At 39.8% G+C, this 288,358-nt stretch overlaps 1 protein-coding gene across 2 annotated transcripts; it reads right to left on the reverse strand.

The window, feature by feature from the left end:
* Positions 1–55,255: 55,255 nt before the first annotated feature.
* Positions 55,256–225,830, reverse strand: LOC117963742 (ephrin type-A receptor 8-like). Of its 2 annotated transcripts, XM_059002195.1 has the most exons (17): positions 225,668–225,830; positions 187,712–187,776; positions 148,545–149,208; positions 100,990–101,145; positions 99,329–99,688; positions 87,851–87,975; positions 84,901–85,063; positions 78,412–78,508; positions 75,419–75,486; positions 68,735–68,860; positions 67,946–68,131; positions 66,702–66,763; positions 64,426–64,635; positions 62,304–62,453; positions 60,045–60,235; positions 58,205–58,360; positions 55,256–56,092 (listed from the first exon to the last, which is right to left on the reverse strand). In XM_059002195.1, exons 1-17 carry the CDS (start codon positions 225,750–225,752, stop codon positions 55,978–55,980), a joined length of 2,979 nt encoding a protein of 992 aa, XP_058858178.1. In that variant the 5' UTR covers positions 225,753–225,830; the 3' UTR covers positions 55,256–55,977. The 2 variants fall into 2 exon arrangements, with proteins under 2 accessions (XP_058858178.1, XP_058858179.1); XM_059002196.1 differs by lacking the exons at positions 55,256–56,092; positions 58,205–58,360; positions 60,045–60,235 and adding an exon at positions 61,812–61,898.
* Between the last annotated feature and the right edge of the window lie 62,528 nt (positions 225,831–288,358).

A 288,358-nucleotide genomic window follows, 5' to 3' on the forward strand; every position in this document is an offset into this window, starting at 1 on the left:
AATGATCATCTTTTAATAATACAGTACAGTGATCATCCTTTAATAATACAGTACAGTGATCATCCTTTAATAATACAGCACAATGATCATCCTTTAATAATTCAGTATAATGATCATCTTTTAATAATACAGTACAGTGATCATCCTTTAATAATACAGTACAGTGATCATCCTTTAATAATACAGCACAATGATCATCCTTTAATAATTCAGTATAATGATCATCTTTTAATAATACAGTACAGTGATCATCCTTTAATAATACAGCACAATGATCATCCTTTAATAATTCAGTATAATGATCATCTTTTAATAATACAGTACAGTGATCATCCTTTATGTAGAGGATGTAGATTCTGTAATCATGTGATGTACTGAAGACATGTTGTAGAGTCATCGTTCCTTGTCCAGCACATTTTAATATGGTCTGTGTTTCTTACTAGAAGTAACCAAAATGTACCATAATGGATGGGGTAGACCTTACAGTTATTTAACTTATTTTATTTTGTGAGGTTATTATTAATGACGTTGCCAGGTGGCTTTATTTGGCCAAACAGCATACTCTGTATTTAGATTATTATTATTATTATTATAATAATAATAATAATAATAATAATAATAATAATAATAATAATAATAATAATAATAATAATAATAATAATATCAGTTATTAAAACACATAGAGGTCTACAGGTAAACATTGGAGTATGTCTGATATTCTTACAACTTTCCTTTGTCTCTTCTGGAAATTGCTCATAGTTCTGAGGATGCATATTGGCAGGTCATCCAGAATGAGTCAGCGTTTCTGAATGCTGTGTGGACACAAACATGGTTGTAAGCGACGAATCAGGATCTGGCATTTCTAATGCCAGTGATTCTAATTGCAGCCGAGGACAAGGTGTTCCAGATTTAAGTATTCATGAAAGTGAAGGGGGTTTGATGTTCCACATTATTTTCATTTTGAAAATGGAGATGTTCCACTTTTCCAAAGCACCACCATCACCAAGGCTCAATCTCTTATGTTGGTATATTCTTTCATATTGCAACATAGTTTAACTAAAGAAGCAACAACTGATCTATTAAAGTTATTTGATGTCATATCCCCAGGTGTATTTCCTCCAAGTGTTTCCAGTTATCAAAACATTTTACTAATTATAAAGACATTAGTGAAATGCACTTATATTGCAAAATCTGTCTTGCATACTGTGGAACAGATTCATCTTGTACCAGCTGCCCAGATTGTAATGAAGACTTACAACTTCAAGATTTCTTACTGATGCAGCTGTACACATCATCGACTGGGAAAAATGTACTCAAACTAATGCTATCTATGATGTTTACGATGGATTATATTTTGAAAAGTTGGTTACCAAATTTCAGTTTAACAAGAGTGACTTCTCACTGACATGGAATTCTGATGCAGTACCAGTTTTTAAATCTTCATTGCATTCTATTTGGCCTCTTCAGTTTCATGTAAATGAAATATTCCCTTGTTGCGCAGGAAACATACTTTTTTACCATGTTTGTGGTTTGGCACTTCTAAGCCATGCATAGATACTTTCCTAAAACCATCTGTGGATGAAACTATCAAATTAGAGAATAAGGGGTTTGTAGGGACGAAAAATAAATAAATGAGCGCATATACAGCATGACTACAAACAGTGAAAGAGTCGATGATCACGAAGGTAGTTTTATTCAAGCAGATATCTGGAGAGACAACACCTCACAAGCAATTGTTGATGCTTCTCTGACATGTAGTTGCAAGGTACAGCGTTTTATAATAATACACAAACAAGACAAAATAGTGTGTCCTTGCAGCAGAATGTATATTAATCTTAAAAGGAAACAAAGTATCACAAGATGTTCTCGGCCCACACAAGATGTTCTCGGCACACAGCCAAAGTGCGATGTCCTTGTAAAGCGCTGACTCACCTATCCCTATTTCAACACAGCCTACACAGACATACTCAAGCATTTTCATACTACTTTTTTTTAACTAATTTATTTCAACCCTTCAGGTTTATGTGGGAAAACCCTTATTCTCGCAATACTTTGAGTTTTCCCTATAATTTGTACATGTGACACTGTTGCACCGCCTATTTTAGAGAATATGAGCCAGTTTAATGGACAATATGGATGTAGCTGGTGTGAGCAAAGAGGCGAAAATGTATCCAAAGGGCGGGGGTTTTGTCGTGCCAATCCTGATGTGTTTTCTAATGTAGTGCAAATTCATGATTCTGTTGTTCAGTGTTCCTTAGATGCTTCGTGTTGCGATTGGCCAGTTAAGGGAATTAAAGGTCCCTCTTCTTTGATGCTTATTCCCTGTTTTGATGTAGTTGATGGCTTTACACCTCCAGAACAACTGTCAAGGTACCCAAGGACTCTAGAGGTCTGGAAATACTGGAAGGCTAATGAATGGAGAAATGTCTTACTGTTGTATTCCCTGCCTTCTTTGCAAGGAAATTTTGAATGGAAGTATTATTTTCATTGGTCATTGCTGGTTAATTCAATTGATATACTTTTTCAAAGTTCCACTTACAGAACTAGATGCAGTGCAAGAAAATCTAAATTCCTTTGTAGAATTGCTTCAGAACTGGGGACCTCTTTGGGCTTGGTCAACTTTTCCTTTTGAGTTTTACAATCATCACATACTTTTCTGTCATGGTTCCAGGGGTGAACCAATGCAAATATTTAAAAACATGTGCCTGTTGAGAGATTTACTGTATAATAGTCACTTTTATATTCAGAATGCTAGCCAGAAGTGTCAGCTTATGTTGCATCAACTATTAAAGTGTTTAATTCCTAGGAGCATTTTGGCAGACTGCACAACAATCAAATGTCTTGGTTGATGTAATGCTGTACATAATGTACTTTTTTCATCAATCGGGTACACCAGACAGGGTATGAAACCAAATTACGCAGTATGTTTTCATGACAGATTTGCTTTCATTACTGCTGTTGCTCAAGTGCACTTTCCAAAAAGAACAGCTAGTGTTGTTATCCTAAAGCTAGTACAGGTTGTTCGGAAATTTAGTGTGAAATGGCAACATTTTCCATGAAACTTTTCTTTGTGAAGTGGAAGATACTGGTATGTGGTAGAAAATGTGTGCTAATTTTGTTGAAGTACACAATGTATATTTGTGCGCTGCCAAATGCTTTAGAAAGTGACTAGGGACTCCATAAAAAAAGTAGAATATTGATGCTTGTTTTTGGGATGTGATGTTTTATGTTTCTAAAAGCAATATTTGTTGACTGAGGTACATTTTCTCTTAAGATGTACAAGGATTTACTATACACATTCGTTACCTGGCAATGATCAAAAAATGAGAGGATGAAAGTTATGATAATTTATATTGTGACAGAGACAGGGGGGAGAGTTGTGTTAGATATATACGTTTTATTCTGTATGTAGCTTTGGAACCGAGTGTCCCAGGCAGTTTTATTAATACAACTCGGTCTGGTGTGGTGTGTTTTTTTTCAGTCATATTATGTTTTTCTCGGCAACTTGTATTATATGCACAATTTTCATTTCATTTACAGCTTCGGAACCAAGTGTATTAAATTTGAACGCATTAGAACGATTAGGAAAATGGTTCAAGTTAATTCAAGTTTTACGGGGTTGGTTCCGACAAATTATTTTTGCATTATGATTCCTCATTTATCTTATTGTGTAACCTGTTGCACACGGAATTGCATTTTTACTGTCTCTCAGTATATGTTTTGTTGGGAGGTTACATGTGGGAATTAACCCTTTGCGGTCCTATGTCGGACCATTACAATTTTTCCTTTCTGGTCCGATGTCGGACCCTCAAAGAAAATCGCGGACATTTGCCAAGCTTTTTGAGATGTTATAGTAATAAAATCATGACTTGGATAGCATTATTGAGGAGTTTGGTGATAAAACAAGTGATCAGGAGATGATTTATCAGTATGCACTACTATGAAGAGATATGTGATAAATACAGCGAACAAGGAGTGGGGCAGGGCTGGAGATGCAGTACTGAGTGTCATGTTGATATGCAGTGCCTTTTAAACCTGTTTTACTATGAATAAAACACTTACTTTTAAACAGCGCATGTAAAATAAACAGCTTGTGTGAAAATAAATTGGACCTGACGCGCCTAACAGGCGCTGAATAAATGGACCGCAAAGGGTTAAAGTGGAAAGATGTAGAATGATTTGCAGTTGTCTTGTAAAAGACACTTACATTTGTAATACACCTCCAGTGGAAATTAAAGTTTTAAGTTATCTTTTATTGAAAACTTAAGATTTGGATCACAAAATAAATATGCACTCATTCACTGTATATTTGAATGTGTGATACTAGTATTATAGTAATGATATTGTGTAAGCTGCTTTCTGTTTTGCACTTTAGTTTTGTTACTTATATATTAACATTTGTGTGTAAGCTTTTATTAATTGTGAACTTTCATTGGAAGATACTGTATACTGTGTTAGAAATGCTGAGATGTGGATGTCATCAATGTCTCCGTGAAGCCTGTCAATGGATATTAGCCAGTTGGCTAAATCAAATGTAAAATGCAACTTATCACAGTGTATGGCACTTATAAGAACATAAGAAAGGTTACAAACGAGAGGAGGCCATTCGGCCCATTTTGCTTGTTTGGTTGTTAGTAGCTTATTGATCCCAGAATCTCATCAAGCAGCTTCTTGAAGGATCCCAGGGTGTCAGCTTCAACAACATTATTGGGGACTTGGTTCCAGACTCCCACAATTATCTGTGTAAAAAAGTGCCTCCTATTTTCTGTTCTGAATACCCCTTTATCTAATCTCCATTTGTGACCCCTGGTCCTTTGTTTCTTTTTTCAGGTTGAAAAAGTCCCCTGGGTCGACATTGTCAATACAATACCGTTTAGAATTTTGAATGCTTCTGTTATTGTATGTATCCGTGAAAAATAAATAAATAAACAAACAAATCAAATACTGAAAACCTGTTAAGTAGTTTTTGGGTTTATGTTTGGATGTTTCAATGTATTTAGTATTTGTGTACTGCAATGTATTTAGTGTGTTTATGAAAATACAGGTAAGCTCCTGCATGAAATTCAAATATACTTTCAGAGTGAATTTGATTTAACGTAACGTGAGTGAATTATACATATGTTTAACACATGTTTAACATGCTTCATTGTCTTCATTGTCTTTTAATACTAGAACCGCCGGATTTTCGAACTACCTAGAACCGCCACATGGGTCACTTTGACCCATACATTTTTAAACTGTTTCGTTATGAAAATGAAAGACATACTATCGGATACAACTGAAAAGTTTTATTCATGAACATCATATCTAACATTTACATCGCAGAAACACCGTATTTAAATGGAACATTAAACATAAAAGGCTTTATTTTTAAAATGAGCGCATATACAGCACGACTACAAACAGAGAAACAATATAATGAAATACATATTTCAAAAGAAACGGGCATGTACAGGTGTAAACGGGTATATGTACACACAAAACTCTAAAACCGAAATAATTGTTTCTAATACTACATAAAAAGAAAATATAACACTACTTCCGGTATGACAGCTGCATTGTACTCTATGGAGGAGCGTACGCTTCTGCCAGCTGACTGTACCTGCATCCAGGGGCTGTGTTGTAAACACAGAAGCAGTTCCACTGAACACTATTGTGTAAACTGGTACATAGAAACCTGTAAAACCGAATTATTCTTTTTCTAAAAGTAATATAAAAAAAGAATATGTAACATACGTTTCATATCGGGCACATAAGTTATCCTACCTGTCATTTCGGTTTGCTGTGTGCATCTGAGTGCAGCTTGCCGTATTCCAATCAAAATTACTACTTTCAAGATTAAATATATTTCCTTCTGATATATTCCCGTTGCATTTCTGTAACAAAACGAAGAATTGCTGTCTCCAAGGTACATTGAGAAATAAAGTATAGGCTTTCACTGAGTTGGCATCTTGGTGAATTGTACAAATCCACAATCATAGCAGTCTCTGCCTCGTAGTTAGTCTACAAACAAAGAAAGGCTTGAAATAAAAAAAAAAACATGTGTGCTAGAGGAGGAGGGTGTGTGTCTTGTTTGCTGCAGTTACAAAAAAATAGAATCTTACGTTATATAAAAAAAACAAAACATGTATTGTTATACATGTGTCAAATTTACCCACGTGGTGGTTCTAGGTAGAACTGTTTATAACTATAATTTTTGCAATTCTGGCTATTAAACGCCATTATGATATTTAATTAATATATTTAGGACAAGTAAAAAATGGACATACACATTTACAACGTAAGAGTAATTATAACATTTTAAATCCAAAATGGGTCAAATTGACCCGCATGGTGGTTCTAGTGTTAAATGTGACTGTTAGTTTGTATGTATTTTATGCACAATTCTAACTGTTTATTTCAAATACATAAATGCATAAATGCATTAAAACACATTGAACCATGTTATAGCAATTATTAAATTTATATCACAATTATTTCTGCTAAGAAATAAATAAAAAAAAACATGTATATTTCCAATAGGGAGCATACTAAGTTAGAGATCATTGAGAGGTTTTGAAAAGACAGATGCTACATGTTACCTAATTAGACACAGGAGCTGGCCTTGATGATTATGTTGAACTTATCCACAAGGATGTCTGATATAGCTACACAGTCAGGTCTGAGCTAACTGCAGCCAAGACCCTCCTGCTTCCCAACACACCATAGATCCTATCATGGTTTCAAACAGCTTCATTTGTCACCAATTCCTTTGGTATTTTAGTAGGTCTACATCTGTAACAAATCCTTTCTCTCTCAGAACTAATGATGCAGAATGTCTCCCCTGGCATCATAAAAGATACTTTTATAGGGCCACATTTATCAAACCTGTTTCATCTGAGAAGCTATAGGTTGGTTCTAAAACCCCTTAAGAAAAATGAACTTGAATGGCTAGGTGGTGAACTAAATGCTCTGTTTCATCCAGTTTAATTGCAAATGGAAATAGCATGCTAGCTGATTCAGCACCACTAATGCTACCATTGTGTTTCACTAGCAAAAACTTTTTTATTTTTAATAAAAAATGATTCACCTTCATGACAATGACATACCACAACTGTATGATAGACACTTATGAGTTACAGACAGACCGAGGGATGATTCTATATACCCCCGCAATAGAGAATGTTCAAACCACACTGAAAATAATACTGAGTACTACAAATAGCTTTTCTATCTTAGCTTTCCTATTTTACAATCTAAACTTCATCTTCTTTTTGTAATTTTTTTAAATTACAAAATTATTACATTTTTATTTTATACTTGTTTAATTGTACTATTGCTACAGAATAGTTTTTTTACAATTAAAACCACATTGTTTATCTATTTTTTAATTGCTGTTTTCAACAAATTCTGTATTCGACTGTGTAACAGGGTGACTTACATATATGGGTTGTCACTGAATAATGCTGAATCAGACACAGAGCAGTGGGTATTGACACGCCGCACAGGCACTCAGATTTAATAACAACACAGGCCCGACACTCGGGTACCAGCAATGGTAATCCTAGCGCTGGATTTAATAAAGAAAAGAAAAGAAAACAAAGCTAAAAATAAAAGGTTGCCACACAAGGCGAGCGACAGTCCCATTAAAACGAACGTCCTGCTCCAGGAACCTACTACCATACGAAACCTCTGTATACTTGTTTGTGATCAACATCACCTAAACTGACCTACTTGTGGGCTCCCGGAGTCCTGGCATCGTCACGGTGACTCCTGCCTCTTCAAACGGCCTTGGCTGGGCAATGCCTTCACGAGTCTTGGAGTGGAAGGGTATGGTGTAGTATTTCCATGGAGTGGACGATCCTTGATGTTAACACAGCAAGCTTTCGCTCAGCGCCCGTCTGTATGGCTATGGCCGTGCAGCAGCCCTGAGCTATAGCGTAGACACATTTTGAGCTCCACACAGCTGCCCATCTGCTCAATTGGTCTCTTAGCAACACGTCACCTGTTGCGCGTCCCAGCTGCTTCCATAAAGGCACACATGCACTCACGAACCAGCGACAACGCACTCCCTGTCACATATCCTCCCCCTCAGAATGACACCACCAGTCTGTTCGAGACCTCCAGCTGGTTCCTCTGTTGTTTGGGGGTTGGTCCGCGGTCGCCTCTGCCGTGATCTCAAAGGATCAGAGAAACAGCATGGACTAGTCAACCTGTTCTTCTGACTGCACATGCTGGCAGTCAACTGCTCTGGGCCAATCCTGCCTTGACTCACCAGTGACATCCCACTCTGACATCATATGTGACAGGCTACTGCCATGTGTGTGCGTGTATTAGCTGCTGAGTGACAGGCAGGAGATCAAGCTTGAAGTTGTCACGTGCCACAGGTGCGCAGGTTTTATGTACATAAACACAGCTCAACAATGGTAGCGCACTGAAGACATACGGGAGAATGTAAGTAAAGCTGAATGAAACACTGCACAAAAACTATAAAAGATGCCATGAAAACTACTCCTAATACATCCAGGTCCCACGTTATACACCTCGCTCACTATATTTAAGGGAATCTACAATCCCTGAACTAAACTTCAATGCTCAATCATAAACAAACCCAGACTCCAGCTACTCGCTCGGCCATCGGCGCCTTCAGTTTCTTCTTTCGGCTCCGATCCCGGGTTACTCTCACGTCGATCTGAGGCTTTCAGGAAGGTGTTTAGGTCTCTTTGTCCAGGTAGCATGGACGATGTTCAGCCCATTGTCCTTGGCTTTGCAGCAGCCCTGAGATAAATAAACGGGACCATTTTATACCAGATGCCCTGCTGGAACACACCTACCTGCTGATTAGATTCCACACCTGGTAATCACACACAGCAGACAGGCTCCCCCAGGAGAGTGAGGTACTTCATTAATTATTTACAATAATGACACAATAAATGTGCACACATTTTGACACAATACTATTTACAGTATAAAGACCCTCTTCGTGTGTAGGGCTCCCTTCCTGCCACAGACTGTTTTTAAGTTAATGGTTTAAAAGTTTTTTGTATGAAAGGCACTATACAAATACAGTTTGATTTGATCTGATACAAAGATGCTCAATGATTACGGCAAAATTGCCATCATTATGAATACTCGGTTGAACAGAGTACTCGGGCCACCTCTCTCTAGCAATTCAATTGCTTATATGAGATCCCCCTCAGGTAGTCGGGGAACAAGGGCAACAGATGCATTTGTGTCAGTTTTCTCACTTTCAGCATTAACTTCCGTTAGCAGAAAACAAGCAGTTGCTACAGAAGAACCAGAGCACAAGGGACAGGAGAGTGGAGGCAGCCCTGAAGCTGCTCCAGCAGGTAATACATATTATTATTAATGCAATGGTTGAGGGCAGGGCTCTAGTATATATTTTGAAGTGTCAGATGTAAACTATACCCTAATGCACACCAATCAGGAAGCAATTAATTTAAAAATCACTTAAAAAAAACTGTATTGGCTGTGTAATACCAGGCAGGGTTCGAAATTAACAGTGGCTCGGAGGCCCATAGACACCAAAAATTTCTTTGGGCCCCCAAAATTGCACAACCAATAGCCCGGTAGGCCAATTAAAATTTTGCTGGTTAAAGAAATTGAAAAACAGCCCCAATCGCAACCTCTGTCGCTGAATTGTTACCAAGGCAGTATCCTGACTGGCATGGCCAATCGTGTCAGAGCGTTGCAAACTGCACATGGTCTGGAGTTCTGCTCTCATGTCAATTGATTATTCACACTCGTTCAAATGGGAGGAGTTACAGTTATTGAACTAAAATCAATATAGCAGGCTCTATAAAAAGCGCTTATAAGTGTAAATACCCCATAACCGTACAGGAGATGATCAGTCCAGCAAGAATCTCAAATGTAAGTATGTATTTATACTACCTGTACAGTACTTGTACACTTAAGTTCCAACTATAATGATTCACTACTCTGTACCAAACGATTACACAGTCCTGTTAATTTTGTATTTGTTAATACTGTATATGCATGAAAGGTGGAAAAATTTAAAAAGCATTGAACGTAATAATTTTCGTGCTTACATTTTTTCTTAAATGGGGTGATTCTCAAAGTTTTATTAAAAAAAAAAAACGTCACTTGGACCGCCTTTTCTGTAAGACTTTATACATAAATTAAGGGTGATTTACATGTGGACCACCTTAAAATCATCCTGATTTAAATAAAATGTGCCCGAGTTGATGACATTTTATATGTCATGAAGTATTCATAATTGTGTGGTATAGTTTGTAAGACGTTTCTCATTGATTTTGTGGCCACGTCTGGCACATTTGTCTGATCTGGTTTTCATCCATTACCCAGAGTGAAACATGAACTAGCAGTGTACTGAACGAAGACTTTCAGTTAGATTATACTTGTTTGTTCACTTTTTTTTTTTAAATAAAGAGGATAGCCTACATGCAATGTAATATTTTAAAGACGATGCTTACATTATTGTTTTATTCTGTGCAGTTATCAGGTTACTATTTTTATTTACATTAAGCTAGCATTTTTATGTACATGTGAGGGATATGATTGCCCCTAATTTATCAGACATAGTGTAGAGTTTCACACAAGAGGCAGAAAACAGGAGAGAGACGCTTGTTTCTTTTCAACACTTTATTTGGACGCTCTCTTACACACCAGAGTCCACAGCTCTGTCAGCAACACAGGATTCAAACAGTGACTCGGACTGCCAGGCACAGCCCTCCTTATACACTTAGCTCCGCCCCTGTATGTAAATCAGGGTGTGCAGCTTACACACATCACATTGGTCCTCGGGCGCATACTTCGGACCATTAGGAACACACACAGGCGGGACCAATCACAGGGGAGACACAAAACACAAAGAAGCAGGGCTAGAATTACACATACAGAGGTAAACACAGCGGCGGTGGGAATACAGAGCGGGAAACACAAATGCACAGATCATTATAATATGTCATATTTATCAGTGAAAAGGTTTTGGTATTCCTGAATGCTGAAAGTGGGACAGTTGAACCCCCTCCCGCCTCCCCATTAATTTCAACACAGCAAAGCTACAGACTCAGAAGTCGATATCTTTAAATCAGAGATTCCACAGTGTTATATATTACAGAACATCTAAACATGATAAAGCAGGGTATATTGTTGTACATGGTGAAAGATAGCTATAGTTCAAAAACTTCTTAACCCTTTGCGGTACCTTTATTCAGCACGTCTCAGGTGCGTCAGGTCCAATTTATTTTCACACGCAGTTTATTTTAGACGCACTGTTTAAAAGTATTTTTTTTCACAGTAAAACAGGTTTAAAAGGCACTGCATATCAACAGAAAACTCAGTACTGCATCTCCAGCCCCGTGGTGCCAGGGGGCTATGTGTATTGCTCAGATCCGCCCCCCCCTCTTTTTTTTTTGGCTTCTCTCTGCTCCTTTCGGTCTCACTCGGCCATTGAATGGTTTTCTCGGCTTTTTCCGGAGAAGAAACAATTAGAGACCTGTTTTTTACGTCTTTTTGAACTGACATCGGACCGGAAAGGGAAAATTGTAATGTCGGACCTGGTCCGACATAGGACCACAAGGGGTTAATATTTTATTTTATGATGTTCACATCAAAAATTAAATGGAAGTCTCAATATAGGCTTTGCTAAAAAAAATAAAAATAAAGGGGGGCCTTTTTCTTCCTTTTCTGATTCCAGTGCCATCACAGTACACCGTTGCAAACTGGTCACAGATCTTAATAAAATACCTGCATGTGAACTTTGCACTGTTTAGAAGACTGAAAAAAAACTGTGAAATTGAATGTGTGTGGGCGTGCTCTCAACAACAAACAAATTCTCACCCTTAAATACAGCTTCCCGTTCCCAGGAAGTATTGTATTTTGTTTTATATTTCACCCACGATTTTGGCTCTACCGTATAGCCTAATCATGCTCGTAATTTACACAGGGGGACATGTCACTCTCATTTTTTCAACAACAGTGAAATTCCCCCCTCGCATCAGTACTAAACCTTTTATTTCTCACTAATGTGTTTGTATAAATCAGCATTGTGTCACGACTAGGAGCCAGCGGAAACACTAAACTGAGACAGCGTTGACATGCAGTGTATTATGGGCGACCTCAAGCAGAATGCCTTCATCAAGGTAGCAGCGATTCACACTTCAGTGGCAGCACCTGTGTTTATTAAATCTGTGCGCTTGTGCAGTGCTCTGTGTCTGCCTCAGTATTATTCAGTGACGACCTGCACACTCATGTTACAATAACATATCATTAATTGCCGTACTCGCTGGTTGTCCTACATTTTAATTATTCCTGTACGTTGTCCACTTTTACCCTTGGGAAATGTGACAAGACACCCATTCATTACTTCTCGGTCTTAAACATGCACACAGCTGCACGGTAAGTGAAAATAAATGGTGAATGTGTATTTATGACTGTAAAACAGTTGCACAGCACAACCAGGTCTTTTGTCAGGATGTATGCCCGGGTTGTAACTATAGTTAGTTATATGCTTGTACTTGCTAGAACCAAAGTCATTGTATTTTTATCTTGCTCTTAATTGTATTATTACTTGTATTGTGATTCTTGAAATGTATTTTTGTTTACCACTAAGTCTCCCTGGATAAGGGCGTGTGCTAAGAAATAAATAATAATGACAACAACAACAACAACATTAATTACATATTTACTTATAAAATTAATATTAAGGGTCAGTAAATATAACTTACCGAGTTTCAAAACCAATAACATATGATTTAATGTTACGTTTATATATATATATATCTGTATTTTTAGAAGTGCAAATTCATTCAAACGCGCTGTTTCCATAATAGCAAAGTGCTACTGTTCGTCTTACTTGTGTGCTGAAATTAACCGTCTGTTAAAGATCTGACCCCCTCCCATCAACAATAACATTAGGCAACACACTGCAGAAGGTTGTGAATACAGGTTTTGATTTTAACGTTATTTCTAAATTTAAAAATAAATCGCGGAAAAGTTATTTTCATTGTAAATTGCTAAAAACTACTGTAGACATTGGAGGAAATGTAAAACACAACACAGAGATACGAGAAAGGGTATGTATTTGTTTTATTGAAAGATATGCCACAGGTTGTCAGCTTCAGAGTTTGCTCAGTAAGCAGAACAAACTACTATATTGTTTGAAAGGGTTCTAAAGAAACAGTGTTTGAGGTTTTGACAGTAGGCTATTAAACTTCAAATCATATTTTGAAGTTCGGAGGGTGGAAATGTGTGCTTTTAAAGTGAATCGATTGTTTGATGCATTGGGAGGTATAAAATCAGATGAGACCCTTTGAATACTACAGAAGGGGGTATTTCACAGCCTCTCTATGATAATAAGATCCCCATGTTCAAATAGAGCATGTCTTTTATAGTATTGAGACCGCAGACATTGGAAATGGAAACAAAAAAGGTTGTTCTTTATTGCTGGTGTCGGGTGGCACTGGCTTGGTTGATTGGTGTTTCTGCTGGGTCCTAGTGGAGACGACTACTAACTAGTGATCATACAAATACATTACTGAGAAAGAAAGATTTGAGGACTTCTGCAATGTCGTTGAAAAAGTGAGGGGATGTGTGCCGAGTAAATTACACCTATGCATGCAGGCATTTTTGCCAGTATTGAAAATAACATTGAGACAGTGTGGTCCAGTGGTTAAAGTCCAGGATTTGTAACCAGAAGGTCACCGGTTCATATCCCACCTCTACCACTGACTGAGTCACTCTGTGACCCTGAGCAAGTCACTTAACCTCCTTGTGCTCCATCCTGCGGATGAGATGTTAAATCAACGTCCTATTGTAAGTGACTGCATATAATTCACATTTTCACAGCCTGCCTCTGTAAAGTGCTTTGTGATGGTGGTCCATTATGTGCTCTACAAAAATAAAGATATTATTATTATTAAGACTTTCATTCTGTAAATCTATTCTAATTTCCTGTTTACCCCAAACCCTGCAATCTACAATACTAAAAATGATAACGATTTTAAACTACTTATCGAAGAAATCTCTAACAAAAGCACATTTCCCCAAAATATAAAGTTATGGAACAAATTATTTCGTGATTGACATGTTAATGGCAAATATATATGTTTGGTTGTCAGTGATGTATTTCACTTTTTTTAAAAAATGCTTGATTTGAGGATATTTCACAATTAAACATAATATTTGTTAAAGTACAAATATTCACATTTTCTCTATTTATTACACAAATGTTCCTAAATATTTAAATGCTTACCTGAAAAACAGTAAATGCTCAATTGTAGAATATTTTGTTTTTATGTCCACCTTGTAAAGATTCAACATCAGTGTATCAAACAACATAAAAACAGAAATAAATGTAAAAACAACACCATGTGAAATGCCTCCATGTTGAACTAGACACAACGATATTTAGCAGAAATGTTTCTGACCTGGTGTCTTTTTCATTGAAGACATTTTAAAATAAATCATGCCACTGTTGATTTCTTTTTAATAAAAAAAGGGACAGCACCTTATCTTTTATTTAACCCAATGGCTATGAAAAGATAAAAGCATCTTCACATGCTTGTCAAGAAAAGTGTAAAAAATATTAGCAAAATACAGGTTTTCCGTATTTCCTGGAACAATTTAGATGCTGAAACCCATGTTTGTGCCATCTGATTCCGTATGCTACAAAAATAATCCTAGGAACAATACCTTCCATTCTTTAATAAGGGGCCGGCGTCACGCTCATTCTGTTAACCAGCAAAACTGCAGTATTCTGTAATGCAGTACAAAAAGGAAAAATCCCGACTTGAAGCTGAACTTTTATTCAAAATCAATCTGACCTGAATCGTTTCAAAGAGCACTAAATCTTAATCCAACATGCAAGAATCGCAAAATGAGCTTTTATTCCAAATCAACCCGTCATGAAAAGTTTGACATGAAAAGTTCATCAGATCCTCAAGTTTTTTTTTTGGTTGTTTTTTTTTTTAATCAGTTTTGCTTTGCCGCATGGTTGCTGAACAAGCCAAAAAACAGAAGGCTTTTTGACAACCTCTATTCATGACAGAGATATTACTGTTACGTTACTATTTTTTTTTTCAAATGATCAATATAGTTTCCAGCTTTGTTGCAACATAAAATTATTTTCGTTTCGGTTTCACAGCGCGCGCGTTTTATTAAGACAAAAGAGTTGACTTCACTGCGGAGGTGTCTCCCATGCATACAGAGCCTGTCACAGGACTGGCACTGCATTCACAGAGCCTGTCACAGGACTGGCACTGCATTCACAGAGCCTGTCACAGGACTGGCACTGCATTCACAGAGCCTGTCACAGGACTGGTACTGCATTCACAGAGCCTGTCACAGGAGAAAAGAGACTCTGGTGTTCAGAGAGAAAGAGGATTTATCTCCTGAGCATCACAGCGTATGCTCTCTCCTGCAAACATTTCAGGGTCTCTCAAAGTACTGTAATAAATCAGTTACCTTCTGGAGTAAAGTATTTATTTTTGAGCAGACTTGAGTTCTTTATTGAAACATCATGAAACCTGTTAATTTTGCAACAGATTGCAGGGGATTTGCTGCCTAATGCAATCATTAATTTTCAATGTATAATTTGTTTCTGACCAACAGATGACCAAAGGCCACCAGGGCAGAGGTTTCCAATCTAAGAAAAATCACAGCAAATGAAACGGGTATCAATCATACCTGACACTCTCCTATGGTTGACTTTGGATACGGGTATGATAGCGTGCTGTCAGCTCAGCTGGTGATAAACGACTCATTAACTGATGCGTGAACAAAAATATGAAAACAATTAGGATTATGTTGAAAAACACATTGCTGCGATACAGACAACACAGATTCTCATAAACACTATAAAACAAGTCTTTGATTAAGCCTGGAGAAAGATCCTGGAGAAAAAGCTGGATCAGAGATTACATTGTAAGAAGGATCCACCACAACAAAGGTATTCATATTAGTTCGTTTATCTCCGAGTTTGCACTAAGCTCACATTTTTATCGAGCATTCAGTCAGGAGAATTGATACAAATCCCTGCCTGTTTCTGTAGTTAATGAGAAAATGTACCCATTTGTGGGCACCATTGTTCAGTGTAAGACATCCACACGAGAAGAGATATGCTGTACACCTGTTCTTGTTTTCTAGAAAGCTCATCCTACCATCTGAAAAAGAATTCTAGTATTACCTGAAACCTCCTGGAACAATGTGTGAGCAAGCTCTCAATATAATTTATCATTCCACATAAACAGGTCATTTTTCATCTCAGTGTTTGAAAGCTCAAACAGGGCTTGTGCCAAAATCGGCAGCATATTTATAGCATGCTGACAACACCAACTAGCCAGAACGTCAGCATGCCCTGCATACATTGTATTCATTAAAAAGACACTTTAGAATGCTCTTGCATGATCTTGCACTGGATAAACAATCCCTCCTACTGCTCACAGAGTCCACGGGATGCTGGCTGTCATTTTGCAAAGTATTCTCTGGTCTGAAACACAGAAGGAGCGTGTCATTTCATTAACCCTGGAACAAGAAATCAGGGACTGCTTTTTAAAAAGTGCAGAGAAAAGGTTCTGAGAAAAAAGCTTGCATTTATACTTCTTCCAACCCGACAGTGCAAAGTTGGTGTGTTTTAAATGGTAACAGGCATTCAAAATGATAAAGCTAATAGAATGTATTCTGATTGGCTTGACACACAGATATAAGCAAGCTATAATAATTAGAGCCCATATTTATCCAATGTGCAATTATCAAGTACTTGATTTTGTATAATTATTGTCACACAAACTGAACCTGATTTATCACTCTCACACAGAGCCTGGGCACACACAATTGGTGTTAATGAAGCTCAATGTTTCTAAATGTGTTTGTACGTGGAGTCTACATTTGAACTGTCCCCAGGTACCCATACAGTGTATAGTGTGCTTTACCCTGCACATGCTGTCTTTGGAGTAGGCTCATAAATATGTTAAAAAGGACTTCACAAGTGAAATAATGGACTGAAATATTTATGGATATGTAGATATTACTAAAGTCAAACAAAAACAACACAACATGATAAATAGAATTTCAGCAACAGTGTAATTAATAAAATAATCCAAATAAGAACGTACCTGACCCCCTTAAAATACAGAGATTGGAGAAGTAAAAAGGAAAAAGTAAAGTTTGACCCTCTCTTTCAGAACTCCTTGTTAAACACTAGGATGATCACACACACAGCCTTTAGTGTGTGCAAATCCTGCTAATACTGACTATGACCATTTTTATGCTTTTATTTAGTAGTACTGTTTTATGATTGTTTGAAGTGTTGTTGTCCTGTTTGAATGATTTGTCTGCTTTTGCCACTGATTTTATATTATTTCTTGGTGCCTTCTCTTGCCAGGACCATAGTGTAGTTAAATCATAAACCTGGGCTTTTTTTTATTTATAAGATGAGATGAATGACTACAGTTACAACACTTTCTTAAGAAGCATAAGTCCTGCAGTTGGCTCCAGACAAGGTAACCCCAGTCTAAAATGTTCCAAGAAAATATCAAATAAATTGAAAAATGTACTAGCTGAACTTTTTTTTTAAATGCTGGCAGTCAGTGCACATAATTGCTTGTGAACGGACAGTATTATTTTGTATTCCAAATGGCAGTTTAAAGTAGAAAAATGCATACATTTGAAACTTTCATTTTGTGGTAGCATTTTTATCTACATGGCATGTAATTTAATATACTAGAGAACAGCACCAATAGTGGAGGTATTAATTTATAATGTATGTGCTACACTTGTAACATTATGCCATAGGTGGTAATATACTAGAGAACAGCACTGGTAGTATATTATTCTGGAGATATTTTATAATGTAGGTGCTACACTAGTAACAGTATGCCATAGGTGGTAATATACTAGAGAACAGCACTGGTAGTTATTATTCTGGAGATAATATTTTATACTGTAGGTTCTATCCTTGCAACTATAGCCATAGATGCTGGTTGTTTTCTTGAAAACATTGTCTGGATACAAATTAATTGAGCCATTTCTAAAAAATAAAAATAAATGATGTTGACAGATTACAGAGCATTATGACTTTATGGGCGAGGATGAGAGAGAGACTACGGGAGATGCAGAATAACTACTGCAACTCGACACAAACAGGAGTCATGGATTGCATTGGATTTGTGCAGTAATGTCACTGAGGGGTAAAGGGAAGGTACAGGTAGCCATGGAGACAGCATTACTGGAGAGTTCAAGAGACATAAGCGAAAGGAGCTAGGCTTTTCAAAACAGGTAAACCAATGAAACTACATATTCAAGCAATGGCACAAATGAACAGTTAGAAACAAATAATTATTTCAAAAGTAAAAGGCTTTAACGGTAAGGGAGTTTACATGAAAATGTGATCCCAGTGAACAGCCATACACCCTCCCAACACAATGCAAGGGAACAGCAATCTGATTGTTTAAGAAAACTAGTACAGTCCCGTGTGCTTTTGCCATCCGTTCTGCCACCACTCGCTTACCCTCGTTCTTAGTCAACCCAGTTATTTTCTCCCCAATCATTTTTTCCTCTCACCACAGCAATTCCCCACACAGCTCAGGAGAACTGAAGGTTTAGTGGGCATCCTCTGATCCCACGACCAAGCCAGCTTCCTCTGTTACACCCAGGAAATCGAGAGTGGATGTCTGAGAGCTACTGACCTCTGGAGGACAAAGGCCAGCCCTGCAGGTATCTGCTTTTGAGCTCACTGGGCACCTGGCCAGCAGGGTTCACTACAGCACGATGAGGAGAAATAGTCCTTGCCAGTTTTGCCTCCCAAACCCATGGGTGTTCCAGAGCAAATGCGATGCTCGTTTCGGAATCCCCAGCCAGGACGGTCCCCTGCGGTGTATGACTCACCCTGCACACCACCTGACTACGCGTCTACCAGGTGAGCCACTCAGGGACCCCCAAGCCTAGCTTTTTAAATCATCTTGCCAACTTCTGTCTTCTTTAGTAGCTTGGGTTTGCTTATATAAACTGGTTTATCATATAGAAATTAACCAGAACTGTGCTAATTTCCATGTGCTAATTAGTGTCCTTTTTCTTATTGTTGGTATCTTACTGTAGTTTCAAGATAAATCTCCACAGCTGTTCAAGAATTCTAAATATATGCATCCCTGAGGCGCAATACCTTGCAGAATCTTTGATCAAATTCTCTGGCCACTAAGCAGCATTTAATTAGCCTTTCTGATAGAGATTCAGATTGATCACTGTTATAATAATTTAATGACATCAATCTGTAATATTGATAATACATTAATGATTCTAGCACACCGACCCAGCCGTCAACCATTGTTGACTGCTGAATATCAATAATGACTGTGAAGATGGCTGGAGTTTTAATGGTTGACAATTATGTGAACCCTGATAAGCTGATTGTCTCACAGTTTATCTTCAGGAGTTGGTTATACCCCCATTCACTTGCCAAACTCTATGCCTATCCCTTAAATAGAATCCCTAATGTATGATACCAACATTATCTCAAAAAACTGAACTCACACTGGAGCCTAGCCTGTGGGTTTGTACACTGTGGTGTCCCACAGTCATGTATAGCTTTGCCAAAAACATAATTACTTAGAGGCTGTTTCTACTAAGGCCTTGTACCTGGTGTTTTAATGATGGTTGGAGCCTTATCAAGAAAAAAATCTAGTATATTAATAATAAAAAAAGATACATAGTATTGTTTCACTCTTGTAATCAAGGTGCAGAGCAATCAGATAAACACATGGCTAGTTTGAATAGAACACCACATTGAACACAACCACTGCTGTTTCTACTCATCTGACAATCTGCAAACCTACATAAGCAAAATAGCAATAAAAACAACTGCAAACACTCACACTAAAATAATATATATGTATACAGTATATTATGTGTATTTATTACATGTCCACACATTGTTCAATCTTTTGTGCACTCTGTTTCCATGTGTATTATATAAAATAAAGGATTCAGTAAAACTTTGCAATATTTCTCGTAATCAAACTGTTCCTATAAATAGCCCTCTCGTCTACGCCTCCTTGCTGTTTCTTTGTTTGGTCCCGCTCCTCCGCTGCCTCCACCTTGCAGCGTGCCTTGTCCAGGGGGAAAGTGTCCCAGAGTGCCGCTTGTCCTGCCTGCTGGCTATATCTGTGCTCAATCAATGGTCATTGAATCACAGTTCAACCAGCTCATGGGGCGGCTATGAGCTCCAATGGACAAGGCCATGGGCCAAAATGTATATCACATTCCTTCATGGGCATGGCTCAGTGTCAAATGTAATAAAGAATTGTTCAAATCAAATCACTGGTGGATTTTCCTTTCTAAATTAATGTTTTTATAACCCTGTTTACTGAAAATCCTGCTTAAATGTAAAAATAGGTTTTCAGCTGTTAACGCCTTCGTATTCTTATGTGCTCATTATTTCGTTGCATTAAAAAGACAGTAGCTTGGTAAAGGAGTGATTTGTTCTTACTTCAGCATGTTCTCCCTTCAGCTGTCAAAGTGCATTATGAACATTCAAACAACATGTTGGATTTGGTCTCAAAAAGCTTGAAGTCAACAAGGCTAAAGCATCAGTCCTCATCTTAAATTTAAATGACATTTTACTTAATCTTGAAACTTTTTCACAACTTGATATGCAATTTCAAATGGAGTTTGTGTTGTACTAGTACAGTGGCTTCTACTCATGTGTGGTTGGTTTATGTAGTAACTGTTTCATTTGTCTTAATGGCAATAATTTTAGGTTTGTTGCTATTGCCTTGTAATGCATGTTTTACTTATCAATACTAACTGCTCTGCAGAAATACAGGGAGAGTGAGATTGCAAAATTATTTATATTGGTAGAAGGGGGACGCAGTGCCACGAAAGTTGAGAACCGCTGGTATACAGTATGTGTATTTATATATTATTATTTATTTATTTATTGGCAGACCCTTATCCAGGATGGACGAGACAGGAGTTATTAGGGTTATATTGCCATGGTCGCCACCGTTGCCTTGTAAGTTGCCTTGGATAAAGGCGTCTGCTAAATAAACAAATTATAATAATACCCTTGTGATGCTAATATTGAAGACAAGGAGATTCAGCAGTACATTTTTTAAACAGTGTTTCAGTGCTGTACAGACATTCTGTGTCGTTATCCGTTAGTGCTTCAGCTTTATTTGGATGATTGCCTTTACCTTGTTTTGATTTCCTCTCCAGTTTCTCTGAGATACGAATGTACCACAGTTTTTTTTTAGTTTTTTTTTTAAACATAGTCTAATTTTGTTGATCATTAATGAACATTTCTGTACTGTGGGTGTTGGCGAGTGATTGAAAACTAGACATTTTGTGTTTGAATTGAAAGTGGTAGTCTCAAGGAGTCAAAGTTAAAGTATATTTTCCTCTAGAGGAATTATCACTTTTTGACTTCACTACTGTGGTATTATGCCTTTTTTTAATGGCTCAGGATGCAAATATAGCCTTCATCCATGTATGTAAGTATATTATATATCAAGAAACAAGCGGATATAAGCAGATACTTTTCCTTATTACTGATAATGGAATTAATTATTTTATTTATAAATGTTTATTTTGAGAAAATAAATTGAGAGTAGTGTCTATTATTGCTCATAAAGAGAATAAATGTGTGTTATGTTATTGCAATCACTCAGGTGAAACAATGTCTTGCCCAAACATCAATGTTTTTCAACAAAACTTTCAGGAAGTATTATAAGGTCCCTCAGCTCATAGAATAACATGTTTTTATGCATGTATCTCTAAGCAGAATACATCATAATAAATACTTATAAATACTTAACATTAAAAAAAAAAAGTGTTGGGGAAAAGAAAGCGAAAAGTTTGTATGGTTTCTGAAGTACTTTATAATGTTCCCCAGAGTGTTCTGAAAAAAGGACACCATTTCCAAGAAACCATTACTGCTACTGTAAAACAAAAGATTTTTAGTGAACTTCTAGGAAGACAGTCAAACACAGCCAAAAAACGCCTGGTCCTGGGGGAGCTGCCACTGAAAAACGCCTGGTCCTGGGAGAGCTCCCACTGAAAAACGCCTGGTTCGGAAACGGTTCAAATTCTAATCTTGAAAGACAACCCACTATCAAATTGCACAGGGAATCACTGGAAGCCATAACGAGGTGTCGCAAAAACATGCTGTCACAATTAATGTACGCAATCATGTCGACAACTGCTGCAGAAAACAGACTGCTGACAGAACACAAAGCAGGACGGACGCTCCTGTAAAAGTTTTTCACAACCAATATCAAATTTTCTCACTACCAAAACCAAAGAATTTCTGATTACCCTCAGCAAACAGCTTTTGAAGGAGCCATTTCTGTTTACGCTTGGCAAGTAGCTTTTCTTTCTGCTGGACTGCAGGGGAGCAGGTGAGTGACAGACGATGCTGTCATGGCGGATGTTACGCTCCGCAAGTAGCTTTTCTTTCAGCCGGAGCCCTCGCTAATACCCCCACCCCCACGAACAACATCCAAGGTTACAATCATGCTTCTAGTTGATCAAAGCTGATAGCTTTTTTTAATTCGTTTTTTTTTAACTTGGTAACCAAAAAAAATGTCTTTGTGGGAATGTCATTTAAAGGTTGTGTTTCATTGCGTTTGAACACTAGAATCACCGCTGTTATACTCACACCTAAAACCGCCACAGGCATTATGATGGTTACATTTTAAATAACATCAATATTAAAATGAAAGACAAACTATCACATACAAACTCAAATTTTATTCAAGCACATCATATCAAACATCTGCACAGACTAAACACCGTATTTAAATGAACAATTAAACATAAAAGGGTTTATTTTCTAACTTACCACTATAAAGCACTACTACTTTTTTGTAAACCATTGTTGCAAGTTTCTCAGAATTTGAATGGGGTATTTTATTTTAACCTGGAGTACCTCAGTTTAGCAAATTAATACTAACCTTACTATGACTCTAAAAACATTATATCCCAAGAAAGGGTATCATATAAAGTCAGCACCTTCAGATTTAAAAGCACATGTATCTGTGGCAGAATTAGACTTACGAGAAGCCATGCAGTAAAAAGATACTGCATTTCTGTACACATGTGCATTGTCCCGCCATGCCAGCGCGATTGACGTTATGAAAATCATAAATGTCGAAGCTCAAACAGCTATACTATATAGCACAGCATGTTTGTACACCACACCGTGTCTTGAGCACATACCGTGATCAAGGATGCACACTAGAGATAATAAAGTGAATGCATTATTTATTCATATAACAATAGAAACAGTGAAACTCTTATTATTTAGTGCATATAGAACAAAACAAACTGCACTACAGGGGGGCAATGTTTAAATGGAGCAACCAAATAGTGGTAGCTATTCTGTTTATATTAAAATGTGAATTAAATAAAATGAAGTAAATTCAAGCAGTCGCCTAGAACTATGAAACAATCTTCAGATACGTGCATGCACTTTGAAAGATTCTTAAGCATTGTTAATTCTAGAATCTGTTTAGTTGTTCCTGTCCTGACAGTTTGTTGGTGGTGTTTTGTCTTGCACCTGTGGCACTTGTTGTATGTGTGATAATCAGTGACATTGGCTCTTTAAGTGATAGTATGTTATCATCCTGCTGACTGCATTTCTTTATATCTTCTCACGCCATGGTGTGCGAGGGCAGATGGAGTTGGAGATATTGCGTGTCAGGTGCTCTCCTGAGTTCATCCCTAACTATTCTCACACAATCCACTCTCCCTAGAGCTTTCTGTCAATCTCTGGTCTCACGAGAAGTTTGAGCTTTGAAGTCTTTGAGTTTCTGTTGCATGATCAGGTTTACTGGAAGGGCTGCAGCACAGTATTTTAAAAACATCAGGGAGAGAAACTGATTTGCCATCTCATTTATCCTTAGCAGCCAAACCAGCCATGTGCTGCTGGTCAGCAAGCCTTTATATATAATATACCTCTTACCCCTTAGAACTTGCTTTGTATCTGTCTATGGTATATTATAATCCGAGCAGTGCTACTATTAGTTAAATGCTTATTACTGCTTTTTTCAAATAGTAGAGGCGGAGTAATTAAGGCTGCACATATGTCACACTTAACAGTTTTGTAAATATCTACCGATTGTCCAATTATCATGAAACTTTCTAAGGACCTTCTTTAGCACAACTTACTGAACACATTATCTCTGGGTATATGGAGTTCGTATGTATGCCTGTCCAGTTGCACTCAGATTTTAAAATGTATCTACAAAACCACTTTTTCAATTTTAATGAAACTTGTTATGGACCTTCTTAGGCACATGTTGAGATTGATTTGACTGTTTCAAATTGATTTACAATGTTTCACCACACTTCTCTGAGCTTCCTATGTTTGGCTGTTCTTAACCTGCTTTATCACCCTGTATCACAATGTGTGCTTCAGTTGCTGATTCAGCAGAATCTAAGAGAAAAAGGTTAAATAACCTGATAAATAATCAATTGTGGCAATAGGGGATAGAGCTGCAGGTCAGAGCTAAGTAGTTATAATACATGCTTTATGCATTTCATTTTATAAAATCTTGCAGTGTTTGATTAACACACTATTTGTCTTCTTCCTCTGTCCTGACCCAGTACACTTGGATGCTTTTAAGTGAAACACATAAGTGTTTTTTTCTTTCTTGTTTTATTGCGTGACTGTATCCTGTCTTGCACATTGAAGAAAAAAAAAAAAGAAACATCAGAGCTAATGACATTTGAAAGAGCAATCCACACACGCAACACACATCTATTTTTTATATTCAATTGATTTTTTTTTATTTTTTTATGGAGAGTAGAAGAAACAGGAGTTGCCCGGGTCATGTTTCCGTGCAAGAGCTGTTGTGTCTGGATTTGCATGTTGTATCTAAAGCAGTTTTGACAGCCCATGAGATTTACATGCCATTGAGTATTCGTGACTCAGCAAAAGGGCTTTGCTTAACGGCTGCCAAATTCCAGCATTTCTGCTGTATTAAACTCATGTAGTCATGAATACTTAAGGCAGTCCATTGGGATCCCTCAAGACACTGAGGTTGTTTGTCACGGTTGCACGTCAAGTGCCTTTTCACACAATCTATACAGAACCACGAGGAATACATTCAATCTTTGTAACAGGGGTGCTCTGTCACTGTGTGGGTATCCGCTGAGAGAATGAGAGACACACAGAGGGTTTGACTTTGAAACACCGCTCAGACATCCAGGTTTTATTACAAATCACAGGCGGTTGCAATGGTTGGTGGCGCCACTAGGGTACTAGCAAGAATAGCCCTAGTGCAGAAGGACATAGCCAAACATGTACATCAGAAAGTCAAAACAAAGCACAGTGGGTAAAAACAGCTACAAAATCAAAAGGGGGCCAAGCTTGGGCTGTGCACTGCTCCCACTAAAAGGTAGATCCCGCACCAGGAACCTTCTCCTTAACACAAACTAAATATACTTTGGTGGGATTAAAATTCACCTAAATTAAAGTTGTCCCAGTATACACACGGTGCTAACCTTCAACAGAGAACCCCGGTATACACGCGGTCGTTATTTTTGGTTGCAGGTATCCTGGTATACACCAGTGGTGGAGGAATAGTCGGTGCAGCCGGGGCAACTGCACAGGGGGCCTGTGGCAAAGTGCCCCGCCCCTGTGTGCATTTGTGTGTTCTGTGTTGTATGTTGCGTGCGTGTGTTAATGTTGGTGTATAGTCATTGGTACACGGGATATAAACGGGTCTGTGTTTCACGTGTATTTAAAAAGTGTAGATTTGTATTTAGGCACGAGGAGAGCACAAATCACTTCACGTGCTGGTTAAATATAATATGTGAACACGGGGTTTCACGTAATGAATTCACGTGCTGGGATTCAAGTGAGTAATTAATTAGTAATTGAATCCCAGCACAACAGTATATATAGAGACACGTAGCATGCAGTCGGGGTTGGGTGTTCGGAAGAGGAGAACGGGTGAGAGCGAGAGGAGTAATTAAAAGTGAAAGATCGTAAATATAAGTGTTTGTTCTCACCGTGTTTGTTTGTCTCCGTGCACCGTTTGTTAAGTGTCAGTCGTTTTGTCTGTCTGTTTATTTTGGCATCAAGTGCCGTGTCCTGTTTTGTATTCCGTTGTTTAAACCTTTTATTTTGTTATTAAACGCTGAGTGCAGCCATTGCACTCAGCTCATCATCACCACCGTCTCTGTCTGTGTTTGAATTCCTTTCTGGTCTGACGCAACCCACTCTGGCCGTCTTTGTGACACGTGGTGTCATCATGGGATAGCCGCGCCTCCAAGCGTCAGACCAGGAGGGGTCTGGATTAAAAAAAAAGTCAATGGCAGAAGACTCCATCAAACTGCGGGGCTGGTTCCTAGAGAATGCTGGGCTGGAGGCCCAGTTTCTGCCCATAGTCATCCGGGCCCTGTGGATGATGGACAGTGAGAGATGGGAGGCATATCAGGAGGAACACACCCCAAACACCTTGGAGGAAGGTGTGGAGTTTGTCCTCAGCTACCTGGAGGCAACCATAAACGGAACAGCAGCCCAGGTAGCAGGACCACCAGCAGAGGAGTACCTGCTGTCCCCATCTCCACCAGCAGAGGGTGAGTACCTGCTGTCCCCATCTCCACCAGCAGAGGGTGAATGCCTGCTGGTTTTGCCTTCACAGCCCAAGCGGGAGGCAGAGACGGATAAAGAGGTGAAAGACAGGGAGGAGGAGTGCCGCCTAAGGGCCAGGCATCCACGGCGATGTAACAAGCCATCGCCGGGGTGCCTCCTCTGCGACCAGGATCACCTGTTCGCCCACTGTCCCTTCCGCAGTTATGGGGAGGAGCCTGAGCGTCCACAGCCCAAATGGGAGGAGCCTGAGCGTCCACAGCCCAAATGGGAGGAGCCTGAGCATCCACAGCCCAAATGGGAGGAGCCTGAGCGTCCACAGCCCAAGCGGAAGGAGCCTGAATGTCCTACGCCTGAGTGGGAGGAGCCCGAATGTCCTACGCCTGAGTGGGAGGAGCCCGAACGTCCTACGCCTAAGTGGGAGGAGCCCGAACGTCCTACGCCTGAGTGGGAGGAGCCCGAACGTCCTACGCCTGAGTGGGGGGAGCCCGAACGTCCACAGCCCAAAAGGGAGGAGTCGGGGCGTCCACAGCCCAACAGGGAGGAGTCGGGGCGTCCACAGCCCATCAGGGAGGAGTCGGGGCGTCCACAGCCCAACAGGGAGGAGTCGGGGCGTCCACAGCCCAAAAGGGAGGAGTCGGTGCATCCACAGCCCAAAAGGGAGGAGTCGGTGCGTCCACAGCCCAAAGGGAGGCAAGTCGGGGCTTCCACAGCCCTGGGACCCAAGCCACCACCAGAGGGAAAATGCCTGCTGGTTCAGCCCCAAGAGCCGGAAGGGGAGGAGTTACAGGCTCAACCCCCTGAAAATTTTTTGGGGGGAAGAGGGGCAGGAGGCTGGTGTTCCCCAGCAGCCTCTATTCATGCTGATGAAGGCAGCACGGCGCGCACCAGCCCAGCCGCCACAGCGGAGGGAGCCAGCGCCGCCAGGAGCAGAGGAGCTGCCTCTGCCTCCGCCACCTCCACCGCTTCCTCCACTAGGAGCAGAGGAGCTGGAGCTGCCTCTGCCTCCACCACCGCCAGGGGCAGAGGAGCTGGAGCTGCCTCTGCCTCCACCACCGCCAGGAGCAGAGGAGCTGGAGCTGCCTCTGCCTCCGCCACCGCCCGGAGCAGAGGGGCAGGAGCTGCCTCTGCTGCCCGTACCTCCGCAGGGAGTACGGTGGCCGGAGCCCCAGAAAGGGGAGCTGCCGGCCACGAAGAAGGGGGAGGAGGTCTGGAGACCACTTTCCCCAGCAGCAGTTTCGCTGCAGGAGTTCTTGTGGCCGGAGCCCCACAGGAGGGAGCTGCCGGCTACGAAGAAGGGGGAGGTCGGGGGACCACCTGCCCCCGCAGCTTTTTCGCTGCAGGACGGGACCAGCATGCTGTCAGCCGTGCCACTACCGGCAGGGGAGCTGACAGCATTTCCAGCCATGGGCCCACTGAAGCCTCCCTTCCCAGCCCGAGACTTTGGCCTGGACTGCTGGGTATTTAAGGGGGGAGGTGGCCGTTGAGGCCATGTGTGCTGCGCACAAGGGGGGGTATATGTGGCAAAGTGCCCCGCCCCTGTGTGCATTTGTGTGTTCTGTGTTGTATGTTGCGTGCGTGTGTTAATGTTGGTGTATAGTCATTGGTACACAGGATATAAACGGGTCTGTGTTTCACGTGTATTTAAAAAGTGTAGATTTGTATTTAGGCACGAGGAGAGCACAAATCACTTCACGTGCTGGTTAAATATAATATGTGAACACGGGGTTTCACGTAATGAATTCACGTGCTGGGATTCAAGTGAGTAATTAATTAGTAATTGAATCCCAGCACAACAGTATATATAGAGACACGTAGCATGCAGTCGGGGTTGGGTGCTCGGAAGAGGAGAACGGGTGAGAGAGAGAGGAGTAATTAAAAGTGAAAGATCGTAAATATAAGTGTTTGTTCTCACTGTGTTTGTTTGTCTCCGTGCACCGTTTGTTAAGTGTCAGTCGTTTTGTCTGTCTGTTTATTTTGGCGTCAAGTGCCGTGTCCTGTTTTGTATTCCGTTGTTTAAACCTTTTATTTTGTTATTAAACGCTGAGTGCAGCCATTGCACTCAGCTCATCATCACCACCGTCTCTGTCTGTGTTTGAATTCCTTTCTGGTCTGACGCAACCCACTCTGGCCGTCTTTGTGACAGGGCCCTAGAGGTGTCCGAAAGTTTTTTGGGGGAAAAAATAAAACAAAACACACCACTTAACAGTGATAATATCCATCACATTTATATTTGCAGATATTATCTTCATATCGTTGTAGCTACCAGTGCCAGTAATTACATTTTTATTCTCCCTTGTTTCATCAGGTATTGCTATTCTCTTAATTATGTTTCTATAAAAAATGGTTGAATTAAACTTAGTCTTGCATGGAGGCTGACATGAGGTGCTGTTGTATGTTTCATTGGCGTCTCTTTTTCGAACTTCACGACCACTTGTACTTTAGCCTAGTGGTCTCTCAGTTTCCTGCTGTCTTCTTGGAAGGTTTTGGGGGTGCTGTTGTAACAATCTCAACTCGAGGAAAATGAAACAATTTTAATTACCTGATCAGAATTATATTCCCACCCGCAATAAGCCATATATTAAAAAGATAGGTGAGCGGAGTGCCAGATCCAAAGAATAAACGCTGGGTAAGTCAGTATTCATTACAATAAATATGCATTGAGGTAATCAAAAATACTGGAAAACAATAATTGTAGAGCAATAAGATAGAGAAATGGAAAGAATAAACAATTAGAATAATGAGAATTACATTCACAATTCCCTTCAAATATAAAGCACATCCAATATTTACAGATCAATAAATCTGATCAATTGACCCATAAGAAACAGGCCAATTTGAGTCCTTGATTCAAAGGCAGAGTCCAAAAAAAACAAAAACAGAAACTAAAATGTCCAAGATGTGTCCCCTATACCAAACTGTCCATGCACAGGGCATAATAAAGGAAATAAACGGAGGCTTCTGTCTTGAGGCGCTCGTTAAACCCCAATAAAACAAAAACAAACAAAAATAATAATAATTTGTCCAGAACAAGTGTATATACAAAGTCCAGGTGATTAAGTAAAAAACACTGAAAAATATTGAGTTGAAAAAAATTAATCCAGCACAAGACAATGAGTAAATTGGCTTGATCTCCCCCAGTGCTCAGGAAGCAGCACAGCAGCAAAAATCACCCGGGTTTGGAAAAAAAAAACAACAACATGATTTCCCAATGGAAAGTTCAGACAAAGTATCCTTTTAAATCCCAGGGTAAAACAGGAACAGCTTTGTGAGACAATGACCACAGCCTGGATATAAAGACTTAAATAAATCTATTAATTCACTAAGGTGAATTTCAAACTCAGCTGAAGAAGCTGATTGTAAATTGATTCTGATTTTTTTATGTAGATTTCTTTCCTGAATTTTTTTTTTTTTTAAGAACAGTAGATTAGAAAATACTTTTTCTAACAAACTCACACACACCAACCACACCCTTCTCTACTCTACACTAAACTGACTCTCCCCTTAAAAATTAGTCAGGTGCCTGTAACAAAGAAATTACCAAATGGCTTAATGAGACAATGATAATCAACTAGATATAACCAGGCCATTGCTATAAGGACAGTTTAAAGCACTTAACTAGATACATAGGAGAATTGCAGGGATAATTACTAATGTGTTGTGTATGGTAAACAGAATATATGAAGATTTTAATAACTTTCAGCATTTACCGCAAAACCTCTGATAAAGTTACATTTATAAAATGCTTTAAAATGCTTTAAAATGCTTGATAAGCATTCAATTAAACTTTGATAACCTGGCCAGGTTATCTGCCATCAAGTTAAGTGTAGCAGGCAGCAAACTTCACATGCTTCAAGGGTGTAGCTAATGCTAATGCCTATGCTACACTGTTCAGCAGGCTTTTACAGTTATATTTTATATGTATATATATATTTTTTTTTTTGGAATTGCCAGTTGTACTTTACCCCATTTTCTCTCCAATGCGTGCCCAATACGTAAGCCTGGCACTGCTGCAGAAGAGACGAAGGCGAACACACGCGTCCTCCGAAATGTGTGCCGTCAGCCGTCAGCTTCTTTTCACTCTGCACCCCCGCCATGCAGCTACCTCAGAGCTACAGCATTGGAGGACCACACAGCTCTGGGCTCAGGCCTGCAGGCGCACGGCCAGTCTACAGGGGTCGCTGGTGCGCCGTGAGCCGAGGACACCCTGGCCGACCTAAGTCCTCCCCACTCCAGGCAGCGCTTGGTCAATTGTGCGCCACCTGCTGGGAACACCCGTCCACGGCCGGCAGTGGAATAGCCTGGACTCAAACCGGTGACCTCCAGGCTATAGGGTGCCTTTACCGGATGTGCCACTCTGGAGCTCCTTTGCAGTTATATTCTGTGAGCACGATTCATCCTGTAGTTTAGGTGGAAGCTGTTAATGGGTGCTGCTGGGTACCAAAATTAACAAAAGCAAATTAACAATAAATGATTTTCTGTGCGAGAAAATTTCTGTGAATTTCTGCATAATCCTGGAGGGACTGGTGATTAAACTTGTTAGTTTGTGATTAAAATGAGTGTAGTATTGGAAGTAAAGATGCACGCAAAATGCAATTCAAGTAGGGGAGTAGAAAAGCTTCTTATTTTAGAAGCCCTATTTTAATGCTCTTTATGATTTTAATATTTGGGTCTGCCACTCTTAACAGTAGATGAGAAGTAGTTTGATCTTGAACTACTTTATCCATGTCACAGCTAGTGAATGAGAGATGAGTTAAAAATGCATTGTAAACAATACAGACATTTTAAAGTACATCTGGGACCCAGTTGAATCTATACAGTTATGATGCTAAAGGGCACAATTTTGTTCTTATGGTAACGAGGAGTATGTGCCTAATTATAAACAGTTCTCTTCTTTATCTCAGTCTGTCCAATTTGTTTATTTAAATTACTTTTTCATCCATTTAGCTTCCAGTATTGGCTTTCTTGATGATTGGGTTGGCCAGTTGCCTTTGGGGGTGACACACTGCAAAGTGAGATACAGTAGCTCCTCACAGTTCAGCCAAAGCACAGCCCTGACCAGCGGGGAGTACAGGGAAAAACAACGGTAAAAGCAGTGATGAAGGAGTGGGGGCGCTCGACGACTTTTTGTGCAGGTATCCTTGATGTGTTAGTTCCATCTTCAAGACATCTGTGCATTTTAAAAGTGCCATCTGTCTTTCAACATATAAGGATGTTAAAGTAGTAATGCCAGTTGACATGATTTGGGCCTACAAAAGATTCGATAGACGTAGAAAAAAAGAATGTAGACAATAGATAATAAGCAAGTTCATTACTGCAAATATACCCTATGTGAGTTCGATTAAAAGTTAAACAACTTCCACAGTATTTAATTTTTGTCCGTTACTTGTAGGCAGAGTTCCCATATTTTAGGCCCTTGTCATTTTCACGCTTCGGATTCAAACCTTCTTCACATCATCCCCTCAAATCAAACTGTTTTTACAGCAGATGCCTAGGCATGTGTAGAACATCTCTGTTACTTCTTCCAGTTTGTTTGGTGACCCTGGAAATAAATCAGGGAACAATTAGCTAAAGTCAAGATACAGGACGGGCCTTCTGTCACGAATGTCTCCCTGATTAGTTTAAATGTCCCTTGTTGGAGGCCAGAAAAGATAAAAGTGGAAATGAGGCAAGAATCCAGAGTCTTTATATAAGGGCCACAGTGTGTGGTGAACAAGATAAATGAACTTCTATTTTTCAACTAAAAAGGCCAAGTCCTGTAGTTATCAAGCAGGGACCCTGCCTGTTTAAAAGTGCATGCTACCTAATTAATAATATCCGCAGTCACACCATTATCTCTGATACACGGCTGCCTTGGGTCCTGGTTTGGAATTGAGCAATTAAGAGAATCGCTTTTAAGTCATAGATTATTATAATGTAAAAATCCTATGAAAGCAAATAGTGACGTTTGTCTCTCACCAGCTATTCATAAGCTTAATTATTTGGGTCTTTCTATTTTTGTACAGCGGGCTTCAGGATGGCAGTTGTATCTAATTACCCCAGAGGATTCTAGCTTTTACATGTCACCCAGTGTTTGTGAGGGGTGATCATGTGACTCACCCAGCAGTGTTTATTAGTCCCTCCAGGATTCTGTGATTGCGGAAAAAATCACAGAATTTGCTCTCTCTCACAGAATTTTCAATTTTTTGCAAAAAAACGAAAACTCAAACATTTGCACCCTACTATCACTGTACATGTCACTTGAGCGCATACATGCTATTTGTATAGTGGGAAGTGTGGCCGGGTTTCAGTGCAAGCTTTAGTTTAGCCATGGAGAGATTCCTAAGGCCATCAGTGAGCTCCGGAAACAAATCTAAAATGCACAAATGCAAAATGCAAGTCCAGTATTTCCCATAACTCACCATCATAGCTTCTGTTAAAATGGCAGAAGACCATGACAACGACCATGGAGAGACAAACAGTGGCTACTGAAGAACGAAATAAGGTAAGATTGTTATTTCACTGTATTTAATGTATTATGCATTGTTTTTCACTGTATTTCATGTTGTCACACGTAGCTTTGGCATAGATCTTTTATGCTATAAATCACTGGGACCCTTTGCATGGCAGGCCTCGGTTGCCAAGGTAAACTGTTCTTTAATGGACCCAGATTCAGTTACAATGAGTCTGCCTACTGATGATGTGCAAGAGAAACTATGTTGGAAACCAAATGATATGAAAAATAGTGAATTTTGGCCTACTCCTATATTTTGGATGAAGGGAGTGCCTCCTAAAATTACCCTCTGTGAGCAACATGAAATGTATCAAGAGAACAGTTATCGAACCAGGACCATTGTTCATGGTACAGAACTGACTCTGAACAGAGCAGATGAACACAATCCTTTTTTAAAGTGCAGATGTGATAAGGGCCGAGGTGAATTACCCCTGACCAGGTCCAAACCCTGCCCAGCCTGTAGTCACTTAGTCAGACACTGCCACATTCTGTTTGAATGTAACAGTCCTGAAGGGATGTCATTTTCACACTTGAATGTAGACCCACGGGATGTAAAGAGAATTGAATGTGTGGGTTGTCAAAGTGGTCACCCAGTGACATGGCACATAGAGTAAGCTAGAATGTGAAGAGGTTGTTACTGCCAGACGTGTCCAAGTGTCTTGCAAGTATCAAGTGAAAACCCTGGTGGCCCACACCTGCGATGTGAAGAATTGGATGAAACGGCCTGTTGTGTTTGCAGAATCAGTCCGAGCTGAGGAATGGGCTGATTTGTTAGACATGAATTGGATGGTCTAAACGAACATGTATTGATTGAAATATGATATACTCTTAGTCAATAATCATAGTAATACTGTACTCTGTTTCAAATAGACCTGTATACTCGGTAGAACATATTAGGTAACTGTTATGTACAGTCTGTGAAAAAGCATGCAGAGAAAGGTCGGCCTGACCAACTTTTGGCAGGCCCTTATCAGAGGTAAGCAACTCTGATTTAGATGCCAGACCTAGGTAGCCAACTTTCTGGAGAAAGCTGCTGAGCTGAGTAAAAAAAGGAATAACATACTTTGAAATTATATATATAAGTCTCTTATTTAAAGAAAGGAGTGAGTCCAATTTAAAGACGGGCTCTGATTTAAAAGCAAGTATTCTAAAGTAATGAAAACAGAATACTTGAATCAACAATTTAAAGTCTTAAAACTGCTGCTATATTTCTGGGAGCTAAACAAATGTATAGTTTAAATGGCTTGGCAGTCATGCATCTTAGTTGAAATAAGCATTAAGACTTGATCTAAAAGGAACCCCTGCGTTAGAAGTAAATCTTCTATTTAGATTATAATAATACAGCTATCAGAACGTTGTATTTAAAAGAAGCAAGACAATACAATAAAAATAGTATAAACTGTAATTTTAACAGTAAACTTGCTGAAGGAATACAACTAATGTTGTAACCTCGTTCACACCTGCTTGTGGTACAGGCAGTGTTGAAGAGGACTCATTGGTGTTGGCCGATGAAGCGGGGATTTTTTCTGATGATCAGCGATTTAACTGCCAAGATCCTCTGTATAATGAGCAATCTCATTAATATGAATGAACGGAAGTACCTTTTGGATAACAGAAGATTTGATCTTACAATAATCATTCTCTGTCTATAACAGAAATGAATTAGAACCTGGCAGGAAGAGATGGGAATGGAAAGCGTAGGACGTGTTAATACGTTGAGTTAGATATTGGTTTAAAATAATGAGTATTGAAAAATGCTTATGCTAGTATTTCATATTAATCAACCGTAAAATTGGCAAAAAGCAGAGGTTGTCTTAAAATCTGCTTTAACTGGATTTTGTATGAACAGTGAAGAAGGTTAGCCTTAGTTCAGTCACTGTAGCACTATGGCATTCTAATATATTAATGCTAGCCTGTATTTAGATATAAATAACTGGACCTTTCATTAAAAGCTTAAAAGATTTAGCAATGGAGTAAAATAATATTACAATTTCTAGGAGCAACTGTTATACTGAAGTAACTTAAATAGAAGTACATATTATAATGCCATTTAAAGTTAAACTGTTGAAAGAACATATTAAAAGTTTATTATAACAGAAGCATGGTGTTGACAATATTGTACACATATTGTTAAGACACATTTGAAATAATGTTCATTTAATTTAATCAATTTAAGAATCAGTTCAGTTTCTCTGACTAAACAAAAAAGTCTTTTCGACATTACAATTAGGGTCCTGCGTTTTACGCCACCTGTTTTTTTCAATTGTAATTCAACTGCTATCCCCTAGATGTCCCTGCAGCCACTCCAGTTATAGTAATCAAATTCACAATTAAGAATTCAACATATTACGCTTTAACTAATTAGAAAAATACAAGCTAATTATGATGAGTATAAATGGTAATTGAATAAATTGATGCGTTAAAAGAAAAATCGAGAGACCTAAACATGGATTCAAAGACATCGCAATCAAAAAGCATTTCATTGAGTGAACGCACGCGACAAGATCCACCTGGTGTTCTGCACACAGATGGGTAGAATTTATTTTGCACAACTTGCCATTTATCTTTGGCCCACACTCGAAAGTCAACAATAGACTGACATTTATCATCAGAAAAACACAGAAAACGAAAGGCTGAGATTGACAGCTAAGAGACACGCCCTCCAGTAAGAAACGTAAGGGGAACGAAAATTATGAACGCCAACCAGATGTTACTTTCAATTTGACAGAGGAATTTGTTTGTGCTAATATTCTCCTGGAAAAAAATGATAATCCCAAACTACGTGCATTTCTGAACAAACATGTAATAAATGCGGCAGTAATTCCTACAGCATGTCAACTGAGAAGGGAATATCTACCCCAAATTGCTGAGTTGCACAAGATGAAAATTGTACAACTGGTAAAGATGTCTGACAGTGTATCTGTAGTTACTGACGAGTCTAAAAATGCAAAAGATCAGTATGTTTTGCACATTTTAAATGCATTTGAAGTTAATTTTAACAATGTGACTGGATTTGTCTCCGATAATGCCAGTTACATGATCAAGGCATACAATGACATTCTTTGAGGTTTACTACCAAATTCAGTACATTTGACTTGTAATGCCCACACAATAGCCATTGCCAGCAATATCTGGGCAAATAATTTTCCGAAAGCAGACAACCGTTAAAAAATTGTTTAAACATTGCCCAAGCAGAAAACTATGTTTTAAAGACCACCTGACAGAAGCAATCCAACAAGAAGGCTGTACTTTACCCATAAAGTTGCCACCTGAGCCATAATACGATGGGGCACTTGGTATTCTGCTGCTGTATATCATTCCAAATACATCCCTTTTTACGCAGGCTTTGTGGAAAAGGAAATGCACATTTCACCAAACACTGTTGTGTTAAAGGACCTCCAGAAATTGCTTAAAGATGTGCAAAGTTTAAAATCTCAACTCTCCCTAATTGCGACTCATGCCAAGGGACTGGTGGATCTGATTCAGTGGGTTGAAAGCCGTGAAGTGAGAGTCCAAACATATAATAAAGTTGCAGAATTAATAAATACATACCGAGCAATGGCACAAGAGGTACACAGCACGGACGCCGCAATAAACAAACTATGTGAAAAAACCTTCCATGACGTTTCTGAAAAACTGACTAATTACTACAACCCGGATCAATGCAAAAAGAAACCCCTTTTTTTCAACCAGCTCATAACTTTCTGATGGCAGTAAGGATATTCGACCCACAACAAGTGTGTAGTTTGGATCTGGAAGCCCTCCCATTATATTCTATTCCAGGATTTGATGCTGTCTGTAAATCAGAAATGGACAAATACCTCCCATATGCAAAAGAAAATGGCAGTAGAATGACTTGAATGAATTTTGGATTAAAGCTGAAGAATTATTTCCCAATTTAACACGAAAGGCTAAAATATATTTGTCAGTTGTTACCAATTCTGTAGATGCTGAAAGAAGTGTTTCTTCTTATGGCCAAGTTTTTACAGAACAACGTCAATCTATGAAAGAAGGCAGGGTTAACCAACTGACGATGCTTAATTTTAATAGCAACATTTAATGCATGGGACATTTTCTTTCATGAAACTGTAAGTGACACGTGCTGCTTGCGAACAACCTTGCATTATTATTATTATTATTATTATTATTATTATTATGTTATATTTGTAATAAATATATGTTACAGCATTGATGTTATGATTTCAGTATTTTATATAAATTGTTCCGGGAATCAGTGTTTTTTTTTATATTTTGTTGACAAATTATGTGTTCCTACTAGTAAACTGAAACATGTAAATTATTTATTTACACATTCTAAGAAATAATATTGAATAAGACGTATTAGTAATAAAGGGATGCATGACTAAATAAATGTCCGTAGAAACAGAGAGAGGTGTCAGGCTTGGTCCAAGCATGGTACAAATTAATATAAGGCTATTATATTTAACAGGTTTTTATATAGCTTAAATTTAAATGGAAATAACTGAATTAACCACTGTATGCTTATTCAAAATAGAGGGAAAATCCTATATAAGAGCAAGACCCCATTCGATACCATTGATCTTGAACTTGCAAGCTGACGTGGTCCATGCTCTGAGCGTCTCTGTAAAACTGCTGTTCAGAGGTCTCTGCCTTTTGAAGACAGTTCTTATTTTTCATATATCTTACACTACTCTTCCATATACTGGAAGGTAAGCATATATTTGAATTTAATATCTCTTTTATATTGGATGCATTGCTATAAGGTATAGGATTTCTATTTTAGCTGTAGAGAGTGATATATTGAATGTTTTAGAATGTAGCTGTCATTGTTTTAGCTTGTTGCATGGCTAGCCTAAGGGCTAAGCATATAATTAACCATATCTGTATTATTATAGTGAAGTATTAATGCTGTTAAACCTGTAAAGGCACCAGATCGCCTGGACTGCTTATTACTTGGGATTTACGATGGCCTGCACAACCAACCAATCCAATTTTTAACATAAGCATTTAATAAACTGAAGGGGCACTACTACTGCCCTGACTCGTTAAAACTTCAATTTAAATGAGTCTGTGTGATTTTCTTGAATATTAAAAAGTTGTCTGCACATATAGAACACCCAGTGCACAAACAAACCATTTACAGGAGTTTTGAACATCTCTCTCCTCCTTAAACATCTCCACTGGGTTTAAGAGTGTGGTCATAGCATATATATATATAAATAAAAATAGTATGTGCAAAATCTGACGGAGTATTATGCATTTTTCACTGTATTTCATGTATTATGCATTGGTTTTTTTGTTACTGTATCTTGTAAAGCGCTTTGTGATGGTGGTCCACTATGGAAGGCGCTATATAAAATAAAGATTGATGTATTATTATTATTATTATTATTATTATTATTATTATTATTATTATTTTACAAAATTATTTCATAGTTTAGTCGCAAGTTCAAAGAGAAGCGTTGTTCTGTTACTCAGTGAGTGTAAGGTCAGAGACCAAACTATTTCTATCTGTTGTCTTGATGTGGATACGTTTTAAAATGACAACATTTTGGTGAAAAACAAATGTTTCCAAAAATACCCTGTTACATTTGTACACAAATGCTCCAAGCCTTGTACACATTTGTAAAACAGTGCATTTGTAAAATGTACCAATGCTAATTTGAATCCCAGTGCACCACTACAATCTTATTATGCTAGGCAAATGTTATTATTACTAATGTGATTGAATATAGTCATATGTTTTGGCCATAACATAATTTAACTCTTTTTTTACAAATTGTTATGTTTTATGTATATTTAAAAAAATGGCATCCAATCAGTGCTGTAAGAGTATACAAAAAGTGAACTCTCTTTGCTTTACATCAGGGCTTCTCAAACTCGGTCCTGGAGACCCTGTGGCTGCTGGTTTTCATTCCAACCGAGCTCTCAATTACTTAACTAGACCCTTAATTGAACTGATAATTTGCTTAATTAGACCTTTTTACTTGTTTTCAGCCCTTGAACAGTTGCATATTTCAAGTTAGCTGTAACATTTTATAAGTAACTTGAATTGCAACTGTTTACGAGCTGAAAACAAGTAAAAAGGTCAAATTAAGCAAATTATCAGTTCAATTAAGGGTCTAGTTAAGTAATTGAGAGCTCGGTTGGAATGAAAACCAGCAGCCACAGGGGGTCCCCAGGACCGAGTTTGAGAAGTCCTGCTTTATTGTATGTGTTTTTTTTCTTCTTCTTTTTGTAATGTTTTTTTTTCAGATTTTAGTAATGCGATTTAATAAAACAAACAAAAAAAAAATGAACTAACTTTTTCTTATTTATTTATACTCATTAACACTGTTTTTCATTAAAAAAGTCATTGCCACAGAATTTTGCAGAAACACTCTTCTCGTTGCAGATTTTAGGAAATTGTACCGCGGATTTCTGTGGGGCCTAGTTTATGAGGGGTTCTCATGTGACCCACCCAATAGTGTTTATGAGGGGTGATCATGTGACCCATCCATCAATGTTTATGAGGGGTGATCATGTGACCCACCCAGCAGTGTTTATGAGGGGTGATCATGTGACCCACCCAGCAGCTCCAGTCAGAGCTCACACATTGTAGATCTAAACTAGGCCAGCGTGAATAGGGATGCTTATGCATTCATTTCACATATTTCATGGACAGCCTGGAAGAGGAATTGATTTTTGAGTTTTTTTGTAAACTGTCTGTCAGATCTTCCCATCCTCCCCTTGGCGCTTTAATGTTTGTACTCCTGAGACTAAAGAGGAAAGTGAATTTCTACGCCCCCAAAGTGTCGTTCTGAATTTTGATAACTCCCCCAAGCTTCAGTTCTGATGAAAACAGCAAGTGGCTTTTTGCCCCTGCAAATCATGTATTCATTTTTGATATTCTTAAAGATAGACTTTTTTATTATTATTATTATTGTTTTGAACTTAGAGTACAGTATTTGTTCTTGAAGGTGTCATGCATTTTACAAGAGCTAATAAGTGGTTAGATTGAAATATGCCTGAAACTTTGTTTTTAAAGACTGCAATAAAATGGAAGTAAATGAGATACTTCAGGGGCTAATATTGTAAATGACAGACCACTGTGTGTCAAACATGTTAAACATCTTTCTTTATTTATTTTATTATTTTCTTTATTTATTGCATTTATATAGCGCTTTTTATACAAAAGTATCGCAAAGCACTATACAGTACATAGCAGAATAAAAACACAATACATTTGTATTGCATGTCACACATACAACTGCCACAGTCAGACCATTTAACAGTATACACATAATAATACAAAAGCAGCAATTTTAAAGTTGCTTATAAAAGTGTGTTTTTAGTCTTGACTTGAAAACTGTAACGGTCCCAGCTTCCCTGACAAACGAAGGCAGAGCATTCCATAATTTAGGAGCTCTACAAGAAAAAGCCCTACCTCCCGTGTTGCTTTTGTTGACCCTAGGAATAACCAGCAGCCCCGCATCCTGTGATCTCAGAGTGCAGTTTGGAAGATGCGGGGTCAGTAACTCCTGCAAATAACTAGGTGCTAATCCATTCAGGGCCTTGTACGTTAACAGCAAAATCTTAAAATCAATTCTATACTGCACAGGGAGCCAGTGTAAAGAGACTAAAACGGGGGTAATATGTTAACTTTTCCTGGTTTTAGTCAGAATTCTAGCAGCAGTATTCTGAACAAGATGCAAGCGGGACACCACACGTTTTGGGACACCAGAAAAAAGTACATTACAATAATCAATTCTAGATAAAACAAAGGCATGCATTTGTCTATCAGCATCAAATACGGACATAATTGGTCTAAGTTTGGCTATATTTCTCAAATGGTAAAAAGATACTTTTTGTGGGTATTAATAACACCAAGAACATCTTTTAATAGTTTTGTAGGAATAGGATCAAGAGAGCATGTAGTAGCTCTCATATGTCGAACTAGCTCTGTCAGTTCCTGTAAGATAATCAAAGAAAAAGCCCCCATAGTAGCCTTAATAAGAACCATAAGAAAGTTTACAAACAAGAGGAGGCCATTCAGCCCATCTTGCTCATTTGGTTGTTAGTAGCTTATTGATCCCAGAATCTCATCAAGCAGCTTCTTGAAGGATCCCATGGTGTCAACTTCAACAACATTACTGGGGAGTTGGTTCCATACCCTCACAATTCTCTGTGTAAAAAAGTGCCTCCTATTTTCTGTTCTGAATGCCCCTTTATCTAATCTCCATTTGTGACCCCTGGTCCTTGTTTCTTTTTTCAGGTCAAAAAAGTCCCCTGGGTCAACATTGTCTATACCTTTTAGGATTTTGAATGCTTGAATCAGATCTCCGCATAGTCTTCTGTGTTCAAGACTGAATAGATTCAATTATTTTAGCCTGTCTGCATACGACATGCTTTTTAAACCCAGGATAATTCTGGTTGCTCTTCCTTGCACTCTTTCTAGAGCAGCAATATCCTTTTTGTAACGAGGTGACCAGAACTGAACACAATAGTCTAGGTGAGGTCTTACTAATGCATTGTAAAGTTTTAACATTACTTCCCTTGATTTAAATTCAACACTTCTCACAATATATCTGAGCTTCTTGTTGGCCTTTTTTATAGCTTCCCCACATTGTCTGAGTCAACATAAACTCCTAGGTCTTTTTCATAGATCCCTTCTTCAATTTCAGTATCTCCCATATGATATTTATAATTGCATTTTTATTGCCTGCGTGGTCGACATCATAATTACAATATGACAGGTAATGGACTTTTTAATGTCAAGGTTACAACTTCAAAAGATGAATAACCTTCAACAATTTCCTGTTTGATTCTGAGTTTACTACGGAAAACAGCAGCAAGTCCACCTCCCCGCCCAGTAAAGCGAGCTTTCTGGAAAAAAGAATAGTTAGGTGGAGAAGCCTCAATCAGGGAAACATTGGCATTCGGTCCAAGCCAAATTTCAGTTAAAGAGAGAATATCAATGTTGTAATCCTGAATAAAATCACTAATTAATGGAGCCTTGTTAGACAGAGACCTGCAATTAAATAAAGCCAATGTGTAAATTGGTCCAATCAAGAGCATGTGATTGAGCAGGGGTAATAGGAATTTGATGAAGGTTACTGTAGCACCTCTGTGTTTACTCAGCGGGTAGCGGAATGGCAGGATACTGTAACCTGAATTTTACATGCCTCTTTAGATTCCCTCCCCTCCCCAGTTCCTTTAAGATGTTAAGATGGCTGAATGAACATGCCACCTTAAGATGTTGCTGCAGGCTTTCAGCACAATGCGCCTGGGATTTGATGTTATACTTCCCCAGATTGGCATTCCCTGAAATATACACAGAAAAAAAACTAGAAATGGGAATTTTAGATATAGATGTGTAAAATAAGACCATTGATATTGAATTAGTGAAAGAAGTGTTTTTTTTTTATTTTACTGGACACCAGTGGAAATGGAATTAAGTAAGATCAAAGAAGACAGTTGTGTACCAAATGTGTATCTCTGTTTGATCAAATTCTGTATTAGACTGTTTGTAATCTGATAGTTTAATTGTTCATTTTTGTGTGTAAGCGCTTTGGGATCCTTGTGATGAAAAGCGCTATAGAAATCTGAATTGTGCCTTTATTCATATGAACTGAAGAAGACACTAGCCATAACGTCTTTCCTGCTTGACTTAGTTTCTTACAGCTGGTTTCACAGTCCTTGATTATCCCTAGTCTTGAGCCCTTTTAACACTGGCACTCCTAGCCGGGTCACAGTCTCGCGTAGTGTGAAACCACATACCTGGAGCGAGACAAAATGCATGACGGCATCCGACGAAAAATAAAAAACAGCCACGCCTGCGTGAAGGTTTCACTTACTCAAGGAACATTTCTGTTTATTCTGTTTAGCCATATTGTTGTTGATTGAGACACACAATGAGCCAGATTGCAGCGAGGATGAAGAAACATTTGCTCTAATCAACATTTGGGCCGATGGTTCAATCCGGAGAAGCGTCCGTAACAATCTGCTTCCGGGTCGACCCTGCTTCTTCAAAAGCAGTGTGAAATCACGTAGCTGACACTGGGTCGTTTCCCAGGTTGGGTCCGACCCGGGTACAACATGCCAGTGTGAAATGGGCTTTGGATTACTTTACCTGAGGTAACATAAGGATGTAGTCTAAGATTAGAGCTAATCGGGGTCTGGGGAACCAGCCGTTAAAGGTTGACCTCATGAACTTTTACTTTCTGCAAAGGTTATCTGCAACTTCAGATCTATGTGCAGCTTCTCTTTTGGGCAAATACTGTAAATAAATTAATAAGAAAGGAGCATGTGCTGTGATGCATATTGAAGAGCAGACAGGACGATGTCAGTGTTGTTGAATTCACAAGTGATGAGTTCTGACCTCAATTAAAACACAAAGTGCTTTTTCTTAACTGCACATTTTTCCTGCTGATTATCCGAGTCCAAATCATTGTTCCATTTTCTCCCCACCAGTTGATTTATTTCAGCATTTATTACACAGGATGGTTTTTTCATTCTTTAAAAAACCTAAATCAAAAGCCATAAAGTATTGTTCTTCAGCATATTAATATTTTATTCATACTACTCAATCTTCACACCGGAAAATGTAAATTAAAACACACTGCTAAATGAGAATTGAGAAACTGCCAACCTTAGCAATGCACTTGGACCACTGAAAACAGATCTTGAAAGAGACCCTTTTCCACTCCTCAGGTAGGATTTTTTTTCTTTCAAATAAATAATTGACTTACAATGTGGAGGAAAGTTGTCTGGAATACTAAGAAGTAATAATAATGAAAGGGCTGAATGTGAGAGCGAGAGTGTAGCGGTGGGGGTTGGGTTGGCAGAATAAACCCCCCCCCCCCCCCCCGACTAATTCTCATAAACTGAAATGAAATTATAGCTTTGCTGGACTAATTGCATTTTAAGCACGCCTATTGTAAAATAAAAAAATATGGAACAGAAAGATGGTTTAACAGGTGTAAGATGTAATAGGCTATTTGATGCAAGAGACCTATCTTGTACTTGCATAAAGTTCAGTTAATGGCTGCTTTTACAACAGAAAAAATATCCATAGTCTTGTGCCAAACCCTTTTTTCACTATACAATAGATAAGATTACTATCATGTAAAAACTACCATTTTCATTTAATAAAAAAAGTAATTTGAATGCAGTACTTTTTTCTGATAAATGAATGCATAACTATTTATAATATGAAGCAGGTTATATATTTATAGTCTACTGGTTATTTAAAGTTTGCTTTGTTTTATTTTTACTTCACTGATCTCCGGCCCCATTTTCTAAAACTCAAAACCCACAGTGTTTTAGTACCAGCTCAGCCAGAGACTCTTCGGTTGGGAGGCGCCTACTTGAGTCATGTGTTTGTGACCTCAGGAGTCATTTTATTTCCTTGTACACTTAACCAGCCCTAAAGCTGTTGCTTAAGTCAGTTGAAGTTATTTAAACAGCTATTTTTTAGTGTCAGTTTCATACGTGGAGGCTGCAGTTTGAGCTATACTGAGGTTTAGAAAGCAATGCCTTTATAACGTCAGGTTTATTGCAGGATATACTGATTCTGTACTCAGTCGGTATATCCAGTAATAGGATACTTTGGCTTTGTATCTCCTCACCCGTAGGGTATGCACAGACCTTGAATCTCATGTTATGTGTTCTTGTGTGCTAAGGCTTTGTTGTGAACTTATTTGAAACTTAATTGGCTTACTCTGTTTAAATACTTTAATAAATGAAACTCACTTAAATTAGCAGTATTCGCCAAACTTAGTCAAGCAATGACTCATTCTGTTAGATTATAAAATTGAATTATTGGGTGTTTTATGTGGCCGATCCGTGTAAATGGGCCTTTATATTATTTACCTGGAATGTAAATATGCACGGTCATTTTGGTTATGCTATGCATGTACTTTAGCTTACCGTGGTTTCCCATGTTTTTAATATGCTTTACCATACCCCTCTGGCCTTTAAAATGCTTACAGTACCTATGCTTTAACATGCTTCCACTATGCTGTATTACACTTTGCTTTTCTAAGGCTCATAAAAGGTAAACATACAGGAAAGATACAGTTGAAACAGAAGCCAGCTCTCTCTGGTGTGTTCTTAGGAACTCCTTTTCCCTCTGCATCAGCTTTAGTGCATACTATTTCACTGTTTATAAATAAATCAAAAACAGTTCTGTCTTCCTCATACCTTCAGGGTTTAATCATTATGTTAATTATGTTAGGGATAACCACTGAACAAATGCAAGACAGGTTCAGCAGTAACAGATTTTGCTTAATAACTTCAAAGAGAAATGATCCAAACTTGCTGGCTATGTGGAGTACGAAGTAAGGACACAGGGTGAAAGGCTACATCTCATAGCACTAGACATTTGCATATATGGAAATGAGGACCTATTTTCAATATTACATTTTTAATTATTAATAAATAAACCAGAATTACTCGCTTTAAAAGATGTAAAGTGGATCCCATAAATGAACTAGGATACTACATTCTTCTTCAAAGCTGCTGTTGCTTATACTTTAACTTATCCATAAAGTAAATAGCACTACAATGGGCATGACTTTAAAATGCCAAACCAAAGAGCCTAATTCAAGAGCCATGTGCATGCATCGACAATTCTAGAAAAGACAAAATAATGAAGCATGCAGTCAATCACGCTCTGGAACGCTCTTGTAATGCTGTACATTGAGTTGAATGTAATAAGAAAGTATTTCTCAAACAGTGGAAGGGTAAGTGCATGATAGCTGCCTCCATCAATGTGCAGTCGATGGATCCTAGAACCTGCTTGACTTCCCTCTGCTGATGCTCTGAAGCAGAGGGGCTTATAAACTTTATGGCCTTACTGGCCAAGTCACTTCCTTTACTACCCTGATAAAGGTTTACCCCAGTCTAATTTTACAGTTTGTCTATGTTTTTCCTTGGTTATACTATGCATTTACCATAGTTTGCCGCATATGACTGCTTTTTGCTATGCTTTTACTACACATACAATAGATGACTAATACCAGCCATGTCTCCAACAGAATTCTTTCAAATGCATCAAACCAGCCGAAACGTTTACTACTACAGGCAAGGCATGACTTCCAGAAGCCATAATTAATAAGGTCACACAAATGAAGTAAGCCCTCTTAATCAAAACAAGATATCTCTATTAAAACTGGTAGAAGAAACCCAAATCCTTTTATAAGTACAGTGAATCAGTCCTAATTCCATGCATTCTGTAAGTCAAGGCAGAACTGGGGTGTAGCCATCAACCTGGTGAGACTAAAGATAAGATGTGATGGTAATTTGATAATCACTCTCCCCTTCAACACCTGTGTAAGCTTTCCGGCAATGAAAAACCAAAACATCAGACTCCTTGCATCTCGTCAGCAGCAATAATGAACTCAACTACCCCGTCACAACACAGTCAGCAGGGAGGCACACAATGTAGGTGAGACTAATATTCTAACAAGTATCAATCTATTAGTCTCACACTGATGATGCAAAAAGCCCTTTAGTAGAGAACATATGACCGGTCACATTGACCGCTCATGGTAGTTCTAGGTGTGTGTATAACTCTGGTAGTTCCAGTGAAAAATTCTGACAAACTAAAGCTGTTTCCTTAAATAACATAAAGCCAGGCCTGCATAAAGCCCTTACTTTATACCTGAGTGAAATATTGTGCTCCAGATCATGTATTAAGAGAATTTTAGTGGATTTTGAAACATATGTAAATGCCAAAAGACGCTACAAAGCTGATTCTGTTTATATTCAAATGTAAAACACTTTGGAATAAATTACTTCCAGTAATATATATATATATATATATATATATATATATATATATATATATATATATATATATATATATATATATATATATATTATTTCCTAGCAGACACCCTTATCCAGGGCAACTTACAATTGTTACAAGATATCACATTATTTTTACATACAATTACCCATTTATACAGTTGGGTTTTTACTGGCACAATCTAGGTAAAGTACCTTGCTCAAGGGTACAGCAGCAGTGTCCCCCACCTGGGATTGAACCCACAACCCTCCAGTCAAGAGTCCAGAGCCCTAACCACTACTCCACACTGCTGCAAATATATATATTTGAATTCATTTTTTCCATATAAATCTATATTTGTCCGAGCAGCCTTAAAGGTAACAGGCCAGTGCTTGCTAGCCTATTAACCAATTTAAAATTGAAAGCATTTTCGTTTCGGCTTTATTGTTAAAGTTTTCCCACGTGGCAGTACTGTCCTACAATTACCAAATGATACAGTGATCATTTCACTGTGTTATGTTAGTGAACCATAGTGTACTGCAGTTAGTATATTCTTTCCATTTACTGGTATCTTAAAATTTAAGGGCCATAAGAACGATAAATATTGTAACTCATTTTTTATTTTTTAGAAGGCCTTCTTCGTTGTTCTCCAAGTTGCTGCAGTGAGGTGCTATAACGAGTTACTGTAAACTAGATACCGTTTTAGCCGGCAGATTTCATGAAGTAAACATGTATTTGAATGTTTTAGAAATTAAAACTAGAAATACAAAATTGGCATTTTTCTTTGTGAACGTGGTAAGAAAAACAGCAATTCAAAAACCTTCAAAATCTACCAAGGTAGCAAATCCACTGAATTTAATACCAGCCAAAATTTCCCGTTATACGGTACATTAGTTGCTTAAAGGATTTCCACTATCTTATTAGACATGTACTGTTTAGTAGTGAGCTGTACATGATACTGTGCCCCCAGCATTTGAATAATGATTTACATTACATTGATCTGCGTGTGATTAAATACATAACAGTAAAATGTGGTTTACTTACGATATATAATGGTAATTAAATCATATACTGTATATGCGTGTGTGTATAATATTCTTTACATATTTACATACATATTAACATTTGTTAGTATTCATTAAGGGGGGGGGGGGGATGTCATGACATAAATGCTGTAAAATAATTCTGACCGTCACAAATGGGTTTTCAGACTCAGAAATCCAGTGACCGTCTGGAAAAATTCTTTGTGAAAAAAAAAAAAAACAGTTACAAAGCATTGAAGCTTCAGAAATTGCATTGATTTACCATGCCGTTAGTCATCACCACAGCTGCTTGTCTCAGGTAAGCCTTTAACATACCTATTTGTATCGGGATCTGGTGGTATTGTGTTAAACTGTATTACAGTATACTGCAGTTTTGCTAGACCTAGGCTGACTGAGAAATATGTCCGGGTTTGGTCAGTGGAAAAGGTGGCAACCCTAATTGCGTACCAGTGATGTAGTCCACACTATGCCTTTAAACCATATTAGTTGCCTTTAAACCGGCTTAAAAGTTCTAAATACGGTTTGCATCTACACTACACAGCATTTAATACCAGACTCAAGAACCGGACCCGAGACCACCTCCGGGGGTAGTCTCAAGTCCGGTTCTAAATTAGATCACATCAGGTAGTGCGGTTTGTCAGAAGTGAGGACACTGTAATACCGAACTACATTTTTTGTGTATCCTCCAATATCCCAAAATGCACTGTGACATGTTTGGCTAAATACTCAGAACAGGCGCCTGAAGGACTTGCTATCAGTGAACACTCCACACTAGGCATTCATTTTCATGTTAAAAATCTGTCCGGACATATTTGTTAAACTAGTGGGGAAAATAACAAAAGCACAACGTTAAATTAGGTGACTGCAAAAATGAAATGCGAGTTAAAAGTAGGATCGGGGATGTACAATTCCGTCATTTGTCAGCTCTGTTTAAAATAAAATTAAGGGGACCACAATTCGGCTCAGGCCAGATATAAAGGTAAAAGTAAAGATTGTTTTGTAATGAACAGCTTTTTCTGAGTTTAATTATGAATTTGTTTAAAGGAATGTCACCTGATTAAAAATAAAACCTGACAACAAGCCCTACACGCATTTACTTTTTCCAAAATACTTTTTTTATTATTTCTTTTTAGCAATACAGACCTTTGTTATTTTAAAATAAAATACAGTGCATGGTGGGAAACTATCATATTAATTTCCATTGTTCATTGCGCTGCTAGGAACTGTAACCAAACTATTTTAATAGCATGTGTATGAATTAAACCCGACTAAACATGAAATGGTACTTTAGTGTGGACGCTCAAGCCAAATGAAACCTTCTAAATAATGTTACGTTAATATATTAAATTATATACCGCTTTGTAGTTTTCCATATACTTAACAAAAATGGACAAATTGAAATCTAACATGAAACACTGTACTACTATTATGGCTTCCTAGACTTTTGTGATATAATTTTGTAGTTTCTTTGATTACAGATGTTAAATAAAAGATGAAAATTATGTTCATTATTATCTCTCAATCCTAAAATTCTAGGTGATGCAAAACATTTGGCCATAGCTGTATAATTCTTTACTAATCTGATATGTGGAATTCTGTGTCAGATAAATATATAAATGGATACTGTACAAAAAGAAAGACACATTTTTATTACATCAAACAAATTGAAGTAAGAATAAATGTCATTTATTTTTCGTGCACATTTCAAACAGGCAGATCACTTGCATTTAAGCTGTCGACACTGCTGTGCACAGAAAAGTTTAATTGAGTGATCATGGACCATTAGTTGTTTATAGTTAAAGCATATTAACTGAAATTGTATTGCGTTAAACGGAATCAAAGGTACATGATTAAAACGTTTAAATGTAAGGTCTATATATATATTGTGTGAGGCTTTATTCTCATGGATTTGACTGCCCGAATGTGATGAACATAAGAAATGTATGGAATAAAGTTTTCAGATGTACTTGTCATTTCAGAGGAGAATGTATCTGTCTCAGTACTAAGTTAATCCACTTGAACAGGATCATCACAAATCTGTTTTGGTATGCTGCTGCAATCAGGATCTTGTTTAGTCTGATTTAGCACCAGAGTATCCATCTGTGATGATTAACTTCTGGTACGCTGCAATCGGGATTAGAAGGTGTGCTAAACTTGCTTAATCCACTAGTTAGACACATCAAGTGGACTAGATTTGGTACACTGCAATTGTCCCCAGAAGTTCTAATAGAATCTATAGGGCTGTAAATGGCTACTAATGATTACAATATTATTAATAATTAGCCATGTGTACAAAGAAAATCCCATATGCAGTTTTTCCTTGGGTTCTGATCATTTGACATGCATCCCATCACTGCCAATATTGCAGTCCGATTGATTAGCTTGTAATGTGCTTTGGATGTGTAGCAGTCTGTATGTATAGAAAGAATGCACAATGGTTCAGGGTAGGTAACACAAGAATAATGAATCAGTGAGGGAAGACCCGAGTTGCTTATGTCCTCACTCATGACTGGAATACCCACGAAGAACCATTGTGTGTTCAGTTTATACTATGCCTAACTAACTTTATTTATGATTGCTTTAATGAAGTCATTTATTTTGGCCATTGAAATATGAAAAATAAAAACCTGCACATTGTAATATGAAAGGATCTCTTATCTTGCCACTGCTGTAAGTGAATGAAAAGTAAGAAAAGGCAGGGCTTCCCACATACACTATGTAATAAAGAATTGGTTACACTTTCACTTACAGAGAATCTGGTAACTCTAGTTAGTTACTGTTTGGTTTCAGCAATACTCTTGTAAGTAGATAAAACAAACTTGCTGTTGCAGGTGCATTCTGTTCCCATGAATTACTGAAGCAGATATAGCAATGCAATTACCACATTATTCCACATTGTGAGTCATTGCCTATTTCAAGGGATAATTAAAAAGTTTAATTAAGCCACAGATGAAGAGGGCAAACCCAGCTTTAAGGGTGGTTTGGGTGGTAATGGGGCACACAACACATGTAAGTGCTTTGAATAACAATGCCACAGACAAGCACATTATTAACACCACACTCTTTATGGGAGCTTCACACAAGCACACAATTAGCCAACAAACCAACAGAACATTGTTTATTTTTTTTCAGTAGAGGCTCATCATGATTTTCCATTGGTTATTTTATATGAACAGTTCACCATAACTTTGACTTAAAATATATAATACATTTGTATATTGTATAGGGTTTTTGAACATGAAATCACTGTATGTACATACATTTGTAAAATACTATACACTGTAGAATACTGAATTGTAGAAAACAATGTATTTACAAACCTACTAAAACCCCCTAGCTTTTGTTTCAGATCCAGTTTCAAATGGCTTGATACAGATTCCATTTTCTGACTGAACTACACAACATCAGAGGTAGCCATTAGTGAAGGTAATTGCAGCTAACACAATAATGATATACATCTTCCAGCTGCATAGATTTAAATGTGCAGCTTGTAAAGAGACGCGTGCCATTACAAATGTGGATCTTCATTTTCAAACAGACACCTGATACTACAGCAGCTTACAAAAAGCAGGCAGTTTGCTTGCATTGTCTTTCAGGAAGTCTAATACTGCTTTACTTCCTTGGCAATGTCTTCTGTATCAAAGCATGTTACTGGCTGAAAGCATGTCAGTCAATAGGAGGAACAGCTATATCTGTTACACATGAAAACATTCACATTAATTCTGCTTTTATACACATTCGTTAAATACAGATATACAAATAACATATTGCTAGGTATAAAAACAAAATAGACACTACAAAGTAAAAGCATCTTCCCTTACATGGCATACTTTAAAATTGTGCAAACAGTTACAGGTTACCTTCAATACAATAGCTCATGTACAACATTTTATTTATATATATAAAATGAGTGAAAGCATTTTTCATATTTTTTAGAAGGTGTGATACCTAAGCCATTTTTACAGTATAATTGTATCAAACCATCCCCGGTGATCTGGGTGTACTCCTTTATTCCAGCTTTTCTCCATTAAACCTTTGCAACACACCTACCTGTGGAAGAAACTTGATGTTTGAAATTGAGCAGCATTCCTTCAAACGTTATTTTTGAAAATGAATATAAATGAGAAAGTATGCAGGTAAACAGGTGTATGTTTTAAACAAACACACTTTTACAACATTCACATTACAATAACGTCTATACAGTACAAGAACGTCTATAATGAATTAGCAACATATCTACACATGTTGCTAATTCATTTCTATTTTTCTGAAAGAGCTAGAAGACATTTGTTTAAAATTACTTGTGCAATCTATATTACTTCAGAATTGAATTGTATATTTTTCCACCAGTAACGGAATCTCAACCTAGTAATTTTGTTCAAGACATTCAGTCTTTCTCCTGTATTTTGTGTACTTCAAGGTGTAAGACAAATACATTTTCTTCTGAAGCCCTTATGGTGAAAATAGCTCTGATGAAGGAAACATGTGCACATGTATTGAAGAAGCACAAAATGGGTCAGTAGTAGATATGTAACTAACTACCTGAACCCATAGCAAACTGCTCCCCTGGGTATCTTCTATTGAAAAATGTTGCTGTACTACTTCAAGGACCACGGTATTAGTGCCTGCTGAATAATGGGTTTCCATATTTAAACTACAGCAAGTCTAATATTCATAGTTATCCTGAGATACAGGGCAAATCTGTGTATGAGGGTGGAGGTGAATGAACTGAGGCTGAAAACCAAGGTCTGTTTACTAGCTACGAGTGTACAAACACATACACAGACTGACATATTCTGTTAACCAATTTTATTCTGCCTTATTTTTTATATTCAAGTTAACTTCAGCTGTATTGGTTTTCTATTTATGACCAGGCTTTATTTAGTCTATTGTTATTTTTACTGAAAAGAGGAAACAGGTTTGCTGTAGAGTGGCCAAGTGGCTGAATTGACTTTGCAGTTGAATGGAATTTCTGAGAGGTGGTTCATGTGTGACTTTTTCAGCAGGTGACATCAGATATTAAGACTAAAGCATGGTAGAAACTCAATCTGGTATGGATTCTTGGTGAAGTATTGTGTGCTTTTACACAACTGGAGGGTTGAATAGCGATTTTTTTTAACTCGTGTATATTTAGCATTTTAATTCATCGTGGGTTGGTCAGGGTTTGTTGAAGGTAAGTACATAGAGGATGGAACAATGTATACTGTGCTGTTGAAAATCATTGCAATGTTTATTTCAAACAGACTTGTTCATATTATCAGGATCTGCAATCTATAGATGTTCTGTTTTTGTGCTTTGGCATTGTATATAAAGGTAGTTAAACCCACTGAACATGCAGTAGGTGTGAAATACAAGAGCTGCTGTACAGTGAAGGTTGAAGCATCCCAGTCTGCGGCACACTGTGGTAGAGATGCATCCCAGTCTGCAGCACACTGTGGTAGAGATGCATCCCAGTCTGCAACACACTGTGGTAGGGATGCATCCCAGTCTGCGGCACACTGTGGTAGGGATGCATCCCAGTCTGCAACACACTGTGGTAGGGATGCATCCCAGTCTGCGGCACACTGTGGTAGGGATGCATCCCAGTCTGCAACACACTGTGGTAGGGATGCATCCCAGTCTGCGGCACACTGTGGTAGGGATGCATCCCAGTCTGCAACACACTGTGGTAGGGATGCATCCCAGTCTGCGGCACACTGTGGTAGGGATGCATCCCAGTCTGCGGCACACTGTGGTAGGGATGCATCCCTGTCTGCAACACACTGTGGTAGGGATGCATCCCAGTCTGCGGCAAACTGTGGTAGGGATGCATCCCAGTCTGCGGCACACTGTGGTAGAGTTGCATCCCAGTCTGCAACACAGTGTGGTAGAGATGCATCCCAGTCTGCAGCACAGTGTGGTAGAGATGCATCCCAGTCTGCGGCACACTGTGGTAGGGATGCATCCCAGTCTGCGGCACAGTGTGGTAGGGATGCATCCCAGTCTGCGACACAGTGTGGTAGGGATGCATCCCAGTCTGCGGCACACTGTGGTAGGGATGCATCCCAGTCTGCGGCACAGTGTGGTAGGGATGCATCCCAGTCTGCGGCACAGTGTGGTAGGGATGCATCCCAGTCTGCGGCACACTGTGGTAGGGATGCATCCCAGTCTGCGGCACAGTGTGGTAGGGATGCATCCCAGTCTGCGGCACACTGTGGTAGAGACGCGTCCCAGTCTGCGGCACAGTGTGGTAGGGATGCGTCCCAGTCTGCGGCACACTGTGGTAGGGATGCGTACAAGTCTGCGGCACAGTGTGGTAGAGTTGCGTCGCAGTCTGCAACACACTGTAGTAGAGATGCAAGCCTACCTGTACTGTCAGCTTAACTGTGTGCAGGTTATGATGTGTTGGTCTTTAACATTTGGGGTCACAATCAATCTTTGAAATACCTGTGCACTGCTGTATAAACAAGCAGGAAAAGGGAGGCAGTGGAGGTGTGTTGTTTTCCCATTTCCAAACTGCTGAAATCAGATATAAAAATGTCTCTCATTGCAAGTGATCTGATTTTGCTATTGTCTTGCGTTGAGAAAGGCTAGCAGTGCTTCTTGTCGGTGCAGATACTGTAGTGCATCTTTATATTTTAAAATTGTGCTTTTTATAAAAAAAAATGAAATATAATTCTGATCCTTGAAACCCAAGCAGTGTTATCTGGTAGAGACCGCTTTAAAATAACAAGGTCCTCAACAAGGCCTTTACTGGCACCATTTCTAATTTGAATCAAGAATAAATGAGGTCAAGGTTGACAATATGGCCTTCATGGATAATAATCATTAGATTAGCTACAGCTCTTGTACCGTACCACTGTACTTAAAAACCTTAACCTGGTCTTAACACTGGTTCTGTGGGAGACGCGTCATGTGATGTCTGTCATCACCAAAACTAAGATGGACTCGGAACATCACAAACACAACAATATTACAAGATCAGCTAACCAGACTCTGGGAGGTTAAAGGGCAGCGGAATTCAGAAACCAAACAAGCATCAACACACACAAGCAGCCTGTTGACCTGTGCAGTTGTACCTACATGTGCCATATATATTTGTTTTTACCGGATCTCATTGTGGAATCTAACTTGCATTCATTCAAATCCTACAATAGCATGACCGGGCAAATCATACTGTTGTTTCAAAATAACTTTGCTTGATTTAAGAAAAGTAATTCTCCAATGCAGCTGTTTGATGTAGGTTTAAAATACTTCTTCGTACATTGCATGTGTTGTATAAATTTATAATGCGTGATTTATAATGCATTTCCTTTTTTTTCAAATCTACTTAAATGTTGATATTGTTGACCCTCTGGTTCCATCACAGAGTCTGTATCAGTGTCCCAGTAACCACTGAGAAGATGACCAAGTTAAAATACCTCACACAGAACAACATTTTTATTGATATCACAAGAAAGGCTAAAGGCTAAAATGTGACATGTCACAGAAGTAATACAACACAGATTGTTAATTACTTTCTTGAGGAAGTCAAAACAGTTTTTCGAAGAGTATTTGTGCACTAATTAACTTTGAACAAGATATCAAACAGCCCAGGTTAGAAGCAGAACCCACACATGAATCCATGAGTGCAAGGCCAGTGACTCACTTGTCGTCTTCACTCATAGTATTGCTCCCTTATGTTGTGGAGGCACAATGTAAAAATAGTCACAGAGTAGAAGAACGATTTAAACCTAAACCACCGCTGTGCGTGACAACGTCACTATATGATACAGCAACAGAGTGAAATGGCCGTTAATTATTTGTTTGTCTTTTATTGTCTTTCCAAGGAGTTCTTCTCTCCCATTCATCTCCCAACACAGATATTTTGCTGGTGAGCATTTCAACAGGCACCTGTTTAATTTAGTTTAATTTCATTATTTCCCCCCCCCCAATATCTCAGGAGATAGTTAAGGCAGTTTTCAGTATATTTACAAAACACGGTACTAAATATGTTTTAAAAACCAGGGAGCTTCCAGTATCTTGTTATTAAAACTCCATTCATTCAAACGTCCTGTTCCTCATGTGGCCAGCAATATTTCCGAGCTGCTTTCCTGAAGGATTTAGTTTAAAGTTACCAGAGCCTTGCCTTTGATTATAGCTGCACTGGAGGCCTGTTCATGTTCAGCAGCTGCACCCTCAGTAACTGCACGCTGGTCATGATCTTCTTCTGATGGCCCATTAGTGTGATTCCAAGCCTCTGTATATCCCTGTGATCAGAAAGGAGAGCATTTATCAGAGATAATTAGTACCAACTTCCTAACCTTTATTATACACTTCCTTAATGTGGCCAATTATTGAAATGCCCTACATATAGGGCACATAGTGGAGGCATCCATTTTACACCTTACAATTTTCCAATTGTCTGGAAAACTGCCTATCCAATTGTGATGAAATGTAGTATTAACATTATTTAGCATGACTGAGTGTATTACATCTTAGGTATATATCAGGGTGTCTGTCTGTCTTTATAGACATTTCTATATTTGTAAGTCACATTTACATATTTTCCAAATATCTGGAATACTGAAATTGTTTTATTATTAGGGTTTATTATATATACACAGGGGTCCATAATTAGGAGACCGCATTATTTGTGTTTCGCCTTATAAAACGAGCACTGGCATTTTTGTTCCAGAAATGATTTACAATGCCTACAAGCCAAATTTTATTTACAATTTAATCGTGCACAATTGTATTATTTTATATAAAATAAAATCAACCAATATTTTCTTCGCGGCAGTCCCATCATAAGTGGCGGGACATAAACAGGAAGGTATTCTCTGCCTTGATTAAAAGGTCTTGAGTAGGTTTAACCAATGGGAGAGTCAAAGATCTGCCCCTTGTTATGCAGGTATCCAGTCATGAGTGAGCAGAGGCGGGACATACACTGTTGAAGGTAGTCTCCATTTTAGTTGAAGATCAAGAAAGTCAAAGATCTGCCCTGGTTTTGCAGCTGTCCAATCATTAGTGAGCAGAGGCGGGACATATATATGCTAGGGTAAATAGTGTAAGAATAGCTGAATTTCGCACAATATTGAGAACTTCAAAGTAATATTTAAATTGCTTTTCACAAATTAAAAAAAAAAATGTCAGACAGAGACATCGTAGCAATTTGGTTACGAATCAATTTTCAAGAAGAACTTTCTCAGAAAGAATGGAGATTGTTACAAAAAGGAAGGTATACACCACAAATACACAGAAAGGGAAGGGATGTACTCGGCACTTCCAACATTCAGATTATGTGGAATTAGTTTCTCTGATTTCTGACTACGACAGAATGTTTGTTAAATTATTACTTGTCAATAGCCACAGTATTCTCGGTACCTCAAACAAAAAACTCAGCTGTCTTGTGTTTTCAGGTATGTAACTGACAGTGGCCTGAAAGAACGGTTGTTCTGTGAAAATGTGTTACATTTACTAAAATAGAACTATTGATTATTTTACCGATTAATCAACTAATGCCCATAAATTAACCGATACATCCTGAGTCATTTGAAAAAAACAAAGGCATAATAGTGCAGTAGTGACGTCAAAATGGCATATTCGTCTAGAAAATTATACTTGACTTTTTGACCCATATCTGACCCAATCTGTGCACCCCGAGACCACTTTCAAACACAAAATGTCTTTGTTTTCAATCACTCGACAACACCCACAATAGTAGAGAAATGTTCATTTTGAACAGCAAAATGAAAATACCTTGAAAAAAAAACTAAATTTGATATTGCGCTGGTACATTCATATCTCCTGGAGAGGCATGAGAAATGAATGACATTCCTGTCAATGACTTGGACCGACTCCTGCAAACTTCTGTTTTTTACACAAAAGATGGATGGCAGTGAGTATGAACCTGGACCAATTTGTGTTTTTTAGGCAGTGTAGACAGATACCTGAGGCAAAATGATTACCCACATTATACAGTATATATCGTGGAAATGACATTAATTTTGCTCAAACCAAGAAAACAATGGTTGCCAAACAGAAATATTTTAAAAAAACTTGTGTACAGGACGACATTTCCAAAATAAACTACTCTATTGCTACATCTTTTCTTGAGTTAAAATTCTATTGCTGGCTGTAAATTATCAAGTCATTTTACATCTAAACCCTTTAATAATGACCCTTTTTTCTCAGCATGGATTTTCAGGTAGTTTTATTTGTGCTAGCCGTACACCTTGATAGATGGCAGGTCACTTTTCCACATAGCCACCTCATCAGAGTAATGCGTCAGGATCTTCAGCGTGAGACCTGGAAATCCCTTCCTCAGCAGTGCATTAAAGCACTTATATAAATCATACCCACGCTGCACAGCTACTTACTGCAGATTCATCCTCATTACATGACCCAGCGATAGATACCCAGCGGCAGCAAAGCTCTCTCTGTAGCGGCCCATTTTAATGACGTCTAGCCACTCATCTACTGTGCTGCAGTGGGTGAAATCTGGGATGCTTTTGATCATTAAAGGATTGGTCAGCCTAAAAGAGAAGGTAAAGACATGCTTTAATTCAAGTCTGATCTAGGCAGAAAATCATTACACGTAAAAAGATATAGAAGAGAGGCAGAGCTGATTGTAATGAATGAAAAGAGCAGATTAATATGAGAAATAAACACCAATCACCCAAGGGCCTGAGTTCTACATCAGTGACACCACAGCACTCGAAACTTAACTAATCAATTTATACAACGCCAATTAGTAATAGTACAGCTTACCTTTCGATCAATGACTTCTAATAAAAATGTATCTAGTTACACTGTGGAGATATTTGAACAAAGTACAATTGGGAGCTTATTGGGTGTAACCATCTTGTTTCCCATAGAACAGTAAACACATAACAGTGTTAAAGCATACTCAGAGCATTGCAAAGCATAGGTAAGTAGTGTAAAGTCCAGAGAGGTATGGTAAAGCATATTAGAAAACATGCAAATTGTGGTAATCCATAGTAAATACAAAGTATAACTATGGGGAGACTGCAAAATGACTGTGCAAATATACCGTGTGTTGTGTAAAACCTCCTTTGCAGAACTGAAGGGGCTCTAGTTAATTAAACCATTCTGTAAATGCTACCTGTTCTGCACTTCCATTCACTATGCAGTCCCCACAGGTGCAGTTTTAAATGAAAGTATATTCACTAGTGAACATGCATTTACATTTAATGATATATTGTAAAAGAAGTGCTCTAAGGTATTCTTGCACTTCCTAGAACACATCAAGAATGACATTGTTCCACCTCTTCAATGCCTTAAATAACCTATCAGCTAACTGACATGCACTGACCAGAGGTGAAATTCACCTGAGAAGTTACATGGTAACAGATTAATGGAAAGTAGGGCAGGTAAACTGAGATTTTTTCTTTAACACACTGTAGTATGGCACCAGATCTCATTTCTCAAATGATACCGCACTGTTGTTATGTGCTGCTTTTAAATGTACATGTGAGACCACTATAGCAAAGCAGACTGCAGATTAGATTTATGGAATTATTTCATCAGCTAGAACCTCTAACTATCAAATTCACCAATTAGAACCTGACCAGCTCAAAAAATCAAGACACTTTAATAAATACATACACGTGTTTAAAATATGAGTTTAGAAAAAACAACTTTTAGGCCATAGTGGGGCAGCAGTGTGGAGTAGTGGTTAGGGCTCTGGACTCTTGACCGGAGGGTCGTGGGTTCAGTCCCAGGAGGGGGACACTGCTGCTGTACCCTTGAGCAAGGTACTTTACCTAGATTGCTCCAGTAAAAACCCAACTGTATAAATGGGTAATTGTATGTAAAAATAATGTGTAAAAAATAATATAATTGTATGTAAAAATAATGTGATATCTTGTAACAATTGTAAGTCGCCTTGGATAAAGGCGTCTGCTAAGAAATAAATAATAAAATAATAATAATATTTGTAAAACCCCTTGAAGATGCATTTGTTCAACCATACTGTCTTGTCAATTGAAATCTCTTATTCTACACCAGTGTTGCTCAAAGTGTTTGGCCACATTCGTTTATTTCTTAGAAGGCTGAGGCCCAAATATCCTCTCAACAGTTACCAGTTTTACCCCACTCAGACCACTTGCTCACTAATGTGTGTAAATGTGAGATCACATTCTTATGTTCTAATGTTCTTATCAGCCATAGCTGCCATTGCTGCCCCTGATGTCTCACCTGCACAAGGAATCCAGGATTTTAAGGTTCTCTGGGTTCCGGATCAGTTTGTCCAGCATGGTGACGATCTGGCAGAACTTTGGCCTTTCATTCCGGTCTTTCTGCCAGCAGTCCAGCATGAGCTGATGTAGGGCTATTGGACAGCCCATTGGGGCAGGCAGTCGATACCCTTCATCGACGGACTTTATTACCTAAACAAAACACTCACATTAGTTGGGAAGATTTGATATAGAAGTGGAACTGCGTTGGTCCCAGCTCCACTCAATTACAAACACATATATATATATGTAAGCAATAAGACACGACAGGGTGTTGTGTGTGCCGTAGGCCAAGTTACACAGTTGGACAGATTGTGCAGTAGGTGGCACTGTTTGGTGAGTAGGGGAGTTTGTTTCTGCTTTTTGTTTACGAGTTGACGACGGTACTTCAGAGAGGATGTAACTCCAGGACTTCCTGTCTTTCTCAGCTCGTGCCCAATAGCTTCTTAAGCTACCTTATAAAATGGGTTGGGAGATATCTGTGTCCTGAGTACCGATGACTTAAGTTTGTTTAAGTCTGTTTGGGATACAGCAGAGTGATGTTGTGAATTGTTGTTTTGTTGTCATGTGTAAGTTTTCAGGACAGAAATGAAGACGCCATTTGCTGTTTTAAAGTGGGTATCTGAAATTAGGTTTATAGATCGTCCCACTGTGGGAGAATTTATAAAAACGATTCAGGCCAGCTCGCAAGCTTGTATAGCTTCTAACTGAATACTGCGTGCCAGCTGATGTTCTCACTTCAGCAAATAAACTGTGTTTATTTCAGTCTTAGATGCAGTTTTCCAGTCCATATTATTTTTTGTTTGTGCTGACCAATCATTAATAACTGACACAGCCCAAGCGGTTACTTTAGTATTCCGCTCTTCTTTATTGGCTTCAATTGTATTAATTTCAGCAGTACCGAGAGAGAGGTGTCTTGTAGTACTCACGGTTTCACAGACCTTTTTTTAAATTATTACTGTCTGTTCCATTACTGAACTGTTGCGGTCTAAATCCTCCAGGAATATGTGGAAATTGGAGTCACCAAACAAGTTAAGATTTACATGGAGGAAGACTGACATTTGTATTATTTTTTGTTTATTGGGGTGGCCAATATTTTTTTTTTTTTTTTTTTTTAAATGTTCTTAAACGCTCGGCGCAATGATATCTGTTTGTAAAAAGTCTTAGCTGCTTGGACTTGTTTTTACCCATTGGTTGTACTGTAATAATACAATGGCTTGGAATGCCTATCAGCCAATCAGGACACAGATATCTCCCAACCCATTTTATAAATTTCTCATTGACCTACAGTCTGAATCACCCTATTATAATGAAAAACATTCTGAAGGCAGCTGTAAAAGTATAAAGAGACTGGACAAGGCACTTTCGTGTGGTACAAATTACAATTGTTTCAGATTCGCTAGATTCCATGTTGATACCCTGCTTCCCTTCATTTCTTTAAACATATTCCAAACTGAAATGCCATGGTGATGAATTAGAATTCACTATGGTTTCCTGGGTTTACTTCACTGAAGACCACGTCAAGGAAGGTTTACGAACGTGAGAAGGCCCTTTGGCCCATCAATGCTCATCCGGTTCCTAGTGGCTGATTGATCCCAAAACATTGTGAATTCAGATCTTAAAGGATCCCAATGATTCAGTGTCGACAAAATGGCTTGGTAACTCATTCCACAAATTCTCTGTGTACAAAAGTACTAAATCTATCTTCACTCAATTTACAATTGTGCCCTCTGGTCCTGGTCTCTCTGCTCTCATCATATTTTATCCAGATCATGCTCCTCCTGCAACAATGCTGGTGCGCTGACTGAAATCAGTGCTGTATTGTGGGGACAGAAAAAGAGCAGGGAGGATCAGCAATCTGGATACATTGAGAGAAATTATCTTTCTTCTGACAAATGCTCCACAGCAAAAGTTGAAAATGTACTTCACAGGTGATTTGTGGTCCATTGGGATTATGTGTAAAAATACATTACTGGGATACAGCAAAGGTAAAGTAATACCTATCTTGTAAATACTGCAGTTTGTTTTATAACGCTTTAAGACTTGGTTTTACATGATGACTCAGGTAATACGGTTCTCATTCCAAAAACCCTTCTCTCACAAATCCTGAAGGGAGAGAATCCCATGGGCAGGCTCAACCTCTTTGAGTGTTTCACTTCAGATCTAAGCCTTCTTTGCACTTAAACCTGACTCCTCTTTGAACGGCCCATTTGAGACTTACATCTCGATTTGTTAGATTCCAGTATGGTCTCTCGCCATAGGATGTCACCTCCCACATGACCACCCCATAGCTCCACACGTCACTGGCTGAGGAGAATTTGCGGTAAGCGATGGCCTCCGGTGCTGTCCAGCGGATTGGGATCTTTCCACCCTGCAGAGGAAACCAAATGGTGCTACTCTGAGATGCAACATAGGTGAAACACTTTACACCCGAATACCTTAAATCTTCAGTAACACCATATGGAAACTCACCAGCATTGCAGAATAAGCCCTCTTTAAACTGAGTTTCAAATAGCAGTCATTGACGATCCCAATCTACTTAAAAAACAATTCTATTTTTAATGTTACCAACTGCATCTTGATGAACTACTTTATCAATTATGTTTTATGAGATGAATACCTGTTATAACAACCACTAAAGGAACTGATTTTAAAGCAGTCTTAAGCCCCTATCACACTGGCATGCTCTACCCGGGTCGCAACCCGATGTCATGCGGGTCAGCTACACAATTTTACACTGCTTTTTGAAGAAGCCCGGTCTACCAGGGGGACAGAAGCAAATACAAAATGCGCGTATCAATGCCCCGGAAGCAGCTTGTTACGGACGCTTCCATCCAAGCTTCTCTGGATTGAATCGTCAGCCCAAATGTTGTTTGGAGTAAATGTTTCTTCATCTCTGCTGCAATTAGGCTCATGGTGTGTCTCAATCAACAGAAATATGGCTAAACAGAATAAACAGAAATTTTGCTTACGGAAGTGAAACCATCACACAGGGGTGGTTTTTTGTTACTTTGTCTGCTTACGAACGGCCACCATGCATTTTGTCTCGCTCGACCCGGATCAAAGCGTGTCGACCCATATCCTGAGGGTATGACCCAGGTACGTGGTTTCACACTACGCAGGATTGTGAATCGTGTAGCCAGAGCCAGTGTGAAAGGGGCTTTAATAACTGGCAAAGGCAGGGCATGTAGCGAGTACCTCACAATCCCACAGCAAGCATCCTAAACCCTTCTCTTCGGGAGTTTCTATAGTATCAGCGATATCTATTACAGTTAGCATTGAGCATTTTAAAACAGGGCATCCCCTAACACAGCATAACTCTGAGACTCTCCCATCCCCCTCCCCCAAACACTACAGAGTCACCACAGTAATGTAACTGGTGCAAGGCACAAAACAACTGTTGCTTTCATTTAATGGTTATATTTCCATAAATGAAAAGTCTGTTACGCAATATCATCTTGTAATATGTATCACATCTCATAATTCTAAACAAAATATAGAAGACTGAAGTTGCTTAAAGATATTACTCTCATAAAAAAAGTATCATCACTTGGTTTAGAAGCATGTTTGCAGTAGAACAATGCAAAGGCAAAGCGGTGGTGATGATGGTGATTGACAGTAAGGTAGATGTGGATGGATTGTTCTGGTATGAGGCTGGGTGAGAAAGCTGAGTAGTACTGACACTTGTTTTGTACAGGACATTGAATAAAAAGGTGTTCATATGAACAAGACCTTTTCCTTCACTTTGTTCATAGGAACACAAACAGTGTTATCCACTGTATACCGTGATTATGATATTTGACATGTATCATAACAGGAACGGTATCAGTACTGTAATTTACTTAAATCGAGGTAAACCACAAAACTGATATACCGACTCACCCCTAGTGGCAATATACTAGTTCATTTCTATAAATTACCCGCTAAAGGTGAAACAACTTCCTATGGTAAAATTACATTTTTGGATGCTGATTGTAGGAAAAATTCCCATCTTATAGACCCTTGTCCTTTAAAACAATTTGCTTAGTAGTTAATAGTGCTTATCCGATTCAGCTAGGTTCACTCAAGGGTCAAGTTATCCATCACACATCGTTATAAGGCTGCCTCCTGTACCGCGTAAGACCGTGTGGGCATGGCTCCCATTTGCCCCATAATGCCATTACAGTAGAACTTGTGTTCTTTTTAAAAAGATGGAATTGCAAGGCCTCTTCCCTATGGCATTTTAAAAAGGGAGCATTGCACCTGTTTCAGACGGAGATCTTCAATACAATCTCCTTGGACGTATACTCATTTTTGTGTTCAGCTACAATACATTTGAATGTGAGTGAAACTACCAAACTTACACTGGTGGTGTATGCAGCATCAGGATCGTCTTCTAAGACTCGAGACAGGCCAAAATCAGAGACTTTACAGACCAGGTTGCTGTTGACCAGGATGTTCCGTGCAGCCAGGTCCCGGTGAATGTACCCCAGGTCTGAGAGATAGTTCATGCCTGCAGCGATCCCCCGAAGAAGCCCAACTAGCTGGATGATAGTGAACTGGCCATCATGTCTCTGTGGGGAAGTTAGGGAATGGAGATCTCTGTTAGATTGTCATGCAGAAAATTGGATATATTAAGTGGAGCTATTTTAACATGCACATCGGGGAGATTCACCCCTCGTCACAGTGTTAAATTTAGAATTAGAACCATCATTAACAATCATCTTGCCATACACATCCCAAAATAATTTCCCCTAACACATAGCTCACATGTACAGTAAACATAGCAGTGAGTTTGTAGTGATGCGTAACCAATAATCATATTTATGGAGTCTTATATAGATTATTGGGATTGCTGAATCATTTGGATAATGTACAAATCATATCACCACAGCAAAATTACATCTTGAGTGTAATTGCTGCTAATTGGACTAATTTATCATTCTGGTTTAAAATCCTGGATTAAAGACCGTGTTTTTACAGAAGTTTGCACTGCTAATTATCCCAAGTTGAGAGAAGATAATAGGATTATTTATTTAAATTAAAAAGTGCCCAATTATTTAACCCCTGATTTTCCTCCCAATTTAGTATTCCATCACCGCAGAATTTCCCCATAACAGTTCTGAAGGTCAGTGGGTGTCCTCCGATCCCACAACCAAGCCTATTGCCCTCCTGACTGTATGCCTCATACTGCATACTGTGCGCCACCTGGGGACCTCAGCATGTATCATTAAATAGGTAAGTATAGTTAAGATTTAATTCAAGTATTTGTTTTTTGTTTGTAAAATATATTTAAAACGTGTGTTATTTTTTATTCATTTGGGACAGCAGGTGGTCTTAATACTGAATACAGGGGTGGCTGGTTTTGAGGATGGCTGTACAGAACACAGTTAATTGATCCATCCTCACTTTATAATTACAGTAACAAGCCCTTGTGTTATGGTTCTTTTGTATTGTGGGCATCCACCCTGTTACAATGGACAGACAATACAGAGCTGCCATCTTGTTACACCGCATCATATCAACTGAGCACCTCATTTTTTTAATGAACAAAAAAGTACAAATTATTAAACTTTCAGTTGCAGTATGTAAACCACAAAGATAACTTGCACTATATCGTCAGGCTACAACACCTATACTGCAATGAGTTTCCAGAAATGGAAAAACATTTAGCTAAAAGTGAAGCATTATATAATGATCACCTTTGGGGATGGGAAAACAGTTCATTCCACTGGGCAAAATGAATGCCCTTTCACTCATTCACTAAACTTGACACACATGTTCTTAAAATACTTGAACTTAAACAAATAAATAAAGTGTTTGATGGATTTGCTGCTTCAGTATTTATTTTGGTTTCCATATGATAATGTTCCCCATTAGAGGGAACTGTCTTCTACACTAGTTGCTGCTGTATTTATTTAATGTGCCACTTCATACTGCCAATGTAATAGATAGAAGGCTATTGCGATTGAGATAACACCAGGAGGAGATAACCTACATTGTTCAAACCTCTCTGCCAATCATTCAAATATAAATGATGATGATTCGTATGAGCTTAACATGCAGAAGTTACATAGTTATATTATTCGAATATAAATAATAACACTTTTTATTTCTTAGTATTATGTGCATGGATTCATAACCTTTCACAGCAAGAAGGTTGTATCCTGATCAGAACATTAAAAAAAAAAAAAAAGTTTAGTGCTCAAAACTGCCACGTTGCCATTTCAAGATTCGGCATAGCTAACGATGCTGGCTTCCAAAGTGTCTTTAACATAGGGATTTCAAAAGAAGATGTACCGCCATAATAATGAGAAGGGTGCTGCTTTTTCATCTGTTTTATATGCCTTGCATGCTTTGTGTTGAATTATAAATGTGTATGCATTCAAATATGACATTGATTCCATGCTCAGGGTCTGGGGGGGGGGGTGTTGCAAGACCCAGTCATGTGAGATACAAAACACATATTTAATACATGCAGTTTCAGCTTTGGGGCTAGCTATCCAAAACGTCTGTGTGATTAAAATATGTTCATCAGTGGATATTTGAAGAGGCCCAAACAAACGGCACTTCATGCACCTGCATGATTTAACAGTTTCCACGTGGGAGTGTGAAGAGCACATGCAAAGCCTGCCCTTACCCGGAGGAACGAATCCAAGGAACCGTTTTCCATGTACTCTGTTATGATCATCACTGGTTTACCTGGAAAGAAAGCATCACACTGAGCATTCATGGCGTCACACTTTTGCATCTTCAGGTCAGATTACGTATGGTTTATCAAAAATAGTCTATGCTGTGAATAATCGGATTAAGGTAGATCAAGAATATTTGAGAAAGAGATAATCCAGTCAATGCCTCTGTTTCTGTTTCCTCCTGCTTCGAATAGTTTATGGGGTGAAGTAGTAACATACCAAGTGAAGTAGTGAAATAGTACACCCCTATTCAGAAGAAACCCGAGAGTTGGGGCTCACTTAAGTGTCAGTGCTTGCTCACATTATGAAAGCACACTAAAGTGTGCACTCACACTCAACACTAGTGTGCACCAGTGGCGGCTCCTCATAAGAGCCTACGGAAGCTAAGCCTATGTGTAATTTTGTAAAATTAAAAAAGCTTACCTTATGTCATGCTTTTCAAGGTCTACTGCATTGCTATTGGCTAATGTAGCCTCAAAATGGGTGGGATTCTGTGTGGTTCCACCTGCAATCACCCTCTGTCTGTCAAGTTTTAATGTATTTGTATTGGCTACACGATGCAAACTTGCGGCTAGCCTCTACCACTCATAATTAGACTTAATCTTGACGTGTCTGTTGCCAGGCAGGGTATGGGTCACGTGTGGCTACTCGCTTATGTTTCAATTTACATACAGTAAGTTGTAAATTTCTTTAATTCATACACCATTTTCCTCACGTTCACTTGAGGAAATAATAAGAATAAAAAAATAACAATAAAGGTCGTCCAAAGCCTAAATTGGACCTTCTTCCACAGGGAGGACCAAAACAAAATTGCCTGTTTAATTGCTCATGGTACGAAAAAACAAAATGGTCGACTGCGAGTATTCACAGTTTTTTCCCTGTTTCTTCCCTGTTGATTTCTGTGGGCTAGTGATTTTAAAAATATTTTTTTTTCTGCAAATGACATCACTCAAGCATCATCAATCAAGTATTGATCAGGGAAAGCACTAGAAAGGACCTTGACCTTGTTCCCAAACTGTGATACTGTACTACTGTAATGCAGTGTGGTACTGTAATGCAGTCTACCACTGCATTACAGTATATATATATATACTGTATATATATATATATATATATATATATATATATATATATATATATATAGTAAGGAAAGAAACTGAGCTGAAAAGTGATACAGATAACACACTCTTACTTCTCGTGACAACTCCTTCCAGTCGAATGATGTTCGGATGGTCGAATTGTGCCATGATGCTTGCCTCGCTCAGGAAGTCGCGTCTCTGTTTTTCAGTGTAACCAGATTTGAGGGTCTTTAGGGCCACTGGAATCTCACGCTTTCCTGGCAGCTTCATCCGGCCGTAGCAAACCTCTCCAAACTCTCCTACAGGACCAGACCCAACGCAGTTCAAACAGAGGCCACACTCAGGAGTTACAATGTAGGAAGATGTTCGCTGATTGGGACCTTTGTCCAAGGCAGACATTTTAGGGGCACACATGAAACTCCTAATTATAATTTAGAATAAATATACCAGAGGTTAATTTATTAATAAAAAATGTAGAAGTCTGCAGGTCTATTTCTTAGACTACTATTTTGTTTAGAATTTGTTTCCCCTCAGTTATAAGATATACAGTCTGAGCAGCACATAAAAACAAAAAAGACACACCCTCTATAAGCACTGGCAGACCACCCAAGTGACCCGCATTTCCCGGCTCAGACCCGCAAATCGACATTAAAACCTGCAGACCCACGTCATTGTACCACCCGCAAAATAAAACTTAGCACTGTTTGGGTGATGTAAAAAAAATGAAGTTTGTCATTATCAACCTATGATTTTAATGTAATTTTAATAATTTAGGTCATATTTATTATTGTCCAAAACTTTCTCTAGGCTTTTCCATGTCTGGACCAGCATTTCACTTTCTGGAACTTGGGACCTGTGCACTGGGTCTTCAGAATTCAAAGAGATGAAAAATGATAACATGCCTGAACCGATGATTTTTTCAATTTTTATCCTTGATGCCTCTATTTCTCGGGCAAACTGACGAACAGCTTGACAGGGGTCCTCATATGTATGGGGGTCAATATAGAACCTGGATTCTGGAAACGTAACTGTGAAAACAACAACACACACGTTATAAAAACTATTTTCACAATCAAAAGAAGCATGCAGCCATGTTTTCAGATGTGTCTTGTGTGCTTATTTTCTTTAATAATTTAGTATTATTTCCCACTGGTGTTTCCATGGAGTGCCTTCATGCTTAACTGTCAGTTTGTCAATACAGTATGATTTAAATGGAAACTGCAGGGTCTGCGATCAAGCTATCAAAGTGTGATCCCTGATGTTCACCTAGAGAATGGAAATGAGCACAATATGTTGTTGTGCCTCATGTTCTTAATTACTGTGTGTGACTATATATATATATATATATGCATGCAATAAGGCTTGATAGCGTGTCCGCATACGTCCAATATACGGACTACTACCAAGGCAAAGCCAAGGGCCGCCAACCCCCAAGAACACCCTGAGGGGCCTTATTGCATTTATAATCAAGGTCAAACAGTGGATTTGAAAAAAATATCTATTAACCCTTTGCGGTTCATTGTCGGACTGGGTCCGACATTGCAATTATTCCTCACAGGTCCTTTGTCGGACTGGGTCCGACATCATTATAGCAACGCAATAAACGGGTGTCTAGTCGTTTTTTCTCCGGAAAAAGCCGAGAAAACCATTCAATTGCCGAGTGGGAGTGACAGGAGCCGAGACAAGTCGAAAAAAAATAAAAAAAAAAACAACAAAGGCGTATCTCATGAATAGTCATACATGGTATCAGGTATCAGATAACGGGGGCGGTCGTAAGTAAACAAGTTGGCTGACTGAATCAGCGTGCAGAAAACACGGACATTTGCAGAGCTTTTTTGAGATGTTATAGTAATAAAATAATGACTTGGATCGCATTATTGAGGAGTTTGGTGATAAAACGAGTGATCCGGAGATGATCGATCGGTATGTACGACTATTATTATTATTATTATTATTTATTTCTTACATAGGTGAACGCTATAGCAAACGAAAGGGTGGGGCTGGGCTGGAGATGCCTAGTGAGTGCTTTGTTGATATGCAGGGCCATTTAAACCCGTTTGACTGTGGAAAAAAATACTTTTAAACAGCACGTCTAAAATTAACTGCGCGTATGAAAATTAATTAGACCTGACGTGCCTGACGCGCAATTAATAAATGGACCGCAAAGGGTTAAATCATTTTTAAGGCCAACATTTTTATTTTATTTTATTAAATATTGTCATACCAATAAAGGAACTAAAAGGTAGTCCCAATTTGAATGTTTAACTAAGCTAAGTACATGAATTTAATTTAAACATGTAAAAATGAGTAAATAATTTAAATAGTCAAATTTATTGTTGATATGTGTTGAATTGTACATTGTCATTGAATGTACATTGTTGAAAGAAATGGCTACTGAACATTCTATGAAGAACAATGTTTTCTAATACGTGGTAATGTCCCAACTGTCTGTATACATCATATATACAGACGTGCTCAAATTTGTTGGTACCCTTACAGCTCATTGAAATAATGCTTCATTCCTCCTGAAAAGTGATGAAATTAAAAGCTATTTTATCATGTATACTTGCATGCCTTTGGTATGTCATAGAATAAAGCAAAGAAGCTGTGAAAAGAGATGAATTATTGCTTATTCTACAAAGATATTCTAAAATGGCCTGGACACATTTGTTGGTACCCCTTAGAAAAGATAATAAATAATTGGATTATAGTGATATTTCAAACTAATTAGTTTCTTTAATTAGTATCACACATGTCTCCAATCTTGTAATCAGTCATTCAGCCTATTTAAATGGAGAAAAGTAGTCACTGTGCTGTTTGGTATCATTGTGTGCACCACACTGAACATGGACCAGAGAAAGCAAAGGAGAGAGTTGTCTGAGGAGATCAGAAAGAAAATAATAGACAAGCATGGTCAAGGTAAAGGCTACAAGACCATCTCCAAGCAGCTTGATGTTCCTGTGACAACAGTTGCAAATATTATTAAGAAGTTTAAGGTCCATGGAACTGTAGCCAACCTCCCTGGGCGCGGCCGCAAGAGGAAAATCGACCCCAGATTGAACAGAAGGATAGTGCGAATGGTAGAAAAAGAACCAAGGATAACTGCCAAAGAGATACAAGCTGAACTCCAAGGTGAAGGTACGTCAGTTTCTGATCGCACCATCCGTCGCTTTTTGAGCGAAAGTGGGCTCCATGGAAGAAGACCCAAGAGGACTCCACTTTTGAAAGAGAAACATAAAAAGCCAGACTGGAATTTGCTAAAATGCATATTGACAAGCCACAATCCTTCTGGGAGAATGTCCTTTGGACAGATGAGTCAAAACTGGAGCTTTTTGGCAAGTCACATCAGCTCTATGTTCACAGATGAAAAAATGAAGCTTTCAAAGAAAAGAACACCATACCTACAGTGAAACATGGAGGAGGCTCGGTTATGTTTTGGGGCTGCTTTGCTGCGCCTGGCACAGGGTGCCTTGAATCTGTGCAGGGCACAATGAAATCTCAAGACTATCAAGGCATTCTGGAGCGAAACGTACTGCCCAGTGTCAGAAAGCTCTGTCTCAGTTGCAGGTCATGGGTCCTCCAACAGGATAATGACCCAAAACACACAGCTAAAAGCACCCAAGAATGGATAAGAACAAAACATTGGACTATTCTGAAGTGGCCTTCTATGAGTCCTGATCTGAATCCTATCGAACATCTATGGAAAGAGCTGAAACTTGCAGTCTGGAGAAGGCACCCATCAAACCTGAGACAGCTGGAGCAGTTTGCTCAGGAAGAGTGGGCCAAACTACCTGTTAACAGGTGCAGAAGTCTCATTGAGATCTGCAGAAAACGTTTGATTGCAGTGATTGCCTCTAAAGGTTGTACAACAAAATATTAGGTTAGCGGTCCCATCATTTTTGTCCATGCCATTTTCATTTGTTTTATTATTTACAATATTATGTTGAATAAAAAATCAAAAGCAAAGTCTGATTTCTATTAAATATGGAATAAACAATGGTGGATGCCAATTACTTTTGTCAGTTTCAAGTTATTTCAGAGAAAATTGTGCATTCTTCGTCTTTTGTGAAGGGGTACCAACAAATTTGAGCACGTCTGTATGTACAGCTGGAACCTTGCTCAACCAATCACATTGCTTGTTTCAGGTTCCATCACCACAGCTACACACATTACAAAAAGCACTATTATATGACAGCCCAAACTATTATTTTCTAGTAAAATTGATTTGTAGGGTAAAATATATTTCTTTATAACAGCTAGTTGTGACATTTCTGTTAATAGGTCATGTAGGGACTGCCTGTACTATATGTTTTATCACTCAGAGTGGTATTCCATCCTCTAACAAGAACATAAGAACATGAAGGCTATTTGTCCCATCAATGCTCGTCCATTTCTTTAGCAGCTAATTGATCCCAGGGTCCCACAATCTCATAACCCTTGAGTTCTACCCCACACATGTTACTATATAACCAGGCTTTCTGTTGGCCCTTTTTAATAGCATCCCCACATTGTCTAGATGTGACAGTGATGGGCTGTTGCAATTATAATGAATACAGAGCCAACAGGGAGATAATTGGTCTAATATTGAAAAGGTAAAGAGAAGCAGTAGAGTTCATTATGCTCTTTATTATTATTATGCATTATTATTATCTGGTCAAATTTGTCATGGAAAATGCTAGCGGATATACAGTTGCAGCATTAAATGACACAATACAGTATTGTATTGTTAGGCACTGTGACAGAAAGAGAAGGAATTGAAGCTGTAAATCTCCCTCCCGACCAGAAAGGGCGCTGTGTAAGGTTGGTGGGATGCTTCCACCTAGATGGGCAGACTTGACGGTAGGAGGAAACCGGAAGGTGACCATATTAGGGGAAGCGCGTAACTGCACATACACTGAAGGACTCCGTTGCACTCAGCTACGGGGCAGACAATGATTGGAGAAACCTTGGCGCTGGGCTGATTGCAGGGAGGAGTTTGGTGGTACAAAGGGGAAGCAGCTACGTCAATCCGGCCCCTTACGCTGAAACGTGATTGCGCAGCCGGAGCGTGTTTTGTTTTGTGTTTGTCTATTACAGGGGAGGAATAAGGAGACTGGGTGCTGCAGCCACAGAGCCAGCACTTACCCCAGATCACTACCCCACTGCACAGCATGACACGGACACCAGCGCCACTTCCCCGGGATTAAAGGAGCACAGTTTCGTGCACGGATGATTGTGGTTTAGGAGTTTCGTTTTTGTTTGGGACTGCAAACCCGCTGTATCGTTTCCCCTATACCATTGCTGGTATAGGGGCGACTGATTCATTACTTGTATCACTTTATTAAATACAGACGTTTTTCAGAGATTACTATTTGGCCTTTTGTATACAGCACTACTCGCATTCTTGTCATAGGCACCCTATAAATATGTACAATTATTTTTTTGAGTAAAGCTAACAAAACAAGACAAGCTTATTGCAAACACTGTTATTTGATTGACGTATTTCCTAAGCAGACCTGTTATAACAGAAGACAGAGATAACCATGCATTGGCATTCTCCTGGTACTGTTTAAGTAAATTCTCCTAGTTATATCCATACTAGGTGTCTGGGGTGTTTTCTAAATAGGCAAACCTGCTCCTACCCAAATACCCAAATATATACAGTTGAAGTCAAAAGTTTACATACCCGAATGGAAATTTATAATTTCTAGAAATTTCTCAAAAACAAATAATTAGGAAAAATCTTTTGTAGCAAAAGTTTTGCTTTTGTGGATGAGGAAAAAAAGTTATAAGAAATAGATGTCTACAATTATTTATTACAGCATTTTTTTTGCAAAACTCCAAAAATGCCAATTCCAAAGTATTCATACCCTGACAAGGAAAAACAAAATTAACAGTTGAGGCACCGTTAGCAATAATAACCTCTTTTAAATGATTAGGATATTTGTCAATGAGCTTTTGGCATGATTCTTTAGTGATTTTTGACCATTCCCTGTACCATTATTACCACCTCCATGCTTGATAGTAGGTATGGTGTACTTTTCTTTGTACACCTCACCAGACTTTCTCCAAACGTAATGACTATCAGCGTGACCAAATAGCTCGATTTTTGTTTCATCACTCCACAAAACCTTTGACCAGAACTCATATCCGTCATTAAAATGCCGTTTTGCAAACTTTAAGCGATTGTACGTGTGACGTTTTCTTAAGAGTGGCTTTTTCCTTTGCCTGCGACCATTGAGACCTTCACCATGCAATACTTGACCTATGGTTGAAATGGAAACCTACTTACAGCCAATTCACTTTGAATATCTTTGGCAGTTAATCTCGGATTGTTATTAACCTTCTTCATAATTCTTCTACTTGTTCTTGGTGAAAGAACCTTCTTTCTTCCTGACCAAGGGTGCACCGTGACAGTATCATGAGTTTGTACTTCTTGATAATAGAAACAATATTTGAAATTGGGATACACAAATGCTTGGAAATCTTCTTGTATCCTTCTCCAGCTTTATGACAATAAAACATTTTCTGCCTAAGGTCTTCAGATAGCTCTTTACTTTTTCCCAATTGACTTATTGGTAATGACAGCAATCATCCTATCCCTAACCCTTTTATACTCTCTAAGAATGTTCACCTACAATCCAGAATTTTCTAGACTGTTCTAGAATTAGGTTCTGCATTATCATATTGACATTTCTAATACCTTATAGACAATAGTATCATTCCATCAAAGGGTATGAATATTTTTTAATCAGCAGGAGTTTTGCAAAAAAAAAAAAAAAAAGATTAAATAAATATTTGTAGACATCTATTTCTTGTAACTTATTTTCCTCATGCACAAAAGCAAAACTTTTGGTACAAAAGATTTTTTCCTAAAATTCTTTGATCGAGAAATTTCCTTTGGGGTATATAAACTTTTTGACTACAACTATATATATAACAGAAGAAAAAAATAACAAACTGTACCTTAAAGGTATCATTTTTAAAGTACATATACCTAACAAAATAATTCCAGTAAATCTTATCTAATATGTTTTACCATCACATCATGGATCTCATATTTTCCTACATGAAAGAGGCACACATTATGTCAAACGTGTGTTTGACTTCATGGGATTTCCTTTCAATAGCATTTATAAACAATCAGGCTGGTGAATGTTTCTTGCACTCTTTCGTATGCTGTACTTCCCGTTGAAGAAACGCATCCAACACACATCCCTTCTGGGAGTCCATGTTTGCCATTTATTTTCTTTAAACTCCCAGAAGCTAGACACATTGGCTTGCATTTGAATACAAATCACTGCTTTTTGTTGGACTGACGTGTTTTCAATCGTGACTTCATTCCTTAATGCTACTTTATGAAGTTGACCGGAAGTACAATATTGAAGTATCTGCAGGAGCATTCAATAAATATTCTTCTCCAACAACTTCAAATAATCCTCCATTAAAAAAATCAAATTATCCTTTATTCAAATGTGTGCTTTTGTTATATAGGAAAATCTGAGACAAACTAAATTATAGCAATATATATCCAATGGGGAGTGTACGCGTTTCATTTGTAAACCTGCATACAAAGGGAAGGTGGCTGTGATAAATGTAGTACCCACTGTGTCCATTCTGATACTGCGTCTTCTCCTCTTCAGGGTCCTGGAAAGCTTTGCTGTATCCACAGTGCCTGGGAAAGAGAAAGGACATGTTTCCAATTGATCTTTCAGTCCCTTTAAGATGTTGTCATGGAAAAAGCATTCAACACCGAGCAATGCAACGTGTAGGCACCAAAGAGGGCAATGTGATTACAGTACTATCACAGGTTACATAGAGAGTGGTGTTTCTGCATTGCTTAGTAGGATTGCCATTTGTCTTGAATAGGGGTCTTATCATTGAGATAACATTGAAACCTGCACAATACATACATCAATTCAGCTTGTTTTTGCCACAGCAGTGGAAAGTGGCCAAGTGACTTCAGATGATCACCCTGCATGACAGTTTAATAAAATACAAATACAACAGATTTCCAGTCATAGATCTACAGGCTAGCATTGGAATTATTATTCCACATTTTATTTTAGTTTTTATAACTTTTAAATGCTCTATAGATATGTATTGGGTTGATTCAATCGTTCATGTGGGTTTTAAATGGAGTCTCAGTACAGGGATTAGAGACCTTCCTGGAACACCAGCCACACCGAGCACAGGCTCAGTACAGGGATTAGAGACCTTCCTAGAACACCAGCCACACCGAGCACAGGCTCAGTACAGGGATTAGAGACCTTCCTGGAACACCAGCCACACCAGGCACAGGCTCAGTACAGGGATTAGAGACCTTCCTGGAACACCAGCCACACCAGGCACAGGATCAGCAGGGGGCTGGGAATCAATTAATTCATCCCAGGTCAGCAAGCTGGAAGAAGAGCTGGTTAAGACCTGTCATACAGCAGCGATACCATGGTCAGAACATCGACAGGAGTGAGATTTGAAAAAAAACAAAAAAAACAGGAGTGCAATTTGTGAATAAAATTATGGTGAATACTACCACAATTCAGATTTTAATACAGGGCTGTGTATGAAACCTGCATAAAGGATGTGCAGGAAAATATTAAAACAATTGAACTAGATGGAAAATGAATACCCAGTATATTTTACCAAACAGAAGTGCATTTAAAAAAAAAAAAACTCTTTTGACTACGTAATACTGTGGTAAGTAATACAATTTTAAATTCTACATCTTGAAAAGGATGTAATTACTAATTAGATAGCTCTTCTTAATAAAACCTACCACAATTTTAGCAATTATCCAGAAGTATTCAAAACACATTTTGAGAGACAGGTTGACTGATGAATATGTATACCCTTGTGATTTGGAGTTCTGTCAGCGTTGATTAGCATTCATAAGAGGAAACTGGAACATGAGGTATATAAAAACTAGTTGTTAAAGTGTTTACATGCTAATAAAAACAATTAACAATACAAGTATCCAATTCAAATGGATTCACTTTGTAAATAAACTGGTACAGAAATCTGTAATAGCCTTATTGAATAAGAATTGGTGCCCACTGGAATTTACCAAAGTGTTATCTAACTCAGTGGTGCGCAAACTGTTTATATGCCGCCCCACCCCCCTTACTTAGCATACATTTTGTTTCGCCTCTATACTTTAACACTATATTTTAACAGGTGTTTGTTTTCCTGATTAATATAAATCACATATATAGTAACAAACACATTCTTACAAGTTTTCAAAATTGTACTTTCAGATACAATGTATAAATGTTGAAAACGCGTGTCGTAAATGGAACATTTAAAACCAGTCTATAAATCTTTTTTTAAACTTGGGAGTCAACAGTTGGCTGACAGGTTAAATCTGTGTTTCCAACAAATAAATCTGTGAAATTAAATCCATTTTTTACACTTGGTGAGTGAACATTTAGATAGCATTTCTAACAAATAAATCTGTGAAACACTGAAGCACTTGATTTGGCACTGTATGCTGCAGAGCTGCTGTTACGCTCTGAGAGCCAACGCTTCCCCACCTCCTCTGCATACCACAATGCCAAAACATTTCAAAACTTTTAACAATGTGTTTGTTAACATTTATGAATGAAGCTAAATCAGTTGGTTAAATTTGGGAAGAAATACATGATGTACATTAAATAATTAAATATAGTTTCACTGACACTGTCACTTCAAACATCATTTCTCCTGTTCTGCAAGTCCTAGAGTGATTGTCAACGACTCATTTGAAAGGTAATAACTAATTACCTGTCATTTAGGTATTTATTTAAAATGTTCTATCCTTTAAAAAATAATAATGATTTTACAGAACTGCCTCTAGTTATAGTCACACCTCCCTTACTGACTCTCGGCACCCCCACTTTGCGCACCACTGGTCTTACACTCATGCTCATTGTAACTTCCAGTTTACACCACTTGATTTGAAGCTCTCCTAACTATGATACCACATGCATTGGATACAAACGACTTTCCACGCATACTATCCTGCAGAGCATGATCAGTGTCAGATGATCGAGTGTCAGACTCAACGAGTTACGAGTGACGACAATAACTTACCTGAGGTAGGTCTCACTGATTCTAATGCATGGTTCTTTACTGATGCTGAAGATCAATTTCATTTTGCAGTTTTCCCATGGTTACACTATGCATTTACATGTTTTTTTATACCTATACTTTGCTTTCACTGTGCTTTAATACACTTTGTTATGCTTCTACTATGTGAAATGTTTATAAAGGGTTTAAATAAATTTATTAGTGGATGACAGGGAGCCAATGCCACACCTCCAAATCTTTGTTTATTATTATTATTATTATTATTATTATTATTATTATTATTATTATTATTATTCAGAAATGTAAAAAGCCCACAAGAAACAGACTATATGTGTTGTCTTAGTGAAGTGGATTACAATGCAGGCTTAATACAAACATTCAGTTCCTGGTTGAAATTAAAGCCTGGTTGATTTGGGGTATTTGAAGACTTAACCACTGCCCTCCATACTGTAGAGTATCAGCAACCATGGTGTATTGTAAAGGCGTCACCAACAGTACAAACTTACAGTAGCAACAGTCTAATGTATTTGCTTACCTTTTCCGGCAGATAACAATCGCTAGAAACATCACCAGCCCTGTAACCAGTGTCAGGCAAATCCAGATAATCGTCATGGTGTCATATCTAAGAGGAACTAAAATCAATAAAAAAACAAAACAACATTTACAAAGGTACAAATCTTTTTTTTTTTTTTTTTTTTTATCAAAATATGCTACAGCCATACAATAGAAGCAAGGACACCAGACAACGCAGGGCTGGTCATTCTCATTGTGAAGCTATTACTGCTGCTATATACTGTATCTAGATATGGGATGTGCCATTAGCTTTTGCTTTATTATTATTGTATTCTCAGGGTGCACAGAACGCATGCTGGCAAACAGAAGCTGTACCAACTATGATTCAATCAGCCCATTGTAAGCCTGTGAAGAGCTTGCACTGATTCAATTAACACCTTTATTTTTTAGCTGCAAGCAATTCAATATCATAAACAAAAAAACAACAGGAACTTTAGACTTAAATGATATTTTAATGGACTTTGTGATCCTAAAGCAAGCAGGCATGGCATCCCATAATACTACGAGTGTGCATTCTCTCAATATTTAAGAAACCACTTGGGAGATGCAGACAGTTTACACAGAGTTGTACATAGGGTAACCAGATTTTCAAAGCTCAAAACCAGGACACATTGTTAAATAATTGATTAGACTAATTAAACTAATTAAAATATAGGTTATTTAATGGTTATTTAAAATAACCATCCACTCACTCTTAGTATTATCTTCATTTTTTTTTTTTTTTTTTTTTAAGCAGCTAGCTAATTTCAGTGCATTTCTGGGTGTATAATTTGTGGCTAATTAGTTTAAGTAACCATACTGTGTTATACGTATTGAGTACTTTTATATTGAGTTCAATAATAATAATAATAATAATAATACTAATAATAATAATAATAATAATAATAATAATACATTAAATATTTAAAAATAAATTTAGATTTTAGAATTTCTCTTTCTTTACTCGCTGCATCAGGCTCTATTTATTGACGTTGATGTGGTTTAACCTGGTAGTTTCAGATGCTTGCAACCTCTTGCAGCTCTGCCTGGGCTAAATCCCCCCAGAACTGAACTACAAAATGACCGTATTACACACAATTGTAGATAAATATTGAACATAAACTAAATGTAAACACATGGCGCACTGAGGAATAAGCACGTACGCCTGTGTTAATCACTTTATAAAAAATAATGTTCTTGTTTTCACTGCAAGTGCCATAAACTAAAAACGTCTGTTTACGTTATTTTGACAAAAGGTATTTCGAGTGTGTCGCGCTACATGAAGTGGCTGAAAACTGGGACTTTTTAAAGATTTTGAGCAAAATATCGGGACACCGAGACCTTTGATGGAAAACCGGGACTATACTGGCTAAACCGGGAAGTCTGGTCACCCTAGTTGTGCAAGAAAGAGCAGAGATTAAAACTTTAAAATTACCTCATCAAAAATATAACTCGTTATTTATTGTCATTAGTTCAACGTCTCTATCATGTGCTCACTATTATCACATCCCTTACGAAATGCTAATGTTCAACAAATATTTTTCGTGTGAGAAATTCTGCATATGCCTTCCATTGCAAAACAAATGATTAAATAATAACAAACATTCAAATTGTATTGGAACTATGATGCTTTTAAAATAAATAAACAGTTACTTGTGTTATTGGTGCTATCTGTCACTGGAACAAATGTGATTGGTTTATGTACAGAACAAAATAAAAATAAAAACATTAAAGAACGACATCTGTGCAAGTCTGCTGTTTCCCGATGCTCACTGGTTGATCTATCTCATTATTATTTCATTGATCTCAATGCAGACCAAAAATGAATGGTCCTCATATGCAAACTGCCAAATTATTTTTAGTTGAACTTTTGTTTTTTTGTATCAATCCAGAAAAAGCTGGCAGGCACTACAAGCAGCGCTTATGTCATTTTAAAAATCTCAGATACACGAATGCATCTTTTATATACAATATAAGCCCTGTGTTGTACAGAAGAGGCTGCTAGAGTACTGCCATGGGGCAGAGATATCCAAAATCAACAATTTCTGTGATTTTCCTTAGCTTGGAAATCTGTGCCATGGCCGTATCGTGCTGAAATCAGCCCAAAAAGTGAGTGATTTATTATAGCATTTTGTGAGCCCCTGAAAATTAAATGCTGAAAAAGAACAAGCATGGATATAACCAGGGAACACTTGGCAGCTAAAGCATTACTCCATGCAATATCTTCATTACAACAATCCCTGGAATACATACACACGGATGAATAACATGTCAATCACTGTGTGTCCACTTTTGTTTTATTGAACACTGAAATACCCAACCTGTCTCAGGCCAGGATTGAAAGGCTGTCAAGGCTCACTGCAAGGGATATGTTTTCATTACTATCTGAATTCAGGAGAAGCCATGTCTGAAAGGGTTTCTTAAGCACAGCATCCAGAACACTGAGTACAGAACATCATTTTTATCTAATGGACTCAATGGATTGTCTAACAAGGATACCACCTGAAAACACAGAGAAACTGGGATACCGTTAGTGTAGCGCTGGTGACACAGTATAACAGAGCCTCATAAGCACTGTCAGCGTTTTTACTCTTTATTGGTAAAATAAAATGTAATTGTGTCTATCATTAAGCTTGTGTTACAAGTTAGAAACAAAGCAATTTAGTTGTTACTTTAAAAAAAACAAACAAGGGATGTAGATACCCTATTTCTGGTCAGAGATTTCTAACTAGTATCAGTAAATAGGTACACCAATCTGTAAGGATTCCATAATAACTACAAAAAAACAAACACAGAAAGCAGACATTACAGTGAATTCGCAAGTGAAATATTGTGTGATGCTTTGCCAGTATAATATCAAAGATACCATTTAACTCAAGTATATGGAAATAATTTCAAGATCTTTACCTAGTTGGAGTGCGCTAGTCATTTGTGCAGCAATGTAACATATGGTTAAATGCTCTAATTCTATTAGACACAGATGAGAAATAAACAAAGCATAAATGACTGTACATTTTATTATCCCCAGCAGGAGCATCATCAAGGCATCAGCAACGGTTCCATTGTACCTGCTGTGCGTATGAAAGAGCTGTTTAGGCAGTGCGTTTTTAAAACCTGGATTTGGTCAGTCATATATAGTGCACAAGTCATGGATATATTAGTGGCGTTAGAATCTACATCCACTTTCCCTAAATGCAGGCCCAATGTCCTCATAATATTACCACATTTACATCAAAGCAAGTTAGCAACAGGCTCTCTGACAATTTTGGAATCAAGGATAGTTTGCCAACCTTCGTTGCTTAGAAACAGGTGGTCAATTCCTATATTTAGCACATTTACACATCCAGGATCCCACACTGTCGCATTTTATATTATAGCAGGTCTGCAATATTAGATTAGGTAGCAATATTTCAAAAGGTCAAAATGTACCAAATCAATGTGATCATTTTCGCTGTTTTATATTAGAAAAATATGTTTCTGTTGCTGTGATTTCAACTGAAATCTGCCAATAATTTGATAGAAAAGGTAAGTGGAATTTGGGAGTATATTTCTATGGATCAAGCAAAATGCAAGTATTTTGGAAAAATATCTAATTTTATATTTTCTCAGTCATTAAGTAGAACAATATATACATTTTTGTGTTTTTATAATACAATTTACGATGCTGAAAATGTTTTCAAACCCAAGAAATTGAACTACTTCTATTAAATACCTTTTACCGGTGTGGTGTTATTTTGCGTTACGCTTTAAAACGTGGTACGCAATGTACTGTGCTTGCCCGGGCATGCGCAAATGATTTTAGCTCAGAAAACAAGGAAACGCCCATCTGAACGGGGTATGATGTATTGAGTTTGGCCCTTAAAGTTCTTTTTAATATAATTTTATCACAATTCAGCAAATTTACATCCCTAACTGATGAGCAACAAACTGGGTTATCTAAAATTGTAAACATATACGATTTCTTGGGTGATCTACAGTTTGCCTTGTTCGTAGTGATTTGTGCATTAGTGATTAGTATCATAAGAGATGTATATTTACGTGCACTAGGCTTTAAAGGTATGGGGCTATACTAAGATCACAACGATAACTCTGAGCAGTATTTTTGTTTGTTTGTTTTTGCCGATCGCTTCCAACCCTGTGTCAGCTAGTTAATAAATGCTTTTCAATGCCTGCATGTCTTGGATGGTATCAACAAAGGTTTATTTTTTATTGTTTATTTATTGTATTTATTATACTGAAAAATAACAGCATTTTATAAATGCAATGTGTATGAACCCAACGTTGTTTCAAAAAAAGTCTATTCCAGGGGAAAAAAACAACAACAACTAAAAGATTTGCAAAAAATATTACTATTTTTGTATTTATTTTACATTTTAAATAATGGTAAGTACCTTTTATCTATTTGCTGTTTTTATTCCGATGAGGAAACTCCCTAAGCCTATTTCTTGCAAATAGCATATTTCCCAGCAATTCTCCAAGTGGAGTCCACACCGGTTTTTTTGTTTGTTTGTTTGTTTGCTTTTATCATAGAGATGCAGTAAATCCAATGCAAGACTAATAATAATAATAATAATAATAATAATAATAATAATAATAATAATAGTCTTTATTTTCATGCTGAAAAGGTTACTAGAATTCTCCCAGTTTTGAATGAAATTATAGTGTATATCATGCTTAATTTCCTGGAACTATAGTGCACTTAAACTGCTACATACACTGCGGTTGGCTTGACAACCATATTTACAAATGGCACTCGCTGCCATTTGTACACACGCCCCTTTCATTACTGAAGTGAGTGACTCCCTGTTTAAACAAACTGCTGAAATCGGGCAATCATTACATGCCGATTGGGAGGTTTTGTGTGACATGGAGGCTGTGTTTTTGTTTATGCATTTGGAAGAAAGTACTGTACGTAATCGATCGAGAGGTCGTCAAGCACAGCTCTGCTCTTTTCTGCAAAACCAGCAGAGATGCCATTTTGCTTTTTCTGCACTGCTAAATACAGTGGTGACGATCTGCAGGACCATGACGGTAGATCAAAACATTTGGGCGATCTTCTGACCAGAAGGCCGGTGGGAACGACTTGAGTGGTTTCCAAGTGACTGGATTGAAAATGTACGCCTGTCTAAGGAGTCGTTGTCATTTAATGAGGCATTTCCTGGAGTGCCAAAACACACACGAGACCTTCGGTATCGGTGGAAAAACTAGTTGCGGTCGCACTGTGGCGTTTGGGGATACGAATTGTTTTATTTAAGTTGCAAAACCAAAAATACAATTTTTTACAACAAAATATTATACAATTGTACTTTGATTAAATAAAAAAAAGTATATTATATGTATGCACTATTTACCTGTGTTATGAATTTACTATTCATCAATATTACAAAATCAACCTGTTTCAACAGGCACCTGTATATTTTTTATTAGCCATGTTTATCACATTTACATGTCTGATAAACAATGACATCATTAGTTGTGCAGAAATCCACTGAGCACCAACTGCGGCTGTGTTAGTGCGGTTGTAATACACACACACAGTTAGTGCGCATTAAATAACCAAACTGAATTAATAACTGCACTCGATACTTGCTCTGAAAAGGATTAACTAGTGCAGTTGTCGCTGCCCTTTGTAACCGTGTGTGTATACAAACAGTATTAAGAGCAAAAGGTGAACTCACAACCGCATTTATCCTGTGTGTGTACGTAGAGAATCTTAATACAGAGTGGGTGGTTGTAGGCTTCTAATAATTGGCCCGGATTCCACTGCAATGCAATTTAAAAATCAAGGCTGTAAATCCATGTTTAATAGATTTAAAGTTAAAAACTTTTGTGTATACAGAGGTTTACCGTTTAAAATGTCATACATGTTTTTAATGAAAAAATGTACTGAATTTAATATTTATACTTTTGTATCTATTTCTGTACCGTATTTATTAACAGTGGTTAAAACTGCACCAAGATACAATAAAAATCAATACATAATAAATGAGAATAAATGAAAATCAGTGCAAGACCCTTTATATGACATCTTGTGTTTAACGTTTATTAAAATACAATGCCTTTTAGGATTATAACATCAATTTACAGATTAAACCCTTAAACCTTCACAGACTTAAAAAGCAGCCTTGTCAGCTGTTGCTGTTAGGTGTCAGCCTCAGAAGTGACACAGATTTTGTTTAACAGTACTGTGGGTCCTATTGAATATTCCCATGGAACCCCAGTGGGGATTACCGGCCAGTTACTGTGGAGAATCTTTAAAAGAAATACAAAAAAAAGACCAAAAAAAAGAAGAATTAAAAAAAAAAAAAAAGACAACACCATGCAGCATTTGTGAAAAATCCCCTCAAGAACCAAATACCCAAGATGTACTGCTGTCATACCCAAAATGTACTGCTGTCATGTACACATGATCTTTGCACAATAATACACAACTACTGGTGTTGCTGTTGTTTTGTTTGTTTTTTTTACTAACCTGCTTTCCCAGTCTCCACCTCCATGGTCTGGCTGAACCGGCCGCAGCCAGCGGACGTGCGTGCTCGGACCTGGAAGACATAGTGAGTCCCAGGCTTCAGGCCTGACACCCGTGCACTTCTGCTTTTTGACTTCAATGTGGAATAGCTCTGTTGTTCTTTATCCTGGAGGGAGGAAAAACATTGCAGATTCATTGTCATGTCAAGTGAAGAGTAATCTGAGATTTTATCATTACAGAAAATACTTTGTACCTCTGTACCATTTCCTCACCATGGGTAACCAAGCTCTGTTTACTTTAAAATGTACATCTATGCTATTGTGGCAATTAGTGTAATCCTGAATGCCACTGTAAATTAAAAATAGCATTCAGTTTGACTAGGGTGACCAGATGTCCTGTTTGACCGGTACTGTCCCCATTTCCCATCAACTGTCCCGGGGCCCCAACATTTCCCAAAACGTTAAACAAGTCCTGGTTTGCAACCTCGCACTCCTTACATAATTTACACAATCGTCTAACATATTAAAATATGGCTCCAGTGGTTTAAGAAAACAAACCAATACATTTGCATAGAATGCCTTTAGTCAAAAATAACTACTCTTGAATCCGCTAGTAACATTTGTTTAAGTTATACTGGCCATTGCAATGACGTAAGCTAATGGAACTGAAAGGCGGGATTCAGTCCATCTGCTTGCAAGGCGGAGCAGCGGGGAGATTGCAAGAACTCGAAACTTGGTGTGGATTATATACAGAACAACAAAAGGTCTGGATTAAATCGATACCTCGTTTCCATGGACAGCCAACTCGAGCTGACTCGAGTGCGCTCGAATTGGACTGAATTCTCCCAGAACTCGAGTTGATGGACAACTCGAGTTGGTGAAAAGGAGGCGTTTCCACGCTTTTCCAAGTTACCTGAGATCATGTGAGTTGGGCAGGAAATACAAATGATTTTCCTCAGAAATAATTTACTGCAGACGGTATTATAGTCAAATTGTCAACGATTTAAAAGATAAATCCATCTAGATATTCGTTCACATTTGTTTCACGCAGTATATATACATAGCTGTATATCACTACATAATCATCTATATATAAAGAAACAGAACAGATTAAAGAAGCGCTGGACAAGGGAAATAATGTGTCAGATCTCAAAGTGGATATGAGAATGGCAGTGATGAAGCCAATTTGCTTGTGAACATTAAAAGTACACCGGACATTTCCATCAAAGGATTTAAAAACTCTGGAATTGATCTGATGTGATCAAAAACCCAGAGGCAGTGTAAACTGCGCCTGCTACTGTAGGACTGTTGCAAATCTGTAACAAAATGGTTGATTGTTGTTGTCGATGCGTTGTAGATACTGTGTTACTGAAGACACCCATCGTGCAGGTATCTCACAGTCCATAACAAAACAAAACGTTAAAATAAATGAATAAATGAATAAATGCACCGTATAAAACTGATCTGATTTTACCAGGGATTGCTAGTCTATTAACAAGTTTGAAATTATTTCGAAGCTTAGTGAAAAACAGGCAATTCAAAAACTCTCAAAATCCCCCAAGGTAGCAAATCCGCCGAATTTAATACCAGTCAAAATGTCCCGTATGTGCCCAAATGCAGACTTTAGAATTCTGGTCAGCCCGAGGTGTGAAAAAAACTGTGAATTAGTGAAGAGTCCTTGTACCGGAAAACATGTTACTGTCCACGTGGCCTCATGGTGAATTAGTGAAGAGTCTAATTACTGTGTATTTGCAAAGTAGTTACTTATTAAATGCATGTGTGCATACACATAATTACAATGTCGTTACAATGTGCTTAATGTGTAAATCTTTTTGCAATTGTATCAGAAACGTGTTTAGGGTTAGGGTTAGGGTTACGTTTGGAGTTAGGGTTCAGATTAGGATTATATCATTGCGGCAAAGTGGTAGATAGTACTCAAGTGTAGAGGTGATGCAGGGTTTGATACAACGACAGACAACAAAGTACTGGTGAATTGATGATTTATTTTTGTAATCCAATGTCACTTGACAACAGTAAATAATAACAATGAGAACGGGCAATACACCCCTGGTGTACTGCGCAGTTTATTTAAACACGGGGTTCAGTCCCGAAATGATACACACGATACAAACACGACTCCAAACACAAACACGATCACAAGTCCAGAGTGAGTGCAGTGAATTTTAGTGGTGCGGTACACGTTATTGGTGAATACGAGTTCACTGAAATCCGGGTTGATTACTGGTCTTAAGCGACAGCTCCCGGATGTGTTAGCTGTCTATAATATACAAACAGTGCAATTAATATAGCAAACAAACAAAACAAGAAACACTCACAACACAAATTCACGGTCCTTCAGCGGTTCTTTCTCAACCATAGAAAAGGAAGAGATGACCTCGCTACGTCCCCTTATGTACCGTCAATCACGCCCCCTTGGTAAACTATTGCAACCACTCCTCCAATCCGCGGCTGCCACATCGCTTCCCTTCCGGGTCTATGACTTGGTGTACCGTAGTCCCGCCCCCTTTCTAAATGGCCAACTTCCACCTAATCCTGGTGATTAATTGTCTGGCCATCCAGTCCAGGGCGCACTGTTCTCAAACCCCAGTGCACTAGATCAGCCATTTTGAAAATGTATTACCGCAAGCACAACAGAATTGTTTAGTGTGAGTGGGGTGTTGTTGTGCCAACCAGCCAGATGTCTTGTTAAAATATATTTCCTTTATTTTACACAGCGTTTTTTATTGTAGTTTTCCACCCTTGGCTTACTTATTCTTATAGGGGGTTTCTAATTGCCTCGTCCACATGGCTAAGCACTCGCTCCTCTGCCAAGCGGGTTCAAAGCAAAATAATTGTATGATAACTTGTGCAAATCAATGAAATCACTTCCATTATTAAGTGGTGGGATGTTTTTCTGATCGCTTGAATAACTAATAATTGCAGAACAAACCTACCTTTTCAAAATATTTGACCTCATACTCCAGGATAACTCCGTTAGGCTGGTCTGGTTCGTGCCACAGTAAGGTGACGCTATTCTGGCTTGTGTTCTCCTGCCGTATCACAATAACCTGGGAGGGAGCTGCAAAACAAAGAGTTAGCAGATTTATTGCAGGCCCTCCCCAACTCAACACAGAATTACTGCTACTTCATGCTGTATAATGTGGAGCCTGCTGTCTCTGCCTGGCTTCGGTTGGTGAAATGCTGACCATAGCAGCTTGGTTCTTAGTTTAAGCTCTTCTTGCCTTCATTAGAGAACTGTTTGAGGATTTCCAAAAGAAGCAATAGATATGAATATCATGACAAAACATGAGCCAAATCAATGCATTGTGTTGAGCTGAGCATCCCAAGGTCCTGCTGTGGAGTGACCTTTGATTTGCTTGCGCCTCAGCTGGGCTGTTTTATTCATAACATGCAGTATTTTAACTCTTTTAATACTGGATTGCTAGGGCTTCAAGTCTGATTCCATAAGACATTTCTTCTACAAACACAGTACTGCAGACACATTGATTTCTGCAGGAGCAATTTCGTTTGAAAGGCCAGTTGTTGTTTACTTATTCTGAAGAAGGGAAACGCACCCAAGCAGTGTGACTCTGGTTTCCCAGCCAATCACATCAAGCATTACATTTAACTAAGTTAGCAATGTACTTCCGCTGGCACATTTTCCTTGACTTCTTGTCTGAGTGGGGACTGCTGCTGTGCTGTTCTCGTCTGTGGGGACTGCTGCTGTGCTGTTCTTGTCTGTGGGGAGTGCTGCTGTGCTGTTCTTGTCTGTGGGGACTGCTGCTGTGCTGTTCTTGTCTGTGGGGAGTGCTGCTGTGCTGTTCTTGTCTGTGGGGAGTGTTGCTGTGCTGTTCTTGTCTGTGGGGAGTGCTGCTGTGCTGTTCTTGTCTGTGGGGAGTGTTGCTGTGCTGTTCTTGTCTGTGGGGAGTGCTGCTGAGCTGTTGCATACAACCAAACAGCCTGCCTTGTTAAAATATAATGCTTTCCCTTTTTTATGCAACAGATTTTTGTGGTTTTTAAACTAAAGTTCGTTATGAGGTAAAACCCCAACACACGTCACTTAAGAACATGAGATCGCGATGTACGAACAATAGGAGGCCATTCGACCCATCAATGTTCATTGATCTCAAAACTCCGTCAAGAATCCAAATGATTCAGCATTACCAACATGAGAGTATTACACAACATATTTTTGTATTCTTTTGTGTTACTGTAATTTCAAAATGACGTACAATAGTGTGCAGATAGTTGAGAAGACTACATTAAGATTACATATATGGTTACACTGTATACAAAGTGTTAGTAATTCAACTAGAATGAAATATGAAATTACATATTCACTATAGAATTAATATGAAGTCATTCACAATATAGAACCCTGAATAGCATCTAGAAGGTATGAGACAAGGTCAATACCAAGATAATGCCTGATAAGGAGGCTGTGTGGTCCAGTGGTTAAAGAAAAGGGCTTGTAACCAGGAGGTCCCACTGACTCATTCTGTGACCCTGAGCAAGTCACTTGTGCTCTTGTCTTTTGGGTGAGACGTAGTTGTAAGTGACTCTGCAGCTGATGCATAGTTCACACACCCTAGTCTCTGTAAGTTGCCTTGGATAAAGGCGTCTGCTAAATAAACAAATAATAATAATAATAATAATCAGGGTTTATTAAGATTTCAAACTGGCAAACTGTGATTGTATTGTTTTCAGTGTTTTGTCTTCCCTCAGTTTTATAATTTTTTTTAAAGCTACACATTCTATGAGAATGTTCTGGGGTAGCTACTGTGTGGCACTGCCCTACAATAAAGCTTCCTGATTGATGGATCAAAGGTTTCTAATTAACACAGTTTACTTTTTTAATGTTATAGTAAAAGAGATGCGTGTTCATATGGAATTATATTTGAATCACAGACACTGGATGGAACTGCTATTTTATTGCAAGTGCAGTGCTAAACAGAACATAACCCTCTGCTGTATAGCACATGAAGACCCTGCTCTGCACACACAGTCACTGCCTGGGTTCCTCATTGACCCTTTCAGACAGTAGGAGAGCCCGAGACCTGAACATAGCACAGATGCATTTGCAATGTTACTGCAATATCTGGCACCTGTATCAGCTGCCAAATTCGACATTGATCTTGTGATGAATGTAAAATCCTTTAAGCATGAACTCTAAACTTGTTAAGAAAACACAGACCCTGCTGCTACGCAAAAATAGTAATATACTATTGTGTTAAGCTTATCTATGCATCCTTTTTACAGACTGGATATATTATTTTATTGGATTTTGTATTATTTTGCAATATGACTTATATAGTACCAGTAAAGCTATTAATCCTTTATTGACTGTGTGTACCAGCATGATTTCTCTGTAATGTCCTATGGAATAATACTATATGAACAAAATGTTTTTGGAAAAGTATTGCTTCCTTGGTACCAATTACTACTATATAATGCCGGTTTTTGAATGTTAGTAAGTATGTCAAATAAAGATCTAGGCAAGAACAGAAATAGAGAAACATACAAAACACACAGAATAGGATATTAAACATTCCCACATGTTGGTATAAAAGTACCCCTTTAATGTAGTGTAACAGTGCAATGAAGCAAAAGGCACAGAAGGGATTCAGACTAAAGTGGAAATACTCTGCATCTCTAGCCAGTAGCCCATTGGTTAATACAGTGTCGCAGATCGTGCTGTTGTCCACAAACCAACCAATCGTTACTCTTGTAGTCAACAGCTAAACACTATTGCCCCCTGACATCACTCAGCAGTCAACAGCTAAACACTATTGCCCACTATTGGCCTCCTAGCACACCATTTGCCCCTAATGTAATAGGACAGAATCACATTTTTTGATCTGTATTATTATTATTTTTGTGTTTTAGATCCTACTGCAGTAATTCACCTGGTAGGCTATTCCATGCAGTTTTAAAAATATGCCTCCTACCTCCATTTATGCTAGGGTTGCAGCGATACAAGATTTTTCACATTACGATACAGGCTGAAAAGAAAATGACCACACCCCGATATTATCCCGATAAATGATCATCTGGATCTAGAATTGATTTTTACGTCAACAATAACAGTATAGAATAGAAACACTATATATATATATATATATATATATATATATATATATATATATATATATATATACAGTGCCTTGCGAAAGTATTCGGCCCCCTTGAACTTTGCGACCTTTTGCCACATTTCAGGCTTCAAACATAAAGATATGAAACTGTAATTTTTTGTGAAGAATCAACAACAAGTGGGACACAATCATGAAGTGGAATGAAATTTATTGGATATTTCAAACTTTTTTAACAAATAAAAAACTGAAAAATTGGGCGTGCAAAATTATTCAGCCCCTTTACTTTCAGTGCAGCAAACTCTCTCCAGAAGTTCAGTGAGGATCTCTGAATGATCCAATGTTGACCTAAATGACTAATGATGATAAATAGAATCCACCTGTGTGTAATCAAGTCTCCATATAAATGCACCTGCATTGTGATAGTCTCAGAGGTCCGTTTAAAGCGCAGAGAGCATCATGAAGAACAAGGAACACACCAGGCAGGTCCGAGATACTGTTGTGGAGAAGTTTAAAGCCGGATTTGGATACAAAAAGATTTCCCAAGCTTTAAACATCCCAAGGAGCACTGTGCAAGCGATAATATTGAAATGGAAGGAGTATCAGACCACTGCAAATCTACCAAGACCTGGCCGTCCCTCTAAACTTTCAGCTCATACAAGGAGAAGACTGATCAGAGATGCAGCCAAGAGGCCCATGATCACTCTGGATGAACTGCAGAGATCTACAGCTGAGGTGGGAGACTCTGTCCATAGGACAACAATCAGTCGTATACTGCACAAATCTGGCCTTTATGGAAGAGTGGCAAGAAGAAAGCCATTTCTTAAAGATATCCATAAAAAGTGTCATTTACAGTTTGCCACAAGCCACCTGGGAGACACACCAAACATGTGGAAGAAGGTGCTCTGGTCAGATGAAACCAAAATCGAACTTTTTGGCAACAATGCAAAACGTTATGTTTGGCGTAAAAGCAACACAGCTCATCACCCTGAACACACCATCCCCACTGTCAAACATGGTGGTGGCAGCATCATGGTTTGGGCCTGCTTTTCTTCAGCAGGGACAGGGAAGATGGTTAAAATTGATGGGAAGATGGATGGAGCCAAATACAGGACCATTCTGGAAGAAAACCTGATGGAGTCTGCAAAAGACCTGAGACTGGGACGGAGATTTGTCTTCCAACAAGACAATGATCCAAAACATAAAGCAAAATCTACAATGGAATGGTTCACAAATAAACATATCCAGGTGTTAGAATGGCCAAGTCAAAGTCCAGACCTGAATCCAATCGAGAATCTGTGGAAAGAACTGAAAACTGCTGTTCACAAATGCTCTCCATCCAACCTCACTGAGCTCGAGCTGTTTTGCAAGGAGGAATGGGCAAAAATTTCAGTCTCTCGATGTGCAAAACTGATAGAGACATACCCCAAGCGACTTACAGCTGTAATCGCAGCAGAAGGTGGCGCTACAAAGTATTAACTTAAGGGGGCTGAATAATTTTGCACGCCCAATTTTTCAGTTTTTTATTTGTTAAAAAAGTTTGAAATATCCAATAAATTTCATTCCACTTCATGATTGTGTCCCACTTGTTGTTGATTCTTCACAAAAAATTACAGTTTCATATCTTTATGTTTGAAGCCTGAAATGTGGCAAAAGGTCGCAAAGTTCAAGGGGGCCGAATATATATATATATATAAGGCACTGTATATATATATATATATAATTTGTATTTTTTACTGAATGTTATTCTTGTAAACTCCAAAAAGTACATATCCAGACAGTAAATGGACTAAAACACTAAATAGACTTTAATTTCAGTGATTGATGTTGAATTAAGAAATACAAAGAATAGAAAATGGCCTGCAATCAGCAGTCAAACTCAGCTTTACTGACAGCACATAAATAATATTTAATTGAATGGTCGAAATTTTGATATTTTTAAAGCAAAAAACATTTGTACTAATGTTCATGACATATAAACGCTAAAAGATTTGTTTTCATAATCATATTTCACTAAAATTTGAACTCACTAAAGCAGGGTTAGACAATAGCATTAGCCCTGCATCCATCTTATGTAGTACTGTTACATAAAATTCGTCTGAGCCTCTACTCTGGGGTCTGGACTTTAAAAAAAATATTTTCTTTTTTTTTACAAGATGCATGTAGTTTGTTTTATTTTTATGTAACTCAGGCCTACCTTGTAACGAGGTTAAAATTTGTGTTGCACATGCATATACTGTATAGCGTTAATACTAAAGAGCCAGACACATTTTGCCATTAATTGGAAAATTGGCTGTATTTCTGAAAGGAGAATCCGCCTCTTAATCAAATAAGTAATCAAACCATATATCTAGCCACTTTCATCTAAGCCCTTTTTGTTCATTCATTTGTTTGGTTGCATTTCCCCGCATTATGGGGTCGTGTCGGTGCTTGTCTCTTGCCTTTGTATTATGGATTCAACTTCTCCAATCGTAGACCCAGTTCCATGACATCCCGACAGGAATAGTCTGTGACACCTCGCTTGTTCAAAAAAAGTAACTCCCGGAATTGTTTCAGCTCTAGTTCATAGAGACAGCTCTGTGACACATATCCAATGAGCCGTCAGGAATGCATCAGTGTGTTATGGGGTCACCAAATTCGACAGCGATCACACGTATAACAGGATCACACATAACATTCATACTCTACAAGTCAGTCTTTCCAAACGCTGCATTTGTACTCTCATGTCGCAATCTTCATACATAGTACTTCGTTTCAGCTCCGTCTGTATCAAACCTATCACGCAGTCTAATTTACTTCCATCCTATGCTCCTGATAATACTGGGGTGGTCCTTTTGTGATTTGTGGAGACTTTGGAGCTCTGCTGGATGTGGAACCACACAAACTTGCAAAAGAAAACGAAGGAACACAAAAGAGGAAGTGCAAAGCCGAATCCCTTTGGATCATTTTAAGTGGCTTTAATAATGGTTAGTTATTATAGTTCATCTTGAGGTTAATGTTTTTATGCGACTGCGCTGTGGTGCTGTGCCGTGCTGCGCTCTGCTTGCATGGAGTGATATATTGCTGCTGGAGGTTGCTGTCGTTCTTAACACTACAAGCGTATTACAATGACATGGTTGTTTTGATATGTTTTACCAAACCACCTCGCTTCAAGGGGTCACCAACACTCTCCCTCTCCCTCTCCTCAGATCAGACGTAAAATTATTCGAAACAGCTAACGAGTTAACGCCAGACAATACCATCCCGCAAACAAACACTGCTGTTTTCATCACACATGCAGCTAGTGCAGTGATGCTCATTCTCTCTCCAGGCCCCTGCTTTCTCTACATGTCAACCGTCCCGTCTGATTGTGATAAACTGGAGCGTATCCACTCATTCACACACTCAGTTCTTCCAGATCAAAGAACAATTCAAAGGGTAAATTCTTCGCTACCAGGGCATTTTAATTTCGTCATTTGCATTATTGCTCAAGGCAGGACATTTGTATCTTGTCTCATTGCGCTGTATCTAGAATGAAAACAGCACTTGTTTCGAATTTCTCGGGATCAAACTGGATTCCCTTAAATTCATATCCTTCATCTTTCAAATCGCCTATCATATCAGTGCTGGAGTCCTCGTCAACACTGCGCTCTGGAGGCTTCTTCCCATTCAAGGATGTCCTTCTGGAAGCAACGTTCGCCTCTGCTACCGTGGGTTCCTCTGGTGTGGCGAAAATCCTCCTGAGCCAGTGCCTTAATCCATCCTCGGACCTCCACATTGGATACCTCAAACTTCAGTCTCAGGTCATGTATTCCTTACGTTTTTAAAGCATTATTTAAGGTGGCAGAGACTTAGAAGGCTTTGTCCTTTTTTGGGGGAATGTGGCCTCAAGTGCCACTTGTCTTGCCCACTGGCATTAGTTTTCATCTAATTCACATTTTTAATTTATCATAGTTTTGCCAGCATAGGGGAGGCTAACATGCTCCAATGGGCAAGGCCATGGGCCAAATTAAAAAAGGAATCATTTACAGGCATGTTTAAATATCAGTTCAATAAACCATTCATTTCATTCTATTGGTGGTTGTCTCCTTTCTGAATGACATAAAGTCAATGTTGTCTCAGAGTTGGTTAGATAGTATAGGGTCAATTGCAGTGTACCACATTTAGTCCATTTGATGTGTCTAACTAGTGAATTAAGCAGGTTTAGTCCACTTGATGTGTCTAACTAGTGGATTAAGCAGGTTTAGTCCACTTGATTGGACTAAAGTTAGTACACCTTCAAATCCTGATTGCAGTGTACCAGTAGTTACAGTGGCTCTCAATTGTATTCACCCCCCTTGGACTTTTCCACATTTTATTGTGTTACAACATGGAATCAAAACTGATTTAATTAGGAGTTTTTGCCACTGATCAACACAAAAAAAGTCCATAATGTCAAAGTGAAAAATAAAATCTACAAATTGTTCTAAATTAATTACAAATACAAAACAGAAAATAATTGATTGCATAAGTATTCACCCCCTTGAGTCAATATTTGGTAGAGGCTCCTTTGGCAGTAATTACAGCCATGAGTCTATTTGGATAAGTCTCTACCAGCTTTGCATATCTGGACACTGCAATTTTTGCCCATTCTTCTTTGCAAAATTGCGCAAGCTCCGTCAAGTTGAATGGGGACCTTTGGTGAACAGCAATTTTCAACTCTTTCCACATATTCTCAATTGGATTGAGGTCCGGGCTTTGACTGGGCCAATCCAGGACATTGACACTCCAGTGTGGCTTTGGCTGTATGTTTGGGGTCATTGTCCTGCTGTAAGATGAATCTTCTCCCAAGTCCCAGGTCTCTTGCAGACTTCAGCAGGTTTTCCTCCAGGATTTCTCTGTACTTTGCTGCATCCATTTTGCCCTCTATCTTCACAGGCTTTCCAGGCCCTGACGTAGAGACGCATCCCCATAGCATGATGCTGCCATCACCATGCTTCACGGTAGGGATGGTGTTCTCAGTATGATGTGCGGTGTTAGGCTTGCGCCAAACATAACGCTTAGCATTGAGGCCAGAAAGCTTTATTTTGGTCTCATCAGACCATAGAATCTTCTTCCACTTGGTCTCAGAGTCTCCCACATGCCTTCTGGCAAACTCTAGCTGAGATTTGATGTGAGTTTTTTTCAACAATGGCTTTCTTTTTGCCACTCTCCCATAAAGGCCAGTTTTGTGAAGCACCCAGGCTATTGTTGCCGTATGCACAGTGTCTCCCAGCTCAGCCGTGGAAGACTGTAACTCCTTTAGAGTTGCCATAGGTCTCTTGGTGGCCTCCCTGACTAGTGCCCTTCTCACCCGGATACTCAGTTTTTGAGGACAGCCGTTCTAGACAGATTCACAGTTGTGCCATATTCTCTCCATTTCTTAATAATGGACTTTACTGTGCTCCGGGGGATATTCAATGCCTTGGAAATGTTCTTATATCCTACCCCTGATTGATGCTTTTGAAGAACCTTATTCTGGATTTGCTTTGAATGTTCCTTCGTCTTCATGATGTAGTTTTTGTTAGGAAATGTACTAACCAACTGTGGGACCTCCCAGAGACAGGTGTATTTAACCTGAAATCATGTGAAACACCTTAATTGCACACAGGTGGACTATGCAATCAATTGTTTTCTGTTTTATATTTGTAATTAATTTAGAACAATTTGTAGATTTTATTTTTCACTTTGACATTATGGACTTTTTTGTGTTGGTCAGTGGCAAAATCTCCTAATTAAATCCATTTTGATTCCATGTTGTAACACAATAAAATGTGGAAAAGTCCAAGGGGGGTGAATACTTTTGAGAGCTACTGTAATCATCACAGGTGGATCATCTGCTCATCATACCAAATCAGATTTGTGATGATCCTGTTGAAGTGGATTAACTCAGTGCTGTGAAGGATAAGACAGCTGCATTTTTCACCTGTACAACTGAAAACTTTATTCCATACATTTCTTATATCCAACACATTCAGGCAGTCAGATCCATGAGAATAAATTTTTGCAAAATTAGGGAATATCTCTCTCTATCTATATCTATATCTATTGTGAACTATGAGTTATGTAATTGTTGTGGTAGCCAAGATTTGCCTTTGCAGAGAGGAGACCGAACAGCAGGATTATTTTAATCAAAAGGTACGTTTTTTTTAAAAAGAAAAAATAAACAAAATAATAAACAAAAGAAAACCTGCCCTCTGGGCTCTAACTTCACTTTTTCTTTTGTCCCTAGCTAATCCTGCTGAAGCTTGCCTTCGAACACAGGGCTGTACGTGCCAAGTTTGTTCGTTGTATTCCCCTTGAAGTCCTGGTATCTCTGTTGCTCTGTTTTTCCTTCCACAGGTAGATCGTCTGGTGCTGTCACGGTGAGTTCACAGGGTGGATTCAGTTCTTCAGGAGTCCTGCAGAGGAAGCGCTTCACAAGACTGGGTAAATATAACAGGTTGTGGTCTCAGACGATATTTCACTTTAATATGTTTTCTCACTATCTGTTTCTTTGTCCCCAGACAGATGCCCTCTCGTTGATATCCCTCGTACAGTCGTGACCACACTGGGCTTGCTACCAATGCAATTGTTGGCAGAAATTCTTGTGAGTTGGTGCAATTATTTCTGTCTTCCTTGTCCATTTTATTGCAGATAAAATATCACAGTCCTTGCAGGGAGTTATGCAGGCTCTTACAGTCAGCCTTTCAACACAATATAAAAGTAGAATACTTCTCTGAATGTAAGCAGAGTACAATGTATCTTTTGCAAACACAAACTAAACCCAGGCAATGCGCTGCTCCATGCAGCTTAAAACAAACACTAGGCCCGATTGTTTACATATGCAGCAGGAAGTCCAGTGCTGCCGAGTCCGAGTAACACAGTCCATAAATTAAACACGTCTTCCACGAAGGAGAAGACACGGTAAGTACACCTGCACCTTTTGTTTATACACGGTACATTTTTAAATAACTCAAATGATAAAAGATCGTTGTACTCACACTAGCTCTGTGTTCTCTGGATTCAGAATTGCTCCAACGTGATGTATTTGAAATTGACACTGTTTTAATTCCAATTGTTTAGTGATCCAAAGATATGAAACGGGTCATTCCATGCCAACTCAACCAGTGCCGTTGCCCGTCCGTCTCAGATTTTCCTAGAAAAATTCACCTCGGGGGTTTCAGAGACGCTGAGTTCAGAAATGATAGCCATTATTTTTTAAAAAAATTTCCCATTCGACCTGGAAAGGGACCTTGACCACAAAAATCACCCTGGGTGCAATTTAGACGCTACCATCATGTGTAGAACCTTGTTCTACTCGTATTGAATAGGGCTTTTCAGAAAAAAATACTAGGAGCACCCACTTTTGGCAAATTGCCAGACGAGGGGTAACTGACGAGTTTTATTCAAACTTCAGCCTAACCCTTTATCCTGTAGGGGATGTGGGTCCTAAAATGTAAGTATTGCTGTAAGAACCTTAGGAACCAAATAGGTTCCTAAGGTTCTTTTGGTTTCAAGTCCCACCACTGGTCATTAAACCCCCTTCAAATATGAATTTTTGCTATTTGTTAAAAATTAAACTTATCTGTGCCTATGTAGCAATGTCAGCTGCTTAAAATGCAAGTATGATCTGCCAGTTTGAAATGTGCACAAAAAGACATGGACTAGAATCACCCATATTGAAAATGAAATTCGATTTATTTTTACTTCAATATGTTTGCATGAATCCCACTGATGTAATAAAAATGTGTTTTTCATTTTGTACAGGGATCCCTTTATATATTTATCCGTTTGGTACGCTGCAATCAGGATTAAGTTAGTGCAGATTTGCAGGATTTTCTATTCCGCATTTCAGTCCACTTGATGTCGGCATAAACATAAATCGCTGGCATGTATCAGAGCAGTGAGTCCCTCGGTTGGGACCAGATGGTCATCACTCCCCTGGGGCATGTCCTACATATCACATGACACAGGTCCTTTCCTCTGATGGGAACTAGACTCAACCACAAGCCTTAACTGACAAGTAAGGAAAGGTTTCCAAGTGTGGATTGCTATATGATGCTACATATCTTGGACTTACTAACATTATCCGTGCCACTGACCTGTAATATCGCGGTAATCAATTTGACAAATGATACAAATGAACTGCATCACTGTGGTGGTATAACCGGTGTATCGCTGAAACCGTAATTTATTCCCTCTTGTTCTAGTCCCTGTGCTAAATCTTTCCCTTATTTTTACTGAAGAGATTTAATTATTTTAACCTGTCTTCTAGCTCATGCCTTTTAAAGGAAGCATCATCATGATTGTACAGATTATTTAAAAGGGTTACCCATTTGAATCGAGTTGGTTTTGTTCCCCTACCTGCCTGGTTTGTGGTGACGTTTACGGCAGTGGACTGCCGTGGCTGTAGGCTGAGGTGAGACACTGCATTCACTGCCTCAATGCGGAAGGTGTAGTTCATATGCGCTACCAAGTTCAGCACCGTCACCCAGGGCTGGCTCAAGCCCACTGCCTGAGGAACGAAGCGGACAGCCTGGCCGCCCCCTGGCCTGCCGCTGCTGCCACAGGCCTCGCACTGCCCCGAATCCCAAGCGCACTTCTGGCAGATCACATTGTAGTGGATATCAGTGCGCCCACCCGTGTCCAAAGGCTTGCTCCACTCCAAGCTGACCGATGTTCCATTTACTGCAGAAATCACATTGACCGGTGCCGAAGGAGGTCCTGAGAGGGATATGATACAGTGTCAGTAACCACTCACAGGCAGGGTACACTTTGGACGGCATGCAATTTGTCCCTTATCGAATGTCTACCCTGGTTTGTAAAGGTGGCTTTCTCCTATTCCATTGTAGCTGCTAGATGTTTGTGTCACTCACCACCCTGAAATCCTTGGTGACAGGGATATAGTGGCGCTGGTCACACTTACATTTGTCCATACAGTATATCTTGAAGACAACTTATTAAATTGTAATGCAAGTTGGTATTAACACTCTTTAGGATAAGTTATTGAGGGTATCCGATTGTGGGAAAATGTGGTGGGGTGTCTTTGTCTGTGCATCCGTCTGTCTGTAATATAATATAATAATATATTTTATATAGCGCCTTTCATAGTGGACCACCATCACAAAACGCTTTACAGAGGTAGGCTGTGAACTGTGCATTATATGCAGAGTCACTTACAATATACACATTGATTTAACACTGTATGTCACATTTGTAGAACGCAAGAGGTTATTCCACATTCTGTAAATCAGTCAATCATTTAAAAATACTTTACCACGATATGAACATGTAGCTGTTAAGTACCACTTACCCAATTCTCATTAAAGTATTCATTCCCAATTCTTTCTGTACATGCTGTTGATATATGTCAGGGTCATCCTGTTTTTTGTCCTACTGATAGCCCTGATTTTGAATTCACAGCAATGGCTGGACATGTTTGTTTTTCAGCAAAAACTATGAAATAATTCAACTGTAACAAAATACTATCATGAACGCAATTAATAACAGTGAAACTATAAGGTCATTTAAATACTTAAAGACTTAGATTAATGGCTACAGCTTGTTGTGCTGGACTACCCTTTCACACAGTGCAGCAGGCTGGAAGAAAACAGGCGGGAAATAAATACTCTTCAGCAACTCTGTGTGTGTTGTACCACCACAAGGGGGCAGAATCCGATGCGTCAAGAAACGGATCTCCTCATAATGTTTAAACCTGTTTTGTACTGTAGAATGCTAACACGGTTCTGCTGCCAGAGGTATCTGAGTCATTCATTTGTGTCTGACTCACCAGTTTACCACTACATAACTACATACTTTAATAAAACTGGCTCCTATCGCTAATGAGCATGTTTATTTTTAGAGTACAGATACTGTATAATACCAGAGAACAAACAAGCTGAAGAGAAAACCTGTCTAGGTGCCCAGTATGTTTCTTTTGATCTTGCTTTCAGAAACCCTGCTAGCTGCTTGTGATATCCTCGCATCCCTCCCTCCACTCCTGTCGAAACCTCCTTCATACTCACTGGTGCACGGTGCGGCCGGTGGGTCTGGTGCTGCACGGTAGTAGTTGGTGTCACACTGACAAAAAAACGCTGCCCTCATTTCAGAGTGGCTGTGAAGGGGACATTTACCACAGAGCTGGTCTCTGGCAGAGGGCTTGTAAAAGCCAGGCTCACATGCTGAAATTAGAAAGCCAAATAAAATAAAGGTTAGTACAGTAGACACAAAATACCATTGTGCTTGACAGATTAGCATTTGGACATCATACATGTGTTTAGCTGTGTGACAGGGTCTCACGTCACGTGCGTGGATAGCCGCTGTTTACAAAGTACAGAGAGACATTGGGTGGAGTTGAAACGCTGGCACAGGCGCGCAGGATTTATTAATACAAACAGAAATGAAAGTAAAGGTGGTCATGTGACGTTACCAGTCATGGTAACGCACAGAGGACACATACAGCAAACTGTACAAAAGGAAAAATAAAACACAGTACAAAAACTACAAATAAAAAGGTGCCCCAGAGGGCGAGCGCTTGCCTTAAAACAAGGCATCCCGCTCCAGGAACCAGCTACACTACGTAACCCTCGCTATACATCACATGGGATCACTATCCCCTAACTAACCTACTCATGTGCCGGTATTCATACATCGACTCCTGCTGCTTCATATGGCCTTGGCTGGGCATTGCCTTCACAAGCACCGCTTGCAGTCTCAGAGTTGCGTAGCTGTCGTTCCTGCAGAGCGGACCATCTCCTCCCGAGTATACGCCGCTCCCCTCTGGCATGGCGTTGCAGTCGCCACGAACCATCTCCCGCGGATGTTTTTGAACTGACGGACACTCGGTCAAGACCCGCCCACCTGCTGATTGAGGTCCAGCACAGCCAATCACTCGCTGCCCTTCCCCTCAACCAAGCCTAGCAGGCAGCAAGTCTCAATCGAGCGCCCGTCTGTAAACAATAATGTAATTAAACAAATCAACTCCAAAACGACATACAATAAACCCATTTCCCCATACAAATGATACCAACACTAAATACACATGTGCAGGGCAATCGCCCTGCTACAAGCAGCAACATTGTGGTGGGCACATAAGAGAAGCGTGCCTATGTTTACAATACTCTACACTGATAAAGGCACAAAATCTTTGTCTACTTGACTTTCACCTCAGGGACTAGGCCATTTAGTGTTTCGTCTAAGCTAGTAACACTTTGTTATCGTTTCCTTGATAAATAACTTGTGCATTCCCTGTTTAAATATATACATTTAATGGCACAGCAGTATCATACATCACACGTCTGAGCACAATTTATGTGTGTGGTTATTATATGAAATTTAGAGCTGTTTTGTCTTTTTAAAAAAAATAGAAAATAACAAATGGTACGACGGTGGCTGTTGTTGTATATAAAACTGATATTTTCATGGTTTTATTAGATGACAAATGTTTAAAGCAATATACGAAAGAGAATATTGCGACCACTGCCTAACTTGGAGAACAGATTTAGCCTAGTTTGACCTTGCTGATTATGGCAGGTGTGAGCAGCATCCAGAGACGCTGAGACACTGGAGCCCTGTGTCTCTGAGCAGCATCTCCAGCACTGAGACACTGGAGCCCTGCGTCTCTGAGCAGCATCCCCAGCACTGAGACACTGGAGCCCTGCGTCTCTGAGCAGCATCTCCAGCACTGAGACACTGGAGCTCGGTGTCTCTGAGCAGCATCTCCAGCACTGAGACACTGGAGCCCTGTATCTCTGAGCAGCATCCCCAGCACTGAGACACTGGAGCCCTGTGTCTTTGAGCAGCATCCAGAGACGCTGAGACACTGGAGCCCTGTGTCTCTGAGCAGCATCTCCAGCACTGAGACACTGGAGCCCTGCGTCTCTGAGCAGCATCCCCAGCACTGAGACACTGGAGCCCTGCGTCTCTGAGCAGCATCTCCAGCACTGAGACACTGGAGCCCTGCGTCTCTGAGCAGCATCCCCAGCACTGAGACACTGGAGCCCTGTGTCTCTGAGCAGCATCTCCAGCACTGAGACACTGGAGCTCGGTGTCTCTGAGCAGCATCTCCAGCACTGAGACACTGGAGCCCTGCGTCTCTGAGCAGCATCCCCAGCACTGAGACACTGGAGCCCTGTGTCTCCGAGCAGCATCTCCAGCACTGAGACACTGGAGCTCGGTGTCTTTGAGCAGCATCTCCAGCACTGAGACACTGGAGCCCTGTATCTCTGAGCAGCATCCCCAGCACTGAGACACTGGAGCCCTGTGTCTTTGAGCAGCATCCAGAGACGCTGAGACGCTGGAGCCCTGTCTTTGAGCAGCATCCCCAGCACTGAGACACTGGAGCCCGGTGTCTTTGAGCAGCATCCCCAGCACTGAGACACTGGAGCCCTGTATCTCTGAGCAGCATCTCCAGCACTGAGACACTGGAGCCCGGTGTCTTTGAGCAGCATCCCCAGCACTGAGACGCTGGAGCCTGGTGTCTTTGAGCAGCATCCCCAGCACTGAGAGACTGGAGCCCTGTATCTCTGAGCAGCATCCCTCGCACTGAGACACTGGAGCCCTGTATCTCTGAGCAGCATCCAGAGACGCTGAGACGCTGGGGCCCTGTGTCTCTGAGCAACATCCCCAGCACTGAGACACTGGAGGGGTCCTGTGTCTCTGAGCAGCATCTCCAGCACTGAAACGCACTCCTTGAGCCCTGTGTCTCTGAGCAGTGTATAGCTTCTTTTTAAATGTTTTTAAACTATTTACAAAACAGTGAAAGAAAAACAAACACAATACAAAAACACACTAGTTACATATGCAGAGCCGCAGCCCTGCCACATTCATTATTTAGTTATTGGGAATAGACTGTGGGGATACAGTATACTGTATTTAGGTGTCTTTCTACCTTTAAGTCCGTCCGTCTGCATGGCACACTCACATGTTTACATGCACTGCATCTTGGAAACACAAGAAGTTATTCCACACACTAAAACATTTCAATATACTTTGATACTAAACACCTAATTTCCTCACCTAATGCCATCCCAGTCTTAAATACCACAATGTTTCAGTAAATTATTCAGTAAACAACTGCTATTCTGTACATACTGTTAAAACATACCATCACGTTTCATCATACTGATGGCTCTAATTTTGAATTGACAGTCGTGGCAGGGCTGTTACTGACATACGTGTTACTTTTTATACTTGAACATGTTGTTTTTAAAACCTAAGTGATGTATCGCCATGCATACACTGTGTAGATTGGCAATGCCCTGTCAGCACACTGCTCTTGTGTTCAACAGAAATCTGCATTACATTGAATTTTAATTCTCATTTGCATCCCAAACTGTCTTGACCTTTAGTTCAGGCATCTCCATGTCTGAGCTGCACCGGAAAATAAATAAATAAATGAAAATATCACAGAGGAGAAAAAAAAAAGCTGTTGAGCAAAGCAAATTCTGTTTGCATGCAAAAGTGCCAGTTATAGAACAGAAAAAGCTGAATTGGTGTACCTGTCAGATTCAGGTTCAGTGACCCCCTTGAGAGAGACAGGCAATGGAACTGCACACATCAGGCTGTCAGTTCCGAACAGGAGGTGCTACCTTTCTATGTTCTAATATTAGCAGTATCTAATATGTCGAGTGCAAAATGAACACAAACTCCAAAAGAAGTTTCAGACAACAAACAGTTTAAAGTCTTCCCTAGTTACACGTCAAAAAATAGTGGCATACTTAACTGTGAATTAGTGATGGCCCTGCTCTCCCATTGTTTTCTATAGAGGTCAGCCGTGGACTACACGGCTGACCTCTGTAGGTTTATTTAGTGGACGTCAATGATTATTTCAGACAAACAAAGGGAAATGTACAACTTTAAAAAGCAATGCCATTATACCTTAAGCATAGTACAATGTTATGTCGTCATGGGCTAAGCATGAATGAACTGAATTGTGATTTAACAAAAAAAGAAAACACATTATTTTACCTTTGCTGATTGTCTCGATATTTGTATTTACACTGTGTCATAAATCATGTAGGAAGGAGATTTCTCAGCTTTTAATCAGGAGCATTTGCCAGGAGAAAGATAATTTCATCAGCATCCAGATGCATCCAGATCATGCTTGCTCCTGCAGCAATGCTGGCGCTGTCATTATGCTGAAAAATATATTTCTGCAATATGGATAACACTGTACCCACTGTGCAACTGGCCTTACGTGAGAGCCTGCCACAGTTAACTTTGATTATGACAGGGGGGTGGAAATTAGCAGAATTTAATTTCTACTGTCAATTGCTCTCCTGGCATTAAACACTAGAACCAGTGCACACACACATACACAGGGTGATATTTATATCAAATCAATTTGATCATATTATAGCCAAATTAAATCTGAAATGTATATAGCAGGCTAGGAGTGAATACCTGGTTAATAAAGGATTGATTGATTAGAATGTAGAATGTGACAGGCAGATAGACAGACAGCTGGAAGGACTGGCACGATCAGCGTGTAAGCATCTCATTTACTGGAATGAGGACCTGTGACAGGGGTGTCCTGTTACTGCGTGGGTATCTGCTGAGAGACGAGAGAGACGCAGAGGGTTTGATGTTGAAACGCAGCTCAGGCGTCCAGATTTTATTTACAAACAGGCAGCTGCCGTGGTTGGTGGCCTCCACTACTGTACCAGCAATGGTAGCCCTTGTGTGTAAGGATATATATATATTGTGAGCGAAAGTGCTCTATTTTGTAAGACTCTGACTGAATATGCTATTCTAAAGACTGAGTCGGAAACAGAAATGGCGAACCAATAGGTGAGATTTTATTTACAAAGAAAACAAAAGTAGAGACAAAACTGAATATGAGCACCAAAATAAAAACTAACCCAGGTCTGGGCACTAACTCACTTTTCAAGCCCTGACTATTGATTAGGGAGTGGCTAATCCACACCCTAATAATAAAGAAGAACTGTACACACAAACATAATGCAATTAAATCCCATAAAGATTTACTTGAAGTCCACTGGTACATGCACCTTTTCTTTTCAGTCTTTTTAGTGTCCACACTTGGTGCACTTAGTCCAGTAAATAAAAAGAAACACAGCATCTCTTTCTTGTTCCTGGGTAATCACGTTGGCTTGCCAGCCATTCCACCAAGTATAGGAATATGTATTCCGGTTGTAGTGCTTGTACTCACAGCTTGTTGTAGCGTTGCAGGTAAGTTTATATCCAGTATTATCTTCAGTATTACTGTTCTGTCCTTTGCGTTGAATTGCGTACACCAAACGCTTCTTTTTTAAACAGCGCACCTCGCTGTATTTACGTATTTCATCGTCCTTTGAAGACTGTCCCTTACAGCCTCTGCTCGCTGTATAACTGTATAACCGTATCACCGTATCACCGTTTAGTTTAGTACTAACAATATTTTCCACTTTTTGGCCCCCACAGGCACGTCCTGCTAGGATTTTCTTTATAATGCGTAAAAAACAATCCAACACTCAGGCCTCACTGCCGTACCACCACCACCCCTTGCTACAAAACACTCCCCTTTTTATTACCCAGAATCCCGCCGTTACAGAGCCCCTGAGTTCCAGGAACTAGGGGAATTGTAGTCTTTTAAGCGGCGACCATTTCAAAACAAACGAAAAGGAAATCTTGTGACCAACAGTACAGTTATCGCTGTTCTTTAAATAGAAATCCCTACTATTTCTATCGGGACTAACACCCGATAACCCACTATTTATCACATATCCTTTTCCCCAGCTCAAACCTACTGGTTGGAGCGGTTTCATCACCCTTGCTATATACCCTGGACAAACCATCTGCATTTGCATTCTTTAACCCACTTCTATGTTCTATCTTATATTTGTATGGTTGTAATGCCAGGAACCACCTTGTCACTTTCGCATTTTTCTCTTTATTTTCCTTCATCCATTTTAACGGTGAATGGTCCGTCACTAGAGTAAATTCTCTACCGAGCAAATAATACCTTAGTGTTTCTATAGCCCAACGTACTGCCAAACATTCCTTTTCCACCACGGCATACCTTTTCTCTCTAGGTAATAACTTGCGGCTTAAATACATAACCGGGTGTTCTTCTCCGTCCACTATTTGTGACAGCACCGCCCCCACCCCTACTTCCGATGCATCCGTCTGTACAATCCGTCTGTTTTGTGAAATCTGGAACTTTTAACACAGGACCACTACACAACAGTTCCTTCACCCGATTAAAAGATTTTTCTGTCTCCCCAGTCCACTTTACCTTATTTGGTGCGGACTTCTTAATTAAGTCTGTCAGTGGAGCTGTGATGGATGAAAAGTCCTGTACGAACCGACGGTAATATCCAGCTAAGCCTAGAAATGCCCTAACCTGTTTTTTATTTTGCGGAACTGGCCATTCTTTGATAGCTTCCACCTTGCTAACTTGTGGTTTTACTGTACCCCCACCCACAATATACCCCAAATATTTGGCCTCGGACAAACCAAAAAAACATTTATCTGGATTAGCCGTTAGTGCAGCTTCTCTGAGACTTTGTACAACTGCTTGTACCCTAGCCAAATGTTCCTCCCATGTCTCTGAGAAAATCACAATATCATCTATGTATGCTGATGCATACTCTACATGGGTCCTCAGTATTTTGTCCATTAATCTTTGGAACGATGCGGGAGCTCCAAGTAGGCCAAAGGGCATTACTTTATATTGGAACAGACACCGGGGCGTTGAAAATGCAGTTTTCTCCTTAGACTCCTGGCTTAATGGAATTTGCCAATAACCTTTAGTTAAGTCTAATGTCGTTAGATATTGAGCTTTACCGAGCCTCTCAATTAATTCATCTACCCTTGGCATTGGATATGCGTCAAACTTTGATACGTTATTTAACTGCCTGAAATCGTTGCAAAACCTCCAAGTGCCGTTAGGTTTCGCCACCATAACAATTGGACTATTCCACGGGCTGGTGGATTCCTCAATTATATCTAACTTTAACATGGTTTCTATTTCTTTGTGTACATCGATTTAGCCTCAGGTATACGATATGGCCTTACTTTTACTCTTACTCCAGGGGGTGTGATTATTTCATGCTGGGTGGCCGTCGTTCTTCCTGGCAACTGGGAAAACACATCTTGATTTCTTTTAACTAGCTCTTTCACTTCTTTCCTTTGCTCCAACGACAATCCTGCACCCATATTTACAGGTGTCTTATCTATTTCACTGGCGTGTATAGTCAATACTTCGCGGTCTACCCATGGTTTTAATAAATTGATGTGGTACAATTATTCCGGCTTACGTTTATTGGGTTGACTTATCCTATAATTCACTGGCCCTACGGCTTCAATGACCTCATACGGCCCTTGCCAATGGGTAAACAATTTGCTTTCTGGGGTGGGAACTAAAACCATGACTCTATCACCCGGATTGAAAGAGCGTGGCTTTGCCGTTTTGTTATAATTAGTAGCTTGTCTCGTTTGCGCCTGTCTCAGATGTTCCTGTACAATGGGGGTTACTTTTTCAATACGATCTTGTAATTTTATCACGTAATCAACTACATTTTTCCCTTTAGATTTTTGCTCTTCCCAGGTTTCTTTTATCAAGTATACCTCTTGGTTGTCTCCCATATAAAAGTTCGAATGGTGAAAACCCGGTCGACGATTGTGGGACTTCCCTTATGGCAAACATGAGATATGGTAGCAATAAATCCCAATCCTTACCGTCATGACTAATTACTTTTCTTAACATCGATTTTAGCGTTTTATTAAATCGTTCGACTAATCCGTCCGTTTGTGGATGGTAAATCGAGGTACGAATAGGTTTTATATGCAGCGTGCTACATAATTTTTTCATTAACCGATTAACAAATGGTGTGCCCTGGTCTGTTAATATTTCCTTTGGAATCCTCACCCTTGTAAATACCTGTACCAATTCTTTAGCAATAGTTTTTGATGCAATATTTCTTAAGGGAATAGCTTCAGGATAACGTGTGGCATAGTCCATAATCACCAGAATATATTCGTGTCCTCGAGCCGATTTGCTCAAGGGCCCTACAAGATCCATAGCAATCCGTTCAAATGGGATGTCGATTATGGGCATAGACTCTAGGGGTGCTCTTAAATGGGGTCGAGGACTTGCCTTTTGGCATTTTGGGCAAGATTTGCAAAACTGTTCTACGCCTTTTCGGATCCCTAACCAATAAAATCTTTGTAAGATGCGCTGAAGTGTCTTCTCCCCCCCTAAATGAGCTCCGAATAAATGGTTGTGTGCTAATCTCAAAACTGAATTCCTAAACTGGTGTGGTACCAGTAATTGTTCTACCAGGTTTTCATTAATAATTGTATTTCTGTAAAGTAAATCATTTTTTACTACAAAGTGTTCCTGTGGATTAATGATTGCATTTTCTACCAGTGTTCCATTTACTGATACCACCTGTCGCTTTACATTGACTAATGTCGGGTCATTCTCTTGTGCCCGAGCAAACTGGTCGCTGTTAGGAGAAAAGGATTCATCCCAGCTACCTGCTTCTTCCTCTGTTTCTATCAATGGTACTGGTGCTCTTGTTTCTGCTAATATGTCGTCTACAGTGCACTGTGTTGCCACCCCTTTCCCGACTCGTTTTGTACTCTGCGTGACTAATACGTGTGTGACTGGAGCCCCTCTCCTTTTCTCTCTCTGACGCTGCTTTCTAGTTTTTAATATATTTCCGGTAAAACTTTCCTCAAAAAAACACTCTGTATTGGCAAAGGGAAACAGTTTTACTACGCTTTCTGGAGATTCTAGATCCCTCTCTTGCTTTATTTCGGGATTAACCAATTCCCCGTTTAACTGCACCAAGTCTTCAAACCCTGGAAAATCTCTACCAAGAATTACTGGGTGAGGCAACCTGGGGATTACCCCTACTCTCATCTCTTGTTTTACTTCCCCACAAACTACTACAACCTGAGTAGTAGGGTAATATTTTACATCCCCATGGATGCAAGTAACGCCGGTTTTTAGATTCTTAGTCAATAGGCAGGGGTCTACAAACTCAGGTGACACTAAGGTAATTGCACTACCTGAATCCACAAGGGCGTTAGTTGTGTTCCTGTTAACCATTACAGAGACTAAAAAAGGATACTTACCTTGGGGTGAGCTAGCCACAATAATACTTCCACAAAAATTATCATTAACATTACATTGCATTGGTTCCTCACTCTCAGTGCAATTCTTTGCAATATGTCCTAATTTTTGACATTTGTAACACCTGATATTACTATGGTCAAATCGATACATTCCACTATTTCCCTGGTACCCACTCCCAAAGTCATTGTCTCTGTATTGTCCCTTCACAGTCTGTGACCGCTCCTCTACTCTCTTAAAGCCCTCTGCCTTACCCAGTCTTGGGCTGCTGCGTTGTTTCCATCCTGGGTTGGTAGAGGGTTGCCGAGCCAAATCCTCGGCGGCGAGTTGTCGTTCCACCAAAGCGACAAATTCGTCAATAGTAGAGGGGTCTCCCTGTCCCACCCATTTCCGAAGGGTGGCAGGCAGTGACCGTAGATAACGATCCATCACTAGTATCTCTACTATCCGGGATGCAGTGTTGACTTCTGGCTTTAACCACCTGTTGGCCAGATGGATCAAATCGAACATTTGAGATCGAGGGCCCGTACCACTGCTGTAGTTCCACGCATGGTATCTCTGGGCTCTCAAGGCTGTTGTGACCCCTGCTCGAGCCAGGATCTCTGATTTTAATAGTTGGTAGTTGTCTGCGTCGCTTTGCTTTAGGTCATAATAGGCTTTCTGTGCCTCGCCTATCAAGAAGGGCGCCAGTATCCCAGCCCACTTGACCTTGGCCCACCCTTCTCTAGCTGCAGTCCTCTCAAACGCCAGGAGGAACGCCTCAATATCATCTCCCTCTGTCATTTTCTGGATCACATGTGTGGATCGAATTGGCACACTGCTGAGTGGCTGTTGGCTCCCCTGAGCCAAGTGCTGCATTATGGCCGTTCGCTCCTGCCGAGCTTCATTCAACTGCTCCTGTATCAGTCGGTTGCTTTCTTGTTGCGTCTGCGCCAACATTTTGAGTACCTCAGCCAAATCCGCCATTTTTTTTTCAGTTACTCAATCGTTATAGCACTGGGAGTCTTGGTGGATATGATGACTTAGCGTTCAGTCAGACATCCCACTTCTGACACCAAGTGTGAGCGAAAGTGCTCTATTTTGTAAGACTCTGACTGAATATGCTATTCTAAAGACTGAGTCGGAAACAGAAATGGCGAACCAATAGGTGAGATTTTATTTACAAAGAAAACAAAAGTAGAGACAAAACTGAATATGAGCACCAAAATAAAAACTAACCCAGGTCTGGGCACTAACTCACTTTTCAAGCCCTGACTATTGATTAGGGAGTGGCTAATCCACACCCTAATAATAAAGAAGAACTGTACACACAAACATAATGCAATTAAATCCCATAAAGATTTACTTGAAGTCCACTGGTACATGCACCTTTTCTTTTCAGTCTTTTAAGTGTCCACACTTGGTGCACTTAGTCCAGTAAATAAAAAGAAACACAGCATCTCTCTCTTGTTCCTGGGTAATCACGTTGGCTTGCCAGCCATTCCACCAATTGAGTATAGGAATATGTATTCCGGTTGTAGTGCCTGTACTCACAGCTTGTTGTAGCGTTGCAGGTAAGTTTATATCCAGTTTCAGAGCAGTGTCTTCAGTATTACTGTTCTGTCCTTTGCGTTGAATTGCGTACACCAAACGCTTCTTTTTTAAACAGCGCACCTCGCTGTATTTACGTATTTCATCGTCCTTTGAAGACTGTCCCTTACAGCCTCTGCTCGCTGTATAACTGTATAACCGTATCACCGTATCACCGTATCACCGTTTAGTTTAGTACTAACAATATTTTCCACTCTTTGGCCCCCACAGGCACGTCCTGCTAGGATTTTCTTTATAATGCGTAAAAAACAATCCAACACTCAGGCCTCACTGCCGTACCACCACCACCCCTCCCCTTTTTATTACCCAGAATCCCGCCGTTACAGAGCCCCTGAGTTCCAGGAACTAGGGGAATTGTAGTCTTTTAAGCGGCGACCATTTTAAAACAAACGAAAAGGAAATCTTGTGACCAACAGTACAGTTATCGCTGTTCTTTAAATAGAAATCCCTACTATTTCTATCGGGACTAACACCCGATAACCCACTATTTATCACTATATATATATATATATATATATATATATATATATATATATATATACAGATGTACATAAATACAGAATACAAAAAGGCAAAACAAAACACTGTACAAAAACTACTAAGAAACAAAAGTTGACCTAACAGTGGTCGAGCGCTGCTCCCACTAAAAGGGAGGTCCCGCTCCAGGAACCTTCTCCCTGCACAAACTAAATATACTTTTGTGGGATTAAAATCCCCTAAATGAATCCCTTTCTAAAGTATGCCAAGGATCCTGGTTAAACATGCGGTAGTCCTCTCACCGTGGTTACACACACAGTCGTAAGGCTTTCAGCTTGTAAACACAGCTCAGAACAGCACAGAACAAAGGACTGGCTTTCCAGACCCTTTTTAAAGGCATGTGGCCAGGGCCAGATGATAATCAGTTACAATTGACACCCGGCTACTTGCTGCACATTATATTTCAATTAGGCAGGGAGGAAGTCTAACCTCCCTGCCCTGCCATATCTAGCACGCACTTTGTTGTTGCAAATCCTTTTAAATTATACCAATTAAACACATTTTACTTACAAACCCCACCAAATGTTATTTTTAAAACCAAACAAAAAACATTTTTATAGGGCAGGACCCTAACATTTCTTTCTTTTTTTAGTAACAAAAATACACTAAATGATCCTTCAGAGAAATGTTAATCCACTGTTACACTATAGCGAAGGAAAATGTTCTGAGCAATTATTCTCCCCCAGTGGGCTGTATGTCTGTATCTCTCCCTTACATTTTCAAAGCTATCTAGAGAACTGCTTGTCCAGTTGTGATGAAACTTGCTAAGGAGTGATCTAGTTTATTGGTGTTACTGATGGCTCTAACTCTGAATAACAGCTGTAGCAAGTGTGCATTTCACTGCATTTGTAAGCATGCTTTGTCATACAGCAACTGGATCTGCTACACAGAGGTCTAAGTACTGTCTCTGCCACAAACATACTAGACTTTTTCATTGCTTCACATTGCACTCTTGTTCCTCTCATCAATGAGCACTTGAGAAAGTAGAAATCAAGACAGGGGTCCTACTGGCAGACCACCTGCACCTTCATTCATTCATCTTTGACCAACACCTCCATGGGACAAAGCTACATCTGTTAATAAGCGAGGAGGATTGTGGAAATGATGGATCAGTCTGTCATGGAAATCATAGCTAGAAATGGGCCACTTAATCACGTGCCACAGAGTTTTAAGCTACTCGTTTTCATACTGGATCAAAAATGAGGTCAAGTTATTTGGTGGCAGAAATCCGAGAGGCCGCTTTACTATGTTCTCTCTGCTCAGTTTTATAGCCCTGGCTGGATCTTGGATAGAGTTAGGGTCAGGGTCAGGGTTAACTGCTATTCCTCCTTCTTATCGTCCCTCGGGGTAGGAGGAGCAGGTTTACGAGGGGGGTGTTATAATGACAGAAACTCTTCTCGTCTACGCTCCGGTACTAGTGCCCTGGGATTTTAAGAGATTAGTCTGTAGTGACATTCACTCTTGTAGTGATCACATCAATCTACAATCAGTACGCCTGTATTAAAGATCATCAGTGTATGGTGAACACTCATTATGTCCCTGTAATCACTTGCACTGCTTATGAAACCACTTTGCTATGTAACACATTCAAAACAGGTTAGATCATTTAAATATCATTTCAGTGTGTGCTAAGGTTACCCACATTCTGGGACCAATCTATTTTTCTAAATAATGCCTCAGTCAAGCAAGACAGGCTGCTGTACTGCGGGGCAGTAATGGTTAGGGCCCTGGACCCTTGACCAGAGGGTTTTGGGTTCAATCCCAGGTGGGGGACACTGCTGCTGTACCCTTGGGCAAGGTACTTTACCTAGATTGCTCTAGTAAAAAAAAAAAAAACAACAACTGTATAAATGGGTAATTGTATGTAAAAAATAATGTGATATCTTGTAACAATTGTAAGTCGCCCTGGATAAGGGCATCTGATAATAAATAAATAATAATAATAATAACATTGTCATAGAATCCCCTTACACACAAAGAACAAATACGCTTTTCACTAAAGATATGCTTTCCTTTACCCTGCTCTCTGTTTTATGTTGAATGCAGCAATAAAGTTGTTTTCATGTTATAATATTTTATCATGTTATCAAATTAGCCAGTTATTGTACATGTAGTCCTTCAACTTTTACAGCACTCCACATTTGTGGGACAGATGGAGAGTTATTCTTCCTAATTCCATTGTATCTTATCTTTCTTTCCCACTGATTGAACAAAAGGCAGACATGCTTGCATTTAGTTAGATTTATTTAAAAATCAGAGAGGGTTCGCATCCCTACCCACATGCCTGTATTGCTAATGTACAGCTCCCCAATTCACCGTGCTTAACTGCTGTGTGTTTAAATGAATGTTCCTGTTTCTAGCCTCACTCTAAGTGCACCAACCCCTTGCTCTTAAGGCTTACATTTGAACTGCAGCCCATTTGTAACTGTGGTATATTACTAAATTCTGCTAATGTTAAAGAAGCTGAGGTTATTACTCCTTTTTGTTATGAGGCATGTGTAATGTGCTCCTGACTGCTACTGGCCTATAGCATGCATTATACTGTACGTGTACCACATGCTGCAACTATATTAGTCAGAATGTTCTGGAACCCTCAGAATGTTGCATGTAGAAAAGGAATGGGAGACATTTTATGCTGAGAATTGAAATGCGGTAAAGCTGCTCAAAATGTGTTAAGGGTATTTTATTCCAAATAAAACTCGTTATTATGCAAACTCCTCTCAGCTCTTCTGTTTTGTTGATACAACAGTAACGTTTAAAAAAAAAATGTAAGTGATCTTATTTTATAGCCATGCAAATTATGTTTTCTTTCCCTTATAAATTTATTTGAAAAAATCTTGGATGGCTCACGAGTACGTTTACTTTTCTTCAATATTTTTAACAGTCAAGTAGACTCTGATGATAGGTCTAGAATGCAGCTGAATAGTACAGTGATTTTAAAAAGAAGGTATTGACCTGCTGCTAAACTGCCGTTAATGAACACTTTAAAAGGCAGTTTAAAGACACCCTGCTGTTTGCAGAGCAATTATTTTCCAAACAAGCATGAAGCTGCTTGATCTGAAGTGCGTCATCATTGTGTGCTGTTTTAGGAGTACAGTGATCACCACATATCAGCGTCATTGCATCAAACTCGCGGTATAGTAACGACAGCTTTAGTAGCAAGTGGTTTTTAAACGGAATTTGATAATAAAATCAATCCGTTAATGCTCTGAAATGTAGTCGATGAGGTCGTTCTCGTTAAAAAGCTTAATTGTCATAGGTCACATATATCACTTCCTGTCTCAACGACTAGTTAAGGGAAACTCGGTAATCAAAATGCATGTTAATGAGATCAAGAAAAATGAATGGAATCCAGAAGCAATTCCCCTGAGGAACACTGCATCTAAAACCATTGCTAAAGAGTTGGTGCAGGTGTTCTCTCGTGTCGGTATCCCTAAAGAGATCTTAACTGACCAGGGTACCCCGTTTGTCTCCAATTTAATGAAGGAGCTGTGTGCCCTCTTAAAGATCACCCCAATAAGAACCTCAGTATATCATCCCCAAACCGATGGTTTAGTAGAAAGATTTAATAAAACATTAAAAAGTATGCTCAAGAAGGTTATCGCTAAAGACGGGAAGGACTGGGATCTACTGTTGCCGTATTTAATGTTTGCCATAAGGGAGGTCCCTCAGTCGTCCACGGGTTTTTCTCCCTTTGAATTGTTGTATGGTAGACAACCCCGTGGTATACTGGATATCGCTAAAGAGATCTGGGAGGGACAAACCAATACAGGGAAATCAATAGTCGAACATGTGATAGAGATGGGTAATAGAATCGAGAAGATCACCCCCATAGTTAGAGAGCATTTAGAAAAAGCACAAGCAGCACAGTCCCGGACTTACAACCAAGCAGCATAGGTCAGAGTGTTTGAGCCCGGGGATAGGGTTTTGGTTTTAGTTCCCTCCTCACAATGTAAATTATTTGCACGGTGGCAAGGTCCTTACGAGGTAATTGAGGCAGTGGGGCCCGTAAATTACAAGGTTAACCAGCCGGACCGAAAAAAGAAAGAGCAGATTTATCATATAAATTTGTTAAAGCCCTGGAAAGATAGGGAGACAGTACTTGCTGGAGAGGAGGCAGAGACTGAGGAGGTTAAGCCCACAACTTCTAAAGTCAACATCGGCTCAACCCTAGACACAGCCCAATGCCAAGAAGTCAGGGAGATGGTTGAAAAGAATCTCGATATATTTTCAGCATTACCAGGGAGAACAAACATAATTAAACATAATATTGTAACTGCACCCGGGGTTAAAGTAAAGTTACGACCCTATCGAGTCCCCGAGGCCAAAAGAGCAGAGATAAAAGCAGAGGTAGAGAAGATGCTCCAATTAGGGGTGATTGAGGAATCTAGCAGTGATTGGACTAGTCCAATAGTATTGGTGCCAAAGCCTAATGGTACTTGGCGGTTTTGCAGTGATTTCTGTAGGTTGAATGAAGTTTCAAAATTTGACGCTTACCCTATGCCTAGGGTAGACAAATTAATTGAGAAGCTAGGAAAGGCCAAATACCTGTCTACCTTGGACCTCACCAAGGGTTACTGGCAAATACCCCTAACTGAGAGTGCCAAGGAAAAGACAGCTTTTGTTACTCCATCAGGCTTATACCAGTATAAGGTAATGCCATTTGGGCTGCATGGTGCACCGGCTACTTTCCAGCGCCTCATGGATAAGATCTTGAAACCTCATGCTAATTATGCAGCAGCCTATTTAGATGATATAGTGATTTCTAGTGAAACCTAGGAAGGGCATTTACAAAGGGTGGAAGCTGTCTTGGGTAGTCTCAGGACAGCTGGATTAACTGCAAACCCTGAGAAATGTCATGTGGATCTAACCGAGGCTCACTATTTGGGTTATGTGGTAGGGAATGGTCTCGTAAAGCCCCAACTGAACAAAGTAGAGGCCATTAAGAACTGGCCTCGACCTGTTAATAAGAAGCAGGTTCGAGCTTTTCTAGGTATCGTGGGGTACTATAGGAGGTTTGTTCCAAATTTTGCCACGCTAGCTACGCCTCTGACAGAGTTAACCCGCAGTAGGAGTCCAAACATGGTGAGATGGACAGATCAGGCATAGGAGGTGTTCAAGACCTTGGCAGATATTCTCTGCAAGGACCCAATATTAGTTGTGCCTGGCTTTAAACAGCGCTTTATTCTTCAGACTGATGCCTCCGAGGTTGGTATTGGTGCAGTGTTGTCGTAGCAGGTAGACGGGGAAGAGCACCCTGTCTTGTATCTGAGTAGAAAGCTGCTTCCCAGAGAGCGTAATTACGCGATTGTGGAGAAAGAGTGCCTGGCGATAAAGTGGGCCATAGAGTCCCTTAGATACTATCTTTTAGGTAGAGAGTTCACCCTCGTTACCGACCACGCACCCCTAAAATGGATGAAAACAAATAAGGAGAAAAACTCCAGAGTTACCAGGTGGTTTTTGTCCTTACAGCCTTATAGGTTCTCAATTGAACATCGCAGTGGGAAGCGGAATGGTAATGCAGATGGTTTGTCACGAGTCCACTGTTTTTCAGACAGTTACGCTCCAACCCATGGGTTTGAGCTGAGGGGAGGGGTATGTAATAAAGTCATTCAAGGGCACTATAATCACCTGAACGTTTAGTTGTAACCCTTCCTGATCACATACCCATGGTGCTGCAATTATTTGAGTGCAACGTGTGTGCAAGCGATGGCTCCCATTACTCTGGGAAATCCAGCAATGTCATAACACTCCCTTTTAATATTTTCTAACTGCTCCTGATTAAGTGGGACACTGATATAATCGTTAACCCTCTTTATCATGCCACCCGTGCCCTTTGAAATGACCCAGAGACATAGAAGGACAATGCTGCCAAGCCAACACCTCATATGTGGGGGTACAATACGGGCCCTTTTCATAGGCAATTCAAGGTCCTGATGCAGAGTCTGACAGAGGTCGACAAAATGCCCTACACAGACACAATCAAGTTTTTAGATCATCATCTGGTAAATGTAAGAAATTAACCCTGGTCTTGTACACCCTCTCTCTGTATAGTCAGCGTCACAGCTGGGGTCACCTGGAGGGTGCAGACATAAGTATATCAGAAACAAACATCAGCCGCCACGCAGCAGTTTGTACAGAATACTATATATTAAGAATTTCATGACAATTTGAGAAGCGATTATCCTGATATATGAATAAATAGTGTGACATACAGACAGATGGATGAACGAACAGATAGGCACCCCCTATATCCTCACAATAAGATATTCTCAGTAAAGTATGCTAAATAATGTTATCACCAAGTTCATGACAATTGCACAAACAGTTCACCAGATATATGCAAAAAATGTAAGTGTGAAATAAAGATGGACGGCTGGACTTGATATTTGTGCTAAATAATGTTCATACCAAATCTCATGACAATTGAATAAGCGGTTGCAACAACAGAGCATTGCACTGTGATTCTTGAAATGTACAGTGATTCTTGAAATGTATTTTTTGTTTACGACTGTACGTCGCCCTGGATAAGGGCGTCTGCTAAGAAATAAATAATAATAATAATAATAATAATAATTGCAGATTAGTCTGGTACTGAATGCTTTGTGAGTATCCACACTTTGAATAGAATCTGCTGTGGAGACAGAAATATGGGTAACTCTTTAGTTAGGGATCTGTTATAAGTGATTATTTGCTAAAGTATCTATTAACTGTATGAAGAGAAAAAGCACAGCAGCTGTATATGTTAAAGTAGAAAGGTAAGTGAAGCTGTTTTACTGTAATTGCTGGAGAAGGTGTCATGATTGTAAAGGGCAAAACGAAAACAAGATTTTCATTTCTCCCATACATGTAAAAAACGTTTTCCGGTGCTGTTTTCAGCGCTCATGAAAGGGGACGGACCGGTGACACTGCTGCCTGGGTCTCTCTGTAATTCTGTCACACCGCAGGATTAAAGCTCTGCTCTCCAAATCTGTAAACCAGCTACTACGAACCTTACTGCTGCACAATGCCCTTCTGTAACCAGTTACTATGAACCTTACTGCTGCACAATGCCCTTCTGTAACCAGCTACTACGAACCTTACTGCTGCACAATGCCCTTCTGTAACCAGCTACTATGAACCTTACTGCTGCACAATGCCCTTCTGTAACCAGTTACTATGAACCTTACTGCTGCACAATGCCCTTCTGTAACCAGTTACTATGAACCTTACTGCTGCACAATGCCCTTCTGTAACCAGCTACTACGAACCTTACTGCTGCACAATGCCCTTCTGTAACCAGCTACTATGAACCTTACTGCTGCACAATGCCCTTCTGTAACCAGTTACTATGAACCTTACTGCTGCACAATGCCCTTCTGTAACCAGCTACTACGAACCTTACTGCTGCACAATGCCCTTCTGTAACCAGCTACTATGAACCTTACTGCTGCACAATGCCCTTCTGTAACCAGCTACTACGAACCTTACTGCTGCACAATGCCCTTCTGTAACCAGCTACTACGAACCTTACTGCTGCACAATGCCCTTCTGTAACCAGCTACTACGAACCTTACTGCTGCACAATGCCCTTCTGTAACCAGCTACTACGAACCTTACTGCTGCACAATGCCCTTCTGTAAACCAGCTACTACGAACCTTACTGCTGCACAATGCCCTTCTGTAACCAGCTACTATGAACCTTACTGCTGCACAATGCCCTTCTGTAACCAGTTACTACGAACCTTACTGCTGCACAATGCCCTTCTTCTGCATTTATAGTGTCAAAATGCAATCTTGTTAAAGATGAGAGATCAGTTGCTTAATACATGTTATGAGTGAAACATTCAGATAAGCAGGCTTTATGTAATGCTTAAGAAAGTGACACTAGAAAGTGAAACAATATCATGCAAGTATACAACAGCCTGTATACACTCCTAACAGCAATAAATACATTCCTCTCTTCAGAAGGTCAAGTTTTATTAACACGGTTTTAACAAGTTCCATTCTGTTTGAGTTAATACCTATCAAATAAGAATTTGTTAACTGCAATTACTCATAAGAGTATCGGCACATACAGTAATTTTCATGATTATTCATCTTGCTAGTATTATAACACATGCTCTTTTACAAAATGTAGAAGAATGTCTGCATGCTATGCACAAGATGTGTGTTACAGTATATACAGTACAAGGTTCACAGTATTCAGCTCATGGCATTCTCTATAGTGCACTGGAATATGTTTGGGGCAGTATAGAAGAGGAAAAAATTATGGTACATTTTGCGCTGGTGCCATTTAAGGAACAAGATATTTTCAAACTACAATACATTAGATCACAGCAGGTCACATGGGTACCCCTATGGATACCGCTCACCCCCTTAAATACATTTGGCAGATGAAACTAAACTCACATTGTATTTTGTTTCAAAGCTTGTCTTTTGACAAAAACATAATTATCAGAAGCTGCCTGTAACAGGGGAGTGTTACCTGCTTGGGTGAGGTATCCAGAGAGGCAGGAGCTGCCGCCCCCAAAGACCATAGCAAGAGTAGCTGCCGTCTGGAGAGCCAGAGGAGGAACTGCGTCCTAGAGTAGGAGTTGTCGTCCCATGGGTTAAAGGAGGAGCTACCATCCCAACAGCCAGTGAGGAGAAGAGTGCCTCCACCACAGTCCCAACCACCATCCCAAGGCAAGTCCTGTAGGTGAGAACCCTCGACCTGTGCTCCCAGACACTTGGTGTCTGGACCTCCCATCGCTGGGCCCGGCACGCCAGCTGGGTCCCCTGTCGGGAGACGCGTTGCCAGGCAACCAATTGAGCAGTGAGACTTGAGCCAGGGCTTGGCTGATCGGGAGTCCCTGGTTGGCTGGGAGCCGTACCACAGGGAGCCTGCGGCCTGTTCGAAAAGCAGCTGCGCCACAGCTCCAGCTGCTGTTAGGCCACAGACGTGTGCTGTGCTGATGCCTCCGTGTTTCATCGAGGAGGAGAGCGTCCACTTTTATTTATTAACTCTATGTGCCTGTGTGGTGTGTCAACACCAATGCTCTGTGTCTTACTCATTGACTCATTGACAACCAACGCAGGTAACACTACCCCTATTACACTGCCATATATATATATATATATATATATATATATATATATATATATATATATATAGCCTATCTGGCAGTCTTCACCCATTTTAAGTTACTTTACATATCCTAAGTTTCCGCACTGCCTGGGCGTTATTCTTACTGTAGGTGACTCTGTAATAGACAATGCACAGAGGCTGCTGAAGAAGTACAGCTGGAGGCTGTTAGAGAACACTTAAAATAGCTGAGAATGAATGACAGGTTTGCTCTGGTAAAATGAAGGCATCTTTTCAATTTGCATAAAAACAAACGGTGTTAGAAATCCATACAGATATTTATGGCTATTCCCCAAGTGCCGCAGAAAAACTGGAAACCCAGTTAATTATTATGATGATTATTACTTTAATTCATCGAATGACAGCATTTACATGACAGCTTATTTGGCTGCATGTTGAAGTATGGTATATGAACAAACTATCCCCTTCTGCCCTCTCTCTTTATTCCATTTTATTTTTTGAGAATTGTCATGCTCATGAAGGTGCTGGATTTCAGACACTGGGGAGCCACTTTATTTTTACAGTTAGTGTGCCCAATTATTTTACCACAGATTTTTCCCTCCCAGTTTAGAATGTCCAATTACGCTACCTCATCGCAGCAATTCCCCACAACAGCTCAGGAGAATTGATGGTCACTGGGCGCCCCCTGATCCCGCAACCAAGCCAGTTGTCTCTATAGACCCAGGAACTCCAGAGTGGATGTTGGGAAGCTCCTGGCTGCTGTAGGACCAATCCTGCCCTGCAGGTGTCAGACTGAGCTCCCCAGACGCTTGGCCAGTATTGTCCGCTGTAGCGCAATGAGGAGAAAAAGTCCATTTTGTTTCCCTAACCCCAGAGCGAATTCGATGCTCCCTGTGGAATCGCCAGCAAAGACTGGCAACTGCGCAGAGCCAGGATGCGAACCTGCACTCCTGACTGTATGACTCACTCTGCACCCTTTACCATGCCTTTACCACATCACCACACTCATTTAACTCTCAGCCTGACAGGCAGCGTTTCAAACAGAGAAAGGACACATTGGTATTTTGGATAAGCCTGTATTTACAGCTTTCAGGAGGCAGTAGTTGGCAACACTGAAGCACTATGCATTCTTGGGATGACTAGTTCCAAAACGGTAAAAACTGAGAACATGTTTCTTTAGATTTTTTTGTAGGCCTACAGAAAGAGCAAAACTGCTGTGCATAAAATATATATATAATAATTGTGTTAAACCCGTTACTTTAGATAATGCATTTTTGTCAATATGCACATAGTCTAAAACACCCTAGCTAAAGTGTATAGTTACTCTTCACCATTAATAAAATGGTTATATAGACAAATACACCATGAGGCTCCTACTAGTACATCAACTGGTTCATCATGTTCCTTACAAACATACTGTAACGACCCCTAGTCTTGAGGCTGAAAGCAGGAGATGGAGACGGGATTCAGAACTAATTTATTAATTGAACAGGGTCCGTGTTTGGATCAGGACCACACCACTAAAACAATAAATCCTTCCTCCTGTCTCTATCCTAAATTCGCTCTCTCTTTCACTCGCTCTAAAATACCCCCACACACACACAGGCTCCAGCTGTCTCCTTGTCACACCTCACACAGCGCGAAGAACCCCGGACACCCCACCCCCTAAATATCCCTCGCTGCACCCGCTTCCTTGTAAGAACCAGCCAACCCAGAGCCCTCCCTCCAGCCTCCCCGGAGCTACCACTACCCTCGGGGGGGGGGGGGGGGGGGGGGGGGGGGGGTTGGGGTGCTCACACACACACATCCACACTACTGAAACTAGTGGTATGGTCCCCCTCCGGAAAAATACAGATAACGTGAAGGCACAGAACCAGACAAAACAAGACAAACAAACAAGACAAAACAAAAGTCCTGCCCACTTGCACTGACCGAGTCGCTACAATATTAGTCTTTAAAGCTGTAATAAACAACTGTCAGATTATAGCTCAAATTAGCAGCTTTGCATCACTGCGCAAAGAGTGAAACTACCACCTTGGATATTTCTCCAGGATCTGGTATTCAAACACCCTTTTCATTATGCACATGCACAAACAGATACTGCCCAGAGACGCACAGGAATGCATAAAGTACCAACATACCACTGTCTGGCCTTAGTAAGGGATCAAATGTTTTGTGAAACCTCATGTTCTGGTTTAAAATCTAAATCCGTAATACTGTATAAACTGAAATCATTTCAGCGACGGCTCCATTCAGAAACAGCACCAGTTTTACTGGGTGCTGGTAACACTGTCAACAATTTCGATGGCACAAGGGTTATTTTTGTGCTTTACTGACAAAGCTCCAGCAAGCTGAATTGCTCTGATTATGTTTAATAAACCATGACTGGCAAAACATTACTTCCACCAGCTTTCTGCACGCACAGCGCCTCTTTAATTTATTTGAGCCTTCGGCTAATTCTCCACTTTATCACCAGAGCATTTTCAATTTAATCATGTCATTTTTGCTGCTTTTTTGGGAATTACAAAACTTAGATGCAGTTATAAAACTACAACATATCATTCAAACAAAAGAACATGTGCCACTCCACTGGAATATTGTAGTGATTGTATGGGGGTAGATAGAACAACATGGTGAAGTTGAGGGGTGGTTAGCCACACCCAGTGAATGGGAACTAAGCCCCTTTCACGCTGGCATGCTCTACCCGGGTCAGAACCTACCCGGGTCAGGATCTGGTGTCATGCGGGTCAGGTATGCGATTTCACACTGCTTTTGATAAAGCAGGGTTGACCTGGTGACAGACGCAAGTAAACAAAACGTGTATCAATGCCCCGGAAGCAGCTTGTTACTGATAATTTCATCCAAGCATCTCTAGATTGAACCATCTGCCCAAATGCTGATTTGAGCAAATGTTTCTACATCCCTGCTGCAATCTGGCTCATGCTGTGTCTCAATCAACAACAATATGGCCAAACAGAAAAACCGAAACCTTCACGCAGGTGTGGCTGTTTGTTATTGCATCAGCTCACGAATGGCCGTCAAGCATTTTATCTCGCTCAACCCGGGTCAAAGCGTGTCAAGCCACATTCTGATGTGGGTTGCTGGGACCTTGGTTAACCTGGGTACGACCCAGGTACATGGTTTCTCACTACGCAGGATTGTGACCCGGGTAGTCAGTGTGAAAGGGACTCTAGTTTCCAGAATAATCTGCAAGCAGTTTAGGGTGTTGGACAGAGAATCAGGGTAGGGGGTCCCTGCTAAACTGAATCCCTGTGGTTTGTTTCATTTTATTTGGTTTCTTGTGGGGGTCACTCTGTGATGTCAGTCAAAAGGACTCCAGGAAAGGATTTTTACCGGTGCCAGGCTGGTGAGGGTGTTTTTTAGAGCACCATCATGAGGATTGCTAGGGAAGAGTAGGGTACCGGGCCTCTGCTCCAGTCAATGTGCTGACAATCAATAATGTGGCAGGAATGTGAATACCTTTCGGCTTCCTTGATTCTGGGATCATTTTTAGGAGACTCTTCTTCACACAGTGGTGAGAGTATGGAATGGGCTACCCAGCCAGGCTGTTGAGGCAAAATCACTTGGATCCTTTAAGACCCAACTTGACAGAGTTCTGAGAACAATTAGCTACTAGGCACTGGGCAAGCTTAGTTGGGTCGAATGGCCTCCTCTCATTCGTAAATTTCAATGTTCTTATGTTCCTCTTTTTAAACTCTGAAGTACATCAACAGGCAGCTCTGGGCTCGTATATGTTACACTATGTAAAAGAAGAAGCCAACCAAAAGTTACCCTCTAAGCAAAGATGTCCTTTTATAGCTGTGTCGAGGATGCCGTCCTTGTGAGACACCAGCTCTTCACAGATGAAAGGCCCTATACTTATGTGAACATTATTAAGAGGGAAGTGCAGACAATGAGTTCTAATTGGGTGCACTGCATTGAATCTTGTCATTTTGTTGCCCTCTTGCTGATAAACTAATCAAGAAATGTAATGTACCTGAAAAAAATCCTTGTGGGCATTTTTAATTACATTATCAAACATTTTAAACTAATACAGGTATCTGCATGTCCAGTGCTATCTGCATGTCCAGTGTTATCTGCATGTCCAGTGCTATCTGCATGCTCCTGCCCCTGTACTGTAGATTACAGCATGCCATGTCCAGTGGTATCTGCATGTACAGTGGTATCTGCATGTACAGTGGTATCTGCATGTACAGTGCTATCTGCATGTACAGTGCTATCTGCATGTACAGAGGTATCTGCATGTCCAGTGCTATCTGCATGCTCCTGCCCCTGTACTGTAGATTACAGCATGCCATGTCCAGTGGTATCTGCATGTCCAGTGGTATCTGCATGTACAGTGGTATCTGCATGTACAGTGGTATCGGCATGTACAGTGGTATCTGCATGTACAGTGCTATCTGCATGTACAGTGCTATCTGCATGTACAGTGGTATCTGCATGTCCAGTGCTATCTGCATGCTCCTGCCCCTGTACTGTAGATTACAGCATGCCATGTCCAGTGGTATCTGCATGTCCAGTGCTATCTGCATGTACAGTGGTATCTGCATGGCCCTGTTTGGTTGCTGTTGAATTATACTCTATAAAAGCATGTACCCTCTTGCTGAACTGTTAGCGACTTTATCTGAAACAATAAATAAATACATCAATAATAACGTTCTACAATTCTGTGACCTTAATACATTTTTAATAACATTTTAATAATATTATCATAAAAAGCTAACAGCAGTATCTATAGACATGTTTTATTTAGGCTGCTGCTATTATTTTATTAAAATAATTTGTTTAGCCTAACCATGAAGACAACAGACTCAAAAACAAATGAAACGGAAATTACTACAAATTGCTACAATAGCAAATAAATGTCATAGGTTAAATATACTGCTGCTTTCTGTGGTTAAGCACTAAATAATTAAGGTGTGTAGTTTGTAAGGGAACACACACGTGTACATTTGCTGTCAAAAAAGTGTTTCAAATGTTTCCTTAAAATCAAAGTCATTCATCATGTTTTGTTATTTTTTAAAACAAGATTATATAACTTTTTCTCATTAATTAATTAAGAAAATGTTTCCTTCAGCGGTATTTGCATGATGTTTTATTTAGCAGGACAAAAAGACATAGGGCCCGATTTTGGAAAGGGCCTGGGTTTCATTTTCGGTGGAAACAGCAAAATCTGCGGAATTAATCCACTTGTTAATCCGTTATAAAATATCTTATTTTCTAAAGTGATCCTCTGTTTCACCCGCTGGCAGATCACATTTCATGTATTATTTTCTAAATAAGTAATGAGCATTTAAGTGGTGTAATCTGCCAAGAATATGGTTCCGGTTCAAAGCAGAATTGAAACCAGTCCCAAAACAGCTGGGAAAAAAACGAGTCAAAACGCAAATGCAAACATATACTGTATATTTTATTTTTGTATTATTCTGTTTCTTATTATTTTTGTATGTGCACTGTAAAGACAATCTGTAAAATCGTAGGACAGTACAACAGTGTAATCTCAACAGATTGTTTGTAGTAAATGTAAATTGTCATTAAACTTATTTAATATACGGTACACGTATGTATAGACCTATTGTCAGCAGTGTGGAGTAGTGGTTAGGGCTCTAGACTCTTGACCGGAGGGTCGTTGGTTCAATCCCAGGTGGGGGGACGCTGCTGCTGTACCCTTGAGCAAGGTACTTTACCTAGATTGCTCCAGTAAAAACCCAACTGTATAAATGGGTAATTGTATGTAAAAATAATGTGTAAAAAATAATGAAATACTATGTAAAAAATAATGTGATATCTTGTAACAATTGTAAGTCGCCCTGGATAAGGGCGTCTGCTAAGAAATAAATAATTAAAAATAAATAAATAATTATTGTCATTGTATTCCTTTACTCCTGTTATCTGCATACTCCGGTTATGTGCATAGCATCACAACGGTCCCTATCCTATGCAATTATGCGGAGTCGACTGTACTGGGAAATGTACTGACATTTACCAGTAAAAATGTGTGTGTGTGCATATACAAATGATCATTGCTGTTTATTACTCTGGCAGACAGAAGCAATATTGCTTTCCACATTAACAATTACAATAAAGTTACAGTACTGTGATCAAATTAAAGGTTACAAATACATCAGGAAGCAATACGTATAGAAGATTCAGGTCGTTAACTGTGCAATATTTAAAATTAAAAGTGTGACCGTACAGCTGCTGCTTTCACTCATTCCTATCAAAATTACATCTGGTTCAAGTAATGCTTAGTTATTTAGATGCACCAAAAACCAAAAAGTTGTACAAATACAATACTAAATACAAAAATAAAAAATATATATATATATGTAAGAAGGCTATACACATACTGTATATACATTTCACATTGGCTACGAGCATCCCAAACATTTATTTTTATGTGCACACTGTTCCGAAACTTTATAGGCTAAAAAAAAACAAAACATGCATATTAAAATTATTTATATTAATTCCTGTCTCTCTATGCCTCTTTGTCTGAAACAGTTACCGATTTCAAGTGGTAGCATTTTTCTATAGCTAGTATGGGCTACACAGTTTTGTTTACAGATACATTATTCCAGTTTATTAGAAAGCCGACTTTGTTGCTGTCCCAGCTTTTGTACATTCACTGAAGGTTGAGCTGCATGCTTCAAATTGTATGATACAGTGGGATATGTGGAAAAGGCTTACATTTGTTGATAGTTATGATTCATTTAACTAGAGAGAATTGTTTGTATATATCTGCAGTTTAATTTATTGGAAGTGTACCCAAACTGGAAGGGCAACATTGTTTTGTATACAATTGAGCGTTGTGCTGCTTTAATTTAAAGATGTGATTAGCCTTCATAGTTAACATTTGTATTGCTTACCACAATCTCTACTTAGGGATCAAGTCATTTTTATTTATTAATGCAAACAAATAAATAAGCAATACCACTCTCCATTAGATTCCCTCCCATGTTTTCACAGAATTGAACATTGATATTATTTCTTAAATGAAGTACAGTGTGTGCAAGCCTAGATCAGCACGTTAACCCTTTGCAGTCCATTTATTAATTGCGCGTCAGGCACGTCAGGTCTAATTAATTTTCACACGCGCAGTTAATTTTAGACGCGCTGTTTAAAAGTATTTTTTTTCACAGTCAAACGGGTTTAAATGGCCCTGCATATCAACAAAGCACTCACTAGGCATCTCCAGCCCAGCCCCACCCTTTCGTTTGCCATAGCGTTCACCTATGTAAGAAATAAATAATAATAATAATAATAATAATAATAATAATAATAATAATAATAATAATAATAATAATAATAATAATAGTCGTACATACCGATCGATCATCTCCGGATCACTCGTTTTATCACCAAACTCCTCAATAATGCGATCCAAGTCATTATTTTATTACTATAACATCTGAAAAAAGCTCTGCAAATGTCCATGATAGTCTCTGTGCGCTGACGCACTCAGCCAGCTTGTTTACTATGACCGCCCCCGTTATCTACACCCGCAAAGCTAGCTTGTAATAAAGCTTTCAGCACCCCCACTAAAAACGTTCCGCGCCACTGCTTCCAAATGCAAAAACATGTATTCTTTTCCTAAAATTAAGCGGTCTAATTAAAATGAAAGGTTAAAACAGCGTGAGGTAAATATCTAAATAAATGAAGACGTTTATTGTATGCCCTTTTCAAACTGTTAATAGTAAGTGTCAAGGATGTGATGAAAAACAAAGCACGGTATAGACATGTCAAGTCTAATGCACTCTGCGTGAAACTTATTTGCATGTTATCTCACTCTCTCAAACACTATAAAAAGTGTATTTTATGTTCCTTATTGTATGTGCAATAATATGCTGTTGTAGTTTAAGGAAGCAGACAGTATATTTGGAATAAAGTCTTGAGAAGGGAGGGGTATTGTAAGATCCATCAATAGACAGTTTAATACTATTGAATACTGATACAGTATCTGTTTATGGGTTAATGGTACTAAACAGCTCAGTTTAAAACTGCCCTCCTGCAGGGATGGAAACAAGACTCTCATTACATACCAGTTTGATCCACTCCTGGTTTCACTATGAATTTAAGATGACCTGGAATGGGTGAAACTGCTATGCAATAAGAAGTCTTATTTCCATCCCTGTCCTGGCTTTGTCACACACTGTGCACACTCAGCATTGATAAACCCTCCAAAAAAAAAAAAAATCACTTTGTGTGATTATCCAGCCTTGCCATCTCTGAATGTAAGAATGGGAAATCAAATACCATGAATGAAACATGAGTGAGAGAATTATTTAATTGTGTACATCCCATTTATTCTACCTGTATTGTGTGTTAGCACAGGAGTTTCACATGAACCCTATTGCAGTGATGTCTTGGGGGCGTGCTTGGGTGTGTCCTGTCCTCCGTCATCTGCATTCAAACAGTAACGATTCCTCACCGTGTGTAACGCAGGAAGATTTGTTCATTTAAATAAAAAAAGGTTCTTCAGTTTACAGCCAGAGAAGTAGAAATCGCAGGAATGCAATAAAGTAATGATTTCCCATTCAGTGCTTGCAATCCGTGAAATGTATAATGCAGCACACGACATGTATTATGCAACACAGAATATCAAAGTTTTATTCTTAATAACTACATTAGCCCTGAGCTTCTGCATTTTGAAAATAGAAGTTTTATTGAATTTAAGAAGTATTCAGAAGAGCAAGGTGTTATTAATATAGACCACTACAAAGTTATTGCTGAGTGCTTACCAATAGTTTCTATATGTGTGTCTTATTTAAAAGCTCTGCCAGTCAACCTTAAAGTGTAATGTTCTTATTTCATATCTCAATGACCAGAAGTCTTTGGCTAAAGCTAGTCTGCAATACCTGAAACCTGCCTGAAGCTGTCAATTGGCATCTCCAGCCAATGCAAGTCAATCTGGGTCAAGGTAACAGATAAAAAAAGGACTAACACTTGCTTTAGACCTCCACAACTGGATATCAGTGACACATTTTTATTACAATAACATTAGAGATGCATGCAAGTATGGGGATGCCATTATTATGAGGGGTTTTAACTTCTCAGGTATGAACTGGAACTGAACTGGAGCGACAGAGATGGAAATGGTGGGAAATTATTGCTTTTTTTAACACGATTTGTAAATGCCCCAACTAGTTTGTCTTGACTTCGTAGTCGTATATAACTAAAGTGAATAAAATAGAAATTGTGGAAACACTGGGAACAAGCAACCACAACATGATTGTTCTACAGGAAAAGTAAATCAACGACACCCAAAACTCTGCTCTACAACTTTCTCCTCATTGTAAATCATGTGGAGCTGGGATCCAGAATGCAGAAAATCATTTCAGAAATCTTGCCTGATGTTGATTTCCATTTGTAACATAGGTACTAAACGTGGTTAAATAAATCTCTGTTGCAAGCCATGCTTTGATCTGAAGACACTGCTGAGAAAGGCATGAGAACTTTCTTTAGCTTCTTGTAATACATGTTTGCTAGAACATGTGTTTATATCAAGTGGAAGCAACACACAATCTATGTCCCAGTACCAAAAAAACCCCAGCATCTATATAAATTAGTATAGGGGCTGAGGAGAATAGCATGATATTTTAAAACATTGCCTTTTCCAAGGTGGGAGCTAGTTGTTTGGTTTCTGCACTGTGTGTCAGTGTTTTCTTTGAGAATGTATTACAATGAATCCCATTTCAAACCTTGGGCTTATCAGTGCCCTGCATTGACTAGCATTATACAACTCTGCTGCACCTGGTAAAGAGCTGAAGATAAGCATGACCGATAAGATGATCAGAACAGACAGGAGCGTTCTTGTCAGGCAGATAGAATGCATTCCTTTATCATATCCCCCGTCACTGGTGGTCTCCACTGCATGCTTCCAGATTTAAAAGGTTTAGTGTATTGCCCTGGTGGATATCAGATTAATACTGCCTAAACAGACTTGAGCTTTACCTGTACTTTAATCTTTATATGAACTGCTAGTCAAAAAGATATGGAGTTATTTTAAGCCTGTATGAACACATTTTAATGAAACCAAGGTTAAATTCATTAAATACATACTCTAAAAGGTTGGTGATTTATTATGGTATTCTGTGAAGCCCCTGAAAAAGCCTGCTTTTAAGCTGTGTAACTGTGCCAATCCATCATGAAAATGCTACAAACTCTCCTTTATTTTGATTGACAGACAATAATGAGCCCTTATAAAAAAGTTTCCTATACTAAAAGTATAGCAAAGTGTAATAAAGCATAGTAAAAGCATGGTAAACCATTGGTAAGCATTGTAAAGCCCTGGGAAGCATAGTAAAGCATATTGAAAAATGTGTCAAACCGAGGTAGACTATGGTAAATGCATAGTATAACCATGGGAAAAGCATGGGAGGGAAACTGCAGTTACAGGGAAGTTAGCTACCTTTGATTTGTGTGACTCGAGAAGATATTCAAATGTTTACAATACCTGTTTCTGAAGCCAAATGCATTATTTCTATAGGGTTTCATGTAGCGCATTCAGTAATCTGCTCATATAGAATGCAGGGGGTGATTCTATGATTTCTATTTATTTTCTGCACTTCTAGATCTGTCTGATAACTATGGCAAGGTGCTTCTGAATTCGCTGGAGCTTCACAACTCCCCTCTGATTATTTGAGTGCGGAAGGATAGCAAGTGACAGGGAATGGGCAGGGGCAGCGGCAGAGGCACACTAACTGCAAGGCAAGCAGGCCGGCACTGCTTGAAGCAAAGCTTGAAAACAGAACAGACCCCTTGCTGGCCACTTGCACTGTCAGTCCTGGCATCACATGACATGTTATACAAAACCTTTTTTTTTTTTTTGACTGAAGAAATTCATATGCAGTAGAAAACCTTTTTTGTGGCAATCTCCACATTACAGTTTTACTGGGTATCAAAACGTATGTATAACTCTGGGTTTAATAATGTGGGTTAAAATAGCTAAAAAATCTATTTTGTTTACTCCCAAAATCTGAAAAAAAAATCCACTTTTCCTTTTGATTCTATTCCATTGTTTTCTTCCCTCATTGTTTGTGTGCAGTGATGTGTGGTCACCAGCAGGATTAATATGAAGTTTAAAGAGCTGGTTAGATGATTAAAGTAGACCCTTAGTGGTAAAAACAACCAAACAATGCTTGGCTCTGGGCTGAGAACTATGACTATCTCTTGTTTGTAAAGGATTAAATAAGCCTCTCTCTTGGCTTGAAGAAGAAGAGAGCTGGACAGTATGGTATCCAAGCTGCAGTTTACATTAAAAAAGGAACACAAGGAAACTAAAAGCAATACAAAGTGAACTCACCACAAGTGAGACCTACAGCTATGTTATACAATATGTTAACGTAACATTATTCAGCAGGTTTCATTTGACTTTCTGAAGCAAAATGAGTTCGTTCTATAGGGTGATGTAAAACTTTTGGCCATAGCTGTACATTTAAAGTACTACAATTTAAGCACACAAGCAGTAAGCAGAATTTTTAACTTTCTGGGCTAAATAATACCGAAAGGTGGAGCCTAGTTATTAAATAACTGATTTTTTGGAATCTAGTTTTTAATAGCTAATAAAAAGTTCCCACTGCAGCACACTTCACAGACAGAATCTTCTAATGCCTGCTAGATAAAGGCTTTGAGATGGGCTTTCTTCATTCCCTACAGCTAATCATCCTCTTTTATGAAATGTATTGCTTTTTATTTGGAGAGCTAAAGGGGTTATACTGTAGAAAATTGATACATTCCACAAATCTTCCATTCTCTAATCAGGTTTTACAAGTGCAATTTTCAAAGAAACACATGTTATTCATTACAATGAATTTCCATCATAAGAAATGATATCTGGTAGCATACTAGATTACTATGTCTTCATGCCTAACTATCAGCGCTTTGTCTTTACTGTCATTAACCAACCGCTTCCCCTAACTGGAGTCATGGCTTGCAGCCAGTGACATGTTTTTACTTGAAGACACTGCTGACGTGAAATGACCTGAAAGTAAGTCCTGCAAACAAAGAGTTGCATGGTACCAGATACCTTGTATGGTACCAGATAATTTATGGGATTACTTCATATTTGGAACTCTTTCATTCTGTGCCAGTAGTGAGCACAGGAGATGGGAGTCCTCAACCTAAAATTTAAATTCCAATAAAACATAAAGAAAGAGAGCTTATATCAATGGACATGACATGTAAATACTAATAACTAACTACTATTTTCAAATGTACGGTACACTGTATCTAGTTTGTGTGCATTGCTCTGTGTGAACGAATCTGAGACAGTCCACAAGGTCCCAGTAATGCTATTTCTGTGGTAGGTGAGGCACACACCCTGAAACCTGATGCATTTTGAAATCAGCGGCAGGATCAGTGGAACTTCAATAAAGCTACTCAATTCACTTTATTATTGCTGCCTTTTTTCAATTAAATTCCTATTACAGCATCATCAACAAACACAATGCGGGAAGCAAAGCATTCGTTTTGAAATACCAGCATGGTGAATGTTGCGTTCCGGCTGAAAGGATTGCCAGTGGGGCTCTTCAAGGCACACAGTCACTGCTTTCTCATTTCCAGCTGCAACAGCTAAAGCCAGAGTATTGGAAAAACACATTCCCTTCTGTGATGGAGTGTATGTGCATTCCCAACATTACTGTATAGGGCACTTGGACCAATGGCTTCCTGAGAGAGGTTGTTGCCCACAGTTCCATTGAGTTCTGGGATACATTTTAGCTTCATTGTGGGTGGAGTTGAGGGCAAGCTACTAGATTGGCATTATTGTTTTTATTATTTAGCATTTATTTATATTGGAAGAGAATCCAAAACCACTACAGTAGTCCCCACGTAGGAACACCTCCTAAGACAACACTTCATCTATGAGAACACCCTTGTGGTGAAACTGATGTTTCCCATTGTAAATGCTTTGCCTAAAGGAACATCTTTTTGGCACTGCTAGCGATTAATTCAGTAGTTCGGGACAAACACCAATCACAAAATGTTTTAGTACAAATATTTATTGTAGAGAATGCGGAGTATGCGATTTAACAGAAAAGTATGCTGTATATACACATTCATTTGGCATCAAACCTAACTTGGTTTGAGGGTTCGCTGCCTGGCCGACTGGACGAGGCTGAGACCCCCATTTGATAAAACATAAAAACTGTTATTAAGAAAGGTGGAGTGGGGAGGTGGTGGGTTACGATGAAATCAAAACGCAACTGAGAGATAAGTGAAGCGGGTATTTATAGTGCTAACAATTTAAATTAGCTAATGTGTAAATTGAATGATTCAATTTGGTGATGCAGAGATTGGTGTCTGACCCTCCTCCCGAACTTTAATTATAAATTTCATTTCACAACTGATACATTATGGTTTGGTAACCTGATAAATCATCATCATCAATCTTAAATTCAAATGGTTTATTCAATCTTTTTAAATGTGACATGTCATCGCGAGGGTCTTGAGGCACACTGATTGGTTCATTAAATCTTTCCAGAACCGCCGTGTGACAGGACGGCTGAGTAGTGATGATGTCCCCAGACCAGGAAGCTGACACAGAGGCACACAGGCAGGTACCTGGGGGTTAAAGCGCTGGGGCGCGTTTCTATTAAAAAATAAAACAATTCAACAAAAACAACACTCACAGAGCAAAATAAAAAGGTTGAACAAAACAAAGTCTGGAACACAAAATATTCTGACACCCAATCAAATACCGTGCTGGTCTGCCCAGCATGAGTAGCAATTGCTTTCTTTCTGTTTTTGTCTTACTATAACTTTTGTTTTAGTTTTTCTCCCTTCTCTCTCACACACGTTTTTTTCAGGAGCTTGAACAATTTCCAACTTTTTGTAGCAAGGGAAACAGCGGCGCATTTCGCCGTTTGTTTACATGCCATTTTGTAGTGATGAGGTGCACTCGTGGAAATACAAAACGAGACAATGATATGATGGCGTGTGGCAGGGCAGAAGAGCCCTGCAGGGAATCAGTGGGGCTGGGCAAAGCCTGCTGATTAATGTGTATTGTGGTTTGAAATGTATTATGGATTTAAAAGAATGGTTTGTGGGTTTATTTAAAAAGGGAATTGTATTGTTGTAGTTGTATGATTTGAAAATAAATGTATTGTGGGTTTATTTAAAAAACAATACAATGTTTTGTTATTGTTTGGCAGCGTGGGTGGGGTTAAAGCCCCATCCCTGTAAACACAGAATGTGGGCATCTCCGAATTGATTAATTTATTGTTAATTCGGAGATGGCCATGTGTATATAAGCGTGCCTGTTTTTGTGTTTGGGGTGGGTGTTCAAAGAGGAGAAACAAAACATTGTATAGTTCGAGCTCCTGAAAAAAATCTGAATTACACAAGTCAGACAGTCAAGTAGCCTCCGACAAAAATATATATTCATTCAAATATAACATTCATGAAAATTGATTACAAACACAGCAATTACCTCATCAGCACATCTGAATCAAACTGAATGTGTGAGCGGCTCAATGCATTCAGGTGTAACATAGTACATTAATCCCCACCAAGAAACGCAAACACAAATCAGTTGACAAAAGTTTGGTATGAGCCACCCAGCCCTATTGAATATGAACTTTGGGAATTATCTCCCTGATGATTTTGAATCAGCAGGCCCCTGTGCATGAAGCCCAAGCTATCCCCCTTTGGTTTGTGTGAAGTCCTGTGGAACTGGTTGTAGAACAAGGATATCATGAACAAAGCAGACACCTGGCGATGCTAAGAATCCAGATGGTGTGTCATGTAAAAAAACAAAAGATAAAAAAAAATAGATAATTATAATTTCATTAGTTACCAGAGCTCGTGCTGAGGCCATTTCCAGCAACTCTCTAATGGTCCCCTTTTATCAGCTTACTCTGACAGAAACTCTAAGCTTTACCTCTCCAGGCAACACATATGGGAAAAGAGATTTTATAACGCAAAGCATTAATGTTAACTTTCAAAATGAATGCCAAATAGTGTCTGCCTGAGAGAGGCTCAGGGCTGAATAGCAGGGGGTGTTCTGGTCAGGGATTGCTAAAGCTGTGAGAGAAACTCTTCGTGCCTGACTGTAGCCTGACCGCAGCAATGGGTGCATTTGTGTAGTGAAGCTCTGTGATTGTGCTTCTGGGAACATCTGATACAACCCTTTGTAACCTCAGAATCCTAATGACATTAATACGAGCACCCTTTCCAGGAAAGAGACATAGCTACAGAAATAGATGAGCGATCTGGACGTTGAGATTCCTTCTGTGAGCTCAGACGTATTGTTCTTTATTCAACCAAAGCCCACGGTTTAAAAAGGGGATGACTGGTATAGACTGCAGTGATTAACATATTCTATTCTTTATTCACGGAAATCAGAGCTTTACTCAAATGATCCGGTTCCAACTAGCCTATCTTAAGAAACAGAAGTGCCTATCACTTTAAATCTTCTTTTCACTTGGCCCCAAATGTAATTCTAAATAATTCCATTATCTGCAGGTATTTGATTCTTTTCAAACTTCAAAGCCACAACTGCATAATCTTTGAAGTACATGTTACTCTACAAAAGCAACCACAGGCCCTGCCCGGCTGTGCAGAGGCAACCATGAAAACCTATAACAGTATGTGTTACTGTGGAAAACAGTAAACAAGCAACAGCAAACGAGATTAGCAACACATGACAATTCCACTGTTAATCTTTTTAACTACTTTACCTGCTGCTTCAAGAGAACAGCTTTACACTGCAACAAATGAGGTTACATTTTTTGAAGACAAATGAAGCTCCTTATACTTTTAACTAGAGAGAGCTACAGTATCTAAGAGTAAAGGGTGATTTGTACAGCGCTTTAAAAGGTGTGTCTGCACAGTTAAATAATTAAGAATAATTATTAAATCTTAATGCCTCTGTTTAGTTTATTATCACAAATAATAATTTAGAAAAAGGTTTTCACCTGTATTGTTTTTGTATGCAAGGCCTGTGATGCCTCAAATAAAAACAAGCTAGAAATTTGATTAAATGTTTATTTTTGTAACTGCAAAAGATCTAAGGCTTGCCTTTAGGCTCTATCTTTCAGATACAGACTACCATAACTTTTATTAAGGCTGCATTCTAAATTGGTTGGCGACATTATCATTGACCTTTGACCTAATCTGGCTACCATATTGAGGTCATGTGAGCCTGTTTTATAGAGCCAGTACACTGAGTTCTTGTCTTAATATTTACTCCGCACTATATACCACGGTTTCCTCAGTTAAGTTCCATTACCAGTTGTTGTCCAGTAAATATTAACATTTCACTGTCTTGTTGCTTTAACAATGGGCCATAGCAATGCTACGGATCACACACTTTGAGATATGTCTCTGCAATTGGTGCACAGCTGTATTCTAAGATTCTCTCAATAAAGTTCCAGTAAAAATGAACCGTTTCACTGTCTCATTGTGCCCATGAAACAGACCATTCAACTTAATGTTTATAAACCATTCTATTAGAGGTTAGTCATTACCCTGACAATACTTCTTGTTGCTGTTTGTGGGGATCTGTGTAGGAATCCAGCACATCAGGAGCAGCCCACAAAGAGTGTACAGAGATATTTTATTAAAGAGAGATTAGCTTGTACATTTTATATACAGACTTTTTAATGAAGTTAGTTGAGTTTGATCTGTGGTGTCCAGCATAAGAATGAGGCACACAACTCTTCTACATTCAATTTAAGGAGCAATCTGTTGGCTAAGAATGTTCTGAGGATCTATAAAAGGTTGATGGACCAAAATGTCAACATTTAACCTTTCTTCTTTTTTATTATCTTATGCTGCTTTTCACAACTCACAGTAAAGATATTTGCTTTACCTAAACTCTGTATTCTCCCAGTGTACAGTCTACCAATAGAATGTAGCTCATATTATGCAAACTAGCTGTCAATGTTTGTCAGACACAAACCACAGCTGCCAATTCTTAGTGTCACAGGGACGTCCCTTCTCTGAATGCAGAACGCTTTGTCTTAACAGGGCCTGTCATCTTTATATTGTACCCTTGACAATAAAATGGCACTAAATTATTAATTAAGAAAAGAGTCAACTTTAGTGTACCTCAGTGGCAATCTGTCTGAAAAAATGGAGACAGATTACATGCTGAATAGCGCGCCGGGCTCTAACCATTACTGTATCTGTGCTCTGCAGCAACTGAGCTTTAATCTGATACAGAGGGAACTGACCACAGGGATCCCATACCCTTATATCTACTGCTGCCAGAATGGTATTACTTGATTTTACAGCATGGTCCTTTTGTACCTGCACACTGGCTGTTTGGTCCTAAAATATGTGTATTTAGTTTGCAGACAAGTTGCCAGGTAAGTTTGTGTTAAATGCCTACTGATGCCAAAAGTAATTTATATATGAATGACAGGGGGGGACTCAAGACTGATTCTCATATGTTTTTGAGTCAGATGCTGCGTGGAACAAGCTGTGTGTGTTTGTGGGAAATTGCGCCTGCGGATCGGCATAGATCATTTTCCTATCTGCTGGTAGCTGCGGATCGACAGTGACGCTTGAGGAAAGAAAGTGGGTGAAGACAGTTTTGTTCTTGAGATACTAAAAGGGGGAGGATGAGTAGGTTTGGAGAAACCAATCGGCTGAAGGTCCCTTGAAAGCAACAGGAAGTGACACTATGATACAAAGAGATAAGATTTAGATAAAAACAACTGGATTTACAATCTGCCTCCATGTGAGGAAGACAGCTAGGGAGAGCAGTGTTCCTGCTGCGGGACTCCACTCTAGGGAGAGAAGTGTTCCTGCTGCAGGACTCCACGCTAGAGAGAGCAGTGCCTGCTGCAGGACTCCACGCTAGGGAGAGCAGTGCCTGCTGCAGGACTCCACGCTAGGGAGAGCTGTGCCTGTTGCAGGACTCCATGCTAGGGAGAGCAGTGTTCCTGCTGCGGGACTCCACGCTAGGGAGAGCAGTGTTCCTGCTGCAGGACTCCACGCTAGGGAGAGCAGTGCCTGCTGCAGGACTCCATGCTAGGGAGAGCAGTGCCTGCTGCAGGACTCCACGCTAGGGAGAGCAGTGCCTGCTGCAGGACTCCACGCTAGGGAGAGAAGTGCCTGCTGCAGGACTCCACGCTAGGGAGAGCAGTGTTCCTGCTGCAGGACTCCATGCTAGGGAGAGCAGTGTTCCTGTTGCGGGACTCCACGCTAGGGAGAGCAGTGTTCTTGCTGCGGGACTCCATGCTAGAGAGAGCAGTGTTCCTGCTGCGGGACTCCACGCTAGGGAGAGCAGTGTTTCTGCTGCAGGACTCCACGCTAGGGAGAGCAGTGTTCCTGTTGCAGGTCTCCATGCTAGGGAGAGCTGTGCCTGCTGCAGGACTCCATGCCAGGGAGAGCAGTGCCTGCTGAGGGACTCCATGCTAGGGAGAGCTGTGCCTGCTGCAGGACTCCACACCAGGGAGAGCAGTGCCTGCTGCAGGACTCCATGCTAGGGAGAGCAGTGCCTGCTGCAGGACTCCACGCTAGGGAGAGCAGTGCCTGCTGCGGGACTCCACGCTAGGGAGAGCAGTGTTCCTCCTGTGGGACTCCACGCTAGGGAGAGCAGTGCCTGCTGCAGGACTCCATGCTAGGGAGAGCAGTGCCTGTTGCAGGACTCCATGCTAGGGAGAGCAGTGCCTGCTGCAGGACTCCATGCTAGGGAGAGCAGTGCCTGCTGCAGGACTCCACTCTAGGGAGAGCAGTGCCTGCTGCAGGACTCCATGCTAGGGAGAGCTGTGCCTGCTGCAGGACTCCATGCTAGAGAGAGCAGTGTTCCTGCTGTGGGACTCCACGCCAGGGTGGTGCTGAATTTAGGTGGTACAGGCCTCAGTGTGCTGAGTTTAGGGGGTACAGGGCTCAATGTGCTGTGTTTAGGGGGTGGTACAGGCCTCAGTGTGCTGAAGTTAGGTAGTACAGACCTCAATGTGCTGTGTTTATGGGATATAGGCCTCAGTGTGCTGTGTTTACGGGGTGGTACAGGCCTCAGTGTGCTGTGTTTAGGTAGTACAGACCTCAGTGTGCTGTGTTTAGAAGAACATAAGAACATAAGAAGAACATAAGAAAGTTTACAAACGAGAGGAGGCCATTCAGCCCATCTTGCTTGTTTGGTTGTTAGTAGCTTATTGATCCCAGAATCTCATCAAGCAGCTTCTTGAAGGACCCCAGGGTGTCAGCTTCAACAACATTACTGGGGAGTTGGTTCCAGACCCTCACAATTCTCTGTGTAAAAAAGTGCCTCCTATTTTCTGTTCTGAATGCCCCTTTATCTAATCTCCATTTATGACCCCTGGTCCTTTTTTCATTTTTCAAGTCAAAGAAGTCCCCCGGGTTGACATTGTCTATACCTTTTAGGATTTTGAATGTTTGAATCAGATCGCCTCGTAGTCTTCTTTGTTCAAGACTGAATAGATTCAATTCTTTTAGCCTGTCTGCATATGACATGCCTTTTAAACCTGGGATAATTCTGGTTGCTCTTCTTTGCACTCTTTCTAGAGCAACAATATCCTTTTTGTAACGAGGTGACCAGAACTGAACACAATATTCTAGGTGAGGTCTTACTAATGCATTGTAGAGTTTTAACATTACTTCCCTTGATTTAAATTCAACACTTCTCACAATATATCCAAGCATCTTGTTAGCCTTTTTTTATAGCTTCCCCACATTGTCTAGATGAAGACATTTCTGAGTCAACATAAACTCCTAGGTCTTTTTCATAGTTCCCTTCTTCAATTTCACTATCACCCATATGATATTTATAATGCACATTTTTATTGCTTAGGGGGTCTCAGTGTGCTGTGTTTATGGGATATAGGCCTCAGTGTGCTGTGTTTAGGAGGTGGTACAGGTGTCAGTGTGCTGTATTTAGGGGGTGGTACAAGCCTCAGTGTGCTGTGTTTAGGGGTGGTATAGGCCTCAGTGTGCAATGCTTAGGTGGTACAGGCCTCAGTGTGCTGTGTTTAGGGTGTGGTACAGGCCTCAATGTGCTGTGTTTAAGGGGTGGTACAGGCCTCAATGTGGTGTGTTTTGGAGGGAGCACAGGCAGTTGTCTACGTTGAAACAGCACCTATCCTGTATTGTGAAACTTTTTGTGACCTGAACAGTATGTAAATAAGCACTGTTTGAACATCAGAGATGCCAAGGGTTGGCTTTCCTTAAGAGTGAGATTTACAGCCCCAAAGAGTGAGATTCAAGGTCAAAGAGTGAGACCTTCCAGGTGTGGTGTTAGATCATTGCTTAAGACAGGGACTCTCATCTTTGGTCCTTGGAGACATCCAGTAGTCCAGGTTTTTAATCCAACCAGCACTTAATAGTTTATTTTAAAATGTACACTGCTTAATATTGCATATGAAACACTTAAATGCCCTAATTCATACTAATGTCTAGGACATGTGAGAATTATATATGCAATGCAAACCAGTGGATTTTAATAAAAACAAAAACCTGGATGATTGGAGATCCCTGAGGACTACAGTTAATAACCCCTGGTTTAGGCACACAGTCAGTGGGCAGAACAAGAGAAATATTAAAAAATAAACAGTTTTTATATAAACCTAACAAAAATGAAAACTGTTTTATCAATACAGCAATATGTTTATTTTGCTTATCACTCATAGTGATCATCGTTTTGAAAAACACTTTACAGTACAAATATTATTTAGTTTGTATATTATTGCTCATATTACCCGCTAACTTAAGATCAAGTCCCGCTCGTTTTTTTTAGGGTGTTCACACACACACACAAAAAAAACCTGCGTAGCCTCCTCTCTCCTCTTGCACGTGTATAGAATGCCTGTAGTCTCCATGGTTACCACAGTACACAGGCTTGGAAAGAGGCTTTCCATGCTGTAAGTCCCGTGCCTGAGGCCCCAGATTACTGTTGTCTCTTGCAGCCCTTAAGAAAAAATATTTTATATCTTTATATATTTACTCAAAAAAGGGCTGGGTACCTTATACAGGCAAACCGGATCTGACATTGACCCGAGTTACAAACATTAACGTCTTATTCAACTTTGTTGTTAATCATGGATTTAACTGCAATTAATTAACACCTCAAAATGTGTAAAATAATCTTAAGAATGTGTGTGAGCGTGAGATAGTATGCTAATGAGTGAGTCTCACGCTCAATGCGTAAGACTTGACATATCTGGACTTAAAATGACATACTGGCTTTACAAGTACATCTAATTATGTGGAAAATGTAAATCCCAATGTCACTTCACTATTCCGCTGAAGATGTTTTCTATACCTGGCATCAGTAAATGCTTTAAAAAAATCCCTCTCTCATATGGGTAGTGTGCGTACACGATAGACGAGGAAGTTAACTTTAGGAAATTACTGAAACGATAGGTGAAGTATTTTATCTAGGAGTACATACTTTAATTGGCCCACTACAATCCCTAGATAATGAAAAGACAGATTTTCAAAGCCAAAAAAAATGAAACCAGGCAGCCTATAGTGGCCCTCCTTGGTCCCCGTCCTTTCACATTTCCACCCACACTCCTATTTGAAATTGGTTTGGAATGACTTTTTTGTCACTAGCAGTTTATACCAGGTAGCAAACTGGAGGTGAAAGCGCTAAATCCCATTCTTCACTAAGCCACCTATTGTCCGATTCATTTGATCTCACTGCAACAGAAACTCTTTACAGAGCTTAGTCTGGGGTATCTATACTTATTATTGGGAAGCATTATTAAAGGAAACATGTGAAGCATGTCAAATCCCCCTTCTGCATCTGCAGAGCTGAGATCTTGTGAGGCTACTAGATTTCTTGGGGGCTTATGAAACTTAGCTAGGAGACCAGGCTGCCATGCCTGTGAGTAAAGCGTTCGGAGGGCCAGACCTACAGTACCGTTTAACTAATCAATGATCAAAGGGGTCGCACTGTAATATTTACTTTAGAGTTTAAAAGGAGGTAAAATGACCAGTTTACAGTTAAACAGAGAGGCAGTGGATGAGCTGGGTTTGAACCTAGCATGACCTCGTGCGCTCGGTACTTCTCATACCCGCTAGGGTACCCACCTTCTACGAGCACCCAAGGGTTAGCAAGTTTCAGGTTAGTTTTGCAAACAGCTAGTACATTTCTAATAAGATAGTGGAAATCATTTAAGCAACTAATGTATGTCAAAGAAAATCTTAAAGGAAGGTTGGTGTTTCTTATGCGTTTCTTATGCGGACATTAGGTCATCTGGACTTGTTAATTCCTGCCACCCGGATTGGACTCCTCATTCATATTATGCAAGAAAATTTATAGTGTGTATTCACAGCTGGATCAACTATAGTGGTCTGCTATGGGGCTTTCACCTTTCATGTAGGCAGATAGGAAACATGGGTAAGATACAGTAAGCAACCTACTTGGTGCTCTCAAATGAAGACATTATCCCTTGCTAATTATATTTAGGGATCTGCATTTTGCATCACCAATAAGAACATTTCTAAGCTCGGTTGTGCATTATAAACACTTGTAAGACCCAGCAAAATGCTTCTATATGCAAAGCCAAGAATGAACATTCTCAGAACTTAATTGAGAGGAAGATGATTCATTATAGTAATTGTGTTCAACTTGAGATGTTCAAGTTGTTTGTTTCTCAGTTTTGTACACTGGTGTATTTTTATCTTTCAAAAAATAGGAATTAATTACACTGGAGTAAATGTTTTAAAAATATGTTTCATAATCCTTTAGATAATCTTTTCTCATTAGGATTCTGCACAAAACGAATCATTTATTAATTTGAGGGACCGCCTGCACCTGGCTTGGATTTAAAATATTACATTTTCTCTCAGAAAACATAGCTGCAAGAAAAAGGCCAATTTATTCTAATACAATGAAAAGCCTTTATACATAGATTTCAGATTAGCATCTTGTTCACAGGAGATGCATCCCCTATCATATATTAACAGCAGTATACTATTGTGTTGCTTGCACATAAAAATGAAGGACACACAAAAGGACATTAATTTATAGAATAAACTACAGATTAGATTTAAGAGATTTTTTTTCTATATATAAAAAACACATTTTCTATTGAAGGATTATGAGGCCACAAAGAGTGATTTATATCTCCCGTCTGAAGGAGGAAAATGAAAAATGACGCCCCTGCCCACAGCTGAAACCCTGCTAGTGTCGGGGTGACAATCAAAGCGGGTAATTTTCCATTCTGACACCGCAGCTATGGTAATAAATCTCTCCTGATGGGTGAGGAATGAGGATGTGTAAATCCACAAACACAATGCTGTTGATGCTTTCCTTCCAGTATCTCATCACACGCAAACTCAAACACAGTAAAAGCAAAGTGATCAAGTTCTATTACCAATTCCATCTCAGCATTGATACCGTGTTGACTACATGCAGTGTGGAGTAGTGGTTAGGGCTCTGGACTCTTGACTAGAGGGTTGTGGGTTCAATCCCTGATGGGGGACACTGCTGCTGTACCCTTGAGCAAGGTACTTTACTTAGATTGCTCCAGTAAAAACCCAACTGTATAAATGGGTAATTGTATGTAAAAAAATAATGTGATATCTGTATAATGTGAAATAATGTGCTATCTTGTAACAATTGTAAGTCGCCCTGGATAAGGGCGTCTAAGAAATAAATAATAATGGAATGAAAAGGTGGTTACCTCGCTTTTACCTGTATTGACTTAGAGAATTCTGTGTGGTCCAGTGGTTAAAGAAAAGGGCTTGTAACCAGGAGGTCCCCGGTTCAAATCCCACCTCAGCCACTGACTTATTGTGTGACCCTGAGCAAGTCACTTGTGCTCTGTCTTTTGGGTGAGACGTAATTGTAAGTGACTCTGCAGCTGATGCATAGTTCACACACCCTAGTCTCTGTAAGTCGCCCTGGATAAAGGCGTCTGCTAAATAAACAAATAATAATAATAATAGAGAATGTAGGCAAACTTTTTTCCCTGGTAACAGTATATGGATTACAAATGTTTACTTAATATCAATAGCTATAAACTGCACAAATCATCTGCATTTACAAAGTTAATAAATCCATAACTAAAAAACATCTTTTGGCCACGTTTTGTTTACAATAGTGCTGCATCTTCACCCACTCTGTGACATCATTGCAACAGAGAGCTATGCAGATCTACACTCCAAATACCTATCCACTGTACACTTTTGGTAAAAAAAAATATATATATTAGTAGTTCTTTTTTGCATGAACGATTTCTTCAAAAACATATACGTTATGTTTTATCACTGAGAAAGCCTTCACAACTTGTTTGAACAACAAAGCAACAGAGCTTCACAGACTACTTGCTTGACTGACTCATTGACCTTGTCCACATAACCTAACCACTACCAGTGAAAAATACATTTGAAAAAAAAGTTACTTTTATTTCTTGTAATATAATTTTTTTATTAAACTTGTCAGGACGATTTATATTTTTCAGCTGAAAGGTACCCAAGGTAAATGCATGTTTTAAATGTCATTTTTAATAGTGATTGTGCCCTCTCAATTGACTGGGAGGTGAGATTATGTGCCAAACTGTCTAACCCTTTTAATAAAGCGTGAATCTACAACACATATCAAAGCCGTGCCTCTTTGAATAGAATTAAAGCACCCAGAGCTTGCTCATGTCGAGATAATTTGATTTTAAGAGAGAATGTATGAGCATTTTGAAGCAGTCTCTTTTTGAAGGTGGTTTCTTTTCTCAGATAAGACCTTTGATTGTAATATCAGGGCTGTGTCTTAAAAGCAGTCTTTAGTGAACTCCTATTTTTTGAAAGGAGATAAACTACAATCAGACAACTGAAGTTCTTGACTCTTGCTATTCTTCTTATTATTTATTTCTTAGCAGATGCCCTTATCCATGGCGACTAAAAATGGTTATAAGATACATTATTCTTACATACAATTACATTATTTTTTACATACAATTACCCATTTATACAGTTGGGTTTTTACTGGAGCAATCTAGGTAAAGTACCTTGCTCAAGGATACAGGAGCAGTGTCCCCCCACCTGGGATTGTACCCACGACCCTCCGGTCAAGAGTCCAGAGCCCTGAGTCCTAACCACTACTTGACACACTGCTTCCCTATTATTAAAGGTCTCTAAGAACTTGAGTTGTTTGTTCCTCGTCTTGCATCTTGGAGTGTTCTCCTTACATCTCTGTTAAATCGATTCTATGATGTCACCTATTCACTCTGTCACCAGATCTGCAGTAGAAATGACCACAAATGGAGGCCTGTCTCTATGCAGGGAGTGTGAAATCTTCCCCAGGTTAAACCAATCCAGAACCCCAAAATGTGTTGTTTCAGACTAGCCTACCAATGCATTAATCTGAAACGCTGTTTAATCAATCTGTTTATCACTGAAACATCTGATGTAAGACATTGCATTGAAAAACAATTAAACAGTCACACCAACATAGTCACAAGCAGATACATTCTTTCATCTGGCTTTTCCTGTAGACAGCGAGGAAACTTACCATCAGTGGAAGTAATGTTAAACTCTGAATTTGCATTATATGACATGTGGTATTTGACCATCAAAGGAAAATATGGTCTGTACTGCCAAAAATAAAAACCTCTTCTGGTTTCTGGTGCTAGGAGGTGGTGCATTCGCTGCCCATTCCACCCCACTCAGAGTGTTTAGTTGCTAAATATATTGGTAAATTGATACAGTACTGTATATTTTCTAAGAATAATGATTGACAGGGCATTTATTGACCATTTTACCCCCAACCCGAAATATAAGGTATTCCACCCCTGAGTAGATAACGACAAACTAAAGGGCAGTGGTGTCCCAAAAAATGGCCCAACTAGTGTCAATGCAGAACAACTGGGTGGAGTGTTAGCTCTTCATTTTACCCCAAAACTGGAAGGCTATTTTATGTGACACTAGTCTTGGTTGTCACCATTGCAGAATCACTTTTTTTCCACAAATTCTACTCGCAAAATACAAGTATAGCCGGTGAGTTTGCGTCAAGCAGTCATAATAAATAAATGTTACTTTACTTTTAGTCTGCATATGTAGGTTGTTTCAGCAGTTCTAAGGGAAGTGCTTTTCCCTACAATATTTCTATGTTGTCAGGAATCAAAGATGCCACTTTATTATGTAGGTTACTGCAGCACAGTGATCAGAGCACTGGTCCAGTGGTCTTGCTTCTCAGAGGCACGTCCTGTGCTTGAGGTCTGGAGCCCTCCTGGTTTTGTTCCACCTGTATCCTGAATTCCAATTCATTAGTTTAATCTCAAAGCAGGCATTAATCAGTTCATTATTTAATAGTGCCATTAAAACAGACTGTATGTGTGCACTCTGGCCTGTGCTATGAGACACACAGGGAGCCCTATAAGTCAAGGCAATGCAAAGCCTGTCTCCATGCCATGTCAGGTGCTTTCCACATACAGTATATTTACAGCCATATGTTTAATATGTGTATTTTTTCCATCTGATTTGAATGTGTTATTTTCACCTCCAGCTGTCAGTTGTCCTGATTGACAACTATCAAATCTGCCAGCGAGATTAATGATTTGTCAGAATTTGACAGACTGGTTTATCTGATGCACTCTGCAGGGTACGGAGACTACTCACAATGTCAATCTGATGAGGCTTTTAATAGCCAGTGGGTATAATCATTTAATATTCCACTGACAAGGGAAAACCTTGCAAACATTCAGAACTAAATCACTTACCTTATTTCCTATAACTCATTCAGGTTAATAATTCATGGTTTATACTTATAATACAGCTATTGCTAATCTAGTATTGGAAAAAACAGGTTTGTGGGATTAAAACACTGTTGTAACCACAGCAACAATCTACTACTGATTTAACTTGAATGTAATTATAATGGGTAAATCAGGCAATCTGCTTGTCACGTGGGTACTGCACACTTCCGCAATTTTGAAAAGCTTAAAACGCTGAGTGGATTTAGGAGATCTTTCCATGTTTGTATAAAATCTGTTGTTTTTACTTTCTGTCTTTGGTTTTAGTTTGACGAGGGATACAGTGAAGTAAAAACTCTGAATGGTTGTCACTCTATTCTTAGAGTCCTATTCCTGCTGCTTTTGTAATGCTTCAAGGGTGCAGAGGAGTGTGTATTTTCTGTACTTCTGCCATTTTAACACTGTTGCAAAGCAGTTTGAGGATTGGATAAAAAAGAACAGAAGACAAGAAAATGTACGTAGGAGAGGAGGCCATTCAGCCAATCAGTGCATGATTGGAACCTAGTTCTCAATCTTGTCAAGTTGGGTCTTGAAGGATCCCAAATGATTCCACTAAATCTTATAGAATATACAGCCACTAAATCCTCCCTTCTTGCAATATATAAACTCTTTACACCTTACCTACACAGGAATCTCTGTGCTCCTCAAAGCCTGCACTGCAGCTGCACCTCCCGATCGGGACCAGCCACTCCCCCTCGGCGCTGCAGTACATCTTGGGAGTGTCTCTCTCCTCAGCATGATCCACACACTGCCCCCTCACCTCCACCAAGGAGGAGGAGTCGGCCCCCGTCACCACGTCGGTGAACGTGGCCAGGTTCCGCACCATGGCTGAGCACCTCTTGTAATAAACCCTCACCGACACGATGGCAATGCAGGCCCCGATATCCTGGAATGCTAAGTAAAAACCCCGCTTGCCCAACGGACCCACGCCCCGGACTTCTGTGTTTAACCTCAACCGCCGCACCCCCAGATCCACGCTAGTGAAGCTTTCATCTGCCGCAATAGTGTCTATTTTAATGAACTGATTGTCCCAAATGTTGGTGCCGATGTCCCGGTCAGTTTCATAATAGTAGAGGTTGAAAGTCTCCTTGCAGGTGCCCAGGACCCCTGGCATGCTATTGCAGTCTCGCAGGGTGAATTTGATCTCAATGTAAATGCGTCGGGCTCCATCTCGCTGGATCCAGTTGGTTCGGAGCCAGTTGTTCTGGTTGGGAGTCATGACGTTGCACACTTGGTAAGTGTGGATGGGGCTGAAGTACTCGTCCATTTCATTGATTGCATCCCACTGGAGACAGAAGAGAAAACAAACCGTATCACAATCTATTGAAACTCCAGATTCAGGGATTTACGTCTTATTATAATAAATAGACATTTTAAAACAATCTGCTCTACATATAGGCTCTATGTCTTCCAATGGAAATGACTGCAGTCGTGTTCTCTGTTGGATAAGTTGTGTAACAGCAAAAATGGAGACCCACTTTGCACACTTCTCAAAAGTAATGCACGCATTTTGTTTCTGTTGATAGTTTGGAATGTGTTTGATGTAGCTTGCTATACCAATGCCTTTTGCATACCGTTATTCTACATGGTACCCCAGTATACAGATAATTAGATTTGGAGTATCTTTCTAAGTTCCACTGACCATTTTAAGCATTTTGCACATCCCATTGATTGAATGGAAAGGAAAGGGGTGGATCTGCAAACCCTATAGTTCAAAGTGCAAGCTCTGTAAATCGAGAGGTAAGCACTGTAGGTGTCTTATGCTGATGTCCGTATTACTCACTTATCAGCCGCTAGGAGGAGATCCATCACAACATGCACGGGCAGCAACAAGAACTTCAATATTCTGAGTGGAATTACATATGAACTGAACTAGAATTGTTTTTTTTTTCTTTTTGTGTTGTTATCTAAAACAAATGATATAATATGAGGTAATGGCATCTCAGGGTGGCTGAAAAAGTTCAGTTTCACTGGACAACATGTGTAATGTACAGTCTGGATCTGTGCATGATGTATGAACTGCCTTTGTCATCTGTACCCAGGGTGCGATTTGCCAGATTTCCAGTGGGGGGGGGGGATAAAATAGACAAACAACAAAACATCATTGCAAGGCTTGATACATCTGTAGTACACAATTTTAACTGTTAAGAGACTCACTAAGTTATTTATTTAAACCGAATCAACTGCTAAAAAAGGAATCACACATTTGCCAATTCTACCATCATGCAGGATAAATGCAGTTATTATTATTTTTATGGATATGGTATAAAAAGGCAATAACAAAAACTACCTACGCTTACAGCAACTAAAATAATGTAAAAATGCACTCATGCCAAGTATTTGCATTGTTGCACATAACTTCATTGATAACTACACAGAGTGTAACCACAATAAATGGAACATGATACATCCCCCCCATCCGATCGTGTATCCTCTGGCACTTCAACAGCTGGATAAAAGACTCAGCAGCACTTGAAATGAGTTAATGCAACCAGAATGTATCTGACTTCCAATTACTGTATCTCAACTCCATGAACAAGGTGCACATGGGGTGTGTTGGGATAGTCCTCCAGTTCCACATGCGCTGTTCTCTTGTATTCAAACAGAGACACAAAAAGGAATATGTATTCTCATGTACATGTCAACCATGTATTCAATACAGGTATTCAGTGAGGGTTTTTGAGGATTGCTACACTGAAGTGTCAACATGCATTGCTTCTTTGGAAACGGTCTCCAGTCCTGTATCACTGATCTCAATGGGGATGTTGTGTTTTCTTACAATTTATACAAGATCATTTCTTCCCATTGGGGCACAGCAACAACACAAACCCAACATAAACCATGTATAAATACCCTCAACTAGAGGTCGGCACGGGTAGAAAATCTGGAACCATCTTTTACGGGTAATGATAAAAAAAAAAAAAAACATATATTATTGTTTTAAGTGCATAATACATATTTGAATACTATATTATTATTATTATTATTATTATTTATTTCTTAGCAGACGCCCTTATCCAGGGCGACTTACTATATAGTACACATACATTTAGGCCCTTCAGATCTGTAGACTTTTGCAACCTGTTTCAGTACTGGAAACATCGAAATAATAATAATAATAATAATAATAATAATAATAATAATAATAATAATAATAAACATATCCGTTTAAATACAGTTATTAATTCTTTGCGACATATATTGGCTATATTCCGCTGTTGTTGTTAACATGGCTGTTATGTTCAGTTTTAAACTAATGCAGTAGTACTGCACCGCTATTACGTTATGGACTGTCGCAATAGCTACTGTATATTGAGTCAGCTGGGTTTTGACAGCAGTCGCAAAAGAGTTAGTGGGACATGTGCGTCTGTTTGGTATTAACAGTAAAGTGCCGTTCCTGATCACTAAATTCTGCCTTGTGAATTCATAACAATGGTATCCAAGCAAAGCATTGGGTGGAATTTCTTTACCAAGCAGGAGAAAACGGAATTTGCAAACTCTGCCAAGGAAATATTTGTTTGAAAGGAGGATGCACACTTACTTAATGTGCTCCACATTATTTTATTTTTATGTTATTTATTTTTATATAAAGGCTACTTATTTTATCTTTTTGGTAAGAAACTATATTATTATTTGTTCATTTAGCAGAAGCCTTTATCCAAGGCGACTTACAGAGACTAGGGTGTGTGAACTATGCATCAGCTGCAGAGTCACTTACAATTACGTCTTACCCGAAAGATGGAGCACAAGGAGGTTAAGTGACTTGCTCAGGGTCACACAATGAGTTAGTGACTGAGGTGGGATTTGAACCAGGGACCTCCTGGTTACAAGCCCTTTTCTTTAACCACTGGACCACACAGCCTCCTCTATATCTGCGCAATAATCTTTTGATCTTTTCTGTCAGTTAAGAAAAGGCTGAATGCAAAACTTGTTTCAACATTGTCTTTATTATGCCGGCCAGAGACTCACGCTTACAACTGCATTGTCATATTTTCTACATTTTCTTTAAGTTCTCTAATTAATAAATCAATACCTGGGTAGTAAAAAGAGACCCGGGTAGGGTTGGGTAATTTAAAACCCGACGGGTACCCGGGTTTCTGGGTACCCGTGCCGACCTCTACCCTCAGCCATGCAATTGTATTGCTAAGCGTGTAATTATAGCCATGTAGTTATACTGCAGCCCTGGATGAAACATGTATCACAATTTAATTAGACCAGCTATGTGCCCTGGTTCAGATTGAACACAGCACATGTCAGTTTTGTTACTAAAGTTTCAGACCCGCCACCTTTGTACTATGCTGGGCCAGCCGCCACTGAATTCACAACACCTTTCTAACAAGCCCACAGACTAAAGGAGCCGTAAACTTTAATATCCATAATGAAGAATTGAAGGAATTGAGCAGCCTCACCTGGAATGATTTCACTTGACCAGCTCTTGTTTACTAATGCTGATCATGTGTTAATATCTCCTCGGTAACCAAGCGCTGCTACTTATTCCGTGTAAATAGCCGTCTCAGGGAATTGACTAAGTTGTGTAACATAAAAAGTATTTGTGCTCTGTGAATGGAAGCCAGCTCTTTGGGCACAGCAGACACTGGTCTCTGAGACTGGGCTTTGAGTTTCAGTTGTTACTTTGTCAGGGAAACTGTATTTAGAATATCTGTGATTGAAATGCCATGAGGCCCAAACAACAAGTAAATTATCAGGGGTTCAGCGGGTAACAATTTCCAAATATTATAAACACAACAACTAACTATATATCAACTATAAAGTATATTAAAGCTGATACAGGCTCTAAAATCTTCTTTCTTATTGGCATTAAGTGAATCGTGTGCAAAAGGAAAACATGCAAAGAATCAAAAGATCTTCAACCCAAGAAATAGGGGGAGGAGCTAATGTGAACAAGTAAGAAAATGTATTTTAAAATTCTCTTGTATAACAAGCACTACCCTATCAAAAACACCATAGTATACTATATAGAATATTATACAACCCATTGTTTTCTATGGAGGTTAGCCATTATGTTATTACTCAATAATGGAACGGCAAATAAAGCACAGTTCAGAAAGCAGTAATTAATGACATCTGATGACATGGATGCCCGAGCCCTGCTCTTAAACTGTGGACTACAAGGATTATTTCAGACAAACAAAGGTAAATAAATAAACAAACAATTTCAAATGTAGTATAATAGTTAGAATTGCTGTGGTGTGTTCTGTGGTAATGATGGAACCCCCTTGTCCTTGTCCTTGTCTTTTAACTACAATCTGAGAATACTGAGCATGTATAATGTGCAGCCTGCATGTAACACAGAAATCCTCAAAACTGATAAAGGGGTGAAAGTGACATCCAGAAAACGGCAGTTAAAGAAAAGGGCTTGTAACCAGGAGGTCCCCGGTTCAAATCCCAGCTCACTCACTGACTCACTCACTGTGTGACCTTGAGCAAGTCACTTAACCTCCTTGTGCTCCGTCTTTTGGGTGAGATGCTGTTGTAAGTGACTCTGCAGCTGATGCATAGTTCACACACCCTAGTCACCTTGGATAAAGCTGGATAAAGGCATCTGCTAAATAAACAAATAATAATAATAATACTCTTTAATACAGCGATTGTTGATGTACAGGCTGAGCAGTCTTAGATAGACCAAAACAGCTGCCCTGCTTTTGTTCTCATTAAAGAGGTTTGATAAGAGAATGCTGAAACCCAGCACTGAGTGCTGAGCAATTAACTCATCTCTGTGAACTCTTTCTTCAATTAAAACAAGCTTGTTTGAGGCGAGTTGCACTTTGAAAGACCTCATTCTGCTTCATCTGCTGATCCCTGTGGGATGATTCTCCACGAGCCTCCCTGCAGCCTGCCTTTCATCTCAGTAAGCTGGATTCAGTCTGCCCCAGACACACTGCTAAACAGCGGCTCGCAAAATGATTTTTAGTGCTGCTGTGTAATTAAAATGATGTTAGAGAAAAAGACTTACTGGATAATTGAGATGTCTTTCCTTTCACAAGTGGGAGAAAAGTGCCAACAGACAATGCCAACACACACTGCGATGATGAAGTGACAGCTAGCACCACAATAACATATGACAGGAATAATGACCTGTTTATTAGTCACCACACTAACCTGCTTCTGTTACCAAATATCTATATGCAATGTGGTTTGTTTCTCTCAATATTCTTAAACGTTTTTGCATGAAGCTTTCATGATTAACCACACAGTATGATGATGTATTAATGACATGTGTAGTTTCTTATTATTGAATTAAGTTAAACCTAGTAAAATAAACCTTATAACTGATTCAGTCAAAAATGGTGCCTGTTCATTAGAATTCATTTAGTGTTAAATATGAATTGTTGTGGAACATTAAATATATCTGAGCAAAACATTTGCATGTGAAAAAACAGCCAATTAGAAAAAAATAATTAAATGGATTGTTGATCTGTTCTGTTTGCTAGAAAATGAGAGCAAAATTCCTTAAATTTAAGCCTAACATTGACTTGTTTTTATTTAGATTTGAAGGCTTTTTATTCTTCATTGTATAACATTAGATCTAATCAGAAAGCATGATGGACATAATACAGTACTTAGGTTGTTTCTTTTGTTGTTGAAAATCCTTAAATGTATTATTCCCTTTAGTTTATTTTACTGTCAATATTTCTGTTAAAAATGAAATAATGTCCATATTCATTATAATGAGAACTGTGCTGCCTCTTTACTTATAAACGTGATTTGTTGTAAAATAAAAGCATAAAAAAACAATACACAGATCTGGTACAAAATAAGATAAACAAGTTACAAAATAAAAGGTAAACAAGACACATGTGAGCTGACTTCACCCCCCAATGTACTAATCCACCCTTTACTGTACCTATGAACCCTTGATCTACTGTACACGTAACTAGTAAATTGGGGTTTTCTTTAACTGCTGAAAAGCATACCCTTGGAAGTATGGGGATCATATAGTGACTGTCCCATTCCAGGGGCCAATATGGCTTAGCACTGTCACTCTTTACAAACTGCTAAAACAAAGCAGATTTACTGTGGTGTACTGTGACAGTGCAGTGGGTGTGGATGTGGAACAGACGTCACAGAGTCACTTATATAGGTGAACTTTATTAAAAGGGAAACACAGTCCAAAGCAATAAAAATACAAATCAAAAGTCCCAATAGAGTAAGTCCCTCTCAGCTCTTTGGGTGCACTTTTGGGGTGGTGAAAAGTGCAGGTGCTCAGGTGCTGAAGTGTCCAGTTCAGTTGTGCGGGGTGTGTGATGTCCAAGGTGAAAAGTGCTGGCAGTAGTGCGGCAGCTCCTTGGCGTCAGGGATCACTCTGACCCCGGTCCTGACAATAAACAAATCAAAAACACGTAGAACACAAACAAACACACACACACACACACACACACACACACACACACACACACACACACACACACACACACACACACACACACACACACACACACACACACACACACACACACACACACACACACACACACACACACACACACACACACACACACACAGCTCAGCAACCCAGGCTTAGTATTACCTCAAAGGCCCCACACTTATAGAATGACAGCCCTTATATACTAGGAGACTCCACCCCATGATCAGCGCGACTCAGCACACCTGCCAGTTGTCTAATGCAGCACAGCTGATCACAGTAATCTTGTCCCCTAATATGGTCATTCCGCCCTGCACCAAGATGGCCGACTTCCTTTTCCGCCCCTCTCTCCAAGCCGGCCTGTCTCTGAACAGGCGTGCAAGTACCTCTGCTTAGCGCCCTCTTGGGTCAGGAGGGAGATTTGCAGCTCAGATCCTCACGCTCCCTGTCACATGTACCCATAACAAATACAAGCAGGTTACAAGAGACTGGAACACATTTTTAAAAAGTTTCATCCTGTCTTCAACTCCTAGGGCTATATTTTTTTTTTAAGGAGGTAAACCGCCTGTTAATTTTACAAAACTAGAACCAAAAATAATCCAAGATCTCTGAAGCAATGTTTGTTTCTCATATTATAACTTTAAGATTATTTTTTCTCCTTTAAAAAATAGGAATTAAAGAATGGAGGAAACGCTTTGAAAATATGGCCCCTATTTCCCCCTAAGGAAGAAAAATCTTTAGTGTGCTCAGGAAAGTCCAATGTTGTCTGATTCTAATGTTGTTATTGTTGAGTTAAAGAATGTAGTAAACACTGAACATATCCTCCATTTTTTCTATATGATGCTATTAGCATCTCAGCAGGTCTAAATTCTATTTTCAATCCTTGCAAAATCGACTGACAGCAAAAACAAGCATCTGTCAAGAACAGGCATGAAAAAACAACAGGACAACAAACCATATGGGCCGTAACAACACTAAAGGTAAAAAGAACTAGATTTAAAATAAACATATTCAGCCACAAAAAGAGAATAACAGGATCATCTGTGCAAACTCAAGTCACTGCCTCTGCCTTTCATATAAATGTAAAACTCAGACCAGAAAATAGAAAGAGACTAAACAGGTAACTTTCAGCTTAGATCAGCTATATCAAATTCAAAAGATCACATTATATTGTTAGCATCAGCTTAAGACACATACATGCCTCTCGACTACAGTGCTTGCTTTTTAGTTGAATGGTAAGACATTCATCTAAGAACCATGAGGTTAGCATTGTGTCCAGCCCTTGACTTTCCATTCAATAAAATGAACTGAGATGCCAAGCCATTACACACAGCAGTTCTTAAACGTGCTGCCATATAACTAGCCAAGAGGTTTATCCAGATTCAAGCCAGATCTCACCAATATACACTGTATTTATCACGAGAGTTGCCACAACTGAAAACTGTGAGTTTAGAGAGGGGATAATAATCACTCACCTTTGCTGTTGAACTGACATATTCAAAGGCTTGTAAAATTAGGAATTTTAACTAAGCTTAGGCTTGGTGTCTCTACAGTCATGTATAATACTGTGGTAAGAGGCTAACCTACTTAGCCTTATTTATTTAGCTCAGTCATGTGCAATCCTCACTACTACTCCATTATGTAGTGGTGGCACTGTGACTTAAGCACACATGGCACTGGGCTGGGAGCCCCTGGATTCATTAATGGTGGTGAGTCAATCTTCCATCTGCCAGCTCTTTTCACTGACAAGTCCCAGTTTCTCAATGCAAATTTCAGGTGTAAGGCGCTTGTCTGAAACAGATTACAACACAGCGGGCTGCCTAGAATAAGTGTCAATGAGGTGCCTAACTGTGCACATGAGCACAACATTGCAGCGGTATTTCAAACCCAATGCTTTTCACCAGTGTACAAAAATGATACCAGTCTGAAATTTGCATCTAGTAATGGTACTTTGAAAATGATATTTGGATGCCATTTGAAACAGTGTTTGCTTGATTTGTAAGCTCTTTTCTGTAGACAAACGATGTCTGGAGATGTGAGCATTTGTAGAATTTGGAATCAGGTTCAACTTTAGTTTCAGGTTTAGGGTAAGAAATTCAGGAAAATTGACGCCCCCTTGAGTTGAAAAGTATATGGAAGGTTGAACACTACAGGGAGCTGTTGCTGCTTGGCTGATTGACAGCACAGTGAGCCAATGAGAATCAGAAATGCATTCCTCAGCCTCTCACTAGGTCACATTACTGACCAATAGGCTGTATGAGGTGTGTGAATATTCTCAACTGTACCACCAATCACCAACTGCACATTTTAAAGGGTTGTTCTGCCTTTCTACTTCTCTTTTGGTGGAGGCACTGCCTGTGTGGATCTGCAGAAACATCTCCAGCATCTTTTAGATTTGTACTTGAGGACAATTGTTTAAATATGGCCGTGTACCACTCAACATACCCCCTCCCTTTTTTGTTGTGGTGTTTTTATGTTGTACAAAAAAAAAAAAAGATATGTAACATGGAGAAAATATGTGCATCAGTATATTTAATTAAGATAAACTGTCATGACTGTAAAAGTAGCTTTATACTAGGGGTTATTCTTTATTGCCCAATTACATTGCTGATTAGATAAATTCCTACATAAATGACAATTTTCAAACATAGATGAATCAAATTTTTAACAGAATTTCACCAGCATAGTAGGATAAATATCAAGTTAGAAAACACGACTGCGTTGTGTTTTACGCAACGAAAACATACATCATTTCAGACAACAGAGTGCTTGTGTCATTCTCCTCCACTACCTCAGTGGCAGTAGCAGGTTTACATATAAATACAATTGTTTTATGTGCATGATCCCTCTGCTAAGGTCCTGCAGGCTAAGGTCAAGAGCACTTTTCAGTACAGATCTACAGAGGTCTGCAGAGAGATGCAAGACTAGACCTCCAACACTAGGATTCTGGATTCTGGTTTCAGCGCTGTGCAAATGAGGTCAGCAATTCTAATTGTATCACCCTTGTTCTTTAAGGAATTTCCATTGGTGGGTATCAGGCTGCTGACATTCACCAGTCATGTTACTGATTTAATATTTGCCTTATTTTTAACACTCACAAGAGGAAAAAAACAAACAAACAACTTTCAGTGAACATCTAGCAGTCTGCAATCAATACTGACAAGCACTCGCAATCAATTTCTTAATTAATCTTCATATATCTTTAATGATTTCATTAAAAATGCTTCTGCCTGTTTGTTTAAAAGCGCTATACATGCTCCAAAGAGTCTGCCTCTTCTGAATTAATTAGTTAAAACTCCCCTAATTGAAAGAGAAAGTGTTGAGCTCTGAAAGCCTTCCCTCCACTGTATTGCCCTGACTTCTCTCCCAGCACTGAGGTCTCCAGCTAGGATGAAGACCCCAGGGACGTTTTTTAAAGCAGATTTTAGTAATTGTGATCTCAGAGACTATTACGAGCCATGACCTCTACCTTAAATCTTTATCAGGCAAATTAAATATGTCCTTGAAAAATGAAAGTGTACTAATGATGATGTATTGGGTATTTCCATAGTTTAGAAATGGGGAGTGTGTGTTCTTTATTCTTCTATCGAATCTAGGCTTCTCTCCAGCACTGTGCTAAAATACAGAACTCTGTCTCCCTGCTATCAAACAATCTATTTTTAAGATTATTTAATTCCGGAAAAAGCAAGGAATCTAGCTCCTGGCAATAACATGTCTTCATACACTTGTTTTGTTGAAGCAGTTTCTTGGTGTTACTAATTCAAGAAAGATGCTGTTTTTATTTGTATTCCAAAGTGCGTCACTTCTTTTAGAAATGATGTTTGTGCTGCCCCTTGCTTGACCTACTTCTTACCAGTAGGTTTCAATTCAAGACACAAAGCTTCTGTCACCCCCTCCTCAAAAAACCTACCCTCGACCCCACCTCCCTCCAGAACTACCATCCTGTCTCCCTCTTACCCTTCCTCTCTAAAACCCTCGAGCGGTCAGTACACCACCAGCTCTCTGCTTTCCTGTCTAACCACTCTCTGCTTGACCCTCTCCAATCTGGTTTCCGCTCTGCTCACGCCACTGAAACTGCTCTCCTGTCTGTCACTAACTCTTACACTGTCGATTACTCTATTCTCCTATCCTCTCTCGCTGACCTGGGAATCTCTGGCACTGCTCTGGCCTGGTTCTCCTCCTACCTCTCCGACCGCACCTACCAGGTAACCTGGCGCGGCTCAACCTCCACACCTCACCCTCTCTATCCTGTTCTCTCTGGGCCCCCTCATCGCATCGTATGGTTTCTCATACCATTTCTATGCTGATGATGCTCAGACCCTCCTCTCCTTCCCCCCCTCTGACCTCACCATCCCCTCTCGTATCTCTACCTGTCTGTCTGCTATTTCCTCCTGAATGCACTCGCATCACCTCAAACTCAACCTCTCTAAATCTGACCTCCTTTTCTTCCCCTCCTCATCTTCCCCCTCCTCTGATCTCTCTATCTCCGTTCCTCTGGACAATATAGCACTCTGCCCTTAATGCACTTTAACTTTCACTTATCTACTCTCTATTTTACTGTATTTAATCCTGCACTTTACCCAATCTGTAGTAGTTTGTATTTCACTTGCACTCATATCTAACCCTGATGTAACTATCAACACTGTTACCTGCGTTTGAACTGCCCCGATATCAAATTGTACTGGGTTTTGTTTTTTGCTTTTATTAGGACTCAAGTCATTGTATTTTGTATTTTGCTCTTAATTGTACTGTAATTCTTGATATGTATTATATGTATACAACTGTAAGTCGCCCTAGGTAAGGGCATCTGCTAAGAAATAAATAAATAAATAAATAAATAATTGTCACCTGGAAAATAGAAGCACAGTAGACTTGAGTTAATGCAAACCAATTTGCACAATATTCTTACATGCTTACTCAGGTTATGATTTTTTATTGTTTATGATCTGGAATAAGGAATACAAACATTTATCTTTGGAGAAGAAAAAATAACAAAGAAATGTAAATATGATTGTAACTTCTAATGAGCTCTGTTGTTTTCTGTAGACAAATTCTAACACAACACTGGATCCTTTATTGTACTGGTACTATATTTACAGAGCATGAACTATAAAAAGTGGAATTCTGTGTACCGTATTGCTAAAACTCGCACAGCATGCATTCTTCAGGGAATCTGGTTCAGAATATAGGACAGTTCTTATTTTAAATACATTTTTGTAAATTGGCAGATCATCCTTAAGGAATTTACAAAATCACAAGACTTTACCAAAAGATCTTCCTTACCTAATCTAATGTCCTTCCATGTCCATCTATTGTGTTTCTCTTTCTTTCACACCTCTACCCCACTCCTGCTCCCTCACTATAATCACACTGCTGATCACAATGAAGGGTGCTGTTCACACATAGCTCTCACAGAGGGGTGCTGTCATGCTTCACTGCTATAATAATACCCCAGATACAGTTTAATCAGCACACTGCAGAATGCACAAGCCAACACGTTTGTAGACTTAACTTTGTTTCTTTCAGTTTTACCTTATGTCACATACATAATTAACCAGGTGTCCAATTGCCATATTGGCATGGCCAGAAATCAGAAATGTATCAATAAATAAAATGTTCTTCATTTAAATTGTGCAGAGTTTTCGTGATCTCCAAGCACATGTATTAATTTCCATTCTATTTATGGAATGATTTGATTTAGTGAATGATAATGTGCCAGGTCTCCTACCAGCATGGCTCCCTTTCCATCTGGAATCTGCTCACTCCAGGAAGGGAACAAAGAGGGTGGGAGAGGGTTTAGTTGAAAGAAGAGAATATTCTATATCTACTGACAGTATGCATATACTGGGTATGGGGAATGCTTTTCAAAATTACAGGAAACATATGGACTCGTTATGATGTGAAATACTGTTTGATTCTATTGTAATCATTATTATTATTATTTATTTCTTAGCAGACGCCCTTATCCAGGGCGACTTACAATCGTAAGCAAATACATTTCAAGTGTTACAATACAAGTAATACATCATTGCTTGAATTATATACACATATGCCAAAAGAATCATCACACAGTGTGGTGCTGCCGGGATCAGTACTTGGACCCCTGTTGTTTCTTATTTACATTGATGACTTAGATCAGGGGATAATTAGCAAGCTTGGAAAATCTGCAGATGACATACAGTAAAGCTTAGAGGAGTGAGCAACATGTTTCTAGCATCCCAGGTAATACATAAGGATTTATCCAACATAAAGAACAGGGCAGAAACATGGCAAATCATCGCTGTCAGCAACAAGATGGTGGGGAAGCAAATGGAAAGCTTGATTATAACAAGCTTGTAAAGATACCTCTCAATTACAAAATGTAAAGAACTGCCCATCTCTGCCATTTACTGAACAACAGTGTTTCACCGCTGTGGGCTAATGGTAAATGCCGGCAAGTGCTGAATGGACATGGCTGTTTTTTTAAATATCATCATTTTCTTTAGTTAAAATATTTATATATATATTTTAAAATCCACATAGCCTATGTGCAAGCATACCGGTCCAGAAACAGCTTAGAGCCCGGCACAAGTGTAAACAGGTGCCCCAGATGATAAGAATCTTTAAATCCAAGGCGGCTCAGGCTGTGAGTGTAAACACACTTAGAGAGTGCTGAGGGTTTGGAATGCATCTCCTCTCGTTCATAAATCGTTCATAAATCTTCTTATGTATTAATACAGTAATTACGTGCTGTACTGTCCTGCAAATGGGAAGCAAAATAGCTGCACGTTTCTGGATTTATAAAGACCTAGAAAATGATGGTGAATGTAATTAATTAAAATGAAATTAAATGTAGTAGCTCCTCCGCTAGATAAATACCAACATGCTCTTTAGAATGGTTTGTGAGCTATCAAGATAATTAAACCGTGCATGTTCTAATTGCTTCTTGTTAGCCAGAATGGGTCATCAGTGTATACGCTAGCTAGTTTGACTCCCAGCTATTTATAGTCATGCTGAGGACAGCCTGAGCCCAGTGTGGTTCAGGGATTGAGGAAAAAGACACACAAACTATGAAATGTCTACAAATAAAATAAATCCAATGTTAAGATGCAGCACAATGAAGAGTTCTTACAAAGGGAGAAAAACATGGTTTAGGAGGCCAAAGAAGGCCCCTTTAATATGAATGTTAGATCACAAATAACCAATAAATACAAATGTCTTGCCATTCTGCTTTCCTGAGAAGGGCCTGTTATAATAACAAAAACAGTAAATTAGTGGAGAAGTTGCTGCGCTCCCAGATGATTTATTACATTCCCTACATTGCTAGGATTTATTACATTCCCTACATTGCTAGATGCACTTTTTTCAGTTCTATAACATCTTCAATGTTTTGCACTCAATAAAGCAGCCTATTAATGTTGTGAGGATGATTTAAAGGTGTATAAAAACTGTAATTTAAACATCTTCAAGATTCAGCTTTAATGAGTGAAGCTAAGGGCTGGATAAGCTTGTACTTTAAGCTGTAATATTCCACAGTCACTTTCAGTTTTACACCAATATACAGTATACTTTCTTGGTGTCTGTTTAATAAGGTCTTTCATGAGATCACCTTATACGGCTACTCTATCAATTAGAGTGCACACTCTAACTGTTTAAAATGATGATGTGTCACAAAGACAGCCGGAGTGGGTGGCGTCAGACCAGATGCAGGAAATAAAACAACAGAGAGGTGTGGTTTGGTGGAGCTGAGCGAATGCTTTCGCTCAGCATTTAATAAACAGAACAGAAAATAAAAAGGTTGAACAAACAAACACAAGCACAAAACAGGACACGGCACTATACGCCAAAATAAAAAGACAAACAAAACGGACTAGACAGACAAACACGGTGAGCAGATACGTTTAACTATTATTATTCTTATTATTATTATTATTATTATTATTATTACCTCCGTCTCCAATCCCGTTCTCCACTCACTGAACACCCAACCCCGAGTGACAGAAATGTGCATCTATATATACTGTTGTGCTGGGATTCAATTACTAATTAATTATTCACTTGAATCCCAGCATGTGAATTAATTCTGTGCAACCCCGTGCTCACATATTATTACATACTTTAAATGCACATGAAGTGATAGTGCAATCCCGTGCCTAAATATAATTATACAATTTTAACTCGCACGTGAAACACAGACCCGTTTATATCCCGTGTACCAATGACTATACACCAACATTTACACACACAACATACAACACATACATAACACACAAATGCACACAGGGGCGGGGCACATTGCCACATATACCCCCCTTGTGCGCAGCACACATGGCCTCAACGGCCACCTCCCCCCTTAAAAACCCAGCAGTCCAGGACAAAGCCTCGGGCTGGGAAGGGAGGCTTCAATGGGCCCATGGCTGGCCATGCTGTCAGCACCCCTGCCGGTAGTGGCACGGCTGACAGCATGCTGGTCCACTCCTGCAGCAAAATTGCTGCGGGGGATGCTGGTCTCCTGACCTCTCCCCCTTTCTTCGTAGCCGGTAGCTCCCCTTGGTGGGGCCCCGACCACAGTATTTCCGGCAGCGAAGAAGCTGCAGTGGGAGCAGGTCTCCAGACCTCTCCCACGATCTCCAGCAGCGAAACTGCTGCAGTGGGAGCAGGTCTCCTGACCTCCCCCACCTTCTTCGTGGCTGGCAGCTCCCCTTGGTGGGGTTCCGGCCACAGTACTTCCTGCTGCGATGCGGAGCAACAGGCAGCCCCAGGCGATGCGGAGCGACTGGCAACCCCTGGCGATGCGGAGCGACTGGCAACCCCTGGCGATGCGGAGCGACTGGCAACCCCTGGCGATGCGGAGCGACTGGCAACCCCTGGCGATGCGGAGCGACTGGCAACCCCTGGCGATGCGGAGCGGCTGGCAGCCCCAGGCGATGCGGAGCGGCTGGCAGCCCCAGGCGATGCCAGACAGGCATCCTTGGGCGAAGCGTGGCAAGCATCCTTGGGCGAAGCGAGGCAGGCATCCTTGGGCGAAGCGAGGCAGGCATCCTTGGGCGAAGCGAGGCAGGCATCCTTGGGCGAAGCGAGGCAGGCATCCTTGGGCGAAGCGAGGCAGGCATCCTTAGGCGAAGCGAGGCAGGCATCCTTGGGCGAAGCGAGGCAGGGAGTCAGGACAAGCTGGGGTGCGGGTGTTGGCCCTCTTCTCGACCTCTGCGGTTCTTCCCCGTGCTTCCCTCAGCAGCCTATGCAAGGGCTGCTGAGGACCGCCAGCATCTAATCCTGATCCTTCTGGTGAAGGGAGAGGCAGCTCCTGCTCCTCTCCCCGTGATGGTGATGGAGGCAGAGGCAGCTCCCGCTCCTCTCCTCGTGATGGTGGGGAAAGTGATACCAGCAGGCATTCATCCTCTGCTGGTGGGGGTAGTGATACCAGCAGGTATTCATCCTCTGCTGGTGGAAAGGGACCCAGCAGGTATTCACCCTCTGCTGGTGGACGGGAATCCAGCAGGCATTCACCCTCTGCTGGTGGACGGGGACCCAGCAGGCATTCACCCGCTGCTGGTGGACAGGGACCCAGCAGGCATTCACCCTCTGCTGGCGGACATGGCGGAGGCAGAGGCAGCTCCTGCTGCTCTGCTCCTGCCGGTGGCGGAGGCAGAGGCAGCTCCTGCTGCTCTGCTCCTGCCGGTGGCGGAGGCAGAGGCAGCTCCTGCTGCTCTGCTCCTGCCGGTGAAGGTGGGAGCAGCGTGTAGTCTCCTGGCGACGAAGGTGGGAGCAGCGTGCAGTCTCCTGGCGACGGAGGTGGGAGCAGCGTGTAGTCTCCCCCTTTTGCAGGGGACTGGTGCTGCTCTGCCTCTCTTGCAGGGGACTGGTGCAGCTCTGCCTCTCTTGCAGGGGACTGGTGCGGCTCTGCCTCTCTTGCAGGGGACTGGTGCGGCTCTGCCTTGGAAGGGAAAACCAGCAGGCATTCTTCCTCTGCTGGTTGTGCTGGGGAAACCAGCAGGCATTCTTCCTCTGCTGGTTGTGCTGGGGAAACCAGCAGGCATTCTTCCTCTGCTGGTTGTGATGGGGAAACCAGCAGGCATTCTTGCTCTGCTGGTGAAGGTGGGAACAGCTGCCTCGCAGGCTTCGGATTCCCGCGGTCCCCCCGTCTGGGCGCTGGACGCTCGCGGTCCCCCCGTCTGGGCGCTAGTTCCTCCTCTTCATACTGGGTGGGGCATATGGCTAACGTGTGCCCATAAGCCCCACAGCCAGGGCACAACTCTGCCGCGAGGTTCTTTAAAAAAACCTCCCAGCCATCATCCCCGACCTCCTCCTTTTTGGGCTGTGGACGCACCGACTCCTCCCTTTTGGGCTGTGGACGTTCGGGCTCCCCCCGCTCAGGCGTAGGACGTTCAGGCTCCTCCCACTCAGGTACTGGAGAGGGCAGCGACTGCTCCTCTCCCTCTTGCTCACTGGAAGGCATCCCTCCCATGTCTGCAGCTAGGTACCCCAGCACCACCATGGTGAGGTCACAAACTGATGCCGGGTTGTGCTGTTGCTCCCAGTCCTCCCATCGTTTCCCATCTTGCATCTGCAGCGTGTGAATAACCCAGGGGAGGTCACTGGCGAAGTTCCCCTCGGGGTGCACCAGCCAGTCCCATATTTCCTGGGACGGTGGGGAACCCGGTGGCAGTGGGGGTAGAGGGGTGGCTACTGCCCCGTTGTGGCTGTCCTCCTCCCAGCCCGGCATGCAGAATGAGTGCTGCAGCTTCCGCTGCTTCCTGCAGCTCTTTCTTCCCATCCTCGCTTTACTATTTTTTTTTTTTTGTAATCCAAAAAAATGCGGTTCCTGCTCTGGCCTGAGTCCTGGAGGTGCTGTAGATCCCACGCAGGACACCATGTGTCACAAAGACGGCCGGAGTGGGTGGCGTCAGACCAGATGCAGGAAATAAAACAACAGAGAGGTGTGGTTTGGTGGAGCTGAGCAAATGCTTTCGCTCAGCATTTAATAAACAGAACAGAAAATAAAAAGGTTGAACAAACAAACACAAGCACAAAATAGGACACGGCACTATACGCCAAAATAAAAAGACAAACAAAACGGACTAGACAGACAAACACGGTGAGCAGATACGTTTAACTATTATTATTCTTCTTATTATTATTATTATTACCTCCGTCTCCAATCCCGTTCTCCACTCACTGAACACCCAACCCCGAGTGAAAGAAATGTGCATCTATATATACTGTTGTGCTGGGATTCAATTACTAATTAATTATTCACTTGAATCCCAGCATGTGAATTAATTCTGTGCAACCCCGTGCTCACATATTATTACATACTTTAAATTCACGTGAAGTGATAGTGCAATCCCGTGCCTAAATATAATTATACAATTTTAACTCGCACGTGAAACACAGACACGTTTATATCCCGTGTACCAATGACTATACACCAACATTTACACATGCAACATACAACACATAACACACAAATGCACACAGGGGCGGGGCACATTGCCACATGATGTCATAGCACTAGTACCAACTGTGGACTATAAAGAGGGCTACAATCCATTAGTAGCAAAGGTAAAATAATCCAACAATACAATACATGCAGCACAGGTTATTGAGAGTATCAGATGATGTATGATTTACATATATCTGACCCAAGTAAGATGTGTTGCAAGCTATGCTGGACCTCTCCTAGGCTATGTCGGATGTGTCTCATGCTTTGTCCAACTTTTACCAGGCTTTGCCAGGCTTATCTCATCATTGTGCACGGTGTGTTCTGTACCTAGCAACACGTGTATATGTGTGTGTTTGTGTAGGTAAGCATGGGCTACACTGACTGGCCAAATTAATAGACAATGTAAGTCAAATTTGAAAATTCCCTGCACGCAAATGTCTGTGATCATGTGTCAACTATTCAGCAACAATAATGGGGTTAGCCGAAGGATCTCCATGACTTCACAAGAGTCACGATCGTGCTCCCTGATGCAGTCACTGCTTTATCAAGGCAGTTTCCTGGGTATTCCTACAACGGCCACAGAGAAAACCACCAGGAAAGACTAGTCATGACTGATCAACCCTTCAAGTGTACAACATATTGTGAAGAGCACCCACTAACCCTATCTACAAACTGAACCGCTTGCATATTTACTGATCGAACCTGCCCTCTTAATTACTATTAAAGACAAAACTATTTTTACAGCAACAGAATGTAGATCTGCAACTGTTAGATTATTTGAACAGACCCCAGGATGGCTTGTGGCATGTTGTGGAATCTATGCCACAGCATGCCAGCTGTCATTCTCATTTATTTAGGCCAGTCACTTTGGAGGATATTATAATACACCGTGTTTTACATTGAGAAAACAAACAATGCAGTATAGGTTGTTTATTAAGTCTTTCCAATTGTATAGATTAGATTATTTCAGTGCTGTTAATTATACAAAAATTAAAAGCCTTACATATAACTATTAGTATACAGTATGTAAGATTATTTATTGGTGTATTTACTAAGGTAGTTACTAATTATACGCAGTGAGAATTATTATTATTTTTTATAAGTGTGTCTGTGAACTTGGTCCCCCCATGAGCTTTGACTAATGTGATTATTTCTTTCAATGCTGGTATTGGCTGTGTGCTGCCGTGTATGTCTTGCCAGTTGGAAGCCCCATACTTTTGCATTTAGATTTTTATAACTGCAGTTAATCGGATTGTAAGTTATATTAATGATTAATAACTGTTTGTATGTGACTAACTGGCTGTGTAATAAAATATCTTGCAATTGTATTCTTGTCTCTTCTCCATTTTGTTGACCAAACTAGCCACCATCATCTGTTTCAAAGATCCTGGCATCAAACATGTTGGGGTGAAGTTCAAATTTATAAATAATATTCTGGGTCTGGCCCCCTCCCAGTGGCTACTGGCTTGTCCTGCTAAGGGCAGGTCAAATTGGGTTCAAGGGTTAATTTGGTAATAGTAATCTTTCCCTGGGTTTTTATTAAGTGTCAACTCAATATCTTTGATGGCTAAAACAAGCTTCATATCACTGTTTTTAGATTTTAGCTCAGTTTTCCAATTTCCACCCCTCTACGTTGCAATGTTATTATGTTCTTGTGGCAGGTTGGCTTGCAGTGGTGAGGTGTGGTGACGTCACGGACCAGGAAGTAACAGAACCAAAACAGTGGATGGGCGTGTGAAGCTGAATGCAACTGCACTCAGCGTATTTATTAACTCGTAAAACAAAACATTTAAACAAACAACAAAACACAAAACAAAAAGGCGCGATGGCCAAACAAACAGAAACAAGTATATTTTAAATATAGCAATTGTTTTTTCGCTCGCTCACTCTCCCGTGCTCTCCTCTGTACACTCACCCCCGCAGCACGGACAGCTGCAGGTTCTTATACTCTGGCCGAGGAGTTAACTAGCTGTTAATGATCTTATTTCCCCTCGGCCACAATCTGCACGCGTTTGGTAAGGATGCGTGACTGTCAGCTAGTTAAATAATCAGTAGCTGATCAGCCACGCACCCTCACAAGGTTTTAAATTATGAATAACAAATACGCAGCGCTTTTATCTGCGCCGCAAACAATAATATAAATAATAATGAATAAATAAATATATAGGGGCGGGACACTCCGCCACAGTTCCATATTTGTTCTATCTCTGAGTTTGGAATGTCTGGGTTTGGAATTATACTCCCTGTGCCAGAAACATTTAGAAAGTGAGAAATGCGTTTGGAAAGACCATTAAATCAGTGTAGAATTGGTCATGGAGGTTTGTGATTTGGGGTTTGACCATAAAATAAAACTGCTTAAAAGATATTAAGCACATGCAAAACCTAAAGCTATCAGACTGGGAATGTTTGTTAACATATATAAAATGTTCGCATGCTATGACACCTAAGACCAAACATGTTTCTCCTTTACAGCCTTCCATCAGTACACCCCTAGTGAAAAAAAGTATTGAAAGGAAAGTCCCATTTTAAGATTCATTGTAAAATTAGGGGATCACCCAGTGGCACACCTAGTAAAAGCATCTCTGCGAGGTGTGCAGGGTCATGCAGTCAGGTTTGCGTCCTGGCTGTGCAAAGTCACCCTTGTTTACTGGGGATCCCAGAGGGAGTGTCGCATTCACTCTGGCACTCCCAATGGTAATGGAGGCAAAACCGTGATCATGTTTTTAAATACTAACTTTCAACTGGATTTTTATATTATAAATACTGTATTGATTTTCTACCCCACACACTAGAGTTTTCTGGAATCTCAAATAGACACTGGTTCTTCCAAGACTGAATTTGAAGGGAGTTTCACACTATACCACTTTCTTTGTGTGCACCCTCTGTCCATTGCATTCTGTTCACATCCCTGGCACTTGGGTGTCACTCTGCTATCACTATGAATGAAAAGGCTATAAAAGAGTTTCACAGGTCTCCGTAGGGCACAAGATTTCCAAAGCATGCAAATGTTTCATTGGCACGATCTGACGCGATGTGACAAATTGAACTGAGCTGCCCTGGCAGGACACTTGGAAAGATTCTGAGTGATTTCTCAGCCTGAAGCTAGAGTTGTCTCTAATGCCGACCTCGTGGCAAATCAATAAACAAGCTGTCACAATTCTCCAGCTCAACAGAGAAAAATAAAACCACTCACCAGCTTTACCTGCCACGCGTCTGCAAAGCAAAGCAAGCTCTGCAAAGGGTTCAAGTCATTTGCGAAATTAATTGACCACATAATTACTCAACATCTGTTTCCTGACTGTTTACTTGCAAAAAACACAAAGAAATTAATCATATCTGGCAGGCAGAAATGACGCGCAAAACAGCTTCTCCATACAGAGGCAATAAGTGTTGTGTCAAGCAATATGGCATATCCAGCAACTGTTAGCATTTTTTTTTATTATCTACGGCTCTGTGGGTAAGCGCTTTGGCTTGGATGCAGGTTACAGACACGAGTCCATAAGACACTGATGTTTTCCACCCCATAGATATACTGCACTAGTGTTTCCTATATAAGCTGCAAAGTTCAAGTGGTTTAAAAATAAACCAACAACAACAAAAAAATACATTTTAAACAACTTCAAAATGGCTGAAATAATCTCAGATTTCTATTGTTGTTTTGATTTGGACTGTAATTTCCAAACTAATTGAGTCAAGACATGCCAGTTACTGATCTGCCTGCGTCTGACTTATCCGAACAGTCCGTAGCCCTTTCATTATCACTGGTAATGATAGGAAACAACAGACAGGCTGCAAACTGAGTTCAAGGTTCTATCTAAAAAGACACTTGTGAAGAGGCCATAAACAGGGTTCTAAAATAATCCACGTCAAAGCATAGTCTGTTGAAAATAGAAAATAATGTAATACAAATGGTTTCCAGCATATTTTCTGTGACATATACAAGCTGCATCTCCCTGCTGCAAGTCAGTTTCAGACACAATGCGCACAGCAGCAGAATGATCACCCCATTCAAGAGAATATACTGAGGATTCCCACCCAGTCTCCCTGAAGGAATAGAGGAGTAATGCTAGAGGAATGATCCCATACACCCGCTATATACTGTATCATTGCTTGTGGACTCCATACACCCCCTATATACTGTATCATTGCTGATGGAATGATCCAGTGCAACCCTATAAATACTGTATCATTGCTTGTGCAATGACTGCTAAATGCAATTACTCCCTGAACACAGATCACACAGTCGTGTCCTTCTTATTAAAATACCCCAGACCACACCCATTCATCACCTTGTCAAAGGAATCAATCACAGCTGTTTTTATGCATCTTCACTGCATTTAAAACATCTCTCCTTTTTGTTTGATTCCTCCATAGTTACTCCTATGGGCTTGTGGCAGGATGGCTTGCAGTGGTGAGGTGTGGCGACGTCACGGACCAGGAAGTAACTGAATCAAAACAGTGGATGGGCCAGTGAAGCTGAATGCTACTGCACTCAGCGTATTTAATAAATAAATAAACAAAAGAAAAGATTTAAACAATCAACAAAACAAAGGGCACGAGGGCCAAACGAATCAGACAGACAAACAAGTAAGTAAGTGTCGTGCTGGCTAATACACCACGTTTACGCAATTGTTAAATTCTGTCTTCTCTCTCTATCGCCCCGTACCTCCTCTCTGTACACCCACCCTGCAGGTTCTTATACTCTGGCCGAGGGGTTAACTAGCTGTTAATTATCTTATTACCCCTTGGCCACAGTCTGCACGCGTTTGGTAAGGATGCGTGACTGTCAGCTAGTTAAATAATCAGTAGCTGATCAGTCATGCATCCTCACTGGGTTTTTAAATTATAAATATAAAAAACAATAACAAAAGACGCGGCGCTTTTATCCACGCCGCAAACAAAAATACAAATAATAATAAATAGGGACGGGACACTGCGCCATAGGGCTCTATAATGAAGAATACAATACAGCAGCTACTTCACAAGACCGATAAGGAGACGAATGAAGGAAAACTTCAAAAGTCTGTCCTTTGTGAATTCTCCATTAAAGAGAATTAGGACGGTACATCGAACAGTATTAGTGGCCTTGCAATCGCCTCTCCTGAGATGTACCGCGCGGGGCTTGAGATGAAGATGCAAAGCCAGTTCATGTCTTGTTAACTTACTGCAGCTAAGTATCTTTTTTAGGGATAATCACATTTGATTGGCTCTCAGTGCTCTCTATTCATCATGAACAACACTGTATTACAGGAATAACAGGTTTAGAAAGAGACACAGTAAACAGTGATAGTAAACATGTATTAATACATCTGTTTGCAGAACATGCTTTCAGAGACTGTTGCACTTCCTTGGTCATTTCAGTTGAAAGGTAAAAACTGTCCACACCCCTTCAATGGCTTCTTTCCTGTTAAGCAACCAGCTGTCTGACATGCTTTGCAGCCAGTAACATGCTTTCATCCAAAAGACACTGCTGGGGTGACATGACCTAGGAAATGCAAGTGTATCAGATCTTCTGAGCATGGCAACTTTGAATTTCTTTAACGTAAGGTAGTACCAGATATCATGCTTTAAAATGAAAATGCACGTTTGTGTTACACGTTTTTCTTTCAAAACTGCACATTTGTAGTTAATGGAAGCGCGGAACGTGTATGATTTATGGAAAGATTTTACAGTAAGGCAGGCGTTTACAAGTCTGTTTTAGATTCATTGTGTATGGAGCCACATTTGAATGTATTGTGGGGTTAAAGAGTTCACACTCTATGCTAATGACTCCTCTGGTGTAAAATTGTAAAATGATTTTGGAGACAAACAGTGCAATTAGTATGTTCAGTATTTCATATCAAACAGTTAGAAAATAATTGAAATGTGTTTTAGTGTCCCTCTACATGAGGTGTGCTTTACTAAAGCCCTTCTTCAATTAAATATGATTTCTGCAGGTTCAGTATTCATAGTGGATCGTTTCAAAGCTTAGTGGGCTTCACACAAGATGAGCTTGTCCGTTCATACCTGTAACAAGATAACTGTTGATATGTTCACAATTATTCAGAGCCATACCCTTACAAATCCTGTATGAATATATATATATATATATATATATATATATATATATATATATATATAGAGAGAGAGAGAGAGAGAGAGAGAGAGAGAGAGAGAGAGAGAGAGAGAGAGAGAGAGAGAGAGAGAGAGAGAGTGTATGTGTGTGGAACTGTACAGAAACTAGTAATTTGTAGAAATGTCATCTTTATTTTAAGCTTTACTTTCTGAAGCTCAATCGGATACCTGAGTAGCATGCTGATATTTGACTTTTTCAGCTTGCTTTTTTATTAGTTTTAAAACGAGCTTGTAATATATTACTAACCATTACCAAAAAAATCACCAACATGTATTCATGTGTTTGTAAGCAGGTAGTTAATTATTAATAAACTAAAAAAGTTCCCCGTAAAATAAAGCATGGCCAAAAATCCTATCAAAATCAAAATTCTATAGAAATAGGCTGCCATGATAAGAAGTCATTACAGTGGACGCTGTTTGCTTTGTAGCTGTAGTTTTCTTAAAGATAAAGATTTATTTAGTGACTTGCAAAGCTGTAATTGTACAGCTACTTGGGTAATATCGACATTTTACTGACATGTTGGTACTATATGGGTTTGTGTTTGGGTTGCTTTGATATTAGTTAGCTGATTCCAGTTATCTGGGAGTAGGACTTTGCTGTGGGTACTTGTAGGTGGACTACTACACCACAAGAAACAAGGACCAAGGACCAGGGGTCACAAATGGAGATTAGATAAAGGGGCATTCAGAACAGAAAATAGGAGGCACTTTTTTACACAGAGAATTGTGAGGGTATGGAACCAACTCCACGGTAATGTTGTTGAAGCTGACACCCTGGGATCCTTCAAGAAGTTGTTTTATGAGATTCTGGGATCAATAAGCTACTAACAACCAAACGAGCAAGATGGGCTGAATGGCCTCCTCTCGTTTGTAAACTTTCTTATGTTCTTATGTTCTTAAGTCAGCATGTGTAGGGGAGACCGGGGACAGTTGTAACACGGGATGGTTGTAACACCTTGAATTTCTCCAATCAGAAGCAAGCTAGAGTCCATCACTCACTGGCACGTGCTCAGTCCAGGTCTCCGTCTGCCTGTGGAACTGTCTGTGCCAAAGCCCTGAGATTTTATCTACAAAAATCCATTTTTGACCTAGTAGAGTACATTTTTTCCTCAAATTTCTTTTTTGTGATATACCTGTGTTATCCAGTTTATGTATCCAGGCTTTTAGCAGTCTCATCCCTGATCTCTGTACTTCAAATTGACACAATTGCTTGCTCTTAGTTTTGTTGTTTCTTGCTGGAACCTGGGGTTTAGTAATGGCTCCCTGGGTTGGGGCCAGTTGTAGCACGTGTTACAATTGACCGCATACACCATTAGCTGAACTATATTTGGGCACATGAATCTTGCACTGAAGGAAACAAAATGTTCATATACTGTATCACAATTGTGACTCAGAGTGACATATTCTTGCTTGAAAAGGCCTATAATTTTAGGAATGGTAAACAGTTTTAAAAGTAGGACAACAAAAAAAAATTGCCTTATGTGAACATTTTTATTTTTCAATAGAGATATTCAGTTTTTGAGTTTAATAAAAACAAACATTTGCTGCATGTGAAAACTGATCTTATTCAATAAAACATTCAGTTCTTGAGTTAAATTTAATGTGTTGATATTTATTTAATTATTCTTCACAGAATGTTACAACTCCCCCCCCCCCCCCCCCCCCAAACTAGCTCAAATCATCTGTGTGTAATGGAGAGAATGGTACAACATTTTACAACTGTCCCTGGTCTCCCCTACCTATGGGATGTCGTGCTGCTTTTACTGCCTTTAAAACAAATGCCCCCAGGCTAAGTACTGTATTATGAGTTTACCATGAATTTCATGTAGCTGGAGACCTAATGTTGGCATGATGGCTCTGCATTTGGGTCTGAACAGTCCTTCTGAGGAGTAGTTTAATAATACAAATGTGCAGTCGTGCAGTTTAATAATACAATTGTGTAGTAGTGCAGTTTGCTTTATATTCATCAAGGCTAAAAATAAAATATACAAACTACAGACACTTTCAATTTCTACATTTTCCAGGGAATATTCTATATTCTATATTTTTGATAGAAAAATGTTTTGGATTGTTTTATAGTGGGATGTTAAAACAGTTTATAAGTCCATCCATCCATCCCCCCCCCCCCCCCCCCCCAAAAAAAAATGTTAATGACCCCAGGGAGAGCTGTGTCCAGAGCTGAAAGAGGGTCGTTCTTCTAGTAGTTGTTCTACACCTATCTATTCATACCCCTGCCAAGTGGCTCTTTAATTCTTTCTCATTTGCATGTAGACTAAAAGCTGGCTGCCCATACACTCAGGAGACTCCACTGGTTATACTTGACATCCATCCAGAAATGAGCCGGTTCATCATTGATCCTAGATCTCCCTGTGCGGCTAGAAAATATCAATATCTGCGTAAGCTAGAGAAGTACAGCAGGGGGTCTTTTGAAAAGAACTGACACCCCTTCAGGAATCTTAACAAGCTATTACACTGTACCATGACATAACTGCCAGCATGGAATTAGACCTTGTCTCGACTAAGACTAAATATTTGCCTTTCAATTACATTAGTGATCTGGCATGTTTTAAATCAGGTCTCTGTGATCTGGCATGTTTTAAAACAGGACTCAGTGATCTGGCATGTTTTAAATCAGGACTCTGTGATCTGGCATGTTTTAAATCAGGACTCAGTGATTTGGCATGTTTTAAATCAGGACTCAGTGATCTGGTATGTTTTAAAATATCTGACATGTTTTAAATCAGGACTCAGTGATCTGGCATGTTTTAAAAGATCTGGCATGTTTTAAACCAGGACTCTGTGATCTGGCATGTTTTAAACCAGGACTCTGTGATCTGGCATGTTTTAAATCAGGACTCAGTGATCTGGCATCTTTTAAAAGATCTGGCATGTTTTAAACCAGGACTCTGTGATCTGGTATGTTTTAAAAGATCTGGCATGTTTTAAACCAGGACTCTGTGATCTCTCATGTTTTAAATCAGGACTCAGTGATATGGCATGTTTTAAAAGATCTGGCATGTTTTAAACCAGGACTCTGTGATATGGCATGTTTTAAAAGATCTGGCATGTTTTAAACCAGGACTCTGTGATATGGCATGTTTTAAAAGATCTGGCATGTTTTAAACCAGGACTCTGTGATATGGCATGTTTTAAGCTCATTGTATCTCTGCAATCACAGGCATACCGGAACTCACCTACTGTGTCAATGCTGACTCAAGGACACATCACTGTTAAAGGAACCCAAGCCTGCCTTGGACGAACACCAGGTAATGGTTGGTTCGAACAGGGATGAGTATCAGCCCAGTGCTAATGCCAAGGCTACAAACTCCTGTCAGGTAGGGCAGCTTCATTACTCATTTGGATGTTTAAACTCTAATTACAAAGTGAGCGCAGCTCATTCCAATAATGACCTGCTGTGCATTCTTATACCAGTACATATCAAATCTGCAGTTTTGAAAGAATCATACATTTTTATTAAAACATGATATCTGGTACTACACTGGGTTAAAGACAGTATTTGACCCAGAAGACACTCCTGAGGTGATCTAGGAAGTGCAAGTGTAGCAGATTTTCTGTGAATAAGGCATGGTAACTGAGAACTTGATTCAGTGTCAGATCTCATGTTTTAAAATGGAAATACATGAAACTGCACATCTGAGATCTAGCTGATGGAAGAGCACCATAGATATGATGTAGTTATTTTTTTCATAGGTATACTTTAATATAAGTTGATTTTATTATATAGAGTGTGTGGTTTGAGTGGATTAGAATCCATCCAGTATCACATCAAGGCTTGTTCAGTGTTTAGATTGTCTTGCTCTTCCATTTAATTGCTGCTATATCAAGAGCCAGCTCTTTCTGGCAAACCGCCAGTGCAGGGTAGCCAGTGTGTGTCATCAGTTTGTCAGAACAGTTTTTCAGCATGATCCCTGTGAGTTTTTGTATCAATCAAGGCGACACACAAAGGGCAAGTGAAAAAGCGAAAAAGCACCTGCACAACTCAGAGTTTTTTTGTGGTTCCAAAAATCATTCATTCTCTGTAACATGTGTCACAATGTGCATCTGTTTTTGAAGCTTTATTAATTACGCCCTCAGAATAAAACCATTAGTAAAAAATACAATGATCACAGAAAATAACAAAGTGCAGCAAAGAGGCGTGTGGTGTGCAAGGCCAGTTGTAATGCCAGGGGAGTGCAGGGTTGCTGGAAGTGTTATGGAGGTACAATGGTCAGGGTCTGTTTCTCCTCACTGTGCTACAGCGGCCCCTACTGGTCTGGCACTCCATGAGCTCAAAGCAGGCTTTTGTCTTCTAGGGCCCAATCGCTTGCTGACATCCGCTGTAGGGTTCCCGGGTGTAAAGAGGCTATTGGCTTGGTCGTGGGTTCGGAGGACAAACACTGACCTTCCGTTCTCCTGTTTTTGGGATTACTGTGGTGAGGGAACATATTCGGACATTCTACATTGAAGAAAAATGATGACCATAACAAACATCAACCGTATTTACAGAACAGTATAGAATAAATAGTTCAATAACAATTGGATAAGTGGTATTTAAGAGCTCATGGTAAAATATATTAAAATGATTGATTTACAGTACGTGGAAAAATTGAATGTGTTCTCAAGACACACCTAAAAATGCAATCGTGACTTGTTTGTACGGACTAGCTGCACATGCTTTACGTTACTTCACGACAGGTTTACGCGACAGTCAGTCAGTGTGTGTTTCTGAATGATGTTGTTCGAGACTTTGCTATAACTTCGCTAAATGTTAACACCAAATTTAATAACTGGATAAGTGGGCTCTACTATACGCCTGTTGACAGGGACTTCATCCCCTGCGGGGATAAGAAAAGTCTGCTTTTCTCAGAACAGCAGGCTACTTTTTCATTCAGCTATTCAGTGTATCCTTGTTACAGAACATAACAGCATAAAAGCCCTCAGAACTTCTATCATACTACACAAAACCTAAACTGTTAGCGCTGGTGTAGGACTAGAGATGGAAAACACTGTTCAAAGGTGGCTTTGGTTTTGGACTGTGGAAAGAAAGAAAGTCTAAGCCTGCATCCTCCTTGGTTGACATTGCTGGCATTGAACCTAGCCTTACGAAGAGTGCATTGCCAGCACATTGTTGTTGAAATCAGCTCCTTAATGAGCAAAAAGAACCCCAGTATCAAAAACGTAATTCTAATTAGTCTCTACTGAAATGCAAGTACAGGAATGGCGATACCCTGTTGCCACCAGCTCACCCTGTCCTTTTTGAAGTTAATTCTGAAGTGCAGTTAGATCAGGCAACATGACCCAGGGCAGAATTTGAGAGCTTTGGAAGCATGTCATTAAAAAACACTTTATTCTAAATACCTGTTCCTGTCTCCTCATTACAAACTAAAGTCAATCAACACCAGCAGCACCCCCTGCCACATGTCATTATTTCAGCAATTTATTAAGTATATTGTCAGCAGTTTACGCCCAAGGAGAAAAAACTATATCCATTTCTTTCATATTAATGATTGAGCCAGCAGAAGATAGGAAAGATATTTGCAGCATCTAAAGCCCAGTATCTTTATTTAGTTTTTGATGTGTCTCTTAATAAAGCAAAACCAAAATGATGTCACGCTTTCAAGATAAGGCCCCAAGTGGCAGTATATATGTACACATCATAATTAGAGACTGGTTAAATTTAGATAGGATCAGCAGCCTGGGAAGTGCTGTCAAAGCAAAAAAAAAATAACATAGAAGGTCTGTGGCTTTATTAAAGGAAAGATTGAATAGACAATATAGAAATATAGCTCTCGATGGAAAAGAAAGAGTTGCTCAAACAAAAAGGACAAGAGAATGTGATTTAAAAAAAATATATGTATTAAATATTAATACAAAATAAAAAAATGAATGTAATTAACTTATCTTAAACTCCTCAGAAGTGAACTGAGTCAGGACAATGAGAACAGTCACCTCCCTAGCAGCCGGATAGGGTATTATTATTAGAGTATTACCTGATACACACTGTGACAGAGAGGACCCTGTCGCTGGTTCTTGCGCGGATGTGTACCTTTATGGAAGCCGCTGCGACGTGCAACAGGGAACGAATTGCTAGGCAATCAATTGAGCCGGGAGGCTAATCCAGTGCTGCGCTGCTTTGGAAGTCCTGATTGGCTAGGGGGCGTGCTCAGGGATCCTGCACGCAGCTCAAAAAGCGTCTGCGCCACAGCTCAAGGCTACTGCACAGCCATGGCTACACAGACAGGCACATTTACATTGAGGAGGAGAGCTTCCAGTTTACATTGAGGAGGAGAGCTTCCACGCCGCAGGATAACTACTGCGCAACCCTTCAACTGCAATACGGTGCCTGTTAATGCGCTGCCCAGCCAGAACCATCGGAAAGACCCGGGGACGGTTGTACTAAAGGGATCCGGGCTCAGATCTTGATCTTGATCCTAGTTGTGTTGCACTTAACGGATCAGTGCTCAATCTGAGCTCAAATCTGAGCTCAAACCTGAACTTGCTTTTGAGCAGGATCAGAACTTGATCCCACTTTTGCAAAATGGAGGAACTAAACGTAATTTGTTTTATTCGAAACCATTAGACACATATAGGTCAGGTTTTTAAAGATAGGCAAAACCCTCTTGAGGTTTTTGGCGAGAAAGAGGTAAGAAGACGGTACAGATTAACACCGGGTACCATAATTGAATTAACAAACATGGTTGATCCGATAGTTGGGCCGACGACGGAGCACAGACATGCCTTACCAACACTGTTAAAAGTCTGTTTAACGTTGAGATTTTTCGCAACGGGCAGCTATCAACAAGTAGTCGGAGACATAATTGGGGTTGATAAATCAACCGCCAGCCGAGTGATACACCCCGTCTCCACTGCCATTATATAAAAGATGAATCAATTCATCCACTTTCCTTCAGCAAACTTGAACCATACAAAAGATGATTTTTTCAAAAAAGCTGGTATGAGAAACTTTATTTAAATAAAAGATCAAATAAATAATTTAATTAATAATTAATTTAATAACTTGACCACTCAATATAATATAATGTGAACACTCATACACATACTACATAATACTGTGTATTGGTATAAGTACAGTACTTCCCAGCTCTTTTTCGTCTGCTTATGCTAACTTCTCATTGGGCTATTGTAGGCCTCTCATTTAGGATGAGGGCTGGTGATAGGTTGTAACCGGGGGTGGGGGGTTGGACCAGAGCCTATTTGGCTCTGGGTTGGACCTGTCCGGTAACCATGGTGATAACATGCGGGCAGGGTAACTTTAAAACCAGAGCAGAATGAACAGTCATGACAGACAAAAACGAGTGTAGACTGTGCAGCAATTAACACTTAAACATTAACCACTGGTTTCACAGACCCTGATTAGCACTAATCTTGGACTATCTAATGTTAAATTACATAGGCTAGTCTAGCCCTTAGTATGTTATCTGTATATTTGTGGTTTTAATAATAATAATAATAATAATAATAATAATAATAATAATAATAATAGAAATAAAGTATGCAATTGAGAAATGTCATCCTCTATTGTCTTCTTCATTATTATCCTCTCTTTCAGAGTAATTTGTTCAGTCTGTTGTGTATCTATGAAATAAAACATATTTATATATTAACAGTACGATTGTCATGTAATATATTTGGTTCTTATGGGAAAAAAAGGTTGTTCAATACATTGTTATATACTATTATCTCATTACAAACACATTCAAAATAGTTAGCTTTACCATCAGTGACAATGAAGACGTAGTCCTGTGCTAAAAAAAAGCACAATAATTAAAAAAATACATCCACACTAAATTAAGTGATTATTAACGATGGTGAATTACTTTAAGTACTGTATTCCCATGGCTTTCTGGCTGAGGAGGACCTCCCCCTGTCTTGCAAGCTGAAGCTAATTTCTCTTTTGCTACAAAAAAGTATTTAGTCTATTATAATTACTCTAAAATGCTAAACAACAAACAATACATTATTGAGTAAAAAATAATACTTACATCGCTGTCTTGAGAACATAAGAACATAAGAAAGTTTACAAACGAGAGGAGGCCATTCAGCCCATCTTGCTCGTTTGGTTGTTAGTAGCTTATTGATCCTAGAATCTCATCAAGCAGCTTCTTGAAGGATCCCAGGGTGTCAGCTTCAACAACATTACTGGGGAGTTGGTTCCAGACCCTCACAATTCTCTGTGTAAAAAAGTGCCTCCTATCTTCTGTTCTGAATGCCCCTTTATCTAATCTCCATTTGTGACCCCTGGTCCTTGTTTCTTTTTTCAGGTCAAAAAAGTCCCCTGGGTCAACATTGTCAATACCTTTTAGGATTTTGAATGTTTGAATAAGATCGCCGCGTAGTCTTCTTTGTTCAAGACTGAATAGATTCAATTCTTTTAGCCTGTCTGCATACAACATGCCTTTTAAACCCGGGATAATTCTGGTTGCTCTTCTTTGCACTCTTTCTAGAGCAGCAATATCCTTTTTGTAACGAGGTGACCAGAACTGAACACAATATTCTAGGTGAGGTCTTACTAATGCAAGTCAAGCAGGTTAGTTAGACACGATCTCCCTTTTCTAAAACCATGCTGACTGTCTCCCAGGATATTGTTACCATATAGGTAATTTTCCATTTTAGATCTTATTATAGTTTCCATAAGTTTACATATAATAGAAGTCAGGCTTATTGGTCTGTAGTTACCTGGTTCGGTTTTGTCTCCCTTTCTATCTGGTATATAAAATCGTGAAATAAAATATGAGTGAAATTCGCTATTTATGCTTTGGTTAATTTGTTCATTTTTTATATATCCCAGTATTTTTATACTAATTTTATATACTAACGTTACCCAATACATTTATATACTCCATATATACTGCATATATACTCCATATAAAATTAGACGTAAGTGGTTATATTTTGATTAATTCTACCAGTTATAATTTCTTCTTTTTCCCTATATACTACAGCTAACGCCTCCTCCTCATGGGAAGTCCATCTTCTCGAGATTTTGTTTAGTCTGCTTACACGCAAAAAACACCGTCACTGTATAGTTACCTCCTTAGTTACCACAAGCGCTGCTTAAAAATCGGATCAGTGGAGCCTGATCCTGATCCTTTTAGTACAACGCCTTTTCAAGATCCGGCTCCAGTGAGCCCGGATCGAATCCTGTTTTTTGATCTCGTTAGTACAACCGGCCCCCGGAGTCGTGGGGAGGCCAGGACTTTGGGAACAAAAGCAGTATAGATAGGGTTTCGTAGTGTAGTAGGCTCCTGGAGCGAGATGTCTCTTTTAGTGGGGCTAGCGCTTACCGTGAGTGGTAAACTTTTATTTTTTAGCTTTGTTTTCTTTTCTTTATTAAAGCCGGCGCTAGGATTACCCTAGCGTGGGCCTGTGTTGTTATTAAATCTGCACGCCTTTGTGGCATGTAAACACCCACTGCTCTGTGTCTTACTCATTATTATTCAGTGACATCCCATGTAGGTAACATCCCCCGTTACACACACATACAAGCAATGGCCCTCCCTTTATTAAAGGTTTAACACAATATATTTCCAGTTTTCCCGTGCTTTTTAATATGCTTTACCATACCTCTCTGGGCTTCACCGTGCTTACCTATGCTTTATCATGCTTTCACTGTGCTATATTACATTTTATAAGTGAAACTCCAGATTTTCCTGTCTTTGTAGAACTTCAAAATATAGGCCCAGATATTCGAAGCGATGTGCAAAATTTGAGCCTCGCAAAAAATAGTGCTTTTGCACAAAAATGTATATTTTCCAACACAGCACAAAACAGTTGTGAGAAGTTGGAAAATAGCAGTTTTTTGCTCAATTCGCAAATGTGTTTGTGCCTCGCAAAACCACCTGCGGAATTGGAATACTCCTCAGACGAGTCTACACTCAAATGTAACCTGCACATGGAATGCAGAATCAAAGCTCAACACACATTGGTAGCACTGGCACCCCCGAACTTGCATGCCCACCCCCACAAATATATAAATAAGCTACTAAATGGAGAAATGAAACCATGGACCACAGGATAGTGAAGGCTATTTAACATATAACTTAAATAAAAATATATTGTAGCTACTTGCTAACTGGATAAGTGTCAACATGAAGGAGACAGACAAAATATATCTGTAGCATCAAGGTCTACTCTATGCAGCTTTATATGCATACAAGTCTGTACTTCATTTGTAAAAATTCGATTTAAACAATGTTATGAATTTCTGCATTGTTGCATCAGATCTTAAATTTGGATCATTTTTCTTCCTCCTCATAAATCTAAGTCATTTGGAATGTGCCCTTCCAAATTTTGCTCTTCTGATTTTTTGCTGGTTGGTTTGTACAGCTGTTCTGAGGTGTAGTCGTGAGCCTTTTGTGTTTGTAATTTACACGCGGCACAGCGTGCAGTCTTATTATCTTATAGGGGTCGTGCCACATCTAGAAATAATAAGGCTATAAACTCCTGGAGTTTACAGACATAACGTTTACTATCAATTATAATCTATTTTAGGAAGGAAAGAATAAGCATTAACCTAGAAAATGTGGAAAAGCATTGGGCTTTGCATGAAAGCATGCACTCTGTAATTACTGACCTTTAAATTCCATGTCATCCCATATATATTAACTGAATGCGTTATATTCTGCAGGTTAGTAGTCAGCAGATGTTAATTTATTTTTAAATATCAGATTTTTTTTTTAGTTGCTATAAATCACTATGCCACATTAAGACCACAGTTGCTATGGCAAACAGCTGCGTCAACTTGCATGTTGCTGCTTTTTTTTTTTTTTTTAACAATTATTTGTATTTATTTTCCAATTTTTTCCCCAATTTTGGAATGTCCAATTATTATTCAACCTGGCTCACCGGTGCAACCCCGTCACTAACTCAGGAGAGAGACTCGCACTTGCACTCGCACTCGCGTGCTCCTAAACGAGTGCCGTCAGCCGTCCACTTTTTTTTTGCTCTGTAAGCCCGCCGTGCAGCCATCTTCAGAACTTACACGTCGGAGGACCACGCAGTTCTGAATTGCGTACAGGCTGGACTGCAGGCACCCAGTCAGCCACAGGGGTCGTTGGTGTGCAGTGAGCCAAGGACTCCCCAGCCAACCTAACCCCTACACTGCCCAGGTAGCGCTTGGCCAATTGTGCACTGCCCCCTGGGAACTCCTGTCCACGGTCGGCAGTGGCATAGCTTAGATTCGAACCGGCGATCTCCAAGCTATAGGGCGCATCCTGCACTCTGGGCGCCCCTTTGCATTTTGCTTCTTGTTATTTTTGTTTTATTTGTATTTTTTCACAAAAAAACATGTATACCATATACACTATGCCGATTCATAATTCACGCAACATTGTTTTTTTGCACTGTTTTCAATTCTACATCAATCTGTCATCTGTTGGCCAAATGGAGTGTCACAGAGTGTTCCAAGTTTAGCTCCTACAGTGTGGTACAGTATATTAAAGTGACTGTAGCTAAAAAAAGTTCAGTACATTTTGTTATATAGAGCTTAAATGTGCAGTTTTTAAACAAAATATTGCACTCCCTGGTCATTTCACCTGGAGGGTAAACATGCCTCCAACCCTTGTCTGGCTTCTTTCCTGTCAACAACCAATCAGTTGCTTCCCCTATTGACTGACATGCTTTCAACCAATAATGACACTGCTGGTGTGAAATGGTCCAGGAGGTAAAGCAGTAACAGACTTTAAAGAAGGCAAGGCAAGCAAACTGAGAACTCATTTTAGATGTCTGTTTTATAATGAAAACATATATTTGCTATAACATGTGTTAATTGCACAATTGAAACCTATGTAGCTAATCGAAGTACACAATGGGCAAGATTGATGGAATTATTTTGCAGCTACAATTACTGTAAGCTGCACATTGATTGTGTGCATTTCACAGTCACTGGATGGGATCTCCGGATAGTTCGAGCAGAATAAGGAAGTATGTATGAGTTTAGAAGCCTTTAGCAGATCTGCGTTTATTAGATCTGAGGAGTAAAACAGAGCCCAGCGCTCTGGCGCTATACTGCAACTGCAAGAGAATTTGAGATTTCATTTGCCACTCAAGCCAAAGCGGGTGGATCCTGATCTAAAACTGGGACCACCAGAGAAACAAAACAAGGTGCATTCCATAGGCTATTGGTATAATGAGCACCAGTAACAATGGCAACAGAGAGGCTATTTTAAAGATATTGTTTGAACATTACTTGTGTATTTTTCCTTTCTCTAAATGGCAAAGGTTGCTTGGTAAAGAGCTTTGATAAATATGGCCCATGTTATTCCAGCAGCAGCCCTGGGATTCCCTTCCTCCTAATGAGAAATGATGATTATTTCTTGCTTTTTAAAATCAGTCATGCTGTGCAATTTGTCATGTAATTGCTGTGTAATGAGTGGAAATTGTAATAGGTTGTGGATTTTCATATGAAATTGTGCCAGTATGTTATAATACTTGTGTGTGTGTGTGTGTGAGTGCTTTGTTAATCATGTACATATTATACTGTATACTATACACTGTATGTAACAGGTATTTTGAGAACACAAAAGCCTGCTTGAAAATACAGTACTTTGTGCTTTATAGACCAGCTATGATCAGCACTGAAAAACGACCCAAGACTTTCCAGCATGCTGATGTCTACACATTACATAAGGTCTTTTTTTCAGGGGTGCTTGAATGATTGCACTGTATTTTATGTCAGTGTGTCCGGATCGGGAACTCTCTGAGTTACTTATCCTCATGCATGGTATACAATAAGATTGTAGCATGGATCACATTGCACTGAAAGCACTGGAATATCTACAAATGAAGCCTCTGCCCTCCTCAAGGTGCGTAGTGTTGTATACCACACGTCTGCGGTTGCCATTTATAACTAAATATGTATATCAATGTTTGAAAAACTAGTTGGAGATGGCCCTCTGTCCCTCACTGGTATTTTTCTGTGTGTGCCTGTGCGTATGTGAGGGCCTTTAGCTCTTTACCTTTCACATGCTTAAATTCCTGCCACAATACATGGGAATCACTGAGGAGTCTAGGCTTCTTATTACCCAATAAGCCTTTTTAATTGTTCAGCAGACTAAATTAACTATCACTTGTAGAAGATTAAATGCCTGAAAAGTACACTTAATGTCATTACCACTACCAACATTATCTTCAGACACAAATTAAAACTGGACATCAGGACAATGGACAGTCATGCATAGCCTTTTAGAAATGAAAGCACTTCTGTAATGACAGTGGGGGGGGGGGGGGGCAATGTTTCCCCCCATTCTTTTAACTTTCTTCTGGAATTGATAGTGCTTCATCTTCTAAATTAGAACTATCACACAGCGATCTGCATACATGTAAGTAGGATTTAGTGCCTCAGATCAGGAGCCAACAAGGGATCTCCGTTTACCAATGCATTTTCAAAACCGACTTATCCTGCTGTATAGCTGACTGCAGCCAAGTTAGAATTATAAATAGCAGTTTCTTGAGACATTCCTACAGTACAGTAGATAATATTGTTTTGTTTTTCTATCTTAGGTATTGCCATAGCTTTTCCAATTGTTTGAATTCCATTGTTTCTATGTTTCTTGACAGATCCTAACATAGTTTTGTGTATTTCTCATAAGATCGGGAGTAGATTCTATGACTTTAGTAGTGGAGACTACTGGAAAAGAGCCCTTGTAAAGCCCTTATAAAGGTTACCTGCAGTAAAAGCACAACACAGTGTAACAAAACATAGGGAAAGCATGGCAAAGCATAGGTAAGTATTGTAAACACCAGAGAGGTATAGTAAAGCTTACTAAAAAAAACCTGGCAAACTATGGGAGATGAATAGGTTAATCATGGGTAACACATTGGGGAAAACTGCAAAATGACAATGCAAATGTAAACTTTATAAGAGAAGGCAAGAATCTATAGAATAAAAGCAACAGAAAGAGAACAGAACACACTTTAAGGTCATTTTCTATAGCCATGGAATATAATAGCAATGATTAATTAGTTCTGAAGTGTAGAGAACTCGGAGCTAAACATTCCAGTCCCTAAAATAAGCAATACTATGTATTAGAACTCTGAATGTTAGTCTCTTTGTACACTACACTCCAAAAGCTTGGTAAACTGCAAACCTTAGGTACATTTATAAACTATAGCTGCATTTCTAAAGTCTTTATCTCTGTGATCCAGAAATCAAAGCCAAAGCAAAATAAGTGCTGCAACCACTCCAGTGTTTTGCCACATATTGATCAAGCGCCATGACTTGGCCATCCAGCAGTCTCCCTGATTGAAGTGGATGGCATTGCTGCATACCTGTAGCTCCTACAGGCTCCGCACATACAGGACTTAGGTTCCTCTGTTGAGCACCTCACCCATCTGTGTCGCTTTTCATCTTTTTTTTTCTTTGAGCGTATTTTCAACATGGAGATGCTGATATGAATATATTATCATGAACTAGAGAGGATAACCAATCTCATATTGCCTCAATATCAGACAGACAGGTAGAAAGACAGAGAGTGCTATGGGGGGGACCCACTAACTAACTGAAGCATCAGTGGTGTATAAAAATATCTGTTTAAAAGCTGTTTAAAACATTTTCTTGATTTTTAAACTGCTTCAACAAAGTGCTGCATGACAGGTTAATCCTGCAGGTTAATGCATTGAATTGTAACAATCTAAATGTTTAATAGGTATTTCCAATATCAGACCCTGTCTTGATGAATGGAAAGGAGATATTGGCACTTTGTGTAAGTTTTGGTAAACTATTAAACAAAAAAATTGTCAACCTCTCCTCCATGTTGCTTTAGTATGGACCAGCAGTCCTGTTCCAAAGTGTTAAGACACAGCTGCTTTTCAGAATCTCTAAACCTTGAACAGGTGTCCAGTACTTACCCCGTGTGCAGGATATGACAGCCAGCCCCACTCCCCCTGGATCGACGATGTATCTAAGAGATTCACTGCAAAACAGAAACACACGTTGAACATACAAAATCATACATCCCAGAGCTACACTGTATGTAAATACATTTGAACTCATAGTACATTGCACATGGTGTGGTCACGTAAAAAAACAACATGCAAAGGATCTGAACCATGTGAGCGTAACAAATATGAAAAACCAAGCAGACACGCTCCACAAAGAGCACTGCTTGGGAATGAAGTCATGGATCCGTCACAGGGAATTCCAAGCCTCTAAAACACTGCAGGGACTGCAGTTACTGTGTGTGCTTGGGTACAAGTACAAGGGTCTAGAGCAGGGGTGGCAAGAACTGGTCCTGGAGAGCCACAATCCTGCAGGTTTTCTGGGTATCTTTAAATCATCAAAGGCTAAAGACCCGGACACATGTTAGTGCTGACCAATTAAGAAAATCAGTTCAATGAAGTAACGGAGAACTCAGGTGGAATGGAAACCAGAAGACCCTGCAGCTCTCCAGGAGCAGGGTTGTCCAGCCCTGGTCTATAAGATGGGGATTTTGCCACTCACACTATTTCTTTCCACGTGTATCGAATCTAGTGAGACTTTGCCCATTTCAAGGCCATTTTTCCTACTTTGTGATAAATGTTAAAAGACAATATTGTTTCAAAGAGGAGCTGACACTTAAAATGGACGTGGAGTAGGGAAAGCACATTACAATTAGCAGAATTGCACAAGTGGGCCATAAACATAGGATTCGATACACATGAGGAAGATATGAATGTGGCAACAGACAAGTTCATTTCTGCAAATATACCCTGTGGCAGTTCAATTAAAGGGGAACGACTTTCATAGTAAATATTTCATTTTTGGTCATTACTTGTAGGCAAAATTATCATCTTATAGGACCCTTGTCCTTTGTTGAAAAAAACATTTTTGAACCCTGTAAAATAACTCATTTCTATGTGTTAACCGGTACTCTATGTGCTAAACAGAAAATAAAATAATGTAACTTTATAAACACATGACTGTAAAGACCAGCACTTGGATAACATTTGAATTATAACACCACTATCCATCTGTGGAAGGGTGGGGGTATTCACTGACACGGGAGACAGAAGATTTTATTTGCAAACACGGCACAGGTGCCCATATTTATTTATTTTACTTATTTATTTTTTATTTAGTTTAGCCCGCAGAGGGCGCTGTTGTCCGTGGTCTGGATACTGCCGACAATAAACCAGGACCATGGGGTTGCCAACACAGGTATCCCAATCCGTGCACCTTCAAGTGCTCAAAAATAATAATGAAAACAGAAGGCGAAAGAAAAAGGGAAAATAAAACACAGTAATAAAACTACAAACAAAAGTGCTGCTTATGCAGTGCCCCCACTGCCGCTAAGCCGGTCAGCACGGGTCTCCGTCCTACACTGTTGTGCCTATACACTGGGGTTGGCCAGGGTTCCCCGTACCTCTACACACATCCCCTCGGGTACGTATTTATTTATATTGCTCTGTGAAAATTAGTTTTTTTTTTTTTTTTATGAAAGGCTGCCCCCTCAGCCGGGCTTGCCTGCTCCTTGTTTCACGCTGGCCTCTTCTGCCAGCGACACTGTATTTCCCCCAACACGGCCACGAGCAGTCTCCCAAGGCCCGCTCCTCAGCCACTCAGAGAGAGGGAAAGCACACACACACTCTTCCCCACCTCTCCATGTCATCGCATGGCCGACAGGCGGATCCCACGAGACTACTGCCCTCTACCTGCAGTAATACGGATGTGCCAGACAGTCAGTCCAGATCTCCCCTGTTACACCATCCTTATAGCAACAGTAACAAATCACACAATAAACATTACCTGTCAGGGAGGTTTTACGTGTTTGTGTTGGCATTAAATAATTGCACTTAGTTCTTATAGTTTTTGTTATTAGGTACTTTTTATAAGCTGCTATAAAGATAGCAAGGCCACGATTAAAATGTAATTCTCATGTTGTTTTGGAAAATAATATACTTAACCTAATAATAAAAACAAGATATTGATTTAATTTGGTAATAATGTTAAAGGGAGAAAATTGACTTACAGTATATTAATATCATAAAGACTATTATCTGCACCTGGGAAATAAGTCATTAAAATAAAGTTCCGGACTGAATCAAAAACCTAACCTCAAAACTGCTGCTGATGCAAAGAAAATCCTCCAGTACTAATAAGAGCCAGCAAGAGCAATCATCTTTCTATCAAAGCAATAAGATCATTTACAGAGAAACTGATTATGACAGCTTATTTTTGAAAATATAAATCATACTTGACAGCGCAGGGCAATGCCATTTACAGTGCTCCCATGTTACAGACGTGCTCAAATTTGTTGGTACCCCTCCACAAAAAACGAAGAATGCACAATTTTCTCTGAAATAACTTGAAACTGACAAAAGTAATTGGCATCCACCATTGTTTATTCCATATTTAATAGAAATCAGACTTTGCTTTTGATTTTTTATTCAACATAATATTGTAAATAATAAAACAAATGAAAATGGCATGGACAAAAATGATGGGACCCTTAACCTAATATTTTGTTGCACAACCTTTAGAGGCAATCACTGCAATCAAACGTTTTCTGTAGCTCTCAATGAGACTTCTGCACCTGTTAACAGGTAGTTTGGCCCACTCTTCCTGAGCAAACTGCTCCAGCTGTCTCAGATTTGATGGGTGCCTTCTCCAGACTGCAAGTTTCAGCTCTTTCCATAGATGTTCGATAGGATTCAGATCAGGACTCATAGAAGGCCACTTCAGAATAGTCCAATGTTTTGTTCTTATCCATTCTTGGGTGCTTTTAGCTGTGTGTTTTGGGTCATTATCCTGTTGGAGGACCCATGACCTGCGACTGAGACAGAGCTTTCTGACACTGGGCAGTACATTTCGCTCCAGAATGCCTTGATAGTCTTGAGATTTCATTGTGCCCTGCACAGATTCAAGGCACCCTGTGCCAGGTGCAGCAAAGCAGCCCCAAAACATAACCTAACATAAGCCTCCTCCATGTTTCACTGTAGGTATGGTGTTCTTTTCTTTGAAAGCTTCATTTTTTCGTCTGTGAACATAGAGCTGATGTGACTTGCCAAAACGCTCCAGTTTTGACTCATCTGTCCAAAGGACATCCTCCCAGAAGGATTGTGGCTTGTCAATATGCATTTTAGCAAATTCCAGTCTGGCTTTTTTATGTTTTTCTGTCAAAAGTGGAGTCCTCCTGGGTCTTCTTCCATGGAGCCCACTTTCGCTCAAAAAGCAATGGATGGTGCGATCAGAAACTGACGTACCTTCACCTTGGAGTTCAGCTTGTATCTCTTTGGCAGTTATCCTTGGTTCTTTTGCTACCATTCGCACTATCCTTCTGTTCAATCTGGGGTCGATTTTCCACTTGCGGCCGCGCCCAGGGAGGTTGGCTACAGTTCCATGGACCTTAAACTTCTTAATAATATTTGCAACTGTTGTCACAGGAACATCAAGCTGCTTGGAGATGGTCTTGTAGCCTTTACCTTTACCATGCTTGTCTATTATTTTCTTTCTGATCTCCTCAGACAACTCTCTCCTTTCCTTTCTCTGGTCCATGTTCAGTGTGGTGCACACAATGATACCAAACAGCACAGTGACTACTTTTCTCAATTTAAATAGGCTGAATGACTGATTACAAGATTGGAGACATGTGTGATACTAATTAAAGAAACTAATTAGTTTGAAATATCAATATAATCCAATTATTTATTATCTTTTCTAAGGGGTACCAACAAATGTGTCCAGGCCATTTTAGAATATCTTTGTAGAATAAGCAATAATTCATCTCTTTTCACAGCTTCTTTGCTTTATTCTATGACATACCAAAGGCATGCAAGTATACATGATAAAATAGCTTTTAATTTCATCACTTTTCAGGAGGAATTAAGCATTATTTCAATGAGCTGTAAGGGTACCAACAAATTTGAGCACGTCTGTATAAGGCAGTGTGGTCGTGCACTTGTGTTCTTGTTATAAGGCAGTGTGGTCGTGCACTTGTGTTCTTGTTATAAGGCAGTATGGTCGTGGGCTTGTGTTCTTGTTATAAGGCAGTATGGTCATGCACTTGTGTTCTTGTTATAAGGCAGTATGGTCGTGGACTTGTGTTCTTGTTATAAGGCAGCATGGTCGTGCACTTGTGTTCTTGTTATAAGGCAGTATGGTCGTGGGCTTGTGTTCTTGTTATAAGGCAGTATGGTCGTGCACTTGTGTTCTTGTTATAAGGCAGTATGGTCGTGGACTTGTGTTCTTGTTATAAGGCAGTATGGTCGTGCACTTGTGTTCTTGTTATAAGGCAGTATGGTCGTGCACTTGTGTTCTTGTTATAAGGCAGTATGGTCGTGGACTTGTGTTCTTGTTATAAGGCAGTATGGTCGTGCACTTGTGTTCTTGTTATAAGGCAGTATGGTCGTGGACTTGTGTTCTTGTTATAAGGCAGTATGGTCGTGGGCTTGTGTTCTTGTTATAAGGCAGTATGGTCGTGCACTTGTGTTCTTGTTATAAGGCAGTATGGTCGTGCACTTGTGTTCTTGTTATAAGGCAGTATGGTCGTGCACTTGTGTTCAATCCAACACATGCACAACTTCTCATAAAAGGGTAAGCAACTCCACAAAAACAGTTGAATAATGAGGAGTTTAGAAACAACAGAGCTTCATTCAGTCTAAAATAAAACAAATACATATTGAACTAGTTATTATCCTGCGTTCAAATTCCATTTCTGTAATGCTTGCTTGTTTTTCTTGTAAATCTTTGATTTGTATTGTACTCCCTATTATCCATTACTACTATTATTTATTTTAAACCAGATTTAAATAATTCTAAAAGAAAAGTGATTGAATATAGCAGGTTGTAATTTGACCTTTTCTCTAAATATTTTAGAATGATACATTGCCAAAAAATGATACATTGCCAAAAAATGTGAGGGTAATAATATAGCGAAGAAAAGCCATGTGCTTGTTTGTAGATCTAATACAGGATGTATACAACTGTTTCTGGGTCAACTTTCCTCACAGTCAAGCTCTTACACAGTATATATTGCATGTCAAAATATGAATGGATTGTAATTTGATGTAAATCCATTGCAATAGCCAGGCAATCTGTGTAATTTACAATATGAAGCCGTGTCCATTTTTTAATAAAGTGTGCAGAGACGGGGTCAGAGAGAGGAGCTCTACCCATTGAGGTTTAATTGCCTCTGATTTCAGCTTCAAAAAGCTTCACAGCGATTTCAGGCTAGCCAACCTATCAAACAGCAACGCACTCCGCAGGCCTGGGCATGATGTACAGCATCCATTATACTTTGGAATTGCTCACTCAGTGTTATTAGACAGTACACTTTGTTTAACAGAGACTATGTGATTGTTCTTCGATAAGACTTTCAGCATTTTGCAAAAGACCAAACCGGTTTAAATCTATAATCCAGCACAGTAACCAATAAGACATTCCTCATTCCAGAGTACTGCTGACACCAGCTAATCACCATAATAATCCATTGGTTAGAATACATTATCATGTTATAATATGCTGAATGCCAGATTGGTTAGCAGTCCAAAACCAATGACATACATGAGTGATAACATATTAGTAGTTTTATTTATATATAGTTGTTTTTTTTTTGTTTGTTTGTTTTTTGACAGGGCAGCGGCCCTGCACACTGGGGAATGTGTGTTTTGTGGAGGTTTAATGGTGTGTTAATTGTTTTATTAATTTAATTAGCGATACCTGCTTCTAATTAAGGCAGGAGTAGATAAGCAGGGCTGAAATGTTTGGTTTCTGTCTGTGTTAAGGTTAAGGTTAAGGCTTTGGGAGAGACATGTGTGCAGACCCTGAAAGGTATGATAATACTTTCATGTTACCGTTAAAGTGGCTGAGCCATCTGGTTGTATAAGTTTAGAACTTGGAGAAAAGTTTAGTCAGTATTCCTGGGTGGAGTTAGGCTTTTGTTTGTTTATTTTGTAAACTAATAAATATACAGGCCCGTTTTGAATACATCTGTTCTTTGAGATCATTTACACAAGAAGAAAAGATGGAAAATATCCTGAAATGTGGCAATATGTTTTTATAGGTTGAGCAATGTTCCCTAAATATCTGACCACATTCCGGAATTGTCACTGCAAGCAATGAAACATGTTCTTGTTATTGTTTGGCTGAATGTCCACATACAGGGTACAGTGCAGACTCCACTAACAAGAAAGAGAAGACAATGTTATATAAAGTTTGGTTTTATTGAATCTGTGTTGTTTGCAAAATGTTATCAAACAGATCAGATACCTGCAAAACTCAACAGACCAGCACCTGGAGTATCGCAACAGCCAAAAAAAATAATAACGTCGGAAGCTGCAAGTTTAAAGCACTAGCGCACATTTAATTATAAAACACAAAGAACAAACAAACAAGGCACGGTGGCCAAAACAAAAGGTTTAAACAAAAGACGACAAAGACTTTTGAATATATCCTGCGGCTTCAGGCTGAAAATGTAACTCGAACTGCATGCTGTTTTATATGAAGTAGTAATAAGTCCAAGTCCATGAATTCATGTGGCTTGGAAAGAGTTTTTGAGCTGCACAAAGAGCTACAGTGCTAGCTTGTCTTTGTGAAGACAATCCACATATATTTGTGAGACATATTCTCTGCTATGAAGACACAGTTAGCGGTCTACAGACACGTTGTTAGCGGCAGTATAGCTGCCTCTGCTTGTCTGTTTGAGCTATGTGGTGTTGATTTATATATCATTTTAGTTTTAGTTTTTAATTTTCATTTTGGTTATTTTGCCTAAGGAATCCAATCACAATAGATATCTGAGAAGCCAGTGCAACTGAATCTTGAAGATTGAGTGTAGAACTGATTATAATCACAAGCTCATTATATATCTTTTAAAAGTTAAACTGTGAAGTGCCCTGGCATGCCCAGAGTAAATCTGTATCGTATCGTATCGTATCGTAAAGTACAGGTCTCAGCTGGAAGTGGAAAATGATCTGTGAGTTTGCCCGCAACGTTTACACCAAGGATAGACACATTTGGCAGTGAGAGGCAGGCACATTCACCTCACTAATAATATGAATACTCCTTTTCGTAAGTAGATTATGCATGAAACATTTTTTAGTTCCACTGTATTCTAAAAAATATCTTGAGTGTTTTTTATTTGTCACCGCGACCCTGTAAAGGAGTAAGCGGTTAATGATAATGGATGGATGGATGGATTTTTTATTTGTATTTATTTTATTATGTAATGCAGGTATTATTCAGAAGAACAAATTATGGAACATTATCCTGTAAAACCTGAGCCCTCACATCTCAATTATCTACAGATGCTGTGACAGATTGAGCAGGTGTTAGTGTGAGTGTCTGTCTTCACACAGCAGATCCTTCATTTAAATGAGCAATAATACCTGCTTCTGGTTTGAGTGCTTTGCACACGTGTGTTCCAGTGTTGTCTGTTTCAGTACACACGGAGGGGTCTCTGTTTACATGTGGAAAGGGGCACACAGAGCAGTGGTAGAGCCTGGATTTCTTTTAGTTTTTGAGGTTTTTACAGAACATCTGAACACCCAATTAGTTAGGTTAAGCATTTATAAAAAGTGCTTCTAATTTAAATATAACGTATTTGATTTAATCCCCTGTGGGGGATAATAAATCAACTGTAAAATGTTAGATAACAATCAGTTCAATAATTTAGACCCATTAAACAGGGAAGGACAATGGGTCAGGTATTATGTTCTTTCCTCGAGGCAGAGTAGTTTGGGTAAAAGGCTAACTAACCCATCTGCAGCTGGCCACACACATATCAAGACTGCTAATACATTGACACAACAGTCTAAAATACTCCAGGAACACTTTGTAGTTTTATATAATAAAAAGTTAGTTTACTTACCGTAACCCTGGTTCCCTGAAAGAGAAGACGACCACCAGACATTAAGTATGGGATATGCCTGCCTATTGGTAGGTATTACTGAGCTCTTTATATTAAACCTGTCCGCCCACGGAAGCTATTTCTCTTTTTGCATCGAACCTGTGAGGGCGACGGATGCAACCTCGCTGGCTGGTGGTCGTCTTCTCTTTCAGGGAACCAGGGTTATGGTAAGTAACCCAACGTTCCCTTTCAATTCGAAGACCACCACTAGACATTAAGTATGGAATAGTATACCAGAGCAGTCGCGAGGGAGAAGGAGCGGCAGCAACTGAGGGACGCATCAGAACCGCATAACCCAAGGTTAGCGGTGTGAGCGTGCAACCTCAAGGACCCTCGTGTCTAATGAAGGCAAGGAAGGATCTATCACATTAAGGTGATAGAACCTGGAGAAAGTATTCGGCGTAGCCCAGCTAGCCGCAGTATAGATATGGGATAGCGAGGCCCCTCTGAAGAGAGCCCAAGATGTAGCCAAAACTCTGGTAGAATGTGCAGCTACCCTCCCAGGTGGGGGCAAGCCGGCACTATCATACGCAGTGGAGACTGTATCCACAATCCAGTGCGACAGTCGCTGCTTCAAGAGGGGCTGTCCTAGGGTCTGTATACCAAAGAGCTGGTCAGTATGACGCAGAGCTCTTGTCCTAACCACGTAACACCTCAATGCCCACACAGGGCAGAGGAAGAATGTGACGCTGAGGCCCATTATGTCCCTCGCTTGCTTTGACAGCTGAACCCGTCTCGCTTGCAGAGATGGGGAGCTGCTACGAGGGAATGCCCTGTAAGGGGTTCTGGGATAACCAGAGGAGCGGGGGATCTGGGGCTCCAAGGGCCACCGACAGCTCAGCCACAGAGGACGGAGCCTCATCCCCGAGGGCCAAGGTGGCGTGCTGGACACCCAAGCAACGCGCACACAGGGTATGTCTGGCCTCCTGAGGTATGTTCGCCCTACAGCATGTGCAAGCATTGAACCAGGACCTACTTGTCATCGCTATGTGCACTGTGTGGACCACCTTGAACGATATAAACACTGAGCACTGCGGGCGCTATGCGCACCGAGTGCAATGAGCACCAGGCACCGTGTGCACAGTGCACCGAGGCACCGAAGTACCAAGGGCTGAGCGTGCACTGAGGTACCGAAGCACTGGGGGGCAGCTCAAGCAGCGGTGCCTACCCTGACCGCGTGTAGTCACACACCTGGTCAGCGCGCAGCATATACCAGGGAGACACATAGGCTAAAGCCGCGGGGGGCGAGTTGGCAAATAACAGAAAGAGAACACACGTGAATTTCTGAAATTAAAGGGAGGGTTGGCATTTTCCATCTGTGAACTTTAATCACAATCTGTGATCGCTGTCTATTTTAAATTTACCATAAAGTTGTAAAATATAGCTAACTGTTTTACATTTTTAAAATGTTGTCAGAATCTTTATTAAAAGCTACATTCTGCTTGAAAAATATTTAGCTAATGAATGATACAGTTTTTATAATAGCACTTTTTAATTTGACATACTGTTAAATTAATTAGTATAATAGACCTGTATTTTTTAAACATGCATGCAAAAGCAATAAAATCTCGTTTCATCTGCAGGGCTACTCACCCCTGCTGAATTATTATTACCTGAACCCTAATCACAGTTAGTACAGCTCTTACAAACGATTACCATCGAGAAATGCATTGCAAACTTAATGCTGCATATTGAAGTGGTGAGGTATGGTACGGCGTATTAAAACACTGTAAACGCCCAGGATAACTACTGGAAAACTGCACATTTACTGTGGTAACTTAGTCTAAGGGAGCCTACATAAATTACACTGGGAACGACATTTTTGAAGCAAAAAGTAAACGTTTGTCAAGGAGTGATTTTAATCACACACAAATATAAATTATAACAAAAAATAGTGTTTTAAATTATGTATATTTATTTTTTGCTAAAAACACATTTACAGCCATTTGTTAAAGAATTTAAAAATATATATACATATTTGATTGATCTCCTGAAGATAAAAATAAATTAAACAGGAATTTACTTTACACCTACTGTAGATAGATAAGGTGACAAATGTCACATTTTCAAACAAAAAGCGCATTTTGGTCCTATAATCTTCACTGAATTTCAAACAAACCCTCCCTGTAATTTCAGAAATCCGTACATGCGCAGTATAGGAGTTATCTATGTTTTTCATGGTCTACGAATTTCCTGTGACAACGTTATTCCTTATGATACTACATTCTACTGAGCTACATAACGCTGGACATATCAGACAGACAGGAAGGCTGCTTCATGTTTCAATATATCGACTATTTTACCTATTAGGCTATTATCACAAATCAACAAAGAACAAGGCCTGATTTTAATCAAGTCCCCAATTTCAAGACGCATTAATATCCAATAACAGTATAATAGAAAAAAAATGTCTTGAATTCCATTTATTTCCAAATGATCGAAATCTCACTTTCATCCAGTTGCTGCGTTCATACCAAATTATTCAATTCATCATGGTCGGTGGTCATTTCCATATCGTAGTGACCAACAAGGATTTTCCATGGTCTGGTTAAGATATGAGAGCCATGTCAGGATGCATATGAACCATATAAGTGAGGCAATACGGGAATGCCAGCCAACAGCTCTGCACCTGTCCCAAGCTGGCTATGCTTCATTTATAATTAGCAACAGATTTGTATTTTTTTGTTATCACTGTTGTTTGAAACTCACAGCCAGCCCCTCCAATTGTATTAGAAGCCCTCTGAATTAAACTGTCTAGTATTGCAAATGATGCTACTTAAGCCAAGCGACAGCATGATTAACCATAAGGATATTTATTAAGGGACGCCTGGCCCAGGGTCTCGCTTTTCAACCTGAAAGGACCTCCAACAGCTGCCACAGGTAAACCAAGGCTGGGGAGCCCTTGACCTCCAAAGGACTTCACGACAGAAGGACGGAGGTAAATGCAAGCTTTGAAACAATTAGAACAAACCAATGAGGGAAGGAGAGGGGCTGTCAACTCATCTCTAGAAAGAGGCAGGCCTTTAATTGAATTTGCTGCACCATAGCAATATAAAAAAAACAGTTTATTAAATTATTGGGTTGTAACTTTTAGGTTTTAAAATATTTATAACCTGTATACCAATGCAAATACATATTCCATAATTTATTCTGTGTTGTCTATTTCGTTACTTCATGTATAAAGCTGTCCAGAAATGCTTTTCATATCAACAGGTTTTCTGGTAATGTGAACAGATGTAATGCACTATTAGAATGTTAATAACTAAACATTTGTAGGGGAGAACATCCCACGATACACCCACTGTTAAAAACCATTGGCCAGTCTGTAGTGAGTGCCTGTCAGTCTGAGCAGTGTGGAAAGCCAGTTCCCATAGCTGTACTCATATCCTAGGGTAGGGGTGCAAAACATACGGCCCGCGGGCCAGATACAGCGTGCTGCCTCCTTTAATCCGGCCCATAATCATTTTAAAATGATGTATTAAAACCAGCCTGCAGCATATATTACACTTGTTCTGTAACTTCTCAGCGCAGCCAGGTTCTCTCTCATAATACAAAACACGAGATACAATGCCCTCTAGTGTTCAAACATCTACATCGATGTACCAAAATGTGCGCCTCGTTCATATTGACGTTCTTTGGGTGCGTCACAGCAAGAGTCTCCGAAGCGGGAAGTGAATGTGAGGTGTTTAGGGGTTCAGTGGTGGCAATTGTTTTCTTCCAGACAAAAACAAAAAGCAAAACACAAGTAAAAAAAAAAAAAAAAAACTGAGCTGATCTGAAAGAAGAAAGGATTTTGCACAATATATACTGGGTGAGTGAATTCACAAATATGACTGTCAAAGCCAGATACTGAAAAAGAGAAAGATTGGTCGTGGACAGAAAAATGCTTTTTTTGTTGAATCAAGGCTGGGTGTCTACACTTGCCTTGTCTGCCTTGAATGTATTGCCGTCCCTAAAGAATACCATTTCCGTCGTCATTAGGAGACAAAACGTGGAAAATACAAAGACTTGCTGGGAGAATTGAGAGCTAAAAAATTGAAAATCTCAGAATGCAGTTATTAGCCCAGCAAGGTGTTTTTGAACATAAACACAAGGACTCTGAATCTGCTACGATAGCAAGTTTCAAGGTTGTTCAGCTCATTGCAAAATCAGGACACCCCTTCACAGATGGAGATTTTGTAAAAGAATGTCTGATGGAAATATGTGCTGCCGTTTGCAAAGATAAAAAAAGATGCCTTTCCAGAATGACTATGCAACGACGTACAGTAGACATGTCTGACAATAGCTATGATCAGCTAGAAAGCGAATGTAATGATTTTGTGTACTTCTCAGCTGCTGTTGATGAAAGCACCTTTTAATTTTCCTTCATGGAGTAACGAGAATATTTGAAGTCCGCCAGCAGCTGGCATCCCTTGCATCACTGAATGACAGAACCACTGGCTCTGATGTTTATAATGCTTTTAAAATAGCAGTAGAACAATTGTTTGCCCTGGTGTAAGCTGGTGGGGGTGACTGCTGATGGTGTACTGGCTATGACAGGTGCAAGTACAGGGTGAAAGAGCTGAGCTGTTAAAGCAGTACCATTACATAACACACCAGGAGGCCTCATGTGCAAAATATTTGACATTTACTTTGGTGTGTCGACAGTTAACTTCATTCGTGCACGTTCTTTAAATCATTGTGCATTTCAGTCATTTTTGGAAAGTGCCATTTACCATGACGTCAGATGGCTTAGCCATGGCAACGTCTTAAGCGGTTCTTTGCGCTGAGAAATGAAATAAAAACATTTCTGCAAAAGAAGGGACGGGACACCTCCGTTATGGAAGACAGTGACTGGATTGCTGATCTTGCTTTTTAAACTGATATTACAGGTTATCTTAATGACTTAAGCCTGAAGGTACAAGGCAGTCAACATCTTATTTCTGATTTGTTTGAGGCGGTTTGTGTTTTTGAAATTAAGTTAAAGCTGTTACGTACCGGAAGCTGTCGCTTAAGGCCAGCACCAACCCAGACAACACTTCACAACTGTACACAAATAAATTGTATTTCACTACTTGCATGGTAGCACTCACTCTGGACTTGTGATCGTGTGTGTGTGTGTCTTTGTGTGTGTTATACTATTATTTCGGGACTGTAAACCCTTCCTTTGGAACAGTGCAATACACATTGCTGTGTATTGCCTGGGATTATTCTTTGGGGTCGCCAGCGCAGGATTATAAAAATAAACATGTTTGGATCGTGAACTTTGTTGTCTGTCTTTGTTTCGTAATCGAATCACTTCTACACCAGCTCACTGCAAACCACTTTGCCACAGCAATACATGGGAATCATTTACAATGTCTTGGTAATATTCTTTACCTCTTGGCAAGCTGTCTTTCTCTGTATCTGGCCCCTCACAAAATATAATTGTGCACCCCTGTCCTAGAGCTATACACCCCCTCCCAGAATGATTCATCTTTGGACTGGTTTTAGTGAGTGTGAATCAAACAGATTTCCCAGGACCTTCCCAATGTGCAGCATTATCTTGTATAATGCCAGCCCTGCCCACACATACAGTCCACTGTGGTGCAGATTGATCTAATCATTATTTGACCCGGGACACTGTGTGCTGCACAGCTAAACTCTGCAATATCAGAGCTACTGCCACTGAGTTAAAAGGGGAAGCTTTATTTCTCTGGTGGCACCGACACAATATCATCCATTGGAATAGGAGAGGGAAATAACGAGGGACACTTTTAACCTTCAGGAATGCCCACATAATTCATCAAAATAAAAAAAACCCCAACAGGCAATAGAAGCATTCCTTTCTACATAACCAAGGCTTCAGATGGTTTAGAAATGCACTTAAGCAAAACATATTACAGAATTAGCTGTAGGCTAACTTTAATTGGGTATCAGATCTGTTAAATTGCTGCTGTTCCGTTGTATCACATTGTTTGTTTGTTTCAGGGACAAAAATCTGTCCTTCTGTTTACATTTAAAAACTGTAACACAGATGTCATAAGCTGTCAGTTGTAAAAACAAATGCTATGCTACATGTTTTTAGAACGATTTGTCAAAGATGGTTTTTAATTTTGATTAATTCAATCAAGCTTGCTGTTCACAAAACATGTCAATCGTTTTAAACAGCGTTTACAGTTGTTTATTCTCATTTTTCAAAGCACTGTTGAACTTGAGTGTTTATAAATTCTCTCTATTCTGAGTTTTGTGAATAAGGTCCATAACTGACAATTAATTACAGTAGTAAAAACAAAGTGTTTTAGCCAGAGAATACACGCTCAAAGATCTCCCTTAGTAGGAATAGACATGTACACAGCCTTCTGAATTTCACAATGTTTTTTAAAGATGAAATTGATTTTTGTTCATATCTGAAATGCTGATTACATTTGGAAATGCATATTAATTTCTGAAAATGTGGTCAAACATTATGCAGATAAACAGTTATTTTACCTCAGATTTTTCTCCCCAATTTAGAATGTCCAAAAATAAGTATAAAATTAACAAATAAAAACATCAGCAACTTCTAATCAAATGACAAACTAAAGCCAAAACAAATCAACTTGATGCAGGAATACAAATTGTGCCCAGGAGGAATAAAGCTGATCTGGGCAGAGCGTGGAAGAGTCTGAATCCTCGGGAGGTTTTCACGTGGTGTGAGGGAGACGGAAGGCATCTGAAGTTATTATTAGCCATGCAATAATACACACTGAGGACATCAGAGGCAGCGATCTGATGACCTAAATCATGTGACAAAATCAGACCCAATTAGCACAGGGGTTTAAAGTCCTCAAATCATCAGAAAAGGCCCATGACCTGCATGTGTTGTGTTTATATGTTTAAGGTGTTTATGCTGCTACTTGAGGGCAGTGTAAGAAGTCATGAAGTATGTGCTGATGGATGTACTGCTGTTGCTCAGATTCAGTTGCTGGGATTCACAAAACCCCACAGCTCCATTCCTCTCAATCTTATGGTATTAAAAAGATTATTTTTTAAAATATATTATGACAAATGTATCATTAAAGTACTATTAAGTTATAAACTACTTAATACTGAAAGATCATCGTTTGTTTTCAAAGACCCTGATTAGCACGCATTCTGGGCTGCCTCACCTAAGGCTGCGTCTAGAAGATGGAAAATATTGCAACAAGTTACGGCCAAAAATGTAAAAAACTGTACCTAACCATATAGTATATGTAACCCCACTCTACTCGCTCTGAGCTAGCAGAGCACAAACAAGCAATATTTAGAACTTATTTACTTGTCTGAGTACCTGATGGTGATTGTGGTTTACAGTAGTACGCATACAAGAAGATCCTGGTTCCCAGTGGTTGATGGTGAGCTGACTGGTATTGCCCTATTCTATATGCAGATATCTTCAAGAATGAATAATAATGACTATGTTGCGGTGCCTCCACCTGGATAATACAGTACACTTTAAAATAATGTGCCCTTGTAGCATTTCCCAGGAAATTGAAATAACTGCCCCTCTTTTTATTTTAGCAGTAATATGCAGCAATATATTTAAACACTTAAATACCCACATCCAACTCCAATGAAGCACAGATTTTATTGTACCTGGGGGAAAAAAATAAAAATAATATACCCAACTTAGTGACAACGGGCACTAGTGCATTTAATAAGTAAATATCTGGGTATAGTGTTCTCAACTATTATCAACACCATTAATTTGTTAAATGCATTTGTTTCAACTAGTTTTAATTATCAAAATCAAGACTTCAGAATAACCCCAGTGAAAAAAATAATAATACATTTACAAATTATATTGTTTTTTGTTTTTTTTTTATACCAGATCAAAACTCTATAATGTGGGTACTGTAGTAATGAAAGAAAAATAATAAATGTTCCACTCTTATTCTTAATAGCTTCTAGAAAACCAACTTTTCCTAAATTAAACAATTGCATACACCTTACATACCATATTACATTCAAAAAGAAAACAAAAACAAGTCCAAGGCAATGCAAACTCGTGTAAACTTTGTTCCTTTTGTTTTATATAGTGCTAGCATAACTCGTTGGGGCCCATACTGTCCTTTTATTATTTATTTTCCGTTGGTGCACATAAACATTAAACAATTGCTTTCACCCACCCCGTGGTTTTTTTCTCAGTCCTGAGGGGACCTTTTTAATCTTTTAATTGACATATCAATACACAGCAAACTCTTGCTCTTAACTTTTTTATGTTTGCTACTCATGAATGTTCTTGGTAGATGCTGCGGATAGGAGCAGACAAACGGCACGACGTTCCGGAAAAACTGCACAGGCAGGTTGCAGGAAAACTTCAGTCCGATGCCTTGCAGCACACACACGGCTCTTTGGAGTATGCGCCAACAAACTGGAATTACACTAGTCAGGCCGTCAAGCAATCTCAGGCTTGACTTGCTTCAGTCCCAGCTGGTAATTAATTCCATTAAACCAACACGGTGTTAGTCGTAATATAATTAACCGGCGTTTGCAGTTCTAACTCATACTGTTGAAGCTATACTGTGTTGAAACGCTAACGTCTTTTTTTTATTTTTATTTTCCTTAACGCACTGTGTCGTCTTCATAAAACAGGGGCCATCTGCGTAGTCTCCCTTGTTTTTTTTTCTTAACCGCCACAACATAAACTTAACAACAAAGCCAAGAGGAAAAAAAAAAACCGTTTTGGGCGGAGCTTATCCTTATAAGGCCGTCTGTCAAAGGTGGGACGTTCAGGCGATTCTCCTTCCTGATTGGTGCTCTGCATTGATTGACACGCTGCAGTGTAAAGTTCAATCCCTTTGGGCGCGAAATTGCATTAACAGGCGTATAGTTTGTCTAATGCAGTTAATAATAACAATGGCCACAATCGCAGATTTTTAACAACAGTGTCCTCCAGGATTGAACCCACAACCCTCTGGTCAAGAGTCCAGAGCCCTAACCACTACTCCACGCTGCTGCCCTATCAATAGACAACATTTCTGCAAATTAACCTTATGGTAGTGCCAATAAAGGCGAATCATCATCCATAGTAAATAGTTTATTTTTGATCATCATTTTGAGGCAAAACTCCCATCTTGTAGACCTTTGTCCTTCATAGTGGGCTTTACCATGTTCCAGTGGGGGTTTCTGGTCTCACAATCCCACACAAAAACACCCCTGCTTACATGAGTCATTCTGGCTCTCTGACACTGCAACAAAACATCTGTTCTTTAACTGAATAAAAGATCTGAAGAGCTATGATGAACTGCTCTTGGAAACAGAGATCAGGTATTACACAATCCATTAAGGAATTGTTTTAGTCTCAGTAGCTGCTGAGCTGTGTCAAGAAACTCCATGCAGCTAGTTACCTTGTTTTACCAGAGACACAGTTACATGACTCAGGTCCATTGACATAGAAAACTGGTGGTATTATTGGATGTACCTATTGGCCTCACTGTTGCTAATGCCAGTTTAGCAACTGGGGAAATCGGAATTAAAACAATAATTTTGCCCTAAAAGGTATATCTGGCTGATATTTATGTTTTCTTTTACCTAAGAAACACTAAAAGTAATATAATAATCCAATGACAAATATTTGACATGATCAATGTCTTAATTGTTGCAATGAGTGTTGTGACATGGACTCCACCCTCAATTGGTAAAGGTAAATGGTCCCATAAAGAGAAATGTGTGCCTTCTTATTCTGCACGTATTAGACATTACCTTGCAAAGATGTGAATGGCTTTAGCTACAGGAGGTCAAGTAGGCAAGGAGAAAAGGCAAACTTGAAAAAAGAGGAGAGCGTGGAGAATTATACAATCAAATTCTTGCACACAACCAGTGGAGGCAAACCAGAGATTGTGAGATGTTCTGAGATTTCATGATGATAGGAAATTACCAGGCAATCTAGCAAACCAGCAGTGGTCAGTTAATGAGGTGGATAAAGCGTGAACAAGGAATCCCAAGTGTGCTTTGTAACTGAGAGAAGGAAACCTGAGCTATATTTTGAACATGAGCTTCCTGGTAACATCAGAGTCTAATTTGACACCCGGGTTTCCAACATCGGATTTGGTGTTCATTCCATGATCAGCGTAACAGCAGACATTGTTTCTGTTATAGTCTAAGCCAAAAATACAGAGGCAGCACCTTGATTAAAGAGCTTCAAATAACATTTTCATTTGTGTATTTACATGTTTAATGATGTTTGCAGTTATTCTCTGAGTGGTTCTGGGTTATGTTGTTCTGAATCATTATTGGTTCTGTTGAGCAGAATTATTATAATTTTTATTTATTTTTTTAATTCAGAGTGCCTAATTATTTTCTTCCCATTTTAGAATGTCCAGTAATGTTTTCTCCCCAGTGCATCTATTCCCCACACAGCTCAGGACAACTGAAGTTTCAGTGGGTGTCCTCCGACCCACGACCAAGACAATTTTATATTTTACACCCAGGAACTCGAGAGTAGATTTCTGTGAGCTACTGGCCTCTGGAGGACAAAAACCAGCCCTGCAGGTGTCCGTCTAAGCTTACTGGGAGCCTGGCTGGTAGGGCTCACTGTAGGGCGTGATGAGAAACAGTCCCTGCTGGTCTTGCCTCAACCCGCAGGAACGCCAGAGCCAAAGCGACACTCCTTCCGGAATCCCCAGCCAGGACATGAACCTGCGCTCCCCTGACTGTACGACTTACCCTGCATATCACACAGCCGTGCTTTTACCAGGTGATAACTTGTATCTGTCTTTACCTGGCTTTGGCCTAACTTTGAGCTTGTCTGAGAATCCTAACTCAGAATCTGAATGGACTCATTCAATTCCTCATTCAAATCACGTGAACATGTGCTTTCAACTCTGCTAGCCTCACCTACTCTCTATACATGTATTGTCCCATTGTTTCCTAATTTGTTCAATCTACACTCAGCATTCTTCGCCAATGATGTGGCAGTTCTCCCCTGAGGCTGGTAAAAGAGGTCTCTACAACTCTATCTGCTGTTCCTGCACATAATATCATATGTTCTAAATAAAAGTACTGAGAGAAAATGTCTTCAAAATATAATGTATATTTAAAGCTTTTTCAAACAAAGCAAATGTTGTGTTGTTCTGCAATACATTATACATGGGTGTGTATATATATATTATATACACATATTTTTAACAGTAGGTTTTACACATTTTTATTGCTATACATTATAAATGTATTTATTTTTCAAAAGGGAAGTCTTATACTGTTTATTTTATACATTTTGATGTTAGGGGTATAGAATATTACATTTATATGATTTATGAGTGTTGAGTAAAAGTGGAGAGGCAGGGGTTGCACACAGTTCCCTGTGGTTTACACTTACAGGCAGATCGTAACGAATTGTATGAAGGCACGAAAGAGAAACATTCATAAGGTACCATAGGCCATTTCAATGTTTTAAATATTTGATGCTGGAATACACTCTGTGAGTTATTTGTTTTCAGTGGCAAGGCCTTGACTGACAGTGCTATATATCACTGTAGATCAAAGGGTATTGTAGTATATTCTTCGAAGGAGCCAGATTGGTGGGCAGCACTGAGGCCTGAGCCTCCACAGAGGGGCATAGTGAAAGCAGTGATAATGGAAGCTTCTGCACTGTGCCCCCGAAGCATGTCTCAAGACTGCCCTGGATGGAGCGCCTTGTGGTGAAGAAACATCATCATTTCACTTTTTGATCTAAGCAAGGTTTTTAGAGGTGAAAGGAGAGTGAAAGGATAGTGCACTACTTACGCCCTCCTCCCCCCATTTGTAGACATGTATCTTGAAATTAAATGACATGTTTGCTATAATGTGTTTATTTTAAAACGGCACCTATGAGATCTGTGTAGTGAATAGAAGTGAAAGGGTCTATGAGCATTTTGAACAAAAATGAAATATTTACTTTGGAAGTTGTTTTTAAAGTTATTGGATCTGCCAATAATGTGTTTATCCCCACATTCTTATTTCCATGTTTATCGAATCTTATTTAGGCCCACTTGTGACATTTTTCATTTGAAGGTAACTTTGCATTTTCATCCATTTGTTACTGTGCCCTCTTTAAATAATTTAAGTGTTCAGTGAAAAGTATTAACAGGTGATATTGCTTAAAGATGGTGCTTACATTAAAAAACTTTGTTGTTATTATCTGTATTCAATGGAACTTCATTGTTTATCCACTAAATACACCATGTTATAGTATTATTATTACTTATTTCTTTGCAGACGCCCTTATCCAGGGTGACTTACAATCGTTACAAGATATCACGTTATACATTATTTCACATTATACAGATATCACATTATTTTTACATACAATTACCCATTTATACAGTTGGGTTTTTACTGGAGCAATCTAGGTAAAGTACCTTGCTCAAGGGTACAACAGCAGTGTCCCCCACCGGGGATTAAACCCATGACCCTCCGGTCAAGAGTCCAGAGCCCTAACCACTACTCCACACTGCTGCACATAGTACAAACAATGTGTCATAGATCAGCAATATATTACTGTAGACACAAAAATAAGATATTGTAAGTACACAGCGACAATAATTATGTAAGGTAGATGTTATTTGATTGACTCTTCTAATGCTGAAATTTGCATATTTCTTGATTAGCATTACAAGAGCCAATCAAATCGCGTGAAAGCACAAAGTGGGCGGATCTCATTTGCATACAAACTCACTTAAGATTTAGTTAAATATTTAGCTAAATGTTAAATCTTTTTTAGAGATTTAGCTGGCCAGTTAAATATTTAGCTAAATGTTAAATCTAGTTAAGAGATTTAAGATTTAGTTAAATATTGAGCTAAATGTTTATTTTTAAAATAAAGATTTAGCATTTAAATGTTGAAAAGTTGCTAAATATTTTAATACAAGATTTAAGTTAAATCTGGAAATAAAGACATGTTAAAATATTTACGCTTTTTTTTACACATGGCACCCCATAATCTATAACGTCTCCGCCGGTTTTCAGCCATGGTGATCTGCAATACCTGTTGGTTAGTTTCATTTTATACCTCCGAGTTTATTTTTAATTAATGAGTCTTAAGCCGTCGGGTGAAAAGCCCGGTTTACTCAAGTAAAATAAACTGAGCGAATGGAAACCCAAAAAAGCATTTTACACTTGCTTGGAAACCCCATGATTGTCAAGCTTTAAATGAATCATGTTGTAGATTTCTGTATCAAGAGTGTATTAAGTTTCAAAAATAAACCCCTTTTATGAACTTGGCACTGTGAAAAATTTACATAAACAACAAACAAACTTGGTTTCCAAAGCCACAAGAGAGAGTAAGAGGAAGCTGTATAAATTCAAAAAGCTGAACATTTAATTAAAATGGTTGTGGTATAAATAGATGAACTCATACACAGTGAAAGAATAGGGTACTGGTGACTCAAGAGATTTATTGAAAGGCAAAAAATACAGTAAAAAAAAAACAAAGAGATAGCAGTGGCTGAAAAGACAAGACACACAGACCACGTCAAAAAGGCAACTAATAAAAACCATGAGAAGAAAGCTTATTCTGATTGATATAAACATCTGTTATTTTAAGAACCAATCTCATTAAGCATTAGAACTCTGTTCAGATGGAATTACCATCTGTTAGAAGGTCAACAAGGTCAACAACTCAACGACCAAGGCAATGCCCAGAATTACAACCAATTAAAACCTGTTGCCTGTATTGTTATTTTATCATTGAAATCTCCAGAATTATTTCCCATTTCACTGTTTTGCTTTCTTAAACATTTAGCTTTTTTTAAGAGAGACAATCTGTTTCAAGCTGGCAGAGAGGGCGCTCGCGGAAGCCAAGATCATTCACCTTCATCGAGGTGGAACTATCGCTATTAGAACAGTAGCTTTTTAGTTTTTTTGCTTTTTTATGGTGCACTTCAACAAGAGATGGAAACAGACAGGTTCACAAAGCTGAAAGTTAAAAAATAAAAAAAAGTGGGTTTGAATCACAGCCGATGCGCTGACATCACAGCAGGCTTCCACTGTCTGCAAGCTGATTGGCGGATGGTTCGGAATAATTCATGTTTCTTTAACTCATTAATCAAGCCTAGAATGTTCAGCAGCATATGTTTGATGTTAATACTGTTTAATTACAAGAATGATTTATTTATACACTATGTTTATAAATACAATGTTTTTGTCGGGTCGATCATTGTAACCGTGCTGCCAAATAAAAAAACATGATTTCTTTAAAACTACCAAGGGACTTTAGGGGTTGCATTACCAGAGCTCCCATGTTTAAATCCTCAATCCTCAGATTACTGGAATACATCACCTTTACATTGTGTCTTAATAATGCCATCCATGTACTAGCAAATCCTGTCACAGCCTGTCATCAGAAAGCATTTGCAAATGGTATACAGGTTTAGTATTTTAAAATGGTTCCTTGTATGCGTGTGCATGTGTGTGCGTCTGCATTTCTGTATATGTACAGTATGTGGTGTAGGTAGTGGAGTTGTTTGCCCCGCATGGCTGTTTATTTTAGTTTGGGTTAAAGGTATAGCTGGAGATTAAATAGGTGAAACGATGCATTTAAGAATCAGCTGGCTCTTACTGCTTTTAGGAACCAGTTGCTCAAAACATGCTCATTAAAAATTCATAGATATATCAGCTGGGATGGGCTCTTAACTCAGGAGCTACAGTCTTATTCAGTAAGTTCCCCAATCTCAATCACGCACACACACACACACACACAGTGAAAGAAAGGCCACCTTTCCTGCTGATGAGGTTAATGACTTCCCTTCAGCTAATCTGAGTTCAGAGCCCGCTGTCTCCTGTAGAAGACAGGGGAAGGGCCACTGGGGACACTGGAGACACTCTGAATCTCCAAGTGTCTGCTGCTGCTCTCAAGCCATGTTTTGATTTATAAAAGACCTTTTCACCAGTCACCTCGCTCACTTGGGCATGTAGCAGCTGACAAAAAAAAAAAAAAAAAAACCCAGATACATGACATTATAAAAATATTCCAAATTAAAATCAATTTAATACAGCGCTGTCTGATCCTTCATGCACGTTTCACTTTTTTTTCATTGCTTTATATGGGGAAAAAATGGCATCGTCATATGAGATTATCATGCATTTGCGTCTTCCATACATTCCCATATAAAGTCTAGAAGAGAGTTTCTGTATCTGTCCCCATATGAAGTTGCCATGCATGAAAGGGTTAAAGAGATATACCAATGACCAGGAAGTTCTTAAAGATCTGTACTATATATATATATACTGTATATATATATATATATATATATATATATATATATATATATATATATATATATATATATATATTGTAATGAATTCGCAACTCACTTAGGTTCGTTGCCCCTTTACAAATTGACCCAGGCATAGAAATTGGGGTTCAGCGCTTCCGCGCACTTTTAATAATACAAATAATAAACAAAATACAAAACAAAAACAAATACCTAGCTCCTTCGGAGCGCTAACTAAAACTCAGGAACACCTATACTATAAAGTGGGACGGCTAAGCCGTTTCCCCACAACACAAAACACACAGTAACTCTTCACTTGCCGACTGCTTGGAAACAGAGCACACCTTCCTGCCTCCTTCTATACAGCAGCCGTGAGCAGACTGACTGCACCCCTTATATACCCTGCACCTGGTCCTAATTTAACAATAATTACCAGGTGCAGGGGATAATTAACAATTAACACAATGTGCATTCCGCACATGTTTTTCTTCATGCAAGGAGGATTAACCCCCTCCCTGCTGTGTTACACTTCCCCCCCCTTAAGTGCACAGCACTGATCGGCCATTCCATGGCCACATTCTCTCCCCCCCCCCCTTTGAAGTCCGGTGCCCAGCGGAAGGGACCACGATCCGGCGAGTAGGGACCCAAACGGCTTGCCAGGGGCGACCGACGCATAGGCCGGTAACCTGGACGGTGCAGCAACAGGCAGAGGTGTGAGCCACGGGACCTGCGCAGCAACCTCTGAGAGTCCAGGGGGAACACAGCGGGAGGAAGGGGGAACGCCAGTGACGTCACACGACCGCGTCGTGACGTCTGAGGTTTCAGGGGGAGCGGAGCAAGGGACCAGGTGAGCAACTGTGCCTGGTGGTGCCCCGACCTGGGCACGAGGTCGAGCACAGGGAGGTCCATGCATTCCGGCAGGGTGTCCACAAGCACGGGGCAAGGGACCGTGCCCGGCAGCACCGGACTGGTTTCCAGGGGTGGTGGTCGGGGCTGTTGTGGAGGTGACTCCCTCACCTCTTCTGGCTCCCGAGACAGCAGCTCCAGCCCCTCTGGCTTCCGAGACTGCAGCTCCACGCCCTCTGGCTCTTGGGTTGGCAGCTCCACCCCTTCTGGCTCTCGGGACAGCTCCACCCCTTCTGGCTCTCGGGACAGCTCCACCCTCTCTGGCTCTTGGGACAGCTGCTCTACCTCCCATTTCTGGAGCAGCAAGTCCAGCTCTGTAGGCTCCCGCTCCGGCAAGCCTAACTCCACTCTCCACCTCTCATTCTGCTCCACTTGAGCAGCGGTATTTCTTTTGATCTTCTCGATCAACTCTTTAAAATCCATTTTTTCTTTTACTGGGTCCTAGGGCCGCCCACAGCTTCTGACACCACGTTGTAATGAATTCGCAACTCACTTAGGTTCGTTGCCCCTTTACAAATTGACCCAGACACAGAAATTGGGGTTCAGCGCTTCCGCACACTTTTAATAATACAAATAATAAACAAAATACAAAACAAAAACAAATACCTAGCTCCTTCGGAGCGCTAACTAAAACTCAGGAACACCTATACTATAAAGTGGGACGGCTAAGCCGTTTCCCCACAACACAAAACACACAGTAACTCTTCACTTGCCGACTGCTTGGAAACAGAGCACACCTTCCTGCCTCCTTCTATACAGCAGCCGTGAGCAGACTGACTGCACCCCTTATATACCCTGCACCTGGTCCTAATTTAACAATAATTACCAGGTGCAGGGGATAATTAACAATTAACACAATGTGCATTCCGCACATGTTTTTCTTCATGCAGGGAGGATTAACCCCCTCCCTGCTGTGTTACAATATATATATATATATATATATATATATATATATATATATATATATATATATATATATATATATATATATATATATTGTGAGATAGAGGGTTGTGAGAGACAGCAGGGAGGGGGTTAAAACCTCCCTGCGAAAGAAATGCACCTTTTTATTTGATTGTTTCTGCTTTTTCAGTTAATCAGTTTTGTTAATTGTCTTATTGTTTTGTTTAATTGTTTTATTGTTAATTATCATCCGCACCTGGGCGCTATTGGAAATTAGGCCCAGGTGCGGGGTTTAAAAGGAGAGCAGGCAGTCTGCTCAGGGCTGCTAAGGAGAAGGAGGCAGAAAGGAGTGCTCTGCTTCCTGGCAGTCCCGAGGAAAAGGTACAGTGCAAACCTGTGTGGTTAAGTTTTTGTGGAACAGGGAAACGGCTTAGCCGTCCTGTGGTAGTTAGGTTCCTGCGTGTGTAGTTAGTGCTCAGAAAGAGCTAGGTGTTTATTTTGTGTGCTTTGTTTTACTTTTGTGTTTATTAAAAAATAGCGCAACCGCGCTGAAAAAAAATCCATTTGAGTGTCCTGGGTCGTATTTTTAAAGGGGCAACGAACCCGAGTGGGTGCAATCCTTTTACATATGGTGGCAGAGAGTGTGGGCGCCCCTAAGACCCAGAGAAAATGGATTTACTACAGCTGATTGAGCAGATCACGAAGAATGCCGTTGCTCAGGGAGAGCAACTTAGGAGATGGGAGAGAGAGATGGGGTTGGCACCGCGGAAGAGACAGGAGCGGGAGCCAACCGAATTGGAGCGGTTACTCCTGGAATGGGAGCAGGCTAGTGTAGCTCTGCAGGCTCCAGAGCCCAGAGGGGAGGAGCCGCCGCTGCCAGAGCCCAGAGGGGAGGAGCTGCCGCTGCCAGAGCCCAGAGGGGAGGAGCTGCCGCTGCCAGAGCCCAGAGGGGAGGAGCTGCCGCTGCCAGAGCCCAGAGGGGAGGAGCTGCCGCTGCCAGAGCCCAGAGGGGAGGAGCCGCCGCTGCCAGAGCCCAGAGGGGAGGAGCCGCCGCTGCCAGAGCCCAGAGGGGAGGAGCCGCTGCTTCTGGAGCCCGGGGAGGAGGGGGAACGCATATCTCCACCACAGCCCCGACCACCACCCCTACGGTCCAGTCCGGCGCTGCTGCGTCCAGTCCCTCACTCCTTGCTCCAGGACACCCGGCCGGTCTTCCCGGACCTTCCTGCGCTGGACCTAGAGCCCAGGAGTCTGCAGCACTGGCCACAGCTTTGCCCCTGGTTCCCTGCTCCGCTCTCCCCGAGCACCCAGACGTCGCTGTCGCTCCCCCTGTTCGCTGCTTCGCTTCCACTGGGTGATCGGACATCACTGCACCGGTTCCCAGGGGAAGATCTCTGCCCACTGCTGCATCCTCCAGTGCCACGGTCTACGCTCCGGTCGCCCCTGTCGAACCGTTGGGTCCCCTTGTCGCCGGTGCGCGGTCCTTACCTGGCTGAGCCGGGATGTGGACCGATCCACCCTCAAGCCTGCCCGAGGAAGAGGGCAAGAAAGGACATTTATGGACTTGAGGGTGGGTGGTTGTGTTTTAGGGGAGGAGGTGGCCGTCTCGTGGCCTGTGTCTTGTAAAGACAAGGGGGGGATATGTGAGATAGAGGGTTGTGAGAGACAGCAGGGAGGGGGTTAAAACCTCCCTGCGAAAGAAATGCACCTTTTTATTTGATTGTTTCTGCTTTTTCAGTTAATCAGTTTTGTTAATTGTCTTATTGTTTTGTTTAATTGTTTTATTGTTAATTATCATCCGCACCTGGGCGCTATTGGAAATTAGGCCCAGGTGCGGGGTTTAAAAGGAGAGCAGGCAGTCTGCTCAGGGCTGCTAAGGAGAAGGAGGCAGAAAGGAGTGCTCTGCTTCCTGGCAGTCCCGAGGAAAAGGTATAGTGCAAACCTGTGTGGTTAAGTTTTTGTGGAACAGGGAAAAGGCTTAGCCGTCCTGTGGTAGTTAGGTTCCTGCGTGTGTAGTTAGTGCTCAGAAAGAGCTAGGTGTTTATTTTGTGTGCTTTGTTTTACTTTTGTGTTTATTAAAAAATAGCGCAACCGCGCTGAAAAAAAATCCATTTGAGTGTCCTGGGTCGTATTTTTAAAGGGGCAACGAACCCGAGTGGGTGCAATCCTTTTACAATATATATATATATATATATATATATATATATATATATATATATATATATATAGATATATAGATATATAGATATATATATATAGATATATATATATATATATATAGATATATATTGTAAACGATCGTTTCTCACACGGGTTCGTGCCCCTTTAAAATTACGACCCTGCACACAGAACTGGAGTTTTCAAGCGCTTACGCGCTAATTTTAATAAACACAAAAATAAAACAAATGCACAAAACAAAACCTAACTCCGTTTGGAGCGCTTACTACACAGGTAATTTCCCTGACTAACTTGCAGGACGGCTAAGCCGTTTACCTGGCACCACAGAACACAAACCACACAGGTTTAACACAGCACTTACTATTTTCTTTCTCTTGGACTGCTCGGAAGCAGAGCACCTCTCTTCTGCTTCCTTCTACTCAGCAGCCCATAGCAGTCTAACTGCTCCTCTTAAATACCCTGCACCTGGTCCCAATTTAACAATAGCTACCAGGTGCAGGGGATAAATAATAATAAAACAATTAACAAATTGAATGAAACAATAAAACAATACAATCAAACAAACCAAAAAGGTGCATTTTCTCTTCAGGGAGGTTTTAACCCCCTCCCTGCTGTCTCACATTCCCGCTGCTGTTACATATCCTCCCCCCTAAGTGTGCAACACTAACGGCCATTCCAAGGCCACCCCCTCTCCTAAAACACAACCACCCACCCTCAAGTCCATAAATGTCCCTTCTTGCCCTCTTCCACGGGCAGGCTTGAGGGTGGATCGGTCCACGTCCCGGCTCAGCCAGGTAGGGACCTCGCACCGGCGACAAGGGGACCCAACGGCTCAACAGGGGCGACCGGAGCGTAGACCGCGGCACTGGAGGATGCAGCAGTGGGCAGAGATCTTCCCCTGGGAACCGGCGCAGTGACGTCCGATCACCCAGGGGAAGCGAAGCAGCGAACAGGGGGAGCAAAAGCGACGTCTGGCAGCAGCCCAGCGACGTCTGGGTGCTCGGGAAGAGCGGAGTAGGGAACCAGGGGAAAAGCTGTGGCCAGTGCTGCACACTCCTGGGCTCAAGGTCCAGTGCAGGAAGGTCCGGGCAGACCGGCCGGGTGTCCTGGAGCAAAGGGTGAGGGACTGGACGCAGCGGTGCCGGACTGGACCGTAGGGGCGGTGGTCGGGGCTGTGGTGGAGGTAAACTTTTCACCTCCCCCCTGGGCTCCGGAAGCGGCAGCTCCTCCCCTCTGGGCTCCGGAAGCGGCGGCTCCTCCCCTCTGGGCTCCGGAAGCGGCGGCTCCTCCCCTCTGGGCTCCGGAAGCGGCGGCTCCTCCCCTCTGGGCTCCGGAAGCGGCAGCTCCTCCTCTCTGGGTTCTGGCAGCGGCAGCTCCTCCCCCTCTGGCTCGGGAGGCTGCGGAGCTCCGCTAGCCTGCTCCCATTCCAGGATTAGCCGCTCCAATTCTGTTGGCTCCCTCCTTTTCACTGGAGCCAACCCCATCTCTCTCTCCCATCTCTCATTTCGCTCTCTTTGAGCGGCAGTATTGCGGTTGATTCTGTCTATCAACTCTTCGATGCTCTCCATTTCTAGGGTCGTAGGGGCGCCCACACTCTCTGCCACCATATGTAAACGATCGTTTCTCACACGGGTTCGTGCCCCTTTAAAATTACGACCCTGCACACAGAACTGGAGTTTTCAAGCGCTTACGCGCTAATTTTAATAAACACAAAAATAAAACAAATGCACAAAACAAAACCTAACTCCGTTTGGAGCGCTTACTACACAGGTAATTTCCCTGACTAACTTGCAGGACGGCTAAGCCGTTTACCTGGCACCACAGAACACAAACCACACAGGTTTAACACAGCACTTACTATTTTCTTTCTCTTGGACTGCTCGGAAGCAGAGCACCTCTCTTCTGCTTCCTTCTACTCAGCAGCCCATAGCAGTCTAACTGCTCCTCTTAAATACCCTGCACCTGGTCCCAATTTAACAATAGCTACCAGGTGCAGGGGATAATTAATAATAAAACAATTAACAAATTGAATGAAACAATAAAACAATACAATCAAACAAACCAAAAAGGTGCATTTTCTCTTCAGGGAGGTTTTAACCCCCTCCCTGCTGTCTCACATTCCCGCTGCTGTTACAATATATATAGATATATACACATACACAGTATATATACAGTACTAACATGAGAGAAAAAAGAAAGACTTAACATGCAATAATTTTAGTTTACTAAAATGAAATACTGTGGATGACTGAAATGCAGCAAAGACCTTTTAAAAATAGATAAGGTTTAACCAGCCTACACAAAGACACAGCTTCAGTATGATAGCACTCATTGTCTGTACTTGCTTCTGCCACAGACTGCCGATTGTCCTTGTAGTCTTACTGGGAAACTCCACTTCTGAATCAAAAGAGCCACCATTGGACAGTCTGTTATTTTAATATTCTGGGTAATCATTTATTTTAAAACTCCATTACACATGTACGTATTTAATATATTTAAAATGTTATCACTCCCAGTTAAAACATTCAGACATCCAGTACTGTAACCCTCACTTAAGGCCGCTGCTGCCCTGTATTAGTGTAGATGTGAAGTAGTGTACATGTAGATGTCTGTTCCATTACCACTTTGCTTGAAGTATTGTCTGTTCTGTGTCTTTCAGATTAGACCATGAAAGCAGAACTTGAGACCATGTCACAGACACTGTACACTAACCAGTGCTCACCGGTATTCTTTTCAGAATGAAAAAGTTGGTTTTAGGGGCTGTGGATCATTAGGTCTTTGAAATTCGAACCCTCACTTTGTGAAACTCCCAGCAGTTATTATCCCACAGGTACATGCCCTCTAAAAGCTAATAGGACTTTAGCATCTCGAAACTCTCTTTAAACAGCAGCATCCATTTCAAGCAGCGTACATGTAAGTGATCCAGAACAAAATATAACCTCAAGCCTCTTCATTCAAAACCTTTGTTTATTTTGCACTCACATCATCTCAAACTCAACCTCTCCAAATCAGACCTCTTTTTCTTCCCCCTCTTCCTCCCCCACCGCTGATCTCTCTATCTCTATTCCTCTTGAATCCACAACCCTCTCTCCCTCCTCATCCACCAAGAACCTTGGTGTCACCCTCGACCCCTCCCTCTCCTACTCTCAGCATATCTCTGCGCTGGTACGCTCCTGTTGCTTCTTCCTCAGCAACATACGAGGAATTCGCCCCTTCCTCTCCGACTACTGTACACAGCTCCTAGTTCAGGCCCTGGTACTGTCCCGCCTTGACTACTGCAACTCCCTCCTGGCCAGCCTCCCTGCCTCTGGTATCCAAAACTCTGCTGCTCGCCTTGTGTTTTCCCTTCCTCGTTTCTCCCACGCTACAGCGCTGCTCTGCTCTCTTCACTGGTTCCCTATCGCTGCTCGCATCCAAAACTCTTGTACTGGCCTATCGCTGTCTTGACCTTTCTGCTCCTGCTTATCTCCAGAGTATAATTTCTCTCTACACCCCCTCTCAGCCCCTCCGCTCCTCCACCAGTGGCAGATTAGCTGTACCCTCCCTCCGCTCTCCCGCTTCCAGAGCCCGCTCCTCCTCCACACTTGCCCCTCAATGGTGGGACTCACGGATATCAGGACTGCTCAGTCCCTGACCGCCTCCTCAAGACAAACCTGTTGAGACAGCATCTGTAAACCTCACAACTCTCGACTATGCTGGACTATATGGCACCCAATTGTACCAGTACTTGCATTAGCTTGTACTTGCACTGAACTGCTCCATACCTTGTTGTATTCTGCTAAGAAATAAATAAATAAATAAATAAATAAATAATAATAACAGTTCACATTTCTATAGCGCCTTCACACACACAAAAATTAACAATTAAACCATTACATTAAAAACAGTCTAATACAGAATTTGATAAACACTAAGATAAAAAGCTAGTTTGTAGAAATAGAACAATCAAAAGTCTAAAACTAAAATGTCATAACATTGTAATAAGAAAAAAAACACATTTCCAAACATAAAAAACAGTTTCGTGTAAAGTACATGTGCAAAGCCCTTTTCACCCCTGCCTGCTTTCCACAGTAATACATGATTGCTGTTTTCCATGAATGATGTAGTGTTTAAGCTGTACATTTTTTAAGTTCCTAACCATCCAAATCTTGGGTATTGGGGTCTATTTCAACATCTCTCTATATTGGTGTTGATCTGAACATTGTATCAGACATTTCACAATATAACTGCACTGCTGATCATCATGGTACGTATAACAATTTTTTTTCACTTTGACTCCTGGGAGTAGGTGGTAAGTGTTCAGAAATATATTATTCGTAAAAGCTGATAGACTGCAGAGCACTCAGTTCAAACAGGTCCCATGCTCCCCCTCACAGCTCAGTCCTCACCTGAAACACTCAGCCACTCAGTCCTGGGAATCTCTCATGCAATTAGTCATTTGGTCATTTTGTAATGTGGACTAATATTCGCTATGGCTTAGCTATGATCACCAAATTTGTTTTGTTTGTCTTTTAAACAAATCTACAAATTAAAGGTGCAAATTAAATTAAAAAAACGTCCAAAACTCGGAATGAGGATGTCCATTCTGAATTCCCTTACTCCTCTGTTGAAAAATCAGGGGGGCGGGGCGGGACGGGGGGACATGATTGAAGTCTTCATTGTTGACTTAGTTAACCTGAACCAATATTTTACAGAAACCAGGACCAGTGGACACAGTTGAAAATTAAGTTGAGACAGACTTAGGACAGAGGGAAGACAACACTTCGTCACACAGTGGTGAAGGAATGTAATAGGTTACTGTGAACAGGCTGGCTGTAGGGGTGACGTCAGGCCAGAAAGGAACACACAGACATGCAGTACTGGCAGGTGAAACTGAGACGCTGTGGCGCTCAGTGTTTTTAATAAATAAACAAATAAAATATTTAAAAAAAAACAACACACGGCACTTGAGGCCAAAACGGACTAACACTTAAACAAACAGTGGACTAACAGACAAACAAACACGGTGAGTCAAAACAAACAAGTATCGTGCTGGTCCTTCCAGCATGAAATAGCAATTGTTATTAATTATTCTTTTACTTTATTTTACTCTTCTTCTCTCTCCCGTTCTCTATTCACCGAACACCCAACCCCAAGTGAGTAAAACATGCATCTATATATACTGTTGTTCCAGGATTCAATTACCAATTAATTATTCACTTGAATCCCAGCTCGTTAACTAATTTGTGCAATCCCGTGCTCACATACTTTATCTGCACGTGAAGTGATTATGCATCCCCGTGCTTAAATACAACTATATATTTTAAATCACTCGTGCTACACAGACCCATTTATATCTTGTGCACCAATACCTATACACCAACATTAACACACTACACACAACACATAACACATAACACACATGGGTGGGGCACACTGCCACAGTTACTTAGTAGTGTTATTGAGGGATCCTTTAAGACCCAACTTGACTAGGTTCTGAGATCAATCAGCGTATAGGAACCGGATAAAATGTATAAATATAGAAGATCTTTAGATTGGTTCCCTTTTCTACTAAATGCCCAACCTTTTTTTATTGAGTGTGCACTGCAGATTCTGGCTTTGAGCTCAGCAGGCAGCTGGACAGTATAACAACCTGCGCACAACGTGATCATGCCTTGTATATCTCAACCTGCACACAACGTGATCATGCCTTGTATATCTCAACCTGCACACAACGTGATCAAGCCTTGTATATCTCAACCTGCACACAAAGTGATTGTGCCTTTACCAGGTAATGGACTTGACAACCCCTGCCCAGCCCTATTACAGTTAACAATCAAGATATTTATTTGGGTTAGTGGTGCATAAAATAAGAGCTGGGTTGAGCAATTAATACATGGAGCTTCATGAAAGCACTTTTTTGTATTTCCTTCCCAGCTGTCATTTCTGATGCAAGGTTCATGAAGGATATCTTTATCATATTGCAGACTAATATATACTCCAGGTCTTCTTTATGTGCAAAATCCTTTTAGCCCTATAAAACCATTATTTTAGCTTCCATGTGGTTTTATATTTGTGTTCTCAGTTTATTATTTCACTGTGCCATTGATTTATAGAGAAATCATGTTTGTTACATTGTGCTTAGTGCCTGGCATCAGTGGGTGGACATTAGTTTCAATTCATGAAGATTAAGCAAAAAAACAATAAACCCATAAATGCAATTTCATTCCACCCTTACCCCTTTTAATACACATCTAAGAGCTTGATATGCAGTCTATGGGTTTTCCAACTTTTAAATCAGGATGCATATAAATTGCAATTTATTTCCATTATCGGAACATCTTGATCATACTGTATGAATGGTCTGTGTTGTATATGCATATTCTCTGTGTGAGGGTCATACTGTATGAATGGTCTGTGTTGTATATGCATATTCTCTGTGTGAGGGTCATACTGTATGAATGGTCTGAGTTGTATATGCATATTCTCTGTGTGAGGGTCATACTGTATGAATGGTCTGTGTTGTATATGCATATTCTCTGTGTGAGGGTCATACTGTATGAATGGTCTGTGTTGTATATGCATATTCTCTGTGTGAGGGTCATACTGTATGAATGGTCTGTGTTGTATATGCATATTCTCTGTGTGAGGGTCATACTGTATGAATGGTCTGAGTTGTATATGCATATTCTCTGTGTGAGGGTCATACTGTATGAATGGTCTGTGTTGTATATGCAAATTCTCTGTGTGAGGGTCATACTATGAATGGTCTGTGTTGTATATGCATATTCTCTGTGTGAGGGTCATACTGTATGAATGGTCTGTGTTGTATATGCATATTCTCTGTGTGAGGGTCATACTGTATGAATGGTCTGTGTTGTATATGCATATTCTCTGTGTGAGGGTCATACTGTATGAATGGTCTGTGTTGTATATGCATATTCTCTGTGTGAGGGTCATACTGTATGAATGGTCTGTGTTGTATATGCATATTCTCTGTGTGAGGGTCATACTGTATGAATGGTCTGTGTTGTATATGCATATTCTCTGTGTGAGGGTCATACTGTATGAATGGTCTGTGTTGTATATGCATATTCTCTGTGTGAGGGTCATACTATATGAATGGTCTGTGTTGTATATGCATATTCTCTGTGTGAGTTGTTACAGGCACACGTTTAGAAAGAAACTGCTTGACTCTCAGCACAATGCCCTACAGGCTGAATTTATATTAAAATAGAAGCATCTTGGGTTTACACTGAACATCTGTGCCAAGGAAATTGCTAGTAACCCTCCTTGAACTCTGCTTGGTCAAGCCTAATTACCGCGTGAACCCAGACTCTCTTGCCACTGCGGTGATACCTCTATATAAACTCCAGAAATATTATGCAATTATGTACTTTAATTATTTTTGATCTCCCGGGGGAGAAAAACGCTTTGCTAGAATTTTTTTCATGTTTTATTTTGACAAATCAGAGAGGTAGGCTGTCAGGCTATGTCACAATATTAGCAAAGCCACATGCAGTAATAGATTTCGAAAGTGCTTGCATTAGTTTAACTGCGATATGTGTTCTATCACTTCAAGGGACATACACATTTAATTACTAAATCTATACAGTATTTGGAAAGATGGGTAGATTAATATATTTAATTAAACAGACAGCCAGAAATACCATTCAATACTTCTATTACTTAATTAAAATAACATGATTGTTAAAGACTCGTTTTAATTTTATTTTGGGGTGGGGTCCTAATATAAAAGGTAAATGTCATTTGTATCTGTACAGACAATGATTGATATTATTATTTTTTTCACCCACGATTGAGTATTTTTCACAGCATTGGGGACTGTAATTTGATATAAATGTGTATGTGCTGTGATCTTGTAGTTTGGGATGTTAATATGTACAGATGACTCTCATACTTTTTCAATTCTCTCATCAGAAATGCCCATGAGAAGCTAGTTGTATAACTACAGAGACAGGGTTAGCAGTTCCCCCAATTAGTTAGTAAACCTTCTATTCAATAAATATCAACCACAAGTTTAAAAATATTGATATCCATGTATGCATATATCATTTATGATTAGGATGTTCTGGTTGTATTAAGTTTTGGATTTACTTTTAATAAAAAAGGTTGATTTTGAATTTTAGAAATGGGTTTAATAGGCTTTAATTCTGGTCAGAATAGTGGAGGGGGGGGGGAACAAATTGGATTCTCTTTAATGAAAAACATCAGAAGCATCTTAAAGTACTCCATTTAATACACGTATTACAAAAAAGATAATTGATGAAGTATTCCCAATTATAATAGCTACACCATATTAATAAAATAATCTGACAGGTAAATTCACATGATTTTTTATTTAAATTGGAACAGCATTTTTAAACTTCCATTTGAGGGGATAGAAATGTGGCTTTAAATGGGGCTTACTCTAAACAAGAACCCCTATTTACAATCTACTCTAAACAAGAACCCCTATTTACAATCTACTCTAAACAAGAACCCCTATTTACAATCTACTCTAAACAAGAACCCCTATTTACAACCTACTCCAAACAAGAACCCCTATTTACAATCTACTCCAAAGAAGAACCCCTTTTTACAATCTACTCTAAACAAGAACCCCTATTTACAATCTACTCTAAACAAGCACCCCTATTTACAATCTACTCTACACAAGAACCCCTATTTACAATCTACTCTAAACAAGAGCCCCTATTTACAATCTACTCTAAACAAGAACCCCTATTTACAATCTACTCTAAACAAGAACCCCTATTTGCAATCTACTCTACACAAGAACCCCTATTTACAATCTACTCTACACAAGAACCCCTATTTACAATCTACTCCAAACAAGAACCCCTATTTACAATCTACTCTAAACAAGAGCCCCTATTTACAATCTACTCTAAACAAGAACCCCTATTTACAATCTACTCTAAACAAGAGCCCCTATTTACAATCTACTCTAAACAAGAACCCCTATTTACAATCTACTCTAAACAAGAACCCCTATTTACAATCTACTCTAAACAAGCACCCCTATTTACAATCTACTCTAAACAAGAACCCCTATTTACAATCTACTCCAAACAAGAACCCCTATTTACAATCTACTCTAAACAAGAGCCCCTATTTACAATCTACTCTAAACAAGAACCCCTATTTACAATCTACTCTACACAAGAACCCCTATTTACAATCTACTCTACACAAGAACCCCTATTTACAATCTACTCCAAACAAGAACCCCTATTTACAATCTACTCTAAACAAGAGCCCCTATTTACAATCTACTCTAAACAAGAACCCCTATTTACAATCTACTCTAAACAAGAGCCCCTATTTACAATCTACTCTAAACAAGAACCCCTATTTACAATCTACTCTAAACAAGAACCCCTATTTACAATCTACTCTAAACAAGCACCCCTATTTACAATCTACTCTAAACAAGAACCCCTATTTACAATCTACTCCAAACAAGAACCCCTATTTACAATCTACTCTAAACAAGAGCCCCTATTTACAATCTACTCTAAACAAGAACCCCTATTTACAATCTACTCTAAACAAGAACCCCTATTTACAATCTACTCTAAACAAAAACCCCTATTTAAAATCGACTTTAAAACAAGAACCCCTATTTATAATCTGTTCTATTAAAATGCTTAATAAAATAAAAAAAAGTACTTCTAGTAATTATGAAGTTTATTTATTTTTTAAAAAAGGTTTTTGTTTCATAAATCTCGCTTTTTCACAGCAACGATCGCGTTTGTTACATTCCACATTGCAGCGGTGGGATGTTTACTGTCATGGAAATTATGAATGCTTTATTATTATCAAAAAATCACAGAAGCAGCATGTGCAGTAAAAGGTATTCCACATTAAAGGGAAAGTTGTTTTCTCTTGATTAGCTGACCCTGTCCATGGATTGGCCAGCGCTAACCAAATCACACCAGTGTCTAGGCTTTGCTCTGTTTAAAATCCCAACATGGGGATATGAAGGATGCAACACTCTTGAGTGTGCACACTGTGTCCCTATGCGTTCATATCATTGTATTAATATACAGTATTAATAATGATAAAAGCTGAAGAAACTTGCAATGGCTCCTTACTTACTGTTGTCATCCCCAACAGATGTACCCAGGTACCTAGCCTTATTTTACTACAAACCACGACTCCCTTTGAAATGAAAATACCTGGCTGCTCACTCAGGTCCAAGTGATATTATTCAGTATTAGAAAGGTGTGCTACAAAAAATCTATTTGAAATGTCCTGTGACAGATACATACAAAAAGAGAAAAGTCATTATGCTACAAGCTTACTTCATTATTTGCTAGTATGTGTATTTTGCTCATAAAGAGGAGCAATAAACCAAAACTTTGGCACTATCTTCCACTAAAACTGTAGACAGGATTTGAATCACTAGGCGATCAAAATACAAAATACAAAAACAGTTTATTTAACAAACTAAAATTTAGAGCACTGGCTAAAATGCTCCAAAAAATAAAGTGTGCACAACAAGAAGTTATCTCTTAATCACTATACATAGCCTTGAAGGGTACAAGATCTGCTTTAAATTCTGCTGTCCCCAACATGTATTTCCATACGCTCAGCTACAGCTGTGTAGTTAACATTTGCAGGGAACTTTGCTAGTCTTTACTGAGTACTATACAGTACGTCCAGCATTTGAAACACATACACTACAGTATGCGGACAGTTTCAAAAGCAGCAAGCACTACGATGTGCAGTTTGCCATTCAGTTTTAACCTAATTCTACTGAAATCCTGAACAAAGTGACACATTAGTCCTAATCCACGCTGTATATATTGGCTTACCTTCATTGTTTGTAGCTTCGGTGCATGCAGCTTTAAAGATGCTAGTCCACAGGAAGAAAGCATACAGCCCTAATCCCCAAGCCATTGTTTAAAAGACACCCTGTGCACTGGGCTATCTCTCTGTGTACAAACAGAGCCTGCTGGAAGACGAACTCTAAGCACATTCAATAGACTTTAAACTGACTGCACTTAGACACACACAAACACACACACACACACACACGGCACAGGGGAGTGGACAGGCTGCCTGTCACAATGTAACCACCAATTAGAACAAAGACTTTGCACTTCCACAAACCAAACACAGTGTTTCCGACCAAATATTCCTTTAACACTATTCATTCCAGAGGCTGCTAAAGCCTGCCAGGGTACTAGCGTTTGCATATAAGAACATTTCTTTTTAGGATCTAAGATTTACTTAGAACATATTCTGTAGATCATCTATCTGAAGCAATGAAACTCACGCTCAGTACTGCAGAAACCACTAACACAACAGACAAATAATTATGTATTGATTTACTTGATCTAAAGCAATTTGACAAAACATTTTTTACAAGCTTCCTGAAGCAGTGTTTAAAATCACATAAATAATGACAATAAATAAATCATATGTATAAATACTATTAAAAAAAACTAAACAGTAAATACACAATTACTGTGGGAATTTAACACAGTGGAATATGTGCACATCATAAATAGAACTGATATAATATACTGTACAGTAACACTATAATGCATATGCATTGAAACAGTTCAGGCTGCTTTTGGTCCACCCAGATATTATTCAATAGTGTTCAAAAGCTGTGCATATTGTGTATATACATGTATAGCTACATTATATTACAGCAGGCAAGTATTTTATATGAAACAGAAGAAACAAAAGGAAAGCATGTATACTGATATCCAGAGTTATATAATTTTGATTAAAAATAGAATACTGCGTGTTTTAGAGAAATGGATTTTGCATCTTATGACTGTGTGTGATCGCTGCGTTCTCATCCGTGTGCAGCCGGGTGCAGTCTGCTTCTCCCTGCAGGGGCAAGGTGTCCCGCTGCAGGGTAGAACAGCCCCCTCACTGGGGCCGGCTGCTCTGAAAGCACATCATTACCCTGCTGGGAGCACAGCTGGCTCTATTGTAGGAGTTTTGGAGCAGGGTGTGGGAGTAATAAGAGAGGAACACTTGGAAATGCCTTGCTTATTCTAGATATAGGGGGATTTGTAGAATAAAAAAATGAACTACATGGTGACAAGTTCTGCTATTTTCCTGCTGTTCTTGTTTCACATCAAACAGCTGGAGTGTTAAACTGTTTGTATCGGTATTGTTTGTTCTCTCAAGGATATTCAGTACATGGGGGGAAAGGACACCAGGAGAAAGCTGGACTTCACATGGCTTTGCATACATTGTTCTGCATGCAGTGCGTATGAACGTTGCTTTATGGAAAGCGCTGGAGATGGAAGCAGTACTGTACTGTTACAATAAAGATAGTCATACAGGTCAGGCTTGCTCCAAAATGAGCCCTGTCCCAATTTAGATATCCGATTATGCTACCTCACCGCAGCAATTCCCCACAACAGCTCAGGAGAACTGAACAATGGGCATCATCTGATCCCCAAGCCAACTGACTCTTTACACACAGGAGCTGGAGAGCGGATGTCAGCGAGCTACCGGCCTCTCGAGGACAAAGGCCAGCCCTGCAGGTGTCTACTTGAGCTCACAAGGTGCCTGGCCAGTAGAGTCCGTCGTAGAGCGATGAGGAGTTTCATGGTTTTTCTAACACTCCTCACTCCTCAGTGTCAGTGATGTGTGTGCCTAGTTTAGATTAACTATTGTCACTAAATACTAAAAAACCTGGTTGGCTATATTATTTATTATTATTTATTTCTTAGTAGACACCCTTATCCAGGGCGACTTACAATTGTTACAAGATATCACATTATTTTTTTACATACAATTACCCATTTATACAGTTGGGTTTTTACTGGAGCAATCTAGGTAAAGTACCTTGCTCAAGGGTACAGCAGCAGTGTCCCCCACCTGGGATTGAACCCACGACCCTCCGGTCAAGAGTTCAGCGCCCTAACCACAACTCCACACTGCTGCCTAGTCAGTATGGACAGACGCCCAGTCAGTATGGACAGACACCAAGTCATGTTCCATTAGTTGCTGGAGTTAGTGGTGCACTAAGAAGCAAGAGAACAGGGTTCAGCTTCATTTTTGGATACAGGTCTGTCAATCAGTAAAGATTGGTCCTGAATTGAATGAAGAATAGCAGACTGAGGGGCTGGTGGGGTGGGCATCAGTACACTGAGGCAAGCTGTATATTAAGTGAAATGCAAGCCTGTAAGCTTGAACTTCAGGTAATATAAGGCATAGAAGGCAGTGTCTATTTTTCAGTGATTTGACATGTTATGTTCACATGTCAACATGTCACTAGTCAGTGATGCTTAGAAAACGTCTATGGGTGCATCTTTAATGTCAAGGAAAACTATAAACACACATGAAAAGTAAGCTATTTGTATAATACATCAGTTTACATATATTTCAAGAGATATAGTATAGTGATTGGAAGTGCTTTATGATGTCTTATTATACTACAGCACAGGGACAAATCCATCTCCATCACTGACCTGTAGCTTTCTTTTAAACATGCGAGCCCCATTCACTGAGTGTGGGTAATTCAGTAAATTCTCCTCGACCTCTCTGCTGCCTTTGACACTGTTGATCACTCTATTCTACTATCATCTCTTGCTGACCTGGGGATCTCTGGCACTGCTCTGGCCTGGTTCTCCTCCTACCTCTCCAACCGCACTTACCAGGTAACCTGGCGTGGAGCAACCTCCACACCTCACCCTCTCTTGACTGGAGTCCCCCAAGGGTCAGTCTTGGGTCCTCTCCTGTTCTCTCTCTACACCCGCTCCCTGGGCCCCCTCATCGCATCCTATGGTTTCTCATACCATTTCTATGCTGATGATGCTCAGATTTTCCTCTCCTTCCCCACCTCTGACTCCACCATCTCCTCCCGTATCTCTACCTGTCTGTCTGCTATTTCCTCCTGGATGCACTCGCATCACCTCAAACTCAACCTCTCTAAATCTGACCTCCTTTTCTTTCCCTCCTCCTCCCCCTCCTCTGATCTCTCTATCTCTGTTCCTCTGGAATCTACCACACTCTCTCCCTCTTCCTCAGCTAAGAACCTTGGAGTCACCCTGGACCCCTGCCTCTCTTATTCCCAGCACATCTCCACTCTGGCACGCACTTGCAGATTCTTCCTGAGCAACATCCGAAGAATCCGACCCTTCCTCACCAACTATGCTACCCAGCTCCTGGTCCAGGCCCTGGTACTCTCCCGCCTAGACTACTGCAACTCCCTCCTGGCTGGCCTCCCTGCGTCCGCCACCCGTCCGCTCCAGCTCATCCAGAACTCTGCTGCTCGCCTGGTGTTCTCTCTACCTCGCTTCGCCCACGCTACTCCACTACTCCGCTCGCTCCACTGGCTCCCGATCACCGCTCGCATCCAGTTCAAGACTCTTGTACTAGCCTACAGATGCCTTGATCAGACTGCACCCAGCTACCTCCAGACCCTCATCTCTCCCTACACCCCCACTCGACCTCTCCGCTCCGCCTGCACTAGAAGACTGGCTCTACCTCCGCTACGCTCCCCTGCCTCCCGAGCCCGCTCCTTCTCCACCCTTGCTCCGCAGTGGTGGAACGACCTTCCTACAGATGTCAGGACTGCCCAGTCCCTGACCACATTCCGGCGCCTCCTTAAGACTCACCTCTTCAAACAGCACCTGTAGAACTCCTCTGTTGTATCCTGGGACACTATCACCCTTCATTTAAATATGCTTTATTTTGCTCTTATCTGCCCCCTATTTTACTGCATTTAATCCTGTACCTCAGAATATTGTAATCTGCCAAGTGTTTAATCTGTAGTATTTTGTACTTAATCATATCCTGATGTAACTATCACTACTTAATCATATCCTGATGTAACTTTCACTATTATCTGCTGTATTATTGAATTGTGGTTTGTCACACTTGAGAATTATTGTATTTCTTGTTCTTATTGTATGACTTATATTGTAACACTTGAATGTATTTGTATTTGCTTGCGATTGTAAGTCGCCCTGGATAAGGGCGTCTGCTAAGAAATAAATAATAATAATAATAATAATAATAATAAATGTGTTCAGTGTGGTCCTGGGTCCTGCAACCCATCCCTAATTAAAAGAAGTCAGGATTGCTACCGTACTAACTCACTAGTAGGATTGCATACTAACTATGAATCATATAATATCAGAGGAGATTTCATAAGGCACCCCCCCTGCAGTTTGCTCTTACAGTTACTATACTGTATAGAATCATGTATAGGAATATTTGGGATTTTTAAAGAGCCTATATGTTTACTGAATGTCTTTCAATATGTCATATTGTTGCATTTTAGATAGTGTAATTGATCACAGATCTAGTCACAATCGAACACTACAGCTGTAGCCTTCAGTCCTCTACTGCTGCACACATGCTGAAAAAATAAAACTAAAAACACAGTCAAGAAAAGCCTATTTATGTGCATGGTATAGTGTTGCTTTCAGTGGTTTTTAATGAATATTTTTGGATGGGTAGCTTTAATGTGTTTTTTTTCATCATTGTACTAAATTTTACTTGGATCAATGACAGTGGTTTCCAAACAATGGCTTGATACTAAAAGTAGGAGAAAACAACAAGGAATAGCCAAGAACAAGGGAATAAAATAGAATGTGAACACAGGAAATAATTGCACTCTAACCCTGGAATCCCTCACTGAAATGCAATTTAATTGCATGCATTTTCATAATGTTCTTTTTCCCCAGATAAAGGGCAATTTTAAATTGGCTCTATGTTATAATGAATGTTGCGAAAACGTTACGAAACCTATGAAATTTACAGTGGTGGTTGACCTGTGTCGGAGTTCAGTTGCTGTCGCATTGAGATGCATTCATTCTTCCCTGTGGTTGTCTGTAACAAGCTTTTGAGCTGAAGTGATAGCCCAGACAATTCTAAATTGCAAAATACCATGTGATTCTGTAACCTTTCAACATTGCTGGCTCAATATATAACACAGAGCAGATGGGGTTGAAAGGATTACACAACATTAAAAGAATAAGCATTGGCTGTCTGAGGAGACTCCTAGGTAAATGACTGTCTGAACTACCCAGACTAGTGCATCTCATAACCTGCATCTCCTCCCCCACACCCTCCATACATCCCCAGCCACTAAGAAGACACAGAGAGCTTCCACAGCTCAATGAATTAACTATGACCCACAAAGTTTTTGGTTCAGAATTTTTATTTTTTAACAGTTTTTATTTATTTTTTTCATTAGTGTGGTTGAGAATCGGTACACAGTTGTGAAGCTGCATGCAAGCAAAGAGAGGAGGTGTAAATGCCTTTCCTCCATCTGTAACTACAACTAAGCTCAGCACATGTCTGTCTCTCTCTCCTCAGCTCTAGCCACTAGGCTACACTGCCTGCTTCTTTTCTGCATGATAATCTCTTTGGCTGGTGCTCCTCTTAGGTAACTGTGGAAAGCATAAAGTATTATATAATATTCTTCATATTAATATGGGCAGTACAACCCAGTATATTATTATAAAACATTTTGCTTCTACCTGTGGTTATCTGTAATCTCATTCATAGCAGTCTATTGACTTTGTTGAAGCATTATTTACACGGGGCTAGGACTCCCTTGGGGGGATCAGATGTCAACTAGACTGACCTAAAGACATTTACTGCAGGGCTCTCTTTCAAACACAGTGAAAACCTGTGTCTAGGGCCAGCCCTGCATAAACACACGCTGTGTTAAATGACCACTTCCCAGACCCCACTGCTCATTGCAAGTGTAGGTGTAGTGCAAATAATTGTGGATGCAAAATTCAAATTGCATTGTGGCCAGGCAATTATTTTGCAATGCGCCCTATGTAAGCTTAAGAGCCATGCAAATGACTCAACACGCACAATTATGATAATGAGGGTCTCAATGAGCATATCTGTCTATTTATTGGCTGCACTTGCAGCCCAGAGGTGACAGAGTTAGGAGTACAGAGAGCAGTAGGCGCTGTATGACATTTGTGGAGCACGAAAATGCAAACCAAAAATAAATATGTCAGAGGAAGGGCAGCAAAGTCCTCGTGGCGCACGGAAAAAAAAGTTTTCTGAGAAGGAGCTGAGAGTCCTTACGGCTGAGGTCACTCAGCATGAAACTAAGTTGTTTGGAAAAGCCTCAGCCAACATCAGTTATGCTAGTATCCTTAGGAAATGATATGTATTGGCCTGCCCTTTTTACCATGACATCCAGATATATGCCAAGGAACCAGAGGCTAAGTGGTGACCCAGAAGACACTGCTGAGGTGAAATGACCCAGGAAGTGCAAATTTAACAGATTTCATGACATTTTTCCTTAACCTAATGTGATACCAGATGTCATATTTTAAAATGTCTGTGTGGTATAACAGGTGTTTCTTTCAAAACTGCACATTTGAGATCAGCGTAGCTATTGGAAGTGTAAAACAGGTAAGATTGATGGATTTATGCTGTTAGTTACAACCACTTTAAAGCAAACACACTTTTTAAGGACATTTTAAGGTCTACAATCGAACTACAAATCCACTGCAACTTGCATGCACCCCACATTTTGGAATAATAATGTACCGTGCAGGAGTTGTGCAGCTCCCTGGAACAACATTCTTTCCTAAAGGTAATCTGAGGCAACACAGTGCCTTTTACAACGTATGGTTATGACTTAAAATCAATAACAATCTCACTGCTATTTCCCACAGTAATCTACAGTGGAAGTCTGTACTTTCAGATCTGGACCTTATGTCAAAGTACACAATGATTACCCAGTCAAATTACATACAGTAGGGCCCCTGATTTTGTGAACCAAGGTCGGTTGTTTTGCAGGATGTCACTTTTTTTGCAGAAGTTTTAATTAATACTGAATCCAAGTTTAAGTCAACCACTGTGATACAGTGATGTATTATGTAACATGTTATTCCTTTACATAACAGAGAATTGATTTCATGCTGAAATTGTGTCAATGACTGCTTTAATGAAACCAGTTCCATGTGCAGTATAGGTACCTTGGCTTTATAAGAACATTCAAACCCCAGACATGCCTATGTATACAAGTAATCATATAGGCTTTTCAATATTATAGTTTAAATATTTATTAAACAAAACTACTGTATATACTAAATTATAGGTCAAAATTTATTGAAGCATAATCCTAGGTCAGGACAAAATCTGTATGGTAAGAAAAACTTTTTTTTCTAATTATCCTTATACACATACAGTGGTCAACCATAAAGCTGTTTGCCACACAAACCCCTAACTCAGATCCTCCTATATCTAAACATGCCCCCAAACACTTAACCCCTTGAGCACCCCATGGGACCAATCAATCCCCAGGACCATGCCTAATGAAACAATCTTTACTGCTGGGGGCAACCCAAGCATGACCCCAGCCAGCACTGCTGCCTCACTATGCCAGCGAGGGAGATCCCTCAACTGGGCCACCCAGGGAGGCTGAACAGGTCCTGGACTGAGTCATTGCTAAAGCACCATAGTGGGATGCACACTTCAATATCATCACAGAAACACATGCATTGCCAGTCCAAATGCAACGAGAGAGCTATTTTATTGTGCGTGAATATATTATTTTATTTTTTTATAACTCATTTTTCCCCCTTAATTTAACTCATGTCACCCGTCTTGTAACCACCGGGAGACAGACTGGAGATGCAACCAGCTAGAGTTCAAACTCAACTCAGACGACAGCCCATTCCCATTGTCAAGCCAATCGTCTTGTGGCTTACAAAGCTACTGAACCCTGGAGGGCCAAGCCTGGGAAGACTCCCTCTGGAACAGTACACCAGCCCATGTGAGCGATTCATGAACTGTGCACAGATCTTTATGTTTTATGGATCATCGGATCTGCATAAGCAAAAAAAAAAGTTTTGAGATGCATTGTGGTACTTAGCTGCACTTTAGGCCATTTGTTACTGTTCCAACACCTTCTTGGAGAGCTTCAACATAGATTAATAAAGAGCATCTACATCAAAAAATAATTAGAGTATCTAACATCAGTAACTTGTTATGCTGTATGCAAAAAATAGAAATGTCTAATCCAACTGAAGGTTAAGCAACCAGGGTTTTAAAAACACTTTGCTCTCATTAGGATCATATTTTCAGCAGGATACATGAGGATGTTGTGCTAATGAGAGGTAAGAGTTTTCAGCAGGATACATGAGGATGTTGTGCTAATGAGAGGTAAGAGTTTTCAGCAGGATACAGGAGGTTGTTGTTGTGCTAATGAGATTTAATGACAAACATTTCGACCAAAAGTCAAATAACTTCAATGGCAAATGTTTCGACTATCTCGTTGAGGAGGATTATGATAACACTGATGTCCCCTGTGTGCCATTAAATACAGCCAGACCAAAGGTGTGAGGCACATGTGTTGCTCAGAATGTGATCTTAAAGGCTTCATTATCACTCCTTTAATGCAATGAGCATCGTGTCTGGTGTGCTTGACATTGAATTAGCGGTGTACTTTTGATCAATGATTCACAACCCACAGTACATTCAATCATAATGTTAAATTGCCTGTGCTGCTACTGTGAAAAGACTTTAGTAAATTCTCAGAAGAAAGCCCATGAGACCACTTCTAAGTTAACATGCAGTTAGAAGCAGCTATGCTATACACAGCTGTTGTCACTGAAACAATTATTTTTTTTTGTTGGAGTTGGAGGAGAAAAGAGCTATTGAGAATTGTCTAAAAATGTATTCAGCTTTTTTATGTAAACACACAAAACAAATATGTTTCAGAAACACAGTTTAATTGCCTACTACAAAGGACGCAGTGCTCTTCTGCTTGTACACACACAATTAACAAGGATGTTAATTACTGTGCGTAACAAGAAGGAAAGGTCATATGGTTATTATCAACATTTTCTTGTTTAATTATTCTGTTGAAATGGCATTAAGACTTTAGTTATGCTGTGGCCTGTCTATCTGTAAACATTCAGATTATTTCATCTGAAAATGTAAAGGATTTAAAGAGGCTGGGTATTTAGTGCAGGATGACGTGTCCAATTCTGAACACAGTGTGACCTCATCGCCTGGGATACACACCTGATCAGATGGTCAACCCAGCTTGATTTCCAGCAAGTCCTGCTTCTGGTTTAGGAACAGATCATGGGGGGATGCATCAAACTGACCCACAGCAGATTTGAAAATCAAAAAAAGAGGTCTTTGCTTGGATTACATTATATGAAGAACATAAGAAAAATGATGAATGAGAGGAGGCCATTCGGCCCAGCCAAGCACGTCCAGTTCCTATAGTTCCTTGATTGAAGTCTTAAAGGATCCAAGTGATGCTGCCTCAACAGGAATACATCTATTAAATACATAGGAGATAAGGACCAATGAAAATGTTTTTCTTGTTAGCCATAGCCTTGTGATGTCACGGAGTTTTTGGCCTAATAGATTTTCAATTGGGCCATAGCTGTTAGATTTATACACTGCTACAATTCAGTGAGAGGGAAAGGACATACGAAAATAAGAACATTTTAAAACAAGAGGAGACCATTAAGCACGTTAATGCTCACCCACTTCCAAGTAGCTGGTAGATCTCAAAGTTTTGTTGAGTCTTAAAAGATCCTAATGATTCAGCATCAACTGGTATTCCCTACCCACAGTCTTAATTCTGTCTCCACTTCATTTCCAACTGTGGTCTTGGCTTCGATGTTGCACTTCAGGGCTTGGCTTGGGTTAACTTTGCTGATGACTTTGAAGATTTTAAAGACTTTGATCCAGTATACCCCACGAAAGAGTGGTCTGAGTGAACGTCATTGCCAAAAACACACTGGGTAGAAAACCGAGGCTAGGTTGTAACTACAGTGAAAGGATATGATCATTCAGACACTATTATACTTGAGCAAACAATATGGACACTGGTATCATATGAGACAAAATGCTGTCAATAACTCACCACTATGCAGTTTCCAGCAAAAGTATCTGAATAATGTATCATTTTTAATCTTACACTTCAATACCAAAAAGGACATGGAATGTTTTAAGAGTGAAATTATGTTACACACACAAAAGGGATAGTTGATTCTCAAGTCAATTAATAAAACTACATTGATTTCAAACCTGCACTAGCCTATGCTCTGCAAGGACTGGTTTCTCTAAGTTATCGGATTCCAGTGTTTATGACACTGTTGTAAAACAAAAAAGCAGATTCTTCAGGTGTTGCTTTCCCTGTGGTTAGCTTTGCAGCTTATTTTGTAAACTGTGCCACAGGATATTCACTAAGTAAACAGGACCACAATTGAGATGATATTCAAACAAGTTGTCACAAGAACATGACCCACAGCACTGCGGTCCATTACAGCAACACAGACACAGGATGTGCAACAACTAACGAATAACAAGTAAACATAGTATGCAAACTTATGACATGCATTTGACCTTTTACTACACTGCACTGCTGCCTAATATTGACCTTAACCCATAAAGCATTTTTATCTGCCATCTAGCTGTTATTAAAATGTTTCTAACTATATTGTATGATAACTTACTCTAATTTTGATAACCGCAAAACTTAAATAAATTAAGTTGGTACTTAAATGGATTAAATAATAGTGGCTGTGTGGAGAGCCCGACTGTGTGTCATTAATCTTACAAAAAGGTATTGTGTAAACCTGTTTTGTTATAATGCTGTGTGAAACTGTTTTATTTTTATATCAGGTAAACATCCTGCGAGCTAGTCAGGGACCTGCATCATTGTTCAGTTAGTACTCTGAGAGGGAGTTAGGTTTTGGTTTGTTTATTTTGTTTTGTATTATTAACTTCAAGTTCTGTGTTGGGTCTGTCATTTAAAGGGGCAAACAAACCAGAGTGAGCGCAGCTCGGTTACATATATATATATTGTGACAAATAAAGAGGTTGGTCTAAACTTGTGCACAGTAAAGCAGTAGAGACACTTACAAATATGTTCAACACAACAAAGATCCATGTAAAACAGGGCAGCACCTGGTTTATTATTCCACAGTTCCAAAAGCAGGTCAGTAAACAGGCAAGGGTCAGGTACACGTAGCAGATTATCCACACAAACCAGGGTCTGTCCACAAATCAGGTAATCAGAACAGTCCAGGTCAAAACTCACAGGTATCCGTAACTCAGTCTCGCACAGGCTTTTCCTCGTTCGCTCGCTCTCTCTCTCTCTCTCTCTCTTTCTTTCTTTCTCTCTCTCAGCACAATGCTGTCTCCTACTCCTTCACTATCTGAATGGGACTGTCCCTTTTTGTAGCATACAAACGCCCAGTCATTGTGACATAATTTCCTTACATGGGGCTGTCTGGGAAATGCAGTCTCCCCGGGTCGGCCATCTTGTTTCAGGTAATGTGAGGCCATAGTTTGCGAACAAACTTGCCCTCACATACCTCCCATTAATGACCCTACCCTTTGTTCTGTTACAATATATAGTAAATATGGACTGGAGAGGAGGTCTATAGTGGTGGAAAATTATTGACCCTAGGGAAGACTGTTACCGACAGGGGGCTATAATGTCCGAAGCCGCAGGCTGAGGGCATTGCACCCTGGAGGTAAGTAAGTTTTTTTCTTTCTTTTGTAGTATGTTTTGTAATTCATTTTCTGTCACAGAATCGCCGTTCAGCAGTTTTTTCATTCAGCCATTTTATCTTGTTGTTTAAGAGTGGAGGTGGGAGGTGTTCCTTTGAAAAGGGCCGGGACTGACAGTGCTGTGAACCAATCACATGACAGACTGAGACTATTGCCCGGTGGTGTAAGGATGTGAGGGCAATAATTAAATCTATTTTTGCTCCTATGATGAGGTTTTAACCAATCACAGGACAGGATTCCAAGCACTGTGGTTTCGGACATTATAGCCTCCTGTCGGTAACAACAGTCTTCCCTCTTGGCAATAATTTTCCACTATAGCCCTTCTCTTCAGTCCAATTAAGACTACAGTATATACATCAGCTTTGCTGGGGGTGTGGTAATAAGAGGGTTAAATGTAACAACCAGGCTAATATAAAGCTCAACAGATAAGGGGATTCCAGATCTGAACTCGGGAGTTCTGATATAATGTTCTATCAAGAGTCATAGGGGCAGTTTACAAGCAAAAACTGAAAAGCATGACAACAGATCTCTCGCGCTTTTATGGTCATGACAGTTCTGCTTCCACGTTTACATGATAGTTTATTTTAGAGAGAGAATTTAGTCGTCCAAATGCAAACAACCTCATTAATAATAGAATAATGGGAGGGTTGATTTAAATATCACCAAATGTGCTGAAAAGAGATGCTGCACGATAAAGGAAATCATTCAAATAATGCATAGGGGTTTGAGGCTTTACGCGCTAGGCAGAGATGAAGAGAAGGTTAGCCCCCATCTGTCTAGAATGCAAAGGGCTTGCAGTTAAAACTGTTCATGCTGCCAAGAAGAAGAAAATAATAATATTTATTACTATTATTGTTTAGAATTAGTTGTTCTAGAAATGGTAGAAGTAGCATGTGTACAAAAACCGACAGCACTCACCAATTCCCATTACTGCTTTTCTTATGCTTCTTAGGCTACTGATGTCTTTTCACACACCCATATATATTAGTCTTAGCCAACTGCGTAACTGTTAATGTGCTAAACAAAAGTATTATCTGTTCAATAATCACAAATATGCGTTAATGTGGAACAAATATATTAAAAACAACTCATGATGTGTTGGTTTCAAACACAGGTACTTTGTTGAAATATTAAAATTAATTATGCAGAAAATGTGGAAACTTACACAAACGCTGTTAATATAATAAATACATCATTTGTGTGTATTTGCTAATTAGTTATAAGGGTATATAAAATCATAGGCCTACTTACAACGTAGTTGCGACAAAAATGGATGGATGGAGAAACACAGGCTAGATTAAGTCTTGTATGGGAAGAACTCCTTCAGTCCCATGCAATGGGTTTGCAGGAAAGGAATCGTGCATCTGTTGCTTTTTTATCTAGAGCTTTCTTTCCAGCAGACACCCTCATCCACTTCGTTCCTATGTACAGACCTCTATTTGTGCATCGTCAGGAAAGACGAATGCAGGTGCATCATCGTCCCTCTGTTTGGTGGGAGGAGGTTGTGCTTCACGAGTCATTCTCTGACGAACAATGGATTGAAACATTTCGGGTCATCCGACCTACGTTTGACCAACTGGTGGAACTTGTACGGATGGACATGGAGCCGTCACCAATACATGTCCGTACACCTGTGCGCTGCAGAAGCGAGTGGGTATTGCTCTGTACAAAGTTCTCGGACCGCTGATTCAGCAGGACTGCGCACAGCAGAACGGGTGCCCACCTCAGCGGGAGCTGGGGTAGGCACCTGCAGTTCTCTTGTTATTATGCGCAGAAATTCGGCATGCAAAGCAACCACCTCTTTGTGCTGTTGATCAGCGTGGTCCAGCCTTTCCAAGAGGTGGCTGTATTGCCGATCCTGCCTGGCAGCAGTGCGTGCAATCAGACGGTACATCCTTCTGTACTCCAGGTGCATCAGACAATACTCCTAGATCAGCAGCTACAGCGTTCAAACCAACTTTAATTTAAAGAAGAACAGTTGTGAATTGCTTCACAGCTTTTGTTTTACATGTGAATCCTAAGAATAATATGTGAAAAACAAAACATATCGCATATACGCACACACTTAGCCTGACATGCGTACAATGGCTTGATATCCCCAACAATTTGTTTTTTCACAAATTATTATTAGGAGTCACATGTAAAACAGAAGCTGTGAAACAATTCACAACTGGTCTTCTTTAAATTAAAGTTGTTTTTAAAATGCAAGCTGCTGTGGTTGGGGATATCAAGCACTTTTAATTGACGCTGGGACGGTGGTGTGTATATGCGATATATTATTGTATGCATACATTATTCTTAGGCTTCACAGGTAAAACACAGACTGTGAAACAATTCACATTTGGCATCCTTTAAATTAAAGTTGGTTTGAGCACTGTAGCTGCTGTGGTTGAACCGAAATTGGGACCTCAGGTACAGATATTTCAGTTTCTTGAATTTATCTCGTACCTGCAGGAGCGGTCTATTTATACCAGGTTCAGCCAGAGCACCGGTAATACTGGTGAAAATGGAGGCATTTCTTTGGCGAGGTCGATCCAGTTCATCCATAACCCCCAGGTCCGTAATAATTTGGAGGAGGGAATGAGTTTCCTCATCCGTCCAGCGGACCTGGTGTTGCGTGCTGTCAGAAGGGGTGGAAGCTTGAAACATCCTGCTGGAAAAAAGCTACACTATTTGTAGTATTATTATTATGAAAATAATGCTGGTCATAACGATCTAGTAGTTCTCATGCATCATTGTGGCAATGTGCCCCGCCCCTGTGTGCATTTGTGTGTTATATGTTGTATGTTGCGTGTGTTAATGTTGGTGTATTGTAGTTGGTACACAGGATATAATGTGGGTAATGAGCACGAGTATTTAAAATGTTAATTGTATTTAGACACAGGGATTGCACTTCACTTCACGTGCATTTAAAGTATTTAATATGTGAGCACGAGGTTGCACATAATTAATTCACGTGCTGGGATTCATTTGAATAATTAATTAGTAATTGAATCCCAGCACAACAGTATATATAGATGCACGTTTTACACTCGGGGTTGTATGTTCGGTGAGTGGAGAACGGGTGTGGAGAGAAAGTAAAGTAAGAAACAATTGCTATCGTGTGCTGGTAGGACCAGCACGATACTTGTTTGTTTATATATACTCACCATGTTTGTGTGTCTGTCCGTCCACCGTTTGTTAAATGTTAGTCCGTTTTGTTTGTCTGTTTTATTTGGCCTAAAGTGCTGTGTCCTGTGTTTTGTTTTGTTCAAACCTTTTATTTTACAATAAACCTGCGCAAGCAAGCATCTTCACCATTTCATCCACCGTCTGTCTGCATACTCCTTTCTGGTCTGACGTAACCACTAGAGCCTGCTTGTCACAATCATTCATAATACACTGAAATGAATAAATTATGGTATAAATCAACATCTATATATGCAATTTATATATAATTCAGACCCTCATCAGGAGAAGCGGATTGATAATAATGGATGGATGGATATTTAACTGATTTGTATTAGTAAGACTGGGATAAGGAAAATCTTACTTACGCTACAGAGGAGGACAGAAAGACCGTATCCCAGAGAAGAGCGTTCTTTTATATAGGGGAAGTGGAGGAGGTATCGTGTTATTTCATGAAAGTCTATCGTTAAGTATTTTGCACGACTGCAGAGTTTGTTGCTATGGGACTAATTAGGCCAATTAGCGTGCACTTTACTGTGCTTTACCAAAGTGTAATGACACTTAAGTCACACACTTTTTTTGCCGTGCACTTTTGGAACGAGCACAATCATGTGTCATTTGCACGTGACACGTCATGAATGCACTATAGTAGCGCGATTAAAACTTGCATGCAAACACTGCCATAGTTTTATTGTATGAGCGTTACACCAACATAGTACATAATGAGTGATTCAAATAAGAGGTCCACAGGTTAGAATGCGGCCCTCATATCATAGATTGGGAGTGCAAATACAGACCGCAAATGTTTTGAAAACAAATGTACAATTGTGATGCCTCAGTAATAGAAGACAATATTTTTGATTGAATTACATTTTAATGGTGATTTCACTATCAAAAATTGATGTGCTCCCAGAGCAAGTATCCCATAATTTATGTTTACGACTGTAAGTCGCCCTGGATAAATAAGAAGAAGAAGAAGAAGAAGAAGAAGAAGAAGAAGAAGAAGAAGAAGAAGAAGAAGAAGACATGCTTATTGCCTAGCAACAGTTTACCACACCTGCACAAGGTTTGAAACTTTAAATAAATCATCAGGAAAAGGTAACTTGTTATGTGTTTATTGTCATTTTTAATCATATCCAATCTAAAATGCTATTGTTCAACAAATATTTTCTAAAAACTCTGTATATGCCCTGCTAGCACTGGTGCAAAATCAATTAATTGATACAAACACATTAGCATTAAAACATTTTTTGGACACTATGTTTGACTTTAGTCAACACACTGTAATGTGTTTGGTTTATGCATAGTATTGCAAACCCATTTTTAAAACAAACAAACAAAAAAACACCAGTATCAAACAGGCAAGTCTGCTGCCTGCCAACCCTGCTACTCATTGTAACTGGACTATTCTCTCTCGTAATTTATATGAACCTCAATGCGGATCACACAAATCTCACCCCCACAATTATTGTGTTGTATAAATATTTGTTTCATGGAAGAGCATGTGATCTTCCACACCAGCTGAGCGCTCAGTTCATATGTCTGGGGTTTGGAACTACAGGTTCTGGTGTATACTATTGGAAAGTTTTTATTTGTATGGAGGGATACTGTGTTGTACTTTGTACTTGTAATGGGGGAATAGTCAACTAGTCAAATAGAAAAGTGACGTTCGACCACAGAGACTGGTAGTCGACTAATCACAGGTCACGTGATTGTGAAGCAATTGTGAAGCATGCAGTTGCAATCCATTAACATATAAATGACATTTTAAACCATTAATAAATACTTTAAAAATCCAAGCTTTTACACTGCACAAACAGCAGTGTGTTATGAAACAGTGTGTTCTCAATATATGTTATATTTATATTTATTTATATTTATTTAAAGTGGAAAACTAATTGACCTGTTCAACTAATTCTACTTCAAATTGTATTGCATGTAGTCACTCTACCCCTGACTTGCAGTTGATTGTTACACACTGTATCACACTGAAAAAACTGGTACTGTCTTCCAAGTCATCCTCTATATTCAATGTGACATTCACATAAACAGACACCTTGTGTGAACAGGGGCCCATCCTGCAAACACAGCAGTTTGTCTTCTAAGAAGATTATGACACCTGTTCAGCTGTAAAGTTTCTATGGAATTGCATTTCTGACACTGTTCTTTATAGCAGGTTGGAGATTTGCTTACTCTGTTATCCATTACAATGGAGTGCCTAGGTCAGAGGCGTTGACTGCACTGTATCGCAATCCTATTGTATTAGAGAACATTGTCTTTTTATAGTGCATAGAACTGTGCAATACTGCTATACCCAGGACCTGTAGAATTGCATTACCAGGTTCAAAAGAGATACCGTGGAACTGTTTCATAGGCTGATAGTGTGCTGGTCAAAAGTTCTTGTCTATATTATCTTGAACAGCATAATTAATTTTCAATTTCCATCCTCCCATTCGTAACTGGGGCTCCAGAAAGGGCAACATGAAATCTGTAATAAAAAATGTGCAGCTTCCTGGTGATTTTTTATATGAATATATTTTCATGCTGCCTAGTGGACGAGGATTTTATCATAACAAATAGTAAATACCCAGCAGTTTGAAAGGAGCAGAGTCTTTGCTTAACTGATTCCAAATGCAGGAAATATTTTATGAATAATGAATGCCAGGGTTTGTTTGTTTGTATAGAGGCTGCCTAATGACATGAATGGACTCAATACAATCCAGCATGCTAAGCTATCTGTTAGAAGTGTGACTCCCCCTGGCCTGAAGCTTTTACTGTGTCCAAAATGTAATGATGAAGTATAGTTTTGGACCTATTCACCAAACTTTAACTTAAAGCCTCTTTTTAAGACCTTTTTTAATTAATTAAATACAGTACGGTTTGGTGTGGCATTCACCCAGCTGTTTTTTTAAGGATTGTTTTTTCTTGTCTTTCAATACTATCTAGGTCAGTAGGTCAGTCGTCTCTCCAGATATCTGTAAGTGTGTAAGCTTGACATACATACGTATGGATGAACAGACAGACGACACCCCCTATATCTCAGTAACTTCACTAAATAATATTAATACCAAGTTTCATGTCAATTGGATAAGCGGTTCTTTAGAGTGACATACAAATGGACTAGGGTTGCAAGTCAGTTATGAACGGTTCGGTTTTTTATCAACTCTTTATCAAAGCAGCTTCCTTATATTTGTCTGCATTAACCCTTTCATTTTGCAGCTGCCCAGATCACTATTTATTTGCAATTTTTTTGATTTATGCAACACAGGTTGCTGTTGCAGGTGGCCACCACTAGGGTACCAGCACTGGTAGCCCTAGTGAGGGGTTCCTTTAATGCACATGCACAAGGTGATCCCAACAACAAAAAACATAGGTTTGTCAAACAAGCGGCTCAGCTATTATACTTTATCAGGATAAAGAATCCTCAAAACTATTGCCTATTCTTTGATTCTTAAAACCAAGACCCTGGTTCTACACACAGTGGTCAAATAGATGATTATTTTCTACTAACAAAGAGTTGTTTCCGAAAGCCATCCCATGGGCCCTTGCTTCCTGGCTCAGGTGTGTCAGCGGCTGCCTTTCAACACGAGACGCTGTGCCCAGACCCGCTAAATGTGAGTCCTAATTTCCAGCTATTGCTGGTCATACTTTCATTAACATTTGAACCACATTAATACTACTGTTTAAAAGTGCTACTCTATGAGCCCTCGACTTTGCGTAAAATGTCCTTGTGCCTATTTTCTTTTTTAAAGTAAGAAGCTTATTAACAAGCGCACTACCCATTTGTTATGCTTCAGTCACAGTGAGGTCAATATAGCATCGTTAAATCCAGTGCATACATTTATTAACACATTCCAGTTAATCAAGATGTTAGCATAACGCCTTGTAGAAATAGTTACAAAAAAAGCACCTAAACATTTCACTCATAGTAGGATAGTAGAATTCATTCTAATGTATGTATATTAAAATCCTTCTGTAGTTAAAGCTGAAGATAAATGGTGCCACCTGTAGGATCTGGTCTTATCCTTTAAATTGGGCTGAAATCCCTGTTTAGCTAAATGAGGAGTTGATGATGCCATTCTATTTATCATTAAAGCGATTTCCTTGTGTTTTTTTCACTCAAGACATCTAGGTTGGGCAAATCAAGATGCCCCTGCCCCTGCCAGTGTTCCCTTGCAAAGCCTTTCATTTCCCCAGGAACACCCCCCTTTCTCACCATGTGAAAGGCCCAGGCTGATATTTAAATGAGCCATATCGGGGGCCAAACAAACATTGTCGTGCTGTTTTACAGACACGTCCCTGAAAGTACGGTTTCCATGCTTAGAAACATGTACCCAAGAGAATCTGACGTTCTCACGAGGACACCTAAAGAATGTTTTTCCCCAAAACGTACATGTAACACTAGATACAAACTGGGCCATTGACTCTTTGTAGCACCCAGTAGCTTTACAAAAATAATAATAATTGTCTACTTTCATTTTATTATACTGAAAATAAATAAAACAGGCATGTGTATACACTGTATTTACTAGTCTGCCGTTTTAAGAGGAGTTATTATTCCTGCACTACAATAACTGTGCAGTTTCAAATTATCTTTCCCAGATGTAACGAAAGAGTTTGAGAAACAATATTATTCAATTTGCATTATTGTATTAGTTGATTATTTCAATTGTATTAATTCTCACTCAGTATGTTCACATGCAAGACATACTCGTGAAGTGAAAAACTTAAGCTGACAAATGGTTTTTGATACAAAAACACGTTATATACAAGAAAGGTATACCTCCAATACAATCATATAAGCATGAGATTTAAACTGACTTTGGACAAGGCCTCAGTACAGTTCAGTACATATGTTTGTATTAGAAAGCACGGATATCCATGGAGTCAATTCGAAAGAGATGAAAAGACTGACAGAACTTTACAATGTTTGATATTTATACCTTTGTAAACAATTGTTGACTCCACTCCCATTTGTCTTACTTCTGTCCAATGATCGGGGTTTCCACTCTATCATTGTACATTCCCTCTGCGGGGGAAAAGGGGGGGTTGCATACCACGTGGTACCTAGCAGGGTGCATCCATCTTGTCTTTCAGGTCCCCTCCCCATCTCACACTATCTCTGCTAATCTCCTGCCTTTTGACATTTAGCTCAGACATCTGTCTGTGACGTTGAGTCATGTTAGGCTATGCAAAACTGCACGTAGCTGGTTTTGCCGATGGGAAATGAAAGAACTCGAAACTTACACAATACTGTATAGAAACTTAATATAAAAGCATATTAAAACAACTTAACTATAAAAGACATATATACACAAAATGTAAAACTTATAATTAATAACATAATTAATACCTCATGCAGAAAGCCATCACTACACTCGTATTCCAAATAAATCTGCTGGATAACCTGCATTATTTCACAATGATATGTGGAGAGGAATATCCATAATACTACACTCCTTGAGCATGGGCAATGACAGAATCACACGAGTTTTTACAGAGCAAGACTTATTTAACAGGAGTAATTCGATGTGGTATTATAATAAGTAATCTCTTACAGGTCCATTTTAAGTTGTTTTGCTCGTGAGCTACTTTTGCGCTGCTCCACATTTCAGAGCTTTGCTCTGAAATACTGTAGCAAACTCGCTATAATCAAGTTGTGAAGCAGGTATGCGGTCCCAAACAGCAGTTCATAGGCACTGTAGCAGGGCTGGGGCCATGCACATAAGGACGGGGCTTCTGTGATTGTTTATTGTAAATACGACAGTTGTGATTGTAGAAATAATAGTGAGATTGGTTTTCATGGGGAACCTGACGCTCTGTGTGTAGCAGCCTGCCTGCTGTGTTTAGTTGCAAGAACGAGCAGCGTGTGTGTGTTTACCAGCTGCGAGCTCCTAATCAGCAGGTGGGTGTGGTGCAGCAGAGCGCCAAGAATAAAAGGCTCCCGATTATACAGATCGGGGCTGCTGTAAACCATAGGGGTCAGAGCACTAATGCTGCACCATCGGTCCATCTGCGCTGCTGAACGACTGGGTTCAGAAAACGATGCGACCATCAAGTATAGCAGACAGGCATGGAAACGGGACCTTCATTTATTAGCGGAGTAGCGTGAGCCGATGTCATGGCACCTTTTATTTGATAGTTTTTTGTACAGTGTATTACGCTGGCCACATGTCCCACGTGACGCTACCAGCAATGTCTTCTTTGAACCGTGAGGTCAGCAGTTCGCATCCAGTCCTCGCCTTTCCATTCAATTCAATAGTGGTATAGTGGTATCATTGGGAGACAGGAAAATACCAATCTGCAAGAAGGCATCAGTGGGTGTTTTCTTTTTACTGCTCACTGGCAATACTCTCAAAATGGTCAAATAAAGAGGAACCTGCTGGAAGATCGGGTACTGATGGTGATGGACTTTTAAAATAAGAATTGGTGTCCAAAAAATGTATTCATGTGAACATATCGCAAAAGCTGTTTCCTTGTCAAACAGTCAATTGTAAATCACCTTCAGATGCATCCAGATATCACTAAATGACTCAATGTATCTCGAAAATGTGTTTTTTAATAACTAGAGAAGTGACATTTTGGTCATGAATCAGAGTAAAGCATGCCACTTTTCTGTGCAATCTGTAGAATACCTATAATCTGTCCAGTCTAGATTTACTTAATTTGAAAAATAAACACTTCACTAGCTCTGGTGCTATTACACGTTGTTTCCATAAGACACACACATCTTAAAAGTTATTTAAGTGACTAGATACACACATTGCTGAAGGGTCACCTTGACCTGCCAGAATTACACCCAATCTATGATAATGTTGATAGTTTCCTGTGGTGTCACCATGAAGGTCTTAACAACAAGGTTAACAACAAGTTATTATTCTAAAGCCTGTGTTTATGGTGTTTGGAGGGCACAGCCACCCCTGGGACAGTGACACACCATGTCAGCAGTACATTTTAGAGAAATAATGATATGTAGAGTTTGGGGGGGGGGTATCTCCTGTAGTGACTGCAGTCGTGTGTATGGGCAGTGTGGCTGTAGCTAGTTCTCGACAGGGGAAACAGTTGTCAGGCTTAGGAATACATCAACGATCCTGTGAGCGCACTGGCACATTAATAAATGTGAGGCTCCCCCTGCTAAGTTATTCCCTGTTTATTTCTGGTATTGGGTTGTGTTATTGCCACTAGGCTGAGCACGTGGGGCCAAGCATAGGGGATGGTGGGCAGTGATTGGGTTAAAATTGTGTCTGTCAGTAACAGTAGTAGGAGGGGGTTATAAATACAGCAGAGAAGCCAAAATAAGGGAGCCTAAATTGAAATGAATACCTTCATAAGACAAAGGCATACTATTCAACTTCATTATTGGGTAGAATGATAGACTGTGATATGGTGCTCCTTCTAATTGCTTATAAAAAGGAAAAATATCAAAACAGAAAAACAACCATGAGATGCTTTCATTACACCACAAACCTGAAGGCTGAGTTTGGCACTGCACACTGGCCTCATTATCAAAGGAAGAGCTATTGCACCTACTTTATAACAACACCGCCAACCCCCCCCCCCAATCCTGTCTAAATTCAATAAATCCATCATAAAAAAATGTAAAAAGCCAAAATACACAACAACGTGGTATTGCAATGTTATTCATTACACTGCACCATGTGGCGGATCAACTATTGCTGTATATAAACACATATTATCAATGAATCTGAATTTCTAAAGCCATGTTGATGCTGAAATTGTAATAGAAACACTTATTTTTCACTATGTGTGTGCCTGTGGCAGAGCAGTTGTGGTCTGAGAGAAGTGTCCAAAAAAAGGAGAGTCCCGTAAATAAGGGCGAGCTGACAGGTCTGCGAGCTGTCCTGACGTCGAGTGTCTGTGACAATATCGTATGGAAAATACCCTAATATGGCCAATACCCATTGTAACTGGTGGAGGCACCAATGAATTTACATTCTTCAGTACAAGTTAATGGGAGTATCGAAATATAGTACAGGTGCAATCAGCAACCAATCCCCTCGTCAAAATCAAGACAGGTAAGTCTACAATAGTCATAGCATTGGGAACCGTTTTTCAAAATCAAGAAGCAAAAAAAAATATTCACAAAAGCCGTACAAGTGAATATGTGCATAGTGAAATGTAGGCACTGAGAAAACTATTAAAACTATAAATTATATTATTAAAAAGCAAGATGTCAATTGTTTTCTTTAGATTCTTACATTTCTTATCGATACAACTGCAAGAGCTTTAGGGCCTCATTCACTAAACGGTGGTAAATGACCAGAATTACTGCGTGGCAAGGGGAAACCACACAGGGCGCAGAAATGAACCAGCGGTAGCTCTATTCACTAAGCTAATTATATGCATAAATAAAGCACGCTAAATGATTCATTTGCAAGTTGTCACAACGCACAGAATTCAGCACACAGAATTCAACACGCAGAATTATGCATGAGGTTTACACACACTGTATTATAGTATATATACTGTATATAAGGGCGCTCAAAAGAAAAGGTAAGTACGGTTCTGAGTTTGTCACAATGACAGCGACCAAGGAGAACAGAGTGAGGAATCTAAAGTTTACAGACCAGGAGCTAAATGTATTAGCAGAAGAAATGGTGGGGAATTATGAAAGGCTTTTTGTTGCTGAATCAGAGAGAACATTAACTACAATGAAACGTTATGGACCACATAAATGCACTCCGTAGGAGAAGGGCGGGGGGTCTTGTCCCAAATCACAGCGTCCCGTGAGACACTCAAAGCAGAGAAAGTAATTGTTAATGGAACATTTATGTTTAACTCTGCAAATCAAATAAATGTGTGTTTGTTCAACTTGATCGCCCTCTGATTTATTTTGTAATTTTAATCAAAAGTCAGCAAAGCACTCAGTCAATTAAAAGTTCACTATTTACATTTCAAAAGGTGTTTAGTGAAACGTCACTTTTTAAACATTAGGTGCCTTGTATTTATGACTGCACCTCAACTCGCACTCTGTGTACATTCATTTATTGGACATTTACAGTTTCTTTTGTATATTTTAAAGCTATTTTAAGCATAGCCTACTTAAATATCACAAGTAAATGGTGACTATATAAATATATTAACATAGCTGAAAGTGTTGCATATACACCTGCCTCGTAATCTTCATATATCCCAGACTGTCTGAGGATGTACGAGTACATTGTAACATTGGAACTCAAGTCGCTATTGAAACCATCTTTAAAAATGAAACAAACTTTTGCTGGAAACAACAGTCGTTTAAAATGGACTCTGTTGGCTGCAAAAAAAAGTAACATGCAGACAAAACAGATTTTTTAAAAACAACCTCGAATGACATATTCAGCAACATTTTTGAGTTTTGTAAACCTTTAAAACGTATGTTGACACATTAATTACAATGACTGTGTAATTCCCATAGACTATTTTGCATCTTTTAATCCCAAAATGTTAAACTCATCAGTGTCCTTGTCGCATACAACGCAAACAGACTCAGAATCGTTCATTTTTACATTTAAATATTGTTTGTGTGCTGCATACAGATACTCTCGTCTGATTGTGTCACTGTTAGGTACGGCTCCACAATTCGGGATATTTTTCATTTTAAAAAATTCATAATATTTCTTTGACGAGCTGTTGTATCGGTATGCTCCCTGCACAAAGGCTTCCACTAATTCAAACCTGTTGACGTTACGTGTTTCTCCACTTTCTGTGCTCTTTTTAAACAATCCTGTGATTGTGACCGGCTTATTCAGTAATTGTTTAGCCTGAACTTCAAGTTTGATTTTCTTGTTTGTGTGTACTGCGCTGTCAATAGTACCTTTTCTTAGATCATCCAAAGACACATTACAAGCTGAGCAAAACAGAATCCCACCATCTGCATGCAACGCAGGGCCGGCGTAACGATATAGGCAGAACAGGCGGACGTCTAGGGCGGCAAATTGAAGGGCGCGGCAAAAACGGTACATAATTACATTTTATACTTCACATTTCTTTAATCATAACACGTTCAACATCTTAGATCACTGTTTCTTGTTCTGCAAAGCTTATTGCTGATGTTACGGAACCATATCATGAGCAGTGGTGTAGTGCTGAATCTGGAAGTACAGGAACGCTGGGGGGGTGGGGTGATGCGGTGTCACATGAAATCTGATGTTGAGCCAGTTGCTAAGCAGAGGATGCATTGAAGTTCCTTGTGTATTCAAATGGAGCGGGGCATTATTGGGTTTCATTTGCCGCACTGGTTGTGTGCCATTTAAACATTTTCATAACACATCGGATTCTTTAATTATTTAAAGTTAATTCTTAAGTCAAGGATCTGCCTATAGAAAAAAGTACCGGAGGATTTGCTGTGCACGATTATATGATCTCTCCTGTGCAGCTTTTCTGCTGGTTCTGTGACACTGCCTGGTTTCAATAAGCGTTACTTTTAACACACACGCTGAGGCACTTAGTAAAGTTAGCACCCTTAAGTGAATACGGTTTGCATATCAAATACCTCCCTTGCAGTATTTTGTGACATGATATGCATACATTTCCACACATTAACATTATTCATTATATTTAAATGACTCGAACACGGTACTTTTTCCACGCTCTTGGTTGCCTGTCACTGGTTAGTGAATACAGCAGGTGTAGAAAGTACGCAATAAAGGGGCTTACTGCGTGCAAAACATGTTACCACTGTTTAGTGAATGAGGCCCTTAGTCTAGCACTGTGCAAGTAAAGCATGTGTTACTGGGTAGCTGGCTACAGGCAGGGCACCAGGGTGATTAATCAATGTTTGAGGCTCGAAAAACTAAAAGTCATGCTGATCAATAATCCATTAATTGTTGCGTGTCCAGAATATGGGGATACATGGAGGACTCTGTCCATGTTGGTTGACTTTTTCATACCAATATCTCTAATTGTGTATTTACAGCATTTTTTGCTATAATGCCTATATCAGAGCTTGGAGATGGCATACATTAAAGAGAACAGTTTGGATTCTACAAGCCTGTTTCAAGTTTCAAGAAGCAAGGAAGCTTGTTACAGTTAATACAACCTTTCTGGAATGGAAAACACAGCAAATTGGAAGAAGAAATTGTTGTTATTTATGCAGTGCATTACTAACAAAAAAATAATTTGCTATTTGGTACTTTTACAAAATAATCCAAAATAAAACAACCCTGAGACCTTACGAGACTGTGGTGGGTTCATTAGTTCTACACCTCACATACATCCCCTGCCACAGCAGTACATTCAATAAGCAAGGTGGCAGAATGAAAACGTGTTAGCATATGTACTTAGGGAATGATAGTCATTATGTCAACCAAGGCCTTGGATAGGAGATGGTGCTGCTAAAGAGGGAGGGAGAGGAGTGTCTGAAATGTCACCACGGATGGAAGGAGCTAAGTGCCAGCTTTTAAGCAACGGTGATAGTCCAATGAGGGAAGAAGAGGAGTGGTCGTCTCGCATCTAGAAACCTCTAGTAAGGCCTTTTATAGAAATTAAGAGTCTCAGTGTCATGAAAAGGTATGTCACCATGATCTTTATCCACCTTATGTAAAAATGTGACATGCAAAGTGAAATACAGTTCCTTCCTGTATTCTACAGGAAGGAACATGTTAGGTAAAAAAATACTTTAAACCAAATTTTAGCCAAATTGTATTCCGCTCTCCATGCATATACAATCCCATCAGAGGGTAATACGATTTCTATCTGAAGGATATTCTCAGGTTACTGTGGGTGTCCATCATATGGAAGGCTAAAGCATTATAAATCTCTATGAAATCCATACAGAAGACGAGATTACTTCTGAAAATGTAGTTTGGCTAGCCCCTTGATGGTAGAGCAGTTCCAGCCTTTGAGAATCCCAGCCAAGCCTTAAAACTGCAATGTCTGTCCCACAATCATATTGAGTTATATTAAAATAGAAAAGGACTAATCCCAGGGTTGAGAGGTTGAGAAACTGAATGGGTTCCTGGTGATCTAAGGGGTATGGCATAAGATCATATGTTTGGCCCAGCAGACAGTTACAGATGATATGAAGGTCCACACAACTCTACTACTGGCAGGCTCTGCTTGACAGGTCCAGGTTGAATTGCCAGAGAATTCAAATAAGGATTGAAGTGCACTTGCAAAGACAGTGCCATGGTCCCTCTCCCTGAAAGAGCACTACATTCGCAAATCAGCAACATTTCATTTTAAAAACACAAACACTGGCAAATTCAGACAGCATGCTGCTGACATGCATCTTCTTGGCAAAGCTCTTCAACACGTCTCAAGTTGTGACTTGCTGCGTCTGCTTAGATTGTGCTGCCTGGCTCTGTATGTGTCAGAGCCAGCATTGCACGTCAGGACAGGGTGGCAGCCCAACACAAGCTCATGTCTAACATTCACAAGACTGTTCAAATAAAATCCCAGCAGATTAATAACTAAAAGATAAAGACATACACACACACACACACACACTGTACAGACCTTATAAACCTCATCGAATTTTAGGCACTGGCTGATGCAAGCAGGGTTGCCAGTCTGTAAAAGTCTGTAAGTCTGTAAAGACCCTACTGTAAACAAAAAGCCCCATTACTTTTATTTACGTGGCATATTACAAGTTATTATTATTATTATTATTTTTTTAAATAAATTTATTCGTTGCCAATTATTTTTTATTATTTTCTCCCCAATTTGGAAATGTCCAATTATTTTTAGGTTCAGCTCACCGTTACCACCCCTGCACTGTCTCGGGAGTGACGAAGACGAACACACGCTGTCCTCCAAAGCGTGTGCCGTCAGCCGACTGCTTTTTTTCACACTGCAGACTCACCATGCAGCCACCCAAGAGCTACAGCGTCGGAGGACAACGCAGCTCTCGGGCAGCTTACAGGCAAGCCCGCAGGCGCCCGGCCAGACTACAGGGGTCGCTGGTGCTTGGTGAGCCGAGGACACCCTGGCCGACCTAGCCCTCCCTCCCCCCGGGCGGTGCTCCGTCAATTGAGCGCCGCCCTCTGGAAGCTCCCGTCCTCAGTTGGCAAAGGAATAGCCTGGACTCGAACTTGCGACGTCCAGACTATAGGGCACATCCTGCACTCCACACGGAGCGCCTTTACTGGATGCGCCACTCGGGAGCCCTGCATATTACAAGTTAATAATGGAACTCCTGAGTCAATAAAGCCAGAGACCGTGGAGGGCATTATTTGATCAAGGGAGTTTGATTATTATCAAGGGACATGCCACAGCAATGCCATTATCTCTATTATACTGCATCTCTATTAAACCATCATTGCAGTCCACTGAAAGAGTTAATTTTTTGAGAGTCTTCTCAGCAGCTGACCTCCACAGATGTGTTGCTTCGTACTGTTTACTTCAAACATGTCCTGCAATCTTCAATAACAATACATTATAAATATGTGAAGATACAGATTATTATATAAAAGCAAGTGCATACAATGTAGAGCCTTGCTACCCGACCCAAGCCCGACAGGTTTGGGTTGGGTCGGGTGTAGTGTGTATATTATAGATCGGGCTCGGGTCGGGTCAGTGTGTTGTCAGTGAGTGGATTATGGCATTTTTAATTTTAAGTGAGTATTTTTTTTCCCTCTGTGTGTAAGTGCTTCCTAAAATTCACTTCCTGCTTCACGATTTTTGAAAAACCACTCACCATGCACCATAGGTTATTTGAGAAATTACCTCTCTTAATATCATCTCACAAACCTGCTTATTTGTTTTGTGTAGCCTGTCAAATGCTGCGTGGCTAAGTAACCAAAGGATATCATTAATCTCCAAAGCAACTAACAGCCAATAATCATCTCGGCTGATAAACTGACATTTTATGCATCCTGTCACAAATGCTGTGTGGGTGGTCTTAACGGGATATTCAGTTACAAAACACCAACGTCACCAACGTAGTCAGTCTTATACAAATGCACACAAAAAAAACCCTACCAAGTGCAACGCCTAATTGATAGCTCTCATCAGTCAACAATTCATGCCTTTTTTAGATAATGACACAAACTGTTTTGTTCCAGTTAATAATACAAAACGAAATTGTCCTGTAGTAAACTATATGCATGTGTTTAAATGTAAGGAACGACTAAACATACAGTATTAACACACTGCTCTTTAATTCACCATTAGTTTTCTTTCTTTTTTTCTCACACTCGTCATGAGTTTTCATAGGCAAACGTGAAACTCGGTTTATATCATGACCCGCTTTATATCACGAATTATGCCTGCACGGCAATCATGATATAAAGCGGGTTCATCTGTATGTAGGCTGATGGAGTATATATATATATATATATATATATATATATATAGACACACAGTCAAACCTATATTAAGAGACCACTCAAGGGACAGTCTAATAGTGGCCTCTTAACACAGGTGGTCTCTTAAAAGAGGGCCCATAAATTTATTATTTGTCTCTGACATGCTTTCCTGTTATTATGTATGTCTTACATACCCTGTAAAAGCCAGAAGATGTAATATGAACAAAAGGAAGTATTTAATGTAATTTAATTATTTTGTGAAAGTAATGAATGCTTGCCTGTCTCAGGTCACACGAAATGTTTTAAATCCTTTGCAAATTTCAATGCCTGTGTCTGCCTTTCAGGTACGTGTTGATTCATTGCATCCTGAAGCCGACGCCAGCATAAGCATAAGATCTTTTTCAATTACCGTGCATTGTTTTCATACTATAAGTATGGCTTGAATTTTTCGGTGTTTATTTTCCTTTTAACGGTTTTAAGTCTTCAGCCGCTACATCCTAATTACAGATGTGCTCAAATTTGTTGGTACCCTTACAGCTCATTGAAATAATGTGATGAAATTAAAAGCTATTTTATCATGTATACTTGCATGCCTTTGGTATGTCATAGAATAAAGCAAAGAAGCTGTGAAAAGAGATGAATTATTGCTTATTCTACAAAGATATTCTAAAATGGCCTGGACACATTTGTTGGTACCCCTTAGAAAAGATAATAAATAATTGGATTATAGTGATATTTCAAACTAAGTAGTTTCTTTAATTAGTATCACACATGTCTCCAATCTTGTTATCTGTCATTCAGCCTATTTAAATGGAGAAAAGTAGTCACTGTGCTGTTTGGTATCATTGTGTGCACCACACTGAACATGGACCAGAGAAAGCAAACGACAGAGTTGTCTGAAGAGATCAGAAAGAAAAGAATAGACAAGCATGATAAAGGTAAAGGCTAAAAGACCATCTCCAAGCAGCTTGATGTTCCTGTGACAACAGTTGCAAATATTATTAAGAAGTTTAAGGTCCATGGAACTGTAGCCAACCTCCCTGGGCGTGGCCACAAGAGGAAAATCGACCCCAGATTGAACAGAAAGATAGAAAAAGAACCAAGGATAACTGCCAAAGAGATACAAGCTGAACTCCAAGGTGAAGGTACGTCAGTTTCTGCTCGCACCATCCGTTGCTTTTTGAGCGAAAGTGGGCTCCATGGAAGAAGACCCAGGAGGACTCCACTTTTGACAGAAAAACATAAAAAAGCCAGACTGGAATTTGCTAAAATGCATATTGACAAGCCACAATCCTTCTGGGAGAATGTCCTTTGGACAGATGAGTCAAAACTGGAGCTTTTTGGCAAGTCACATCAGCTCTATGTTCACAGACGAAAAAATGAAGCTTTCAAAGAAAAGAACACCATGCCTACAGTGAAACATGGAGGAGGCTCGGTTATGTTTTGGGGCTGCTTTGCTGCGCCTGGCACAGGGTGCCTTGAATCTGTGCAGGGCACAATGAAATCTCAAGACTATCAAGGCATTCTGGAGCAAAACGTACTGCCCAGTGTCAGAAAGCTCTGTCTCAGTCGCAGGTCATGGGTCCTCCAACAGGATAATGACCCAAAACACACAGCTAAAAGCACCCAAGAATGGATAAGGACAAAACATTGGACTATTCTGAAGTGGCCTTCTATGAGTCCTGATCTGAATCCTATCGAACATCTATGGCACCCAACATTGAAGGCACCCATCAAACCTGAGACAGCTGGAGCAGTTTGCTCAGGAAGAGTGGGCCAAACTACCTGTTAACAGGTGCAGAAGTCTCATTGAGAGCTACAGAAAACGTTTGATTGCAGTGATTGCCTCTAAAGGTTGTGCAACAAAATATTAGGTTAGCGGTCCCATCATTTTTATCCATGCCATTTTCATTTGTTTTCTTATTTACAATATTATGTTGAATAAAAAATCAAAAGCAAAGTCTGATTTCTATTAAATATGGAATAAACAATGGTGGATGCCAATTACTTTTGTCAGTTTCAAGTTATTTCAGAGAAAATTGTGCATTCTTTGTTTTTTGTGGAGGGGTACCAACAAATTTGAGCACGTCTGTATGAGAACATTCTGGTAAGTTAGTGGGAAAGAACAATACAACACGAAACAGACACATTGGAAGCTACCTAGTTCCCAGGTAAGTGCGAGAACGAAATGCAAGTTCAGAAAGGAGACATCCACCAAAGATTGATTTGACCGAATCTTTATTGTGTTTTGACAGAAGGACCAAGAGACGTAACTTTTTAGCCCGTGGCCTTGTCCATTGAGCTCTGGCTGCCCATGTGCTGGCTGATTGAGATGAATGATTATTGCTTGATGATGCTATTGCCAGCACTCTGGCCACATTCCACTGCCCATGTACTGGCTGATTGTGATGAAATGGTTATTGATTAATCATAGTCATGGCAGCGGTAGGACCGTGGCACTCTGCGCCACCTTCCCCTAAAAGGACAAGGCCATCTCTGGCCTGCGATGGTCTACTGATATTATGCCCCCACATATCATATCAGCTGAGGAGAGTGGTGTGAGCCACCTCCCCCCCCCAAAAAAAAAACTAAACACAAGAGCGCTGCCCAGCCTACCTTGTACTATAACTGAGTGCTCATAATCAGATTATTAACAATAATAAGATGGAGTTTAGTACTTACACCCAGTTTGGTCCGCCTCGCCCTTCTCACCTTGCAGAATTAAACTGCTTGACACTCAGATAAGGAAAAACCCCCTTTCTCACCAAAGGGAGGAAGGAGGAAACCTTTGGGAATCCATGGCCGAGGGTTCAATTTAAAAATTATGATAATAATATTTTTTTTTTATTTGTAATGCTTTTTAATGCTTTTTAAGCTGCTGAAATGTCTGCATTATTTTTTGTATGTACAGGTCATATGCCCCTGAGGTCCATTGCCCCAGAGATTTGATCATATGTGGAGAGATGTTTCTTAAAGCAGTGCCGATCCTGAAGGAATGGTCGGAGTAGTAGTTTGATCATATGTGGAGAGATGTTTCTTGAAGCAGCGCTGATCCTGTAGGAATGGCTGGAGTAGTAGTTTGATCATATGTGGAGAGATGTTTCTTGAAGCAGAGACGATCCTGAAGGAATGGCCAGAGTAGTTGTCGTGAGGGAATCCAGCGTGTTGAAGAGCTGTGTGTAGATTGTCACAAAACCTAATCCTGGAAACGACAGTCCCTTCTGGGGTGAGAAAGAGGGGGTCAGACGCACTGGCGCCCGGGCGCATTGAAAGGTAGCTGGAAAGAGCAGAATAGGGACATATAGCATAATTTGTTTTAAATAAATATATAAGTACAACTTGTAACAAGCAGCCTTTAACACCTGCCAAGTGTAAGGTTCCAGATTTAATAAAAACCTAAATTGTTGCTCCAAATTCACATATATAGAAATTCTAGAACAAAAAAACTGCTTGACAGCGTTAGTACTTTGTGAGTATTATATTTACTTCCAGCAATTGTATTACCAAACTCCTTAAGTGCAACAAAAGAACCAGAAATAATCTTAACAGACTTTGAAACTTTATTTTATATTTGTAGTTTTCCCCTCAGTACCAAACATTACCAGACTCCATATTGTCAAAACAGCCCTGGCTTGTTATGAACAGCATCAAAAAAACCCTGGACATTCAAACAATCAAATTTCATTAGCTTCACAGTTTTTGTATAAATCGTAGATGTGATCATGACAACATCTATCACATCTATGATTTATACAAAAACTGTGGTGTTTGGCTTCCATATGGAGTTGGTAGCCAGTCCCCTTCCAGAAACAGTGTGTGGAATTCCTGTAATTTAAAGAATCAGCTATTGAGTTTTTTGAGCCTGGAACGTGAATGGCTGTAATTTTAAAATGACCCCTAACGGAAACAATATGATGCGCTGTAATTTGTCTTGAGGGAGTCAAGCTTCCATTTTTTCGGAATCCAATTCGATCCCGAGAAATTCCAGGCTAGTAGTTGGTCCTAAGGTTTTCTCTTCCAATAGGGGAACTCCAAGTTCTAAAAATAAAGATTTCAAAGCTCTTAAGGAACGACCAGAGGGCTGGTCTTTGAAGTCTATTAATAGAAAGTCGTCTAGTAAATGAAGCACAAATGGGAGACTGTGTTCATTTAAGAGAATCCAGCATAAGGCTTCAGACAAAGAATTAAATATATGGGGACTACTTCTGCATCCGAAGGTGAGGCATACTGCTGCTGCAAGGCCTGTCATTTTCACGGCACCTTTGATTTTTAGTTTGTTGTATTGTGTTTTATGTTTAGTGTTTTTACAGTCTTATACCGTCCTCTGTGCGTTACCATTGCTGGTAGCGTCAGGCGACATTATTGTTTGTTTTTTTCTTTTATGTGTTAATAAATACTGAGCGCCGTGCTGGCGTGTTTCACTGCACTTCTGTGTCTCCGTGTTTGTTACATACAGGTTCTTTAATATCTGACAGTAGTTCATCATGTTACACCCTTGTACTAGCACAATGAATACCAGGTGAAGTAATTGAGATACAAAATATAAAATATGAGTTCAACATTACTATGTAGCATCAAACCAGGTTATCCACCATGGATCTTTAGGTACCCAATCTGTAAATACATTTCTACTAATAACATTACGTTAACATTTTGAAACTAATGTGTATGTCTTCTGGAAAATATAAATGTTTACCTTTGAACTCTGACCTTGACCTGCTTGTCTACTTTACAAGATTATTATATGAAACTGTACCCCCAAAGCACCCCAAAACCCCACCCGCTTAACCCATCCAGCTGAGAAATTAGCAGGAAACAGATGTTTTTCTAGGAAATTACAGGTTTGCTAACATGATAAATAAACCTTTTATTTCTGTTTTTTTTCTTCCTGGTTAATATAAAACATTTTATTTCATCAACTGTCGCTCACTGACGCATTGCAGAACCCTCAAAGTTAAGAAATAAAAATCCCAGGGGCTGTATGACTGCTGTGTGTGGCTGTGAAAGAGATCTGGAGAAGATGGGAAAGCATTTTCTGAACAATGACAGCAGCACCTGGAATCTTTTGAAATGCAGTTTGTTCAGGGCAGGTTTAAAGGGGTTGTTGCTAACAAAATTATTTCATAAATCTCAGCTGTCGTGCACTTCCAGAAAGAGTGGTGAGCCATTGGAACAGGCTGCCTGTTGTTGAAGCAGAGACTATTGGATCCTTCAAGAATAGACTGGATGGGTCATGAACAATATTGTATAACCCTCTCTGTGACCACAATAAGACCTTTAGCTCGCTGCCTGGAGGAAGGGCGGTCCGTCTAGCCACGGATTCCCAAAGGTTTTGTTTCCCCTACTAACCTGGTTCGGGTTTTTTTGTTTTTCCTCTCCTGACCATCTTAGAGCCTGGAGGAAGGGCTACCCTCAGCCATGGATTAAAAATAAAATTAAAAATAATGTGAGTAGGGTTTTTTTCCTTACCTGAGTGCTGAGCGGTTCGTATTTAGTCCTGCAGGGTGCGTGGTCAGGCTGGAGAGGCTGGGCTCTATCTGGCTCTGGGTAGGTGGCAGTGCGCCACTGCGGTTCGTTGCGTTAATCATCAATTGTTATTTGTATACATTCTTGGTTTGGCGGCCTCGTCTTTTGCGGGGAGGTGGCCCTACGTGCCACTTCCTGTCTGCGGCACTAGGATGCATGATATCGTTCGTGTTTTCTCCTAGCCGGCCAACGTGCAGGTAGCTATCGAGCACCCATAGACAAGGTCTCCGGCCAAATGTATCATCCTTCATTACATCACATTACATCTGTTCATTTGCAATTCAAGAAAGCATCACATTGCAGATTCTTTATTCTGAATAGTGGATCTGTCTGTCCTTGTATGCCTGTTCTTCATTCTTGTGTGGGTTAGAGGTTTTGCTACAGTAGTAACATTACATTGGGTGCAAATAATGGTACATAATTTTAACAATACAACAAACGTTCCATAAGTTTACAAATGGTCTTATAGAAAAATATAGAAATGGCTAAAATATTTTCAAATAATACTACAAATACTGAATTATCTAGGTGGTCTGTAAGAAATTAACTCTGGTCCTGTACACTCTCTCACTGGATCGTCGGCATCACAACTACGGTCTGTTAAATTTCTGTTTCAAGGTCAGTTATATACTCTTTCATTAATTAAAACCCTCCTTTTCTTAGTGCAAATTAACTCCTGATAAATCATGACAATTAATATGGATTTCCTTTTAAATTCCCACACAAACAAAAGAAATAGTCACAAGAAGCACTGCTTGATAAGATATTAACATTATTTCGTAAATCAACACTCTTGACACAGGGGTTGTACCAACAGACTGGAAAATAGCAAACGTAATACCAATCCACAAAAAGGGAGACAAAACCGAACCAGGTAACTACAGACCAATAAGCCTGACTTCTATTATATGTAAACTTATGGAAACTATAATAAGATCCAAAATGGAAAATTACCTATATGGTAACAATATCCTGGGAGACAGCCAGCATGGTTTTAGGAAAGGGAGATCATGTCTAACTAACCTACTTGACTTTTTTGAGGATGCAACATTGAAAATGGATAACTGCAAAGCATACGACATGGTTTATTTAGATTTCCAGAAAGCTTTTGACAAAGTCCCGCATAAAAGATTAATTCTCAAACTGAACGCAGTAGGGATTCAAGGAAATGCATGCACATGGATTAGGGAGTGGTTAACAGGTAGAAAACAGAAAGTACTGATTAGAGGAGAAACCTCGAAATGGAGTGAGGTAACCAGTGGTGTACCACAGGGATCAGTATTACGTCCTCTGCTATTCCTAATCTACATTAATGATTTAGACTCTGATATAGTAAGCAAACTCGTTAAATTTGCAGACGACACAAAAATAGGAGGAGTGGCAGACACTGTTGAAGCAGCAAAGGTCATTCAAAATGATCTAGACCGCATTCAAAATTGGGCAGACACATGGCAAATGAAATTTAATAGAGAAAAGTGTAAAGTGTTGCATGCGGGCAATAAAAATGTGCATTATAAATATCATATGGGAGATAGTGAAATTGAAGAAGGGAACTATGAAAAAGACCTAGGAGTTTATGTTGACTCAGAAATGTCTTCATCTAGACAATGTGGGGAAGCTATAAAAAAAAGGCTAACAAGATGCTTGGATATATTGTGAGAAGTGTTGAATTTAAATCAAGGGAAGTAATGTTAAAACTCTACAATGCATTAGTAAGACCTCACCTAGAATATTGTGTTCAGTTCTGGTCACCTCGTTACAAAAAGGATATTGCTGCTCTAGAAAGAGTGCAAAGAAGAGCGACCAGAATTATCCCGGGTTTAAAAGGCATGTCGTATGCAGACAGGCTAAAAGAATTGAATCTATTCAGTCTTGAACAAAGAAGACTACGCGGCGATCTGATTCAAACATTCAAAATCCTAAAAGGTATAGACAATGTCAACCCGGGAGACTTCTTTGACTTGAAAAAAGAAACAAGGACCAGGGGTCACAAATGGAGATTAGATAAAGGGGCATTCAGAACAGAAAATAGGAGGCATTTTTTTACACTGAGAATTGTGAGGGTCTGGAACCAACTCCCCAGTAATGTTGTTGAAGCTGACACCCTGGGATCCTTCAAGAAGCTGCTTGATGAGATTCGGGGATCAATAAGCTACTAACAACCAAACGAGCAAGATGGGCTGAATGGCCTCCTCTCGTTTGTAAACTTTCTTATGTTCTTAAGTTTCAGAAATCACATTAGCACGATAATGATAATGAAATAGGCATAAGACCGCTTGAAAATGCCAAAATCACATTGTGGCAGGATAGCAGCAGAGGGAAGACTCAGAGACTCAAAATATTTTAATTAACAAAACACAAATAAAAAGGCACGATGGCCAACCAAAAAGACAAACACAAAAACAGGCTTTAAACAAACCAAAAAGAACCTCTCTCTCTCTCTCTCTCTCTCTCTCTCTCTCTCTCTCTCTCTCTCTCTCTCTCTCTCTCTCTCTCTCTCTCTCTCTCTCTCTCTCTCTCTCTCTCTCTCTCTCTCTCTCTCTCTCTCTCTCGTCGTCTCACAGTTACAAACACTCTCCCACTAACATACCCAACCACTCCCTTTTATACAGGTGCCTGGGCTAATTGGGCAATTCGCACCTCATTAGCCCAGGCACATTCCACACATACTCACTGAACCACACCCCAAACTCACTCACATCCACTCTAAACAATACAAAAAACACAGAACCACCACAAAATAGGCTGCACCCCATCACACACATACATTCGGATTTGTTGATAAACACTGGAGTTATCATTTACGACCTTTTGAAAATCCTACCCTTCATGTTAAGTGTTACCACATATTTATTTTCATTTTAAAACATTTTAAAGACATCTGGTACAACACTAGCTGGCCTTGCCGTCCAGGAACCTGTTACTGTTTTACTTCCTAGGTCATTTCACCCCAGGTCATTTCACCCCAGAGATGTCAGTCATTACACCGGATGCAGGTGGTTGGTTATTGGCAGGAAGGACAATTTCACCCTCTGCAGGTGAAAGGACCAAGGACAAGCAAGACAATCTGAAAGCATGACAGACTTGCACAGTGCTGTACCAGATATCACATGCCACAGTTTCTAAAACGTGTGTCTTTCAATTCTGTGCATTTGAGTACAAGCAATGGGTGTGCATGGCATGTACTATGTTTGCCTGTACAGAACATTTTGGAAATATTTATCACATGCGCTGCTGCAGGTCTGTTTGCTGTACTGTACCTTATTTTCCTTCATGTGGGGGAGGACCAAGACAAATACCGTTTGTATTGCCTCAGCAAGCCATGGACCCAGTGGGACAAGCAGCCCTCCTTGGACTGCTTGCTTGTGCTTTTGTAGTGTCTTCAACACAGGCCTATTCAATCACAGTGTTGCATTGCTGCAGAAAGGGGCGCCTTGGTGAGGTAGCAGTCAAACAGCACTTAGAGGTTCATTTTCCTTTCCTTCTATGTACCTTCTAAGATTAGAAATATTCTGCACTTGTCACCGAGCTCTGCTTCGCGATATGAAATCCATGTTGCTGGAGACAACAAAGGAAAAAGGGTGAGGGAGAGTTCAGCACAGACATTTCATTCTACAGAAATATTGTTACTCTGACACAAGAGCACATGCCATTGGTAGGTGGAAATGAGTTCCCATTTAATCAATAACATTAGTACAAAACCATTACATTGCCAGTATAGTTCATTAATGAATTGCCCTTGAAGACCATTCACCAATCTGTTCAGAAACAGCCAGTTTAGAATGAAGTGATCAGCCATATACAGATGTGATATCTACCCAAACTGGCGAAAGGTCAGCCCTGTCATGTAAAAATTAAACGAGACACAATGAAGGCAAACTTCACCACCCCATTTTGAATTGCAGTTGGGACTAGTAGCAACAAAATGGGACCAGGTTTGCCCCAATTGTGGCTCGTTTCACTTTTTTAAATGACATCTTTAAGGGCTAACCCCTAACAGGATTGGCCTCTTTTGTAGATATCATGGCTGGTTCCTGTATTCTTACTTGGGCATTTTTGTGCATTTGAAAAGTTTTATACTTCTGTTTTAGTTCACTGGGATGCAAACTTGCATGTGGGGAGCGCACAATGGTCTTCTTCCCAGCAGTGGTTATGGTAACCGATACATCTGCATGCTTTAGGACTGGAATTATTTCAGTTTACATGCAGTCCACAATGTATTTCCATTCTGTGTAAAATGTTGGCGTAACTGATATCCCAACACGTAAGTGCAGTTTAACCTTGGGCTTTCCCTCTACTGTCAAGTTCTGTCCAAGCCCCTATAAGGAGACACTTTCATTGTTTGCTGGTAACAAATATGAATAATGTCCCTAACTGCACAACTTCTAAGAGACAGCAAAGGGGCTGTCAGTTTGATAAATGGAAGGATGTGTTTTCAGCTCCACATAACTCCACTTTCTTTGTTAACACTAGAACCGCCACGGTTATACTCATACCTAAAACTGCCGTTGGAAGCCATGATAGTAGTACAGTATTTCAGGTTAGATTTCAAAATACCACATTTAATGTCAGTTTTTCGTGAAGTATATGGAAAACAATATGTTAACGTAACATTATTCAGTAGGTTTCATTCGAATTTATGAAGCAAAATCAATATTAAAATGAAAGACAAACTATCAGATACAACTCAAAAGTTTTATTCAAGCACATCATATCAAACATCTGCACAGTCGAAACATTGTATTTAAATGAACAATTAAACATAAAAGGGTTTATTTTCTAACTTACCACTATAAAGCACTACTGCAAAAAATGAAAAACTATAATAAAATAAACATTTCAAAAGAAATTAGTGTGTAAACAGGTGTAAACAGGTATATGTACATACAAAACTGTAAAAACCAAAGTCGTTTTTAATTTAAAACTAAAGTAACATGTTTTCTCAGCGTGTGTCAGTCGGTGCAGCACTGAATCCAGGTTAAGATGCAGCAGTCTGCTGCTTTGCAGTTTTCTGATAGAATATTTTTGCCAAAGCGTTGTGGCTAGCTTCAAGATTAAATCTCTCCTACTTATATTTTCCCCAGTGCACTCCTTGTACAAAATGAAAGAATTGATGGCTGCCAGGTCCAGTAGAGATAACAACAGGCTTGTATATAAAAATAAAATAGAATATTGTAGGTTATATTCAAAATAAAAAACATGTACAGTATTGTAAAAGCCAGTCAAAATGACTGCTCTGGCAGTTCTAGGTAGAGGGGTATAACAGGGCAGTAGCCCTGTACATTGATTTGTTTATTTTATTTTAGAACGGAGTTCCCCTCCGCCCCTGTGCAGTGTGTTTTGTATTTGTTTTGTTTTATGATTTATTATTGTATGCAAATATGACGGCGAAACGCCATGTGGTTTTGTTTATTTTTAAAAACGTGTTCTGGCAGAGGCGAGATTGGTGCTCGTCCTCTGCCAGGAATAATTAATAAACTCGTGCAGAAGGTGGCCATCTCCCAAATTAATTAAGTGATTCATTTTGTTGCTAATCGGGAGATGGTCACCTGAATATAAAAGCCTGCAGCTCTCGGCACTCGAGGTGTTGGTGTTAGAGAGGAGAGAGCGAGCAGAGAGACTGAGATTGAAAACGAAAACGAAACTAAAAGAAAACCTTAAGGATCAGTGAAGGCTATAGCCCAGCCTGATCGCGTTGTTTGTGATCGTGATTATTTTTGTTTACCCTTTTATTTTGCTCTGTGAGCACAGTGTTTTTGTTTGAATATTTTATTTGTTATTTGTTAATAAAAACGGCGGCAGCCGTGTTTTTCTTACTTTAACTGCAGTCCCTGGTGTCAGTACTTTCCTTCCTGCTTCTGCCTGACGTCACCCCCCAGTCACCCTGTCACAAGGGGATTATAACTTTTTTTTATTTTTGCGATCCTTCCTTTCAAACAGGGTAATTACTACATGTACTTAGGAAAAGTCAAGAACTGACAACCATGTATCTTACACAAACGCAGAGTAATTTCAATTTTAAAAGTGAAAACCGTCAAAATGACTGCCATGGCGGTTCTAATGTTAAAAACTATTTAAAAAAAACCCATATAAATCAATCCAGCAAAATCATAGAGGACCCTTTATTTGAAGGTAAAGTGCCCCAAAACAAATAACTGAGCAATGATTCATAATTCACGCAGTATTGTCAGAGCACTGCAAAAACTGGAGGGTACATGTAGGTTGATATGAAAAGGAGAAATGTCTATGATATTGACACTGTAAGGCACCATTTGGCCACCAGAGGGATTTTTAATAATGTCAACATTTAAGTAGAAAACATTTCACAAAACAACACTGTTGCCTGAATTATGACTCACCCTGAATTTATGGAGTGGCCTGGGGAAAATATTGCCATGGTGTCAAATTCAAATGATGTGTTGTTGAAATATAACAATAATAAACCATAGTATCAAAATAATGTGTGCACATGATTTTGTTTTAAGCACATCCCCCAGCACTGTTAGCAACAAGAAACTGGCCTTAACATATGCCTGCCGAGGACATGAAAATGCCTTATTCACATTTCTGAGGTGTGCGGTCATTTCATAAGTATGCGACCTGTGTTTCCAAAATGTATAAAGAGAAAAAATAGGGGCATGCTGATACTTGCTTTATCAGAGTAATTACTTTTAAGAAATTTGAAGTTAGGCATTACTGTATTCCTTCGAATTTAAGGTGAGTACACAAACAGCAACATGACTGACTGCCAAGAAAAGACGAACAAATTGAAGGTGGGAAATTTGGGCTGCGTCTTAAATTCAAGGGTGTCTTAAATTCGAAGGAATGCGGTAATTAAATTGAGTAAAACATGTTAATTACGCAACAGAAAACAATGCGGCCCCTTGGTTTCCCTTGTTTGCACAAGTATTGAGCATCAGTCAATAACAATCTGTGTTATTTAATACTGAACCTGCCATGATCAAACTAACTGACACTCATATTTTCAAGCGATTATTTGTCTTACCTTTCTTTGAATCATTTTTATGTTTCCAAAGCTGACAGCGGTAGCTCAAGTAAGGTTTAAGGAAAGGTCGCATTTACGTGACGAATCAGTTGAACTTTTTGATTTTTGCAACACATTTTCATTTTTAGTTTACGGACTCGGTATGGCAGTATGGCAGTAATTAATGTCAGTTAATTACCAATGATTGGCACTCAATTTTAAAAGTGATGGAAGTTCAGCTTTTCTTGTTTTCAAATCAACTCATTAATTAATGGATTTATTTAATACCTGTCGACAAATACTTCTTAAAAGGTAATTACTCAGACAATACGAGTATCAGCACACCCTTAATATAAAATCTGTCCCCAATTCATTTGTTCAACACAGCCTAACATTTCTGCTATAGTCTACTTTTGAACTATTCTACATGCACATCTGGACAGGTGTAGTGCTGTAGGCCGTTAACAGATACCAACCCTAGCAATTCTTATCATTTATGTTTCTGAAACCCTAGAAAAACATTGGAAGAGGTATTTGTTTCATTCAAGCTGAATAATTACACAGGAAGACCCAGGATAGGTCAATAATAAATATTAAAGGTATCATGATTAAAAAGATATTGCAGAGACAGGTACGTGTGGCAGGGGGCAGTAGAGAGCCTTGCACATATGAAAGGGAGCAGGGCAAAGCCCTGCTGAAAAATGTGTTGTGTTTTGTTTATTTTAAAACGGGTGAATGTATTATGATTTTGAATGTATTGTAAATACTGTATGGTTTTGGTTAGTTAAACAGGGGATGTTATGGTATGATTTAATGTCTTTCGTCAAAAATACGCCGTTTTGTTTTGTTATTGTGTGGCAGCATCGATGGGGTTAAAAGCCCCATCATACAAAAACCTGTGCAGAATGTGACCATCTCCGGACTGATTAATTGAGTGTTAATCCGGAGATTGTCACATGTATAAAAGCCTGCAGCTCTCTGCGTTCGGGTTGGGTGTTCTAAAGGAGAGAACGGGAGCTAGCGAGAGAGGAAAAAGTAAGGATAATTGAAGGCAACTGGCCAGTCTGACCTTAGGTCTGTTTTGTTTTAGTATCCAAGATTTGTTTTGTTTAAATATTTATTTTAGCTCTGTGAGCAGTGTTTTTGCAGTGAGCATTGTTAAAAAATTTGATTTATTTTTGTAAATAATAAAAGTAGTGCCTCAGTGCACTTTTGCACCCGAGTTCCTACCTGTCTGTTTCAGTTCCTGCTTCTGGCCTGATGTCACTACCACTCAGCCGCCCTGTCACAGTAAGTAATGAGGTTCTAAAAACAGCACAGTGTTTCTAACACTTTGAATGTTATATATCTTTAATTCATTTTTTGCCCAATTATTTTACCCTAGATTTTCTCGCCATTAGAATGTCCAATTATGTTCCCTCGCCGCAACATTTCTACACAAAAGCTCTGAACTGGTCAGTGGCCTTGGTACTCAAGCTGCTGGCTTCTGGAGGACAGGGCTGTCACTGCAGGTGTCCGCTTGAGCTCACAAGGCGCCTTGGCCATTATTTGAAAACATTCCTTCAAAATATTTAGAAAATGACAAATGTTGTATCTCCTCAATCTATAAAACATGGATCTCTAACCTTGGAAACTTGTTTCAAAGCACTTTGCATTATTGATCTCCCTGGGTTTTTGTTCACAGTGTGTGAATGCCTTGCCAGACACTGATAGTGTAACAGCAGGGTCACAAAAACTCCTTTGCAATGAGACACAGGGTGGATTTATAAACCTGCTGTGGGGGAGCCTAAAGACAAACTTGATTGTCATGGTGGGATATCATGACATCAGTGTTTTTACAATCAGGGATAATAAAAAGGTGAAAGAACTGGACTTTGGGTTACGGGTCAAACCCGCTGGATTATAAACAGAAGTGTTACACGCCGCTGTACCACTTCTTTCATTATTGTTTACAGGTTTTGCCTTGGGGCTCTGGACATTTAATAATTTAAATAAACACCCTTGCACCTGTACAACATTGTCTGTGTGATTAATCCGCTCTGCACTGCACTCACCTGCACGTATTCACCACTTTGCCACATTGATATACGGCTATTAAAACTTGAAAAAAAAGCAACTGGATGTAGCCTCTCAATGCGTAAGACAGAGAACTTGAGCGTTCGCAGAAGAAAAGTTTTGGGAAATAAGTCAGTTAAAGTTGTCTGTGGGCTGTGTAGCAAACAATATATTTTGCATTGGCAACTACAGCTTTCACAACTATGAAGCGCTATTACAAGAAAAGGAAGGGTTTGTTAGGTCAGTTTTATTGGTTGAAAAGGAAGTTTTCAAGGAAACATATAAACAAGTCTTGGCTAAGCTGCTGGATGCACAAGGCACATTGATTCATTACAAAGGGCAGTAGCTGAGGAAATTCAAGTGTTAAAGTGAGTTGGGAAAGGTAAAACAGAGCAGTCGCAAATTAGGTGCAGAGAAGTCTGCAATTCTTACCTCACCCCAACCACTGCCTCAACCGCAACCAGTAGTATATCACAGTCCGATCGTCACATAGTGGACTATATCCTCAACCAAGCATTTTCTCAAATCCGCCTGCATTGAAAATGATAAGCATAAGACATTCTATATCAAACACAGGTTTGTGTCGTCTGCTTTGGATGAATATCTGCATGCAGACATGCAAAATAACTTTGAGAAGTTGTGTCAAGAGTTACTTAAGAAGTATTCTCCTTAGGGTAATCCAGGTCTAGCTCTAGTAAGGGCATATAATATGAAATGTTAAAAGGATTAAGATCCTAGAGACATATAGAGCAGGACCCTGACGATTTAGTGCAGTTGGTAGGAGAGTTAGTTAGTCTGGTAGTGATGTCGGCATTCCCAATTGAAGTGATAGTTGATAAAGCACAGGAGATTTGCTCATGCAAACATGGGGGAACCAGTAGAAAGAACCAATGAAATGCAGATAAAGTTCATGCAGTTACTAAATAACTAACTACCTATCTCTCCAAGAATGTGCACCTTCTCAGGGGGATACGCACTAAGCATATAGCACCGCTTTTAATTCACTTTTTATTTCTGTTCTTTGTTTTTCTTTTCCCCATTCTGGCTTCCACCTGCAGCATCAACCCCTCCACACCATAGGTAAGTACAGTATTTTTTATATAGATATACTTTGTATTATTGCTAGTTTAAAAAAATACATGTACATTTAAATAAATACATTAGCCAGTACGCTAAATACAGCTGTAGAAAACAATATTACCAATCCCGTTACTTGTATAGACTCAAACTATGTTAAACAGAGTTCCGTCTCATACCATCCACATTGGATGGTGAACATCATGAAAAACCAAAGAAAAGGTTAAGAATGTGAAGTTAATTACAGCAATCAATGTCCTTGTATGTAAAAACAGCATGACAGTGTACTATAAAAAGGTAAAAGGCCACTCACAAATGGCAGTACCAGAAAGAGCGGCCAATGCAAAGGCAGATCGGCTAGCTAAGGAATGAGCCTTGACCGGTGAACCATGGCGATATGACCCAAAAGAGTTCTTACCAAAACTGTCAAGTCCGATTAGCGATGGTCAAGTGGATAGCAGTGACATCAAGCAAAAACTAGCGAAGCGGCAGAACCATTAGGACAGGCAGGTCAATTAAAGCGATAGGAGCCTGTGTCTTCTGGTTCTGGTCTCAGTGCTGTGCTTAAAGTTAAATTCATGCCTTTCATTTTTCTTTTTAGCTGCAATGGTGTTATTTTCTAAATATGAATTTCTTGTGACTAATGTTGTATTCTCCCCATAAATATATATAGAAAACCACAGTCTAATTAGCATTGCTTACTGAGAAACACAGGACTCGAGCAGCTGTGACTTCATTCAGAGCCAATAGCCCACCACAGCCAGCTGCCGGATCAGCAGGCAACCAGTGAGGTGGGGAGGTTCAGAGTTCCAGGGAAGACCACAGACATTTCAATGTAATCACTCCACTTTACATTCAAATTCTGCTTCTTATTCATATTGTGTCCAATTCTGGTCCCCACAATGTCCTTGGATTGAGTCCAATGAAGAGCAAACACACTGATCCAAGGGCTTAAAGGAATGAGCTATGAAAACAGGTTGAGGGAACTGTATCTATTTAGTCTGGAACAAAGAAGAATTAGGGGGACTTGATTGAAGTCTTTAAAATCTTAAAAGGAGTTGACCGTGTTAACCTTAGTCCTTCAAGCACAGCACAAAAAAACAGGTATGGAATGGGTTACCCAGCCATGTTGTTGATGGTGAATCATTAGGACCCTCAAAGAGATAATTTTTAGATGAACCAGCTACCAGTAACCGGACAAGCACTGATGGGTTAAATGGCCTCTTCTTGTTCGGAAATGTTCTTAGTTCATTCCAAAGGCCTAATAGGTCTTTGGACTCAATAACTCCTCACTACCCCACCTCCCCCATATATATAGAATTGAATTATTAATTATTTTAATTATTTTAAATATCTGGGGTAAGCTCACATTGCGGTTAACGTTTTCAATTTTGTCACACCTGCCAAAGATCAGTGATTACAATGCACCATACTGTGGTAGATATGGCCATTTGAGAACAATCGTCAATAATACTGTAGCGTAGGCAGGGGGGAGGTCGTTGAGCTGGGGTCGGACTGTATTACAAATTAAACACAGACAGAAGATTATAACCCTAACTCCCATGCTCAGCCTAAAGTGACAGTAAAACAACCCAATAACAAAACATAAAAAGGGACTAATTTAGCAGGGGACCCCTCCCAATAAAGACCATGCCAGTGCGCTCCCAGGCTGGCTGATCTACAGAGATCTATCTGCAAACGCACTGCCCATACGCATGGGTAACCCCCTCATGCGTTACAATGACATATGTAGCACTGCAACTTTAATTTAAAATGACATTTCTGAGGTGCTTATTTCTAGTTTTGTAACATTACTAGAGTACACTTTTCTGTTCAGACAAAGTAGAGTAAAACTCTGTGGAAGCAGCCCCAGGGAGTTCTTTATCCAATGCAGTAATCTAGTTGATGAGATGAGCCCTTCGAATATGGCAATTTGTTTATTGATTTGTGGGGGAAGAGAATGTCTGAACAAGACATTTTATTACTTTTCATTTTTTTAATAGAATTCTTAGGGTTCCAAGATCAAAGCATGTGTATGGAGGTTTACAGTAGCAACAGACACACGTCATCTACTGCTTTGCTGGCTCCTTGTTTTTTTCTAAATGGCAGTTGCCCATGAGAATACATCATTGTGTATGTGTTGGGGATTTACAGTGGAGAGCAGGCATCACATTCTGTCCTGTGAATATGGTAGAACAGGATTCATGGACATGTTGCCATTACAGAATGAATTTAATAGTTTATTTTCATTTTTACTGGACTGCTGATTCCTTTTAAATAGTGTCTGTCTGGCTTCATTTAAGAAATAGGACAAACTTCATTTAGAAATAGCTAATGAATGGCTTAAAAAAAAGACAGTAAATATATAAAACAAGTACTATGAAAGTGTATCCATTCCCACAATTACTGAGTAATCCAGTTAGTACCAGTACCCTTTACAATAGTGTCCCAGATTAATAGCATAGCAAAGTATAATAAAGCATAGTGAAATCATGGTGAAGCATAGGTAAGTATTGTAAAGAATAGTGCATATTAATAAACATGGCAAACCAGGGTAAACTATGGTAAATTCATAGTACAACCATTAGAAAAGCATGATACTGCAAAAATACTGTGGTAATTATTAAGAGCATCCCCTGTCAATCAGGCTGCTCCATTAATATAACAAACAGGTATACTGGATGCTCAGAGATAAAGCAATAAATCCCTGAGGTCATGCATGGTCTACAAATGACAAAAAAAGTAATGAACAGGAATGGGATATATCTAAGGTGACCGTATGGCTCAGTGTTCAGTGGGACAGTTTGGGACAGTTCAGGCTTTTCAACTGACAACCCAATGCATTATCACAAGTTCAACGATTGACTCTATTAAATCGGTATTTTCGAATAACTTGTTGCTTGGTGCCATCCAGAAAAGAATCACGAGGTCTACATATTTGGTTCGGGGAATAGAGTCTTCTACGCCTGTTTTGTCTTCGATATAACAGCAATAAAGCCATGCCCGTGGATTAGTGTTTGACAGGGACACCCATCACTTTGCTCCATGTGTAACCATGGTGCAGAGTTGCGTCTATATTGGAGAGACACAGGCGAGATACATTACTAGACGCAGGTGTTTACGTTATCTGGGCATCTGCTTGACTCAAAGACTCACATCGTCCTGCGAGACAGTCAAAGTGGAGAAAGTAATTGTTAAAGGAACATTTATGTTTAACTCTGCAAATCAAATAAATATTTGTTTGTTCAACTTGATTTATTTTTTTAAATATTATTCAAAAGTTAGCAAAGCATTTGCTCAGTCAATTAAAACGTCACTATTTACATGACATGTTTGGCGAAACGTCACTTTTTTATGTTAAAAGTGATGTCATTTGATTGCTTGTATTTATGACTGTACTTCAACTCTCACTCTGTGCAATTAATTTATTGGACCTTCACGGTTTCCATAATTTTCTTTTGTATATTTTAAAGCTATTTTAAGCATAGCCTACTTAAACATCACAAGTACATAATGACTACATAAATATATTAACAAAGCCACAAGTGTTGCATATACACCTTCAATTGAACTTGTTGATATGTTGGGTGAAGATCTCAACTCACCAACAAAGAGAAAGTGTGCAATTCCTGTGATCTCAAAAGTTACAGCTGCCTTGCATTTTTATGCGTACAGTGTTTCACAGGCTTCAAATGGGGACAGGCAGGGTCTTTCATTCACAATCCTCAATTTCCAAGTGCATCACAGAGGTTACCAAATCTCTTATCAAGCACCTTACTGAATTCATTCATTTCCCTATTACAGAGGAAGCTAAAGGCTCAAATTGATTTATTCAACATCTGTGGCTTTCCACGAGTAGGCTGCATAGACTGTACTCATGTGCCCCTTAGACCACCAGCTGAAAACGAAGCAGCCTTCAGAAACAGAAAACAATACCACTCCTTAAATGTTCAGATGATATGTGACTCTAAATGCAGAATTATTAGCATTCTAGCCAATTATCCTGGATCGTGCCATGATGCTTATATCCTGGCATGTTTTCAAATGTTTGAGAGAGGGGAAATAATTGATGCATGGCTACTAGATAAAAAAAACAAACATTGTAATTATAGGTAATGTATTCATTATATTAAATTCAACAAAATGCATTCATGTTACATATTTCCTCTATATGTGATAACGGCTACCCCTTGAAACCTTGGCTTCTCACACATATTTTGAATCTGCAGCAGCCAGCTGACACATCATATAATGAAGCTCACTGTACCACCAGAAATGTAATTGAAAGGGCTTTTGGGATCTTGAAAGCTCGCTTTAAATGTCTTGACAGTGGGTTGTTAAAATACACTCCTACAAAATCAGCAAAAATAACCATGGTATGTGCCATGCTGCACAATTGGACCATAAATCGAAATATGCCACAGTATGACATTGATGATCAAGGGGTAGCTGTCAATGACCATGCTGACTGTGCTTATTACGCAGACATTCCAGATGTGGGTGGTGAAACTTGCAGAGATGTGCGAAGTGTCCTTGTCAAACTTTTTTTTTTACGCAACAGGGAGGGGTTTAGGGAAAAAGACAAGAAAGAAACACATGCAGGCAATGTTAATTCCATGTGGATTTAATTTCAGCTTTATTTTTTTTTTCCTTTGAACACCCCTTGAACATTTTTGTTCAGTAATGAAAGAATTAAAAATAAATAAATAAATAAATAAACACAACTTCATATTGAAAGAGGGGGCTGTACAGTTCAAACCTTTTCTTTACAAGTCTGCTAAGAAATAAATAATAATAATAATTCTCTTTCCCAAAGTTGTCTCTTTATCATTATGAAGTGATACTCTTTTTCTGCCTGTCTTTGACACACTCGATGACGTGTTATTATTATTATTATTTTCATTTCTTAGCAGACGCCCTTATCCAGGGCGACTTACAATTGTTACAAGATATCACATTTTTTTTACATTATTTCACATTATACATTATTTCACATTATACAGATTCACATTATTTTACATACATTATACAGATATCACATTATTTTACATACAATTACCCATTTATACAGCTGGGTTTTTTTACTGGAGCAATCTAGGTAAAGTACCTTGCTCAAGGGTACAACAGCAGTGTCCCCCACTGGGGATTGAACCCACAACCCTCCGGTCAGGAGTCCAGAGCCCTAACCACTACTCCACACTGCTGCTGTTTCATATACTTTCAGACATATGTACATCAGTTTGACATTGTTGGTTTGCATGACCAACGAGTCTCTAACAGTTTTAAAAGATTTTGACTAAAAACCTCCAAAGTATTACTTATGACATTAAAAGCTGCAATCGATTTTTCGGTTAAATGCTTTATTAGAGAGTTTGTCTCTTTCTGGACATATAGAATGTCCTCATCTGACATGCAACTCTCGCATTATTTCGACTCAAGTAGAGGTACTCTACGACCTATTCAAAATCTATCCCTAACTGCCTAAAGCCAGTCACATAGCCTATTGCCTGCTTCTTAAAACAGGCTTCTGGTGACATTGGTGGCTATGAAAGAAGCGGTTTCATTGATTCACTGAGAATGAACCACCCTAAAGGTCTGGGTTAGCATCAGCAATGCAACGCTGTGCATCAATGAACGGCTCGGAATTGTGTTAATTGTGTGCATGAAAACCAATAAAACTGCTGGATATCCTCTAGTAGCGGACGTCAGTGTCTGAGTGAAGTGTAAACTACCTGTAACTCCAGTCTGCTGAAATGCCAGAGGTTTTTACTTCGGAGACCACACTTTCACTGTTGATTGATGCTGAAGGCAGGTGCCCAATCTAGCAGAAAGCCTTTCAAAAATAAAATCCATAGAAAGGGAGGCATAAATATATCACTTTGAAGCAATATTGTATCCACCAAGCAAGACTACCTCATTGGAAAGTGTTACCCTTTAAAATATTTTAGTTGTATTGTATTTCTTTTTAAGCAAACATTCAGAACAGATGGACAGTTAGTCTGGCATACAGAATTAACTGGACGTAGAAATCCAATTACATTAAATAAACATGAGGAAAAATCCAGACAAGATCCTCAATCAGAATGTTTACATGCACTTAGTATTTCTGCCGTATGCCATTCCTCTTCAATTCCATGCAACCTTGGTAATATGCTTCATACTGAGCACCAGTTTCATGCAGGGGTGGAAATCCCATTTAAACAAATGAATGCCACCTAGCAAAAGTGGCATTGACAATCATACGCAACCAGTTTATATTGTATATTCTATATAAGTATACTGCATACTAATTATGCAAAATACTAATCAAAATTTAAAATGCATGAAAACATGCTAACTGTGTGCTGCAAAATGTTCTGAAACACACTCATTATTCAGGACACATTTACTACATAAAATGCAGAACTATTTATTTATTTATTGCATTTATATAGCACTTTTATACAAAAGTATCGCAAAGCACTGTACAGTACATAGCAGAAAAAAGAACAGCAATTGTGGCTATATTTCCCACAGGGTACAAAGATACTTTAGTAACTTCCCTAATATCAGTCTCAAATGATAGATAGGGATAGATCACAGATGACCCCCAAACTCTTAATTTCCAGTTTAAGTTTTGATGAGAGAATGCAAGGGTTGAGCTCATGTAATCCCACATTTGCTTTTAGTTGGTTCTGTGATCCCACTAGCATAACCTCTGTTTGATCTGAATTAAACATTAGAAAATTCAGTGACATCCAGTTCTTGATGTTTGTAAGGCAAATAGCTAATAACACCCAGGCAGACAGAATTCCTGGCTTTAGGGACAAATATAGCCGGGTAGCATAGCAATGGAAGTTCATTCCATGTCTGCGGATAATGTCACCTAACGGTAGCATATATAATGAAAACAACAAGGGACCTAGAAATTACTGGCCCAATAGTCTGAGTTTAGTAATTCTGAGTTCCTTCAATGTTGAGTTTTTTCAATGTCATTTTTTTCTTCTAAATCTGTCTATAACTGGCTTTGAGCTTGTCTACAGTATCTTAAATGCCAGCACTGAACATCCTTCCTGATTCCATGGAAATCATGTGACAATATGCAACTCTGCCAGCCCCACCTACTCTATATTTATATAGACACAGAGCAGATGGGGCTGACTAAGAAATCACACGGTCACATGGTTTGAATGGAATGAGGAAGAGAGCAACAGAACTCAGCCCTCTCAGAGTGATTTAAAACACCCTAAAATAGTAAAAGAATTATTTAAAAAAATGAAAATGTCATTTCAAGCTACTTGATCTAACTCAAAATTAGATGTGCCCAATTACGTGTAAGACAATTGGATTGCAATTAATGCTCCCCCAAGACCAAGCAGTCTGGCTTCCCTTAACACTGGATCTGCAACTCGGAAACTGGGGCTTCCAATCCAAGAAAAGAAACACCGCTCTGTTAGGGCATCCAAGGCAGAGTATTCCTAATCTTTGACAATGCTACACCACACTGCCTGTGTTTCTGTATATACGGAGGCTTATCTATTGTGCCAGGCCTAACATAACAGATGGGCACCAGCAGCCTTCACTAGAGCCAAGAGAATTCTATTGTGGAAACTGAAAACAGAGTCAATCCCAAGCATTAAACCAGTTATCAATACTGCAGCATACACATAGCTTTAAAGGTGAAAAGACAATCCCCCAAAATAGAAATGTGTCTTCAAGCAACTGGTGACAAAGATTTAAAAAAAAACCTCTCCCTGACAGTCAATCAAACAAACTGGCTTAACTTAGCTGAACTTCCCACTAGAAAACTTCCTCTAATAAAAGTAGGACAAGTTAATAGTGGGTGGGAAGCTAGAAAATCACATAAAAAAAATAAATAAAATAAAAACATGTGAAACACAGAGGCAGAAAATCAATATCCTAAAACACAAAGGCATAGACACACACACACACACACACACACATATGCGCAAAAAAAAAAATGCTACCTACAATATAGGAAGAAAAGCCAGGAATTAAACCCGTTGTGACTGGCACAGTGGTACCTGTGCACCCCACAAAATCTGGGGACATCAGTTCAATGAATCAGTAAGCACAAGTATAGGATCAGATCCTGGCAATTTCTAGGTAAGAGATCTGCCAACACATGGGGTTTCTGGGGTGTAATTTACATAATACAGACACATACGTCTTCGAGAAAAATGTGTCTGTTACAAGATTTACCACACTCCACACCAATAAACTTTGCAAACAAAGGTTGTCACGACTGTGTTAGATGAGTAATACGTTTAGGATCTGAAGTAAGCTGCCTATGCACTGGGCTGCTGACGATGGTCGTGAATTGAAGCATTGCATTGCTGTATGCAGCACCACCAGTACACTACTTACAGGGGCTACTGAGTGTATAGGGAGACTAGACATGGCTCTGAGCATTGGAGCTAGCCATGGTTCTGAATTCATCTTTTCCATATTTCATTGTGCTTCAGTATGTTTTTCTTGTGTGTTTGTTTATTAATATATATTAGATAATATAAGTAGATAACTAACTCATTTGCAACAGGTACCAATAGGGTATTCTTTGATGTGTGACATGATAGGCTCCCTATGGAATAAATTAGAGCAGAATGAAACAGGAAACGAAACAAACTGTGCCAATGTTTAATAACTAGGCCTAATGGCCAAGTTGTTTTCATTTCAATCAACGAACACATAGATAGGCTTTCTCCTTGTCGATGTTTATTTCTTAAGAATTCATGGGACTCGAGTTCTTCATTGAAATATAAAACACCTCACAGTTCAGTGTCTTTCCTGATTAAAGTGATAACGTTTTAGTATTTTCATTGCTTGTGATCAGTTGATTATGGAAATATTATCAACCAGTTTTGTGTCAATGATAAATGCTTTGCTATTTTGGTGGGGGGTTTTTTTGTTGTTTTTTTTTCAACAGAAATGAACGGTTTTGAATGATAAAATGTACTGTACTCTGCTTCTACTATTGCAAATTGAATGCACGATAGTCTCTTCATCCAAGTGGGATAGGGAAAGCGGTCTGGAGAAAAACGTGCACAGCAATTGGCTCTTATGCTCCACACCCAAACCCCACCCACTTTGCATATTTTGTACTTCCCTGAATGTTCCTGCAGCTCCCCACTAACATTACGTTTCAGGGAAGTTGGCACTGCTGGGAAATTTGAGGGAAGTTAACTAAGGGTTCTATCCCGGAGGTTTATTTTGTGTGGGTGTTCCACAATACCTGCAGCACATTTAATCATAAGAATTCAATAAGTTACATGTTTTAAGAACCAAAAGTCTTCTTTGTCTTTTGGTTTCGGAGCCCCCTTGTGAGCAATAACAGATGCACACTCCGAGTGAGTGCCTTGTCATGTGACCAAAGTGAGTACAAGTGAGTACAAGTGAATACATCATTCTTGTAGAAGAAGAATGTCCATGAAAATAGTTACTATTACATAGAGCCAAATTAGAAAAAAGGATTTGTCCGTATAAAGATGTGGTATATACAAAAACTGCCATCATTAAACAGACAAAACATGGCACACCATTATTATTGTCACCATACAAGTTTCCAAAGGAGGTGAGTAAAGCTGGTCCCAACTGTGTCTTTGATTCCGTTTGTCCATCTTTCTGTCACATGGTGAAACTGAAAACTGCCTTCATTTTTCTGCCATCTGCACCAAATATTTTAGCATCTACTCCTAGATTACATTTGGCTATATAACCCGATAAACTCTCGGTTTTATACAAATATGTTTTACCTAGTAGTGTGATTATGAGGACCTGTGGCAAAGTGGTTGCAGTGCGCAGGTGTATGGGTGATGCAGTGCTCAAGACAATGACAAACAACAAAGTACTGGTGAAATGGAGGTTTATTTATAATCCAAAATCTGATGACAACAGTAAACAATAATGATACACAGCAGTGAGTGCTGTAGTGCTCATGGTGCAAATACAGTTAATCGTGACACAAGTGCAGTGTTGTCCGGGTTTGGTGCTGGCTTTTAGTGACAGCTCCGGATTGTGTTGGCCATCTAATAACAACAAACAAGTATATTTTAGACACAACACTCACAATAACAATACGGTTCTCCTTTCGGTTCAGCGTTAACCATAACAAAGGAACAGATCACGTCACTACGTCCCCTTATATACCGTCAATCACGCCTCCTTGGTTAACGATTGCAACCGCTCCTCCAATTCACGGCTGCCACAGCCTTCCGGGTCAATGATTTAGTGTACCGTAGCTCCGCCCCCTTTCTAGATGGCCGACTTCCGCCTAACCCTCGGAATGAATTGTCTGGCCATCCAGTCCAGGGCACTCTGTTCCCTTTACACAGCGCCCTCACAGGTCGGGAGGGAGATTTATCACCAAGAATCATTCTGTCTCTGTCACAGGCGCCTATACATGTGTATGCAATGTGATATAGATAGCTTTTTAAGGTGGACTGTTTTTGTAACTTGGCATTTATTGTAAATTTCACATCTTTATAATCTGGTCCTTTTTATTGTTATTTGTTGTACATTTAATTTAATTTTGTTCCGATTCTGTCTTCACTGGGCACCGTCTGTTACCAGAAGAAACCCACCATAAATGCCTCAAGCGACTAGATGCTGTGAGTGTGCAATCCCAGTGTGCAGAGAGTTTTAACGGAGCAGTTTGTCGATCATGGCTCAGGGCATGGACCCAGCAGAGTCTCAATGGAGAAGATAGTCTGACAGAGTTGACTGTTGACTCATTTGTCACAAGGCACGGGAGTGTGACTCTGTTACATTTCCAGAAATAACAAAACAAGCAAACCAGCAGCAAGACGACATAACAGCGGACTGTAACAGGCAGGGCTATCAGTGTCTGCGTCCTGTGTGCTGTGGACATCCTGCTAAATGACTGAGGTTCTGCTACATGACAAGCTGATGACCCCCTTCAGCTCCACCACCAATGTAATTCCAGTTCGCTTGGTTTTACTTCCCTCTGCAGGGCTGCAGATTCGCAGTTGCAATCTGGACCACCGCTGACAGGCCATTGCTTTTAAGTTCCTTTATTGATTTACCCGCAGGATGTCCTGTTTGGCCTAGCAAGGTTTTCAGTATAACACTGCGAGCAGCAGGCTTCCAGAGCGTGACTGGGCCGAGAAGACATGTTGTAAAGTTACCTACATGACAGGGAGACCAGGCTAATGGAGAGCAAATCCTAGAGGTATGCTTTTCTCAGACTCTCAGAATTAAGACTGAGGCCTCCCTTCTCAGGAAAAACCGTTGTCCAAAATTAATGACTTTTAAGTATCTTAAATGTAGAATAGATAGGATGTCTAAAATGAAATAATTCTCTCGTTACATATCATTTGTGTTGTTTGGTTTCCAATTCTTGTTTTGTTTCAGTTTTTCATTAAATCTTTGAAACTTTTTAAAGTTTTAGAATCTCAGGGATACCAAGATATTTAGTAAGCAAGTAGTCTGAATGAAGTTATCTGGTAACAAATTCCCCATCCCCAGTTGTACTGCTTTCCTAGAAAAAGGAGAACATTTCGGGGGGACCATTCTAGTTGTGAGATGTCTTGCTCATTAGAATATGTAGCATATTGTTAAAGAGGAGACGGTTATTTTGCATGAATAAAATGCAGGTGCTATTTACAAAACACTGACTAATGCAGTCAGTGAAACGTATCTATGTGATAACCCAGGGGAGGTTTCAATGTCTACCAATATTTCTCTCAGGTTTTTTATTATTTATAATGTATCAGCTTGTAAGGTTGACACACTTGAAATGATGAAGAATGTTCATTTTTTCCAGTTAAGACATGCATGAATCATGAACTCGGAATTTGTTTAAACAGCTTTTGATAAATGTATTGTACCCGAGGGAACATAGAGAGTGATGCATGTTGGTTACATTCAAGAATGTATATACAAAATGAAGCAGGAGGAGGAGAAACAGCTAACACTGACCAATATTTTATAGCCACTAGATAGTAACCGCCCCAATTTTATTAAAAATAAATACATTTTTAATCAAATTAATTCTCTCATCTTCATCCCAGTTTTCTAAGGTTCATTAGTTCAGATGAAATAACTATATTAATATGGCATTGAATTCAATGCTCTATTACACACATTAGGGATTTAGGCGATAAAATGAATTATGTACCAAAAGTGAATAGAAGTTCAACTGCTGCTCAATATGGAAATTAAAGCCTGACAGAAAGGATGTCCTCACAGTGAAGTGGTCTGAAACCCTTTAACTGTGTGACCTCAATCAGAAATGATGTCCTCATAGTGAAGTGGTCTGAAACCCTTTTACTGTGTGTCTGTCCTCAATCAGAAATGATGTCCTCACAGTGAAGTGGTCTGAAACCCTTTTACTGTGTGTCTCTCCTCAATCAGAAATTATGTCCTCACAGTGAAGTGGTCTGAAACCCTTTTACTGTGTGTCTCTCCTCAATCAGATATTATGTCCTCACAGTGATGTGGTCTGAAACCCTTTAGCTGTGTGTCTGTCCTCAATCAGAAATGATGTCCTCACAGGGAAGCACTTTACATTTTGTCCCTAATTACTGTGTATTTACATAGTAGTTAATTAGTAAATACATGTGTACTTACACATAATTACAATGTTATTACGCATAGTTAAAATGTATTTAATGTGTTCATCTTTTTGTATGATATATGTAAGTACACTATTGTATCAGAAAAGGGTTAGGGTTAGGTTAAGAGTTAGGGTTAGGGGTATATCATGCAAAAAGATTTATAAATTAAGTAGATTGTAACTATGTATAATAACTTTGTAAGAAAAAGAAAACGTAATATGAAGTAAATGTTTTTCATCCCAGTTGTATTGAAGGTACAGTGGAGGGGAGGAGGCTTGTCTTTTACCGCTGGCGGTCCTGGTTCGAATAAGTGAAATGAGTTTGGTGGTCTCAGCCCCCAGGTAGCGTGAGTCCACAACACAGAACAACCACACAGAAAGATGCATCTTCAATGTTAAGATGTCAAGTGTTACAGACATTACATTAAAATGACCTGTTATCTGGTTTCTTCAGGATGTGAGGGACACGAGAGGAGTAATAATTCATTGTGTTTCACTGAATCAGGATCCTTTCTTATACGGTGCTGGAAGTATGTATCATTTATATCTTGAGCAAAGACCTTAAATGTTTGTCTTTTAACAACAAAATCTGTAATTAAATGATCATTTGAACTTATTGTGCCTCATACACCTAGCACATCCAGAGCACCCCCTGTATTGTGATATATACTGTATGGCCGATGTGCATATCGTGATATGTATGTATCATGACATTAGTGTATCATTATACCCCTAACTGACACCACACACACTTAATATGAAGAATAACATTCCCACTTGTACTTTGGTTTAGGCACCAGGTAGGATTAGGTGGGGGCTATTCCACCATCAGAAGGGTACACAGGAGAATTAAGAGTTCAATCATGCACAAGTTCTGTCTACAACATGAGAACATTTTATGTGTGCACTTTATTAACATGCTGCATTGATGTACTTTTGGAAGTCTACACAAACTTACAGTAGTTCCATGAGGTCTGTGGTGATTCAAATAGAGGGATGAGCAGTCTGATAACCCTTCATTTATAAGAGTCCAGCATTTTATGCCATGATTGCTGCTTCAGACAATCACAGAGGGCCTTTTATCAGCCTACATGGTTGAATAGCCCCACCTCACACCACAGTATAGTACTCTTCCTTTAGGCGAAGTAATTCAAATATATAAATGACACAGGGGAACATGACAGATAAAGTGTAACATGTACTGTTATTTCTACATAGGATTCAAAGATGATTCAAAATAGAATAATGGCTGGTTCAGTGTGTATCACTGGGAGTAATACCATCGAGCTTCACTCTTGAGGTTCCACTGTCCCCAGAACTTAGAGAGGGTATTACCCCTGGTTATACACACTGAACCAGCTATTATTTTATAAAGTATGCGCCTTACATTTTGTGGGAGAGTTACATTTATCGGTCGGGACCAGGGAGAGGCAGACAACAGGATTGTAGCTCTGGGAGCAGGAGTACTTGGAAGAAAACAGAGTTCGCCAATGATTGTGGCAATAATAATAACATTGTGCAAGGAGTGTGGGAAATTGAGAAACGCGAGTTCACAGGACTCCTTTAATGGGGCTGGACACGTATTCAGAGCCCTCGTTTTTTTAATTGAAAGTCTGCTATAATACTGTCGAGCTGTGTGGTGGGTATGGTTTCTATTGCCCGTGACTCACCAATTTCTGACAGGTAGGACTGCAGTAGACGAACATCGAAGACTGTATGCCTTATGGTGTTCGGATTCTCTTGCTTTTGGACAGTCTTTCTTCTGTAGTACTGTTTTCCATGCTGTTGGGAGCCGGCTTTTGGGTCTGGGTGGCGGTTAGACTGAAAGCTGGCTCCGCTCTGCATGAGCCACACGTTCTGATGTTTTTAAAAGATAAGCCCAACGATAGTATTATTGGGGCTGAATGATAGTATTATCACCTTGTAACAATAGTATTATCACTTTACGTTCAGGCGTATTACAATAATTTTTTTTGTATGACACACAGTAGTATTATTTAGGTCTATCCATATATTACAAGGCTTTATATTACAGTTTTTACAATTCCCAACCCCCAAATTTAACAATCGCAGGTAATATCTTCCTCTTAAACTACTCCTGCTTAGTTGCAAAAATTCTAAGTTGGTTGTAAAAATAATAGATTTATTTCAGTCAATTAAAAAGATAATTGTATCATACTATAGTAACTTGTGCTAAAGAATGTCCTGAGGAAGAGAAATGCAACCTCCAAGTGACTGTGTCTCAGCAATGTAAACCTGTCACCTTCTCATCCCAAGTGTACAGCAAGTCTTCTTTCAAAACAGGATCTCTGAGATCCAGAACTCTACTGTGTCGAGTTATCACACCAGAGCCTGTATTTGTATTTGACTTTAATGCAAGGAGCTTTAATGCCCCCACCTTCCCCCTCCCCTTCCCCTTCCCCCAAACAGGTTTCCAGCAAAGCAAAACTGTGCCGTATTGCTGATCAATAACTTGCCAAGAATTGTTTCTTTGCACATTGATTAATGCCTGTGACGTTTTATTACTGTGCCTTTTGTTATTGCCAATCGCTTGTGTGTGCACTGAATAGTAAGAGTCCTGTGCGGGGGCTCAATGTGCTTCCCCTCTGTTGAGTTGTATTGAGTCCTGATGACAGTCCAGAACACAGGAGAGCATTGTGTGCAAATAAAACGCTGCTGCAGTGGCTGCATTACTACATGGCACCTGTTTTGTTTGTCATGTGCATGTTAAATAGTACAGATATTTTTAGTACAGAAACTAGTGGAGAAAAATGGTAGCCAATCGTCCAGAGATGATAGACAGAGAGAAGGAGAGGTGATACCTTTTATTGGACTAACTAAACAATAATTAATCACAAGCTTTCAAGACCTCAGAGGTCTCGTCTTCAGATGAAAGTCATAAAAAATGAAGGTTATAAACTACCCACTTATAATTATTCTTAGTGACTTTTGAAAGGTATTATTGCTTTAAGGAAAAAACAATTACAGATCCAGAACAATGTATAGCTCTCTATAATATTATAAGGCTGCTGAAATTAAAAATTAATAATTTAAGTATGACCCACCTTTCGGTTAAAATAAATAGATAGACCACTAAGAGCGCTTCAAAAATAATTGAAATGAAACCCAATGAAATAAGCAAACAGAATGGCATGCACTTCTATTTTATATGAGCATAGAGAACCTAATTAGAGCTTGTGTATGAGAACGCTCAGATAGCTCTTCCTGGTTCTGGCTTGTGTATGAGAACGCTCAGATAGCTCTTCCTGGTTCTGGCTTGTGTATGAGAATGCTCAGATAGCTCTTCCTGGTTCTGGCTTGTGTATGAGAATGCTCAGATAGCTCTTCCTGGTTCTGGCTTGTGTATGAGAATGCTCAGATAGCTCTTCCTGCTTCTGGCTTGTGTATGAGAACGCTCAGATAGCTCTTCCTGGTTCTGGCTTGTGTATGAGAACGCTCTCTTTCTGAAAGATAGCTATTCCTGATACTTTCTGGTCACATCAGTCCCATGGGCACAGAGTGTAGGAAAACACATTCTCTGCAGGCTTGTCTGCCTTTCTTTCACTGCTAACAAAAAACATCTTTGTTTATGCACTCTTTTGATTATTTAATCTGTTATGTAGGTCAGACATCTGGGCACAGCAGGTTGACGTACTATACATTTTTTTTATTGATCTTCTCGTTGACATTAAAACTTCTCATATACAGTAAGTTACTTTCTTCATGCTGTTACAATAACGCTCCTGAACTTCTAAGCGCTTTGAACTTCTCCTAAATCCACAAACCCTTCAGTTAATTCAGGTGAATAGTCCACACTCATATTTGCAACTCAATAGTCTGTCGCAAGCAGGTATACAGTATGGTATAATGGCTAGGGGTGTGCCGATAGTCGTAAAATGCTCCTATTCATGAATTTGTGGATTTCTAAACAAGACAAGCTTCCATTCCACCGCATTTACAGCTGAGTAACAATCAATCAATTAACTTCCGCATTGAGGGGTAGGTGTGCTAAGATGGGCCAGTCGCAGCGCAGACATACCACAATTTGCATTTTCGTTGCGACACTTAGCAAAGTAAACATTTTGTTGTATATACTAAGAGAAAATATGTTAATGAAGAGAGCTGCAATATACTCATTTAAATATTTGTTGCGTCTTCTTAGCAAGATCTCAAGCATTATACATTGCGAGAGTCGTGCTGCATTTTTCAAATAAATAGCGGGAGTTGAGTTGTGGTTTACTGCAGCAGAGAGTGCCCGAAAGATAACGTCTATACATGCAAGGGTGCAAAAATCAAAATAACATTGTTTTCGTTAAATGTAAACGTCATCTGTACAATACATTCTGTTCCGTCTTCATTTTACCTATTTTAATACTTTTATATATATAAAAGATGAAAGGCAGTTTAATCCCATCAGATTCTAATCAACCTTCACCCCCAAAAAGACAGTAGCCCCTTGATAAACCGGACATGTTTGTCCGACAATTTAAATGTAAATCATTGCATTGAAATAACTCTAATGTGTTTTGGGTAGGCTACACGTTACATTATGTACAAATATAAATCTGTACAGTAGGCCTATACAGTATACAGTACAGTAGTAAAATCAAATGAACACCCAGCACACTTTCTTTTTACTTGAGCCTACCGGTAACACAAAATAAATCATCCTGCAGCATTGTACGTATTGGTGTACAATGTGAATAAAAGATTATTTTAAATTGAAACGAAATGATTTTAGCAGTTTTTTTTTTTTTTTAAATGATTATTATTTTTTAACTTGGCCTACTTAGTAGCCTAGATAATTGACACAAAATAGATCATGGTCCTATACAGATGCTCAGAATGAGCTGGAGGGGTTATTATTATTATTTATTTCTTAGCAGACGTCCTTATCCAGGGCGACTTAGCAGATATCACATTATTTTTACATACAATACCCATTTTTACAGTTGGGTTTTTACTGGAGCAATGAAGGTAAAGTACCTTGCTCAAGGGTACAGCAGCAGTGTCCCCACCGGGGACTGAACCCACAACCCTCTGGTCATGAGTCCAGAGCCCTAACCACTACTCCACACTGCTGTTAGTGGCACATGTGTGCAGTCTGTTGTTCCCAACACATTGGGGAAACCAGAAATGTCATAGAAATTTGTTTTCAAGGCTTGTATTTCGTGAATATGAGGTACTTTGGTGTTCGCCTCAAAAATGCATTGCATATAACTGGCAACGCATGAGAAAAAGCGGACTGGGAAATGCCAGCAACAATTGTGACTGTTTAAAACGTGCTTTCAAAATTTCTTAACAAATTGATGCAATTGTAAGTGTCGCAATTGCCACCAGCTTTAGTACATCTCATTATAATATTTGAGAA

The sequence above is a fragment of the Acipenser ruthenus genome, chromosome 27 (genome assembly GCF_902713425.1).
Source record: "Acipenser ruthenus chromosome 27, fAciRut3.2 maternal haplotype, whole genome shotgun sequence".
NCBI classification, from domain to species: Eukaryota; Metazoa; Chordata; class Actinopteri; order Acipenseriformes; family Acipenseridae; genus Acipenser; species Acipenser ruthenus.

Excerpts from the sequence above, each read along its gene's own strand:
- LOC117963742 (XM_059002195.1), bottom strand. The coding sequence starts at position 225,752 with ATGGCTTGGGGATTAGGGCTGTATGCTTTCTTCCTGTGGACTAGCATC. Across the intron at positions 68,861-75,418 it reads GCAGTATCAGAATGGACACA|TTACGTTTCCAGAATCCAGG; the intron begins GTGGGTACTACA and ends TTGTTTTCACAG. Across the intron at positions 66,764-67,945 it reads GGAAGGAGTTGTCACGAGAA|GTAAACCAGTGATGATCATA; the intron begins GTAAGAGTGTGT and ends CTTTCTTTCCAG.